At 45.4% G+C, this 204553-nt stretch overlaps 15 protein-coding genes and 1 long non-coding RNA gene across 56 annotated transcripts; 9 read left to right on the top strand and 7 right to left on the bottom strand.

The window, feature by feature from the left end:
* Positions 1-15876: 15876 nt before the first annotated feature.
* On the top strand, positions 15877-32931 carry igfn1.1 (immunoglobulin like and fibronectin type III domain containing 1, tandem duplicate 1). Of its 8 annotated transcripts, XM_055509297.1 has the most exons (29): positions 15878-16039; positions 18378-18464; positions 18550-18656; positions 18813-19464; positions 20859-20951; positions 21826-21945; positions 22527-22669; positions 22786-22885; positions 22976-23020; positions 23708-23741; positions 23826-24009; positions 24083-24196; positions 24289-24457; positions 24568-24840; positions 25007-25981; positions 26228-26332; positions 27089-27256; positions 28424-28548; positions 28690-28831; positions 28970-29263; positions 29379-29675; positions 30025-30204; positions 30280-30408; positions 30493-30801; positions 30960-31045; positions 31125-31317; positions 31403-31699; positions 31774-32100; positions 32673-32931. In XM_055509297.1, the coding sequence occupies exons 5-29, from the start codon at positions 20942-20944 to the stop codon at positions 32675-32677; spliced, it is 4824 nt and encodes a 1607-aa protein (XP_055365272.1). In that variant the 5' UTR covers positions 15878-16039; positions 18378-18464; positions 18550-18656; positions 18813-19464; positions 20859-20941; the 3' UTR covers positions 32678-32931. The 8 variants fall into 8 exon arrangements, with proteins under 8 accessions (XP_055365273.1, XP_055365269.1, XP_055365272.1 ...); XM_055509295.1 differs by having other exon boundaries at positions 18550-19464; XM_055509298.1 differs by lacking the exons at positions 18550-18656; positions 18813-19464; positions 20859-20951 and having other exon boundaries at positions 15877-16039; positions 25007-25510; positions 25550-25981.
* Positions 32932-35552: 2621 nt separating this feature from the next.
* Positions 35553-41383, top strand: igfn1.3 (immunoglobulin like and fibronectin type III domain containing 1, tandem duplicate 3). Of its 2 annotated transcripts, XM_029150787.3 has the most exons (18): positions 35554-35863; positions 35971-36154; positions 36240-36353; positions 36447-36609; positions 36724-36996; positions 37074-37520; positions 37585-37709; positions 37796-37937; positions 38030-38323; positions 38423-38719; positions 38806-38985; positions 39071-39199; positions 39275-39583; positions 39662-39747; positions 39828-40020; positions 40130-40426; positions 40543-40869; positions 40954-41383. In XM_029150787.3, the coding sequence occupies exons 1-18, from the start codon at positions 35763-35765 to the stop codon at positions 40956-40958; spliced, it is 3666 nt and encodes a 1221-aa protein (XP_029006620.2). In that variant the 5' UTR covers positions 35554-35762; the 3' UTR covers positions 40959-41383. The 2 variants fall into 2 exon arrangements, with proteins under 2 accessions (XP_055365277.1, XP_029006620.2); XM_055509302.1 differs by having other exon boundaries at positions 35553-35863; positions 38030-38719.
* Positions 41384-45080: 3697 nt separating this feature from the next.
* igfn1.4 (immunoglobulin like and fibronectin type III domain containing 1, tandem duplicate 4) lies at positions 45081-53878 on the top strand. Its single transcript, XM_055509305.1, has 22 exons — positions 45081-45845; positions 46037-46176; positions 46870-46969; positions 47079-47157; positions 47229-47421; positions 47554-47667; positions 47778-47946; positions 48030-48302; positions 48422-48664; positions 48832-48894; positions 49285-49329; positions 49821-49936; positions 50178-50319; positions 50399-50692; positions 50775-51077; positions 51249-51428; positions 51519-51647; positions 51756-51835; positions 51973-52165; positions 52743-53039; positions 53249-53575; positions 53663-53878. Exons 1-22 carry the CDS (start codon positions 45638-45640, stop codon positions 53665-53667), a joined length of 3693 nt encoding a protein of 1230 aa, XP_055365280.1. The 5' UTR covers positions 45081-45637; the 3' UTR covers positions 53668-53878.
* A 1306-nt stretch (positions 53879-55184) lies between these two features.
* On the top strand, positions 55185-64761 carry LOC114855549 (immunoglobulin-like and fibronectin type III domain-containing protein 1). The gene is made up of 23 exons (XM_029150789.2): positions 55185-55308; positions 56588-56655; positions 58491-58613; positions 58697-58836; positions 58928-59027; positions 59113-59136; positions 59265-59304; positions 59382-59577; positions 59741-59854; positions 59939-60101; positions 60219-60491; positions 61009-61133; positions 61284-61425; positions 61514-61807; positions 61928-62227; positions 62301-62477; positions 62567-62695; positions 62936-63244; positions 63376-63461; positions 63561-63753; positions 63862-64158; positions 64241-64567; positions 64641-64761. The coding sequence occupies exons 2-23, from the start codon at positions 56625-56627 to the stop codon at positions 64643-64645; spliced, it is 3588 nt and encodes a 1195-aa protein (XP_029006622.1). The 5' UTR covers positions 55185-55308; positions 56588-56624; the 3' UTR covers positions 64646-64761.
* A 1568-nt stretch (positions 64762-66329) lies between these two features.
* Positions 66330-71097, top strand: LOC114855545 (protein phosphatase 1 regulatory subunit 12B-like). Its single transcript, XM_029150784.3, has 7 exons — positions 66330-66664; positions 68947-68963; positions 69061-69199; positions 69308-69409; positions 69482-69532; positions 69615-69665; positions 70253-71097. Exons 1-7 carry the CDS (start codon positions 66569-66571, stop codon positions 70337-70339), a joined length of 543 nt encoding a protein of 180 aa, XP_029006617.1. The 5' UTR covers positions 66330-66568; the 3' UTR covers positions 70340-71097.
* A 1337-nt stretch (positions 71098-72434) lies between these two features.
* LOC114855544 (synaptotagmin-2) lies at positions 72435-87233 on the bottom strand. 3 transcript variants are annotated; one of them, XM_029150783.3, is made up of 9 exons: positions 86939-87233; positions 78137-78365; positions 77888-78048; positions 76269-76391; positions 75778-75945; positions 75168-75335; positions 74866-74983; positions 74608-74741; positions 72435-74527 (listed from the first exon to the last, which is right to left on the bottom strand). In XM_029150783.3, exons 2-9 carry the CDS (start codon positions 78339-78341, stop codon positions 74312-74314), a joined length of 1293 nt encoding a protein of 430 aa, XP_029006616.1. In that variant the 5' UTR covers positions 78342-78365; positions 86939-87233; the 3' UTR covers positions 72435-74311. The 3 variants fall into 3 exon arrangements, with proteins under 3 accessions (XP_029006616.1, XP_029006614.1, XP_029006615.1); XM_029150781.3 differs by having other exon boundaries at positions 76269-76400; positions 86939-87232; XM_029150782.3 differs by lacking the exon at positions 86939-87233 and adding an exon at positions 80723-80878 and having other exon boundaries at positions 76269-76400.
* Positions 87234-89726: 2493 nt separating this feature from the next.
* Positions 89727-96695, bottom strand: mybphb (myosin binding protein Hb). Its single transcript, XM_029151984.3, has 12 exons — positions 96385-96695; positions 95117-95251; positions 94466-94633; positions 92399-92487; positions 92118-92313; positions 91901-92040; positions 91583-91742; positions 91372-91508; positions 90735-90921; positions 90607-90649; positions 90134-90163; positions 89727-90051 (listed from the first exon to the last, which is right to left on the bottom strand). Exons 1-10 carry the CDS (start codon positions 96626-96628, stop codon positions 90621-90623), a joined length of 1485 nt encoding a protein of 494 aa, XP_029007817.1. The 5' UTR covers positions 96629-96695; the 3' UTR covers positions 89727-90051; positions 90134-90163; positions 90607-90620.
* Positions 96696-96885: 190 nt separating this feature from the next.
* On the bottom strand, positions 96886-138321 carry nav1b (neuron navigator 1b). Of its 10 annotated transcripts, XM_029151973.3 has the most exons (31): positions 132227-132434; positions 130100-130890; positions 129924-130012; positions 122785-122887; positions 121440-121799; positions 112538-112688; positions 111477-111777; positions 110110-110869; positions 109183-109599; positions 108555-108715; positions 107915-108088; positions 107200-107243; positions 106928-106951; positions 106666-106743; positions 106129-106137; positions 105349-105432; positions 105079-105190; positions 104867-104988; positions 104218-104396; positions 103939-104095; positions 103472-103670; positions 103141-103223; positions 102950-103045; positions 102604-102772; positions 101353-101588; positions 101111-101265; positions 100951-101022; positions 100649-100845; positions 100404-100522; positions 100097-100294; positions 96886-99987 (listed from the first exon to the last, which is right to left on the bottom strand). In XM_029151973.3, exons 2-31 carry the CDS (start codon positions 130861-130863, stop codon positions 99904-99906), a joined length of 5697 nt encoding a protein of 1898 aa, XP_029007806.1. In that variant the 5' UTR covers positions 130864-130890; positions 132227-132434; the 3' UTR covers positions 96886-99903. The 10 variants fall into 10 exon arrangements, with proteins under 10 accessions (XP_029007806.1, XP_029007809.1, XP_055365116.1 ...); XM_029151976.3 differs by lacking the exon at positions 106129-106137; XM_055509141.1 differs by lacking the exon at positions 106928-106951.
* Positions 114854-130104, top strand: LOC121202275 (uncharacterized). The gene is made up of 3 exons (XR_005897770.2): positions 114854-114987; positions 129541-129587; positions 129683-130104. It is a non-coding gene; the product is annotated as an uncharacterized LOC121202275 (long non-coding RNA).
* Positions 138322-139606: 1285 nt separating the features above from the next.
* Positions 139607-141968, top strand: LOC114856212 (cysteine and glycine-rich protein 1-like). 3 transcript variants are annotated; one of them, XM_029151990.1, is made up of 7 exons: positions 139607-139730; positions 139882-139983; positions 140482-140595; positions 140905-141073; positions 141138-141267; positions 141360-141453; positions 141551-141968. In XM_029151990.1, the coding sequence occupies exons 1-7, from the start codon at positions 139622-139624 to the stop codon at positions 141625-141627; spliced, it is 795 nt and encodes a 264-aa protein (XP_029007823.1). In that variant the 5' UTR covers positions 139607-139621; the 3' UTR covers positions 141628-141968. The 3 variants fall into 3 exon arrangements, with proteins under 3 accessions (XP_029007823.1, XP_029007821.1, XP_029007824.1); XM_029151988.2 differs by lacking the exon at positions 139607-139730 and having other exon boundaries at positions 139738-139983; XM_029151991.1 differs by lacking the exon at positions 139607-139730 and having other exon boundaries at positions 139865-139983; positions 140482-140591.
* Positions 141969-142109: 141 nt separating this feature from the next.
* Positions 142110-145470, top strand: LOC114856213 (troponin I, slow skeletal muscle-like). 3 transcript variants are annotated; one of them, XM_055509152.1, is made up of 7 exons: positions 142110-143369; positions 144175-144208; positions 144390-144503; positions 144585-144716; positions 144780-144869; positions 144965-145141; positions 145221-145470. In XM_055509152.1, the coding sequence occupies exons 3-7, from the start codon at positions 144495-144497 to the stop codon at positions 145332-145334; spliced, it is 522 nt and encodes a 173-aa protein (XP_055365127.1). In that variant the 5' UTR covers positions 142110-143369; positions 144175-144208; positions 144390-144494; the 3' UTR covers positions 145335-145470. The 3 variants fall into 3 exon arrangements, with proteins under 3 accessions (XP_055365127.1, XP_055365128.1, XP_055365129.1); XM_055509153.1 differs by lacking the exon at positions 144175-144208; XM_055509154.1 differs by lacking the exon at positions 142110-143369 and having other exon boundaries at positions 144104-144396; positions 144462-144503.
* Positions 145471-147438: 1968 nt separating this feature from the next.
* Positions 147439-152062, top strand: LOC114856211 (troponin T, cardiac muscle isoforms-like). The gene is made up of 13 exons (XM_055509151.1): positions 147439-147984; positions 148102-148146; positions 148241-148481; positions 149728-149751; positions 149836-149857; positions 149942-150005; positions 150080-150196; positions 150285-150362; positions 150438-150539; positions 150618-150727; positions 150812-150902; positions 151067-151107; positions 151662-152062. Exons 3-13 carry the CDS (start codon positions 148358-148360, stop codon positions 151699-151701), a joined length of 813 nt encoding a protein of 270 aa, XP_055365126.1. The 5' UTR covers positions 147439-147984; positions 148102-148146; positions 148241-148357; the 3' UTR covers positions 151702-152062.
* Positions 152063-152579: 517 nt separating this feature from the next.
* LOC114856208 (plakophilin-1-like) lies at positions 152580-160324 on the bottom strand. The gene is made up of 15 exons (XM_029151982.3): positions 160310-160324; positions 160044-160082; positions 158980-159340; positions 158020-158114; positions 157295-157737; positions 157084-157225; positions 156445-156652; positions 155972-156140; positions 155185-155302; positions 154664-154840; positions 154186-154356; positions 153948-154101; positions 153672-153858; positions 153514-153598; positions 152580-153113 (listed from the first exon to the last, which is right to left on the bottom strand). Exons 3-15 carry the CDS (start codon positions 159167-159169, stop codon positions 153039-153041), a joined length of 2214 nt encoding a protein of 737 aa, XP_029007815.1. The 5' UTR covers positions 159170-159340; positions 160044-160082; positions 160310-160324; the 3' UTR covers positions 152580-153038.
* A 174-nt stretch (positions 160325-160498) lies between these two features.
* On the bottom strand, positions 160499-166541 carry smpd2b (sphingomyelin phosphodiesterase 2b). 2 transcript variants are annotated; one of them, XM_029151985.3, is made up of 11 exons: positions 166266-166541; positions 164775-164886; positions 164597-164693; positions 164350-164426; positions 163830-163923; positions 163327-163416; positions 163149-163231; positions 162844-162976; positions 162490-162594; positions 162145-162322; positions 160499-161815 (listed from the first exon to the last, which is right to left on the bottom strand). In XM_029151985.3, the coding sequence occupies exons 2-11, from the start codon at positions 164822-164824 to the stop codon at positions 161391-161393; spliced, it is 1332 nt and encodes a 443-aa protein (XP_029007818.1). In that variant the 5' UTR covers positions 164825-164886; positions 166266-166541; the 3' UTR covers positions 160499-161390. The 2 variants fall into 2 exon arrangements, with proteins under 2 accessions (XP_029007818.1, XP_029007819.1); XM_029151986.3 differs by lacking the exon at positions 166266-166541 and adding an exon at positions 166064-166215.
* A 454-nt stretch (positions 166542-166995) lies between these two features.
* tead3b (TEA domain family member 3 b) lies at positions 166996-188819 on the bottom strand. Of its 16 annotated transcripts, none has more exons than XM_029151076.3 (16): positions 188660-188819; positions 188186-188331; positions 179287-179541; positions 173829-173893; positions 173301-173363; positions 173098-173160; positions 172050-172061; positions 171182-171307; positions 171056-171099; positions 170866-170922; positions 170449-170513; positions 170189-170325; positions 169916-170089; positions 169483-169626; positions 169233-169385; positions 166996-169157 (listed from the first exon to the last, which is right to left on the bottom strand). In XM_029151076.3, exons 3-16 carry the CDS (start codon positions 179408-179410, stop codon positions 169044-169046), a joined length of 1341 nt encoding a protein of 446 aa, XP_029006909.1. In that variant the 5' UTR covers positions 179411-179541; positions 188186-188331; positions 188660-188819; the 3' UTR covers positions 166996-169043. The 16 variants fall into 16 exon arrangements, with proteins under 16 accessions (XP_029006909.1, XP_055365119.1, XP_029006912.1 ...); XM_055509144.1 differs by having other exon boundaries at positions 173313-173363; XM_029151079.3 differs by lacking the exon at positions 170866-170922.
* Positions 188820-190749: 1930 nt separating this feature from the next.
* LOC114855719 (tubby-related protein 1-like) lies at positions 190750-200646 on the bottom strand. 2 transcript variants are annotated; one of them, XM_029151103.3, is made up of 14 exons: positions 200354-200646; positions 196184-196249; positions 194747-194879; positions 194559-194669; positions 194327-194455; positions 193909-194022; positions 193665-193802; positions 193504-193586; positions 193213-193377; positions 193011-193123; positions 192828-192936; positions 192655-192753; positions 191801-191972; positions 190750-191225 (listed from the first exon to the last, which is right to left on the bottom strand). In XM_029151103.3, the coding sequence occupies exons 1-14, from the start codon at positions 200459-200461 to the stop codon at positions 191092-191094; spliced, it is 1674 nt and encodes a 557-aa protein (XP_029006936.1). In that variant the 5' UTR covers positions 200462-200646; the 3' UTR covers positions 190750-191091. The 2 variants fall into 2 exon arrangements, with proteins under 2 accessions (XP_029006936.1, XP_029006937.1); XM_029151104.3 differs by having other exon boundaries at positions 193665-193799.
* Between the last annotated feature and the right edge of the window lie 3907 nt (positions 200647-204553).

The following is a 204553-nucleotide window of genomic DNA, read 5'->3' as shown; positions in this document are numbered from 1 at the left end:
CTGGGCTCAACGCGCCCGCTGAGCCGCCTCGGAGCGAGCGTGGCGGCCCGGTTCCACATTCTGGGCCCCGCTGGCACCTGAAGCCTGATGCATTCATGTTAAGCGTGATCTATCTGGACTCCTGCTAGCGTGAGTTACGCAGCGGACCGAAAAATCAATGCGGAGTCAAATGTTACAGTGAGCTGCGGTTACCTAAACAGTGGGCGTTTTGATCTTTCCTGGGTCATCGTCACATCGGTTTGTAATATCAACGGGCCGCGGGGGGAAAGTGATGCCCTTACACTACACATTACTAGTGTAGCTGTGGATAAAACGTCTCCCCCTACGAAGACAGACACGCGAGCGCAGTAGCTGTCATCATGTTGTTATACCCTTCACTCACACTTGCTCCTGAACACCCCCTGAATGTGCTCTTGCACTCAGGGCACTTTGTATTAAGTGATTGGCATTGTGTAAATATTGTTACTTTTTCATACATATCAAGACACACCTGCACTGTGCTAATGTTTTAAAACCCACCATTCACTGAGGAAACATCCTCCAGTCTGACCAAAGAATAATAGAAAAGTGTAAAATGCTGCATAAATGAAGACAGACCGGCTGAGGATCAGGTGAGACACGCACAGATTTCCACGAGAGCTGCGGCGTCACGGCTTTGCTTTGGCCGTTCGCATGTTCTCGCCTCACTCGCGTGGGTTACCTTCGAGTGCTCCGGTTCCCTCCCACTATCCACGCACAAGCGTGGGAGTGAGTGGGAACAGTCGGCGGCCTCTTTAGGCTCCATATGTTTGGATGGTGATCAGCTGCCGAAGAGATCTCCTGAACGGATTCCAGATTTTAGATCAAAGCGTTAAGCGCTCGGAGCGCTAACAGTTATTAGGCTAATGAACAGGTGTATAACGTGGTGCGGCATCTTTAAAGCACCGTACTGAGGCCTGGTGTCAATTAAAATACTAAAGGAGTCATGGAGTCATCAGGGGTTTGGGGGGTGATTGCATAGTTTGAATAACTAATGGGCCGACAAAGTGGACAAAGAGTCGTCAGGGAAGCTCCAGATTTGTCTTGTCTCTCGAGAGACACTGCAGCAACTTAGTTCGTGTGGACTTTGCAGAGAAATGGGTCAAGCCTAGATAGAGGTGAACTAAATCCCTGAAGCTGTTACAAATCATGATTTATGGCGAGGCAGCCGAGCCCCTCACCACAGTGACACCGCGGATGACACTGTAGGTAAATGTGATGCATAGGCTAAAAAAGAATGGGGCTTTTATAGAAGAGAACGGCGTCTGGGCACGGAGAGGATGGAGGCGCGCGCACTAATAGACCGTACACACACAGACAGCACACGATGCAGAGGAGGAAATTGCTCCTCGTTTTTAACGCAGTCCCACATGCGGCAACGGTGGGCTTTCATTACTACGCGTGCATAAAACCGGGTCCTTCCTAAATGAAAAATATCTGCTCCATTGATCCAGGTTGGCAAAAACCCACTAGATTTAAAAGGTCGGGAGGTCGTTTATCTATCGATGGCTCTACAGCAAAACGTCTGCAAGAAGCTCATTGGGATGATTGCGCTTCACATTTAAGAAGTGTTGGTAAAACACATTACAGTAAAGTTCCGTCGTCAGATCGTGAATGATCCATATCCACGAACGTCACTGCCCCTTTTTTGGCACCAACTCTAGCTGAGCCTATGCTGTGACGACCATGTGCAGCATCCTGCGTCCGACATCCTATGCACCACGTGAGACACACGAAACATGTCAAACTGCAAAAACATGAGTCACAGAATGTTAAACAGCACTTAAATACCTGCCTTTTATGTGGTTTAATGAATTCTATTTTGCAGCTCTAAGGTCTGAGTGGTCTTTTAAAACCTTTTCAAAGCGTTCTGCTTGGAATAAAAATTGGGAAGGAAACGGTGAAGCCTTTATATACTTATTATTCCAACTGGGTTTGAGCTTCAGATCGCGTTGCTGTTGAAACTGTGTCAGATATTGCAACGCGCAAAGAGCAGAACGAGCAGATGCGGATTCGTCAGCGCGTCGTCCTTCAACCTTTGTGTTCAGAAACTCTCATCATTCAAAACATTCTTTTACATTTCAAATCATACCTGGAGCTTCCATGACCTTTGAAACGTAAGGCCAGGTTTGTTATCAAAGCGTGTGATTTATTAGACTTTTTCATCACGCCCCTGAAACATCACATGTTCGAGCACTGGAGCCTTAGGGTTACAACTGCATTCCTCATAAACCTGCAGCAAAACAAACGTACTGTAAGCGACAGCTCCAGCTTTTTTTAGACATAATATAAATTCATTACACCTGTCAAACCTGGAGCTAATGCAGCTGTTAGAAATGCAATTTTTATTATTTTCTTCCCGAAGACGCAAGAAGGAACATGACACCATTGCTTTTGCCTCAAGGTAAGATTTAAATTCACCACCGGGTCAAAAGAAAACCATATATGTTCAACAACCTGTGACAAACGCTATTAGCGGTGACGTCCCTCCAACGCGAGGCCTGAAACGAGGCTCTGATAAAGTATTTTCCAACTTAATCGCTTGGAGTTTTAAGTCTTGATGAGGGCACAAAAGTAGAAAATACCTCCCTCCGTCACTTCATTTGTCGCCTCGGGGCTTCAGACTGTGATCGTACAATGATGGAGACAAAAATATACAAACATGAAAGGCACACACATCAATGTTTCTATTTCCTCTCACAAGAGAAGACGTGTTGAACAAAACAAGGATTTGTGAAGTGTGTGTGGAAGAATGGCTGGTGCAAACCCAATCAGATGCCAACACACCCGACTGATTAGGCCACGAGCTGAGGGCCGAGCCGCACTGAGACATCTGCTGTGGAGGTAATAGGCACTCATGGCAGCCGCACTTTGCCTTTTATCGAGATCCTGACCACACTAGTCGTCACTGACGTGTCAATTAGCTGAGAGGAATAAGAGGGAGCAGACCGGTGCCTGGGCTCGACGCGCCGCAGCCAAATACAGTGCTAATAAAAGTGACATATTTCAGCCTTCTAATTATCAACCACCATCTGCACTGTGTCTGAGGGATTATCATGATTTGTTTGGGGAATCCTAGATGGCACGCAATGACACACAAATAGCAGCACAAAGAAAACCAACGTTCTGTGTTACCCTGCGTTGCCACGGCGACTCGTGCAGTGGGAGGGCTTTAAATCCTCGCGTCTGGAGGAGCTCTCAGAGAGACGCGAGCGCCTCTGAAGGCCTGAAAGTCGCGGCCGTGCCGTTTCATTACGGCTCTAAAACCTGCAGTATCACAGAATAAGAAGCACTCAATCAGCCAAATTGTGTTAACCTTTTCATTATTCCAAAATCAACTCTGTTGTGCTCCTCGCTCTCGGGCGTTCGCCAAGAATCGTCTGCGTTTCCAGAGCACGCTTTCTCGCCTAATCAGCCTTTGTTTGCCACATGTTATTGTTCTTCCTCTCTGTCCTTTCACCTCAGCCAAACCGCCGTCGACTGGCTCTCCTGTTCCTCAAACCGTCACCTTGTGATCAGTACATAACTCTGTGCCGTTGTTTTTGTGTGTCTCCTAAGATCTAAAACCTCCCATTGTAAAGTGCCTCGAGACGGCTTTTATTGTGACTTGGCCCCATATAGATAAACTGAATTGAATGAAATAAAAACAGCAACGATGTTCACTCTTTCGGGCGATTCTGTGCCAGAGTCCGGTGCCAGTGACAACCTACTCGCTTTCCTAGAGCTGCTGCGGCCTGAAAATGGCTTTGCCAATAGTTAATGCCTTCCACGGAGCAGCTTTAACAGGTAGCACAGGAAGACGACTAATGCTTCGCTGCCTCACTTCTCCTCCTTCCTGGACGACACCGTCTCCGTCTCCAGGGACCGGACCGGTCCAGCCGCTGACGGATACAGTAATTGAAGGACAGGTGATAAACTGCACGGCGGCCGCACGCTGCAGCATCTTTCTGCTCATAGGAAAATGGGTTTATTCACGTGTGAAAAGCAGCGGCGGCGCTTCGTCACCATCTAATTACCGTTTCTAGATTACACATAACTAGCTCTCCACAAGGAAGCCATCTCTGTCTGTTGGCAGATTAGTGAAGCGGTGGCGCTCGTGTCTGCATTTTCAACCCGCCATGCTAATTAAGAGCAGTAATGAAATAACCGCTTTGACAAAAGCAGCATCGTGAAATTCTCAGGAGATCATTTGTTTTTGTTGGAAGAAATGTGAAGTCTAAGGCGAAATTCTCCGAATTAAAATCACCTTAAAGCACAAATAATGACACAAACAGCTTGGACAGAAACAGTAGCAACCGCTGTAACGACTTGACCAACAAACTCCATGACACCATCATGTTGATTGTTGAGTTGACTTTTGCTGTGAATTGGTGCTCTATAAATAAACTTAACACATTGTAGACCACTGTACTGTAGGCGAGTCTTTAACGCCGCCTCAGTGGACATTTGAACAGTTCCATGCAGACCTGCTTTAATTCAGCCAGTTAAGGGTTTTCCAGCATGAAGAGCCTGTTCAACATGCTGCAAACATCTCTCAATGGGCCTGGAGGCTAGTCCACTCCAAATCCTCCATTTGGGTTTTACCGAGACATCACACAATTGTTTTGGATCACTGCATAACCCACACGTTCCTCTTTGTTTGATAAAGAGGCTGTTTGGTGGAGAATTCACAACATCCTCATATCTGGCAACGTATTAACCAGCAGCACAGCATGGTCCCACAAGCCAACCAACCACAAGCCATGACCAACCATAAAGGTGCCAGAGGCTCAAAGGGTCCTGCCGAGATTCAGATTCTGATGGACTTGGTGTTTCATACGTATTTAACAGGCTGTCACTTTTTCAAAGGTTCACTTCAGCAGCAGTTGAGGCTTTCTTAATTTAGAGATAACAGCTTTCACTGGGCTTCTTTGGAGTCTACGGATTCCAATCACTGAGTCACCCTTTGCAGACTAGCGACTGCTTCAGTGACCTTTTTCCTCATCTGCTTTGGAATGTCTCCGGATGGAGGTTTAGCTGAGACCTTTTATTCAACCACACACACTGATAAAAAGAAGTTTGGCAGACTTTGCATTTACAGAGACATTTTCACACAGAAAAGACAAAAACTTTACTTTATGTTCATTCAGTTAATTCATTTATATACACAACAATGTTTTTTATATTCCATTCTTTCTTCTACTTTAAACTAATGGCATCATGTGTATAAGGAGTACAGTATAAGCAGGAGATTTTGCTCCAGGGCAACGTCAATCAAGCCATGTTGAAACTTTCAAAGTTCCGTAGCCAAAGATGCTGTATGTTTTGGGTGAAGCTTAAGGAGGTAACAGCCTGCAGGTGCTTGGGAAATGCACTGCACTGCCTGACGGCTCTTTGCTGAGCCTCCCTGCTGCTATTGTTTTAGAACAATCACGAGTCCCTGAAGCTGACAAACCGCTATCATCCCACTCTAATGACTGAAGACACTGACAAGGCAACGAACAGCACGAGCTGAAGGTGCGCCTTCTTTTTGCATGTACAGTCAGATGAATAAACTACATCAAGGGGACTTATGATTCATAATCTACAGACATAGGTGGGTGAAACCGGTGAGTAATACTGTGCCACTCCTTAGAAATTACTGTCAATTTCCTGTGATGCAGTGTTTGTTTAGCAGGGGGGAGATACAGTGTTAGCTGTGGGCATGGGAAAAACACAAAGTATTATATTAGTGATCTAGAGCACATAGAATTAGGAAGATAAAGACAGAAGAGGACCTACACGTTATACTGTCCTTGAATGCCGTTCTACACATATGACCTACACTCTGTCCTGTCCCTGAATGCAGCGCTCAACAGCTCCACTTGCATTTTACAGAAACAATCTCACTAAAGCACATGCACGACGCAGCTGATAGATGTGTGATTAACAGAACACTAATGTGAGACATTGGCCTGAAAAGTGGAAGCACTGCTCACACATTCTCACAGTTATTGCCTTTTGTTAGCTGCATCAAACTGCTGCGACTGAAGCTCAGTCTCTCCGTCTCTGACATCTTAAATGAACCCATGGACAGACTATAATAAAGGTGAACTGCCTCCTAAGCACAAAGCACAACATCCATAAAGCAGCATTTATAGCCCACACTTAACATATAAGAAGCATCCATAAACGTTACTTCGTGTTTTTGCTGCACAGAGAACTCTGCCAGTGACAAAACATTCTCCCTGTAAAGTCTAACGTCAGGAGATGCTGAATCCACATTCACATCTCTGTTCAGTGGCTTTTATACTAATGATTACGTCAAGTCCACTGGATGGTCAGGATGTAATGATACATGGCAGCATTCACATGCTGACTGATCCAGGTGTCATGTCATTTGTTTATGTTTGTAAAATTTAATACATATTTATCTATATTATATTTAAATCCAAAGAGAGGGATGTTAGTAACTGGGACTGCCCCTGCCCAGTCACTGAGCCCTGAACAGACTTTACATTTGTCTGAATAAAAAGTCCCCAACAAGACGGGGAGCAATTAGAATTTATGACATATGGATGTTGGATTATCTCTACAGCCTCATGTGATTACATTCACTGTATAGTTAATCTGAGTTTAGGCTAATGTTTGATCGTGCCCCGGTGGCTAGCGGCTTTACAAACACCTCAACACAGCCTGAAACTGTGCTTCAGCGTCATGAGGTACATGCACTGACTTAGCACCGCCGCCAATATCAAAGTTATGTCATGCGTCAAAGTCACTTTCCTGAGGGGAAATCATCCACTGGAATCCCAGATTTAAGGGAGCTCCATTATTAATCTTACACTTTCTCTTTTACTTTTTAGCTTGAGGAGCTGAAAATAAGTGAAGCGCCCGGCTTGCACAGTGTGACAAGTGGAGAGCCTGGAGAGATTATTCTTTTTACTGCTGTCTACAATAGCATAATATCGCTGCTTCTCACCCTTCAATCTTGAGGCTACACTTGTCACGCTCATCTACTCACACTTAACAGACGTTTGCACTCTATTTAAAATGCTCAGATTCTGCATATTTGACTTCTTTCTGACTTCTGACTCATATTTTTTTATTGTTATTTCATCTGGGGACATTTCTTGATGGCCACACTGAGAAATCTGGAGTTGTATCAACCAGGCTACGGGATTAATGGCTCTTGAGATAGAAGGTGATATATTGTTCAGTTTCCTGCTCATTGAGTGTTACCAAGGCCAGAAACAGCCCAGACAGCAGAAAGCATTAAATGAAAAATTCTAGTCCACATTTAATAACCTTACTTTGTGCATGTTTTTTCTTGCCTTCCTTCTAATTTCACTCAGGAACAGACTTACAGACTCTCTTAAACTTCTTATCCATCACACTTCAGGCCCAGGTACTTCAGCAGGTACATTGCTACACTCTTCATTGTACTTTTCCACCTGAGGATACAACAATCTATTAGCTTTTCCTCTGTATAGTTATTTGAGCCTTGCGGCAGACTCTGTATCTTCCAGAGGATGACTCACAAGCCTGAATCCCTCAATGGGGTTACAGGTCAAATAACAAAAGGGCATCTGATCTCTCATTCATATTCCAACTGCCCTTTTCATCACCTGATTCACAGTAAGAGGCAGAGATGGAGAAGTATCTCGCAGGGCCATTACTATGAGGCTTATCACACATCTCATCAGCTACAGGCAGATGAATGGCATTCAGAGTAAGCAGAGCCTGAGATGGGGACCTTGAGATATTAGCCTAAATGATGACCACCATTTTCCCCTGCACAGGATAATGTTGTTTGCTAAGAACGGTGCAAAAAAATGGCCACAACAGCAGGCAAACAATAATAAATAAAATGGATTGTGAAAGATTTGGGAAAACATACAACTAGTGCGGCTCAGTCCCGGTGAGAATGAAGGATGCAGGGCTTCCTGCACGGAGCAGAATTGTAAAAGAGCACAGCGTAAGCCATGCTAAGGCTCAGGGTGGCTGTGCTTACTGCAGACACAGCAGGGCTTTAAGCTAAATGCAAAAGTCAGCAAGGTGAGACGTCCATAAAGGCAGCGGGACGCATGCCGGCGCCTCGCAGGCATCGTCTTGATCACGGTCACTGACGATGCTCGTCTGTAGTCGTTTACGCTGAATAACAGCTGGCGTCTTTACAAACAGCTCAATGATTAAGGTTCGAAACGATAAAAGGTCTAACTTAAACATGCACATGTTATAGTGACACCGGCCGCAGGTCTGTAGATCCGGGATCGATTTCCATGGAAACTGGATAATTGAGATATTTTTGAGTGACAGATAAAAAAAACATTTTCCTCCTGTTAACATATCTAAAAATGGCCCTGACCCATGAAATGAACTGGTGGCACTGCGACGCCGCAGACACGACTACATGCCACCGAACGAGGCTGCATTTACAGGCTTTTCTCCCTATCTACTCCGCCACACATTCCTCTGCATGCAGCTGCAGCCTTGGCCGGCCGGGTCCGACGCGAGGCGAGCTTTAGTTCAACAGAGTGAACCTTTATAGGAGAAGTGTGTTTTTATTAGGAATATATTCCTACAAGGGGGGCTCGTCGATCATCACGGCTGCGCAGAGGTCCATTATTACACCTGAGTTATCACAGCTGTCCCTGGTAACACTGCAGTGCTCAAACGGCTACTATAAGGAAGAGTTATGGCGGCTGAGACAGAGAGATATATAACAGCCAAGCATCACATGATAAATTATTGCTTCGGCTGGGCTTATTTGTTGGTACTTAGGGTCGGCTGTGATATATATCAGAATGCTGTGGCACGATACAGGGGTGGTTTTAAGGTAGTCTGTCAAACTATTTGGGTATCAGACAGGTCAACAAGCTGAGAAAAAGTGGAATCGGCGAGAGAGACCGAAAATAATGTGGAGATTATTTCTGGTGCTAATAGTTAAAGATGTGTTTTTTACGTCAGCATTTTATTAATTCATGTTTCAGCAGCCGTTTAGCTGAACATCAGTCACGGTGAGCGAATGACTCTGGCAGCAGTAAGATCAGCAGAGACACCATGTACTGACCCCACGGCCTCAGAGGGAGTGCGGAAACACGCCAAATATCCAGAACATCATCACAGAAAGACACCAGTCTTCATATTTACTACTGAATTTGACAGGACAAAGGTAATGTGGAGAATAGGACATGCATCAAGATTCAACACACTGGAGATTAGGTTAGAGCCAAACCTCCTGGCGTTTGCACTAGTGCACAACCAGTCACAGCACTGATGTAAAACACGAGGAGAAACGCATCCTCAATATTTCCATCCAACACTGGCTGTTGAGAAGAAGCAATCTAAGGTTTGGAATTGAGCTTAGAAGATTCCCCTTAGGGAATAATAAGGTAATCCTCTTAAAAGTGTCTGTTGGATAATTCCTGATGTGATTATGAATCGTCCTATTGTATGATCACACATTAGGGTGAGTGCATGACTGAGCCTGAGCAGCTGTAGCTGGGCTCCCATCACGTCTGTGGACGACCCTCCTGCTTTGAAGCTTCATTGAGGCGCGCGTTTATTTCAATGAGGTGTTTCTGAGACGAATCACAAACAGGACTCGGTGTAAAAACTAGTTTTATCACAGTTTTAAAATGAAGGGTGTCGGCACGTCCCGTCAGCTTCGCGTGGCAGCTGGTTATTACCATCCTCTCATTTTGTGGAACCATAATTCTTAAATTGTCATTCAACGCCACCTCAGGTAAGCCATTCAAATGAGAAATGCCTAATGTGATATAAAAATGCAACCATGTTGGTTTCACTGAGTGGAGGCATTAGGAGCACAATGTTTTCCTTTTGGCATTTCAACACACTTCTGTTTGCCTGCTCGGAAGTGGATGCCATTAGGAAATGAAGGCATTCCTGTTTACAAATATACATAATACAAGACACCACTTATCATCTAAGTGAATTTCATAATACAATCAATACTTCATGGTCAGACCAACTGCATCAACACAGAGGGAGTCCAGCCTCGGCGCTGCATTGTGTTTCCAGGTCTATAAATTCTGACTCCACAACTTTATTAGGTTCATCTCCTGCTACCAGGGTGGTCTGTCCCTGGCCTGTGGGCTGAAACAATAAAGTGTGACAATGCCATCTAGTGGCAACACGCGATGAGCCTGGTCCGCTGCAGCGCGTTGCACAGAATCGAGTTACTAAGACCTGCGGAGGAACGCAAAACCGCTGCTCCCCGGTGTCTGATAAACGCGACGAGAGCGTTCGCATGCTGCTCATTCTGAAGCGGAGCAGAAGTGTCACCGGTGCGGTTTCCACTGAGCTATTTAAAAAGTTGACTGACACACACGCGACGCAGACACCAGGACGAGCCTCTGGCTGTAGCCTCTGAGCAGGAGCCACAGCGAGAGCACTTCCACCATTAACGACGCACTGAGGTTCAAACACACATCCCCAGGCTAATATGTGCTGCCATGTTATGACAGAAACGTCCACTGGAGCTCTGCCTTCATAATTAGGATAAACAGAACCAGGAAACCTCAAGCAGATCCTGCACTCTCTCTGTCTATACCTTTATCCGTTTAAGTGCTTAATTAAGTCTGAGAGAAAAACGGCACAGATCAGAATAGCCCGTCCTGTAGCCATGGAGACGAGGGAGTTTAAAGACAAGGGTGTTCTTAAACACTAATAATTATATTGATGTTATTTAAACAAAGCTCTCCAAGTGTACAATAAGCAATCTGCAAGATTCTCAAACAAACAAAAAGCGGCTTCCATTTTTAGCTGTGAAGTGTTAGAATCATGACCTGTTTGTTTATACTGTTTTATATTTGGCCCCAGGTCATAAAGATAAAGATCAAGTCCTGCCTTTGCAAATGCATTGTTTTATGATTATGGTTTCTAATACTGACCCTGAGGATTTTCTGTTACTGTCTGTTCAACCAAACTAGGTACAGTATAAATGATCACCACATCTTAACTCCAAGACGACCTACAGTAGAAACAATCTTACTGTACATCATTTCAGGAATTTCTAGAGCTTCTTGTGAGAAAGTCCTGGTGGCTCAAATGTCGCAAGGCGCCTGTGTTTACTGTTGCAAAGGGCTGAAGTGGGTCAGGTGCTTTGAACCAGTGCATCATCCATCATCTGCTGTGCAGAGGCAAGATGGTGACACTGCAGCTGATCCAGCAAGGTGACAAAAACTGCTTTAACTGATTATTTACAAATTTTGAACAAGTGGTAAACAAAGACCTTACTGTATATGAAATGATTGGTTTAAGAAACAGGTTATGGAAGATCATTAGTTTGCCAGGTCATAACTGGTTTACGTACTGAACTGAAAGCGAATCTGAAGCTAAAAAAAAACTTAAACTGTGCATATTTTCCAGTCACATGGCTTGAAAGCATCAAACAGCAGTTATTCAGTCTGTTACAGTAGGCGAATAAACCACTTGGTTATAGGCAATAAAATGCCAGTGATCAAGTTACTAAAGGTCACGGTCTCTTGCCTTGAAGGCAGCAGCTTTGTTAACCACATCAGATCTAACGTAGAAGCAGCTTATGAGGTTGTAGAGTGCTGAAATGTCACAGTGTGTTTATTGCTGTTCCTCTGAGCTCCATGAAGCTGCAGATGGTGCATACGACCCTAGACGGCACAATGTACAGTACAGTCAGAGGTCCAGTTCAGCATTCAGTAGAGTGGGTTCATCCAAATCCTGCACATGTATTACTTATATACATTATATACAGAGGACTGAGGTGCTATACTGGACACGTCGCTAGTAAGAGGATAGCGCTGTGTGGGGGGTGGGTGTCTGAGAAGAGCTGTATTCCAAGCTGAGCGTCCGCGGCACGCAGCCGCAACAGGTGGTGCCTTCATGGGCGCCCAGAGTGTTGCATGACAGTGGCAGCTTTGGGTTTATTACAGTACCGCGCTCCGACGGAGGGGAGGGAGTTCAATGTCAAGGGCGAGAGACGGCGGCGGTGCCGCTAAGCAAGGCATGAGACGCTCAGACAGCGAAAGGGCACGTCGAGGAAAAGCAAAGTGGAGCGTAATCAGCGGTTTCTCGCTTTTATTACAGCGTGATGAAATGAAGCTCGTCATTCCTGCTCTGGAAATAGAGACGTCTCAGTTGTCCCGACGCTGAAGCACATGACGGGCACGAATTCCAGGGAGAACATGTTTCACTTGACCCTTAACTTTCTTGAAAAGTAAACAACTTCACTGTCACAGCATCAGCTGACCCAGATCTCCGACCAATCATTATCCTGAAGCCTCAAGTTTAGCATCAAAATCATATTAGTTTAGCATAAAGAAAAGTAGTAATAGAATAAAGCAAAAATAAAACTCATTCTAACAGCTTATTTTATCTTTTTAATTACTGAGGTCATGCACTATGAAATATATTCTTAACTCTGCGGACCCTTGTTCACACTAACCCACATGCACACACATAATTATTTCCATTGCCAGTGAGTGACAAAGGTTCAATCTGCGTATGAAGCGCACACATCCAGCGACGTTCGACGTAAAAGTTTTTTTTTTACATTGTTGTGACTGATCTGTCAGGGAATCTCTAATTGCCATAACACTGTTTACACCTACCTAATGAATCTCTAATTCCAGCCATGTTACAGCTAAGAGCCCCGTGAAAACCAATTTAGCTGCAGGCGTCGCGTTGACAGGCTGACACCCGCCCCCGCTCTCCTGATGGCAACGCGCCAGGATGCGGCCATTTCACGTTCCTTCCAGATTGTCAATTAACATGTATGAAGATGATATCATCTCTCGGATGCAAGCGCTGCTCACGTCTGTTCAGCCATCTGTTACCTGTGCCCCGTTTGGACCGTACAGCCAGAAGAAATCAGTCCTTATTTCACACACTCGTTAGAGTAAATGACTTGCTATGGAAAGATTCACAAGTCGAAGGAGGAAACCGATGTGTCAAGGATCTGAGCATGTCTCAAACTGAACTCAAGTCGTACTGTGTTGCTGGCTTTGTGTGTTACAGAAGCTGAAGGTAATTCCACGTGCATAGTCCACTGCTTCCGCTGCGCTCACGTCACAGCCAGGTCTTTCAAATGTGACAAGGCTACAAGGGCAGCTCCAGCCGGTGTCTCATTTTCACTCAAGTACTGCTTTGAAAGTATAATCCTGCCAAAATTGAGTTTTCCGAATAGTTGAGTCCATGACGAGAACATGATGAACACCACTTCAGAATCAGGGCAGTGTGAAAAGCAAACATTCAATTACTCTGGATGTAAAGTTTGGCTGCTCACGGGTGGATGTATGTGATGTGCTCTAAAGAGGTGTAGAGGATGAAAAGGGCTTTATTTACTTGGACGTCCTGGTTCAAAGGTCACACGGAGGACAGGCTTCAACGGCATTCTGATCCAGCAGCTGCATCCAGAGATAAAGAAACACAGGACTACTACCATATGAATGCATTCCCTCAGAGAAGAGTAAACTCCCTGAATGACGCGTGGACTCAGCGGTTAGATTGAACTCAAGCGCATGTTGAAGAGATCAAAACCGAAACAGCCTTTCATTTTCACAAGCAACAGTGTCAGAACCATCTGCTTTATGCAGTACAGTATGTGCTGCTGGGCCAGGTTTACATCAGGGCGTATGAGCATGGAGACAGTTACAGTAAATCAAACACACAGTGATCAGCCTCGCTCACGGACCTCTCTCTTTCCCCACAGGACTCTCTCCCTGCAGCTCCAAAAGTTAAATCACATAAAAATAGCACAGCCACAGACATCTGAGGAGGAGAGAGTGTCGTCAGCGGTCAAATTAAGCGTACTGCAGCAGTCGAGTTGCTCTCAATGCAAAATAACGACCATTTCCACAACAAGTCGAACATGACTTTGTTCCAACCGGATACTGGCCAACGGTCGCATTAGAGCCCGACCTGAACGCAGCCACGACATCTGACACTAATGTAGTGGCCAAAATTGTACATTGACCAAGATGGATGGAAATCAAAGCAGGAAATAAGACGGCACTCGGGGGAGAACACTCAAAGAACCGACTAGAGCATCAAAGAATCGGGACGCATCAGCAGTGAATGAAGAGAGGCAGCAGAACGAGGCAGACCACTAGAAAACAGATGAAGGCGGTGGAAGATGCCTCTTAGCATGTAGGTCAAGGACTTAAGAAGAAGTCATCGCTGTGTCATACGCCCCAAACATCCATTAACAGCACCGTGCGAAAGCACAAAGGAGCATCAGATTTCCACGCAGCTCCAAACTGAGTGGAACTTCACCAAACGTGACAAAACGACCTGTGCACAGGATTTGTCGACAGAATGAACCTCACAAAAGACACATATTCCCACATGAGGATGAACTCCAGATTTATAACTACAATCACATGTTGTTTGTTTGTGGGGCAGTCTTCTGCTCTTTGCTTCCCATCGGCGCTTGCAGACGACACGTTTAACTGTGACCCATAAACCAGAACATGCCTGTGGTGTCATCTTTCCCTGTCAGCCGCTGAGGAAGCTGGTGAAAATCCTTGTATTCGTAAGCATTAAGTGCTTAAAACTGCTTGACATCGAGAAACTTGTCAGCTACTGGTGTCTCACTCTAGTAGATCCTGAAACCCTACAGTATATCATATATATACTGTTAAAGCCACAAAACATCATTCGCATGAAAGCAAAATAATCACCTGACAGACAGAGGATGCTTGGAGGCATGTTTCCTTACATGTGACAGGTTGATGGTTGTTTGCTGGAGTTTACTGGTTTTACAGTGGGGGGCAAGGGAGGCTTGGGACGTCTGGGGAAGTGGCATGCAGTAAAAATACATTTCAAGAAGGTCTGTCATACTTGTCTAATGTTTCATTTCGTTCTTCACTATTGTACATTTTGAAAAACTTTATAGACTTTATTTATTATAGAAATGATGTCTTTCTTATTAACACTTGCTGAGTCTCAATCATGTTATAGATGTTCACAGCAACATAAAAAGCAGCTGCCCCTGTGGCATGAGACCCGGTGGGAGGATATAATGTGACACACTTACTGTACTGTCGACATCACTTTATTGGCCGCCAGCATTAACACGTGTCCAAAGATAATACAACACAACACGCAACCGGAATGACATTGTAATAAAAGGAACCAAAGCATGTAGGGCTGCAGCCTTGAACCTCGATTTAGAACTGTATCCATGCGTATGTTTTATTAAAAGCCAAATACAGAATATGTTTCTCCACTACATTTAAAGAGCAATTAGCCATAATACTCACACACAAATCACAGACACCAAAAAAAGTTGTAGGAAGAAGCAAATGAACATTTAAACTTCCGTGTAGTGCCCTGTGTGACGACTGAACACCTGGCCCAGCGGGGGGTGGAGCTTCTCAGTCATCCAGGTGAAGCTGAAGGTGAGTCCTGACCCGTGGGCCAGAGCGTCGGCAGCTCTTCCGGTCCAGTGGGCCGCCCCCGGTGATCGAGTCAACCAAAAGTGGTCCAGGGTGGAACAACTGACGACTGTCAGAGTCAGAGCTGCTGATGTTAAATCTGGATATGACCATCAACTGAACCGAATATGAGCCAGTTTATGCTTATGTTAGTGTTAAATAAAACTGATCCCATATTACTTATGCTTTTACAGTATGGGCATCCCATGAATGAACTGTAGACTTACTGTACCTAAAGTTGTTAACTAAGGTACAACAAAGACTTATGAAATAATCTGCATACAGTACAGTACAGTATGTGACTACCTTGGGTACAGTACAGTACTGTATGTTAGAACAAAAGAATCTCCAGTCAGTGTTTAACCTGCTCCGACCCACCCTCCATGGCCCCCACCCCTCAGCTCCACCATCCACAACCTTCAGTGTGTGTAGAATCACCACAAATACAAAAAAGCCTAAACAGCAAACAGCCCTTGGCAGTCGTGGGTCCAGGCAGCAGAGGAGCATCAGGCACAGCCGTGCACAAGCTGGAAGGATCTATTACACTGCAAAAACCAGGAGAAGGCATAGTGTGACCACACTGCCGCCTGAAAGGAGGAGAGCAGAGGACGGAGGAGTGTAAGCAGGTAGGTGGCCCTCCAAATAAAGGCTGGATAAGCAAGTGGAGTGAGCGCAGAGGGGAAATGGATTACAGGCTTTTCTCGTAAGTTAGCGCCGCTGGCTTCATGGGAAAGACGTCAGCGTTTTGTGAGCAGGTGCACAAACAGGTGCAGTAAGAAATAATGCCTGAACGTTTCCTCTAAAAAGGACCATCATCCTGTAATTAGTGCAAGACCATAAAGAATTGTATGTGCATTCAGGTTCAGTTCCAGTCAATTCTACCTGTATGTAAACATTGCAGAGAATGAAGCTGCACACACCAGAAAACACACAGATTTGGTTTTGGTGCATGAAGTCGTTGGGCAGGAAAGCGGGCGCTCCGGTTTGAGTTTCACGGTTTTAACTCTGACAAGTTGGATCATAGCAGCGAGGTCAGAGCTGTGAGGTTGTTTGCTGATGACTAACTTTAGATGAAGGTTTCAAATCAATATACAGCCCGAGATCCAGAGAGCTGCATGGAGGGAGTGGGATGCATTTGGCAGGAGAAGGGGATTATTTTTACATTAAAGAAATACACAAGGTTTTTCCACGGCGGCTGATCTCACTAGACTTCATCCTCACACTGTGCACACGCAGACGGGAGAAAGCAACTTTGTTTTTAGAGGACACAACTTAAAAAACAAGAAGTTCACATTAAGAGAACAAACACAGGCTGACAGATGGAGGCTGCGGCACAGAGCGCAACAGAACAACATACAGTATGGGCATCAAATTCTCAGCTCAACAAATCCCCAGAGAGGTTCAAAAACCACCATCAGCTCATTTGTTTGTGAGTTAAACAGCCTTTGCCGTCAGCTGCAGTCGTGCAAAGATTAGCGAAAAGCAGTGAGTGACATTCAAGAAGCTACCAGATGCCATTTCAGGGGTTCGTATGTGTGCAGCGGTACAGTAACCTGCAGTGGGAGGAGGAACCGCTCACCAATGTCACGTACAACTGATACGTTAGACTCTGGCACAGACCTGTTGGTCGGACACATATTAGGAGCTGCACAGCCTTGTCTTACATCACGTACATGTAATGTCATTAAGAAAAATAAACAAAAATGCTACAGCTCCTTATCAAATTATACACTTCACATACACAAGCTCAGGTGGACTGAAGGAGTGAGGGTCACTGTCCAGTATGTGGCATCTCGTTCTGATACGAGGCCAACGTTACAGACTTCGTCTCTAATTTAAAGCCTGGCGGCTTGTTGCGTTGCCCACAATGTAACTCAGCCTGTGACGACACCGGTTATTTGTAATGATGTTGAACAGTCTTCATAGGACACTTGGTCCAAGTCTGTGAGATCTCTGGTACAGATGTTCAGCATCTTCATTAAAACATACAGGAGCCTCGGCCTCTAACCTATAAATGTAAAATGCTAAAATGGCAAAACTCAGCTGGGGGGAGGGTGTGTTTCCTTTAATGTAGAGGGTCTCCTGCCAGAATATCTCCTGTCGCAGGCTGTTTTGCTTTTACCATATGTGTTGTGTGGTTCATTTTCAAGGCGGGAGCCAAGATCGCTGCGGAGCCCAGAACATTTCTGAACACATGCCGAAGCATGTGTTCACCTAAAAATAAAACGCTCACCTTCCAACACAGCAGGCTGTGTTTTACAGAGGCATCGGGACTGACTAAATATGTATATAAATATAAGATGTGACGTGAAATATTAAAGGTTCAGTATTTAACACAATATTAAAACAATTAAAGTTTAAGGACCTACAGGGTTATTTACTTTTATGTTATGATCAACTACTGTAGGTGAATTTTTGTGTTGATAAGGTAAATCAGGCTGTACATTCATGAGTCTAATACCAAAAGCAACTACTAGAACATTAGGCCAAACAAAACAAGCACTGCATGACAGAGAGCACGGTTAGTGAGCACTCAAAGCAGAGGTTAAACAGGACTCACCTCTGGATGTGAACAATGCTTTGTGAAAACCTGGTCAATTGCAAAGTAATCAACAACAGTATTAAGTATATTAATTAATATTAAAACAAAACAACAACAATATTAAGCGTCTATGTGACCACACCTGTTTTAAGTCCCCATCTAATGAGGAGGTTAAGATTTTCCATCATTAGATTTTACAAGATCATAATATAGTCATGGTGTAAAATGAGGCTTTACATCTGCTTCGACATGTGAAAGTCTGTTAGTATCTTCAGTAGATAGTGGGTGAAATCTTAGTAGATGCAGTAGATTGTGTTTTGATGACGACAATCCATTATAGAAAAGTTTCAAAGAAAAAGAAAAATGCAAATACTGGTTTGCATGTATTGACTCTTTCTTCCCTTCATTTGTATTTGCTGCAGAGCCGTTTGAATCAGCAGAGCTCAGAAGCACAGCAAAGATGTGGAGGAGGTCAAAGGAGACTGAGGAAACTGCCGCTGGGCAGGCGGGTAAGTGCAGAGCGGTGGACGCCGTCCTGGTGTGTCCAGCCATGGTGGGTATCGCTGGTGTCCACCTGAATTTCCTCTTATCTAGGGAATAACGACGACCAAGATCCCTTTGACAGCCCGTCTTCACGTAAAGTGAAAATTAGTGCCTGCAAGACAGAAGAGGCCTGAGACGATCAGCCCATCAAAGATCACGTAATGTGGATGTCTTGTCAAGAGAATGAGTCTTTTGCAGTGGAGTGTGTGAACACTGCGTTACGCTGACTTCTGAGTGAGAACGGAAACGCGGCTCAGCTTATTTCTTTTGTCAAGTGGAAACAATCCAGTTTTTGAAAATCCTGCTCTGTTTAGCATAATGGGAAGAAGACACATGGAATCACAGGCGCTGAACGATGAGGAGGAAGTAAGAAGTGAAGCAATCTTTCTTTTAAACCGCGAGAGTAACAAAAAATGTCCACCGAAGAACCCTGATGAGCTGAGGACCAATAGGATCATCGGAGGAGGCCAACAACTGCCACCAAAGATGAAAACTGAACAGGGCCCTCGTCTAATACAAGACAGGATGAAGCTCGAGTCAAAAGTCACTCCCCAAAAACTGTTCCTTCGCATAATTTATCTCAAGCACTGCACAAGATTCATCCTGAGATGTCAGCCATGAGAAAAGCCTGAGCGAGCTTGAAGTTAAGTCTAATCAGTTGCCGCACAGCACATTCACACGCTGCTGTAAGATCACCGCTAACACACTGTACTGTATTATATTCTGTCTTCAACTAATCATTTCATGTCGTGCGATGTGTCTGAGGTGCTCGTCTGCTTCCTGTCTACGAGCTAAATACTGTTCACTGTGGTGTGTTGTGTTCAGTACGTGTCCATAATCCTGTCGAAGTTCCAACCTGACATGGTGCTTTAGTCAGGATTAATATTTACCTGTCCTGTTCCCTCTCCTGCTGTCACGTTGCGTGTTAAGTCGACGATTCTGAAGCAGTCCGTCCAGAAGACCAAGGTACGCAAGCAAAAAAAAAAAAGGAAAACAAACCACACAACCAATTCACAGTCTTTAAGTGCATGCCTCCATGTTGTGTGACCTGCATGTACTGTATGACGTGGGCTTCTTCACTCCTTGAAAGGTGTCATCCAGTCTGGATGGTTCAGCTTTCAGTGTCACAACAGATGCATTCCGTTGTGACATTCAAACAACCTCAATTTGAAAACCAGCAGCGGGCTGTGGCTTAGGGCACTGAGCTCGATTGTCATGCGTCTAAGTCGTCTTGTAATTTAAAGGTAAAATGCCACCGTTCAAATGTACGACCACCTGCTGATAACTGATGTGCAGTAATTTGGCGTAGTTCAGTCACGCAGAGTTGAACTTTCTCTACAGGGGCATGTCTAAAGGCAAGACCTTGTCCAAAACTTAATTACATGACTGGCCACCCCAGTGCCACCTTTAAATGGCAGAAACCTCTAAACATACAGTAATTAATTTAAATATATAGCAAAATGTCAAACAGCATGAATCTGTAAGTGGTGTTTCAGGTTGTTTGTTTGAACAACCAGGACTCTGTCCATGTGCTGCCATCGGCTTACAGTATGACTAAAACACCAAACGGCAGTTTCTATTATCCTACAGTAAGAATATGAACCTGTGTCATTCATGCTAACACACAGCAGCACAGAGGTGCTGAGGGAATCAGTGAGCATTGACCCATAACAGCTATAATGCACTTCCCCCAATATTCCTTTGAATTCTTGTATCACTGTGACACAAGTAGGTCACAAACTGAAAGAATTAGGGCCAACACATAAGCAAGTACATTGAGCACATGCATTCTTGGAGGAAATCAGAAGTTCATACTAAAAAATTAAAGCCTATTTTATCGGTAAACCGACAAATGCAGTATTATTGTACCTATTTAAACCACAGAATTCATCTCATTTTACTGGGGTATAAACACACTGCAAGAGTAAGATATTAATTCTAAACATTCTCTCTTATGCATCTCATAGGTAATAAAACATAAACATAGGCAATTTATATAATTGCCATGCTTACGGAGGCCCTGCTTGTTTATTTCTACTAAATTTCTGCCACTGACTCTCCATTTCTGCTGACTGACCCATGAAATCGATGCCTAGCTAAGTCATGCAGCTTTAATTGCCATACATTAATATTTTGATCACCATCTCCATGCAAACACTCCTAATGATGTACGTGTCATCCTCATATCTCCCTGCTTGTTACCAGCAGCAAATCCTGTGCAAAGCTGTCAGAGCTCTGCTGCATAGCCGAAGGATTGTTGTGTAGCACCTGCTACAAGCAATTTACCTTCAACGCACTTCAGAATGTAAACCGCTGACAGAAAACGATATTTTGTGCAGTTAATATTCTGCATATTGCAGGTGTTTCACGCCAAGTGAACATAATCAAAGGCCATGGACCAGCAGAACCCATGTGATCAGCAGTCAGTGATGCCCCACTCAGGATGGCTGGGGGTTAGTCCACATCAGTACTACAGTATACGGGTTTCTGCAAAAAACCTGTCTCAACATCTAGGTCCAAAAACACACATTTTAAATAGCAGCTGAGCTCACGTGGACTTAACTCATCTCAAGTATTATAATGTGCTTATTTTTGTCTTATAATAAACCATTTATTATCTTAGATAAATGTTGTTGCTTATAAAACTGCATACACTGATACATATAAAGCATTTACATAAAACATAACAGATAGTGATTAAGAATTAAAACATTTCAATGCATTTTCTTGCCTATAATATGTTAGTGCTTATAGTTGTTGCCTGTTTTTACATAAAACCACGCTTAATGCACGTTTATCTATGAACACTCAAGTTCTACCTAATATGAGGTGACACAGTCTAAAGTACATCACTTCTTCTACAGAGTTACGCATACATGAGACATCTATGAGCATCTAGGGGTCATTATAATCATTAAAAAATGGCTACATACTGTACCGGACAGGAGTAGGTCGGCATCGTAATGTCACCACTTTTTATTTGTATTGTGTTTGTGCTAAAAGAGCAACACATTTTTTGCTAAACAGAAGAAGCAGATGGTTCAATGTTTAATTCATTATTGTGGCATTTTATTATCAAGCACATGTCTTCCTTTTGTATAAACTTTATCTGAAAAAAGCTGATTATGTGTAACGTTTACACAATTTTAGTATTTACTATAACTTCACAAGGGTAAAAGTCTTGCAAAATGTATTCACCGTATTTAGTGGTGTCTCAAAAATAAGTCATCGTTATGTGTTTTAATGAAGACTTACCTCTTTGCATATTACTAACCCACTAGTAATTGTTTTATGTAACCATCTAATTTGTGATATTTGTTTCATTAGTTATTAGGAAGAAGTCCAAAGTGCCTGGTGTTATGATAACGCAGTTTATGGAGAAACTTCCTGAGGGAATGTCAACTCCAGATTTCACCCGCAAACCCATTGCTCTTACTATTCAAGAAGGTAAGTGTATCTGAATCAGTGGTAAATTCCTAAAACAAAAAATGACAATAAAAATGATGTAGACTTCAAAAAAGATGAGATGAGTAATCATTGTTACCAAAAAGATTTAAAATATTTTTTTCAAAACTTTATAGTTTTATTAATATAATAATTAATTGGTAACAGATAAAAGTATCGGCTGAGTGTAAAATAAGTCTCTACCAAAAACAACAAAGATGGATGGTTGACAAGTCTGAGCACTTAGACAAAAAAAAAAATCATTCTCGATATACTGTAAGAAAGTTTAAAACACCAAAGTCTTCAGGACATAAGAGTTGAAGGACTTCTGCTCCACACCTGATTCAGGTGTGGAGCCTGGAGCCTGGTGTGGAGCAGGTCAGATCACAAAACACTGTTGAGTGTAGGAACCAGAAACCATCATACAATACTGTATATGCACTGCTACATGTAACAAAGAGATAATAGAAATGTAAAACTCAAGTCACTGGGATGTTTACTTGCGTCAGTTACATTTTGAAAAGGGTCCAAGTACCTGCACCACATCCATTACGCTCCCGTTAACAAAGTAGTTTTCTTTCTAGGTAAATCTGGAGCCTTTAAAGCCATAGTGGTGGGAACTCCGACACCAACTGTGACTTGGACCAGAACCAAAGGAGAAATACTTTTTCACCCTGATCTGTGCCTGCAGAAGTATGATGCAGCATCTCATGAACACACTCTGGAGGTGAGCTTTCCACTACAGACAGATCCAAGCCACAAAGACCTAAAGTTACTGATAGTAAAAGACCTAGACAAAGATCTAAAGTTACTGATAATAAAAACTTTCTTTTATTCCATTAGTTTCCCAAAGTGGCTCCAGAGGACGCTGACACCTACAAGTGCTTTGCAGCAAATGAATATGGCAGAGCCGTGTGCACTGTTGTGCTGAACGTTATTGAGGGTGGGCTTCTTCACGTGCTGGACAGCATCTCTGTTATGGATTCTTTGATAATTTTTCATAACTAGACTGAAAGGTATTGTTTGTTCACAGTTGGATTCTCGATGTCCAAGGAACTGAACAAGACACAAGGAGAAGGTGAGACTCTAGCGCCACAGGGTTTATCTGGAGAAACACCATAATAAGGTCGCGTTGACCAATGAGCTGCGTTCAATGAATGCAGAGACATGTATCAACAGCAGAATGAGGCAGCAGCTCAGTTGCTCCAAGCTGCAACCGAGCTCCTACAGTCTGAAGGCAAATGACATTTTGTTCGCTAATTGGTATTATTGAGAAAAATCTGCTGTCACAATGCATCTGTCACACTAGTGGATGTGTCACTGTGCGCTGACACTTCACACATAATTGCCTCTCTCAGAAATGGATCGACATTTTTCTTGTACTCTTGTTTTAGTTGTCTTCTGTCAAAAAAAGCAGACAGATGAGTCAAATCAAAAAGAATGCGAGACGTCTGGGCTGGACTGCTCCGCTCAGCAGGATGTTTGTCACTTCGCTTGTCCGGACACTGTTAGTGCAGCTTACTGATATTGGGTTATTAGGTACAGTATAAACTGTACAGATTGTTTAGTTAGAAGGTACTGATCAAACAACCAAATCATTAACACTTTTGGTAGATGTCACCGATTGAGTTTCAAACATTCTTACTGTCGTCTAAACTTGTCTGCATGTGCAACTGCTTCTTATGAGTCACACATGCTCGTCATTACCTCTGTATCTTGTCTAAATTTTGGATGCAGTGACAAATCAATGTTCTTGATTCTACAGATATAACTGACTTCAGGAAGAAACTTAAACAACGGTTGGTAAAAAACATGTTAAAGTCTTGACAGAATAAGAGCGGGTTGATTGAATAACGATTGAATAACGAGCTTTGTCCCGTCAGGAATCCTGACGGGACACGTGAGGAGAAGCCAATGGAGCCCGAGGAGAAGGTCTGGGAAATTCTCCTTAGTGCCGACAAGAAAGACTACGAGAAGATCTGTATTGATTACAATATCACAGACTTCCGTGGAATGCTGAAGAAACTGACTGAAATGAAGAGAGAGCGAGAGGAGGAGATAGCAGAGGTACAGTACGTGACATACACAACCTGTCACCACTTTCCACCATGAAAGTAAATGTCTGCTGCTGCTGCTGCAGTTTGTTACACACATCGGGACATTGAAACCTATCGATGTCCAAGATGACGACTGTGCAACAATCGAGTTGGACATGGACCTCAAGGATCCCAACAGCAAGATTTACCTTTACAAGGTGAGACGCCCCATAATGACTTCAGATTGTTTTGGTGTTTGTAGAGCAAACTGTGTTACTAATCAATGCCAACGTGTTCCCACACTCTGCAGAACGGTGTCATGGTTCCATTTTCTAAAGAAGATAGTGAAGGGATGAAGCATAGTTTGAAACAAGTTGGCAACAAATATGTGTTCACTATTAAAAAATTAGGCTCAGAGGACGCTGGACTCTACTCCGTAGACGTTGGGGGCGTTAATGTGTTCTCCACAGATTTTAAAAGTAAGCTCTGGTTTAAAGTAATGAACATTTTCATAAAATACAGAATTAGTGTGAAGCCGTAGGAGATTTACAAGACCTTAAAAGTATTGTTTTTCATTGAAACCCTGCAGTAGCGGAAGTTGACTTTGCTGTCAAAATACAAGAGGTCAAGGCAGAGGAGCGAGAGGACGCCCTCTTCCAATGCGTTCTGACTGCACCTATGAGTGAGATCAAGTGGATTGGCAAAAGCAGCCCACTGTCAAACAGCGAAAAATTTGAAATCACAGCATCTGAAGATAAGCTCATCCACAAGCTGATTGTGCGGGACTGTTTGCCTCTGGATGCCGGTATCTATGCTGCCGTGGCAGGAATCAAATCTTGCAATGCCTGGCTTGTAGTTGAAGGTCAGAATTTTACCTTTACTTTGACTCTGGGGAGTCATATTATTGTACATGCATCACCATATCATTAACTGCCAAATGTACTAAATACTTATATGTGGCTAATTAAACAATTAAACTTTATTAAAGTTTAACTTTATTAAAGTTTAAATTAAATAATTTCCTACAGCTGACAAAGATTCTGCCAAGAAGGGCAAGAAGACGGCTCGCAAAACGACCATGGCTGGAGTTTGTAATGATGAAGAACTGAAGAAAATTGCCAAAGAACAGCAGGAAAGATACGACAAAGAAATGGAAAGAAAAATGGAAATCGCTAAAAAGGCTCAAGCAGAACGAGAAGCGGCCGAAGCCGCTGCAATGGTGGAAGCACTAGCGGCTAAAAAGGCAGCGGCCGAGGCCAAAGCCGCGGCCAAGGCCGCAGCCAAGGCTGCTGCGAGGTCAAAGAAAGCAGCGGCTGGCAAGGATGCAGCCGCGAGAAAGATTAAGAAGAAAGACACTGGTGCTGCCGGTGGTGCAGGTTCCACAGCAGGAAGTGCTGGAGGTGCTGGAGGTGTCGGAGGTGCAGGGGGTGCCGATGGAACTGCAGCTGACAGTAAAGCAGGTGCTGGTACTGGAGCTGCTATTGGACCAGGAGGCGCAGCTGGGGCAGCAGGAGGCGCAGCTGGAGCAGCAGGCGCAGCTGGGGCAGCAGGAGGCGCAGCTGGGGCAGCAGGAGGCGCAGCTGGGGCAGCAGGTGGTGCAGCTGGGGCAGCAGGTGGTGCAGCTGGGGCAGCAGGTGGTGCAGCTGGGGCAGCAGGTGGTGCAGCAGGTGGTGCTGCTGGAGGAGCAGGCGGTGCTGCTGGAGGAGCAGGGGGTGCTGCTGGAGGACCAGGGAGTGCTGCTGGAGGAGCAGGAGGTGCTGCTGCTGGCACTGAAGTAGGAGGGACTGGTGGGGCGGGAGCGGACGGACAAGGAGTTGGAGGTGGAGAAGATGAAGGTTTGGAAGATGAGTTTGATGAAGGAGACTATGACTCATTTGAAGATTCTGAGCTTGAGGGAGAGGAAGGAGAAGAGGGAGAACAAGCAGAGGGAGGAGAAGCAGAGGGTGGAGTTACCCGAGGGAGACGTGGAAAAGATGGGCCACTGGTTCCAGACACAGTGATAGGTAAGAAATGCATTCACAATGAACAAATGTGTTTATTAAAATATGATTCAGTTTACATCATTATTTTTAACTTGTTAGTAGAAACTTGTTTTAAAGTTTCCATTATTAGAACTTGTTTTTCTACATTTTATCCCATGTATACTTTACTGTTTGTTCTTGCTTTAACTTTCATAAATATTAAAAAAATTATACTACATTTAGTCAGTTGACATTCTCTGAAGATTTGCTATTTATTATAAATGATAGAGAACAACATTGATGAGAAATCCACAGATCAACCGGGTGAAAAATCTTTGAAAAAAGAAAAGCGACTTAAAAAGAAAAAGGTGCAGATTGAAGAAGCGGTCGTTGGTAAGAGATGCCAAAAGCTGCACGTCGAAATACAACTGTAGTACATTCATAAACATGACTTCCTCTTAACTTGTATTAACAGCAGTAGTATTAATTTTTATGTTTCATGAAACAATTTTCACTGCGGCTGCATGATTTGGTGAAATTACTATTTGGAATAATCAAGCAGCTGTAGTTTTCCACGTAAATAAAAAACTCTAACTGCTTTAAGCAATAAATCAAATCCCTAACTACTAAATATTAATCTAGACACTTAATTATAGTTTGTTTCCTTAGGTTTGTTTACTGCCACTATTGAAAAATAAGACAAGAGAATCAATGAGCTAAATGGTTAGGAACAGAATTTTCTAAATTCTACCAAATGAATTAATATTTGTATTTTTTTGTATACAATGTTCTTTTATGTTTGTAAAATATTTGTTCCATTTTTTATCAATATTGTTATGTACATAATTGTTTACTGTGCTGAGTCATGACGACATCTGAGGCCACATAGTGTATCAAACACGACACATGAAGTGTATACTGTAAAAAAGACAATACAAATAACAATGATCCTTTTACACTACTCTCGTCTTAACTTCCCTGAAGTTAATGCTTATTATTCATGTTGCTGCTGATGATCTTTTATTCGTGTTGACATCTTAATTAGTATTGTTACTGTTTTCGTTAACGTTATTTGTAAGGCATATCCAACAGCAAATGAGAAACTCTGAATTGATGACTGTTATGATGATATCCCCTAAAACTTAAAAGCAAAAAACGGAGAGCTGCGTGACGTTGAGCGTGGCCACGAGCCAGCAGCAGCAGGCACTGATGAATCTGCTGAAAATGGTGAGCGTGCAGGTGGCGGTGAGCCAGCGGCAGCTGGCAAGTGTTCAGGCCGTGCACGACAAGGCCCATTGATCAAGGAGACAGTTAGTGGTAAGATTACGGCTGCTACTTTAGCTGCTGCATGAAAGGAGCTGTCACTGAACAAATTCATTCGACACACAGATGACTTGTCATTGGTTTAAGGAAGCTTCGTGGCCACTAAGCAGTAGGCAGTGGATCGAACCTTCCTGCCTTTTGAACTTGCTAATCAAAATTAAAACACTAGAGTTTTGTATGTATAACCCAATGTCTAAATTATGTACAATTTAATTCATTAATTTGTTTTTAGATGTATAATCAAGTAATAGTGATATAATATTGAAATTGTACCACATGTAAATCTCATGTTTTGTAGAAAATATCAGCAACATAATGTCTTGGTTGGTTTATGATTTAGATTTCTGTTCATAACTGCAGTTTTTCATATTTCTTAACAAACTGTATATGTGTATGTCTGTGTCTGTGAAAAATGCAAATCCATCTGTGCTTTGTGTGCATCTGTGTTCATAACTCTGCTTGCCTTCACAAATGTTCAACATTCAGGATGAGACAGTGCGTTGAGTTCATTATGAATCCGCAATGAAAGGCCTCGTGTTCTTGAAACACCGACTGCAACATTCATGTGTTGCCGTGTTCACAATTTAAAGGAGGAAGACCAAACAGCTCTGACTCTGGGGGATGATCATTCTGCTCACTGAAGACAAAAATCTGACCTAACTGGCAAAATACAGATTTTTCCACTGAACGAGGAGTCGTCAGTCCTGAGTGGGATGCTTCACAAATTTGAGTGTGTGAATTAATTTCAACAGCAACTAACTAAACAAGGGGAATCAAATCAATATGTTGATGTCATTCATAGGAGCTGTGCCAAGATCTACAAACTTGAAGCCAAAGGCTGCCAAACTATCAAGATACACACAAGAAATATATGATGTGTTGTATTTATATCCCTAAAAAACATTCTTCTTTAACATGTACAGGTGCTCTAGTTGAACATTAGTAAATATGAGAGTTGCGCTCAAAAAGGTTTTTTTTTAATATAAGATGAGGTAAGTGTACACACTTGGCACTTGAATGTGCAGACGATATATCCCTCCGTACGCATGCGTCCTTAAAAATGCTGATCCACAAACACAAATGTCTACCAACAACCTTGTATTCACATGCACGTTGCAGAGCTAATGCATTCACTGACTTGCTGCTTGATTCATTTATTAGACCCTGGAGTTCACTTCCATGCTGGGCTTTCTGACTGCAAAGCCATTATTGGGGAGGCAGCAGAGCTGGAATGCAAACTGAGCAGTGAAGACTGTACCGGAATCTGGTATAAAGATGGAAATGAGGTAAGTTCAGGTTTAAATGTGGTCATTATGAACCATGTACAGTAGGCTTTTATGTGATGGCAGTCATATTGTGAATATTATGCTTTCTTATACATTAGCTCTTTTAGTGGGACTTGTTGCAGTAATATGCATTTTTTTTAGATTAAATCATCTGAAGGTATAACAATATCAAAAGACGGAAGTTTCCACAGGCTGAAAATTCAAAAAGTAACAGAGGAATTTGCTGGAACATATAAATTTGAAGCCGATGGACGGAAAACAGAGGCACTGATCACTGTTGAAGGTAAAGGCGTTTTTCTCTACAGTATGTGCCCACCGGCTGTCATTATTTCTAGGAATCATGTTCATTATGCTAAAGCATCACCAATGCACAAAACAGCAAATCATAAAATAATTTTGCTTCACCAATAATTTCTTTTAGATCCACCCAGATTTGTAGCAGATGACCTGGCAGCGTTTAAAACTCCTGTAGCTGTAAAACGGGGACATAAAGCTACCTTCAAATTGCATTATATTGGACGGGAACCTATCAAGGTCCAGTGGTACCTTGAAGGTGAAGAGCTTTCAGATGAAGGAAATGTCAAAATCGAGCTCCTCGAGGGCGGGAGCTACCTGCATCTCATCAAGCTGCAGCGCAAAGACAGTGGGGAAGTAAAGATAAAACTCAAAAATGAGTTTGGGACGACGGAAGCCATCACCCAGCTTGTTGTGAAGGGTGAGGGTTGTTTGTCTGCTTGTACAGTACTAAAAGTACAAATGTATGCTTTAATGATTTTGTTGTACTTGATACAACATATTAAGCATCAACTAATGATACTGTATCCTAAAAGATAAACCCACTCCTCCAATGGGACCTTTGGAGACAGTTGAAGCAACCTCCTCTGCAATTGAATTCAAGTGGAGACCCCCGAAAGACGTCGGTGGGTGCAAGGTAGATAACTACATCCTTGAACGACAACAAGTTGGCCGTAACACCTGGAAGAAGCTGGGGCCAATTGGTCCAGAGCCCAAATACAGAGACACTGACGTAGACCATGGCAAAAGGTACTGCTATCGCATACGGGTGGAAACGGAAATGGGCCTCAGCGAGCTCATGGAGACGGAAGACATTCAGGCCGGGACAAAAGGTAAAGTCAGACCAACCTGAATGTGTCTCAGTATGCGTCACCTGCTACTGAAAACCTAGTCTCACACGCATTAAATAAGACAATTCAGTTGTTCAAAGTAAAACAGCAATGCTTAGGGGAATGAAAAGGAGCAAAGCCTGATCTGGCATCATAAATATTTAGAGGATGTTGTACCATCCAGTTTAATTTAACTTCCTCTAATGCAGTAAAACCAACCCAACAATACATCCTACACAGTTACTCACTTTTCATTTTCGCTTGTTTGACTTTTAGCAACCACACTAACAACAATATAAATCACAAGCAATCTTTGCAGCTTTGACTGAGTAGTACTGTATCATGTGCACAGCATACCCTGGGCCTCCATCAGCACCAAAAGTCGTCAGTGCCTTCAAAGCCTGTATCACTCTATCTTGGAGTCCTCCTGCCGACACCGGAGGAACCAGTATTTTGGGATACAACCTTGAAAAACGCAAGAAGGGCAGCAACCTGTGGGGCCAAGTCAATGACGCTAATGAGATGATCAGAGGTTAACCTCTCTATTTTTTAAGGATCTCTAACAATACAGATTATTTACTGCTTATGTCTTTTGTTTGTCACACAGACAAAGGATTTGCTGTTAAAGACGTGGTTGAGGGTATGGAGTACGAATTCAGAGTGTCAGCAATCAATAACTCTGGTGCGGGTGAATTCAGCACACCGTCCGAGTTCGTGTTCGCCAGAGATCCGAAAAGTAGGCGGACAATTTAAAACAGTGTGACAGTCAATATTTTATCATGGTAGACAAGCTGAAACACTCATATTCCATGTGCTACAGAGCCTCCTGGTAAAGTCATCGACTTGAAAGTGACAGATTCCACCTACACAACCCTGTGCTTGTCTTGGACCAAACCCAAAGAGATTGAGGGGGTGGAAGACGAAGCCAAGGCATATTTTGTGGAGATCAGACCTGCAGAAAGCACCGAGTGGGACCGCTGCAACACAAATGCAATAACAATGAATACCTATACCGTGAAAGGTATGAAGTCCATGGCCATGTACTGGGTGAGAGTCATTGCTACCAATGATGGAGGACATGGACAGCCACAGGAGCTGGAGAATTTTGTCCTTGCTATGCCTCCGCCTGGTGAGTGATTTCTACCACGTTAAGCAATCACTTGCGCAAAGAAGAAATCATTTTATATTCCACAAACACTAAACAATCAAATCCTCCATATTAGTGTTTTAGTTGTGTGGTGGTAGGTTTTATCCTGGTACCTAATGTTGACCCTGCTGTCCACCTAGTGAGGCCACGATTCACAGATGCTAAAATGAAGAGTTTTATGATCGTGAGAGCAGGAAATTCTGCAAGGTGCAACATTAACTTTGAGGTATTTATAAAATCAATGAAGTGATTTAGTTCCCTGATAATGTGTAAACAGTCCAGTGATCTCATCTTGTCTTTTGTAGGCCTCACCTTGGCCTGAGGTCATATGGTTGAAGGATGGCACGCCAGTGACCAAAAAAGTGACCATTAGCAATGCAGAAGGTACGTCACAGCTTCTCATTCCAACCGCCGAACGCTCAGACACTGGAGTTTACAGCATCATGGTGAAGAACATTGTTGGCCAAGAAACATTCAGCATTGAAATTAGAGTCACAGGTGAGATTCCAAACAATGAGCCTCCATTATTTACCACCATTTAACCAGTTCTATTGTAAAAGAATGTTTGGTATCTCAATGCCAGATGAGCCTCGACCACCAGGTCCTGTGGATATTGATGAAAATGTGCCGGGTACTGTCACCATCTCATGGGCACCATCTCCAGATGAGAAACACGATGACAGGCTGCACTATGAAGTGATGTCGCGTGATTCACACAAACCCACCTGGCAGACAGTCGCCCATCGCATATTTAACAACAGATTCACAGCATGCAACATAATGCCAGGTCGGGAATACCAGTTTAGAGTTTATGCAAAGAACGACATGGGCGCCTCAAAACCCTCTGAATCGACAAAGTGGCTGATTCCTCTCAAGAAAGGTATGTGGGTACTACTCAAACTCCTGTTTGAGTAAATGTGTACTTTCATGCGTTGCTTGTGTGATTTCTTGCAGAGAAGTTCACTGTGAAGATGCCCGAATCAAAAATGTGCGACCTACAGAGCGCTCCAAAATTTATTGTCCCTCTGAAGATGCACGTTGCTCCACAAGGGTATGAATGTTACATGAGCTGCGCCGTAAAAGGGGATCCAACACCTCATGTGACATGGCTCCGCAACAACATCAGTCTGAATACCAACACCAACTACCTGATCTCCAACACCTGTGGAGTGTGCTCTCTGCTGGTACTGACAGTTGGATCTAAAGATACCGGCGAGTACAAAGTTGTGGCAGAAAACCCGCTGGGAAGGGCGGAGAGCTCCACTAAGCTTACAGTCAGAGGTCAGTATTCATCGTCCTGGTACTTTATTTTGCATTTCAGTTTCAGGCACAGTTAAAGGTGTTGGTGAAAATCCGTTAACTTTCAGATTTTAGTTTGTTTAAATTGTTGGGATGAACTACAAAATGGATACAAGGTGATGCACGTTTATGAAATTGGTTGAGACAAGCAGAAAAAAGGAAATGCTTTGCAATGGATTGAGGAGAGATTTAAGGTCGCAAAGTGTGCCTTGAGTCTTGAATCTCTGCAGGGGCTTATGAAATAAAATGATTACCATTTATTGTAGAAGCACAGTGGCCAGTGTCAGAGAGAGTGTCCTCTCAGTCACGGGTCATAAAACGTAAAAGCACCAAAGAGCACATAAAGGAAAGTGAAATGTCCTGCTATTAGTCCTCACCAGACAGCTTGAGAAAACCTGGAAAGTAAATCAGTTTCCCACAAAGGAGCAGCTCATCCACCAGTCACAGGAGTAACATCACCATCACCTTTAACTTTCCCTGCATATATATACTGTATATATAACGTATTGACGTTTGTGATCTGAAACTCATATCTGCATTTGTCTTTTTTCCAGAATAAACAACACACTAAATGGTGAAACATCATAAAACACCTGACACCAGGTTATTAATCATGAAGAAAATCTACCATCGCTATGGAGGTAGTAGAGGCAGGTTAGTCTGCAGTAGAATGATAGTGCTTTTAATTTTTCTGTCAACTGTGTAAACAAAGTCTAACTTTATCCCTGAAGCCATAGTCTTGGGTCTCATGAAGGTCAAACACAAGATCAGCTCTTTGGCTTTACAATATTAATAAAATGTAAGCCTGAAGTACTAATGTTTTATCTTGTATACTTTATTATCATGCATGTTGAACAGCACAAGCTTTTACAGTACAGAGCACTAGTTCATCATTGTGTAGGTGTGAGTCTGAAGCAACATCTTGCATGTTCATTTTTAGATGCAGTGTTTGTTCACATGTATATTGTGAATGTGTCTGAATTTGGACAAAATAAATATTTCATACTACTAATTTTTTATTTGACCTGTATATGTACCGTACTTTGAGAAGCAGTTTTGCAAAACACACTGTTCTGTACTAAAATCCCCAAAACAACCCAGAGACGTGATGGTGTAAAGTACAGTATGAGTGTGGCCGAGCCTTGACATGTGCAGGCAAGTGTCAAAAGTCACACCACTTGTTGCGCTCCATAAAGGTTTATGTTAATAATTTATGTCCAGTCTTCTTGTATTACCTCTCTGATCTTTTTTTTTGCAACATCAGACATAAGTCCAAGTTTAGAGCCAAGTCCAACAGTTGTACCCAGTGTACAAATGTGATGGACACAGCTCAAGGTCAGAGAAGTGCTTATTATAATTGTAATGTACTGTACATGCAAATCGGTAAATGTTTTAGTGTGATGAGAAATGAATGATGTAGAATTAAAGTTTAACATCTTTTGTTGACTTTTGTTTAATTTGCCTAATGTAATGCATTCATGTAGATTCCTGCAATTTAATTCTGATTAATAAAGTTATTAAAATCTTCTATTTTTTTGAGAACTGACTGTCAGTATTGGAAAATCATGGTTAGGTTGAAACTTCCAAATATGCACAACAAACCAACTGAAGACACTTAAAATATAGGAAATATTTAAATTTAATTGACACTTACCTTTTGTTAAAGGCCTGGATGAGGAGTCGACAGCCTAAGTGTGCATTTAAGATAATGGAAGGAGGCAACTCATACTGTGGAGCCTCTACATCATTTCCCACAAGACTTCCCATTTCTCCTCTTTTCAAATCACTCCTCTGCAACCCCAAAGCTGTAATTCCAGTTTTGAGGGAGGGATTAAAACACCTCCAGCACCTATAGCATTTTAGGACCAACATGCATGTCAGTAAATCTATCCCAGGAGCCATAGTAAAAAGCAGGGGGTTAGGTTGCTTTGAGTGTCTCTGAAAAGCTTTATTGCCTCTCAAATCGGAGAGTCCACACTCGAGAATAGCTGGAGCCTGGGTGGCAGCACACAACAAACCACAGACCTTAACTTAAACAAATAGTAAGTACAATTAACAAATTGTAGGGGAACTTATTAACATGCAGTTCGCAACGTTTAGTCTGCTTTGTGTGCTAACTCATGTAAAGATAGTTAAAAAGTTTTAGATTTACAGTATACTGTGTAATTTCAAAATGGCTAAAGTCCAAAATGTTAGAGATCGAGCAAAGTTTATAAAAGCAAACTTATAATCAATGTTCTTACTGTTCAAATACAATAATGTGGAATGTACAGTATGTGCAGATGCAAGATGATAGTTGCAGCTTGTTATTACAAATATATAACAGGTCCTATAAAACTGATTTTATCACACAAGAATTACTCAAAGTACATGTTCTGCTACTGCACGTTAGAAATCTATGATTCATATATTCATTAATCTGTTCATTCATAACAGCCTTGACAAAGCAATTTCTTCTCTCCAAAGACAAATACAGACTCACAGTAGTGTAGTAAATTGTTAAATATGTAATTCCTCAATCAAAAACTTTTAATTAAAAGAATATAAATAGTCCAACTGGGTAATACATATTTTTTGAGAAGCCTGAGCACAGAAAATAAGAAATGAAACACTGATATAATCATACAATATGATCTGTTTAGTCTTTTAGATTAAATGTTGAAAACTAATTATAATGTTTTGAAAGTGCATTGTAATATTTACCCACAACAGAGAAACATTTTTCAAGATGTTTAAGATAAGCAAGGCTAAAAATGAGGAGCCAACTGCTGCAGGACAGGGTAAGTAATGAGTGAACTACAGTATGTGACCAGCGTAAAAGCTGAGCAGCCATTCAATTCTTTTAAGTTTGATCAAAAAGCTCTTTCTCATCGTACGACAGTGAAAATTAAAAAGAAGTCGAGGGTTCCTGGAGTGATGATCACCCAATATGTGGAAACACTTCCTGAAGGCGTAGTCACACCGGATTTCACTCGGAAGCCCATTGCTTTGACTATTCAAGAAGGCAAGAGAGACACAGCCCTCCTCGCCTACACAACATATGAGTACCTGGACTCACATGCAACGTATTGACACTAACAGCTGTACACACTATGTTTACTCAGGCAAACTGGCTGTCTTCAGAGCTATAGTTGTTGGCACACCGACGCCAACCGTGACCTGGATGAGGAATAATGGTGAAATGAATGAAGAAAGGTACAAAATGGTCTACGATGCTAGTTCAGGTGAACACCAGCTGCAGGTGAGGTCCCTGATCGTGTGTCATAGGCAACATCCCATAATTATGTTTGAGCAAGTATATTTAGTAAATATGAATAAATAAAAGATTATAAATAAAGCACTTGCACATGGCCTGGTTTTGATTGACAGATGCCAGATGTGTCTGCCGATCAAAGTGACACCTACAAGTGTTATGCTAGAAATGAATATGGCAAAGCAGTTGTGACTGCTGCCCTGAATGTTATTGAAGGTAGGATGTTTTACTTCTATACCGTTAAAGGTTATATTTAATCCAAACTCATTATTTAGATAAATTGGGGAAAGTAAAACTTGCCTCTGTCCAATTTATATTTCAGTTGGGTATAAGAAGAACAAAGCCATGCAACAATCACGGACAGGTACATGCTTACATTTGATTTATCACAATGCATTATCTATTATTGACTAATTCATGCTGTAACCATGACACTGGTTACATAGCGATTCGGGAGACGCCCGAAGATTTCAAAAAGGCCTTGAAAAATACGTAAGTACAGTACCAAAACACAAAAAATACAGCATAGTGTGTTTTTGGTCTGTCCTAGCTGGATGATTATCTGTTAGTAGTTAACAGTATTTTTCTTCTATATTGAGGGTTGAAATTGAGCCAAAGGAAGAAAAAAAGCCAGAACTCGATGACAAATTTTGGGATTTGTTGTTGAGCGCCGACAAGAAGGATTATGAGAGCATATGTGCACAGTATGGTATCACAGATTTTCGCTGGATGTTGAAGAAGCTAAATGAGAAGAAGATTGAAAGAGAGCAAGAGCAACAGAAAGTGAGCTTGTGCTTCATCTTAATAAAAAACCTGTACACGGCTCAACATTTAGGAAAAATTGCTAATTCAAAGCTAATTCACACAGGTGGTTGAAAGACTTTGCAACCTGAAGCCAATTGAAATGAAAGGTGACGGTGCAGCAGAGTTCGAGCTTGAAATGTCACTGAAGGACCCAACCAGCAAAATCTTCCTATACAAGGTAGAAAACTTTAGTTTGATATTTTTTTCTTAATAATAAAATAAATAATACTAAGAACTCATAATGACACTAATGATGTCTGACTTCAAACAGGATGGGGTTATGATTCCCTTTGATATCGATGCGGGTGAGAAGCACGGACTGAAACAAGTGGGAAAGAAGTTTGTATTCAGCATCAATGGCGTAAACCCGGAGGATGCGGGATTATACCAAGTGGAGGTTGATGGAGTTAAAATCTTCTCAACGGACTTGAAGCGTAAGTCTAAATAAATCTACACTACATCCCATACATGTAGTGTAGCCGTGTACACCTATGGCTCTAACATCCATCGTGTCAGAAACCAGCAGATCTAATTTGTATTTGATCTAGTTCCCACGGTCGACTTCTTGGTGAAGATTCAAGATGTTAAGGCACAAGAGAGAGAGGACGCAGTGTTTGAGTGTGTCCTCTCGCATCCGATGACAAAGATTACTTGGATGGGAAAAAACGTTGCACTGGAGCAAGGAGACAAATATGACATCACTGTGTCAGAAGACATGCTGATCCACACGTTGGTGGTGAAAGACTGCCTCCTATTAGACAAAGGAATTTATGCTGCTGTGGCTGGACTCAAATCCTGCAGTGCTTGGCTTATAGTGGAAGGTACAGTTTAAATAGATTTTTAACTAGACTGTTCCACGTGCACAGTTGAACAAATGCCCACTGGCTTTTTTTATCAGGTGACAAAGATTCAAACTCACATGGAAAGAAGAAAGCTCGCAAGACAACACGAGCAGGTGGTGGTGGAGCTGACATTCTGAAGGTCGCTCAAGAACAAAGTGTTAAGATACAAAAAGAAAGAGATGAGTTTGTTGCAAAGGTAGAAGCAGCTAAATTGGAGAAAGAAGAAACTGAAGCACACATGATGGTGGGACAAAGGGTAAAAGTGGAACCAGTTGCAGTCAAGGTAGAAACTCCCGAGGTTAAAGAAGAAATAAAGAAAGAGGTGAACGTAGATGATGTAGAAGAGGAGGTAAGTGTAGATGTACAGATGAAGGAAGTTTCTGAACCTACAGTTTCAGAACCAGATCAGGTGAGGGAGGAACCGGCTCAAGTCGCAGAAGAACCTGATCAAGAGCCAAAAAAGAGAGTGAGATTAGGTCCACTTGTCCCGGATACAGTCATTGGTGAGTCATCTCAAATCATTTCAGTTTATTGTAAACGGTTTTAATGAGGCTGTTTTTCCTACAGAACAAGGAGTTTTCTTCACCTGCGGACTGTCAGACGTAACCTCCATAATTGGCACTGACGCAGAACTTGTCTGCAGGCTGAGCAAGGAGGATTGTGACACTGTCTGGTACAAAGACGGCAACGAGGTCAGGGACACTGCAGTTTATGAAGGGACATTATTTATATTAACAGTTGAAAATGTATTACATGTCTTTGTGGGTCCACATTTCAGATATCAACTACAGACAATATAAATATTGTCAAAGACGGGACCTTTCGCAAACTAATTATCAAAAACTGCAAAGACGATGATGCTGGAAAGTACAAATGTGAAGCTGATGGGCGTAAAACAGAAGCTCTACTAACTGTCGAAGGTAATGTGAACTCAAACAAAATAAAACAAATAAAACATTTGAAAGCTGGCCAACACTTTCAAATCTTAGATTAAACTGGTACTTTTTTCTAGATCCTCCAAGAATCAACCCTGATGACCTGGCAGACTTCATAAAACCTGTGATCATCAAAACCGGCAAAGACGCAGCCTTTAAGTTGTCGTTTGTTGGCCGGGAACCAATGAAAGTCCAGTGGTACAGCGAGGGGGAGGAGCTGCTGGATGACACACATACCAGAATTGACAAGTCGTCCACACACAGCTGCCTGCTGCTAACAAAGTGCCAGCGCAAAAACTCAGGGGAGATTAAGATCAAGATTAAAAATGAATGTGGAGCAACTGAGGCTGTCACTTACCTTGTTGTATTAGGTATGTTTTGTGACTTAGGGGTCTGCACCAAACTGTATGTGCATAATATTGCACTTCATAAAAATCAAATTCTTTATTTTTTGGTTTGTCCTGCTCCAGATAAACCAACACCTCCCTTAGGCCCCGTTGATATTATTGAAAGCTCAGCAACAGGTATTGACTTTAAATGGAGACCTCCCAAGGACAACGGAGGATCCCCAATCACCAACTACATCCTGGAGCGCCAGCAAATTGGGCGAAACAGCTGGAAAAAAATAGGCAAAATTGGTCCAGAACCTAAATTTAGAGACACTGATGTGGATCATGGCAGGAAATACTGCTACCACATAAGGGCTGAGACCGATCAAGGCATCAGCGAATTGATGGAGACGGATGACATCCAAGCAGGGACGAAAGGTGAGTCTTGTCTAAAACTTAGTACAGTAAGTTTTAGTAAAACAGCTCAAAGTATGTCAGTTCTCTCTATGTTGCCATGCCTTCAGCGTACCCTGGACCTCCTTCTGCACCAAAGATCATCAGCTCTTTCAAGGACTGCATAAACCTTACCTGGTCCGCACCTGCCAATACTGGAGGAACCAACATTCTGGGATACAGCGTAGAAAAACGGAAGAATGGCAGTAACTTGTGGAGCCTCGTCAACCCACCTGATGAGCCTATCAGAGGTACAACAAAACTGCTAAATGATAGTGCTCCGAGTTGTGTGTACTTGCTGTGTGTTCTGATCCCTGCTCTTTGACCAACCAACAGAGAGAAAGCATGCAGTGAAGGATGTGGTTGAAGGCATCGAGTATGAATTCCGCGTATCGGCTATCAACATTTCAGGTGCAGGAGAACCGAGCGCACCTTCTGAGTTTGTGATGGCAAGAGATCCAAAGAGTAAGTTCAGTGATAACATCAATATATTCTTGTGAGTCAATGCTTACAGTATTTTCCCCGTGGTTACATTTTTAGAGCCACCTGGTAAAGTTACTGACCTGAAAGTGACAGACTCCACATACACCACTTTATCACTGGGCTGGACAAAACCAGCGGAGAAGGAAGGTGTCCAGGATGAGGCTAAAGGATACTTCGTGGAAATAAGGGCAGCAGAAAATCCAGAATGGGGTCGCTGTACCTCCATTCCTATCACCATGACCTCCTACACGATCATCGGTCTAAAGTCAATGGCCATGTACTGGGTGAGAGTTATAGCCACCAATGAGGGTGGAGATAGTGAGCCACAAGATCTGGACAACTATATCATTGCGATGCCTCCTCCAGGTGAGTGTGGATCTAAATACCCTAAATCACAATTTGCCTTTTATTAATATTGTATTTCCCTTTTTCACATTGCCAAAGTGAGACCTCAGTTCACTGACAAAAAAATGAACAGCTTTATGGTGATAAGAGCTGGAAACTCTGCTCGTGTCACTGTCAACTTTAAGGTTTGTTACACTGTTCACATTAAAATACAAAGTAGTTTAATATGCCATCCACATATTAACTCTGTATGTGTGATTAATAGGCCTCTCCAGTGCCAACCATCACATGGTTGAAGGATGGTTTACTCACAGCCAAGCACGTGACAGTGAGCAACACCGACACATCCTCACAGTTAATCATTCCCTCGTCAGAGCGCCACGACACAGGGATCTACACAATCACTGTGAAGAACCTTGTTGGTCAGGACATGTCTAGTGTTGAGATAAGAGTCACAGGTACAAGCTCCCATGAGTCTTGGCAGTAATAATAATAAGTAAATAAGGTTGACTTAACTCTGTGGCCAGCACTTTGCAATACTAAAGATTGACTCTCACCCGTTTCTAGATGACCCAAAGCCTCCAGGCCCTGTGGAGCTGGACGAGAACGTGTCAGGAACAGTCACGGTTTCCTGGACTCCCTCTCCAGATGAGAAGAAAGACGACAGGCTTCACTACGTGGTCACCAAACATGATTCCTCTAAGCACACCTGGCAAATCATGGCTGACCACCTTTTCAACAACAAGTTCACTGCCACTAACATCCTGCCAGGGAGACAGTATCAGTTCCGGGTCTATGCCAAGAATGACATGGGGACTTCCAAACCCTCTGAGTCAGCAGCCTGGGAAGTGAAGAAAAAGAGAGGCAGGTTGAAAACATCAAAAGAGTCTGGTCATTTTTCATGAGCCAGTACAGTACTTTCAGTATGAATCACAGCAATAGCACATTTTCACTTCTGTAATTTTATGAATACTTTCCAGAAACCTTTTCTCTAAACCTTCCTGCCTCTAAGGACTGCAACTTTGAGACAGCTCCATCTTTCTCTGTTCCACTCAAACTACACAACACCCCAGAGAGCTACGAGTGCTACATGACTTGTGCCGTGACAGGAACTCCAAGACCCCATGTTACCTGGTACAGAAACAACATCAGCCTCAACACCAACACTAACTACCACATTGTGAATACATGTGGGGTCTGCTCCATGAAGATACTCAGAGCTGGGCCAAAGGACAGTGGCCAATACACCGCCGTAGCAGAAAGCCCTTTGGGCAGAGTCGAGTGTTCAACTAAACTAATCGTCAAAGGTATAAAATGCCTCACAGCTGTTCTTACCTTTAATTCTTTCCGTCTGGTTATATGTTTAAAGTTTTCCTGTCATCCTTTTACAGATTAAGAAGAAGTATGGAGTTTCAGCTGTGGTGCAAGCTGAACTCTTGAACATACCCAATTTATATATGAATGGAATGAAACAACTCGTTCTGTGAATCTCCTGTAAACCACTTGCTTGCTTATTAAATAGGAAAATATGCAGAGGGAGAGAAAGACAGAAAGACGTAGTATAACTTCATAAGATATTTTATTTAGATTCTGCTGTCTACTTTACTTATTCAGATTCTGCTGAATCTACTTTAACATCATTTTACTTTCTCTATAAGCTGAAGCAAAAAGCTCAGAGGCAAAGGCGTCTGAGGTTCATTCAGCTAAAGCTAAATATGGCTCATTTTCTCTTAGGTGGTCGTAATAGATAGTTTCCTTTGCTGTTAATAATTTTCATGAAGCTAGTATCAGAAATGTTCTACTGTATGGCTACTGTACAACTCGCTGTGTTTCAGTATGTCAAATAAAGTATTTTAAGCATTTCTCCTTTTTTTCTCCTTTGCTAAGAATTTCCAGCCTATATACATCATACTAATTATTACCCTAAAGTTAGAATATATTCGATAGAAATGACAGTAGCTGGTCACACGTAAACTGTATATATTTTATAACTGTCTGCTATCTGCTTATAGTGAGTGTTGTGTTCATGGACCATCCATGCTGTCATCACTGGCTGCTGTTTCACTGTTACTACAGTACAACCACATTTTCACACCACACTATCCGTCTGCCTCTGGAGGACCCTACTCCCCAGTCAGTCAGTGGCAGCCGAGAGGTCTCCCGTCGCCCATTTGCTTCCCCGCCTTTATAGAGGGTGCTGTCAGAGGTAGAAGGAAAACAGTCGATATGTACTGTAGCAACACATAAAACACCACTCCAGCTGCTCTCCAGCTCCAATCACTTCCTTAGTCGGGCAAACGATAATTCTGACAAGCCATCAAGCTTCCTCCCTGGAGTTTATACAGCTCTGCTGGACTGCTGGCTCCTGGCAGCGGCTCTTAACCACTGCTCCGCATCATCCCATGGCTGAGTTGTCTGGGTTACCCTGAGTATAAAGGCTATAAAGGCTGCAGAGAGATGTGAATGTCTGGGAGGACCTTCTGATGAGTTTTGCTTAGAATATCGTTCTGCCTGATCAGTATTCTACACGCTAGTTCTACCAGACGTAAAAATAAAGCCTGAAAGCAAAGGCATGGTGTGAGATGTGTCCATGTTGTATTGTGTTATGTAATGTACTGTAAACACATGCTGACTTTGTCTTGTGTGACCTTCTGACTTCAGTGACCATGTAATAAATAACTTGAGTCTCCTAATCAGCTGTCCATGCCTAAGACCAGTCCCAGCTACTGCAAATCCAAGTTTAGTCCTTAAGTATTTAGTCATTAAGTAAGATTTAATGTGTGAGAATGTAAAATGACATCTAACTAGAAAACAATGGTGTCAGCTGATGGACACAATCTGGACAAATCTAGTCCAACTCAGTGATTCAGCACTGTCCCGTGCAGATTTAAAGCCATATACGAGTGGAAGACCACATTTGAAAAGTTGTCCTGGGTTATATTAACATTGATATTACTGTTACATTCAGTTATAAGATCAATTTATGGAGGAACACAGCGAGGCGTTTGAAGATGCAGCCTGGACACACACACTATTTATTTATTTTACATACTGTTCACACTGCAAACCACCATTCAGTCACTTTGTGAGGCTGCTTAGTGACACCTAATAAACACATTGTTTTTAGGCAGTGTCACAAGGCGTCATGAGGTCGTCTAAAGACTAAGATGCCATTTGGCTGTTGCTGGAATTTCATAATTGTGTTTCAACCTCAGCATACAGTATGTGGCTGTCAACACTTACATGAAGACGGTTCTATATTCAGCATTAAAGCAGCATTGATAAAAAAACTTTACATTTTCTTTAAATTTCTCCAACTTTCAAGATCAGCTAAAGGTGTATAAGCATATAAAACTATGTGATAGTGGGAAACATTTAACGGTGAGGCCTCTGTGAGGTCTGACGCTTAAACACAACCTCTGCTTCCCACCACCCGCCTTCCTAAAGCTTCTGATTTATGCCACAAACAAAAAGCCATCTCCTTTCTTGGCGCTCCACATGTCTGACAACTTTAGAGCTTGTTGCTTTCCTGTAAGGGTTTAATAGCTTGTAGACCAGTGAGGCAGCACTCGCATATCAGACAGGGAAGCTGGGAGGATCGCAGTATTGAGGTAAGTGCCTCATTTATCTTAGTGCTCAAACAGTACCAGGTGTAAAGTACTGAGGAAAGCCTGTGGCTGGGCCACTGGCCTGTTTTGTTTAAGAAAGAGATTTGAGATTTACAGAGCAAGTAACTTTTTACAGTAACTTGTAGATGAGAGATTTTACAATTCCAATGCTCACATAAACAGGATTTTACAACAATCTACTAAATCTGTAACAAAGTAGCCAGGCGCACAATACTTTATAGGTTATATTGTGATGAGTGCAGCTCAAATGCTGTGTAGTGTAAAGATGTCTCCATGCATTTAAACAACTAAATTACCATCACAGGAGGCACATACTGATTTTAAACATCTAAACAATTAAGCTCTGATTTGTTGCTACATAAACAAAACAAATCAGTATAAAATGTGAATTAAAGAACTAGTGCAGTACTTTCTTCTACAGCAGAGCACCAGAATAAATTGATGTGCAGCGATTAAAGCTGCTATGTGAAGCAGGTTGAGTGACTCAGTCGGTGTGTCAACGGTGATTTACAAGTGTATTAAGACGCTGGAGATGGGATGTTCGCAGCTTTACGCAGCATGTGGCCGATCATATGTCATCATCCAGATTTCTCATCTTCCAACAGCCATGGAGCATCGACACCTTAGAATATCACACGGCCATATGCTATAACAGGTTTGTGCAAATGAGAAAGGTTATAAGTAGTCAAATATGTGGAGGTAGAGCACAGAGGGGCATCCAGGCCAAATGAGGCGGCCTTGACCCCTGCCGCAGCCAGGCTGTTACCAGATCACCGGGTGGATTTCTCCTGAAGGAAGCCGATTTCTCTGAAGCATAAACCTGCTGCCTTTCCTTCAATCTTACACTTTCTTCAGTTGGCATATACTTAGACAAGTTAAAATCACATGCAAACAGCAAACTGCACACAAACACATAATACAGACACTAGGAGTTTCCTCACATCCTTAATGTTAAGAAGCACTGAACACATTACAAACAGCGTTTCATCGGTTCATTTTAGTGAAGTGACATTTGGCATTCTAAGTTTAGTAACAATGTGGGTTATGAAAGTTTGCTGTGGAAAGATCTGGCTGTGAAGGGACTGACAAATCATAAAGGAAATGTGAAAATGTGATAAGCATGTAATCATTTGAAAAAGCAGCAGCCGAAAATGACAACAATAACTCTCAGATAATGACAGGAGGCAACGCTGGTAGGAAATTACATCATAAAGTTCCCATGAAATTCTGCACCCGGGTTCTAATTATAAGGAGATTTTATTTTTGGTGAATAACATACTGTACTGTACTGTAGCAGCTGCGTGGCATGTAGCCACAGAAGATTACCGTTTTACTGCACGCTTAGGATCTGCTGTTGAATCACAGCCAAAATTACCACTTCGCTGAGTCCCATTAGCAAAAAGGTGTTTCGCCAGTCACTTTTGTAATGCATGGGCCTTTTGGATTGGAGAAGAATAGTCGTTACGATCTAAAATGAAAGTATTAATCCATATGTGACAGCTGTATTTCCTGACCCAATCAACCAAGCACATCACACCTCTAATTAAAGCTGCCAAGAGAACTTTCTTGCCATCAATTTTGGACCTCTGGCTTGAACCAAAGCCTTCAACAAATAGTGTTGTTATTTTTTTAAGGCACATGACTCAACCCTGGTACTGTAAATATATATTTACTGTACAGCGCGAAAAAAATAATGAGGAGAAGCTCATGAACCTGCCCATATATAAAGACACACATGCAATTACTCTACTTTTGTCAGTTCATTTCAGTTGCAGTTGTGGAAATCTTGCTCAATCCAGCCACTAATCCGTGACCATGATGATGAGGAGGACGAAGCTGGCAGATGGCACAGCCACTGGTCAAGGTGAGCGAAGTGTGATCATGTGTTTATTCTGCAGCAACATGGACAGATCAACAAAGGTTGACAAAAAATATTGTAGCTGAGGAATACAGGCTGTGGAAAACAAGTTACGTAAGAACTCAACAATAAAACTAGCGAAACTGCTGAGCTGCACATCAAGGCTGAAAAATATAGAATTAGAAGGTGACGCTTGATCCGTCTCCGATCTGCTGATGCGCTTCCATTGCTTTTAACATGTGCTTTACCAGGTTCTGACGTGGAGACTTACAATAGTAAGGAAGGTAGGACTAGTGTACAGTAGTGTGCTGTGTTCTTTCACTCTACTGCTCACTGTAAGCATCTGATTTTTTAATACGCTGTATGACTGCATTAACATCAACAATGACTCCTCATGAAGGTTGAAAAATACTGATGAGCACAGGTATCAGACATTTGACACCAGCGTCATGTCCTGGACACCAGAGACTTTTTGCTGTGGTTCCAAATGATAATGACAATTAACTGATTAACATAAACGTTCTGATGTGTATTAGAATGTTTCGTCAGGATTTCAGCTGATGATATAATTGCAGTGTGACCAGCATCATGCTCTTCTTCATCGTCCTCCGTCTTCCCTCCTTTAAAAAGCCGCATGTGCTGTTACTGACATCTAATTTTCCGACGCTGTCAGTGGGGATCAAGAAAAAATCTAAGGTCCCTGGGGTGATGATTACACAGTTTGTGGAGACACTGCCGGAGGGAATGAGCCATCCTGACTTCACCCGCAAACCGATAGCTTTGACCATCCAAGAGGGTAGGACAGCATAACAATCATTTTAAATATTTATGTCGCCAAATATGCCAAGGTGGAAAATCACACGACCATGCTTAATAGATCATATGAATGATTTATAATTTTTTTGATTATTTATTCAAACTCTGCCACAGACAGCACAAGCTTTTCTGTCAGTCAGACAGATTCATACTCCTGATTTATTTTTACAGGCAAATTTGCTTTTTTCAAAGCCATTGTCACTGGAGAGCCAAAGCCCAGTGTAACATGGAGCAGAAACAACGGGGACGTGTCAGATGCATCAAGATATCAGACCAGATACGATGCCAATTCAAATGAACATACATTTGAGGCAAGTGATACGCACCATTAAGTTGCAGGGCTGCAACATCAATGTGAATATATGAAAGGTTCCATCAAAAACATTAACAGAAGGAGAGAGAAAAGACGCAGCAGCAATTAGGCTGTAATAACAGGCATGCCGCTACACATCCTGATGATGGTGTGCATGGCCTGTAATTAAATACTACAACTTACATAGGTCATTATACTGGGGGTCAGCAGGAAGCAACTACTTTTAGCTCTGGCAGACAACAATGCTACTGCTGCAGCTACTTTGTCTTTTAAAATGTTATCTCGGCACCAGCTTCACTTGATGCTGGTGACGGGACCTAATTACTTCATACCTGAGGTCTTCATTACCTAAAAAATAAATCCAAGGGGGTTTAGACATTATCTGTTAATAGTTATTGGCAGCGTGGGAGTGTTTTACAACAGGTGCTTAATACAAGTGACAAAACAACTTTTACAAGGGGTAGAAGGAATGAATAAGAAGATCAGCAAACGATCTGAAGGAAAATCCACAATTTTACATACAGGAGAAACCAAACAAGCAATTTCATTATTATTCAGTCAATGTATTTTGTATATATCTAAATAACTAAATGTACACATTCCCAACTAAAAAGCCATCATGTGGGATAAAACTATTGATCAGCTGTGTCTCCCACTCGTCACTTTTACTTATTGTGTCTTTACCCTCCAGATGCCGAACGTCAGGCCTGATCAGGCTGACACCTATAAGTGCTTTGCCACTAATGAATATGGACAAGCCATGGTCACAGTAGTTCTGAATGTTATCGAAGGTACAGTAAAGACTGTTGGCATACACGCATGTTATTTATACACTGCACATTCTTCACGCACTCCAGATCATGATATGAATCAAGCATTTACATTCATTTACGATTTCAGTTGGTTTCAAGAAAACAAAAGCTCAGCAACAAGCAGAAGCCACAGATGGAAAATTTACAACGGTATTAAAGAGAAGAAGGTGGGTTTAGTTTTTTTTCTCTTTTGAAGATTGCAGGTTTTGTAAATTCACAACCTTGTTTTAATTTCTAGCAAGGTCCGTCCCAAATCGGATCAAACTCAGAAAAAAGAGGGGGAAATAGATCCCAAGTTTTGGGAACTCTTACTCAGTGCTGACAAGAAGGACTATGAGAAGATCTGTGCAGAGTTCGGAGTCACTGACTTTCGCTGGATGCTCAAAAAACTGAATGAAATGAAGGAAGAACGAGAAAAAGAACAAGCTGAGGTTCGTGATGCTTAGATCAATTCTAAACAACCAGTACTGTAAAAAACAGCCCTACACTATAATGTGTATTAATTAAGTAAATAATTGGAATATGATTCAGCTACTGGACGATTCATTGTCTATTTTCTGTAGTTCGTGCGGAGCATTTCCAACTTGAGACCTATTCAGGTTAATGCAGATGGTACTGCATCCTTTGAGATCGACTTGGACCTGCTTGAACAAAGCCGATCAATCTACCTTTATAAGGTCAGTGTTTAAAGTCTACAGTATAATGGTAAAGATATGTGCCAAGAGGAGAGCTAGAGCCAACCTCTGAACACAATCAGCTCACACTGTCGCTTTGCCTTATACTGTAGGATGGTGAAATGATCCCATATACAAAGGAGCTGGGAGATAAAATGAAGCACAGCCTTAAACAAGTAGGGAAAAAGTACATCTTCAGTATAAGGGACCTCATGCCGGACGATGCTGGACTGTACCAGCTGGATGTAGAGGACGTTAATATGTTTTCCACTGATTTCAAAAGTAAGTAAAAGCTACTACATCATAGCCCAAAGCGAGCAAAGGAAGACAGTGATAAACGACTTCATTTTGCTATTTTATTCTAGTTCCCACAGTGGAATTCCTGGTGAAAATTCAGGAAGTGAAGGCAAAGGAGAGAGAAGATGCTGTTTTCGAGTGTGTCCTGTCCAACCCTTTCTCCAAGATTTTGTGGTTTGGCAAGAATGTGCCACTTGAACAAGGAGATAAATACGACATTGAGGTTTCAGAAGACAAGCTAATTCACAGACTGGTGGTCAAAGACTGTATGGCTGTGGACAAAGGGATTTACTCTGCCTGTGCGGGGATAAAGTCCTGCAACGCATGGCTAATCGTTGAAGGTAGGACAAAGCTTTACAGCAAAACACAGGACAAGAAAGACTACTACTGCCTTCAGTGTCTTAATATTGGATTTTAAAGTACACACTCATTGCAATTGTCCTTGTTTCCAACGTCTCAGCTGATAAAGAAGTGCAAACGGGGAAAAAAACAGCAAGGAAAACAACAAGGGCAGGAGGATCAGGAATGGACCTGCACAAGGTTGCCCAGGAGCAACACACCAAATTAGAGAAGGAGAGGGAGGAGAGGAATGAACAGATTAAAGCTGCTAAAGAAGCACCTCTGGTCGAGGCCCCTCAAGCTCCTGCATCCAATAAGGTTCCAGCTAAGACTGACCCTGAGGCCCCGAAAGACCCTCAACCAAGTAAGAATGACAAACAGGCTGCAGAACTGCAATGACACACATCTGCTGAACAAATTACAAACCCATTCATTCATTTATTCAGTTACTTATTGTGTATGTAAGATTCTTAAGTAATGTTGATAAAAAATGCTTGTAAAGATGATCTTACTAGTTTTATCTATCGTCAGGAGTGTCAAACAAACCAGCAGCAGTGGCTACGAGTCAACTAGCTGTTGAAATCATGAGCAATGGTGAGAAAAATTTGCATTAGGACAAAATGCTTTTGTATTTTGTCAGTGCAGGACGTCAGTCCAGTGCATGAATGAAATCACTGACAAAGTTCATTGCCAGCACATCACTTTAAAGCATGAGCCGATTTTAATTAAGTGTCATATCTCTGTACATTCCAAACTGAGGATAATGAAGTGCAGAAGAAGTGGGAGGATGAAATCAAAGCTGCACAGTAGCAGATTCGGGATTCTACAGAGCTTCCAAAGACATCTCAGAATATATCACTGCTTGCTTGAATTAGGACATTTTTTCCTCACTAGTGTTAAAGAAAAGCAGATGTGAGACTCGGGATGATGGGAAAACACTGCTAATAAATCCAGGTTTAATCTTTGTATTCATCTTAATGTTAGGTCACTCAGCTGAGCTGGACAACACTGGTGAAGAAGAAGCAAAAGGTAACAAACAGATTTATCACTAAACAAATAGCAGACACTAAATGACTAAGGAACAACTGTCCTATTCCTATAGAGGGTTGATATTTAACCAAATAAGATAACAGATAAGGTGATGATTGACACAACAATAGTTCTACAAATGACTGGCCCACCTAGAAAAAATGTGTTCGTAGCAAAATTTTTAACACATTGTTTAGAAGATTCTATCAGCAAAAAGCAGCAGCTGAAATCCAATATCATAATGAAAATAGACCCATAAGACTCAAAGGTATAATTTCTCCAGTGGTAACATTTACCAGCTTTTCAGACCCCAACATTAACCTCGTTTGTTTAGCACAACTAAGCTGCTACCGATAAACAACTAACCCACTTCACCCTGGAATAAATATGAATGGCTAATCAAGATTATTCATTTTGCCTGCAGTCGCATACTGAACACTGCATCGGATGGAAAAGAAAACTGGAGAGTAAATGATTCTTATGTTGTCCAGGGCCTGGAATCACCGCTGGACTTTCTGATGTTTATGCTCTTTATGGAAAGTCAGCTGAATTAACTGTGGAGACGAACATAGACTCTGAAGGTACCTGGTTCAAAGATGGAGAAGAGGTAAAGACATTCAAGGAAATATGGAGCGTAATGGAGCTTCACTGTGTTAACAGGTGTTTCATTGTTTTTTTATATCAGGTCAAGTGTATAGATTAATGTGATGGCTAATGTTGAAACACACAAAAGCCAGTGATGTGGACAAAGCAGGACAATTTGTGCACATACTGACGAGTTATTTTTGAGTCTATGTGAACTTTGGTTAAATGATCAAATTGTTTTTACTTCATGTCTGACTTTCTAGATGAAGTCAGGTTTTGGAGTCATCTTAACCAAACAAGGAACTTCCCACAAGCTGACAATCCAAAACTGCAGCAGCGCCGACTCTGGACTTTATCGTTTTGTGACAGGGGAACACAGCACACAGGGGAAGATCATTGTTGGAGGTAGTTCCCTCTTACTTCACAACATGCACAAGATCATGCTTCACCTCATTACACTGTTTTTGCGCGTTGTGTTTCCCAGATGTGCCTGAATTTAACCCCGACGACCTTCACAAGTTCTCAAAGCCTGTGACGGTCAGAGTGGGCCAGAACGCTGCTTTTAAGATGCCCTTCAGTCCTCAAGACTCTTTGGTGGTCACCTGGTTCAAAGACGGCGCAGAGATCAAAGATGGAGGCGGCGTGAAAATCGTACGGGAGCCCGGTCACAGCCGGCTGCTGCTCAGAGACTGCCTGCGGACAGACACCGGGGAAATAAAGCTCCAACTCAAAAGCCCGTTCGGGGCTGTGGAGGCTACAACTCAGCTTATTGTGCTTGGTACAAAATAGTAAAGTACCTAAAAAACAACACATTGTATGTAGGGTCTTCTTCTTCTATCAACAGCATGTTTTCCTCACAGATCGACCAGGTCCACCTGAGGGTCCGGTGCAGACTGTGGAAACCACTTCATCTATAATTGAGATCAAATGGAAGCCTCCCAAAGACGACGGCGGATCTGCTGTCTCCAACTACATCGTGGAGCGCCAGCAGACAGGACAAAGCCTCTGGACAAAACCTGGGGACGTCTCTGCTGACCGGACCTCCTTCAGAGACAGGAATGTGACTCACGGAAAGAAATACAACTATCGCATCTACGCCGTAAACCCAGAGGGCATCAGCGACGCCTTGGAGACAGCCGACAGCATCATGGCTGGAATAATGAGTGAGTACAAAGACGTCCTACGGTACAGTAGCCTCCAACAGGCTGCAAAGAAGATTTATCACTAACACTAGTTACAGTAGAAAGCTACATTTTATCAGTGCTATAATAGTTGTTATCTTGATGTAATAATATTTAAACCATTAGTTAATCAGTTTACTTGCGAATCCTTAGTCCTTTCCGGGCCACCTGGGGCCCCTCAAGTTGTTAGTACATCTAAGAGCTGCATCAAATTAAAGTGGACGGCCCCAGAGGACGACAGAGGCGTGACCATCGTCGGCTATCAAGTCGAGAAACGCAAGAAGGACACAAGCCACTGGATCGCTCTGAATGCGCTAAATGAACCCATTAAAGGTTTGTTAAAGCTCAACAAAGTCTTTTTATGTTTTGTGAGCAGACAGTGATGAGCGTGTTGATATTTCTTTGTTATTGTTCATGCCTCAGATGTGAAATATGCAGTTAAAGAAGTCACTGAGGGAGCAGAGTACGAGTTCAGGGTTTCAGCTATAAATGAGTCGGGTTCAGGAGATCCAAGCCCTCCCTCTGTCATAGTGTGTGCAAAGAATCCCAACAGTAAGTTACCGGGACCTGGGCTAAGTACTGTAAATTAATGATGGAACCTTCCACCCGGAGCTTTGTTTCCTGACAGCATTTAATGTTCTGTGCGTGTTCCCTGTGCAGTGAGACCTTGTTTTAAAGACCCAGAGGACTTCATTGTTGTCAGAGCAGGAAATTCTGCTCGTGTGAAGATTTTCCATGAGGTATGAGTAAAAATAAAGCTTCACAGAACCTTTCCCCTTGGTATAAATCCTATATTATGATATCTACCTTTTGGATTTGACTGCAGTGTGACATGACTCTGTACCTTCTCTAATTATTCGGATACCGACAATTCCAGGCTGAACCTCCAGCTCAGATCACTTGGCTGAAGGACGGTGAGCCAGTATCAGCGTGGATTAACATCATTAACACCGAGGGATTGTCTCAGCTCATTATTCCCTCATCAAAGCGATCAGATTCAGCCGTCTACACTATCAAAGCCAAAAACTCAGTGGGCGAGGCTTCCTTTGACGTGGACGTCCGAGTCACAGGTAACAACACTTGAAAAAAAAACAGGGTTATAGAATTTTTAAAAACTTAAAAAATGGCCATGTTGGTTTATTTTTCCCATGGTTTTATGCCTTATACAAATATACAACAACATAAATCAACATCACTGAGAAAACCACTGTTAATTCACAGCCTGAAGCACCACTGACACAAGTTGATCCTTTAAATGAGGAATTAATTAGTTGAGGATGATGAATTCATCTGTGTTGCTATTACTAGGAAACACTGGTGTATTGACATACAACATCAACTTTATATAATATTTAGCCAACTAAATGTCAATAGTACACTAATTCATTAGCAACTCCAAGTTAAACCCCAATTAACATTTAACATCTTTAGGTATAATGAGAACTATTACTCTCACTGTTTGACATGCAGTAATAGCACATGATTAATTAACAGCCTCCGCATGAAGACATAATATTGACAAAAACCAAACAGCGTAGCAAAGGCAGCATTACATAACACTCCACAGCTATCAAACCGAATGAACGGTTCCACAAGGAAACATACTTTCTCACTCACTACCATAATTAGTTTTATGCTTGTTGCTAGATGAACCCGAGGCCCCGGGTCCAGTGGAGCTACAGCAGACAGTCCACAGCAAAGTGGTGATATCGTGGGCTCCATCTGCTGACGAGGAGCTCGACGACCGCCTGTACTACAGGGTGTCTCAATACGACTCCAGCACCAGGGTGTGGAAGACCATCGCTGACCGGCTCTTCACCAACACCTACACCGCCAACAACATCCTGTCTGGGATACAGTACCAGTTTCGCGTATATGCCAGAAACGACGTGGGCATCTCAGACCCGTCTCAGTCACCTTCATGGGGCAGTAACAGCAGCAGAGGTGCGCAGATATACTGTACAGAAGTTTTTACGTGTTCTAAGTCAGGTAAGCCTCAAGAATATCGGTGTCGCTATAATTTTAAAAACACTCCATCATGTGGCTCAAGGGACCAGTGTCTTATATCACAACCTCTGAGCTGCCTCTAGTACAAGCCAGAGTACTGTGTGGTTTGAAATGTGGATGTTACAAATGAATATCTCATCTTTAAGTCCCCACAGCTTCAAACAGAGTTCAGGCGTCAGCTCTGTGCTTGGAGAGACCTCCGTCCATCTTGGTGCCTCTGAAGATGCACACGCCACCAAAAGGCTACCAGCATCTCATGACGTGTGCCATCCGAGGGTGCCCGACGCCCACGGTGTCCTGGTACCTGAACGACGTCTGCATCAGCTCGGACAGCAACTATTACATCACCAACTTGTTTGGCGTGTGCTCCCTGTACATTCTCAGAGTCCAACCAAAGGACAGTGGTGAATATAAGGTGGTTGCAGTCAACTCGTTCGGCCAAGCAGAGTGTTCTACTAAGATTATTGTTAAAGGTAAAGTTTACCTGCTTTTACAGCTTTCGGATATGATTTAATAATACAGTATAACGTATATGTTTCTTTTTATTCTGCTTCTCACAGATTAAAAGGCTACGCACTTCCTCCTCTTACCAAGAGTACTTTTGAAAAAAGTACCCGAAGTACATTAGTTTACAAGAAAGTACCTAAGGCATATGATGCAAACTACTAAATTAACCTCAACATTATTAATGCAGCTGAGTTTAGTACATAAAGTGACAGAAACAACTGTTACTGTAAATGGTCAAGCTTTGTGACATGCAATAAATACATGTACTGTACAAGGTGACGTGTGTGTAATGTGCTTTTTTTTGACTTGTGTCTGAATTCCAGCATATTAATAATTCTTAACATGCAGGTTCACTGAGAGAAACAAACTCATCATGAGCTCTGCTACATATAGCTAAGCTCACTCCTATACATTAGGGTATGACATTAAGCACAGTTTTGCAATTCTTCGTTAAAGTGCTTATGTCTGTAAACATCAAACTAGTTATTCCCCCATCATGCAGCTGAAAACCATTAAAGGACCTTTCAGAAGGAACTTTACTCTGTGTGTACAGTATATAGAGCATATGAAAGACAGACGTTTCATATGTTTCATAGAATACTGTACAGACAAGGCTAGAAAGAGTTCATGAAGGACATGATGTGATGTCTGCAAAGCACAAGCTACTGATGGATTTAACCTTTCTCACAAAGCCATAAGGGTCTGATGATTATACATGATGACACACTCAGTGTAATTATACAGTGTTCTTCTGATAATATTTATGTACTGAAAGTTGCTTTATGTAAGCGTGTTTACCTCATTTCCTCAGCCGGGTCAGAGGTGACGTTGTGTTTATTCCCCACTCGTGTCACCAGGCCTTTCTGGCAGTCATGTCTCTTTTATGAGGTCAGGGTGACGATATAAACCCTCTGGATAAGTCATGCATGTTTAACCTTTGACAATATAAACCCGCTCACATGCTCAGCACATTCAGTCCGACACGCTATCGCAAGCTGCCATCTTTTTATAATGCCACCACAGATCGAGTGTGACTCACTGAATACTGTCGACGCGCTGTGAGAACTCCCACAGGAACGGGCAACTCATTCAGATCAGCCACAGATTCGTTTACCAAATAAAAGCTCTCAGATTTACATTTACTGACCAATAAAGTCGACAGTGGAATGATCACATTACTACAGACCTCGCAAAGCTGCCATTTAAAAGTTATTTGTTAGGTGCTTTACTCCTCGAGTGTTGGACGCATGAGTGCATGACTATTGTGAATCCATAAATCATCAGCCCCCAACCACGAACAGCAGTAGCATCCATCACTAATGTGATTGACATTAATGATGTGTATGATGATAGTAGATGTATTTAAGTGTAATGGAATGTGAATTTAGTACATGTTGCTAGACGTGTTTTAATAATGTGATGGGAACTGTTGCCTGGATACATTAATACCAGACTCACTTAAGAGTCATAATGTATTTTAAGTGCCAAATGGAAAGCGATCGCTTTCAAAGGGATTGGTAAGAGGAAGCTTGAGCCATTATACCACCATTTAATTTGGGTTTTTACCTAATACATTTTATCCATTTATGGCTCCAAAGGTTTAGCACCGAACAAAACCGGTGTCATCGCTGAAGTTTTAGCAAGAGCAAGAAAGGAAGGACAAGACGAAGACGGACAACTGAACATTAAGGACAACAAAGTAAGTAACTTTTCACATAAAAGCCATGAAAAGGATAAACAGCCGACGTTCTTATTCACAAATATTACAAATACTGATATCTGAACGGTGCATGCAGGAGAGTTTCAACTAGCAGATACAAGTGGCAATAAGACCATGGTGAACCTGGACAGAGAAGGCTGAGGATTGTTTAGCACAGATTTAGTTTGGTTTAAAGCTGTAACTTATATATATTTTATTCTATAGCTTTAGGCAGAATGCCATCATATAAACAAACCTCATAGACATAAGACTTTACAGCTGTGTACAAGGTTACTGCAGACACAGGACTGTCATCTAAAAATCTTTGTTCCACGTTACGAAAAATAGCACAGCTGGGTTTGGACTCAGTTTCTGTCCAGTGTTGACACACTGTCTAAACACAGAACTCTGCTAGTACTAACAATGATCTTAGCGATGTGTTCTATTCCCATTAAGCCAAAGACTTGTTGAATTATTCGTTGTTTTGGCGTAAATAAAGTAGGAATCTTACTTTACATTATCTCTCTGAAATAGTTTTGATTCCAAACTTCTGAATAATTAATGCAGTTGATGTTTTTACAACTTCAAAAACAACAAATCTAAACAACTGCTTCTCCTTATGCCAGTGTTTGCAGAGACAAACTCGACTAAGTGTGATGCAACGTTTCATACAACAGCTTAGGAATTTAATGTAAATAGTCTCTGACTATGTTTGGATCCTGAGCACTTTGCAGGCAAAGTCACCTGACTCCACAGGCAGTAGGGCACAGTCAGCCATTAGCTGGGATTTCACATTCCTCATTTACAGTGTCCCAGCACGTCGCCAACAGTCTGCAGATGTCAGGGATCCCACTATGACAGGCTGATGTCATGCAGCAGAGTCGGCGATGTGTAAGAAGAACCTCCGAGGCAGAGTTTCTCAGCCTTTTCTGACCCGCCACCCCACTTTATGAATCCCAGCTTCTCCTGAACCCAGCTGTTACAGGATGGTCCAGTTGAGCAAGGGGATACTTGGCTACACGTGCTACTGCACAGGCAGAAAAGTAGAATCTGAAATTGCAAAATCTATTAATCAAAAGCCTGTTTGACACAAAATGTTTTCATGATTTATTGCTATCATAATTAGTAATGCAGACAAATAATTTCTATAGCACCAGTGACAGAAATATAAAAAAATCATAACTCTGAGTCAACATTATACAGTATATTTATAATGTTATACTGTTAATATCTGTTCAAATCTCAACAACCTTTATGACGTCTTGTCTTTGTATTTCAGCCACTGACTCATCTGATAAAACGCCAAACGACGCACAATGTGTCCAGACACAAACAAGGAACCGAAAGGTACTTTAGCAACTTTACTGCGAATACAGTATTGTGAAGGACAACACACGTACAGTACAGTACATAGGAAATTTGCTTCCACCAAAACCACTGTCCCAGATTATCTGAGACACATTTACCCTGATTCCAGAGGCCTTACAGTATGTTGGCGGTGGTTTATTAAAGAGATATCAGCGTGCTGTTGAAGGTGTCCTCCAGTCTGACGCTGGCACCATCCAGCCTCTCTTCCAGGGTGATTGGTATGCATCAGCAAACGACTCACTGCTCTCCAACCAGACTTGGATTATGTGTGAGTCAATGCTCGGAGACAAGGTTACAAGAATTCTGCCTGCATTCCGATGATATAGGAGCACAAATCAAGCTCTCGAGAGATGACACATACAGATTGATGAATATTCAGCACATGCCCTCTAACTTCTGTAGTGCTGCCGAGCAGAAGTGATGAAGGAATGGTAATGTGAAGGAACTCCCACAGGCAGCGGCTAATAAGACAGTGCTTAAGATTAATGTGCAGGCTGTTAGGTTACTTTGAAGTTGACATTGTTGTAGAAACATTGTTAACAAAACCTAATTTATTTCTATGCTATTCAACAAATTTTATTTTCATTTCCCCATTTGAATTTGTGTTGTTCCTATCTTCTAAGCAGTTTTAGTATCATCACCCTCCGCCTTACTGGAGGGTGATGAAGCACCTACAAATTCTGCCCTTACAGATAATAAAGATCATTAACTTACTAAAGATTCACTTTGTATCAATTATAAAATAGATCCAGAGTGAAAAAAATTTACACATGTTTATAGAAAACCTCCTAAAGGTGTCATTTTTTTGTGAAAGGTCCAATTTCTTGAGCCGAGTATGAATTATTTTAGACCATCATTTAAATTCTAAGTTTGATGGGACAGACAAGCTTGAGTAGCTGTCGTGTCAAGTTAATTAAGCTGTGTCACTGCTGCTATTTGCTCTGAATCACTTAGACTGACGCTGCCTCATCTGGAGCAGCTGAATAACCTGACGCGGCATTAAAGTTTAAATATAATAAAACTTAAACTCACAATAGGTCAGCATGTGAACAGTGGATTTATCTGTGGTGACTGGGACACACTTGATTCAGCATGTGAATAGTTCTTTGATCCATCTATAACTGTTCCTCTGAACGGTGGGGTGACTGTGTGTCTGAGGCATAAGTAAATATGAGCAATGATGCTTGTACAGAAACCGCAGCAACACATGGTGGTGGGTGGATGTTTATGATCTGAACAGCTGCCGTATAAACTTAGCGCTGTGCACCAAGTCACCCGCAGTAGAACGTTAGGCAGGAAAAAGACTAAAGAAGCATGTGCTGCCACACCAACACAGTGAGGGACAATTAGATAAGACTGATGGGACCTTTCCCACAGAGGCTCTCAATCGTAGGAACAGCTGTGCTCTGTCAGAGAAACTGGTCAGAGCATCGCACATGATACCTTATCAGCAGCACTTCTCAAATATTTATAGCGTATAGGTATGTACAGATTATTTGTGTGTCAGTACTTTCAGTTTAGGTCAAGTAAAATAAATTACTTTTCTTAATCAGTATAGTTCAATAATTAGAAGGTCTTACTATTAAGTGGCCAATAGTTAATAACAAGAAGGGAAATACTGACCTCTTGTGACCACAGTAAAACATTGGTGAAGGTTTCCAAGACCTACTCTACCTACTAAAGAAAAAAGCTTTTAATTATATTCAACCATAATGATTTTGTACAACAAGCCTTTCTGTCATGTGAGGCGCGGTTTGTTTAATCTATTTGTTTTACCTGACTTCAGCTTTAAAATTATATCTGTATCTTAACAGTGGCCATCAAGAAAAGCTCCAGAGTTCCTGGGGTTATAATCACTCAGAACGTTGAGCGGCTGCCTTTAGGAAAGTCAACACCCGACATCACCCGAAAGCCAGTGGCCATTACTGTTCAAGAAGGTAAAACCTTAAGTCACAATATGAAGCTTCAACACTTCCACCCTGTCAAACCCTGCCAAACTGCTCTTTCAAACTCCTTCAAGGTAAAAAGGCAAGTTTTAAAGCTATGGTTAGTGGGAAGCCGACACCGACTGTCACATGGGGGCGTAGTAAGGGTCAAACCGATGACCCAGAAAGGTACATTAGCAGATATGACGAGAGAACCAAAGAGCACATCTTTGAGGTAAAGCTGAACACAACTTCATTCATCACTTTCTCTCCCCTGTTGCTGAAATGTATTATCTATATACAGTACTGTAACACTACTTTATCAGATTCTCAGTGTAAAACCAGACCAAGCTGACACCTATAAATGCGTTGTCACCAATGAATACGGCAAAGCCACATGCACTGCAACTCTCACAGTCACTGCAGGTAAAGATTATTACAGTTGTTGCTTATTAACGTACTATGGCCTTGACTATTGATTTGTGCTTTATGTATCTTCTGTCATTTTCAGTCAGCTTGAAGAAGGGTCAGGCAGGTACAGTATGTACACAAGTACTAGAAAATGTTGCTCTTTTATTTTCAGCTTGACCAAAGTAAACACATGGTAAATTTGGATACAAACTTTTTTTCTTCATTTAACTGACCTCCTATTTTTGTCTTAAGACCAGGGAACACAGGATTTCAGATCGATGCTGAAGAAGACGTAAGTGCACATAAAGGCTGAATTTGACTTAAAGGCCGTGATACAGTTAAGCTTCATGACAGTTCCTCACACTTCAGAGTCGTCGTCACTAGAAAAAAACAACTTCCACCAAAGAAGGAGGGAGAAATTGATCCTAAGCTCTGGGAACTGCTTCTCAGTGCACCAAGGAAGGATTATGAAAAAATCTGTCTGGACTTTGGGGTAACTGACTTCCGCTGGATGCTAAAGAGACTCAACCAGATGAAAAAGGAAAGAGAAGATGAACAGGCAAAGGTACAGAGAAGTGCAGTGTGTCATCGTCTGAGCCCATCATTAGCTTCAGCAGTGAAATTCAAATTTCAAAATACTATAATAAATATTTATATATATATATATATATATATATATATATATATATATATATATATATATATATACTAAAATACTTGTTCTCTAGGTGGTAGAGAAACTGGAAAGTGTAAAACAAATAGAGATGAAGCCAAACGGAAGAGCAGAGTTTAGTTTTGATATGACACTTTGGGATCCTAAAAGCAGCATTACCCTGTACAAGGTGAGTTAAAAACACCCCACACAGTCAGATTCCAACAGAGACAGTCTCCAACCCCTAAATACTCGACTGCTGCTCTCTCTGAAGGACGGCACAACGGTTCCATATGATGGTGACGCAAATTCAAAGTACAGCCTGAAGAAAACTGGCACCAAGTACATCTTCAGCATCAAAGACCCTCAGCCAGAGGATGCTGGCTTTTACCAGGTAGATGTCGAAGAGGCCAATGTTCTGGCAACTGACTTTCAAGGTAAAGTGTAAATATTCAAATCAAATCGGCCATTCATGAGACTATGACAAGAAGCTTTAGCGTGAAGTCGCCATGAAATGCTACCGTCTCATCCGCTTTCTCACTCCACTCTCTCAGTGCCAGCTGTTGAGTTCACTGCCAAGATAAAGGATGCAAAAACTGCTGAAAGTGGTGACGCCATCTTCCAGTGCGTCCTGTCAGCACCCCTCAACAGAATAACATGGTCCAAACAGGACTCGTCACTAGAACATGGAGGGAAATATGACATTACAGTGTCAGAGGACAAACTTATTCATACATTAAAAGTCAAAGGCTGTAACATGGCAGATAATGGAGCATACTATGCCATTGCTGGATTGGCCTCCAGCAGGGCCCTCCTCACAGTGGACGGTAGGTCACAGAATATTCTACCTTTTATTGGACCATCACGTTCATTATTAATATATGTTTTTTTAACTACTGCTGTGTTTTGTAATTCAGCCAGTCAAACGTGTGGCACAAGCACCAAAACTGATGATCAGCAGGACCCGATGAAACTAGCATCAGAACAGGCCAGATTACAAAAGGAGAACGAAAACCTGAAAGCAAGACGACAAACGGCGGCTAAAAAGGACGGTGCAGACGTAGCAGCTAGAGCAGATGCAGAAGACAGCTTGAGAGATGGACTCCAGAGGCCTGGAGACGGGGATGGCGGAAAGACGGACGGACACAATGAAATAGGGAGAAAAACCTCCTGAGGGCAGGTGATGCCGAAAAAAATGAACACAACGCAGGGGATAAGAAAAAGGAGGCTTTGTTTCTTGACACCATTAATTATTACCATTATTATGACACCCCTGTAATTTTAGCTTTACTTATGGTCTTGTAAATACAAATGATTTTCAATATGTCTTTTTAACGGTTGCAGATCAAGGCGTCCAGTTTGTCAGCGGCCTGTCAGATACCGTGGCTAATAGTGGTGAACGAGTGGAGATGTCATGCAAACTTAGCAGTGAGAGCTCAAAAGGATGTTGGTATAAAAATGGGAAGCTGGTAAGTCTTCTTCTAGCATGGCTGCCGTTCATGTCACTGTTTCTAAACACATATGGAAGCTGTTGGTACTGTTCCTTTCCCTGTAGTTCATCCAAGCCTCAGTTAATCAAATGTTTGTCTTGTGAATGTGTCATCTTTTGATCTGGCAAGCTAACGAATGAGGAAGGGCTTACAGTGATCAAAGACGGAGCCTGTCATAGGTTAATTATTGACTGCTGTAAAAAAGCAGACGCGGCAATTTATCGCTTCGAAGCTGAAGGACGTAAATCAGAGGCAACACTTAATGTTCAAGGTCAGAATCTTAATTAGCAAATAAGATGCACAACATTCGCCAAAGGGTTTAGGTTTTTAACTACAACCACTGTTTTCTCTTTGACAAGATCCACCCAAAATTGACAGTGACACTTTAGGAGAGTTCACAGAGCCAGTAATTATAAAGGCAGGTGAAAATGCCGAATGGAAGCTGGCGTTCTCGGGGCAGGCGCCCATGAGTATTCAGTGGTACAAGGATGATGATGAGCTGTCGCCAGCCCTCAATGTGAAGGCTGAAACGTCAGATACTGAGAGCAAGCTGCGCCTTCTTAAGTGCCAAAGAAAAGACAGCGGAGAGGTCAAAATCAAAATAAAAAATGAATTTGGTACCAAAGAGGCAATTTCTAAACTTATTGTACTGGGTGAGTTGCTACGAGAGATCAAGATGGTTTGGATACTGCATATCGTGCTGAATGGAAAGATACACACCAACATTTGTCTGCAAATACAGTAGCAGATAATGGTTTCTCATTGGTGAACAGACAAACCCACACCTCCACAAAGACCTGTGGAAATTATGGAAAGCGCTGTAACATCTGTTGAGTTCAAATGGAAACCGCCAAAAGACAGTGGTGGATGCCCAGTGACACGCTACATCATTGAACGACAGCAAGTGGGACGCAATAAATGGTCCCAGCTCGGCGAGATTCCCGGGAGCAGCACGACTTACAGAGATACAGACGTGGACCCCGGGAGGAGATACTGCTACCGGATCAGAGCCAGGAACGCAGAGGGTGTCAGTGACTACCTGCAGACTGAGGACATACCTGCTGGAATACTACGTGAGGAAAGACTAGTTAAAAAATCTGCTGTTTCTTATCCTTCATCATAGCATAGCGTAACATTTCCCCACAGGTTACCCCGGAGCCCCAACAGCCCCGAAAGTGGTCGGTGCCTTTAAAGACTGCATCAGTCTGTCATGGTCGCCTCCCTGTGACACTGGAGGAACTAAAATAGTGGGATACAATTTGGAAAAGAACAAAAAGGGCACAAACTACTGGAGCCTTGTAAACCAAGGAGGACCGATTACAGGTATTAGTCTTGTGGCGAGAACATTGATTATAGACCAAACAATTATTCATTCCTAGTGACGATGTAACCACATGTTTGCTTTTCCACAGACACAAAGTGTGTAGTGAAGGACGTCTTTGAAGGGGCAGCGTATGAATTTAGGGTGTCGGCCATCAACCTGTCAGGGGCTGGAGACCCTAGTATTCCATCTGACACAGTGATCGCAAGAGATCCTATGAGTAAGACCACGCTGAACTCCGAAAAAGTCCTCATTTAAACAGGGCCAGAAACCTAAAAATTAACAGTAAAAGCACTCAAATCTGAGGGAGGTGACACTGTAGGCCCTCAACTACGGGGAGAAATAGTTTCACTGTGGAAGAAAAGTCTTTTTATTTAGTATTAAGTGTTCAAAGTTCAGTATTACACTGTCATATGGAATTATGATCGCCTCTACCTCTTTTTCGTTCTTGTAATTTCAGAACCTCCAGGCAAAGTCACAGACCTGAAATTAACATCGTCCAATTACACCACATTTACACTGGCTTGGAACAAACCTAAGGAAGTGAAAGGGGTAACGGACGAAGCCCAGGGTTACTATGTGGAGATCAGACCGATACAAAGCCTTGACTGGGTCCGCTGTAACACCAATCCTGTTACCAGAACATCCTACACTGTGCTTGGCCTGAAGGCAATGGCCACATACTGGGTGAGAGTCATTCCCACCAATTTTGGAGGTGATGGAGAACCTCAGAGCTTTGACAAGTACATAATCGCCATGCCTCCTCCTGGTAAGACCGCTTTAAATCTGCTACATTAACTTAATGGTTTTCATGCGGTTTTAGCAAGTAATCGCTTTTTTTCTTTCATCTAGTAAAGTAATTCTTATTTACATATGCCTTTGTTAAAATTTAAAAACCAGTGAGGCCAAAGTTCAAAGACCGCAAGATGAGAACCTTTGTGGTGGTGAGATCTGGAAACACGGTTCGCCTCTACATCAACTTTGAGGTGCTTTGAGGAGTTTTTCATACAGATGGAATTAATTAGGATGCATTTAGTCCTGGGGCTTATGAAAGCATGTTAGGCTGCAGTTGTCTCCATTCACAGGCCTCCCCTTTGCCAGAAATCATCTGGCTGAAAGACGGTACTCCAACACCAAAACATGTAACAATTACGAACTCAGACACCGGCTCCCAACTGTTAATCCCCACGTCTGAGCGCTCAGACACCGGCATCTACACCATCACTGTCCGGAACCTGGCTGGGCAGGAGAGCTTCAACGTCGAAGTCAGAGTTACAGGTGAGTCCAATCATCCTCGCTCAGCATTTAGGTCATTTGAAATCCCGCCGACTCTCACGGTCACGCTGCACGTAAATTCTGTAACCGTGTGTCTAAATCCGTTTCTAGACGATCCCATGCCACCAGGTCCAGTTGAGCTGGGTCAGAACACCCCAGGTACAGTGACTCTGTCCTGGGCTCCATCACCTGATGAGAAGCGGGACGACAGACTACATTACATGGTGTCCAAACGGGACTCCTTCAAAAGCTCCTGGAGGATAGTGGCTGACAACCTCTTTAACAACAAGTTCACGGTGGTCGACATTTTGCCCGGACGGGAATATTACTTCCGAGTGTTTGCTAAAAACGACATGGGTCTTTCGCCACCGTCTGTCTCTGCTGCATTTGGAACCCAAAAAGAAAAAGGTTTGAATTTATTCTGACACGAAGCTCAATCACAGCTTCTAAATGCACGCAGATGTTACTCCTCCCCATCTCAACGTTTCAGAAAAGTTTAAGGTGACCGTGCCACAGAGGAAGCCCGTCAGCCTCCAGTCAGCTCCATCATTCATTCTTCCCCTGAGGAGGCGAATCCCTCCACAAGGCTACGAGTGCCTCATGAGTTGTGCAGTTAGGGGAGATCCAGCTCCGCGTGTAACCTGGTACCACAACAACATCAACCTGAACACGAACACCAACTACCTCATCACCAACATCTGCGGGGTCTGCTCCCTGCTCATCCTCAGGGTGGGGGCCAGGGACAACGGGGAATACAAGGTGGTCATTGAGAACAAGCTGGGCTCAGCAGAGTCCTCCATGCCTTTAAATGTCAGAGGTATCCAGACACACACACCTTCACACAAGACAGGCCTAATAAAACAACACCTGAGCATTGCGTTCCTTTGCAGAGTGAAGAGGATCTGCAGCAGCCCTCTACTGGACAGTAAATGCAGTACAAACCAGGACATTCATTGACGTCACAGCTGTGTTTGTGTTGTCTCTAAAAAAATTAAACGTTACACAAAGCAGCGTCCGTGGTTTGTATTCTGATCAATGGATTCTTTCTCTAGTCCGCTGAACTTTGTGTTTGGCCGTCTATGATTATGATTAGTTTATAACTCACAAAACAATAAACAAGGGACATCACAGAGACACCATTAATGTTTTTCTCAAACTGAATATATGAATGTGGAAAGTGCTGAAAAGGTTTTTCTCTTGGTTTTCTTTCAAATTGTAGTTTAGAACAGAAGCTGCATCATAGAATTTGTCAACAGCTGCGTTAAAAGTAATGGATATCAGATAAATTACTAAGTTCAACATAAACCCAGGAGATAACTTGTTAAACCAGGTAGATACAGTACTGTAAGTCATTAAACCTGGGAAATACCTTATGAATCAGGAGCCTTAGGTTGTTCCTCATCCTGTCATCGGCTGGATGAAACCCTGCTCTTCGTTCTTTTCCGGCTCTGCCTCGTCATCTTCACAGTCGCATATGAGGAACAACCGTTAGTCCACAAACGTCCCGCTGAGGCGATTACGGTCAAGGTAGTTAGCTACCGTAGTTAGCAAGCTACCTAGTTGTTTGCTAACCACCCCAGTACATACGGGTAACGCGAAATTAGCCGCGTTATTCGACGCAAACGTGGAAACGTCCCCTCACTCTGTTTGATATTGTTGTTTGCAAAGACTTTAATCAGTCTGAAAGTCGGAAAAAAGGATAAATTGAGCCAGGTGAACGGTCCGGAAGTGACGTAATTTGTTTATTATACAAATAAAAGGTAATAATTGAACGCGTGGGAATGTGCTTGAATAAGGCCACATGTCAGTTACATTTATTCACAACAACTTTACCTGTAAATAAAGACGCAACCTGCTTTTAGAGTGTCATCCATCTGTAATCAAGCAGATCTGGAATGAAATGCAACACAACCGATAATGGAGGCGAAAAAAGTGTTTATGTAACATTATTTCACCTTTTCAAAAATAATTGCTTGCATAAATGAAAAAAGAAGGATTTAAACTGAATAAAAACGTGATTATGAATGGCAATAACGTGACACAGTTTGAGATATGACTGTTTTTAATGTGTATACTGCACGGTGTGTTTCTAACTCATTCTAACTCCTTCTGCGTCTCGGTGGTAAAGCCCGTTGGTGAAAAAGTGGAAGCGGTGTTTTCGGCCAGCAGGTGGCGCCAAGTTACAAGCAGAATATGGCAGAAGGTGCAAAGCTGACTTTCTAAATGTCTGTGTTGTGTTAAAAATGTTGTTCTGTTTATATGTTTCCCTTTAATATTGATGAACCACTAAGTGCATATTTGCATACTGTTAAATAACATTCATCTTTAATCATCTATGAATTTCCATCCCTCACGGCAGGTATTTTGTATTATCCTGCTTCCTTCAGATTAAATTGTCTGATGAGAACATCTTCAGTACTAACAATTTTACATTTCCTACTCAAACAGCAGCACAGATTCAGACAGCTATGCTTTGCTTTATCTGTTCTGTTCACACACACACACACACACACACACACACACACACACACACACACACACACACAGACTGACCCGCCTCCTCCCCAGTCCCACAACTTCCTGCAAAGCTTCTTTCACTCTCATCAGAAATGCGATGTCTCACCGCTGCATGAAGCTCACACTTGACTTACTGACTTTAAGGAATAAGCCACATCAGCTCACGTCAGTGGATGATGAACGAGTTCATCATCATCATCTTTAGAGCTTTTTCTTCAAGAAGGACATTTTTAACTTCCTTGGACTCCAGCCCTTTGAGCCTCTTCACATCTACATGCAGTGGCTTTAGCAGTTGTCAGTGATGTCATCGCTACTTTCGCATAACAAGGATCAGCTCCACATGTCGCCCTCTGACTCCGCTCCGGCTTCATCCACGGCCCCCGGCAGGAGCCTGAGGGTAAGGCCACAGCTCTGTGTCGGTGGAGGAATGTTTAGTCACGGTCGAATAAATGGCTCACACAGGTTTTTGTGTACTGTACGTTTGCGCTGTGTTGTGAAGTACAGTAGGATGTGATAATAAGGATTCAGGCTAAAGGCCCAGTGGAAAATCCTGCGTTCATTACTGACCTCTGTCTGTCCCTCTGGCTTGAACTCGAGCGCTGTTGCCGACCCAGTCCAGCTGTTTAGGACCGTTTCTTCCAATTTCCACAAACCAGCTACAACAAAGATCAAACTCTAGAGTCACTACTTTTAAAGTGTGTTTAAAATTCACTGCATGGTGTTGGTCTAATGGACATTTTTTGAATGTACACCTCTATATACTGTATATTTAACAGACATCTAACTTGACTAATTTGAAATTTTGTTTTTAAGTAAATATTTTAAAGCATCATGCGCACTTACAGGGAAATACGCTGGAGAAGGAAATGATGTCAGCAGGGAAAAACAGTTTCAATGTCTATAGTTTCAGTGTTAAAACCTGACCTGTATTTTAGGAAGGACCTATTTTCACTTTTAGCCTTTTTATCGCATCCTTCCTTTACCTTTACTTTAAGATAAGGAAATGTGACTTTACACTACTGTATTTCACACAGACATCTACTGCTAATCTTCTGATCTTTAATCTTATTGCACTTGCTGTGGCTCTGAAGGTAAAGAAACTTTGATCTCGTGTGCTTGTACAAACCAAGGACCCACTTGGGAAGAGTATGTAACTGGAAAGACACAGCGGACTTCAGTGTGCGAGAGAGGGGGGGGTGAAAGACAGGAAGACAGAGAACAGAGGAAGAGGAGGGATAAACTGCCTCTCCGGCCTGTGGGAACTCAGACGCAGTATTTATGGATGTTTATCTGTGCTTGTCCTACGGGAAGCTCACATTTTCCACTTGGGAATAGTTTGTCAGCAGACCAGAGGTTCCTCGTGAGATGCAGACAGGCTGGAGGTCGGCTCAGTGGTGAAGACGCTCCAGTAGAGAGCACCTCGTCTCAAAGGCCACCTTTTCCATCAGCATCTGTTTATACGTTGCCCGTAATGCAAACAAGAGCTTATTCCACATTTGCCTGATGTATATTAATATTGACAATTTACAGAATGTTCGCTGGGGATTTAAAGGAGCTGACACTAGAGTCTGGTGACGTTCCAGACGTCTCGTTAACGTATGAGCAAACAATAAATTCCTTGTTTCTTCTATAGGAGTCCGTCCTCTCTGTGGATCTAGTCACTGGTCACCAGTGGGAGTTCTTTCTTTAGTTTGTGTCTCAGTGTCATTTAGAAAAATCGCGAAATACAACAATGCTAATGTGCTTTAATTGTAAACCTAAGTGTACAGTGCATTTTAGCCTTAAAGGTGAGCTGAGACTGATGACACCAGGCAAAATGTTGTAAAAAGTCATAACGTCTATGATCAACTGACTTAATAGACTCTACAAAACCATAAACACGTTGACTGAAGGCAATGTCTGTGATATCTGTGATATGTGTGATGGACTGATAAACCTGATGCTCCTGAGCGAGCACCGGGGCTGAGGGAATGGCCAAACCCTGTTCCACTCACGGTGCACAGATAGAAACCAGAGAGAAGCGGCGAGGACGTGTGGATTTCCTCACTGTGACTGCCAAAACATCTCATGAATATAAAGAATTACAGTTTTCAGTCAGAAATAAAACAAACAGTGTAACTTTTGTGTTATGTGGCGATTGCTCCCTGTAAAAGAACAGCAGACACGCTGCACAACCCTCCAACTGTAACAGGCAATAATGCACAAATTGCGAGGGTCGCTGCCAGAGCTTTTACCTTTTTTGGATGCGTTTCGTCTAAGCGATCGCTTCCTCGCTCCTTCTTTAACTTGGCTCAGCGTCTCGGGCCACTATAAAACAGAAAAGCTCCTTCATGGGGAATTCCTGCCACTATCACGAACACACAAGGGAGTTTGGTCGCATAAAACAAGTTCACGATGAGTGTGCTTGCTGAGATCACAGAAAGCAGCATGTGTCCTGTATTGATGAGTGCATGTTCATGATGTAAATGTGCAGCGGGTCGCGAAGCACAGCCTCATTCACAGCGTTACACTAGTGATGAGCATGTACTAAAATAGACGATGCGTCACCAAGAAGCTGTTTGGACCTTATAAGGATCTTCTATCTCAGAGTCCATGTTGGGCTCAAATACAGCTGAAAACACGGTGAAGACATTCAGGATTCTCCCCATAAAACCTTGTATTGTTTCTCTTCTCTTTCAGCACGAGAGGCTGTCCAGGTACAGTGAGCATCCTCCACACCATGAAAACACACAGTTCACATTTAGATCCTTTGAGTGGAAGTCAAGCTGTGTTTAACCTTTCGTGTGTCGTCAGACTGAGTTCATCTGGGACGTCCGACGCCTCCAATAACACGCCGATGAACCATGCAGAATCCTACTTCTCCAGGAGGGACAACCGGCTGTCTGCGAGGAAAAGGGTAGAAGAAGAGAATGTGAACGATGACTATAAGAAGGCAGGTGCACAGGTGTAAACAAAAAACATAACTAGTAGAGTGACAAAGCTTGAGGTGCCAAGGTAACATCATGTAGATAATGTCTTAGTGCTTGTAAACCTGTTCCAGATGTATGAAAAGGCCCTCGCCACCAATCAGAGGCTCAAGTCCAGGCTGGAGACGAGTAAACAGGAACTCGCCATGATTCAGGAGCAGCTGCATAGAGCTCAGGTGCCAACACACAACACACAGCTTCAGCATTCGGTGGCTGGATTCGTTTCATAAGAACTTTTACATGTGCAGAATGGACGGCAGGGAGGATATGGATCCAACACGCTCGAGGCAGAAAAGAAGGTACAGACTCGCTGCACTAGTGTCAGGTCACTAGTTTGTCTAAATGTCTGCGTTCGGCTCAGTTATGTTTGATTCTATGCAGGAAAGCGTGAGTCTTACAAAGAAGATCACAGATATGGAAGAGCAGCTGAAGGTAATTTAAACATTTTCAAGATTTTTTACTTCCTTTGTGAAATATTCATTTGCGACAGTAATTATTGATAACATGGCAGCCTCCCTTCACTCAGGAGAGGTTTCACTTCATTTGACGTGAGAAAGCGAGTGTCTGCTGGAGCCGGGGCCGAGCGCGGGGCCCCGGTCTGCCGTGGTGTTAGCTCACATCATCTGTCACCATTATTCTCTGTCTGCTGGGGAACGCGTGAGCACTTTGACGCCGCAGCGGGCCGGCCATCAGTATTCACTCACAGTCTGTGTTCACAAACGTCTGCTGTGTCGCAGCCGAGAGGCGGCGAACAAGAAGCTCCTGTTGTCTGAACACGAGCGCCGAGAAAACACACGCGCACTGTTACACGTATTCACACGTATTTAAACAAGCTAATCTGGCTCATTTGTGTGTGTGTGGGTCAGCGAATGCTAATGGTGTTTATTTTAATGACCTGCCCAGATGTTAATAGAATCACAAACAGTGAATTATTACCCGGGATGAGCTGCATGTGTGTGAGACTGTCTGTTTCATTTGTTTTGTATAAGATAAAAATCTGCTGATCTCTGTGTTTTCAGGTTAAAGCTGACCTTAAGACTGAAAACCAGAAACTGAAGGATGAGAATGGAGCTTTAATTCGAGTCATCACTAAACTCTCCAAGTGATTTAAATGTGTACTTTACGAGCATTTTGTTTTACGTTTTTATATGTGTTCCGTGGCTAGACACAGTTTTCACATGTGCTCACACTATCAAAGTATATTTTAAAATTAATTAAAAATCTATACAATTATTTCTTAAATGTTTTACATAAAAAACAACATTTTACATTTCAGTGTTGACAGTGACTGACATCAATAAATTGTAAAGTGATCAAACTGGAGAATCACATCATGAATTATGCCTCACATATACAGTAAATGGGCCAAATGTTGCAGGTAGACTTTCGCAGTGGTGTTGCCATGGAAACTGCAGCGTTTGGTGCATTGCATGTGCAGACCAGAAAAACTGGCTCCGAGCTGTCGCCGGCAGCTGATGATGAATGAGTTGCGCTTCTCAGGAACGCGGGAGCGTCATTCCTGATTGAGGAGCCGTCTCCTCGAGTATGACATCACTAATCGAAGCCTCTCAGAGAGTTCGGATCTCAGCGTGAGCGACGCCTCGTCAAAGTCAGCCGCTAGGAGATCAGTCACGCGGCAACGCGCTGTCATTAGCGCCGACGTTTGTTTATTAATGGTCATTATGGCGAGTGATCATATCGCATAATTCACGTCTGTAGTTGAGGTGAAGCGGTGAAAATGAAATCCATCGGCTGCTGTTTGCAAGTAATTTGATGGCCAGATGGGATCCCTTCAAAACTGTAATAATCGTTGTCAATTATGTAAGTTCTATTAAAAACATTAAGATTAAACTGAAGAACGTCCCTTCAGTAGTTGTCATTGTGTGTTTGCGTCCTACACTAAGTCTTTCCACAGTCCTTCTTTTTCTGAACGGGGGTTTCTCTCACGTTGTGCATGATGCCGCCTACTGGCCGTGTGTGGAATGACACCCTGTAATTCCCACTACACACCACACAGGACAAGGCTACTTAAAATGCCTTTATTTCCCACGATTATATTACGACAACACACAGATATGTCCTGCCCACATAACATATTTGGTTCCCTTGAGTACTGTGGTATATGACTTTTTGATGTTTTTTGGACTTTCTGTTTCTTTTTATTCTTTTTTGCTGCAAAAACATGGATTCGGTGAAGAAATAAATCATGCAGGTCACAAAAAGGCACAAATACTGACACATTTCGACAACAGGACAGAAAACAAGAGCTCTTTTCAGGCGTCTCTCTTGTCTATGTTGCTCTGTAAGTGGACAATGTGCGAACCAGAGGCCTGTGATGAGGTGAGATTGGCAGTATTGCATTGCACATGTTGCTCTGCATCGTTTGGGTCTGCTATGCACTAAACACAGCCCCTGAGACCCGGGAAGACATGGATTTTGTTGCCTGCATTGCAGAGACGTGACAAAAGGAATAGTTAATAGAACACCAATAGACAAGAAAGTGGAAATGATGTTGCTCTTTGCATTATTCTTAGTCTTACATTTAAACGTAACACCACGATGAGTAAAGGGGTTTATTGGTCTCATTATTGGAATTGAAAAATGTGACTTCCACCGATCGTCAGCCTTCGAGCCATTAAACAACATGTTACTACAAAAACAGACCCTCATGACAATTATCATTTTTCATCCACGCTGTGTGTTATTACTAAAGGTTCATGAAGCGTATCTAATATTAAATGACAGCACACACACGTTCCCACACACATAGAGTTGACACCTCACAGCATGCACACGTGACACACCGTCATTAATAAGTCTACGTCAAATGCAACACAGTGAAAACGACGTCTGGGTTCTGTTGCCAACTTTAGTCGCTGTGTGCGATCACGCAGCGACGGAAGCTACAAACAAAGCCGTCGTGGCCTGACAGGAAACGCGGCAAAGAGGGAGATTTTTAAAAAAAAATCAGCGATCTCGCACGTTTCCTCCAACCGACACAAGTGGAAAACAAATACAAGCAGAGATGAGCATTAATTACACAACTGGTAGCTTTTGCACGAACATAAAGACAGACAGTCATGCAAACGGGGTGTTCCCACACACGACACACAGCCTCCCTGCTCCAACCGTGGATTCAGCCCTTCCACACACTGCGTCCAGTCCATTCAGCAGAAATACGCACGCTGTGCAGCCAGTGCAGGCGGTTTTCACTCAGCTTTATTATCAAAAATGACACAGAACACAAACACACATACACAATATAGTTATGGTTCCTCTTTAAACATGCTGCTATTTACATCATCTGGTAAATACATGCTGGAGCCTATGAACAGAGAAGCGCGATGCGTCGTTGCAGGAGTAGAGGCAGGACTGTACTGTGGAAGGACCCGTCCCCGCCCGCTCACGTCCCCGCGCTACAGGCCATCCGTTTCTGGCCATGGAAGCCTGTTTGCGTTAGAATTTCAGAAGCAACTGCTCATCTAATCTTCAAAGAGATGGTTGAAGCGCAGCAGGCGAAACCGCAGCCTTTCATGTTCACCTCTCCTTCATGTATCAGACGAGAATGGTTTGGTTGTTTATTTAGGGGAGGAACTTGTCATTTTTGTGACACTACATATACAACAATTTGACTATATGTCAACGTATAAACTAAATTATTTTATATAATTTCGTTTAGCATCAGTATCTAATTATCAGCCTGGATGTTCTATTTTTTGTGTCTTGGTTTTTGGTCTCACTTTGAATTTTAAAAATGTTTTTTTTTTAATTTTCTATTTCGGCCTCCGAGCTGATTATTGAGCTGTTTGAATGCGTCGCATGAATGTTGAAAAGCTTCTGTTTCCCAAAAAAGCGCTCAGTTGCCTGAAAGACCCGGACGCCCTCGTAACTCTGCACACCACACTAACACAGTAAGTCTGAGATGAGCTGAACACTAATGAGGCGACACTTTGGCTGGTGGCTGATGGGTGGGGGTCCAGACGACAGGGGAATACTGCGAGGCATGATACATGCTCAACTCTGCAGCTCTATTTGGTTCAAGCAGATGTTCCTGGATATGTGTGCGTTACAAGTATTAGTCAGAACGTGCCACGTTGCGAGCACTGAAAAAGTGCAGCTACAGGACGTCTTACATTTCAGAGTCAGTCCTCTATATAAAAGTGTCCTTCACGGAAATCCTTGCGTTGTTTCGGAGACAATTGTTGAATTGCTGAGGCAAACCTCTGCGTGTCGTACAAACAGCAGCATCATCCAAAGAAACACATGTAAGCAGCTGAATGGAAACTAAATCACTTACTGAACAGAACTGAAGAACTAGAGTCACAGCTGTTGATCAGCCTTCCAGGTTCGGCCCACGGAGGAGTAGGGTTTCACATCCAAGTGGTCAACACAGACTTCAGATGCCACATTCACAGTGTCCCTGACTACGTCTACGCCCAAGCTTCTTTCGTATCAGGAAAGGCACCCTTGTATTGATGACGTATTGGTATCGGCTGAACCTAAATGCATAGATGGGACTGGACCTTCACGGAAACACGACGCAACCGCAGATCATCCGCGCCGCGTCCTGCTGTCACTTCCTGATAAAACCATGACAACGTGGATCGCTGCTCATTCCCCTTCAGGTGTCTATGCAGTGACCCAGTGCTTCCTAGCGCTAAGTTCTAGCACACTGATTAGCAAGCTACTGACTGGGCGCGGTGTGTGCAGAGCAGTGAGGAGGTAACTAAAGCATGCCCTAAACTAAACTAAAGCTTCTCATCCAGCTTTCATTCAGTGCCAGCACCCTAGCAATCGGTTTCTGTGTGTCTTTGAATGAAAGAAAGACCAGAAGTCAGTCATTCATGAGCCAGTCACCCACTAACTCAACGCCACTCTTCCCAGCATACACCGAGTGAAATGCAATGCGTAAAAGAGTCTATTTCCACTTAGCCACGAAGGAGCAGATATTCTAGGAGGTCTATTTTTTGCTGAGCGGGTTCGTGACCAGTGGTCGCGCGTTATGTCACGGGTTTCATGCAAAGTAGGGGGTCGGGGTTGGGTTGTGAGTTAGTGCATTAGCTGCCGGGTGGAGCGGGCTACTTCTTGGCGGCCAGCGCCGCCAGCTGGCCGTCGATGTCCTCCTCGGGCTGCAGCGCGTGCCACTGGGCGATGGGTCGACGGGGGTTGGCCAGCATGTCCGACCAGTGCTTCAGACCCAGGCCCGTCGCCTTGCTGCCCACGAAGATCTTCCCGATGGCGTCGTTCTTGCCGATCTTGTCGTAATCGAACACCGTGACTACCACCAAGATTTTCTATGTGGGGAATAAAATACAGGTTGTAGCAGCATATAGTGTATGATGCTGTAAAACGAGTCTTGTGACTTTCACTGTACCTGCATCTGTTCCAGGGGGATTTCGAAACTGAAGGACTCGTTATAATATGGGTTTAAGGTGTTCTTCTTCACTGTGGTCTTCTTTTTCTTGAGACGTTTGCCGCCCTGCAGGAGCTGGATCTTCACATAGGGATCTGCAACGGGCACCAGGCGATGAGGTCAAAGGCAGGTTCATGACGTTGCACCTGCCTTTTCACTGATTTATTTATTAAATATTGATTAATGCAGTCGACTGATGTCTGTGATGCATTTCGCTACCAGATAAGCCACAAGCGTCCATCTTCTTCAGATTCTTTGCCTCCAGGATGCAGACGGTGAGTTTTCCGGCGGTGGGGACGTAACGAAGGGAGATGCAGATGTCTCCGAGTTTCTCCGGCTGAGCAGTGATCAGGAATAAGACACACGACCGATTAGAGAAAAGCTCTCAGCTACCGTCACGGTATCTCAAATGATGTGCTTTGGCCATAGTTAAAGTATCTCTGTCCTTGTCAGACAGGATAAATACATGGGATCTGTTTTTTATATTGTCTGATTTGGCATCTGAGCAGACGACGCTTCACCTCCTCTTGATCTGCGCTCTCCAGATCCTTCCACTCTTCAATCGGCCGTCCAAGGTCGATGGTGTTCATGGGAATCTTCACCTCTCCGATGACGTCGTGTTTGGAAAATCGGTCGTAGTCGTAAACAGACATGACCAAGGTCTTCCCACCAAGCTCCTCATAGGGCACCTGAAGGAGGAGACAGAGCCCTGTGATCAAATCCACTGATACTGAGAATACTGCCCGTATTAATAATCATCCAGATCATGACAAATTCAATTGTCTCTGACTTAAACTCTGACTAATGATATGATGCTCCAGCTGATGGATGCTGCCGTCCAGGCAGATCCTTTTCCAGACATGCAAACATGATAAAGACAGATACCGTGGATGTGAATGCGGGCGTCTCTGCAGCTCTGTGGCTTTCTAGCAAATGGCATCATTGTTTTCCTGCTGGAGACGTGCAGACTCGAGCCTCAGAACGGACTCCGACTCACGCGTTCAGCCTCAGTGGGCCTCGTTAGTCAGAACTGAACCGAGCAGCTAAGGCCAGTGCGTCTACACACGCCGCGGTTGCTCAAGGACACGCAGGCAGACCGCATCCTCGCCGCATAAAAAGGGACAAACCTACCTTGAATACAAAGGTCTCGTTGAAGACAGGGTTGAGTGTCTTCTTATGCACTTTGGTGTCAAACTTCTTCTTCTTGTCCGGCAGCAGCAAGACGCGAACGTAAGGGTCCGAGGTTCCGCCCGAGTCCATGGACATGAGGTCGGCGGCTTGAAGGATGCCGATCGTGAGCTGTGTGGAGACAAGATGGTGGGACGGAGGCGACAGGAGCAGCCGAGGCTGAATTCTATCAGGCGAAAATCACAGCTTGTACGATTTCTCATCGGTGTCAGGGTCAGTGCCTGCAACTGGTTATGTAACGGCGTCTGACAACTTAAGCCTCACAATCCATCACCGCAAACGTCTTGCTTGGCTGGAGACGTATTGAACGGCGAAAGGGTTTCTACAGTGTCACAGTGTGGTAAATAGTAAAGCAGTCAACGTTGGCTTGGCTGAAATTGCTTTCGACGGTCACGAAATGCTGATTCACGCGCTCACGAGTCGGAGCCACAGACCTTTGTGTTCTCAAAGTCGTAATCTATGGAGTACTGCAGCTTCCCCAGCTTCTCCTGCTCCTTCTCCTCCTCCTCCTTCTCCTCCTCCGTCAGCCCCGTCTCACCCTCGTCGTCTTCGTCGTCCTGGTGTTTCTGTGGTGAAACAAGGAAACAAGGCTCTGTGTTAAAGGTCGGGGGTCGGTGAAGACCCGGGGCTCCACACAACAGCCAGCATGCCACAGACACTGGAGCTCCACAGGTACGTGGTTACAGCTCACCTGACGGGGTCAATCGTTATTGATCGTTAGCTACGACAGCACACGTTTACATTCGCCGTCCTCAGTCTTTCCGGATCATTGGGCAGTTCCTTCCACATGCTTGTGCAGCGCAGTGACAGCCAGAGTCGCATGCTAGCAAACTAAGGGCGGAGCGCGTTTCTAATGAGACCGGACGTTAGCAACGAGGCTGTGTTCGTCGAAGGGCCCGTTTCCACCGAATGAGCTGTGAGAGTCGTATCTGGAGCTCAACTGCCCGTGCATCAGGTGGTGAAAGGCTGAGGACGCATGTAACAAACGGTGCGGTAGGTTCCATATGTTCATCAAAAACCTGCATGGCTGTTTTCAGCTCTACCTTTAAGTGTCACTGTCTCAGCTCTGTGGTGTAGGATTAAAGGCAACAGCCCGTTTCAGTCCTGCTCACAAACGAACATTAATAATTTACTGCCTCATATTCTTCCTTCGTATTGAAGTGAGCGGCATGCAGTGTCGTCATGGCTTTCATGTCGTCCAAACAACCTCCCATGCCCTTTATCACATGCATAGATTAGAGTCTTTCTGTCCTGTAGGTCCCACACTGGTGTGAGCTACAGCACCGTTGTCCTATAGGCACAAGGACTCTCCTCTGGGTTTTTGTGCAGCACATCATCTTTTCAACCGTTACATTCTCAAGCTGTCATAACAAAAAGTAAAGGAGAACTGGGGGGGGTCTAAAAACGGAAAAAGGCAAAGGAAGCTACGACTTTCATTCCACGGCCTCGGCCCCGAAGGCGTCACCGCGAAGCGTCCACCTACCGTCGAGCAGGCGTCCACCACAGTCAAGAAACACGGGGCACACACAAGACAGACAGGAAGCGGGGGAGAGAAGGGGGGAGAGCAGAGAGGAAGAGGTTCAACTCACAAGACACCAAACGCTGCGCAACGAGGGGCCGCCGCCGCCGCCACCGCCGCAGTCACGGTGAGAAATGACACACAGCTAAGTGAGTGCTTTAATTAAGCATCAGTGGCGACGCCAGCTGATTGGTCCTCCAATGAATCAACTGCTTTGGGCCTCAACAAAGCGTTATCTTCAGCTTTAAGACGCAGTCTCCAGTACAAACCCTCCGCTCATTACTCTCTGCCACGTTGCCACAAAGTGTGTCATTTTTCACCGAAGCCCACAAGACAATACGTCACACATTTAAACCAGCACGAGAACAACATCAATGGAGTGGAGGGAGCTCCTGTGGCCTCTGGGTCAGAGGAGCTGCTGTGGAAGGTCACATCAGGTCAGACACCAGCAGCTTTGCCGTCACGCCATGAGAAAACAGCACCTATGTGTAGGATCAATAGTGAAGCATGCGACGTGAGGGCGGGGCCTCGTACCTCGCCGCCCTGCATGTTCTTCATGTTGAAGCCGTCCTTGCCCTTCTTCCCCTTCTTGTTCTTCTTCTTTTTGCAGCAGCACTTCTTGATTATGCAGAAGCAGCAGGTGAGGATGAGCAGCGCGGCCACCACGGCGATGGCGATCAGAGCCCACGGAGGCACTGCCGGGTTCAACAACAACAACACAGCGCGTTTGAGGCCGAGCCCTGACGTTTCATCAGCAATGCCTCACGCCGCGGGGCTACTTACGCGGGATTTTATCGATTTCGTTCAGGAATTTGCTCTTGATTTCCTCGAACACGTCGTTCTTGCTGATCTCCGTGTTGTTGGAGCCGGAGGTGTCCGGCACCGCGGTGGAGACCGCGGCTGGAGTGGGGGCCATGGTCACGGTGGTGACGCCGGTGGGCTCGGCGGCCGCCACGGCCTGGGGCCTCCGGAACAGGTTGAACTTCATGGTCCAAGACTAGGAGCAGCGTCCCTGAGGTCAGACACAAGGCAGCATCAACGGCAATGTTAGGGTTGATGCATGAAATGCAATGCATAACACTTCAGCCAAGGAGGGAGGAGTCGCAGGACGTAGTATTAACTGAATTTCTGTGGACTTTGATGCAAGAAGAACTAATGGATAAAGATGATCCCACTTCTCTGAGAAATGATGATAGGGGTTGATGATGGGGAAGGTGTGACTTGTGGGTCATCACAGTCACATATGTGTATTATTAGTGGAGAATTAAACAGGAATCATTTCTATGAATCAAAACAAACGCCCAACTGAGAAATCTGATGGAATTGATGTGAGCGTTTACTGTCTGCGTGAAGGACGAGCAGGAGCTCAGGTGATTATCCCCCCCCCCCCAACCGTCCTAAAAAACAGTGATCCGTCACAGCTGAAGGAAATCCAGAGGGACCTGCATCGTTAAAGAATGAAACGATTTCTCCCCAAAACTCAATAATAAAGAAGATGGATGGCTCTACAGCCTCACGTCTGTCTGCTGCCTAATATCATAAGATCAGGGCTAGAGGGCTCCACGTAAACGCTGTTTACTGCTAAGTGACTCTCAGCAGCACGGTGCGGCTGCACACTCACTGGGAAACTGTGACAATCATGCTTCACTGTAAAGAACTAGATTATTTTGGTATTAAACTGGTCCCAGATTCAAAAAAGCAGCGCTCTTTTAATGATGCTGCTTTAGGAACAATGTGGAATGAATAAAAAAACAGAAATTACTGGTATTCAATAGAAAAACCATTTATTCATTAGTGAACATAATATTCAATATTTGCTTTGTCTAAGTGCAATAAGGTACAGTTCAATGCTAATATGTAATAAAGAGATTACAGAATAATAAAATGTGTCTCTGGAAAATTGGTCATTTTCTTTTCCCTCTTCAAATTAAATCCAGCTTTAACAACTGACAAAATCAGTTTAGCTCCTTGCCACAGGTGAACATTGTTATTTATTAAAACACCGGGAAGCTGTTTCCTTTCACTGCTGACCATGAAGATGATGCTGTGGTTAAAACAGGGCTCGACTCAGACCAAATGGCTGAAAAACCTGCACGTGGAGCGTAAATGAACTAATAAATTAACAGGTATCCTTCTTCTATTTGTCCTGTATCTGTCCTGACGACGTATAGTGTCTATTGTATTATTATAAAAAGTCACAATGGTCTAACCAGTATTATTATTATTATTATTATTATTATTATTATTATTATTATTATTATTATTATTATTATTATTATTATTGGCAACCGGACGACTTCGCTCACTCTCATCGAGCCTCCATATTTCTTTGTTTTGGCTTCAGGGCAGAATTAGACTGAGCAGTTTATGAGCATTTTTGTTTTTACCCTTTTGCAGCTAATGTCGCTGCTCAGGTTGTTAAGGACGAGATCATCGTCTACAAAGAGAAAATGAAACAATAAAAACGAATATCACTCAGCAGGAATGAACCATGAAGTGTGTGTGTGTGCGTGTGTGTGTGTGTGTGTGTGTGTGTGTGTGTGTGTGTGTGTGTGTGTGTGTGTGTGTGTGTGTGTGTGTGTGAACCTGGAGGATTTGGGTTTTTATCATCCACAAAAAGAAAATGATCCGTTGCAGATTTACATTCAGGATTTAAATGAGCCATGATTCACTGAATGAATATGATGAAACCAAAGACGTTCCTGTGAATGAAAGATGTTTTCGCTGTACAGACATTTTCACGACAGTGAACCAGTCTTGCCACCAGCTACAAATCAACACGTGTGTGATTCCTACATGTGTGTTTCAGCATCAAGTCAAGACTTGAAGGCGTTCTCTCCCCTCAGTGGGTGTCATCGCACACAGCGCAGCTGAGGCCCGTGTGCTCTGCTCCAGCGGATCATTGTTGCTAAGCAATCCTCATACTGTCTATCGGCTATCCACGATTGCCCACAACCTCCCCTTAGCTGAGGTGAGCGGCCAATCAAATCAGCAATTGGCTCCCGGCCAGAGTGGAGTCCCCGCCTGAGCGCCGGCGGCATGAAGCGAATGCCAGCAGTCGGCGCTCAGCTGTGATGTACGATGATGATGATTAAAGTTTCTGCTGCAACACTCCGTCCCGAACATGAGGAATCGCACGCTGGAATAATTGCTCAGCGAGAACACCCGGGGACCGTTGCAGTAACTCGGCGCCGCAACTTCCACGAGAGCGCGAGCGGCGCCTGAACGCAAACACGCCCAGCGTCTCATCTGCCGCTGAGCTCTGCAGCTCAGCGGCGTCACTCAGCCACAACGGCCACGCTCTGACACAGCCTGACCGGCACAGACGGACATGAGGACAAAAAAAAAGGCTCCCAAAACCAAACTCACCCGTCGGATGCGGTGCTGTTGGTCACCAGGTGGCCCATCCAATAGTAAGAACAGTTTGGGCTTCAGGTCCTCAGAGCTGAGCTAACACAGTGTGATCGCTCCCATAAGCGGAGACTGCAGTCTCCTCTCACCTCCCTCCACTGCAGCACTACACCCTCCTCCTCCTCCTCCTCCTCCTCCTGCTGCTGCTCCAACACACAGCATCTCCCCCTGTTTGCACCCTCCAATCACACACCTCCCCGCTCCCCCTCTGTCTCTCCCTCATTATACTCGTGCACGTAGTCTCTTTACCTCTTTCTCCTTTTCCCCCCAAACACATTTAAGATGCCGCTCACACAGCTGATTGCAGCACGCCGCTCTCTGCTTTAGTGCCGGAGGTCAGTCGTTACAGATCAATACTGTATCCACGACCACTGTGTGTGTGTGTGTGTGTGTGTGTGTCGGGGGTGGGGTGGACACGCTTCACGCAGCCACGCTTCGCATCCTCTAATCACACCGGCTCCACAAACTCGTAGAACTAATTGGATGCAGCAGCTGGTGTCAGAAGCGTGCTCTCATTCTCCGACCCACAAACAACTGGAAACCATAACAAGCAGCGCTAGTCCAACTTCAGTCCCATCCCTCAGCTCATTATAATGCAGAATGCAGCTCACAGGCTTTATTGATATGTGACCTCGTGAAACAACAAATGCAACCGATGCAAACGCTGACAGTAGGTGTGGATGTGATGAACAGCCTCGCTCTCATTCTGCAGGATGAAGCGGCGTCTGATCTACAGACGCATGAAGGCGCCGTCGTCCGCGTGGACGCGTGCGTCTGCACAGCGTTCAGGTTTCTCCCTGCCTCCGTGGGGAAATACCCCTCTGTGGTGTCGGGAGCCTGCGAGGTGGCTCCTCCGACGTCAGGTTACAGTGCGATGAGCTGCTTCCACCAGACGGGGGCAGAACGCTCCCGACGCCGCTGCATCACAGCGAGGAGAGCAGCACCGAGCGCACGTGCGTCCCAAAATGTCCCCACCTTGATGTTGATGTCTCAGACTGGCCCCGCCCACAGCTTACTGATGTGCTGTGTCAGTGGGACCCAGTCTCAGTTACTAATTACACAGTGGCATTTAATGCTAAGTATCAAATCTAGAAGCTGTGACTGTGAAGAGATAAACAGCAGCATTCGTCAATAGAAGCTCAGCCTTTACTCTAAATAAAAAGACTAATGGGAACAATGGATGCATTATAGAGTAAATGGGAGCGAGCCAAACCAGTCGGCTGCAGCTCTTCCACAGAGGGAGACGCTCATTTGTCTGATTTACTGTGCAATAATCATATTTTTGCCAAAATATCCACGGGGACTTTTTCAGTCTGTCTTCTTTTAATTATGTGCATAAATGGAAACATGGAAGGAGAAAAGGGAGAATGTTCTGAGCCTCGAGTGCTCAGCTGTGTACAAGATCACACCAGACACAAGCTATTTTACTGTGTTCTAGGTTTTATCATACGTAAACAAACAACTAAGCCTCAACCAAGGAAAGGAACTCAATCTGCTGCAATAGGCTGGAAACCTGTTCAGGGTGTACCCTGCCCCTCCCCCCCTCACCCCTCACCCCCGCCACTCCCCCGGGACTAAAGCGGTGGACAATGAATGGATGGATGGAGCTCCCACTGACTTTACATCTATAGCTTTTCCATCCCATGGTGTCAGCTGTGGACGCTTCCTGCATGGAATCAGACAAACGGGCTCCTATGGGAACCTGGCAGACAGAGGCTCCGGACGTGGTGGAGCGTTCAGCAAGAATAGGATACAAGCTACAGAGTGAATGTACGTTCATCCGGTGGTCAGAGACGTGGCTGCACCGATGACTGTGATGCTGATGTTTTTCATCTTCTCGGCTTGATTTAAGACTTTAGGACTTTAGTGCAAGGTCAATGTGAGGCTGCAGCACCAACCGAGGCAGCGGCAGCACAGGATTGACTCACCAATGCCCCAGGTGCATTGTGGGAGCCTGTAGCATCCCTGTCTCTCTCTCCCTCGGTGCAGGTGTGAATGAATAAGCCTCTCGGCTGTAAACCAGTCGGCTGAGACCATCACGTCCACTGTCAGACATCACAAACGCATGCGGACGACAGGCGCAAGAAGCTCTCGGTCAAGACGCGTCGCGTGCTCGGAGGCAGCGGCAAGACGCGGGACAGGCTGCACCCGCTCAGCTCCTGCAGGCAGTGCTGCAATGCAGGGGTGCAACACAGAGGAAGGAGCTGGAGGCAGCTTGTCCAGCAGCCGCTCTCTCCAGCTGCTCCTCGCTCGCCTGCCGCCCGTTGCTTCTTCCCTCTGCCCTCATCTGTCTTTCACTTCGGTGACGCCCTGTCCCGACGCGCCGCCGTCATTAAACGCATCTCTCAGAGGCAGATACACAAAGTCATCTCTTCCCCGAGGGTGAGATGTTTCCCCCTCCTCCAAACTGCGTCAGCTGGAGACTGGCTGGCTTCCTTCTGCCTTCGGATCGGGCCCAGCACCTTCCTGTCCGGGCCTGATAACAACCGTTCAGCACTCGTTTACCAAAACGGAGATTAGCTCCACAGATGCTCCAGAAGTTCTCAAGCATCACGGACGTCACTCATATCATCACCAGATCCGAGCAGAACCCGAACAGACTGGGTTTTGCCATTGAAGCTGAATGACAGAACTATTCCCGTCAAACTGTAGAACTATAAAGTAATTGGTAACTACTACTACTACAGTATGTCTCCACTATTTACCTCTTGCTAGCTGGGCATCAGCGTTGAGGGTTTGAGAGGAAAGGAGTGAGCGACATTTGGAGACAGAGGAGGTGGAGAGAGGAGGGAGGCGACTGCACAGATCTGGGCCAACATGACTGAGTAGTACTGAGTAAAGGGAAGCCTGAAGGGGCACTAGCTCAGTAAGTAATTATCGGATCACTCGGCACCAAGTTTCCCGTGGCCTCGAAACCATTTCACATTTCATCCCAGACTTTTGCTAATTAAGCCACGAGCACTCGACGTTTTGTGCGTCATTAAAACACAAAGAATATGACACAGATCCATGAGGCAATTACTTGTGAGGCCGTGTTACCAGCGCCACCGGCGGCCGACGCCGGAGCCATGCGTCGATCCTGGCACTGACACGAGCAATTCCATTTTCTGCTCCAGCAGATTTCCAGATCTGTGAAGGTTTTATGCCGAGAGGCGGAGACGGATCGGCGCCATTAGGAAAAGCTCCTCATCAGCACGGCCGCTGCATCCACGCCACGACACAGGAGCCGAGTCAGGGCTCTGTACTTAAGGCTAATTAACATGCAGTTTATTGTACTTCACAGATTGAAATAAAAACACGCTCTTGTTGTTGACATCAATACAGAATGCATTTTTCAAACATAGATAGTCTTGATATTCATGCCTACAGTGTATTAGTTAATACAGTACTTTACATCTGTTACATTATTTTTTTTAATCTAATATGCAGAACTGTTCCAGCATAGCCTTGCACAATTACTGCACACACACACACACACACACACACACACACACACACACACACACACACACACACACACACACACACACACACACACACACACACACACACACACACTGTTGCTGCTTAGTCTGGTACTTAAACATATTAATTCTTCCCTGAAGCACTAAGAACTGCTGAGAAGCATTGATCTGCTACAGTACAGTCAGTTAGCGTCGCGTGCATAGGCTTCACTAAGTTAGCTAAATAAAATGGGCCAAAGCAGCATGAAGTTGGATCATTTTTCATTGTCTTGAACAGGTTTTTATAATTATGAAACAATCAGTACAGCCGGTTTTTGATGATGTTTATGAAACGCTCTGATCACATGTTGTTAGACTGATGCTGTAACACTAAAGCCGCTGTTTGACCTCCCTTTACATCCATGTGCCCCACGGCGCACGCTGATGTTGTCACTATGCGTGACCTTTGACCTGTACATCCTGCCTATCCCTCGTAGGTTTCCTCTTTGCCTCCGTTGTCTGAATTCCACAGGGTGATGTAAAATTGACAACATTGTTTTTGATCTTTGTTCTGAATCTTTACAACCAGCCTTGGCTCAGTTATTGAATGGTTGTATTCCCCACAGTCAGACTCCCACTTAGAAAGAGCAGGCCCAACGTTTAACAGCTGATCCACTTCTCCACGTCCAGCCACACAACAGATCCCTCCTGTGGATCCTGGAGACGAAACGCTTGTGCTGGTGGTGCTGCACTGACGGAGGAAACGCTGCAGCAGAGACGGCTCAGCAGCTTTAGCAGACGACTCTCCTGGACTAAAGCATCACGTCACATCATGAGAAGCCTCTTGTAGTACTAGTAATAGTACTGCACACTTACAGAATAAATAGAAATCAGCATCATTGCACTTTGTGGCCAATGACAGTGGATCTTAGCTCAGCGAGGACAGGATTATATGCTGCAGTACAGATTCCCATTTCATGAACCATCAAACAGCAGACACGCTCCTCCACTCAGAGGAACTGAGGCCCATGGCATCGACTGCAACAAAAACAATGACGAGGAATCCAAAGTGTTTGTCCGGTCGCTCCAAGGCGGAAGGAGAACAGATCTACTGTATTAAAGGTGTGAACGTTTGCATCAAGCGACACAGAAAAGGACAGATTTATTCAACGACGGCGACCCAGCAACTGAATGAGCACCATAATCACATCCTATGACCTAAAGATGGACCAGCATCAGACTGAACTCATTAGTGACGTGGGATGTTTTTACTGCATGTTCATACTGTGGGGTATCACAGGTCATCTCATGCTCTGTCCAACATTTAACCTAAGACTGGGTCACACTGGACTAATCGTGTCTATCGCTCCAGTTAATATTAGAGGTGAAGTCGTCATCAGCATCCTGACAAACACTGAGTCACTGCAGCATTTAGTCACACACTCACTATGTTTACTGGATACTCCTATATCCTGAGTACCCTTCACTGGATACTTAAACCTACAGCCATTCTGTAGGTTCAACCTGCACAATATCTATTAGAGCTCATCAAGGCAAGTGCTTCTATTATGGGATGGAAAAGCAGTGTGTGTGTGTGTGTGTGCGTGTGTGTGTGTGTGTGTGTGTGTGTGTGTGTGTGCGTGTGTGTGCGTGTGCGTGCGTGTGTGTGCGTGTGTGTGTGTGTGTGTGTGTGTGTGTGTGTGTGTGCGTATGTGTGTGCGTGTACACACCCCTTGCTTCACCTCAGCAGGAAGTCCTCATTTGGCACAGACGCGCTGAGGAGTGTCCCAGGCATGTACTCATAACCCCCCGAGGGGCCGAGGATCCACTGCGTCATCGGATCTGAGCAGACCACTGCATCACAAGCAGCCACTTGGCTCAGCGTCATTTATCCTCATCGCATAAAGTGCTAATCAATGAGCAAACGGGAGTAATGTCCGTGTGGGGAAGGTCCGAGCAGGAAGGTGCTAACGAAGGGATGAGCGAACGTCCCGATTCACAGGCTGCAGTGTGTTTTTCACCACAGGGGCCGTAATGCGCAAAATACCAGAGTTCATTAATGAGAGCTTTACTCGCCCCCGTCGCTCACACTCAGTGGTCAGAAAAACAGTAATTACCCATGAAGCAACGAGGGGACGTGTGACCGAGGGTGAATCAGCGAACGGCTTGGTCTGCGCAGTGAGCTCTGCAGACGTGGGCCCCTCGTTCCTGCTGCCTCAGCAGAATCCACTCGCATGCGCCGCCTCACAGCTTTTACTGCTTAACAGCACTGATGACAAACTGTCCCACAAACAATGGCGCTCAAATACGGCTGGAAAGCTTCAGCCGCCTCCATTCATTTCTACGCTCATTTTGGGGGGTTTTACTTTCAGAAACCTCGAGCTTTGAATCCATTTGCACGCGTCAAGGTGTGTTTTTAATGCAGAGTTTTCCATCTCAGGCTCGACGCTCACACACGTTTGTTTGTATTATGTAACACTATCCTGCAGCACAACCTGCGGCTACACACCGGGCACGAGGACCTACTGTACCGGCATCCTGCAAAAGTTCCACTCTCGGTAAAAAGCGCTGGGCCTCTGCTGAAGCGCTGCCTGCTCTAATTACCCCTGAGCCACTTATTCTCTCGCTGCAGAGGCTTGTTTTTTCTCCACGTTCACTCAGGATGTGTGTAATGAGGCCGGGTGCCTCTGTGACAGCCGTCAGGAAGGAGAGGAAAACACAACGCGCTTACCTTGAAGAGAGGTTTGCTGCTTCCTAACCAAGAGGTGGAGAAGCAGAGAACAGGCTCAGATATTCCCCTAAAACGAACAAAAAGGAGGATCTCACTTCATTCCACGCTCAAAAGACGAGCTCCCGGATTCACCTGCCAGATTCCCAGAGCCGCTCGCACGCGACACTTGCTGCCGAGGTGTCGTCAGATTAGACAGAGAGGAAAAGGGAACATTGTTCCCACACTGGAAGCAGCACAAGCATCAGCCGGTGCAGGTCCACTGCTGTATTTCCCGGTACTCTTTGCTCATTGGCTGAGGAGCTACTCAATAAAAACCCTCCTTGTCATCAGTTGGGTTTAGAGGGAGGGGGGGCAGACTTTCTGTGGCGCACTAACAACGGTGCTCCTCCTCTTTTCTTTCTTGCTCCATCACTTTTCCCTGCGCCGGTGCAGGCGGACAGGGAGTGCTGAGCTTTGAGAATTAGATGGAGGAGTGAGCGGAGAGGACGGAACGCGACAACCCGCGGGTGAAACGAGAAAAGCGAAGGGGAGGATGGAGCCCGGGGGTCTGAGGAAGTCAGAGCAGCGAGGGGTGAGGAGCAGAGAGGATGGAAGGTGAGGGAGGAGGGGGAGGCGGGGGAGAGGCAGGGCGGGCGAGCGAGCGAGCGAGGTCTGCTTGGGCTGCTTTTGCTGCAGTACAGAATCAGGCCGAACGCAGATGGGAAGTTTGCTTTCTTTCTTTCCCACCAGCAGATGATGTTAAGCTCCAGCGGACTCAGCAACATACTGTAAAAAGGCAAGTTCCCTCCTACTCTGTTCACAGGGTTCCACTGTGGAACCGGTGAATTATTTAGACGAGCAGAAGGTGGAGAGCGCTGCTGCTGCCGCCGCCGCCGCCGTCATGGGATCAGGGACGCACTCGTTACTGTCACCTAATTACAGCACAGCATCACAGAGTCAAACAGGAGTCAGTCGGGGTGTTGTAGTAGTGATGGGCTGAAGGTGTGAAACGCTGGAGTCAATCAGCGTCTCACACTCCACCACAGTAACAGCTTCCGTTCACTTCTGCCATCTTGTAACAACAAACACCAGACTGGACGCGCGTTGCGTCGTCCGGCCTCCGTCGGTTCCTCCGTCAGAGGCCGTTCGGTTCAATTCAACCGCTGCTACAGAGAAACAGGAAACATAAACTATTTCAGCTGTCCCGTTTCAGCCAAATGCTGATGTGGCCACACAGCCTTTATTGATGGGTAGCAGCAACGGGACAGAGGAGCGGGTGCCATTTTCTCCATTACACTTATTAAACCTGCTGGGACAACGGCCAAAACCCTGCAGCTCAGAGCAGCCGCCGGACGTCATTCAATTATTAGGCCAGAGGAGACTTTGTGGCCGCCGTGAATCACCACAGCAGATGAAACAAACAGAAGCTCTGTAATTCAGCACCAGGATTGAAGGAGGTTTCTCTGTGGAACTGATGTCATGGAGGTGAACCAATCAGCCGAACACGGAATGACCTGTAAAAAAGGGGTGAGACGGATGACGGGATACGGCCGCGCGGCAGCAGCATGAGGCCCAGCTTCAACAGTGAGTCCTGCTTCAGCAGAAGCACCGACCTCAGCTTCAGGAGCTACGAAACAGCTCCATCACATTCAAATCAACTGCTCATTAACTCATATTGGGACAGGATTTTACAAATACTGACCACCACTGAATCGCTGAGATTCACACAGCAACTTCATGGTTGCTGTGTGAATCTCAGTGATTCAGTGGTGGTTTTCATCGGGGGTTTGAAACCTTTTCAGTGCAGGATCTAAATTAGACAGTAAATCTCCTGCTCCGTGGCCCTATTGCAGGCGTGTCAGCACCCAGGGACCCACCAGAAGTAGGCTTGAGACCTATTACGGCTCCGAGCCTACAGGTTAGAGCTGCGCTGGGCTAATGGAGCTCAGACCAGCGGTATTTTCACCTGACAGGTGTGGATGAACTCTGAAATGACCAGACTCTGTTTTCGGCAGAACAAAGCCACAGCATAAGAACATTTACATTCATTTTCCATTGCATTTACGTTTACACTCCTTTGCCTTTTTGTACCACTAGAGGTCACCACACTCAAACAGAGGTTCTGGTTTATGGCTACTGTTCAAGACGTGTCACTGGAATCTGGCTAATATAGTCAAAAAATAAAAGTGGCGAAAGCAAACATTCTTTATTCCTGTTATTTATATCCTTCGTTTCCAAGTTTCCAAGCTACAGTAACATGAAAACAAACTTGTCAGTGGAGCCTTTCCCAAAATAACCGGAGGGAGACGGAGCAGCAGGTCTAATTTAGGCAGCCTGTGTGTGAACCCATGCGTCTCTGTAACCTCGATATGCTTGGCATGGTGCCAGGTATCGCTATTCCAGAAACTCCAAGACCAAATACTTACAAGATCAGTATTAGACTGGTATTAATATTATGGAAGTGCTGGCACCAAACGACTAGCGCTGCCGTCTCCAGCTTCCTCAGTGGTCTGATGCCAAAGTGCCTTCAAACCTTCAGCTGCTGAAACTAGAGAGAAGTCGTTAAATCAATCTGCAGAGCTTTTTGGTATATGAATAAAATCTATGCAAGCTTTCTTTACTTTTTTCGCATCTCACTACGTTTTGTCACATCACAGGGTTCTTCGCAAAAACAAATATTGGCGTTTGTTTCACTGCATTTTATTGTTTTCGCACTGGATCCATCCACAAATACAATCCAGCAGAGTCTCTGCACTAGTTCTGCTGCAGACTGAATTTACAGAAGGCAACATACAGAAAAAAACAAAACCAGAAATTAAATTATTTATTGATATAAACACGTAGATGTTACATTCACATCTTCTGTGAGGAACGGGAGATTCAAGCTGTCAAATTCTTGGTGCACACCTGGTTAGACTGACAAGACAGATACCATGGACGGATATCGTTGGGAACAAAGCTGATGGTGGACATGGATATGGACTTTTGATACACAGTAGTATTATATGGAGACTAAGGCGACAGCACTCGTTCATCTTAACATGGGTGCACTAGGCAAGAGCTCACAGCCACATCCCTTCGACAGTGTGGTCACCAGCCATATATACATGTTGTTCCAGGAATTCAGCTCCTTCCTGTCAAGATAAAAAAGGCTTTAAGTAATAAAACGGACTTATGGTGGAGGACTGTTTTAGAAACGCTAACGGTGTCACACACCTTATGCTGCAAAGGCCTCATTCCCTCCTCCTGATGTGGAATTGCAACACAAAAACAAAGAAGAACGAGCGTTAAAGAAGTGAGATCCGCAATAAAATGTAGGGACTTCTGTAAAGATGGAAACTAAGCACATAGTGACAGACTGAAGAGGGTAAGCTGCAAGTAAAATGCTGCATGTGAGCTACAGGAGGCCGCTGCTGCTGCTGCTGCTGCTGCTGCTGCTGCTGCTGCTGAGTCAAGGTAATGTGATTAAGTCTCCTAACCTGGTGCACGCTAAGGCACCACACTCTTAATTTATGAGCGCAGAGGCCACCTTTTCCCAGTTTAGTGCCCTCCATGTATGGAAAGTGAGTCAACGGGAAGGCAGACATTAGACAAAACCCAAATAGATCAACCGATCCTACATCCAGTCCAATCAACATTCATTCAACGCATGTGATTCCGTTCAGTTCGCCGTGTGAGGCGTTTCTGACCTGTGGGTGTCAAACTATTTGCCTGCTTCAGGGACGGCTGGCTCTGTGGAGAGAGAGAGAGGGGCGATCAGCTCCCAGAAGGTGCAGACGCTGGGTGAAGACGCGCCTTCACGAGGCTTCCCACTTACGTTTGACCTCCAGCTTGCAGCTGACGGCCGCCTCCCCGTGGTCGTTCTTGGCTCTGCAGGTGTACACGCCGCCGTCGAAGTTCCCGGGCTTACGGATCTCCAAGGAGCAGATGCCCTGGACGCAGATCTGCCTGTACTTGGGGTCGTCGCCGATAATCATCTGGTTCTTCATCCATTCGATCCTGGGCTGCAGGAAAACCCATTTGGACGGTTAAATATGGTGACAACGTTAAAACAGTTGCTTCTATTTGTGTTTGTGCCACTTGGCAGGAACAGCCTGTTGATTGAAGCGGGCAGGTAGGACAGTCCCGCTGTGGGAGCTTTAATAGCGCAGGCATGTTGAGGACCTTGCAGGGGCCTATTCGGGAATGCTACACATGTGACCCCGCTTCCCTGCTGTCCTGTCACCAACACGGCCTCCTCGGTGGACACATACTGAGTCTATCTGTCTCATTTAAGCTCCTAAGTCCTTTGTGTCCTGAGCACAGAGGGATTATGAGCAGCAGCAGAGGGCGAGACGCTCAGACGGCCCGTTAACAAGGGAAGGTGGAGATCCTCGCACCTCAAATCAAGCATGTTGACAGCAACGGATGAGCGGGGGAACAATGGGGTTAGCGAGTAGCTCCTGTTACTGCACCTTGGGGAATCCTCGGACGGAGCACAGCAGCTTGGTGCTGTAGCCCACGGTCGTGGCCCTGTCGCTCAGGGAGGTGGTGAACTTGGGCGCCTCGGTGAAGTCGTGCTCCTTGTAAACCGGAGGCTTGTAGTCGATACCTGGGAGGCGGGAGAGAGAGGGTCAGCCGCGGGGCGCCCGGGCGCCGGCCGGAAGGGGGCGGGCGGAGCCGTACCTGTCTTCACAATCTTGGCCTCCTGCTTAGTGACGGTCGCCGACTCGCTCACGCCGCACTTGTTCTCGGAGAAGACTCGGAACTTGTAGGTGTTCCCCATGATGAGGTCGGAGATGGTGGCGTTCAGCCTGTGGTAATGCTCCAACACGCTGAACCAGTCCTGTTGACACGGACACGCCCCGCAGTGAGGACATGACACATTATCCGAGCAGGATTTCTTACATGCGACTCATTATTGGCATCCCACTGTTAATCACCATCATACTGGGCATACTGGGTGGCCCAGTATGTGTGGGCCGCCCTCTAACTAGGACTCACCCCGGTCTTTTTGTCGGCCTTCTGGACCGTGTAGCCTGTGATCTCTGTGTTTCCGTTGTCGGTGGGTGGGGTCCACTCCAGAGCCACGTTGAAGCCCCAGGTATCCACGATCTTGACGGTGGCAGGAGGCCCCGGCAGCTCTGGCAACGACACAACACGGACAGCGTGAAGCGCTCCCCAGACCCCAGCACTGTGGACACAAAGCGCCGGCGCCTACCGACGATCTGCAGCGTGAGCGAGGCCTTGTCGTCGAAGTCCTCCACCTTCACGCACATCTCGTACACGCCGGAGTCCTCCCTCTCGGCGGCGCGGATGAACAGGATGCTGTCTCTGTCAGTGCTGCGGATGTTCACCCTCTTGGTGTCCAGCGGCTGCCCGTTCTTGGTCCAGGAGACCACGGGTTTGGGTTTGCCCTGTCGGAACCAGAGCAGCGGTGGGACGGTTGCCAGCATGCGGCTTACGGGGTGCACAGCGGAGGGACGCGTTCCCGCGCTTTACCGTGAAGGGGACCGTCAGGTTGATCTTCTCTCCAACGCGGGCGACGTATCTCTGCCTGAGGAAGCGAGGCAGGCGAACTTTGGGGCGATCTGCGAGAAACACCAACAAATTCAAGAATTGTTGAATGATTTACTGGTCATTGACTGAGCGTTATGCTGCTTTATCTACTGCTTCCACAGCTCGTCAGTGATGGAACGAGCTAAGGGCCTCACTTCCTCCTGTGACCAACAAATCACTGACGGCTGAGCTGATCTAAGCTCCTCTGAGCCACAGACCTTTCACTGGTGCCATCACCAGCGCGTGTGAGCTTCAACTGATTATTACACAATCCCACTATTCCCTCTGTGCGTCCGCAACATAGTCTTTGTCCAAAATACCTCTCTCTCTATACCTTTGCTTCCTTGAGGACGTTTTTATATTAGCTAAAACAAAACGTAAAAAAGGCTGCTATTAAAAAATGTGCACACGTTTATTTTTTCAATAAAATTCTTCCTTTTTTTTTTCTCGTTCATAAACCCGTAACCAGCGTCGTTGGCAACTGTGACATTTGAAATGACACTCAAGCCTCTGCATCCTGCCAAGGCTAATTTCTTGAAAACTAATTTGGTGAGAACTACCACCTGCTGAGTCCTGCAGAGCAACATTTGCCAGGTGTCTAAATAAAGCCAGCGTACTGTAGTATATCATGTCTCCTCATGACGCATGTTTCGGAGCTTAGTCTTAGTCCCACGCACATCACAGTACATTCAAATCCTACAAAGCAGGTCGGAGACGCGACTAAAGTACAAATTTGGGAGTCACTCATTTGCAAATAAGCTGTTTGGTTTAATAAAGGACATAAAATGAGACCTGAAACAGAAAAAAGGGACTTTGTACTACCTGTGTCTTGTTACAGCGGAGATTAGGAGTAATGCACATTGTACCTGTAAAGTCTGTGGCATGTTTCAAAACAAACAGTGAATCTCTGGATGTGTCATGAGATTTAAATGTCACCTGAGACATGAGATCTGCGGCCACCACCCACGCAAGCCCCTCTCTAAACTTAGAGGCAGGACATGCTGGAATTTGCCATCCGCCGCCCGCCCTCTGCTCCCTGCAGCCCCCACGCCTCGCACTCAGATCACTTGTCACCATCTATCTCGCGGAAAGGAGAGCGACGCCCTCATCAGCCGGAATCCATGCAAAGAAACGTCGGAGCCTCCAGAGAAATGTGTTAATAAGGGGCCGTTTTGAGGAAAACCCGGTATCTGTGCAGAACCTGTTGCTGAGTAGCTTCTGCTGCAGCACCTGCTTTAGTGAACGCGGTGCTGAACCCGGTGCCAGGACTGAAACGCTACCGTTCCGGCTGGGATCAAGTTCCCCGCCCGACTCTCCATTACGCGTAACGGTGACTTGTCAGTGAGCCAGAGTAACGCAGCTCGTCTTTTTAAAGCCCCCGAGGGTCCGATCATCGTTTTACCACAAATAACTTTGGATCTGCTCTCTAATTAACACTGTAAGGTGTACAAGACCTGCAAAACCACCTACTTAACAAGTCCACGGCCGCTGCGGCCGGTGGGATCAATGTTCCATCTCAGAGAGGGAACGAGTGAGAAGATTCTGCTTTCCATCATAAACACATTGGGGTTTGACTCAAAGCTTCAAACCATATGTCAGTATGTCATTATGGAAATATATTCAAATGGATGTGTTTTGCTGATGTAGTTAAGCACTTTTCTATGTAAGGCAGTGGTTTTATATGATAACTTGTGTCAGTGTGCCTTTTTCTTTAGCAGAGGACATTTTACTCCAGTGCTTCGTGCTGTAGATGCTAACAAGCCTTTTCAGCATCCAACACACTTGGTGTCCTCACTTCAATACAATGTGAGACTCGCCTTATGTTTTTATTGCTTGATTCCTCCGGGGTCAAGACTCTGAGTGTCATCAGACCCCGCGCAGCGAGTATTAGATGCTCGTATCACATCTAGCATTCTGTTTGTTTGAAATGTGACATATTTATTCAGTGTTCGTGTTTTAGAATGGTGCATTTCCCCGTCTGGACGCCATCAACAGCTAAACGTCTCTTACTAGCGACCTCCTTGACCAGGACGGCCTCGGGCAGGACGACCGGGGGGCTGCGGCCGCCGGCGTTCACGGCCACCACGCGGATCTTCAGGCGGTCGCCCGTGGTCAGGTTCTTGATCGCAAAGCGGCAGGACTTCTGCACCTCCTCGTTGACCGCTTTCCAGTCCTCAGCTAAAGGAGAAGCAAAGGGAACCGAGTCACACGTCTGCAGCTTCGTAAAGTCAACACGCTGGACGCAAATCTCCTGGGTTGAACAGGAGAGTTTGCTGCAGCCCGGTTCCACTTTGTGCCTGGTCTGCTGAATCACGGCCACATTGAACCGCTGCTGATATTAGCTTAGGGCTGTAGGTCTAAAAGCAGGACCTTCAGCGAGACCCCGGCAGCTCCTGAAACGCTCCTTTCCTTGTAGGGAGAAGTTAGGTAGCTCATGATATAACTCTGCAAGTGACACTGCAGGGACAGCTGCAACGGATACGGCTGACCCACATTAAAACAAAACATTTACATGATCCTCAGAATAGTTAAATGCATTAGGACGGAGCAGCAATAAAAGGCATCACGATACTGAAAATGAACTGAAAGCAGTTGTTGAAGCTGCTTTTTTTGTCCCGGTGCATTAAAACCAACATACAAACGCATTGCTGCAGCACTTACTTCCATCCTTGCAGGTTTCAATGGTGTATCCGTCCAGCCCGGAGGGTCCGATGTTCTCCGGCTGACTCCAGATGATAGAAACCGAGGTGTCATTCTTGTCCTCCACAAACAGGTCCACGGGAGCGCTGGTGGGCTCTGCAGACGTCGTAAGAACACGCGACATGTCAACAGACCTCCACACGGGCAGAAATGCGTGTTGCTGCTTAGCATCGGCCCAGTGACACGGAACCACTGCGAGAGGTCGTAATCTGCCATGAAGCTTTCTTAACGTTCTGTGAGAAAGCGTTACCTTTGGGTGGAGGCGGAGGGGGGGTGGGCGGTTTAGGCTCCTCTGGTGCAGGCGCCTCAGCAGCTTCAGCTGGTGTTAAACAGGCATTTGCATTATTACTGGCAGCATTTAATAAGCAGAGCACAGCGACAGCATCGAACAAGATCCAGTCACAGACGTCACAGCGCTCCTGCTCCTACGAGGAGCTTAGGAGCTGGACGTGCTATTATTAAGTGGCCTTTTTCCCCTGCAATTATAAGAGAGAGTGGTGAACAGGAACACGTTCTGCTTTCTGTGGCTTGTTTTACCATCAACAGGTGCGCTGGGGTTCGGCAGCGGGAGCGGCCTGCGATTCCTCTGCGGCAGCTGATATTAGAGGTTAGGAGACGCTAGCGTAGCTGTGGGAGGTGGACGGACAGCTGTACATGTGTGATGTGCATGTCATCACACTCCGCTGCATGAGGTTATAGGATATGAAGTCAGAGTCCTGCAAGAATGTTCAGGCTTGGTTGAACCCGTGTCAGAGGAGGTTGAGCCACTGTAACAGACCTGGAAATCACCTGGACTCAGCGCTTCTGGAACAGTGCAAACCAAACCTGGTCCTCTCCAAAACGGAGAAGGTGGGAACGTTTAGGCGACTGTAAAGTCACCAAGGCCAGAAAATCAAGACGTGAAATACAGTTAACAAAATGTATGTGTCAGTGTTTAAAAAGCAGTTTAACTGAACTAGAGTGGATGCAGCTGCGCTGGAGGAAGGCGTGCGTAATGCGCATGGCTTCAGGCTGCTCAGCGCAAAGCGTCCAAACAGGCCGGTTTCTACCATAACCATGCCGCCATGCCGCCTGATGTGGAGGGCTACAACCTCTCATCCACGGAACCGGGGCGCGCACGTGTGCGTAAAGGTTCCAGCCACATGCGTACGGCCGAACAGCTAGACGCGCTCGGGTAACGGGAGAAACGACTCATCCAAGGTCTCCTCGGACGGGGGTCGGGCTTTTACCGTCGGCGGGTGGAGGGGTCGGGGGCTTGGGCTCCTCAGCTGGTGGGGGAGCGGGCGCCTCCTCGGCGGGTGCAGCCTCGCCCTCCGCGGGGGCTGGGGCCGCCTCGGCGGGGGGGGCCTCGGCAGGAGCGGGCTCAGGGGCCGGTTCCGGGGCCGGTTCCGGGGCCGGTTCTGGAGCCTTCTCCTCCTTCTTGGCTGGTTCTTTCTTAGCCGCCTTCTTGATCGGGGCAGGCTTGGACGGCATGTTGGAGGGTGCAGCTAATTCCCAACTGGTGTAAGTCCTTAAACTGGATCCAATGCCATCATTCCTGCGGAGGCGGGAGGCTTATATAGAGCCGCGCAGGTCCTGGCACCGCCCACAGAACTATATTAGACACTGGACGACGCGTGAGTCAGACCCCACGTCTGTCTGGGCCACTCACCCACACTGTGCATCATTTCATCCATTTAACAAGTGGATTTATACTGTTGGTCTCATTGTGGACAAAGGAAGCAGCCGAGTAAATACAACATGTATTTTATTGATTCCAACAAACAGTGACAGGTGGATGGAAGCCTCTGAAGGCGTAGCTTATCCGTGTCTTGGACTGAACTCTGGTGAAATATACCTCTGCCTGGGATGCTTCCCCATTCCTCTGTGATTGTTGCCGCATTCAGAATGCTGACATATTTACAATCTTTACAATGGCATCCTGTACAAAATAGAGAAATTAAGTTTTACAAAGGAGTTTAGAAAAAAAAAAGGAAAATATCAAATATCTGTGTTTTCAAAAGCAAAGCGTCGTCTAGAATGATTTTCCCTAAAGAATACATCAACGTTAACAATGTTCCTCATCACACAGCAAGTTTACATGCATTTACAACACTAACAAACCCTTGACTTCACATCGGTGACATAAGATACCGCATAACATATTTTAAATCTTTAGTCCACGAAAGCTTTGCAAAAATATGACTATTCAGCAACCTGTATTGGCTGAAGATATCAGGTTCATTCTGGTTTAATTTGACCTAAAATCAATATGGAAACGATGAAACACTGACTCTTCACAAGGAATAAAGTCTCAAAATTAGATTTTTAAGTCCAGTTTTTGTTGAAGTAATTTGACCATGTACGGGCTCATTTACGTTGACAAAGCACATTACCTATAGTACATCTGTGAACCCTGTTCTGAACGCACAACGCAAATTTACTCCTCATTTCTTCAAAGATTCCTGTCATCTGCTCAAACAAGCCTCCTTTTTTTCCTGTGGTGCAGTTTGATCCAATTCAAGACCTCGAAGACAGACCGGATGAAAACATAGTGCATTTGCTCATGAGGTTCGGACACTAGCTGCCTGCCAGCGCCAGTAGAAGTTGCTGCATAGTCCAGATACACTAGTAAGCGAACACAAATCACAGTTACTACAGAGCAACAGGCACCACAACCAGTGAATGAGATGAGAAGCTTGAGTTGATGGCTTTAGTTCACCTGCAAAAACAGATCAGGGTTTGGTAGCAAAGTCCCACACCTGAAATATTTACATTAAGAGACATTATTTTCATTTTGCACGTGGCCATGTCGAGAAGCTTCAGCACATCTGGCCTCTTTAACAATGCAGTGTACGTAATCCATTCATGTTTTGAGTTTACAGGTGACCAATCAGAGCCCAGAGTTCTGTTATCAGCCATATGCAAACAGTGCAATAATAGAGAAATTAGCAGCTCAGGCGCAATTTCAGAAGCTGAACCTTCTTCAATCAAGCAGTGGTGAAAATGGTCTCAGATGCATTTACAGGATTTATGTACATGTGTGACTGGAGCACCTCAGTAATGCAGTAACACCTTCTGGGCTAAAGCGATTGATTACTTGTCATTACTTGCCTGCTCATGTGACCTATAGGATATTAAATGTTTCACTTTGACTCCATAGACATTTTTGTTTGTTTGATACTTCATGTGCCCTGATCTTGATGTGAACACCACACAACATTCACATGGGCTGACACCAAACCACGTCTCTATACAATATCTTCACCACATTGCCAATAAAATGTAATAAAATCTGAGAAATCATCATTTAGATCTATTTCATAACGCTTTAGTGATTGATAGAAATTACACAAATCTCTTTGCTAACCTACCCTGAACACCTATATGACTCTTCATTGATACTACAACAGCTTGGGACATTGTTAAAAAGCACCATATGCACCTAAATGTTGATTTACTTATATCTCCGCAACCGACTTCATGAACTGCTGCAAATGAAAACGGCTGTAAATCAGGTAACTTTGAAGTGACTCGGAGATATGGCTGCTTTGTACGAGCACCCATTAAATGAACTATACAGTAATACGCTTGTTTTCTCTACATTCATAGTACTTAAACCCCTAACTTGACAGTCATAATGCATTATTGAAGTACAGTATTTGGTTCAGTATATTAAATCATTGTACCAACTAATGTAGATAAACTAACGGATGTAGCCTGATTATATGTACATAATATACACAGTAACTACTCTTAATACGTCGGGGTAAAGACAGATGTACTGTTTCTTGGATAAATGGCATAGAAAAAAAAAATCCAAACCGGATTCAAATACTGTTGATAAAACCATTTCCTAAGAGGGTTATGCTATATTATCCCTGTGTAATATCTCACCTGATATATTTGTCGACTTTGTTACTAAACTTATGAAGCGCTTACAAAAAACGGTACAAGAAAGTGATGAACCGACATCACAGTGTTGATGTGTTTTGTTTTATGCAAAAGAGTATGACAGCAAGTAAAAAGGTCAAACTTATGAAAATGACAAAGATGAAAAAGGAACAAATTATCCAAACGTTTTATATTATTTGTTATAAAACAGATTAATTGAAACCCATCATTCAAATCGTTTTTAACAGTTGCTGCTTTTGCTGGAATGACATTGATGAAAGCACCAGTGCTATTGACGTCTTTGTACTTAAGGCATTTGACTAGTTTCACCTGCTCGTGCTGTGAAATCCAGGATTGCATATGTGTAAGGGGTGGCCTTCAAAGACAGTTTACAGTAGATATGTAGGAGTTTGCAGTAAACAGTAGCATCTGTCATGCTGTCATACTCTTTTCCAAAGTGGGTCACCTGTAAGTGAGAACAGCTGTTGGTGACGAGCGCCATTCTGCTGCTGAAATCACCTGAAGTCTAAAAGCTGAGACCATGAGTTTATAGTGATCTATTAGCACCGATCTAAGTACTTAGGGCTAACGTGGTGGTACTGTAAAGGTATCTGGCTGAAGTGAATTACATCCAGCCATACTGTATATACGGTTTAGTAACAGAATATAGCTTTCATTCAATACCTGTGACTTCTTTTAATTACTGTATGTATTAAAATATTCAGGTTCATACTTTCAACCTCGTGTTGGAGGAATGACTGAGGGTTCATTGTTCCTGAATGTGTACCGTGTCAGTACAGTGAACTAAACACAGAAGCAAAAAGAAAAGAAGGATAAAACTTTAAGTGCTAAGTGGTAAAGAGTACATATCGTGTTCAGAGCTTAGGCAAGCTAGGGTCTTCCTGCTCTGGGGATTCAATGTAATTGGCCGCCTCTTGAAGCTTCAAAAGCATTGCCATCTACAACAAATAAGAGAACGCCAGCAAATCAGACCTTATGTTATTTTTACTTTACAAACACTGACATTCGTGAAAAGTCTCTGTCTGAAAGGATGATGTTCTGTCTCACCAAGGGATCAGACTCCATGGAACTGGGCGGAGTCTCTTTGTGAGGCCTCTCCTCGCAGGGCTGACCCGGGCTGCTGGAGCCGATGCTGGGGGGAGGCAGGTGAAACAACTTTGCCTGGTCCTGCTGGGCAGATGGCCAAGGCAGGGTGCCCCTCACCCACTCCACGGGGTCCTCCCATACCGCTTTCTGGCCATGGATCTGAAGAGTGTGAAAGCAAGAATTAGAGTGCCACATTGCCACAGAAAGGAAGACCAATAGTATTTCCTGAAGAAGATGGATGTGGAGTCCTCTGGCTCAGGTTTCTCACCTTGATGCCATCCTTGGCCCCCTCTTGCAAGTATGGAATAATAGAGTGGTTCCAAAGGTCAATGAACCACGATCGAAACTCATCCACTGTGACGGGACAGGAGAGGAAGAAGCAAGGGCCTGAGGGGAGAACAAACAAAGAGCACATATGCATTTTAAAAGCTGAACAGATCCAGCAGCCCTTCTCCATGCTTGTATCTTCAACTTCATGTTAATGTAAAGCCCAGAAATAAAAGAGTTGAATACCGATGAGGAAGTCAGACGTGCTGTGCTTCTCCAAGAACGCGTGCAAATGATACCAAAGCTTGGGAACCCAGTCGAGCACCTTGATCAGGTCCTCATTGGTTAAGCTCCTCTCATCCTCAGACTCCATCAGCTTCCTGTGCAAGTATCGCACCAGGAAGCCGTTGGCTGGTTCCACATTGTTTGAGAAGGTCACCATCCTGAGACAACGAGGAGCACAGACTAGTTAGTTGGAGACATATTGTATTACCCATGTCAGAATTCCTTGTATTCCCATCAACCTTTAGCTCTGAGGTTCAACCAACCTGAAACTGAGATGCAGACCATTGTTTGCTGTCATCTTCACTGGCTGATTGCTCGTCCCAACAATGTAAGGGCTATGGGCAGAACAGTTTCACAGTTCAGGACACACAAACAACTACAGAAGTTGTATTAGCCAGTTTGTGTTGTGCATGAAAAGTGTACCATTTGTGATATTTGCAGGTGAGAGCGCCATTGACGAGTTCACTAATGGAAATAGGATCGTGAATATCATCCAGAATCATTACAAGCGGGATTTCCGACGTGCTGCTTTCCCGATCGATTTGATTGGCCAAGTTTGAAAGATAAAGCTGTAAATCCTGAGGGGAGACAATCGAAATGTCACCATAACATGACAGAGAATATGAGTCCCCATTGTACAGATGCTGATGGGGAAACCGTGTCACCTTGCAGGACTGGCGGTGCATGTTGAAGGTAACCACAATCCCACTGGTGACCTCACGGGCGCTGCGGTCCACCAGGTACTCAGCCAACCTGGATGCGAGGTAGGTCTTACCCGTCCCACTTGGGCCAGAAAGGATAAGACGGCGGTGCTTGAGGAGCAGACTGATGTAGTGTTGCATCATGGGTTTGGGGATGAGTGTCTCAAACACCAGGCTGTCCACACACTTCTCCTTTAAACCTGAACGATAAGAATGAACTGCAGTGTAATAAACAATAGTGAACTGCAGCTCAAAGGTATGAGCTGCTGTTTTATTTCTGTGTGTTACATGGTGCCAGAAAGAAAACACACACACAGAACACAGACTTACAGAACAACTTGTTTTCAACGGATCTGTATCATCACCACTTATCCTTCATAAGCAACAGTCAAGTCCAAAATGCGGCTCTTAAAATAACTTAACATCAAGCACAGCAAGTGTGTTCACCCCCCACCAGCCTGCAGCAGTGGGGCCCAAGTGTCTGAAGCAGAGTTTAGTTGACCAGCTGGGCCTGGCTGCACAAAGATCATGTTACTCTGAGTCCTGTCCCAGCTGCCGCTACTTTCCCAGCTCTCCTAGCACTTCATTTCTTGCATTTCTGCATGCAAAGACGCAGAAGGCTTGACTACTAGAACCTCATGTCTCCATACTGAGTACCTTTCAACATTCAAACACAACGATGCAGAACATATCCATATAAAAGTAAAATAGATCTAGTTCCCATATTAACACATTTTCATCTGGTTAAGGAGACCATTCGAGTGCATGTGTTGGTGAATGAAGATGACAGCTCACAGCTGTTGTAAAACAAAGGAGCAGCATTGCACTGAAGAGGCCAAACGTAGTTGCTCTGATAAGCAGACATGTTATTTTACACCCGACTGACTCTTCAGACTATTTAAATCCTCAAGTAAACACTTGAGTGCAAAAGATCTGATTGCAGAAAGATCTATTCATCAGTATTCATGGTTTGGTAGCACTGGAATTTTACACTGATGAGGTTTTATATATCAAATCAGTATTTATCTGTGTGGACTTGAGTTTCAATCAAACCATGATTTGCTTTTGATGGAAGAGACGATTTTAGAAAAGGAGCCTGGATTGTTTCCAACAAGCTCTGCTCAGAGGGAAGACGCCTGCCGACATGTTTCATTTCCATTAAATTATTTCTCATTTAATATGTCATCATATTTCATAAGTCATTACTCAACAGACCTTTTAGAGCGACTGTGATGCCACCAGGACCTCGAGATATGCAGCGGGAGGGCTGTGTCTCATGAGCTTCTCCTCCCACCACCCGCTTAATGTGGCCCATACTGTAACTGTAGATGGAGTCAGTAGACAGGCCTAGACTGGAAGTGGGGTCCACTTTGGCTATGTACACCTTGAATGAAAAAGACAGAAAATCGCTAAATTTGACGAAACCTATCAAAAAATGAATGGCAACATCTGCCCTCAGATTTTTAGAGCTACAGTAACATCAATATCTGTGGAGCACTGATTGAATTTGTACAAGGGTCATTAGGTTTTATTACACTTACAGTTATTAAACATGTCTCACCTTGAACGCCTGGCTGACGGCTGAATCCAGCATGGTCCAGTCCATCCTGCCATTCACCCTGACTGTGCCCACAAAGAAATCCTGCTGTTTAACCTCCTGTAAACACAAAGCACAATTCGAGAGGGAAATAGTCTTTATGTTACTGAGAGATATGAATCATGTTCATAAAAATAGACAAAAAGAACATCTACCTCTTTAAAGACATGCAAATCTGCAACACAAACCACCACCCTGACACGGTGATCATCTCTCTGCGAGTCTGTGGAGTGGATGTCTGCCAGGGAATACAGAGAAACACATCGATTAACATTACACACTCACAAAAACTGAAAACCACTTTTATGGAAAAAGTTCAAGCAATGCCTGCAAAAGACAGTTTTAATGACATCCATATTTATATTAATAACACTGACACTAACTGAGTTAATTACTGTGCTTGTAATCATCTAATAGTGTAATTGTGATGCCTTGCCATCTACCACTGATGTCACCCTTGCTCACACCCAGCCCAAGGAACAGTACCTGGACTGCTGCCCTCACTCAGCCCTCTGCTGTAGCTTTTGGGCATGTGCATGGCTACCGACTGGCGAGGAGATAAACTTCCTAAAGCGGTGAGGCCTGAGGACTGAGAGACGGAGCTGGAGGGTCCAGGGGATGGACAGGGGGAGAGAGCACCTGTCTTCAGATGATCATTCTCAGCCTTCAGGTTCTCCACAGTTCTCTGTTAGGACAATAAAATACATTCAATTTTACAAGTGGATGTAAATAATACAAAAACCTGACAACAGGCAAGTCAGAAACTGGTACTTTCAGTTTATGAAACCATTATAATTTGCAGGTATATTTGTTTAAATTAAACATAAAGTAAATTTTGGCCTGATGTTATTTTATCATTTACAATGAGCAGAGGTTCTTTGTAGCGGTTAATATCTTTATTGCCTTTGCCAAAGTTGAACTGCAGGAACTGAATGCATGTGTTTGTCACTTGCCTGCATGCTGTTCATGGTCTCCTGCAGATGCTCCAGCTGATGGGCAGTGCTTAGAGCTTCCAGGCGGATGTCTGTGAGTTTACGCTCCTTCTCCCACAGCTCTGTACGGAGCTCTGACACAACTTTGTCATCCACCACCTCCCCTCCTTCACAGAGTCTGAAATGAATTATATTAAACAGACAATGATTAGCAGCCTGACAGTATGAAAATAGCAACAAACAGCATCTGTTATTTCACTGTGCTGTCGGTTCAGGCGCTCATTGGAGGGAGAGGTTTACCCGGATGATGACGCAGAGGTTGAAGACTTCATTGCTGATAGAGGCATGTTCCCATCATGGTGGACTTTGGGGGAAGAAGGGGCAGAAGACTCCGGGGTGGAAATCTCCTCAATGTCAGCATATGGCCCTGTTGGCTTGGAGCCCTTCTTACTAAAGGCCTTGTTGAAGGAACTGCGTAACTATTCAGAGAAGAAGAATTAAATTAGATAAACATTAGATTAAAACTTGAAAGAGAAAATACTGAAAAGTAAAAGTAAAAAAAGTAAAATATAGTAGAAATGTCTGAATTTGCTGTGACACTACAGAACACACAATATGAAGCCATTATTCATATTCATTCTAAACTGATTAAATGTGCGGTAGCATGCAGATGAGACCAGTTTTGAGAGGCTGGACAAAGGGAAGGAGTTTACTGCAGCAACATCACTCACCTCAAAGACCTAAAAGATAAAAGCAGGGCAGCATGAGGGAGAGACCAGAGTTGTACTTAATGACAGATTTGGAAGAAGACAAGAGGAGAGTAACACACGTGCAGACTGTGAGACAGACTGTGACAGTATTTTAGATCATTTACAAACATGTTGTAAATTGAACTGTCAAGTTTGATGCACCTACTACCCATTTCTACTTCTAATCATTGTGTCCTCACCCAGCTTTTCTTTTTCTTCTTCTTGGCCTCCTGCTCCTTCAGGCTACCCATGCTTGAGTGGCTGGTGGTGCTGGTGAGGCTGGAGATGCTTTCTGAGGAGTTCTGGCGATTAATCAGCAGTTCTAAATGAAAAGAATAAAAGAAGAGTAGATATATGTAAATTGGGAGGGAAGAGCGCTGTACATATTGTACGACCAGAGCGTATTTTCTACCTTTAGGTGTGATATCTGGATTACTTAGTGCACCCTGAATGATTTCTTGGGCCTCTGTGTTTTTAGTTTTCAGAATTTCGATGGTCTCCTTGAGCTCAGTGAGCTCAGAGTCCTGAAGGAAGTTTGGGTTGAAGTCAGTTTACAGGTAGAGCATTGACAATAATCAGACTAATTGTCTGTGTCAGTGTGTTGTGCTGTGCAGTATGAAGTACGGCCGTTTAAACTATTTATTTATTAGCATTGTGAACTCAGCGGATAAAATCAAAATACCTTTTGGTCTGAAGAGACTGATAGGGTCTGCAGGCGCGCCGTCATTAACGCCAAGCTCTGTTCAAATGCTGCTACAAGATTAGCCTTTAAGAAAAGACACAGCGGCGGAGGGAGACAGAGAAAGAGAGAGACACAGAGTGAGTGGGGTGTTGAGACCGCAGACAGGCATGAGTCACCAGCTCAATCGAATCACTCTGCAGTCGGAGACTCTCACAACACATCAAGCAAATGGCTTTCTTCATCTGCTGCAAGAAGAGGGAGGGGATGGAGTGGTGAACAGCTGTAGGTGATGTCGAAGATGAAAAAAGATGTTAGGGAAATGGCGGTGAGGGAGAGAAGCAGTGTGGCAGAAGACACAAACCTCGTAAACATGTTTGACCTTTAGGTTAGGGTTTCTCACACCAGGGCTGCCAACAAAGGAGGACTACAGTGTCATTTATGAACCTATGAACCTTCTCAACACCATCTTATGTATTTTGGTAACTATAAAAAAACTAGTTTTTTTTTTATGTCCAATGCATAATTACAAATACTGCAGTAAGTAAAATAAATCACATTAATAAGGATCTCCAATTTACTTTTGAAATGTCAAATTACTTGTGACATTTAACATTATATTTAAATACTTATCCAAGACCTAGTTAGCGTAACTAAACCTAAACAGAGGTTGGGGTTATCTTTGCCACACCACAGACTCCACAGAGATGAGAAAGAAGCTCATCAGGCTGATGTCCAGAATCATGCGGAAGGGACTGAGCGCCCTGGAGGCAACCAACAAACCTGGCCTAGCTGCTACACCCAGCATCCAGTGGGGCAGGTCAGGGGAGGCAGGCAGGGGCAGCAGCAAGTCCAGCAGTCAATAAAGTCAAGAGTGTAAAAGAGAGGGCATAGGAGCATTAGGGCTGGAATAGAACTGCGCAAGGAACCAAACATAAATTCGCACTTTACAGTCACTGAGTGAGTTTAAAACACCAGGTTAGTCAAGATGACAGGGCTGAGAGGAAGCAAATCATTGGAAACATGGTACATTTAAAAAAGGACACTTGAGAATAAGACAAGGTCATTATTATGAGACTCACTGCTCCAACATCCTCAGTATATAAAGTAGAGCGAGAGATACAGTTGGCATTATCATGTCATTAACTAACTTCAAGTCACAGATCATAGGCAGCATCATGCAGAACAGACACTAAAACCACCTTTTAAATGGAAGCTCCTCAGTTATAAGTGGTATCAAAGCTTAATGAAGGGTTTAGTTCAACACACTGATAAGACGTTTGTCATGCAATCGAATGACATCATAAGCATCATACATACGTTGGCAGAAAGCTGCATAGTCAAGTTGGCCACCTTTTCCTGAGACGACTCCAGCTCTCGTCGCAATTTGCGGATTTGCTGCAGAGTAATTATATTTGAGTCTGAGCAGTGTAAACATATGAAAACACCTAATCAACTTAGTAATATGCTGTAAAGTCACAGACATTAGTGACCACTGATAACGCTAAGTGATTAGCAGGCATGATTCTAAGTGAAACATTGTGATCCCGTACAACACAAAGTCAGTTCAAGCTGGTCTTACCTCCCCTTGTATCCTCTCCTCATTCTTAAGAAGGCATGATGAAAACAAATTTGATGGGATATTTACTTTCTTTAAAGTTTCACATTAAAATACTAAAAAAATACTAAAACTTGAATAAAAGGGGTTTTATAATGCAGGTGAAGACAAATTATGCTTATCAAAATAATCACAACTGGACTGAATTCACGGCTGTAAAAGCTTTCCTAAATGTCACACTTCTAAAGACAACAGCTCAGTAAATGCAGTGCAGTACATTTCAGTACATGACTCACCGAGGATGAAGCATTGGATGCCAGAGAGAGCACAGAGCCATGAACTGGAAAAATAGAGTGGAGAATTACTGCAGTCGATATCAAATGTTGGCATTTTTATACAAGTACCTATGACAAGCAGTTGCTTCAAAACATCAGTATGCCTGAAGTTTCTGCTCTCTCGTCAAAAATAAAATGCATACATGCAAAACAAGAAAAGCCATAAACTATACATAATGTTCATTTACAACAGCTTTAAAAATTCTAATACAACTTACACTGTACTCGACCTGCCATAATCATTCGTTATTATACGGTAAATCGTTTTTGGAAAAGCTACTCCTCAATTTTTGGTTTATAATATGAATCTATTATTCTCTCTCGCTCTGAGACCTTGTCGAAGGACACATACACACAAGATATTCCTTTATTCACGGTCTGTAGTAGAGCTGGATAAGGTTGGCAGAATTATGGTTGTTTTAAAGCTACAGCCAGCAGCAGTTTAGCTTTGCTCACAGACTGGAAGACGAGGAAAGCTCTATGAAAGATGAAAGGGGAATGTGATTTGGCTTGGACATTCTCACAATCTGAGTCTCTGAAGTGTGTAGTAATATATATACTGTAGGAACTTTCAGTTAAAACTGAGGCACCTAGAATCATCACCAGGAGCGCTTTGCTTCATTTAAGGGCATGTTAAAGGACGGCCGCTACAGAGAGGCCAAGTGAAAGCGCTCACCATCATCCCCTGGCTCACGGAAGGACCCAGACCGCATCATGCTTTTTGGCCGGTCAGCCAAGGACACGCTGCTGCCCAGAGTGGAGGATCCATCAAGATCACAGGCCGCCTCATTAGGGGGACCTATGCTGTTGGAGCGAGATATCCTTGGGCTGCCACTGGTAATTGGGGCAACTTGTCCAAGAAGAGAAAAGAAAACATGAGTAACACAGCTAAAACAGCAGGATGCATACAGAGCAGGCCTACACCTGCATATACAGTAACACTCTTATTCTGATGACTCGGTGTAAAGCAACACTATGGTTCAAAGAGTTAAATATAGCCTGACCTCGCCGCCTAGTCCCACACAATTCAAGTTTAACTCAAGTCTAAACATGAATAGATAGTCAAACTCAAAGTACAAGATTTAGCCAGGCCTTTGAGATATCGAATCAGATAAATAATTTAAACTTGTGTTAACATTACTTAACTTTGAAAGCTTATCATCCCACAATGTTAATTAAATATCCCATTTCTAAGCTATATTCAGTGATAATGGTGTCAAATAGCTGATCAAAGACCAGCGTCATTCCTTTCACAGCTCAGGACGGTGGCTGCCTTTGGAAGCTGGCAGCGACGTGCATAGGACAAGCAGACTGACCCACGTTAGTGAGAGGAGGCTTGCAGGAGGAGGGCTGGAGCGTGCGGGTGGGAGACGGCAGCTGAGGGGGGCTCCTGCTCTCTGTCATGCTGGCTGTGGTATGGGAGTGGCGCCTTCCCGGTTTGCTTCCTTCACTCTCTGACAGGCTTGAGCCATAGCGTCTAAAAAGACAAATACACAGACAATTTAACTTCAAACAGTAAAGATACAGTGTAACCATGGAAAATTTCGAGCAGATGTTTCGACATAAACGGTTGTGACATACTCCAGGCCTTTCTTTGGCGGGGGAGTGAGATCTGATTGTAAACGGTGAAGAAAAAATATCATCACACGGGTTTGTCATATTTAGGCAACAAGGAACATTTTCATATACTAAAAGTACAATCCAAGTCAGACTAATGCTGCCTGTCATTTTAGAGATAAAATAAGGTTGATAGTGCATCAGCTGCCAAGAAACCTCTACAGCAATACTGGGCCATACTTGATGGCTCAAGACATTGTGTTTTATACAGAATTCACTGCAATGGGTTGCTTGTAAAAGAGTAGCTTTAAAATACTTTATTGTTCACGATTGTAGTGAAGTGTAAAAGAATTAAATAATCTTCTTTAAAGGACATTAGAGACATACCTGTCTGAGAGGTTGAGGGATGTTCTGCTTCCAGACCCCCAGGTTCCTGTACCCCGCTCATCCTTGTCTTCGGTTTCAGTCCTGACAAACCTTGCACTGGGGGGTACACTCATCTGCAGTGGCAGGGACTCCATGCTGCGGTGCATACCAGACAGTTTGGGGTACAGCAGCGGTGACCCGCTCAGGCTTAAGCTTTCGCTGGTGTAGGAACTGGTGGAATCGATGTGGAGGACTGGTGCTGGGCTGGGGGTGAAGCGAGGAGCTGTGTGGGAACCTGCCAAGTCCTGAAGCTTGGAGTAGGGGGGGACTTTGGGTGGGAGGTCATGGATGGTCACACAGGAGTCCAGGCTGTTGGAGTTGACCTGATCCAGGTGAGCCAGACTGGGTGGACGACCCAGAGATTTAGTGTTCAGCATTCTAGGAATCATGCAGAAGAACCAAGATGTAAAACAACCACACAAACTATGGCAGCTCCTGAGAAATTATATTTAAGTGTGTGTGCATGTGTGTGTGTTGTATCATTTTGTATTTTAGTCTTTTATCTAAACAACAGAAGACACATTTTCTTGGTTTTGCTTCTAGCAAATACTGCATAATTAAGAAAATTGTTGTGGTTGTATTCCTAAACTTCCAAACTTCTGAGCCAACATCGGTTCAAACACTGTTTTGCTCTATTGCTCTGGGCTACTTCTTCAATAGGAAAAACAATAGCTCCTTTAAAACTGTGGATTATTTAGAGTAACTGGGACACTCTCTAAAAGCTGATGCATTCCTATTTTAATGTAATTTTTGAATCCTACAGTATAGGGGCTCCAACTAAAATTCCCTAAAATATCCACCAGTCTACAGGAGACATGTCAAAAAGGAAATATTTACATTTCATAATCAGTGAGACATGAGTTTTAGAGCAGTACTTAAATAAGGCACCTTGGTGTGGTGGGTGATGAGAGTTCAGGATATTTGTTGCTGCTCGTCCTTCTCAGGCCATGCAGCTTCAGCACGGACTCTGTGGTTTCAGACTGAGCGTGGTCTCCTTTCAGGGAACCACAGTCCATGTCAGCCCCCACAGCCTTGGCCTTGGCTCGCTCCTTCTCCTTCTCTCTATCAGTCTGGTTCACTGGGCCTGTGCTGGTTCGATTGGACAATTTACTGCCGCAGCCACTGGGCTCTTTAACCCTGGGCCCTGCGGAGGCAATCGGCACAGGTTTTAAACTCAGCAGACTGGGGTCAACAGTTCCGCTGACCGGGCGAGCTGCAGGGCGGCCAATTACGCTGAAGGCGCTTGATTTGGCGGGTCGAGGCAGGCTGCGGTACTGAATACTGTTTCGGGCATTTGGGCCGAGGAAGCCCTGTTCACTGCTGGCATCGAAGCTGTTCTTCCTGCCAGAATGTGGTCCTCCTCCCACTGGCTTGACTGGTATGCCAGATGACTTGGGGATTTTTCCCACAGTAGCGGAGCCACTGGAGATGGTGGCGCCCCCTGCTGTCATAACAGTGGCAGTACCAGTGGCGATTGGTGGCTTCTTGTACCCAAACGAGGCCCCAGCGCTTGGCTTAACTAAACCCGAAGGGGGTTTGCGGTGCTCTCCGTGGTGATGATCCCTACCAGCATCAGAACGAGACCGTTGCAGGCCAGCGGTTTTAATGGAAATCTTGGATTTGTCCAGTGGCTTCTCACATTTCGCTGCTGGATAAACAAAAAAACAATGCCATGTAAGCGGTCAAAGTATCATTGCAATTTTATTTACAGCTAAATTGCCCGGTGACTCTGGAGAGACATTTCTTTTTAGCCAAAAACAAATGCGCATATTGTAGCATTTCCAACAATAATAAATGATGACCCTGTATTTACTTCCAAATGTACTGTACCAACTCATTCTGACTTGCAAAAATGTAACACACATCCTGAGATATAGTCAAGAAATATAATGTGTAGAACTGAGACGTGAGTTTAATGCCCATTTATTATAACAGTGGACTCCATGGTGCATTTGTCTGCAGTATGATGTGCTAATCCATTCCTGGCTTACTCCCTGGGTTACAGTTCGGCATCCATCTTGACAACAAGCAGATATTTGCCTTGGCCGCTCTATAAAACAGACTGTTTTAAACTTGGATTCCTCATACAAGAGATAACAGATGACAATGATTTTTTAGTTGGGAGCGATGCATGAAATTCCTGAAGATTATGAAAAGCAGATAAAATGGAAACAAAAAGTGAGGCTCATAGATGAAAAGTAAGAATATACTCTACTAGACTTGTGTATTAAGGAGGTAAAATATCCTGAGCTCACCTGCGACTTTGAGCATGCTTTGAGAGGTGTGTGTGATGGGAGAGGTCACACCCACAGGAGGATTACGGCTCTTCTTGAAACTGCCTGGTTGTTCCAAACTTTGAGGTTTCTTCAGTTCCCCTTTACCTCCCGAATCTTCGCTGAATGCTGGAGGCTTTTTTCTCCACTTGCTTGGCAGCTCTGTCTTTAAACTCCCCGTGTCATAGCTGCAGCTGTAAAGCTTGAGGTTGGCTTTGCCATCTTCGCTGTACCAAGAAAGCCCACTTTCCACCAGAGAACGCTTCTCTGCATCAGTGCGGAGCTGCAACGAGAGGGAAAGAACAGGACCTGTGTGAGTAACAGTCATCCAGTATATGGTCTGTGTTATCTATGGTGTTGCTGTACTCTGTAATCTTTCCATCTAAACTGCATTCCAGTGGGCAGGAGTGAGAGATAGGCTGATATGCCCTGAGCGGATTGAAGACAACCACAGAGGAAGACAAAGCAAAAAAAAAGAAAAAAAGAAAAAATGAAAACTAAACAGACTTTCTGACTCTCAGTGACAAACAGCACATTAGAAACTGATGAAAATAAATGTTGTCACTGTGCAATGAACAAAAAAGTATTTACATTATAAATAAAAAAAACAAATAGTGTGTGGTTGATTGAAGAGGTAGCACTGGGAACAAAACTCTGCTTCTTGGCCCTCTATCAACATCACAGTGACAGATGGCTCAATGAATAGCAGTGACATTACTTCCAAATGAGCTTCCTGCATATAAGCTCTATTCATAGTTACAGGAGTTACTTCTACTTCACGCAACTGAAGAGTGGCTTGGGATGTGACGCGTGTGTGTTTTGGAACATGTTTATCTGTATAATTTTAATGACAGAGGTGAGATTCGGTGGCTTCTTGTGGCCTTAGTAAGAAGCCAGCACTTGCATTTAACAAACAAAGCAAAGTAAATCACAGAGTCGAGCTGCAATCTTTAGCACGGTTTCACAAACAAAACAAGACAAAAGAAAGGGAAACTGTGCCACATGCGGCATTAAAGACTGCTGGCTACAGTAATTGAGCTCACCATAACAGAGGAGTTGCGTCTGGAGCCAAGGGGTGTGTTTGGGAGCGAGTTAAGAGAGGAGCTGGCATTGAACTCCTCTGAACTGAGGTTCTCCGAGCCATCGCCGTCACCGTCGCTGAGCCCACTGCTGATGGAGCTGCTCTCGTCCCAACTGAAACAGTACGTGAATATCAAGTTAAGGTCAAGTAGATGACAACCGTGTACAAGGTACAGTGGGCAAAGCTACAGTAATGTTTCTTGAAGGTGGAAAATACTGGCAGCCAAGGTGATACTGTATGTCCATCTGTCTCCAGTAGGTTGGCTCTGGAGGAGGCCACATGCTCAAACAAGCAGGTTATTTCAATATGGATTAAGCTTATGAAGTATTTTGTTTGGCTCTTCACAACCATAAGTCATATATATATTATATATAAACCCAATTATGTCCTGCAGGCTCCAAACACACGGATGTTAACATAGTTCAATGGCTAAGTGTAGCTTCAAAGGAAGCGTATGCTGATAAATCATGCTGAACAACAGCTACGTCCACTGACAGCTCAGGGTTCAGCAAGTGGTCTGGTATTCTGTAAAGAAGCAGGATGAGGAAAATCAGCGTAACCCCCCCCCCCGACCCTTCCTTCCAACCCATAATGATGTCCTGTGTTGCCTTGAAACAGATGCTGCCAGACTGGCCCCTCGAGTGACAAAGGCAGGGATGGATAGTACAGACCTGAGCAACTGCAGATCTACATGCATTCAGACCGTATTTAAAAATAGGTGATGAACAGTCGCTTCTCAGTCAGAAGAACTTCAGTATCAAGTGAGACTTTATAAAATTGAAGAGTGAAACATGGTTTCTTTCTGTTTCTCACCACAATACTGCCTTGTTAAATTTTAAAATTACTTCACCAAAAAAACTAAATGCAAGTCCAGCCTGGATTTAGAATGATTAAGCTCCCCATCATTATTTCTGGCCTGGTCATCAAATTTGCTTTGGCGCACAAAGGACTGGCGCAGTGGCAAAGGTAAATTAATAAGACCCTATGAAGCTGAGTCACCATTTGACTTGAAGACGTTCTTTGCTTTCACCACTGAGCTGAAAATGTTCTTTGTGGGCCAGCAGGCTGCAATTAGCACAGGCACGGGACATGGAATTACATAGAAAAATACAGGGAGACAAAAATGGCCGGTACACTTACAGAGGCAGATTGAAGCGCGTGGCTGTAGCTGAGTTGTAGTTGCAGTTGTAAAACACAAACGCACCATTCTCTGACATTTTGCCTTGGATCTGAGCATTGTAATGCAAAGAAGTCGCCATCTTTGTAAAGATTTGTGGCTCCAGGGGACCTCAGAGGCAAACTTTGGCATGAGCAGAGAAAGTCTATTATATGTTTGATATGGGTCATTTGAAGTGTTACCACGCCACAACATTTCTAATGAATCAAGTCTGATTTACACTCAGAACAGATGTTCACAGCACCTTTCAACAATGCCCCCTCTGTCAAAGGTAACAGAGGGGCCATGAATACCGGGATGTCAGCATACGAGGCAGCAGGGGCTGTGGGCTGTTGATATTACAAGCCAAAAGTGTCTGCTCTCAGAGGTGAAACCCGGACAAGCAGAGGGTGGGAGCACAGCAAATGCATACTTCATGGCAAAACTCCTACAGCTCTAGTACACGACTTGGTGCAAAACCAAGTGATGGTTGATTCTATCCATAGTGAATTCAACAGGATTGCATGCACTGGTTTCCACTATAGCAGTCGAGGCTGAACAAGACTATAAAGTGCATGCACAGCATTTTACTTAAAACACATGCTCTTTAACTGTTCTACGTTTTATTACAGTGCAGCTATAAGCCTAATTTGGATGCAGTGACTGTAGTTTCTGGCAATTTGTGGATTTCATGCACACAGGACATAGTACTTGTATGTGGTGAAATCTCTATAAATCTATTACACCAATTACACGTATAGAACCGTCCAGCTACTTAAGATTGGCACATTCCAATTCTAATTGATTACTTATTTACCGTCAATAACGCGGTTAAAATGCGGAGCCAAAAAACTACACGTGTTAAATTAACGCAAACAATATGAATACGTTAAACAGTCATCATCACGTCATATTTCCGATCCTTCACGTATCGAGATGAAGGCGTCTGAGTCGTTACCTTGGCGTGCACCGCAGCGACCTCCCAACCGACCGCACGGGAGGGACTTTCCCGACTAAGACGCGACTCATTTGGGAGCGTTTTAGTTGTAAAGACGGCGCCGCTCGCTCCGCGGGCGAAACGAGGCTGTACTTTGTCCGGCGCGGCGAGCAGCCTGCCGCTGGACAGGACAGGCAACTCCCCCATCCCGCAGCAGACGGAGGAGGAAGAGGGCGGACGGGAGTGGGGCTGGAGACCCCGTGTTCCCCCAGCGACGGCTGCCCGGGTGACTGGTCGCCATGGTAACCCGGTTGCAAAGGTAACACGACCACTTCCTTAACATTATGCTAACATGATGCTAACATTATGCTAACACTGCTCCCATTGCTGCTAAACAACTACAGTACACGGACGTGTTAACTCACAAGCAATCATATAAATAACCAATTATTACATTTTAGCTAAATCATACAGTAGATTAGCTTTAGCATCCTATCCACGAGTGTGATGTTGATGAATTTATCTTTTATAAGTTTCTTTAGTGTAAAACAAACGTCTGTAGCTGTGAAAATCTATCTTAGAACAACCTACTGATAGTGTAATATTTTCTCAATTAAATGGTTATATTTTAGTCAGTAAATTAAGATTAAGATTAAAAGCATATAGTATACTGTGTGTAGACCATTGAATCAGGCTTTTTCTGAATTAGAGAAAGTAGCAGCGTGGTGAATGTTTCATCTTCAGTAATTACCTTGTGGCAGATGCAGTGCAGATGGTAAAACTCAGTCTAAGGTAAGTCTGAGTCTCTGTGGGTGCAACCACAAAGCCACAGATGAAACAAGGGCCTCCAGTGAAGCAGGAGTACTTAGTAAAACCACCTCCTCCTGCTGCTGCTAATAGCGCTGGAACAGTCTTAGGGCGATGACCTCACCACATCCCTGTAAATGTCCCACTCCAGGAGGCCAAGCCTCTGTGAGTCACAATGTCCCACAGCCCGTCCATACATTCAGTGGAAATTTGTTAATTGGATTCTAAACGTAGCAACAAAGGCCTTAGCGTGAGCTAATTTCTGTCTGTAAAAGAGAAAGCGTTTGGAATTCCAGCTGACTAGCTTTATTCTTAGTCACTGTGTTTTCCAGACAGAGAGACATTTCTTAAACTTCCGTTACTCTGACAAAACTTGTTGTGTCTGCTTGTATTTTCTTTTTATCACCACTGTGATCCTCATCTGAGGAGCTCTACATTTCATCATGCGCTTTTTTGTTTTTTTCAAACGACATAAAATATTTTGTCCCAAATCCTTTCCTGTCCTGTTTGTCTCAACCAGGCCACAGCACTGCTAAACAGACTGAAATGCCTTCAAGTCTGTATACTAACAGCCGTCTCACACCGATAAGCAAAGGGCTTGTATCAGAAACATCCTTTCACGTTTACGTAGGTCGGTCACAAACGTTGCCACCAGGTTGTGGATTGAGTCCATCTGTGAGACATTTCGGCACCACAAGGATCTCTGCTTGTTTTATAGAGGTCAGCAGACAGGAAACGGTTTTCATAGTGTGACCTTCACTATGGCTTTTGATCCGTGTATTCTGGTTCCCTGTGGTGCCGTAAACTGTGCTACAGTAATGCAACAGGACAAATGAGGGGTTAAATAACAGACACGTCTATCAACCTCAATCCATATGTTATAAAATTTAATGTCGCGCCTGTGAAAACTAGTAAACAACTCAAACATTAGCTCAGTTTCTTACAAATCTTTAAACACTGCAATTTGCCACGTTGAGCAAACGCAGCCAATGTTTGACTGTGGAAATTCTCCTGTAATGTAACATTAATATGCTGTTTTATTGCAGCCTTATGGGAAAGGTTGCCACAAGATTTTGGAAGCTGGCTGCTGCCATGGAGCCACAGAATCATCAATGCAGACATGCACTCTTGTTAAATAATAAGACTTGGCTTTTAAGGGCTTTTTTAGGGATTAAAATCATTCCTGAGGTTTTGCGCATGCATGGGCATAATGTCATGTTAAAAGTGGTGAAGGGGCTTCACAAACACCATTAGTTTGATACGATACGGTGCCATGACATTATATTTCCAGTAGGAGGCAGACTAAAGTAAAGCTGGACAGTTCAGTCTACAGTTCTGTGAACATGCTCTATTTCTGTCCAAAAAAGAAAATCTGGCATTTAGGGAGGACAGCAGCAGAAATACAAATTGATTTTCAACTCTTTGATGCTGAGAAGGTTGGATGTTAATGTTTCCCCTCTTCTTCCGATGGTACAATGTGGGAAATAATTTCAGAGATAGAACCATCACAGGGGAAACACTGTATTCAGTGATTTATGTCTGTTTGAATGTGATTCAAAAAAGAGTAGGCTTAGCTAGTCAAACAGGATTGGACTGCCTTCATCTCAGACCAGCGTATATGGCAACGGTAAATGGGCCTGAGATGCATCAGTGACTGTGTATCTGGCTGACCCATCTTCACAGAGTCCCTCAAAATGCAATTGTCGTCTGGTTATTGGACTGGAAAATTAATGTACAGTCTTCATGAGTCTCAGACAGGACCGTCCCCCACACATGAAGCCTACTGTATAAGTTGACAGTTGATCTACCTTTCTTGTCAAGAACAGCAGTATGATGTTCTGACATGTGGAATTGTTTTATTGTATTTTCCTGTGCTTCTTTTTTATCTCAACTCTACTGAAACTAAACCTAATCCTTTAGAGTATGACTAAATTGTAAGTATTCCAAACTAATTACTGTTTCAGATAATCAGACCAACTGGAAATAACACATTAAAACGTTAGTTTGTGGTATAAACTTTGCACATACTGGGCAAAACGGTAACTGGATCACGTTTTCCACCTGGGGCCGAATATTATACTCTGGTGGAATGTAAACTGCACACCCAGACATCCACACAGAGGCCTGACACAGGGATGATTCACACACCCTGGGGTGCTACTGTAATGGTCCATTACTCACGTGGCTGAGGAGGGTAGGGGGTATTTTACTGACCTTTGTTGGTCAATGAGCTCTTGGCGTTGGGGACGTGTGTGTGCTTGTGTCTGGTTATGAGTAACTCACAGCTGGGTGTGATGAACTGCATTTTTACCGTTGTGCCTACAAAATGTCAAACATTTTGGAGCATCCAGGAATTACACATACACAGTAAAACATCTCCAGCAGAAGAGCAGAGGCCGAAGCCTTATTGTTGTACAGTTAAATGGGTCAGAATGTGTGAGGCTTCAATCGCCATGGAAGTACTCAGTGACAACAGAAAAGGTCCAACCGGGGCAGGAAAAAGGAAATTGACTGCAGACTGCCAGGGGCACAGATCCAGGATCAGATGACTGCAGTAAACCATTTGTGCGTTACAGAATGCGTTGATGCACAGTTTCCATGAGCGAGGCTGTCAAGTATTCCAGTACTACTAAAACTACACCAAGCCTTTCACAAATTCTATACGCTGAGCTTCAGTGTGGTTGCCATGGATACGGCTTCAGCAGAGAAACAAACTAAGACAATAGCTTATCTACAGTACACAGTAATACAGCAAAAGTCAGCAATAAGCTGTGTTGATGCTAGTGATCCATGCATCAAGCAGCTTAGTGTTAAATGTGTATCAGACAGTCTCAGTATTTCATACAAGCCTCCCGGGAAAATACCACAACTGCCGCCATTCAATCCCGCCTATAACAGGATGCAAATGGAAAGACAACAATGGTTTTACAGGCAGACGGCTCACCCCCACAATGCCATTTACAAAACAATGCAATTAAGTGGTTAGCGTGCCATTTTCGCACCGGTCCCCCTCTGTGTCTGCTCATCAGTCTTTGTCACAGGCTCATTCTCTGTCTGCGATTTCCCTTCACACATGCATCCGTTCAGAAGCTACTGCATGACACACAAGGCAGCCCGTCAGTGGGTCAGTGGAAGACGGTTGCCATGGCAGCACATCCGGAGCCATGTTGCCGCATGATCAGAGGTGTGATGCTACTGAACCAGCCTCCCTTCTTTGCTCTGCATTGTTGCCGGTATTCTACTGTAAAGACACACAGGGCAGAGCTGCAGATCCCCACGTGTCCACACAAACTCTTTAATACCTTGTAGAATAATCTGAATAAGCAGCCAAGCCATTATGTTTTACTTCTTTCTCCTTCGTCCATAGCACTCAGACTATTTGCACTGGTCATGATATAAAACTGCTGACCTTCTGTGAAATTACTGCATTTTGCAGCCAACGTCAGGCCCTTCATCCTATAAACACAATGACATCATGGAAACCACTGCAGTATGTTTCAAGCAATGTGACATGAGGTTAATCTGAACTGAACTGTTTCCACGTAGGCTACTACAGTTGAGTGCCTGTAAAACATCAACCGCACACACTGTAATTGGTTGAACACTCCTACACTCACCCCGATCGCTGAATAACAGTCAGAACAGATACAGAAAAAGCCACATTGCTCTAACAATACAATCTAATTACTGCACTACTCAAATACGGCTCGGCGCCAGATGACTTCATGTATGGGACTGTCAGACTTTGCCAAGATGGTGTAAAACCACATGAAATAGCTCCTAGACTCTAGATGGGTTAAATGTAATTGTGGAATAGCTTTTTACACACACCAGGTTTCAAGTACAAGTCTGTTGATACTAGAATAAATCCTAATATGATTCCCATATACTCCCCATTAATTACAGGAAACGAGCTAATCATTAATAAAACAAGCTTTGTAGAGATCATGTTTTGTTTATCTGGGACAAACCAGCTTGTCATTGCTATTACTGCCAAGAAGCGGCTCCTTCTGCCTGATGGAAACATGGTGCTCATAAGAAGATTTAGGTGTATTTGGTATCAGATAATTGACAAGGCAGACACACAGTAGTGGTGATTACTGTAAATGTGGACACATTTAGCCTTAGATAATCACGGCTGTCGGGTAGAAGTTAATCAATATGAGACACTTAGTGGATGTGCAGCACATCACTGTGTCCCAAGGAAACATCCACAAAATGCCTTTTGACTGATTATTTTACAATCTTATACATCAATGCATTATACATTTAAGCAGTAATACTGAATAGTGAGAAACCTCCCATTCAGTCATATTACAGTATATTCAGGCTAATTTCAAATCGACTGAATGCATCAAATGGAAAACTGGGACAGTTTTTCCCTTTAGAAAGGAAGCAGAAATTGCAGCTCTCCTTACAGTCAATTTCCAGCTGGTTCCCATGGTTACGCAGGAGGAGCCGGAGCCACTTTCAAGAGCTGGTAGCTAATCGTTCTCAATGAGCTGAACTGCGAGTGTGTGACTCGGGATGTACAGTAGGAATGCAACTAGATCACAGAATATGCAAGAGGATACAGAGGCAAGAAAATTGGAGCATGTGCAGCTTTCTCTGCTTCAAAACCCAGATTAGCTACTTATCAGCACCAGTGAGTATGAGGCAGGATTAGCATGAAGCATTTCAGTATTCCTGCAATGCTCCCCATGAAAACACAAACCTGCAAAGCATACAAAGCAGGTTTTCACGTGTGTGTATCTTCCAGTAGAAGCCTGCAACCTGCTCAAGGTCAGAAAGAACACGGTGTCTAGTGTTTCCTCGCCTTGGTGCATTCTTGCAGCCACAGTAGACGAATATTACTCTTGCGACAATGCATGAAGAGGCATTTCCTCGAGTTCTCTTTTCACTTACAGTGAATTTGAGTAGACACAGCAGAAGGTGGGAGAAAGAAGACGAAATACAGAGTGGATTGAAGTAGATTTTGAGAGTATGGGTGTTAATGTGAGAAATAGACCCATCTGACATAATTCTAGTGTAGTTTTAACCTCATTTCAAAATTTCAGATCTAGTTTAGTTGGTTTTAGAATCAATCCTTGTCTGTCACACTGTCAACGGTCTCACATCAGTCCCACTCTCTTCCCCATTTGCTCTAATTTCTACTCTTAATTTCTTCCTTTAACACACTCTAGTAAGAACGTGACCTGGCATGCAGAGCCTACTGAACGCTCCAGAGACCAAGCTTAAATCTCTGCATGTGCCGCAGTGATAAAGCTTCTAAACCACACAAGAACTGTCCTGGATTCTTTCCCCGTCTCTCAACTTGACTTTGGATGTCAGCTGTCAACTGGGGAAAGGGAATTAAATAAAGGCCCACTAAGGATTTGATATGAGGGAAGCAAGGAGGAAGGAAAAAGAGCAGGAAGAAGAGAGACTCTGCTAAACCTGGTATTCCCATTTCAAAGTAAAAACACGCAATCGTCTTAGATCTAAATCATTTGTTGCGTCTGTACTGTACCTGTCGGCACATTACAAGATTCAAAGCCTGTGAAAGGTGAGGGAGCGTTTATTGGGTAAACACAAGGACGCCTGAGCTCTCTGCTCTCCCACAGCCCTTGTCAGTGTCAGGTGCAGTTAAGGAAATCTTTAAAGAGCAAGAGAGGAAGCATCTGCTGAGATGTTTGATAGATCTGCCAAGTGCAAAAACATCTGGTACTAACACAAAGCAGAAAGCCATGTTGTCTGCAGGAAACCTTTAAAATGTACATGGACTATTAGAAAGAATGAATTAAATCGACAAGTAAAGCATTATTAGAGTCTTTATGTTATTGCTGAGTGAAAAATACTCCTTGATGACCTTTGCAAAAATCCCAAGGTAGAAGATAGGAGGAAAAACCAGCATGCAGCCATCTGCAGTCGCTGATTGGTTCATGTTGTCATGGCAACAATAGTTTCAAGTCATGCTTTTCTTACCCATTAGCCAGGTTCTCATCATCGTCATCCGGCAAGCTCTTTCCCAGAAGGTCACTGTCGCTCAGGTAACCGGACTTGAGGTCGGGGTCGTCCACATCCAGCCCTTCGATCAGCTCGATGCGAGACGTGCTGCTCAGGCGACTGGAGCAGCGAGCCGGCATCGTGTGCGCCGGGTACTTGGAGACGCTTTTGCTGGCCTGGTACCCTCCGCCCGTGGAGGATGGGGCGTCGCCGGCCTGCAGGCGGGGGCTGGACTGGCCGTGGCGCCAGGACAGAGGCGAGGAGCGGTTGGACAGGCTGGAGATGCTGCGAGCGTTGGTCTCATCGCTGTCGTAGCCCACGTTACTGCTCTCCAGACAGCTGGGGAAGAGCACAACCTATTACACATGAAGCTGAGTGACCAAAGCTCAGAGTAAATCAAGAAACCAGAGCACAAAGCACAAAACATTTCCTTTTCTGTCAGAAGTCCTTCAAAGACACCCATTATGACATTACGCTGCCGCTGACCCAGATACAGCAACTGTGCCATTTTGTCTTCAGGGACTAGAAATATGGCATCACGGAACCCAAGACAAAGTATTAGATCAGCTGATATCTTTGTTACCATGGCATTTGGCATCTCTGAGAACTATATTCACCCACCTTGTATTGCATCACTCCCACATTAGAAGCTTGCTGTATGTGAGCCTGCACAGCGAAAACTTTTTCCCACATTATTTCTGTATGTGGATCAGTGATAGAAATGTCCCCGGAAGGCCCGGAAGCATCTTCTGTGTCTGCTGATTACATAACTGCATGTACCAACTCACCTAAATAAATATTGCAATGGCTACAACCAAGTATTTTTATCCATTGTGATGGATAATTCATCAGCGCCGAAGCCAACTGGTGCCACCCAGCACTAAAAGTGACAGAATGCCTCCTTCTGTAAACGAGCACTGTCCAGTAGAAGCTAGAAAATGCATAGCAGTCGCCGGCTTGAATCATTTGTATGGAAACATGTTGTTTCCACATTTGCATGAAAGAGCAGAGCTGAGCAGTGCAGCACTGGACGGCCCAAATAAAACACCTGCTTTCCACAGGTTTCTGGTTGGTTGCCACAAATTAGCATCTGGGCCTTTTGCCTATTAGAGTCAAAGGAGAGATTCCTAGAATGAAGTCATATGATGGAGCATAAAAAGGCTATTTGAGAAGAATAAAAGCCAGATGTAGACCAGATGTCAGCTCTTTAAGCATTACTGCAACAACACACAACAACAACAAGTGCATGTCTTATGCCATTTAACAGGTATAACTTGATAATAACATCAGCATATCAGGTTCATATGCAATATAATCCACTCACCTATGGCTGAGCTGGGAGCCCCGCAGGCTAGACATCGTATCCTCCAAATTCTGGCGGAGGTCAAGTACATTCTGCACGGTCCGCTTCCTCTGGGACTCCGGGTCTGTGGATGAAAGCGTTGGAAAGTAAATGCAGAGCTTTTTACCGGTTTGCTTTTGTGATAACGGAGATGTTGTTCTGCTTGTTTGCTTTCTGCACCCATGTTCTTCTGTGTGTGAACATGTGACAGGTGTCAGCCAGCGCATGGTCACATCATTAAGCAGGCAAACTTTATAACTGCAGAACATGATGAAATCGAACAATAAAGCTTGTTTGCAGCGTAAACTGCCCACCAGGGGAATGCTGTCTGACATTTACATCAGACTCCACTTTGCCTTCCTTCTTTTAAGTGGAGCCTTATCACCATCAGCAGTGACCAAAGCTGTTGGGCAGTTCAGCTTATTTGGGCTCAACTCTGTTCACAATAGAGAGACTGTGGTTTATGACCATATTAAATCAATATCCCAGTACAATTAAGAGTGTTTGTGCAAACAGGGAGCCTCCCTAACGAGGTAGGGGTTTCCACTGCAGTGCGAGAAACCAAGACCTCTTGGGGAACGGCGAGAAATTGACATTGCATGCATCAGCTGGAGCAGAGGCGAGGATGTCAGAGTGTCAAAAGGGTGTCAAACTAATTCAGCTGGAGGTTTAGACTGTGAAGTGTGAGCATGTCACACACAAAACAGACACAGTTCACAAGTCTTATGAGACAAATGCCACAAGAAACTGGCTTCTTAAAAATTTATATTATGAAAGCGGCCACTGAACATCATGATGTTGACATAAATGGTTAGAATATTTTACTGTAATTGCTTCTCTGCAAACAGATTATGTGACACTGTTGGTTTGCTTTAAAGGATTCCTGGAAATCTACTCAAGCTGAAACGCTGGTCGCAGGCTGCGTGTGCATTACATCTGTTTTGAGCATATGCTGCACTGTGCACTACGTTCCTGCGCCGTGGCTGATCGTCTTCTGGCACCCTGAGCCAAAGTGATGCCATTAACAGAGAAGGAAAACTCAAAATACAGAAGCAGATGTGGGGCGGTGAAATCCAACAAACGATGCAGCACCACAGGAACTGTTCACTGCACATAAAGATACGGCTCACTTTCAGGTCTGGTTCACAGAGTTCAATCACAGTGAACAGGCAAAAAAAACGGACTGGAGAAATTGTTGCTTCACGGCACAAACAACAACAGAAGGTTTGTGCGTTTTAAAAGCAGGAACTGGTTGGAGGTGCAATGTAGGAACAGCTATGGTGCAAAAAGAAAAAAGTCCGGTTTAAAAATGGGTTTATTAACTAAATGCACTGGAATGAAGTCATATTGGTAGAAACAGAGTCTCTCTATGTTCAGAAATCAAAGCATTCTTTCAGTGAGCTCATCATAAGATACAGAAGAGATCTATTTAAAGACACAAACATTACCACTGTGCAAGTACAGAAGGAAAACGGAGATCCAGCAGAATGTGCGGACAATAATCTGGACCTCTAATCTAATGGGGAGAGTAGGTTTTTCCCCATCATCCGGCTCTTGACATCCAGTATTCCATTCAAGGCCACAAAGCGCTGGATTCATGACAAAAGCTCACATGGGATTATCTGAAATCACCATCAATAATTCATTATACGCTAAACTGCCTTTTTGAGATGCAATGACAGTCAATTTGGAAACATGATCAAGGTCAATGCGATGCACTCACATAACCAGCCTCAGGCTTTTTCCTGCCAAATTTATGGAAATGGGTTAAAAAGGGAGAACAGGGTGTGGTGCAGCAACAAGGACTCTACACCGCAACCACCCACGGCTCCCTGCACTGTTTACAGGTTGTGCTCAGCTTGAAGTGTGGCCGACGTGAGTGACAGGTGCCCACATGGCGCGGCGAGCTAATGAAGCGCGGCTAACCGGCTAAATCATTACAGATGTGTTCATCTGGATGCAGCCGGGAACATGCTCAAGAAATGTCATCTCATTACACATTTGGTTCCTGATGACACGCTTGGACCTTGTTTGTGGGAATAAGTCATCACAAGGTTTCGGTCCGACGTCAAGCTTAAGGAATCCAGATTTTTGGTCTCCAGAGATCATGACAGCCTCTCCTGCCACGTGAAAAACAAGTCATAATTACAGGCACCTGCAGCACAACACAGGGCAAAGACGCCGCTGCCCGTCCAGTTCCCACCATACGATCTGATGCTTCGTTCACCTCTTCCTGCCGATAAACCCGACCTCCACCTCGGAGCCATTTTCTCCGCCATTTGCACCGTGATAGTGCACGGGGTGTAAACCATCTGTCAGCGCTCCACAGATGAATGGAGCTGGGAGGAGGCTAAATGTGTGTCTGTGAGCCGCCTGTGTGCCGGAGTCAATATGGCACGCCGTCTTTTCCTGCGCCGCTTTGAGAGCCTCCAGTCAATCGGCACATGTTGCAGCAAAAGAGCTGCAGAATAACAAACCGCGCTGCTAATGATCTCTGAGCCCGTGGGCTTTTTTCCCTGCGAGCAGTCAAACAATGTTACGGCGCCGAAGCCTCGAACATCGCAGTGACATGATGGAGGAAACAGGACAATAGAGCGTCGCTGCAGCTTCGCTTTTACAACCGACCACTGGGCTTTAAAAGAGTCAAATAACAAGAACAATGAGGATGTTTTCATGTAAAATCTGCTAGACGCGTCTGCAGCAGCAAGCGCGCGGTCGCTGTGTGAAAAGGGGGCGTTTGGTTTGTAGCACATGGCGGCAGCGCTCGCGGGGGGTGGGGGTGATTCTCCCGTACTCACCCAGTATCTGACTGAAGAGCAGCTGCTCCAGGTCGCCCAGCACCGTCACCACCAGCTCGGGGTCCACCTTCAGGAAGGGCTTGTCTCCCCCGTCCTCCCCCGGGCCTTTGGAACCCGACTCCCCCCCCGCTCCCGCCCCCGGCTTCTTCGCGCCGGCCTTGGCTTTGCCGGAGAGGATCTCATCGTCCGACTTGCCGTCCTCGGGTGCCTTGCTCAGGGGCTTCACCTCAGCGTAGGGGCCGCGGGGTATGCGGCTCAGCTTGCTCTGGGCGGACGGCGCCGCCAGGGGCCCGAAAGGCTTGGCTTTGCCCTGGAACAGCGAATGCTCCGACTTGGACAGGCTTCGGGAGAGAGGGGCTCCCCCTCCGGCGCCGGCGCCGCCCCCCGCCGCCTTCGGCCGGCCGGACCTGGCCGGCCCGGCTCCCGGCTTGGCCATGTCATCGCACCACTTGGGCTCGTAGAGGTGCAGCTTCTTCTCGGCGTCCGTGAGCACGGCCAGGTTGGTCATGGAGCGCTGCTTGCGGAGCGTGGCCGGCACCGGCAGCCGGCCCTCGGAGCTGCCGGCCCGGTACACCTTCAGCTCGCCCCGCTGCGCGCTCTGGGCCGGGCCGGGCTTGGCTCTCTTGGCCGCCGTGGCCACTGCTTTGCCGTCCGCCTGGCCGTACGCCTTGGTGCCGTCCGTTCTTTCCATCTTCACGTCGCCTTCTCTGCCCTTCAGACTATTTCCAAGCATGCCTCCCGCGCGGACGCTGATGGAAACGCATCAGCAGGGAGGAGGCAGGCTTCGCTCCCTGAGCCTCCCTGAGCGTGGGGGATAAAGGCGCGCGCGGAGGCAGCTTCGTCCTTCTCGCCTGCGTCTCCTTCCTCCGCCCTCCGCTCTCCCGACGGGCTGCTGCTGCCGCTGCAGCTGTTGCAGTGCTGTCCAGGCGCTCCTTTCTTGCCTTCCCTCCCTCCCTCCCGTCCGTCCGTCCGTCTCTCCTCCTCCCTCCAGCGCACCCTCCTGCCGCTGAACCGCGCAGCAGCAGAATGACAGCGGTGGCAGACGCAACAACGCCCCCCCCCTCCTCCTCCCCTGCTCTCTCCTGCCTCTCCCTCGTCTTCCACCTCCCACCCATCCTCCCTCCGCGCTCCCTCATTTTCCCCCCTTTCATTTAGCGACGCCTCGCCGTGCCTCAGCAGAACGTGTGACATACAAGAGAGCGGTGAGAAATAATGGGTGGCTTTTGAGGCTGCGTCCTCTAGCACCATGTTCCCCCACCATCGTCTCTGATTCCTTTGTTCTTCCCCTCCCCCTCTCTCACCTTCAGTGTTCCGCGTTCGATACGCTCAACGTGATGCATGACTCGAGTGGAAATTATACAATGTGGAGAAACAGGGCAGGATGTGTTAATGCTACCGGTGAAACCCAGACAGTGCAACACTGGAACATCCAGATTATCTCTGGATCCTGTTGTCGTATCAATTACAGATCCACAGCGGAACAAATCGCACGTAAACAGAGGTTATCCCGCTTTAAACGGACTACTGCACCCAGGGCGCTTCAGACTGTGCAGTGACAAGATGTGGCAGCGCAGGCGAGCAACACGCCCAAAACCACACGTCGCAAATATCTTCAAGTCTGACACACACACACAGACGCACGTGGCGCCGTCAAAGCGGCCGAGCAGACGCGGCGCCTGCGGGCGCTCATTCCTGCTGACATGTGACCGTGAGCCGCCTTGAACATATTCCACGCAGCGCGCTCTCTCGGGACCGAAGCCTCCGCAGCGCTGCTCCACGGAAACCACCCTCCGACCTCGCTCCGCACCACACCTCAGCCGCGCGCACGCTCCGGACGCTCGTCACACGTCCCACGTGAAATCAGACAGACGCATCTGACGGACTTACAAGCGCTTACTTTTTGTCTTGAGCAGGATTCAATAGGAGGATGTCACGTGGTGCAAATCCTCTGGACATGATTGACCTGTTAGCGACAATGGCCGCAGGGTGAAGCTACTGCCCCCCCAGTGGGTGTGCAGCACACTCCGCTGCCCATTTTCTGTAGGTTTTAAGCCGCTCGGGGCTCCTGTGCTCGTGGGCTTGTTTGAGCAGACACTTCAGTTTCCTAGAAACAATCTCAAGTCTTGTTCGTCCTCATCACGGGTTCCTGTAAGCTCCCCTGCTGACCGGCGGCGACCTTGCTCCCACGGTGCAGTGAATGGCGTGTTTGTGTTGGGGAGAGGGGATTGTATCAGACATCCTGATTTGCCAGATTTCATACGAACGCTTTGGTATGGAAATACCGGGTTCATATTCAGCACATGTGAATTTCACATCCCAATGTGAACAATGTGTCAGCAAAGTCGTGGATCCATTACATAGAGATTTATTGCTTGGGATTCATTTTCCTTCCATGTGAGTTAATGAGACTTGTGCTGTATTTTCCCAGTAAAAATATCCCTATAGTCCTAAAACGCAGCTCCAAGCGCGAATCATTCTTAAAATCTCACATTGCTTTGAGGATGAAGAAACATTCAATCTGCACCACTTCTCCGGAGAGGAGGGTGGATCTGCCCCAGTCCGTGGTTCCTCTCACATCTGTGTCTGGTTCCATTCTCCAACTGGCTGAGTAATTGCATACGTGTGTGTTTGTGGCATGTATGTCCTCCCTGGACAGCACGTGTAACCCATCTGTGGCTTCTCAGCTGCTCTGATGCAAATAGATTTAAGAACATGACGTCTCAGAGAACAATGTGAGCTCGTTTTTCTAGTCACAGTAATGAAGGCGAAAAAGACACAGCAAAACTATGAAATGCATCTGGGCTGGTGATCAGCGGGGGGTGACGTGAACTTAACAGGATTCTTCTCCCATAAAAGTTGTCTTCTTGAACTCAGTTGATTTTTACTGACTCTGAAGGTGATGGAAACAACATCAATAGCAGAGTTGCCTTGTAGGACTTTAAATGACTGATTCATTGTCTAAACAGTGAAGCAATGCTGGATTTTCCTCATTTCCAAAAGTTAAAGATTTCCCACCAGAGATCCGTCTCCGGCAGATGTTTCTAATAAAGGCATTTGTTGTTAAAACCTAACATTTAATTTTCCAACTTCTTGTTGCTGCACGACCGCTTAGAACATCTCTACCCAAGCGCCCGTGTGCTCCATCCAGCGGGAACGACAGAAACCCCCGGGCGGGAGGTGAAAGCCGATCCTCCCATCAAGCCAATCAATCTCTGAGTGCTGCGTCTGTCCACCCTGCGCCGAGCACCGCTCAGTCTCTGCCGCTCCCTGAGGACGCCGGCCGGAGTCTCCTACGCCGCACAAGTCATTGCCATAATTAAGAAGCCAGTTAGAGGGTTTCATCAAGCCCAATGCAATTATATGAAGTCATTTTCTAAATTCAGCACATGCCGAGTGATGGAGGACAATGAATGCATCAGATGTCTTACTGCAGCAAAAAAAACTAGCTGATTAATTTAGGCCTTGTTCATAACAGTGAATCAGGGAGATGCTAATTAAATCTGTTAACAACGACAAAAAAGGAACTATTCAGCTAATTAGATAATTTAAGCAGATGATGTGTTTAGTGTTTATGCTGTAAAGGTACTGGGTCATTCCAAGCTTTAAAACAAACACTTGTAGACGACTGATCCAGCACTGCCATTGATCTTGTACTTGTAATCACACACCGGAGACACAGAAACATGTAGGGAACTGTGTGAAACTGTTCTCTGCCAAGAGGCCGTTTTCCACAGGAGACAGATCGAAGCTTGATGCACATAACAGGTTACTGCCCAGCACCAGACTCCTGAGTTTGAGAAGGTGAAATTACTGCAATTAAACAACTCAGCTCAGCTTACACTGACTGACGACCAACGCGTTTGAGAGGTTTTAGAGGTAGTCATTAATGGCAAGTTTACACATAACACCCTCGTGTCCTTTTCTTTTTCTATTGGGACAGAGAGATGGAGGTAAACATGGACATGACCCGAGGCCGTTGCTTGAATGGTCAGTACTTGGAAACCACATAAAAGCTTGTTTGCAAGATGTTTATTCTTGCATGTGGAGCCTGACATCACGTTTCTCTGTTTGCTTTTCTCCAGGACGTAGAACACAGGGACGTTTAAACAAATCTCTCGTGAGACATTAACCCCGAGCACTTTGATCTCAGTCTGACTCCTTTGGAACGTTCCACGGTTCTGGAAAACACTTTCACAAGACGCTGGCACCGAGTACAGGAAACTGAGCTAGAAAAGTGTAGCGTCTTTTCATTGTGTCCCCAGTTCTTACCGACTGTAGCTGTCAATCACCGCTTTACAAACCGTCCAAACCAACAGAACTCACCAGCGTCGTCGCAGCAGATCTCCATGGAGTCAGAGGAGCAGTCGCTGAGATCATCCAGCGAAGCGTCCGTGTCATCATGGACCGGTAACCTGAAATAAATGTAGGTAAATCAGAGCAATGCTGAGATGAGACTCAGTCCACTGTGTTTGCGTGAGAGGGTGAAACGCTGCCCTCACCTGAACCTGAAGGGAGCCACAGCTGCCATGTTGACTCTCGCTCTGTGCGACATGTTGGACACCTGATACGACCGGGATCTGTCACCGGGCGCCTCCACGTCAGACGCTCCCAGCACTCGGTTGGAAAGGGTTCTCGTGTCCTTCTGGAAACTCCCCACTGCCCCTGAAGGCACCCCCGGTATCTCATTCCCGTTGGCTCCCTTATTGTAGAGCAGACGCCCTCTCCCCTGGCCTTGCTGCGCATTAGCCGAGAGCCTGCGCGCTGCGTTGTGATCCGCATTGTCCACGCTCCTCAGACGGTACTTTCCAAAGGTCCAGTTCTGGTTGACGTTTCGTCTCAGCTGGAGGTCCCGTAAGGACTTGTGGGTGAAGGCGCTGCAGCGGAGGTCCAGGGTGTCTTTGGAGCACGGCGTGTCCCTCTTCGGGACCTGAGGGCTGCTGTAGGCCGAGCGGGTCCCATCGGTTCTGACCGTGGCTGCCGGGCCCCGATGAGGGGACGGAGCAGCTCTCTGCTGCAGCAGGTGCTTGTTTAAAGCTGCGCCTCCGAGCAGCTCTGCAGAAGCTGAGGACACAGACAGCGGAGAGCAGGACGGACGTCCTCTGGCGGCCTGCGGGAACGGCCCCGGGGGAGCGCGGGGGCCGCCGTGCTGGTGCGGGTCCATCTTAGACAGTGGCATCATGCTTCGGGGTAAAGGGAGACCGGAGCCGACGCCTGCGTCACTCTGATTCTGAGATAGGACTTTGAGATTCACTCCACCACTCATGACTGCAGAGCCTCAGGGAGCTGCGAGCTGGAAAGAAAGGCAGGAAATTAAAAAAGCAGAGGATCTTTGGCTGTTTTGCAGCGAATGAAGTGACAAGAAACCATTTGTTGTACACTTGATGAACTAGATCTGATGAAAGCTGACAAACAGACTTTAAACAAAGCAACTCCAAAGTTCATTAATAAATTAATTACATTCACTGGTTGCTGCCAAAGCCTAATTTGTTGCAGCAAGCATTTTTGATGAATGACTGAAGGTGACGTTCACAGATGGATTCACATATTAGGTACACGTGGACCTCCTGTCAGTGAACAAGTACCTGTACCTCACAGAGAAGTGGGCGAGTGGATAAGGAGGAAGAGGAGGCGATGGATCTGAGGGGAAGGCTGGTTTACGCTTGCGTTCAATTACAACATCAGAGGAGCTGTGAAGTCTGAGAAGCACATTAGTCACTGGTCTGAGTTCCTTAAAAAACGGTGATCAGACCAGTTTACTATCAGATGCTGTAAAATTAGGATTAAAGGAACCAAATGTTACAACGTGACACTCGTGTGTAAAATATCAAGCAGCACTGCCCAAAATGAGCCCATCAGGTGCTTCCCTACAGGCACCATATGTGTGAACAGATTTGCCTAATGTATTCCTGGTCCTTCAGCCGCAACCTCTAGTGTGAAGCCCGCTGTGCAGCCAGTGGCAGACTGACACCACTTGGCACGTGAAGCAGCACAACGGCTCCTTTCAGGCCGTGCCAGCGCCGGCTGTGCCCGGCTCGGCCCGCGCGCTGCAGCTCCAAGCGGTGGGGGCTCCGCCGGGCTCACGGCTCCAGCGCCACCAGTCCACGCGTCCAGATGAGCCCGGAGCCAGATACGATCAGAACCATCAACCGTCCGCAGAAATGAGCCCTCGCTGCTGCATGAGCTTGTTCAACCGCTGTTCACTAACACTGTTCAAAACGCCCAAAGACACAAACAGTTATAGACTAATACTTTCTACCTAAAATAAATAAAATTCAGAAATATTCAGAAGCAGAGACTGGCAGAAACCAGGCGAGGATAAAGATTGATAAACAGGCAGATGAGTCATTAGTCCTGAATTTAGCTGACAAATGAGAAGAATAAAGTTTGAAACAGTCTGATCAGCAGAAAGTGAATCTACATTCATGACGTCTTTGCTCTGGTTTGTGTTACATTCTTTAACGGCTGTCGGAGAAAAGTGGGCCTGACTTCATTCATACAGACACAAACTACACGACTATAAGAGAAAAACGGCTTTTAGATAAAATGACGAACCATCAGCCAGACTTGATGAAGAAGCCCAAATAAAACCACGTTAACATTCCCGTGCGGGTAAACATCCGCCTTACCTGAACAGATGAACGTCTGCTAGGAGACGCGGCGTGGCTCGGTGCAGAGATGAGCACTTTCCAGTCTGATGCAGTTTACAGTAATACAATTCAGACATGCGCTGCTTTTAAGCGCGCCGAGGAATCGATGCTGAACAACGGGAGGAGGAAGCGTCTCCGCATCCCTTCAGCCGCTGCACGACCGGACCCGGCTCATGACATCATGCTCCGCGGCCCCCGGGGCTCATTTCCCCGCGACAGCTTGAATGCGACTCTGAGCTGCCTTCTTAACGCGTCAGCCTTTCAACAGGGCGTCATCAAAGCATCCGTGACTGGAAGAAGCAGGATGGAGCTAAAGGTGCCCCGGCGCTGCAGAGCCAGAACCAGCCTGAGGGCCCAACAACTCGCACTCACCAGCAACGTGCTGGAAAAGGATCCCTTTGCTCCTGTGAAGTCTTCTCCATGTCCTCAAAACCCCTGAGGCTGCAGGTGTCTGCTAATACACTCACATGATATTAGATGACTCGGAGTCAACAATATACCAACACACACTTGACCGACGTCTTTAACTATTATGCCTCAGTTTCTCTTCATTTTGCTGCCAATGTGATAGTTTCACACCTGCATCAGACACGCTTCAGTTCAATTTTGTCAAGACTGTTCTGTATGAGAAGCCTGATCTCATTTTTAAATATAGCACCAAGTCCCAGATTCCTGCTCCCCTCTGTGTCCTAACTGTGTCAGGATGGAGGTCCGCTCGCACCGAACCAAAGGACCAGCGCATGCGATGCTGCTGCATCATCACCAGCAGCGCGTCCCGTCCTCAAGTGCCAACAAACGTCACAGCCCTGATTATAAAAGCATTCGCACTCACCAGAAATATGTCGCCTACTGCATGTACCGCACAGTCGTTGTGTAAATGCTAATAAAGAGAGGATTAGCACAAAGCATGAAACGCGGACTTTCTGTGTTTTTCAGGAAAGCCCACTGTGCTTTTTGTGGCGCACGAGATTAGAGTGGGCATTAAGGCGGGCGAGTTAATCTGTTGGCCCATTACAAGGCGTTATCCGGTTTAAGTCACTTTATGAGTGATTAAGCCTGGTCAGTAAAGCCACAGCGCTGAACTTCCTGCCTTCTTCATCACAGTGTGAAGTTTGAGTAGCGTTCAGAGCTGTTGAAGCCTGTGCACACACACAACCTGCCTCTGCAGAGCTGCTGAAGCCGAGTGGGGCCCGCGGGGGACACGCTGCAGCACGGCCGCGAGTCAAAGCGTGGGCCGACCCGCCGTCAGACTGGGAACTGGGTCGACGGGACACAGGAAGCGTGGCCCAACACAGAGGAAGCGTTGGAGTCATACGTCCACATGAACGGTGAGCGATTACCGTGATACATAATCAGAAGCAAAAGCCAATACAAGAGCAGATCAGAGTGATAACGCATTATCAACAGTGGGGAAAGAACAGGGGGGAGGTCAGTCAACAATGTGAAGAGGGGACTTTTCAATTTCAAGACACATAAATAATTACGCTCATTTATAGCAGTTACACCACAAGATCAGAGATGAAGCTCGACTGGATGCAGTACGTTAGCGACATCATGCAACAGACTCACGTCGTCTTTGGTGTCAGAAGAGCTTCCCTCAGTTGCTGTCGCAACGTGTTTGACCCACTGAGCATCTGCTCCTCTCAAGCTGCCACGGCTGTCGGCTCGCATCACGGTGGGTCAGCGCGGCCGGAGGAACGGGTCAGAACCGGCGGTTTCCCGCTTTTTCCTCCACGGCACAATGAAGGAAACGAACGCTGCACTCAGACCAGACGCGTCCTCATTCATACGAGTGCAACACATGCAGCGGAGGAGCTGATGGCGCCACGGTTTGGTGGGTCGGGTCGGGTCGCATATGGGTCACAGCCGAGCGGCGGAAACGCTGACGAGCAGAGGCCACGCAGACAGAACGCGGTGAGGAAGCACTTGATTCTGGAGTGGCTGTAAGTCAGCGTTTATTCTATCTGTACTGACCTTTGGCTCGGAGCCTAATAGAATCACTGCTCATCTGTGCATCTGCACTGCTCCAGTCACTGCGGGCTCAAGTTCTGTTACTGTAAGAACTTCATGAGTGGAAATGAGCATAAATATGTACATGGAGGAGTGAGTTCACCCTCTCTCACATCAAACCCGAATCTATGCTTTGTAATTTAAGCAGCAGGTCCCCAGATCGGTGCCTGGAGTCCAGTGTGTCATTACTGGGTCTGACATTGCGTAAAACACTGCTTCTTCTCGTCTTCGTGACAGTAACTGGGTTTGTGTTGCTCCTAGACTCATGAAGTGACCGTGTGATGTCGTCACATCCTCCCAAATAAATCCTCGCTTTCAAAGCGGCGTTGAAATCAACCAAACACAAGCGAGGAACTCGAAGCAGCGACCAGCGACCGCAGCAAGTCCAACGCTGACGTCGAGGCCTCAATTAGAAAGAACCAGAATTCCTCCCCGCGCGGCTGAAACGTCTCAGATGAAACACGCCACGACGCGGCCGAGCGGCTGCCAGATGTCTGATGCCTCTGATCTCAGCCTTGTCGGGCACATCTGGCTTTTCGCTTTTGCGCTCATCTCCTGCAAACTGGAGAGATTGTTTAACTTTGCACAGTCAGCTGTTTCCACCACAGGTCAAACGCAGGGGGCCTCGGCGCTGTCGGAACCAGCGCTTCGTGCACAGATGCGATTCCTCAATCTCTGCCACTCGTACGCTCACACCAGGACACTGTGGATGCCGCGGCCGCAGCACAGCGGCAGGAACGCAGGATGGAGCTCCACACAGGCATTAAATATGGAGGGGGTTCTCGGAGGCCGGCACACGTGTCATTTGGGGTGAGCCGAGATGGAGCATGTCTGAGCGCTGGATGTCTCGAAGCAGAAAACCACACAAACACTCCATTGGTGGAGAGGACGCCACACGTGGCAACTACAAGGCGGGCGACGTCTGAACCTGATGCTCTCCAGCATTTAGAGACGGCCCAAAATAGCAGCAGTTACGTAATTACAAACATAATGCAAGGATCGAAAGTGTGGTTTTAAATCCGCTCCTGCGTTGCTCCCACCAAAGTCCAGCAGGCGCACGTTCCGGCAGGTCTCCTGAAAGGATGCGGCGGCTGGGAAGACGTCTGCGGCCTCAGCGGCAGAAGCTGCTCCACCTCATAAACCTGGAAACGGTTCAGTGTTGATTCACCACAAGCAGCGCGACGACGACTTTAACGTCAGGCAGTTCACAAGCAAAGCACACGCCGGCTCCCTTTTACTGGAGATGACATCACCCACCATTAGTGGAATCCCAGGGAGTTCTGTTATAGTCCGTGTTGTGTGCATTAGACTATGGGACGATAATACATTTAGGAACGGACCAGGACTCGTCAATAGCGACGCGCTGAGTGGTTGAACTCCTGCTGTTTCCTCATTAGAGCTGTAAAACAGCGCAACACCTGTGTCCTGATAGGACGTCACAGCAAAAGGGAACCTGAAGTCCAACTTACTCCACAGAATTAAGGACTTTTAAGGAGGAAAACTAAACATGACAACTTCTTTTTTACTGTAAGTTAAGTCTTTACGTCTTCCTCCAAATCCTGACAACAAATGCTAGAAACAAGATTCAAGGTTTAAAGAGCAGTGAATTCAAATCCAAACAAACCGGTGAAGGAGCAAAAACAGAACAAGGCGCTGACAGAGCTCCGTGGAGCTGCAGGCGCCGGAGCCACGACGGCTCATTCCTGTACTCCATCCATCAACTCTCACGCTGACTCGGCCAATCCTCCAGCGTGGGCTTCACAGACAGTGATGCGTGACCACTTTACAGTCTTTACAGCGATTAGTTCGGCGTGACGATACCACACTGAGTCAAACGCAGTTACTGTACATCACCTCCAGCAAACAGCCGGGCCGGTTGGGACGATCAGGGGACTGGAGAGAGAGTTAAGATCGATGCAATGACTTACACTGGCTGCAGCTGGGAAAATCAAGGCAAACTTACCCAGAGCAGCATGGGACTGATGGGACCGCAACGAGCAGGAAGCAGGGAGCGTTCAGTGATGCCGCTTAGCGTCAGGTGTCCTTCACTCCATCCCACCCGCCTCCAAACCGAGCGGAGCCCCCGTCTATCGCCCGATGTGCAAGTTCCCGGTGCAGCTGAATGAGCGGCGGAGCGCAGCATCCGGCCCCGGTCCACTGTGTGGCTGGAAGCGGCGCTGCCGCCGTCCTGCTCGCGTAACAGCACTGAGGACGGCTCCTCTGCTGCCGCCGCTGCCCGTGCGTCAGACCACTTAGGCAGCAGGCGCTCCCTGACTCGTAAATGGACCTGGCGGCGTTCCACTCCCAGTCAGCAGAAGTGCTGGCGTCCACCTGACGTGCGAGCACAGCTGCTCCTCGCTCCCAGCCGTTGTCTGCGGCTGCGTCTGTAGGCTCAGAGCCCCACGTCCCCACTCACAGGACGGATTGGGACTGACAGCGCACGTTTGCCTACGGGGCTCCCTCAGCTCGACCTTCAGTGGGAATCTGGGCCCAAAGGAAGCTGGAGCCCAAACGGAACGACAGCAGTCACAGCGTGAGCAAACAGAGACACGGCTCCCCCTCAAAGACCCTGACTCAGACACGCTGCATCAGCTTACACTACACAAGTGTGTGTGTGCAGGATGGTGAGCGCGGCTGGGCCACATTCCGGAGCACATCTGAGCAAATTGCCTCTCCTAGAGTTAAATGGCTCACACCGTGAGCTCTATAATCCCTCGTCGTGAAATGGGGTTCACGACGAGGGATTATAGAGTGAGACAGTCTGGAAATTAGAACCCTATCGTCTGTGCTGAGTCACAGGAGGAGATGAGGGAGGATTATCACACACACACACACACACACACACACACACACACACACACACACACACACACACACTTGCACCGCACTGTGCACTTCGCACGCCGCTGCCTCAGTTGGGCTTCACTTCATAAGGACGGTCACCTTTCGCACCCGGCGGCTCCGGCAGCCGTGGGGGGTGAATCAGGGTGTGTCTCCACCACTCGCTGCCTGTATGTGACCTCTGCTGACTCCTTGGTGAAACTGCATGTCTGAGCCCGTGCGTGCGGCCGGGTTGCGTGGTGCAGTGCAGGATGCAGCAGGGCGCAGCTTACACTCAGCTAAACCTCCAACACGTGCTTGTTGATGCAGACGGAGGGTCTAAACTCAGACATACTGAAATCTAAATATTAATGACATGGACACCATCCCTAAAGTAAACCTGGAAAGAATCCTAAAAAAACATCTATCAATTAAAAAAATAGAGCCTCAGCTTTATATATTGTGGTTCAGACTGTGGTTTAACAAAACATTATTAAATGCACTGCTACTAACAGCATTATGCAACATTTTCTTAATTTCTTTACATAACATCGTTTGAAACATGATTCTACTTCCACTTCATTCAACTTCAGCTTAAGGCAGAACCTTAAAATTTGTCATTTTTGCTTAAATATTATATATATATATATATATATATATATATATATATATATATATATATATATATATATATATATATATATATATATATATATATATATATATATATATATATATATATATTTGTTTACATATAAAAATAATGCATTACCATAAAATTAATTTGAAACAAAACTACAAATTTGGCTTTACAAGCTGGTTTAGCTGAAGTTGAACCCGGCGCCAAACACAACATTCTGGACTGATCCCCAGCGGATCCATCACAGACCCCACTGACGGCTAGTTGCTAAGCAAACACATGACAGCACGACCGCCTCACCTCTTCCTGCTCTTCCTCCTCACCTCACAACTTGGCAGAGCTGTGAAAGTCGTAGCCAGAAGGAGACCACACGCTGGAGGAGGAGTCAGCTCAAATGACAAAAACACAAGAGAACCAGCCTGAATTCCTCCACAAGATGCCACTGCTCCATACGCTGATGATGGAGCCCAGCCCAGCCCAATCCTGCCTCCTGTCCTCTCCTCCTCCTCTGGATCCAGTCGACTGCTCCGTCCCTCCTCTCCTACTCCCGTCTGCCTCCCTGTCATGAGTCTAATCACATGTAGACATTCTGCACAAACAGCCAAGGCGGACGTCCACGGAGGAGAGACACAGGGCCAGCGTTGACCAGCGCCGGGCTATAAATAGGCTTCTTCAGTTCATCATTGTCTCTTCCTGTGATGCTGAAGAGCCCAGAGGGCTCGGAGAGAGAGGGAGGCAGGCAGGCGGACCGAGCGGCAGCGCTCTGCCGCCTCTCGTCCACAGCCTCATCACTCCTCAATTCCTGAACGCCGCCGCAAACTGCTCATCTCCACGCCCTCTGCAGAATTCATATGAAAGGATTTATTTCCAATAACATGCAATTTTTGTGCGATTCGTTTTTGGCCAAAGGCAGGACGGCGTTAGCTCAACGTGCTCCCATGTGTTACTGTGCAAAGGTCACGTGTGTGACGTGCAGCCGTAAAGTGTAAATGACAGCGGAGCCCGAACATGCGCCGTCACTGAATGCCAGAGTGCAGGAGATCAGCGGCGAAATGCCAACAGCGTCCGCTACGCAGCCATTCCTCAGACGTCGACGCATGCAGGTCTGTCTGATTCCTAACGCATCAGCGATACCGTTCAATAAACCCCTCCTGCATCAGCTAGAATGGAAAGGACCAGAAGTTACGGCGGCCTCGACTCTGGAAGATCTGAATCTAATCCTTCATCTTTGACCTCCAGCCTCGGCCGAGCCGCAAACCCAATTATCAACCGTCACTAACATGAATGGATTTCTGTCTGTGCTCAGTGCTCAGAACAAAGAGCTCCACAATGTTTGACCAGTCATATCGAGACTGACTTCAAGATTTTGGATGATTACAATAAAAAGCAAAGTTTATATACACACTGATCACAATACAAAAGCAAAGCTCAAATCCAGGACCATCAACCCACCAGAGGAGTGAATCCATTGCTAGAAAATTCAACGGCCATTCCGTCACCCTAATAAATGTCGTATACAGATGCAGCAGCTGGATCTACATATTAAAAAAGTGGAGTCTTTCAGCTTTATTGATGCTGGATATGCCTCACGTCCGTACTCCTTTAAGCCAGGGCATCATGACAAAGGCGCAAACAGCAACTATTGTGCTTTTTCATGAAACACTTGGGACCAGCCCTCTGACCTCAATCCTGCACATCATGCGTTTCACTTGCTTAAGACCAGACAGATGGAGAAAAAGAACGTGAAATTCCTTGAAATGAGGAAAAATTAAAGGCAGCTGCAGCACGAGCCCGGCAGAGCATTAAGAGTGGATTGGAACGGATTTAAAAGCAAAGTCTGCATGAAGCGTAGATCTGGCAGCTTGTTGTCAGCTTGGTTTATTATGGCCCATGTTTCACGTTAAATGGTCTTGAGCCCAAAGGCGAAGGATCTCCTGACGCTGCCTCCCTGCAGAGATGCAGCTTCGCTTAAACTGCCACCTACATCCTGGACCTGGATGCAGACGTGTTTGTGTGAGTAACCAACTAACCATGTTGTGGTCATTGTGCATTGATGCGATGAGTGCATCTGCCCTTCTGTCCTCCCACCTCAACAACAATCACGCATCGCCGTCTTCCTCTGCGTCTCTTCCCTCGCTCTCGTCTCCTAACTCCTCCCATCCAGCCTCAGTCGGTGCCTCCTCAGACGAGTGGCTCATCTCTACTCTGTCGTCTCTTTGGTTCACTGAGCAACGGGACAGAGGAGCAGCCTTTCGCCTTGGTGCAGGTAAGCTGTGAAGTGTGAAGCTCCAGAAACACGCAGGGGAGAGATTTATATTCTGCTCAAGAAGGTTTTAGTGACAGCGAGCTCTAATCCAGGACTTGTAGGGAAATAGATGGACTTTAAAAGTGAGAAATGTTCTGTTTTAGCTGTAGACGTAAAATGATCCTGCTAAAGAGTCTAAAAGTTTTTTCCCACCACACTTTTCTGAAAATGGAGTTTTACTTCATGAGACTGTGTGTGAGGAATCTCCTGTTTGACCGTGAGCCTGCACAGGTCGACGTCCACGCATCAGCTCATCTGTGGGCCGGCGCTCCAGTATCTGAGCAGCCGTGCTTTGCATTTTACAGCCCGGTGCGAGCAGCAGAACGGGCCGTGATCTCCTTTTATAGTTATGGCACACGGCCTCCTGTCTGCTGGGCAGCTGCTGCGAACCGCGGGACACGCTTTAATATATACACTGAATGAAACGTGTACACAAGCCCGTCTGCTGTTTGCTCACAGAATGCCTTTCGGGGGAGGAAACAAGTGCGGCTGTTGCCAGAAAACCGTCTACTTCGCTGAGGAAGTGCAGTGCGAGGGGAAGAGCTGGCACAAATCCTGCTTTCTGTGCAGTAGGTATTTACAGTAGGTCCTCCACCGTCATGTCTTTATGTTGGACTTACAGGAAGTACCAAGGAATCCGGGGTGGAGGAGTGAGCATCAGCAGGTTCTCACTGACATCTCTGCCCTTATTTGGAAGCAAACCTGATGGATGCTTGGTTCCTTATATGGTGGAGGAAGGTCCTCATCCGACCCCGCCAGCATCTGGACCATTCCTCTTCATCACACACCATCTCTGATGAAGTCACAGTTAACAATGGGAAAAATATCAACACTCTGTGGGGGGTTGAAAAAACGGTTTCTTTTCTCTATTCCTCAAAAAAGTGGTGTGTAAGAAGAACCTGGACAGCACGACGGTGGCCGTTCACGTGGACGAGATCTACTGCAAGTCGTGCTACGGCAAGAAGTACGGCCCCAAAGGCTACGGCTTCGGCGGAGGCGCCGGCACGCTGAGCATGGACGCCGGCGAGGGGCTGGGAATCAAGCCTGACGCGTGAGTGACCGCCCGCCGCGCGTCGCAGCGCTCTCCAAAGCCCTGACCCCCCGTTGCTTCACAGACCGGCGCCCCATCGGCCGACCAACAACCCCAACGCCTCCAGGTTCGCCCAGAAGGCCGGCGGCTCGGACGCCTGTCCCCGATGCGGCAAGGCGGTGTACGCGGCGGAGAAGGTGATCGGAGGAGGCAACGTAAGCAACGCACCGCACACCGGCCTCGTCTTGTGAACGAATTGATGGCAACTTTGAATTAACGCCCGTGCGTTTGATTGGCGGCGCCTCAGTCCTGGCACAAAGCCTGCTTTCGCTGTGCCAAGTGCGGCAAAGGCCTGGAGTCCACCACCGTCGCCGACCGAGATGGAGAGATCTACTGCAAAGGTCAGGCTGAGCTGAGGCTCCATTCCAGAATGTAGAGGTTTGCGCAGGTTTACAGGATCTCCAGTTGCTGTTCTAATTCGCAGACTCATGTTCACAGGGTGCTACGCGAAGAGCTTCGGCCCCAAGGGCTTCGGCTTCGGTCAGGGCGCGGGAGCCCTTGCCCACTCCCAGTAAAGCCTGGGGCCGCGCCCGCCTGGATCCCAACATATCACCGCTACAGGCGCTACAGCAGCAGCCCAGTCAGAGTAACAGTAGATACTAGAAGCAATACTAGAACAGAGTCCGGCAAATGTTACATCTGATTAACATCTGTGTGTGTGTGTGTGTGTGTGTGTGTGTGTGTGTGTGTGTGTGTGTGTGTGTGTGTGTGTGTGTGTGTGTGTGTGTGAGCAACAACGAAGGGATCACGCTCCAGTCTGAGTCTGTTTCGCTGCCTAACATGTCAAACTGTGTACACGCACCCCGTCCTAAAATATGCATCGTTACTGAGACACAATAAATATCAGGCGACAAGAGCGATGGAGTCTTTCCTTCGTGACGTGCACAAGTGTCATTGTTCTTTGTGGCGCTGATCTGATGAAATCAGCGAGCGCGTGTGTTTATGCCCTAAATCATCGTCACGCAGAGCAAAGTGCCAGCTGCTGTAATGAAACAACGGCGTCGCAGTGTTCGGCCCCATCGCCGCCGGCGCCGTGACCCGAGCGGCTGTGGCCTGTTTGTTCTGGAGCGGCACAATGGGTGGAGAGCGGCTGAAACCGGGTCTGAAGCGGCGCTCTCATCCAGAGCCATGACAGAGGTGAGAGACAGATGCCGTCATCGGCCACACGGGGGCGACAGAGAGGCCGCGCCCCGCGTGCAGCCACGTAAAACCCCGTCGCATTTGCGTTATTACGTTAAACAAATCCCTCTGAGCCGAGCAGAAAGGTGACGCATGAGGAAAACGCTGCCCTGTGCATTGCTGAATAATCCTGCAGCATCTGTATATACACGAGTCGCTCTCTGCTCCAGAGCCAAGGCACAAAGCATGTGTTAATCCTGCTGCTGCCATATATACGTGTGGAACAGAACCAGCTGCCACGGGTCAGAATGGATCATGGCATCGACCAGACGGGCACCACAGAGTGTGGTCCTGACTCAGCTGAAGCAAGACGCGAGTGAACAACCCTAAAGCAGTACGTTGACCTGCTCGTGATCTGGATCTGCACAGATCATCATCACTAGACACCAACAGCATCTCCATGATAAACACAGCATCCTACTGTGAATAGGAAACTGCTGATTTCCACTGCTCCTCAGGAACAGGCCGTGGAGCCAAGTGACCTGGAGTCCAACTGGACTTCTGTGTTTGACGTGAAGTAAACAGAACTCAGATGGTTGTTGTTGTCTGAGCAGGACCGGAGCCCCGGGACCCGGGCAGCGGCAGAGTGGCAGCATCAGATGCTTCAGCAGTCACTCTGTCTATGTTTAGCAGAGAGCTCGTAGCCAAAAGTGCACTGGAAAATGCATTCCTGCCTTGAAACCACAGCTTAGCATTGTCTGCAGCTATTACTCTAATCAGACGGGGGGGTTCGAGGGGGGAACCAGACACACGTCCACCATGGCTCCCAGAAAACCATCTACTCCAGTCTGAACGCTCCACATCACATACACAGAGCAGCTGTGGGTTCAAAGACCAGAGCAACAGTGTCCTGCAGCCGGTTGGTTTATCTGAGGCTCCTATGATAAGGAAGCAGAAAGCAGTCATCTGTCAACACGAGCGTCACCTCCTCCCACATGCTCCATGAGCTGCTGCGTTTCTATTTAAGTCGCCCAGTGATTGGGAGGCGGGACTAAGAAGGGAAGCAGATAAAACCCCGGCGCTCTCCTCTCCATCACTGTGTGTCGTACTCGTCTCAGAGCAGCATCCTCAGAAAAAGGTAAGGACACACACACACACACACACACACACACACACACACACACACACACACACACACACACACACACACACACACACACACACACACACACACACACACACACACACTCTTCATAATCAAGATAATAAATAATCATACAACTATGACAGCATCATATTTAATATTAATTCATCATTGTCATTAACTATTAAAATTTAGAGTGGTGGATGACACACAGTATAGAAGACGCAAAAAATTAATCAATTACCATAATAAAACTACTAAATTAAAATAGCAGTAATACAAATATAATACAACTTTAAATAATACAGATTAGCTAATGTGTTTAATTCCATCTTAAAGGTTCCAGTTTTATCTTGGATGATGATGTAATTACATGTGTCCTAAACTAAACTAATTTTATGGTGAAGCTGAAATGATTATTTGGGAAAATCAGTGTTTGCGTTCTCAACCAGTGTTGGGTTATTTTCCTGATCCGCTCTGAGAACCCGTCTATGAACAGGGCCGAGCCTAGAACTGTTCTGTGTGGCCCGGCTGCCGTGTGGGCGTCCCCACCATCAGCACTGGGACGTGACTGGCTCATTCTGTGCAGCTGCCATTAAGGATTTATGGAACATTAGAGAACAGGATCACAATTAAGCGAACGACAGATTGAAACATTCACAGACGCGCGGAGGTTGGCTTCTATTTCAGTGGTGGAATGTATCGTGGAACTAGAATGCTTAAGACCCGACGGGGTCTGGACAAGTGGTCCCCACCATCAAGCGCTTCACAGGCAAAAGCTTTTATTTTTGTCTTGCAGGGACAATCGAAATAGCCGAGATGCCGGAGAGAGCGTAAGTGGATTGTGTTTCTGTTATTGTTTCCACTTTGAAATGAGAGCGTCTCACAGCAGACGGGACGCGTCCAGAAAACAACAGCACGAGCGCTGGAAGCTCAAACTGATTAGAACGTGGCTGCCGTCATTGTAACCCTGTGTCTTCTGTCGTTTCTCCTCCAATGACTTTCCGCCGCCAGACCAGAGGTAAGCTGCACGACTCCATGACTGCAGAACCAAATGCGCTGCTTTAATGCCTGCGTTATTTGCAGAGAAAGTCCAAAATCTCAGCATCTCGCAAGCTCATGCTGAAGGTGGGTCCTCGGTCACAGCGACACGGTGCACAGTTTACAATCCCATGGAGCTGAATTAAACAAGTAGCTGTGGTGCTGTAGAGTCTGATGGCGGCTAAAGCCAAAGAGGAGCTGCAGCAGGAGCTGGAGGAGAAGGAGGCTCAAAAGGCCCAATACCTGGAGGAGAAGGCTGCTCCCATCCGGACCGGCGGCCTGTCCTTGGCCGAGCTGCGGGTACGCGTCACGCCGCCGCCGCCGCCGCTAATGACACGGGGAAACAATGTTATCTCAATGCAGACGCTGTGCGAGGAGCTGCACGCCAAAATAGACGCGGTGGACGAGGAGCGCTACGACATCGAGGCCAAAGTGCTGCACAACAGCAGAGAGGTGACGGAGCGCTGGCGCTTCATGGGCCGCGGGTCCGGGGCCGGGGCCGGGTCCGGGGCCGGGTCCGGTCGGACTCACGCCTGCCTCTTCCACAGATCAAGGACCTGAACATCAAGGTGCTGGACCTGCGGGGGAAGTTCAAGAGGCCCAACCTGAGGAGGGTGCGGGTTTCTGCCGACGCCATCCTGCGCTCGCTGCTCGGCTCCAAACACAAGGTGTCTCTGGATCTGAGGGCCAATCTCAGATCGGTGAGGAAGGACGACGCAGAGAAGGTGCGTATAAAAACTCATCATGAGGCACGGGCTGAAGCTGCACGCGGGCGTCACATCCTGCACGCGCTCCGTTCTGCAGGAGAAGAGCGCCGAGGTGAGCGACTGGAGGAAGAACGTGGAGGCCATGTCGGGAATGGAGGGCCGCAAGAAGATGTTCGACGCAGCCAAGGGCCCAACCAGTAAAGAGCAGTAAAAAGCTGAAATGAGCACAGATGCTTCACGAGGTCACGTGTCTGGAAGATTTTTTACAAAGCCAGGTTGTCAGTGATCTGCTGTTCATTATTGAAATAAACACATCTGCCTCTTGTTGGTTTTGACTACTATAAAAATGATCACTTTGCATTTTCACGTATTAATCTGACCTAAGGTTTGTGGTGATTACATTTATTGTACATTTTTGAGAAAGAAAAATATCATCCACACACACACACGTGGTTGAACCCGGAAGTCAAAGCCACAACCTAAACCAAGTCACAGCGGGATCCGCTGTAGCAAAATCAGCACTAAACACACCAAATGAATAAAAACACAAAATACCCGCTGAGCTCACAGCGCACGCGCCTCCAGCACCTGCAGCCTGGTTCCGGTGCCAAACCGCGCGTGGGTTGGTCTGCAGCCCAGCGCAGGGACCTTGAATCCCACTTTAAATCCACGTGTGTGCGAGCCGCAGCCTGCGGGTCCGTCGGCACCGTCGCTTCCCCGTGGAACCGAGACCAGCTGCAGAGAGCGGGAACCGAGCGCGCGCCTCGAGCTGCCCCCGGTGCACGAGGACGGGAGCGCTCGATTGGCGCTGCACCGGGTCAGCGCGTCGCAAACGTGCACAGACGGCGTTGGTTCGTTTATTGATGAGTTCCCGTTGAAATGTATATGAAGCTAATGGTGAGCAAAGCTCTAAATTGATCAGACTATGGGAATTAATTTAATAAAAGCTGATAATGTGAATGAAATATTGTCCCCGGAATTTGCAGAAAGATGTGGTACTTTTGTCGCGTGACCCCTCTCCGCGTCTTTTTCTCAGTGCAAATGTATTTTACTAAATATTCTTACCTTTAAATTGGTTGGATTGGTTAATTGAGGGCCAGTTTTATTTTCTAGCTCATTGATCTGAATTTGATTAAGTAAGATCAATAAAGGAAAGAAAACTGGAGAAGGAAGAGGTCGTGGTGCTTGTAGTTCCCAGGTTATTCTTTCATTTGCCGCCAGGTGGCAGCATCCGCTCACAGTCTGTTCACCAAGATAATTACCATACAGTGTTCCTGCAAATAAAAGCATACATCAGTGTACGTTTATTCTTAAATAAACTGCCTAAAGACAAATGTACAGAATAATAATCAGGTATTGTACAAACCGTAGGACAGGGACTACGTCAGAGCCACAGTAAAGCCTTTAATGCTTGTGTTGAGTCACACGCCAGATGGGTGGGGTTCATAACAATGCAAGGAGGAGATTAAGGTCTGAATCAAAGAAAGTACTTTGCGCCGTGATTGTTAGAATTCCTAGAGCTGCATTCGAGGGTCGGTGCAGCCCAGCGCACAGCAGTGAACGCACCGCGGACTCCGATTCAGGACAAAGTCACAGCGTTGACGTGTTATTGTATTTGTCCAACAACGCATGCAGAGGACGCAACCTGATGCTGTTTAGTGGCCTGACGTGTTGTGTATCTGACTCACTGGGAGGAAATAAGTGTTGACATGCTCTAGGTGTTTTTCCACCTTTGTGTTCGGCGGCAGCGGACTGAACATTTTCATAAAAATGTCAAACGCGCTTGTCACAATAAATCTTGAAATCCAGGGCCAGGCTATTAAGGATTATGTATTAGTTTTGTTTGTTGACATACAGTAGTGCTGAACCTGTGCCTACAGGTGTACGGTTGCATCATGGAGCTGCTTAGGAATTTTTTTTGCATTAAGATAACAGTGCACACATATGTATATACACATGTACAACATCCTGGGGTTTCCCTTTGTTGTTAAAAAAAAAGCTATGGCAAAAGAGCCAGTGACTGGAGGCCGGTCCTGGACACCAGCAGTGCCTTGACCTCCTCTGTCTCCGTATCAGTCAAATCTAATGAACACAATTCAAACTAGCAACATGGTTCTGACTCAGCTTGATTCATTAAAGATGTTTAGATGGAGTGGTTTCAGTTAAATAATGGAAACCGACCCGCGCTTGAATAGAATCCTGCCGGGCTGCGTCTCTCTGAGTCGCCCCCCGTATAAACGGCAGCGCCGCCGGGCGGATGCGGGGGGGGGGGTGTCACGCCTTGGCTCGCGAGGCACATCTGGTGAGTCATGACTCCAAATGTGGGGTCAGATATTGTGCTAACTGTGAACACTGGGAGTATCAAAGTACTTGGCAGCGCTATAAAGGCGCTGCCGAGAACAAGTTCTTGCATGTGTGGGCCGCTGGCAGCGAGTCAGCGTTCAGGCGAAGTGGAAGATGGAACCGGTGAAGCAGTGAGGAGCCTGTTTTTTTTTTGTTTTTTTGAGGCCTGTTCTGGGAACATGTTTTCACCGCTGCGCTGGCGTTTTAAGGAATACACCTCGACTCGCCGCCTGGAACCCGCTCGCTGCAGGTTAAAGGGTCTATTTGTGGCCTCCCTCTCGCCTGCCAGCGCCCCGTAATCCCGTGGCTGCTCCGTCTTGTCACAGCAGAAAGCGTGTTTTCCTATTCTTGTTAATGCCATGTGCCAACTGCTTGCAGGTATGCGCCCACCCACTGTGGACGTGGGCAGCTCCCGGCCATGTGATCCACGGTGGGTTTAAAAGCTTATGGCCCACGGAGAAGGCGCAGCACCCCGTTCCCCACTCAGCCACATCTGAAGTGGACACAGCACCACCTGGGTGAGTCGTCCGCTTTAAAGGTCCGACTGTACGACCTGTGAATACTCTGTGGGTTTGAATGAGGCCATGTAAATATTGTTGTGTTTTTCATAAGTTGACCTGCTGTTTCTTTCACAGGTGCCGCATCCAAAACATGTCGGACACAGAAGATGCCGCGTATGCGTGAGTAAATGCATCGTCCGTGTTGACGCAGGGTGACGTCGGCGCAGGCCCCGTGAAGCGTGGCCTAACCCGTCGCTGTCTTTCTCTTTTGCAGGCACCAGCGTAAGTCTGTGTATGTTGTCCCCGAGCTCGTGCAGACACAGGTGACGTGACTCGGTTGAGTGTAGTTCACAGGCGCTAGCTTGATGCTACGTGGCTGCTCGTCACACAAATGTGCATGAGTGGCGTCGTTATTCTGCATGATGACATGTGGGAAATGAACCTGCTGCAGCTGATCTCTGCTCTTCACCTTTTCATGTGTGTTGTACGGTGTGAAGATGAAGAGGATATTGTTGGTACGTACATCACTCCATACCGTCTATTAACGCATGCGCCTGCATCACTCGACGCGCTGCATCCGCTGGCTTCACCGCGCAGCACACTGTATTTCGGGCCCGTGCAGAAGCAGCTGCTGTCCTTCAGCCTTCGCGCCACGTTGACCTTTGTCCTCGCAGCCAGTCCTCTCAGAGACGGCTCGCTTTGAATAATCATCCCAGCGGAGCTGTCCTTTCACTTCAATCAGTGCATTGGGTCAGCGTCACAATGATGAGGGGCTGTGCCTCTATTTCTGTCCCCTTTGTGATGCTGTATCATGTGAGCCGCTCTACAGTCCCACTGTCCCTGGGACTAAGCAGCACCTGTCTGTCTGTGAGTGCAGTATGGCTGCTGTTCAGCTGCAATGTAGGTCAGCTCATGTTCTCAATAGAGGACCTTAGGGGAGGCAGCGGCGCGCACAAAGCTCACTTTCATTTTTATGCCTTTTAGGCCTTTCTAGATGTGGCTTGTCTTACATTCCAGCAGCGGAAACAGCTTGAGTTTCTGTCCGCCCTCTAAACTTTTTACAAAGAGGCCCAATATTCAGAACAAGTTACTGAAACTACTTTGAAAAAGGTACAAGAGGAAGGTGGAAAAGTAGAGAAAGTCCTTGTCCAGTCCTGTGTCCTGTGTCCATGTTTGTATCCACTATATTGCACAAACTAATAAGATGAAGAGAGCAAAGCAGATTGATTAAAACAGCATGTTGTGATTTTACATCCATAGGAAACTGTAAATCCATCTGCATGTTACTGAAAGTGTGATGTAAATCACACTTTCAGTAACATGCAGATGGAAGAAAAGTCTGACCACATTGTCTGCTTGCTTAACGCTACATGTTTGCTTTGCACAGAAGAGGAGGAGGAGGAGGAAGTAGAGGAGGAGGAGGAGGAAGGTAGTACCGCTTCTGCTAATATGTTTGCATGAAAATGCCTGTAGCTATAACTATTACCAAAGCATTTTCAAATATGTTGTCTCAAACCCTAAATCTCCCAATCGCATTTAAACATGTTATTTTGATAACATGATGTCTAGCGATTAATTAAATACTATAGAAGGTAAAAGGTGCTGTTGAAATGTCTTTGGATCCAATCAGCATAATCTGGGCTACACAAACTATTACTGCCTCATTTTCATCATTTCCATGCTCTTTGTACTTATATAATATATATAAAATAAAATTATATAAAATACTGAATTTAAACCGACAACCTCATCTTTGAACAGATGGTGCAGAGGAAAATGAAGGAGGTATGTTCAGATTATACACAAAAACACATTGTGCAAGAAAACTTTGGAATTTTATTTTGTTTTTCTTTTTATTTGGATGCACAGAGGAGACAAAACCCAAAATCAAGTAAGAAAAAAGACATTTCTATAACTAAAAACACATTTTGCCACAATAAAACGAGCTAAATAAAATTATTTTGCCCTCTTTAAGACCCGGTTTTGTTCCCGGCCTGGCACCTCCCAAGATCCCAGAAGGGGAAAAAGTGGATTTTGACGTGAGCTCAACTTCACATCTGCAGCTGTTTCTTAACCTTGAGAGAACTTTCCTTCACCGCGTGTCTAATTTCAGGACATACACAGAAAACGAATGGAGAAGGACCTGACTGAGCTCCAGACTCTGATCGAAGCTCACTTTGAGAAGCGTAAGAAGGAGGAAGAGGAGCTGCTCAACCTCACAGACCGCATAGTACGTCCCGACCCCACGTCTCAGCTCCAACGTGTCACGATTTCTGTCGCTCCACGTTTATGACGTTTCCATTGTGTCCGACCAAAAGGAGAAACGCAGGTCAGAGAGAGCGGAGCAGATGAAAATCAGAGCCGAGCGGGAGCGCGAGCGGCAGAACAAACTAAATGTGAGTAAAACAATGACCAGTGTGTCTACAGCTGCAGTCTCCAATTAAAACAAGCCGACATTCCATTTCCACCAGGAAGAGAAAGCGAGGAAAGAAGAGGAGGAGGCCAAGAAGAAAGCCGACGACGACGCACGAAAGAAGCTGATTCTGTCCAACTTGAGCTTCACTGGATACAAGGTAAAGATGGCGTTAACCGGTAAAACGTGACAGAGACGCGAGGCAGGAGCGAACGGCCTGTTCTCCGTCCCCTCGCAGCAGACACAGACCGGGACGAAGAGACAAACGGAGAGAGAGAAGAAGAGGAAGATCCTGAACGACCGACGCAAGGAGCTGAACATCGACCACCTGAAAGAGGACAAGCTCAGGTGAGAGACGGCCCCGGGGCTCATCTCCCAGCCCACGGTTAAAGCCGGCCTCTAGAGCCTTCACTTTCCTGTGTGTACATGCAGAGAAAAGGCGAAGGAGCTGTGGGACTGGATGCGTCAGCTGGAGGCGGAGAAATATGAACTTCAGTACAAGTACATGAAGCAGAAGTACGAGGTGAGCATAGTCACACATCAGCAGCCTTTCCTCAGACAGACAGATTCTAGGACGGAGGCCAGGACGGAGACGGTGCATGGGAAAGCAGCCACGAGCTCATCAGGGCGGAGGAAGGTGAGAGCGGCCCGTGCAGACGCCACTAACCTCCACTCGTCTTCACGCAGATCACCGTGCTGAGGAACCGGGTCAGCGACCACCAGAAAGTGTAAGTGGTGCAAACCCGGTGCAGAGGACCCGATATCAGCCCCGTGCATACGCAAACAGTGACCGGCCTCCTGCCATGCAAATCATGCAAACTCTCGCATCCTACCCACTGGTTGACGGAAACCAGCTCAGCCTCCAAACAAAACACCAGGACCTTTAGCTTTATCATCACACCTGATCAGCCACGACACAATAGCACTCAACCTTAGCGACATTACATTGGAAACAAAGCGGTGATTGATCGCAGCGTCATTCATTCATGGGCGAAGCCCGGGGGTCAGATCGCTCGGTAGCAACAGCAGATAAAGATAGCAGTTAGTGAGCTATTCGGTGGCAAATCCCCTTCCAACAGCAGGCAGCTATGAAAAGCTGAGCGCCCGAGGGAGGCGGCAGCCTGGGAGCGAGAACCCCCGTCGTGAGCCCGGAGATTATTTAGGTAGATGAACTGGAGTCAGACCTGACTTTACACGGAGCAGGCTTGAGAGAGGACGGTGTCCGCGAAACTGAATTCCAACGACGTTCATTTCAGTCATTTCTGTCTCTCTTCATCCTCAGTTCAAAGGGAAGCAGGAGCAAGCGCGGCCTGAGGAAGTAACGTGCAGCCTGAACCCGGGGTGAAAGCAGCGGCGTGAGAGCAACAGAAACTGCAGATTGTTTTTACTTTAAGTACTTGAACAAAAACTAAATTCAAACCGTGGAGGTTTCATGAGAAGATCTTACGTGTGAAATTAAATGCATGATTAGGTGAGTAGACAGACTGTTTACGACTGCAGCTCGTGTTTGTTTAAGAGGGATTTGGCTGTAATTATGGATCTAAGATCCTGAATTGTGTCTTTTTCCGAGCTATTAACAGGTCACATTCACAAGGCGTCAGGTGAAGTCAGACGAAATCACAGAATCCTGCGTGTATCATTTTGTGGCTATAATTAATTAAATCTTAATTTCACAAATACAAACATTGTCCCTTTTTTCACTCTTGATGCGTTTGAGTGCCTCATTCTGGCTGTTTGCCCTTGTTCTGTCTGCATATAGGCACACAGACACACACACACACACACTGGAGCGTATTACCAGTCTATAAATGACTACATATGAACACATGAATCCACCAGCCTTAAATGAAACGATTACGATCTCTTAAAATCTAAACATCAACCAGAGCTCCAACACTCCCCGTGGTTGTTGGAGGAGAGGGATTAGGAGCTGTAAACTGCAGAGTTCAAAGTTCACCAGTTACTTGCTCCCAGTCCTCAGTAAATAAATCATAAGGGTGGAGCAAAATGAATTGGAAAGATGTGTTGATGATCTGCCAGAAGCATTTTAACACCCGGAGCCAAAACTTGGAGGGGTGTGACAATATGTGAACTGAGGCCTGACAAAGGCTTTCTGCAGCTAATGAATAACTGTGAGGTCGGGTTTTGTGCATATTAAAAGCTGGAGTTCAGCGTTTGTCACCTTGGCTGCATTACTAAATAGTTCTGACACCTTTATTGACACATACAATTACACCATTTCAGAATCACACACATACCTGAAAAACCCTGCTACACATAAAAACTTATGAACTCTAACACCAGAACATACAGACATTTACTATTGGCCTTTTACATAATTGTTAAACAAAGACAATTAAATTAATTATTAAACTTGCAAATTCAGTGCAAAAAGAGTCTTTTTTTTCCAACAAAGCAATCTCTACCAGATTCCAAAATGTGGGTACATGTGTAAAATGTACATCTAAATCCAGTGTCACGAAGGCAACAATAACAACAACAAAACGCCAACACACTCATTGCTCCGTAATGTGAAGGTACTTACTGTACAGGATGTACAGCATTTGCACTGTACAGGCTACGAGAGGAGCAGGGGCGCTGCCGGGCCTCGGCCCGTCCGCGTGGGGAGCTTGTTGGAGCCACGTGACCTCCCGCCGGGTCACTGGACCACGTGGAACGACCTGTTGGCCGCCGTGGTGACGTCGTTGACGAACGAGGCCTTGCTCAGCCCTTGCTGCGGGACAAAGGGTTGGAGAGAAATCAGCGTCCCGCCTCGGTGATTACGCCGGCATTACGGTAAGTGACACACCGTCATGAGTGTGGAAGCGTGTGTGCACAGACGTGTGAGAACACACGCTGCCGGTGTGTTTCTCTACATGTGCAAACAAAGCTGGAGAGCGTTGCCGCAAACCTGAGCTACTAGATTCCTCAGCGGAGGCACTTTTAATGTGGGCCTCGCGTTCAGTGGGCATACATACAGCCAGGACGCCGCCTAATCCTTCAACATTTCTCCTTCTGTTTCTCACAAATACCTGAGAGGGGTGTGGACTTTGAGCTGGAGGTAGGAAAAAGAGAGCACACGCCCAGAACCTGACAGATCTTGGCACTGGGGGTTAGGCTGTGCTGCAGCTCACCTTCCTGAGAACGCTCTGCAGGTCCTTCTCTGACCACAGGTTGTAGAGCAGCATGCCTGCAGCTTTGCTGGCTTTGGGAAGATAGCTGAGAAGAGAGGACAGAGGTTATAGAGCGGCTCGGACCTGGAGCAGACTGGAGCTCCACGCGTCACACGTACTTATTAACGCTGAGGTCCCTGAGCGAGTTTATCAGCCTGTCGTTCAGCAGGTGCTTGCCCATCTCCGGTTCCTTCATGAGCAGGGAGTTGGCAGTGAGGCAGGCCATGGCCAGGGTGTCATCGGAGCCATTCCCTCCCTCAGTGCCTTTGCTGAGGAGACCCAGCAGCCCTGGCAGAGCTTTACGAGCTGCAGGGACCAAGACAGCATAGCAATGCATGAGAGCAAACACACAAACCTGAATGTCTTATCGGGTCAAAGTCAAGTCATCTTCCTACCGATGGTGTTGTTAAGGTTCCGGTTCTTGCTGAGGTTTCCTATCAAAGCCACTATGCTCTTCTGCAGGTTGATTTTGTTTGACGTTATGAGGGGAGTGATGTGCGACAAGCCATTCAGTTTCTGCACAATGGTCTGACTCATGACAGTGGAGACCTGGAAATGCAGAAAATCAGGTAACACACCGTTAACGGACAGATCGGATCGGAGCGGAGCGGAGCAGAGAGCGCGGCTCCTTACGATGCTGTCGTGGGTGGTGAGGTTCTGCATGGCCCCACAGCACGCCTCCTGCGTGTCCTCCTTCTGGCTGGAGCTGAGCAAGGACAAGTAGCTCTGCAGGGTTTTGGAGTGGATCAGCCATCCGGCTCCACTGGGCTGCGGGTCCTCAACCACCGGGAAGTCAAAGTGACACTGGGCGAAAAGGAAGGAGCAGGTGTGAGGTCATAACCCTGCTTATGGGCGAAATGCTGAATTAGTAGTAAAGCTGTTAGACAAGAATTTATTGAACTACAGCATATGCTGCAGGTTCATTTCCCATTTTAACTAAGTGGATTTAGTGGCGGTTTCTGTGGAAACTGTCCCTCGCGGCCCCTGACATGACACAGAGGCGCGGTCTAATCTGACAAATATTTACGGGGAGCCATTTTAAAGGCTGCCAGGGGCTGTGGTCTGCGCTGACAGGTGATTGTGCTGGCGGTCAACACCCTGCTCATCTTACCTCGGGGTTGGCCGGTTTGTTCTGTTGACTGAAGCAGCTGATGGGGCCAGGGTCGACCTGGCTGCTGCTCCTGTTGACGTGCTTCGCCAAAGCCGTGATCCTGCTGAACAGAGCCGGCGCCTCCACCTCCAGCTGGAACGTCAGGTTGTGCAGCACGCACATGCAGTTTTCTACGGACTACACACACATCAGCACACCGGGACACGGAGTCAGGCGTGTGTCGGAACAATTACGCGGAGCGAAGCGCCGACGCGAGCCAACACACAGGGAGCGCGGGACAAAAAAAACGACACCAAATCCTTTAGTGACGCTTCTAATCCTCGGCCTCAGTCGGCCTCTCTCCACTGGCTTGTATTACAGAACAGTGTATAGAGCAGATACTAAGGAACAAATAAAGAAAAACTTCTGTCATAAACCTGTACATATGATTGATTCAGACAGAGCAGAGCCGGAACATAAGAGACGATGACTGTTCAGATGCTGAATAACCAGACGAACTGAGCCTTTAACCAGCTTCCTACCTTATCGTCGGGTTTTCCGTCCTCCACACAGTCTCCTATGTAACGAACCAACGAGTCGACAAGGCCGCGGCACTTCCTCATGGCCTGTCTGGTGCTCTGCTTCGCGCTGCTGAGGTTTCTGTTCCAGATGTGAAATGAAATGCAGAATGTTCCTATGATGTTTGTGCTCAGTTACAGTAAAGACGCGATTTGAAAAGAAGCTGAACTGTCTTGTAGAACAATGTACCAAACAGCTCAAACAACTAAAGCTTCCCCTGACTGATAAGAAGGAAGGCAGACATGTCACATTGGAACATGTTTCTGCTGATGCGGCAGATAAGCCAACAGCTGCCAAGCTAATGCAACCTGAACCTGTGGTTTGATTAATGGCCATGTTATACATTAACATACATTATCATGTACAAGCTTCGAGGGCCTACGGTCGCCTGCTGTGAGAGCAGGAACCCGACAGTAGAGCGTCTGTGCTGCAGCCAGGCAGCGGTTCAAAGCGTGGGAAGAAAATAATGTAAAGAGCCACAGGAGACGACATCACGAAGCTGCAAAGGACCTCAAATCACCCTCCAACTAAAGCTTCCTGCAGGCCTGCGATGTAACACAAGACAGGGCCTGCATGGTGCAGGAGGTATTGGCAAACATGAGGCAGTTACACTCCTCTGAGGAGTGACAGTACAGTAGTTACAGTACACATACTAAAACTAATAACAACAAAGCTACTACTATCTGCATCTGCATGAATCAAAGTAAACATTAATTCCATATAAAGATGCACCAGTGTCAGGGAGCTGACCTCAAACAGCCCGTAGCGTGAAAGAAGGCGTCGGGGTCTCGGCCGACGCCGCTGGTCTGCTCAGAACCCGTGGTGAAAGGTTGGATGACGCGCTCCATTAGGACGGGCAGAGCGCTCTTCAGCAGGTCCGGCTTCAGGTTCTCCGCAGAGGACAAGTTCCACAGCAGACCTGGAGATAAAGAGAGAGAGGAGTAAGTGTGGCTGTAAACTACACATACATGCACACATTCTTTAATTCTAATATCTAAACGGAACTAATCTGAGAATTGAAATTAAAATACTTCAACACATCATGTCCTGTTTAGATCTGGATGCAACCGCAGCACTGTTAATTCTTAATAAGTTTCAAGTGCAGAACACCCAGTAACTTTTTACTGCCACGGAGCGCGTAAATAGCTCAGTGACTGACAGCACATGCTCTAAAACACTCAAGGGGCTCTTTTTTTCCCCTGTTTGTGTGAACGTCACTCTACCCGTCAGCTGTTTCTGCGTCTCCACAGAGTCTGTGTCTCTGAGCAAAGCGGCGGCCTCCGTGATGCCGTTGCACTGATGCACGGCCTCTTTGACCTTGTCGCTTTGGAAGGTGAGGTTCCAGAGAGCCGCCGAGGCCGTCTGCCCGACCTGCGAGCTGGGGCTTCGCAGCAGGTTCACCAGGAGAGGGACCCCGTTGAGTTTCACCACCTGCAGGACCAGACGCCTCAGTTCACGACTCACAGCACACAACAGCAGGATAAAGATCTACAATTTTATGTGAAAGTATTCTGGTGATTTTAGTCGAACATTTACTTCTCCCTGAGCCTCGCTGTCTGCTGGTCAATGTAATGCCCACATTTCCTACTATTGTTTGGTGTAAACCAATACTCAGTGACCTCGCCTTGTGTTTGCTGTGTGAGCAGACACAACACTGGTATCGCGGTAACAACAAAAACACCAGCTTGTGATCACTTGCTGAATGTGTTTTTTTTTTGCTAACCCATGTGTGCTGGTGCGATTGTTATATTCTCCAGTCCCTTGTCTGTCTGAGCAGTCGGGTCATGACTGAATTATCATTCTGGGTCATTTTTCGTGAATGGGCCCTCGGATAGTGTGACACCGGATCAGAAGCAGTTCACCTCCTCCCTGGCTTTGTCGTCAATGAAAGCGTTGTGCTGGATGTAGGAAGCGCCGCAGCTCTGATACGTCTCCTGGCTTTGGGACAGACACTCCACAGCCTCCTTCATCGTCATATCTGCAGCTTTACTCACTCCGTTGGACCTGGAGGAAACACTGGAGGCTCAGTCGGAGCACTTACCAAAGGTTACACTCACGCTGGCGTCTACGCACCCTGGATCTGCTTTGCTCTTGGGTGCTCCATCGGTGACTGTAATGGCTACGGGGCTTTTTAAGGTCTCGGTGCGGTTGGTCGCGTACCGATAGGATGTGAACTCTTTGCTCGATGCGTTCTGACTCGCGCCGTTGACCGTCTGCACAACCTGCACGGGCTGCAGCTGCGGCCAGCTGTTCACCATCTGAACGGCGGTCCGCTCTGGCCTGTAGGTGCCCATGTTGGGGGGGAACCTCTGCGGCGGCACGGCGCGCTTCACGCTGGGCCGCGGCCACGCCAGGTCGGGCTCGCTGCGGCTGGTGTTCCTGCGAACGGTTGCCGTGGAGACGGCGGGGGCGTAGCTCCTCCTGTAGTGCAAGGCGGAGGCCGTCGTGTTGCTCTGCACCCTGGAGCCCATGTATTTGTTGCCTATTTGCCGGTTGGCGCTCCTCTCCAGGTTCAGCTGTACAGCCAAAGAAAACAAAGGTCTTAATGAGAGGGAAGTGTCTCACGAGCAACTAAGCCAGAAGAGAGAGAGTGAGAGACGAGCTGGCAAACGCCACAGCTGGCGAAAAACATGGGAGGGGATAGACTGGAAAATGGTTTGGGTAAAAAAAACAAAAAAGGGCCTTTTCACTTTACAACAGTTTGCATAAAAAAATTGTACCAAGACCAGCTTCACAAAACATAGTCATCCGTGCAAAGTCGTGCAGAACAGTAAATATATAATAACTCCATAACTCACAGCTTTCGAGAAGCCGTTCCCAAAGAAGATGCTTCCATTAGATGCTCCGGACTGTGACCTCAACGTTTCCCCAAACACCGACTCGTACGAAGGGCCTGAGGAGGAACATGAAGCTTGATCTGTCTTCATACGCACGATGCATAGCTTTAACTCACAGCCTCTGAGTTTGAGAAGACAGACTGATCTGTTTGAATAGATAATGATTAAACACTAATGTTTTGATCTTGTTTTGTTTTAATAACTAGGTATTAAGTTCAGGACGCAGACGATGCTGCAGCTGTAGCTTTCAGGCTCTGTGTTTAGTGTTCAGCCTGATGAAAGCTCAGCAGAACAGGCGACGCCACAGATCAGGCTGCCTGGTTACACAGCTGCCAAGTCACAGGTTGACAGGTCAGTGGTTCTCTATCATTAGATAAGTCAACATTTGTAGATCAACATGTGTTGGAGCACATACAGTATGTGACCTTTGTCTCCATTTACTGTATTTACTGCAGTAACAGTATTAGTTCAATGACTCCATATTCTGAGTACATAATTTAAATGTGGCAGCAGGTAAATTACTTGACTTTTACAGCTGATGCATGTGGAACTTTACATAGTTTGTTTGTCATAGTGTGTATTATTATAATAAGATAATGTGACCAGTGCGCAGATGCTACAGAATCAACAACCAGTGCAGTAACAAATGACGTCTCTGAAACGCAGAGAAATTATTGTAAAGTACAAGCACAAAATGTTAGTTTTTAATAAATTGCCTGACCTTCAGTCCTTGAGTTAATGAGCCCCTTAGTCACTTTTTACAACCGCGCACCAGATTACATAATTATCTATAAGTCATTGCATAACGCTCTGGGTCTGTGCTCCGGTCTCAGGTACCGTCTCCAGAACCTCCCTCACCGCCAGGCCTACATTTACCTGGACACCGGTAGAACCGGGCCCAGACTCGTGTTCCGGTCTTACTTGTCGGGGATAAGGACGCGGATCCGCTCCTGCTGCTCAGGTGTCTGGACTTGGTCCTCCTCACGCTCTGCACTTGCTCCTTGACGCGCTGCTGCCCGCCGCTCAGCTGGTTGACGGACGGCAGCGCCAGCGACGTGTCGTCCACGGAGCCGAAGGACAAGACGGTCTTCAGCGGATCTCTGCTCGCCATGGTCTGTCCGTGCGTGCGTGCGTCCGGGAAGCCCGCGCGCTGCGGAGTGTGTGCGGTGCGGTGCGGTGCGGTGCGTCGGCTCAGGTCGGAACGCGCACCTTGCCCTGCCCTGCTAGACCGCACCCACGCACGAACAATGGAGCCGCTGAGCGTGGACCTTCCCTTTCCTGTCTGGACAAACAACTCTCGATTTCACTTCAGCTCGTTAAATGTCCCAAAAGCAAACAGCCCCGACCCAATTCAGTTACTCATTTACACAAGTAGAGTAAAATCATAGAAAAGGACACTTCACAGGCTTTACTTTCACTTCACTGTATCCCAGAGGTAAATTAGAACTTATTACATGTCACAATAGTTCCACAATTATAGATAATGATTAATAATTGGGCTGCTACCTTCGCTGGCAGAGATTTAATTAATGCAACAGTAAACTAAATAATAATTAATGATAAATGTTTTAGGCTGCCTACTTTTATTTAGTCCATCTTTAGGGGGACAGCACGCACCACACAGTTCTTTCCTAAGGGCACTGATTCAGATAATAACCAGTAACAACAGCTAATTTCCATTCGATTGTTGCTGTGGTATAAGGTGTGTTTTGCTGCTGTGTTTTACAAATGATTCAGATATTTCTAAGAATAATTAGATAAGACAAATAAGCTTTACCACTGTTTTAAGTGTAAATATGAAGTAGCATTATTGAATATACTGTAGCTGAAGGCAAGACAAGTTCATGAAAATCAGTAAATGCTATAATTACATGTTGAAAAACATACTACTAGTATGGAATCCCTTGAGCAAAGGTCTATTCTGCTAAATAAGCATAAATGAATAAGAAAAGACAGTCCAGCCACATCAAAACATGTTTCCTTACCTGACATTAGTTAAAAAGTGCAGCAATCTTAAACTATTGCTGCAAGACAAAAAGAAAAAAATCAGTGCAATATACTATAAAATCGTGACAGTAAACATGAAATAGCAGAATCAGATCAGGCTCTACTGACAAGTTACCGCAAATTAAGAATGAAGAATTTGCATGTTCATGTAAATATAGTTTTTAATAAAAGTAGCGTCAAAAATGTGGCTGTAATGTATAAAGATTTCACCTGGTTGGGGGTTAAAAAAGTGACACGCACCTACCGTGTTCAGTCTGACTGATTCCACGTGGAATCTGGCAGATTTAGCTCCTTCGTCATGCTCTGTCACTCGTATCCCAGAGCTGGTTAATACTTAGTGAGGGCAGGAACTTGTTCTACAGTATCTGCAGCTTTTGCTCCTCTACTGCCCTCTACTGGTGAACGTGTTACTCCATCACTCAGTAGTCAAGAAGAATGCATACAAGTTCTTTATTGCTTAGATTATTGTGCTCATCTCAATTTCCAGTAAAATGAACATTGTTAGTCTCTGCAAAATCCAGACTTTACATTAAAAGGAGTGATTTATATGATTACATCTGAGACTTCACACTACAGTAAATATATATTAAATATCCTTTCTACAGTACAAGATGCATAGAGGAAGTACTGACTTGACTTATCTGTCAAAAGCACATTACAGAAAATAACATTCCCACTGTTAGACTCAGTAAAACAGTGTTGATGAAGGAGTGTTGATTGTCTGATATTAAGATACTTTCTTGTGCAAGATAGCAAATATGAGAACCTTTACATGCAAAAAGTCATGTTTACTAAACTACTGTTAGAAGAGTACAATGATGCATGAGGAACATTTTTAGATGCTCTCGTAGCTCTGAAAATCTGTACTGACCTTCTTTTACAGAAGACACACAGCGTGACTACTGGACGAGCCAGCCACTGAAGCCACTGAAGCCACTGGTCCTGAAAAAACTGCTGTTGGGAGGAATGCAAGTTTGACCTAAAGCTTAGAAAGCATTAACGGCCATATTTACTGCTCAGCAGTAGCCTGATCATGTACAGTATCAGCAAGCATACAGTATGTGGGCTGCACAGCTGGAGGACATAAAAGTTTAAAAAGCTACAGTAAATATTAGAATATAAAAATGTATAAAAATGTCAAAGCTTGATTGTGTCCTGCACTACTGCTACAACTTATAGTTTAGCTCCTTCCTCTGCAGTACAAATCTAATCTCTAGAGCATGAAACACATTCTGAGGAGCAATGACCCCCTCAAACATTCATATTAAAGCTCACTTCAAAGGCTTCATTTGTCTAAGCCGACTTTGGCCCAGTTTGCTGCCTCATTATTCCCCTGGACTTAAAGTGCTGGGGTCCTGACCCTCGGGGCAGATCCGCTCTGAATTGTGAGCTTGAAAAAGAGGAAAGGCCCTGAGCTTCTCCTGAAGACTTCCTACTGCAAGTCTCATCTGGTCTTCAGCTCCCTGAAGAGATTTCAGCTCCATGGTATAAAAGACGTAGAGCAGAAGGGTCGTCACCAGGATGGCGAAGCACAGCACAGCCAGCAGGTAGAAGGAGGTACGAGGGAACGGATGCTCAGTTCCCAAGGCCAACCAGGGCACGGCGGCGATGGCCAGCTCCAAAAGCAGCAGAGCCAGCCCCATCATTCCTGTACGTGTGGCTGTGTAGCGCATCCTCTCAGCGCAGTGAAGGCCCACTTTGACTTCAGTGCGTGCCTCGGTCACAATGTTGACCAGCTCCGCCACTTTCCCTGAAGAAAGAAGAAAGACAGTAGTCTTTAAAACCCCATCTCATATCCCAAAACCTTTGTCAGTTCTGGCTGACAAGTTGGTTTGGAAGCTCTGCGGGGTCATTAAGTCATCCCTGTCTAAATGTGGCTGTCGTCACTTCCTTGTGAAGCTGAAGGTGCTCTTTAGGACGCAGTATTCATAGGTTTGTCACGGCATAAGATATAACATACGATATTTATTCTTTTATTATTAAAATTAATTTAAAAATCACAACTGACAAAAGAAATGACTCAACCACTCAGAAACTGCTCTCCCTACAACTTCTGAGCCAGTATGACTTTTAAAATACCTGCAGCATGGTCCTCATCTCCTGACTGCCCATGTCTCCTAGTCTCAGTTAGATTGTGCGACTCCAGCCTCAGGTGAGCAGTCAGAGCCTCGTGGTCAGAATATGGAAAAGGATGGTCAGGGATGGAGCCTTTGGTGGTGGACATGGAATCACAGTAAATATCTACTTTGGAGGAACCCTGTACACAACAGAAGTCAAATGTGATTTAGAGTTTCAAGACATAATAATAATAATAATAATAATAATAATAATAATAATAATAATAATAATAATAATAATAATAATAATAATAATAATAATTAACTGATTTAGCTGGAAACTTTAAGTAAATCTTCCTCCAACTACCTTGAACAAGATATAGTCAATTCGAATCCCCTTCTCAAATGGAACAAGCTCAGTTTTATTGATGAATGGGTTGTCAGCTATTAGAGTCATGCCATTCTCACATCCCTGCAACAACAACAAAGAACGTTTTACGTTTGTCAGTTATTATGACCTTTCACTAACTGGGTGTTTACTGAAATACGCAACCACAATGAAATTGCTGCATGTGTAAGAAACAATGAGTATTGCATTCCATGTATTAAGCTGGTAAAATGTCAAATGTAATAGTAAATAACACCAAAATTAATTCAGATTAACAGGAAAAACAGAGAGAAGAAAAATATCCAAGTTTAAAAGCAGTTGCCCATTACTCACATCAAATTTAGCTGCCTCCAAATAAGCATCTTGAAGTCCAGTGTAAGACCTCACCAGTCTGCTGCCGAGGTCCTGAGGGTGCATATTGAGGTCCCCACCTAAAATCACCACATCCGCTCCTACAGAGGTGTGGCTAATGGGCAGAGATTTTTTTTTATTTACCAATGACGCTATGTGGTATTAACATGAGGTTTTCTAATAATTAATTTTGCAACTGCTAAGAAGCTCAAAAAGGATATTCAAATATATTCCAGCGTAAACAGACAGTAGCTCATACTGAATATGCAGAAATGGAGACACCCTACCGAACAAACTGCTGCAGCTCCCAGGCCTGAACCACTCTGTGAGGTAGATAAGAGTCTTTCTCTCTGCAGTACTCCGCATGCAGCTAAAATCAACGCAGCAGCAGACAGAGGAGTCAAGAACCGGATGTGCATAATGTAACCAACAGGCACAGCCAAGAATGGGTGTGATGAGCCGTACATGCGTGACGTAGACGTTTGCAATCAGGCTGCCGATACTTAGGATGGCCATCCCAACAGCCTTGCCTCCAAACCAGTCTCCATGGTGAGCCTGAGCATCAGAAGAAAGAAAGCAGTTAGAGGAGAATAATGTTCCAAAAAATTATAAGTCAAAGCTGAATAATGAGAATATTGTGCTGTTCAGTGACTTTTGCCTCTGTACAGATAAACACCTTGTTTTATGGGTGATTAAACGTGTCCTTGAGCAGTGAACCTCATATAAATAGTTGCGTTAGCATCATGGTTATCATTGGCTGTATTCAGAAAGTTTGACTTCTCTTCCGTTCAGAAAATTTTATTTGTTTATTTATCACATGTAATTTCTTGAGAAATCAGTTTACTGACAAATTTATTATACTGTTCCTGTAACATAGAAAACCAGCAGTCAAAGAACATTCATGTAACTTTTACACCTCAAAACCTCACACACACGCACACAGTAACTCCTGGAATACCCAGACTTACCATGTAGGGATAGCCATTCAGTGAGTAGCGATAGAGAAAGGTATCATGGATTCTATGTTTGGAGAAAATGGCCAGTCCACTTCCAAAAAATCCGCTGGAAATTAAAAAATAAAAACACCATAGCACAAGATTAATGCTTCAGAAAATAGGTTTATAGTTAGGTTTAAAGAAACAAGTCACATTCCTAACTTCGTGCTGGTCCTTTCTACAGTACAGTACTGTACATATACCACTGTAACCACATGAGAAAATGTCCATTAGATTTGATATTTCTGAGGTGCAGATGTTACGACCTTCGATTAATCTCAGACTGGTGCTTTGGAGGTCAAGAAAGTATTAACTTGAAAACGTTAATCCTTCAGCTCGCCACTATGCTTCAGTTAAATCAGAGTCCTTGTTCTCATACTTTGGGTCCCTTTGAAGATACAGCAACTTACCCATAATCACAGACTAAGACGTTCAAAGCTAAAAAGTTGAAAATTAATTTCACAGCAACCCCAAATAAGAAAAAAGACATTACCTTTTGAAATAATGAGAGTGAAGATGACTTGAGGCAAGTTTCTTTTTAAGGAAGAGATAGTCTTTCTCACTCCACACCTAAAAATTGGTATATAAAGTGCACGCCATGATTTTTTGCACAAATTCTTCATGTGTGTCTTTAAGTAGATCAGTAGCTGAAGAGTTTACAGTACTGTGTATTAAACTAACACAAATTGAATAATTAAATGCTTCATGACCAAACTTGATAAGAAGAACTTTGCACCAACCTCTTGAAGTAGGATAATATCATGCTCTTCCTTACACAACATATCTCCTATCATGGTGTAGCGCTGACAGCGGTGCTTGCTAAGATAGCAAATTCCCCTACAGATAACACAAACATGTGCATAAACCATTTTACAAGACATTTCACAAGAGAATACAATGTGTGAAGAGTCAACTGACCAGCAGTTCAGTGAGAAGACCCGCACATTGATGGAGTCAGTTTTAGCCATGCTGGCAGTTTAGTGGGTCAAAAGATGTGATGATGGAGCTTCAGATCAGGAGTGTCCAGCACCTGTTATGTCACACACAGAGGTGATTGTTAGAAGTTATATTTTGTTATAACACATGGACACATGCAGCATATCAAAAAATACAAAACTTACAACATACACACAAACGTTCCTATTCAAAACAATATGAGTAATTCAGCAAAAAATGCTAAAGTCAGTACATTGGAACTCACGTGACCATGATACACACAAACACTTTAATACTTAAAATAAAAATCACACAGTGATGAGTAATTTCTAAAAAGCCCGAAAAACAAAATAAATGCATGATATGCACTAAAAGCACAAACCAAGCAGAAACCGCAGTGACTTTAGTTCCACTTCTTGGAGTTAAATGGTTTTCATAATCAGCAGCTTTGTGTTCAGATCACCTGCACATCCGGAGTATTATGTGACTATGCAAAATTGTCTGCAATATTTTCACAAGTTTTCTGTTTTTAACTGGCACAAGCTTTGATGTAATAATGTTAATGTTATAAATTTGCTGAGCAGTGCTGACCTCACTGTGTGATGCAGTGGGAAACTAGCTGATTTTTAAAAAAGGGGCCAAAGTAAATGAGCTTAGATTCCCTCTGTACTGCTGGGAGTGCAACAATATACCGGCCCCAGACAGAGTGCTGACATCGCTCTGCTTTGTCTGGAGAGAAAGGGGGAAGCAGCAATGGGGCAAAGTGAATTATATAGTTTGTTGGTACCACAAACACTGTTCATTCAGTGGGCGTCAACACAATAGCAGCAACCTGCAAAATGTATGTGCATCTGTCAAACGTGAGTACACAGACATTCCTGACTGTAAATACCTGACTGACGGCGATAATAAAATAGACGAAGAAGACAAATGATTGGTTTAGGTCTGATTACTGCACAGGAAGTAGCTCCATCATTTGGGCTTTGGACTTTTAACAAGATCAAAGCCTGCTTTTTTATTTTTGTATTTGTGATATAATGTCAATAAAACGTTAAACTCTGAACCATATTTTTTGCCTTAGAGTCGAACTATGAGCAGGTTGCCATAAAAAAAATGCGCCAGCAAGTGATGCCGCAAAATCCTTTCAATATTCAGACGATGGTGCCGGCGGACATTTGAAAACCCCTTAAGTTCAATAAAATTTTTATTGTACTCGATTAATCAAACATATAGTAAACGTTTTTGGCAGATGACAATTTTAACGCACTCACCTACAGACAAGGTGGAGGAAATGTTTAGCTGTTAGCTTGGAACAAACACTGGCAGGTTAGCTGAACTGCAACACTATAGCCTTCAATACGGAGCAGCTGCTAAACAATACTAACGGGTCTTTTGGGTGTTCTCAGTGATACTAGGTGTAAAAATTGTCAATTCTGCTCCTGACGGTTTAGCTTCTTGAAGTCGTTAACTCACCTCAGGAGCGTTTGACGTCGCCCGTAGGAAACTGGATCGTGAGAAACAACTTCAGTTACGCTGTCGTAATGTCAGTACTGGCAGCGGACCAAAGCACTTTCCGTTAGCCTGCTAGCAAACTGTTATTTTAACCATGGCTAGCTATTACAATACCAACAAAACACTTTACGACTAGTTAAATCGTGAGCATCTTAATAAACACTCCAGCGTTAACTTGACGGTGCTTATATGTCACTTCCATCTCAGCGGCTGTTCCTGCTGGCAGACGATAAATTATAGAAAAAAGAACTTCCGGTGATTTTCTATCAAAACAAAGCATTAGTTAAAGATCTAGTTCAACCATGTGCAATAATGAACGTATTTGTACAGTACATGTAGATAGATTGATAATAATTCGGTTTGATCCAAAGAAACAAGCGAATTAATGCGCGACATGCATTTTTTTTATTGCTGCACTTTATTTTGAAGGTATAATCCCCTGCTGCAGCCGCAATTAACTCTGGGAGGTGAAGTTCATGGTGTCTGAGCCCAACAGTAACGTCATTAATCATTAAACTTATTCGAGTAGAATATAAGGTCGTATTATTTGCGTTGGCTATTTTTGGTTAATGCTGTTAAGCATTAACTCATATTAGATTTGAGTGAAGGTGATAGGAAAAAGTGAGTTGTGGCACATATTGTACAGAGTGTGTTTGTAATATGGATGTTGAAAAATTAATATGGACATAACAAAATTACAAACATGTTTAATACGTTTTCTGGGGGAAAAAACCCCGAAGGCACCATGCGTTTTTTTATTGTTACATACATTTGCTTGATTACATAGTCCAACCTCTATTTTGAAGTATAAAATTGCAATGCACAATGGTAACAAAGACAAAGGTACAACACCTTAAACCAAAAAAAAAACTGCCCACACCATTCAGAATATGATACATTTGATATCTCATAATTAATTATCAATTATCAGCACAGTCACACATTATTTTCAGTGAAGCATATGGCAAACACTGAAAGTCAAAAGACAACAGAATCAAAACAGAACATTAATCGGGATAATGGCAAAAAATAAGTTCTTTACAAAAAGATAATTTGAGAAACCTACGAATGGAGGAGTGTTATTGTGTCTAGATTGTGAAACATGACATTCAAATCCAGGTGCAATTATTCCAACATACATTAAATCTGACCTCTTACTGTATAACTGTCCAGTGAACTGCAAAGAGTAGACACTCGTCTCGCAGGACCCATGGCTTGACAGTTAATCCCGTCTCTAACATGACTCTGCAATACTTTTAACATCCCCATCATAGTTAACAAAGATCAAAACACCTCCAGTGCCCCACCCCGCCCTCCCGCTATTTGTTTCTCCTACCCCATAAATAACAATCAATGGTCATTCTCCACAGCACAGAGACAACAGCTCACATTCAAGACAATTATTTAGTTGAATTTCTAAAATTATTTCTCATGTAAGTCAGTAAAAAAATTGTCTTAAATATCAAAACTGAACTTTTTATCAGCGAGTGCTTCACATATAACAAGGAGAAGTGTGAAGCAAACGATTTGGCTTCACAGCATACAATCTCTTTTTTAAACAAAAGAAACAGTGATTAACTTCTCTCCACTTTAACCGTGGTCTCTGTGCTGAGTTACGTGATCACAAATATGAACATAAAGCCCCCCCTGCACTAAAATACTCCTATGTAACACATATTCCTTTAAAATCCACTGACTCACAGTACAGAAACAGTTAATTTCTTTTAATTAGGCTACATAATTCAAGGCAGAACATAAGCACTGCAGTTTCACCCCCACTTTATGATCTTATAAGTGCAACCAAGCACACGTCTTCAAATTAAGAGAATTGACGGGGGTTCTCGGAAGGATGTCAGACTAGCGATGGTACAAGGCATCCGATGTGTCAGTTATACTGTAGAAAGATCCTTGTAAGACCTGATTAAAAATAATAATAACACATAACACAAAACATTAATAATGCAGTAACACAATAAACCTTCTCCCCGTACAACCTGACTGTAAAACTTCGTGTTTTATTTGTAAAACAAGAAACTATATGAAAAATGTCATCAAAGTTATTCCAGCCCATTCCTCTGTGTGCCCAAATGCAAAATCTGTGTCCAAAGATCTAGATCTGAAAGGGTTCTTTCCAATTTTCTTTGACAAAATACACCTGTCTGACTATTTTCTATTCAATATGTTTATTTAAAAACAAGAGGTAGTAAAAAAAAGGCGATCCAAAGTGGCAGGCATTGATTTCATCTTTGGAGAAAAGGCACTTTCTTTCCGAACACACCTACTGCAAGAACTCCACTTGGCTCTGCGTTTCCTCTTCTGAGGTCCTGTTCTCGCTACTTTTTCAACCTCACACACACTCCTCTCTCCTCTGAGTGCGTCCCCTTGGAAATCATGAACATCTTTTCAGCCACAAACACATTCTCGTTCCCTCAAAAAACGTGTCGAGCTCCAAAACGTACCTCGGCAAAAGTGACCAACTTCATCTGAATCATGTTTAAACACATGGAAAGTTGCTGCCTGTCTGACAAATCCGCAATTCTTCAAAATTTCTACATGTGTTGGCACATTGAGACTCTTTCTTTTCCTCGCGTTTTCTTTTAAAGCTTTAAAAACTGTCCTCGTTAGTTCAGTCTAGCATCGTTTGAAAGTTTATTTGAAGATTTTCCTGGATGGTTGAGCTGGTCGAAAAAAGATTGTGTCACGCTTCTGTCTGTTTTTTCCAAATCCTCCCTATGAGTGTTAGTCTTTAACAAGTCTGTAGACGTGATACTGAGCCCCGTGTTCGCTTGTGGAAACCTCGAAGACAAACGCTATGCAGAGCAGGGTCTCCTGGGTGTCACGGTTTGTCACCACCTGCAGAGAAAAGAGCACAGGATTGTAGGAGCCGCCTCTAGTGTCACAGTCTATTAAGATTTTACTCTTGGTTACCTGTAGTATAGTAAAGTTTTCGAGAACACTGTTCATCATGTATTTTTCAGGCAAATGTTTGAGCTTCTGGATGAAGTTGATCATGTATTCGCACATGGGAGAGCGGTGGATCCTGTAAACACACTTTCCTCCCTCCAGTCGTGCGTACTCCGTCTGCAACGCACACAGACACACAAAAAACAGCCAACGCCAATGAGAACATCCGCCACAGTCTGCGGCTGAGGATGATGGCGGTCACTTCCTGCTTTACCTCCACTTTCTCCACCACCTGCTTGCCGAATGAGCAGACCTTGGTGGAAACAGTGATTATCATGTTCTCGATGCTGCTGTACTGGCTACTGACGCCGTAGAAATAAGTGGGACCGTCCTCCATGATGCTGCTGTTCAGATCCGCCTGCACGGGGCACACGGCACATCAGTGACCATCAGCGCATGCTATTGCACATTAACTTCACACATAATGAATGAGAGCAACAGAATCCAGCGATCGATTTAAGGGATTGTTTGAGTTTATACACATAAGGGCAAAGACACACATAAAAAAAAAATCTGAATTACAGTGAGCACGATGAAGCATTGTGTTGTGAAATACCTCACCTGACTTGAAAAGTGGAAAAGATAGAAGCTAAAAAAAACTGTCACTGAGTATGTGTTGATGAGACGCCTTAATGATGACGACTCACCCAGAATTTCACCAGGAAGAAAGCGTTCTGAGGCCCTTTCTCATACAGCTCTTTGAGCCCGCCCTTCTTCTCAGGGAACTTGTCGTAGATCTGCCGGATGTCAACAGCCTCGAGGAGCGGGTCGCTGTAGGAGGGGTTGGTCTGTCCTATGTGGACGAACAGATGTTTGCTGTACTGCAGCGCAGAGCGAGAGAGAAAGGCAGAGAGCGGGTCCATGAGCCTCGTGCGTTTGCTTAACGTGTACTTGGAGCCTCGTTGTGACCTTTGACTCACGTTGTCTGGGTCTCTCTGCATCTCCATGAAGGCTGAGTACTCCAGCATCCGCAGCTTCGACGAGGCGATGGTCCGGTCCTGCCACACCGGCACCGCAGTGGCAGTGGGTGCAGGAGGAGGCGCCAAGGGCTCATAGTCTGAACAACACACACAGAAATGACATGAGCGTGTGTGGAATCCATACTGGAGCGCACTGTACAGTCGCAATTGACTTGGTTTTATCTATAAATAGTGTCTTAGATTTGGACCTTCATACTCACTTGTTATGGACTGTTGCACTGGGCCTGATAGGCCTGGGTACGGCGGCTGTACAAAGGGTTTGATACTGAAAGACAACAAACGGCGTCATGAGAGACATGTCTCCACCACAGAGGCAGCAGGAGGACATGACTGGATCCGGTGTCTTCCTATATCTGTATGTTCCTGTTAGTGTCAGGGTGTGAGCGTGCGATGCTGCACCAGCGAGGCGTAAGTCCCCCCGCATAAGCATCTAGTGACGCAGAAAAGCACCAGCCACATCACAAACGCACTCATTTGGACCGTTTTGTGTCCCTTTTCCTTTTTGTTCCAGTGTATTCGCCTGGTGGTGTCCTACATCAGTGCAGGAAACGTTCAGTACAACACAGTGTGGAGAGACAGTGGTTGCTGCTAAGTGACCTATGCTAGGTGTAACTTACACATTGCTGGTGCGGCCAAGCCCAGGAGTCCTTCCCGGGTTGAGATCTAGAACCAGCCTGGTGTGCAAAAACGCCTTGCATTAAATCTAGCTGTCTCACAGAATGTACTCCTCCTTAAGCCTTTACTCATCTATCACAGTAAGTGGTGCTTCGCACAGATCTTGTGGCATCAGTAGAGTGGTCTACTTACTCCTGAGAGGGTCCAGGCTGTCCTGGGATTGTAGCCGGCCAGAACTGGAAAGCAAATACAAACACTGAATTTCTGCCTACTATTAAATGCTGTAAATCTATAAATCTAATGTAACAGAGGTCTCACTCTGGATGACTGGTAGGCGGCCGGAGGCAGTGGTGGAAGATGGTTCTTCATCATACTCGGGGAGACGATCTGTGCAGACGACATTGCTGCCATGCTCTGCAGGGCTTTGTCTTTCGATGCCTGATCCTGCAGATTAAAATAAAAAACATGGCTGTCAACCACAAGGCTGCAATGCATCTACTGCTGTGGGCCTATGTGAAGTTATACTACTACTTTATATTATTAAACTGAATCTATAAAATATATATATAATAATAATAATCTTTACCAGTTTACTGTTAATAAAATGATATGATATGATAATTTCATTGTTTTAATGATGTTAAAAACTGTGTGAGGGAGCTTTTGAATAAAGCAAAGAGAAGAACAAAGCAGCATCACCCCAGTGATAGTTAAGGTTCAGAATCACAGATCAGTGAGTTATCAGAGAGAACAATGAGAGAACACGCAATTTCATCCAACAGTAAACATCCAACTACCAGTCGGCCGGGACATGAGTAAAAGAAGCGGCACGGAAGATGCAAAAGCGAACCATGGTGTGTAACACATAGTTGAATCGTGTTTTTCATGAAGAAGATCCCCTAGTTTAGCTCGGACTTCAGAGGAAAGCCGCCTCAGAAGCTAGACCCCCAAATCACAGAGCAACACCTTGAGCAAAGCAAGCGGGCGCCGGGTTGTTGGCAGAGGCCGAGGGGAATGCGCGACGAGGCAGGATGTGCGGCGGCACCGGGGTCACAGCATGGCTGCTTCCTAAGCATTGCTTCGTCGCGAGAGAGCAATGAGAGGGGACGCCATGCCAGCAGGGGGCCATAGCAAGGGGACAGCGAGCCGGGGCAGGAAGCGTGTTACACAAGTCAGAGTCACTTACCAAATTCATCGCCTGATTAAAGGAAGAGAGAAACCATTAGTGCTGCAGTTCTGAACGTCGTGGTAAGATTAAGCACGATTGGGATACAGGAATGTAAGAATGCTTCTAAATCACACTTTTCTTGGCAGGTGTCATAGTTGGAAGTTCAGTTATGAACTGGTGGGAGACTTGTCCGAATTATCTACATGTTTGTGAGCTTTCTTTCGGAGTATAACATAGGGAGGAATCAAAATACGTATAACTAAATACAATAAAACTTGTGGGCGCCACCTTTACAAGTTTTCAGCGAAGCGTACTGGTTTTAATAGGGTTTTAATAAACACTTGATTTAATAAGACGCTACAGGGAGGCGCTGAAGGAACACAACAACACAAAACTGTAAAATCAGCGGATGATCAAGTCGTTAAGTTTATGTTCTACTACTTATTTTCGTCTCTTTATTATTATAATGTTTTTTTATGGGACACTGGTGAGTAAAGGCAATAATGTATTCATTATTTAAGAACTTATCGCGCTCAGTTAACAGGACAATTAATAGGACCAAACAAAACCAAAACAAGTAAATATAAAAAAAACAGGAAAACAACACACAAAGACACATCAGAGAAACTACATTTGCAACCACAAAAACGAAGTCGAAACAGGTTTAGGGAAAGAAGAGGTCTAGAAAACCAGACCTAGAAACTAGAGGTAGAGTTGCTGCAGACGCATGACACACAGTAGGTACAGAGCTGGAGCATCATGCAGCTAAACCTTCCACTCGGCTTGTCGTAAAGGCGCGTTACACTTTGTTCTTTCGTTACGTCAGACACGGTACATGTTGAGAAGCTGTGTTGTGCACTGCATGCATGATGAGAAGCAGGGCTGTTACGGAATCCGCCGGGGATCATTAAAGAGGGACCTGTCCTGGCTGAGCCTACTGTGCGGCCACTTCCCTAGAGCGAACGGGTCTCGCATCAACGCAGAACCTGATATCTTGCACAAATGAAGGGGTTAGTGCGAAGCCAAGCTCGTAGCAGCCCCTCCGAGCCCGCCGTGAAGCGCATACCTTTAGCTTTGACTGAATCTCACGAGACTTTCTCCGGGCAAGAACCTGCAAGTGGCTAGAAACCTGCACAGAAGAATAGCCAAGAGGAGGGAAGAGGAAAAGGAGACAGGGAGAGAAAAGACAAGGGAAGAGAGAGAAGCTGTAAACAAAGAGGAAAGGGACGCCCAGTCAGTGTTGCCGGGAGGCAGGTTGGCGGCACCTACCTTTATACTCGCCTGGTATTCACGAACCTTCTTCCGTGCTAACACCTGTATGTGACTAGACACCTAAAAGGGTGTGAAAGAGTTTTGAGCATGAAAACAACATGCACACAACATGCAGCTAAGGACGCACTCACTCACTCACTCACTCACTCGCTCACTCACTCGCTCGCTCGCTCACTCACTCACTCGCTCACTCACTCAGACACAGACACAGACACCCAGTGACACAGACACACCTGTACATGCAAGCTTTAAACAAATGTTTAAAGGTGGCGACTGAAAATGCTGTAGATTTCGCTTTATGTTCACTTCAATTAAATGAGCAAATACAAGATGCTGAGCACTGTTGCTAAGTCGCTCTTGTCTAATAGTTATTATGTAGTTAGTTTTAAGTCAAACACTCGTCTGTAGCAAATGAGTATTCATGCAAAGCCCTGATTCACCTTTTCTTATCATTATCTTCATTACCCTTGTTCAGTGAAACAGGCTCATATCATGCTGATCATTCAAATCCCGTGAAGTCTTTACCTGTTTTCTTGTGCGAGTCTTGCCCGTCCTCAGCTTGATGTACCTCGCTATCAATTCATTGCGACCTGCAAAGGAGAACAGAATGCAAAGCTCCAATGTAAACGTCGTATTGCACTGTTATTTAATTGTTGGTCATACCTACATACGAGCAGAAGGTGGCGCCATAGTTCTACCCTCATAGTGTACGTGTCATCTCTAAGGAACAGCAGCCTGACCTTTCCCAGAGCTTTCCAAATCCAGTGCAAACACACTTTAGTCATTGCTAAAAGGCTGCACCAGCACCTCCGTCTCTGTCTCCTACATTTCTTATTGAAAATAACACAATTGAAGACCTCCACGTTTTCATTATCTTCTTTCACACTCTCGTATTGTCCGCTCACACAGCCCTGTAGCCGAACTACAGAGGCTTCTTAGAAAACAAAACCATGTTTTAATGACATGACATGTGCTCTCGACATTCTGCACAAACAGGTTGTGCAGAGAATAGGCTTCTATTCTGGGCCTCCATAGTCCTCTGTACAGTCAGTGCAGAGCATGTGTTTCGAGAAGCGGAGTGGAGCCGGGATCGAGTAAAAAAAATAATCTTCAGTATCCGAGAAATCACAATAAAAAAAAAAAACAACTCTATCGTGCTGTCACATGGGGAAATCGTCCCATCAGTCTTTTTGACTTCTTTCTGTTGCCAAGTCACGCTTTCTGGGTTTCTGTGGCTGAACGCTGGGCCAAGGGGAGAGGTTGAAGCATCGCATCGTTATTATGAATAATGACCTAAAGCCTAAACACGCTGACAGAAAAATCCACCGACGCGAACTGGTCAATGTGCTGCCCTGACCGCAAACAGATACGCACAATAGACTGTGTGTCTAGGAAGTCAACAGCCTAACAGCTTTCAGTATCCAGACACATAATGACAGGAGAAACGAGCACTTGGCCTCCAGAAGGCCCTGGTTAGTGCAATTACCATAAAAGTACTGCAGGCCATCTCCTTGCAGCGCTCAGCGTACTCACAAGCAGTCAGGCCGGCGGTTGGCCAACGCGGCCGAGCTGAGCTGTCTGCCGATACCGAGGCGGCCCCTCCCCTCCTTCTCCGGGCCAAGGATGGACACGCCTGCTCCAGCGCCTCCGCATTCCTCGCATTCCTCTAAGCCTGTCACATCTGTGCTAGCCAGTCTGATTGGCCTGGGCCTGCGAACACAGTCAGAGCCCGGGCCAACATACACTTGCTCATGTGCTGTTCTACCTAACCTCTACTTCCAGAGAAGTAGAGGTTAGGTTTGGGGTGAGGGCCATTAGATCGGAAAAGGAGGGGGGGGGGGCTGCTTAAAACGGGAAAAGGGGGCAGCTGATGCAGTTACTCTTAGAGGAAACACAAAGCCGACACTGTCCCTGCCAACAACTGCCACCTGGCAGCGGAGCGGCCCCGTCTCCCAAAACAACACCACTGTGAGGCCACGCATGCGGCGGCCGGCAGCACCTGCCGCCGGCCGTCCCGGCGGAGGACGGCGGCGGAGAACAATGCCAGCGCGACCCCCGGCCAACTGTCACACTCAGTCACTTCAGCCGAGGTGCAGAGAGGCATCAACGCCGCGCTGTCCCGAGCACGGAGCTCCGCCATCAGCCTCGCTGAGCAAAACGTTCACCCAATCGGCTTTTACAACTCGAGTGACACAACGAGCGATGGCGCGCAGTCTCTGCTGGAGCTCGTGAAGATTTGTGGCTGCGAGCGGAGACGTCACCGTCCACAACAAGCGTCTGATTGTGTGACATTTTAAAACCTCTGCCTCCGCGTGCAGCTACACCCTGAAGCACAAGAACTCCGCTCTCCGACCACCACGCTTCGCATTAATATTTATAACGCAGAACGTTCCTCTGCATGAACATCCTAACGAACTTCGCATGTATATGTCTGGTTTCTGAACAGCGACCCGGTAGGACTGGTTCTATCAGTCGACCTCAGACACGGCGCTCTCTTAAAGCCTAATATCGGAGACCGAGCGACGTCGGTAGTTGTCTGTCTGCAGACGTGGCTCAGAAGATTCGCTCAGACTTGACGAGTTGAGGCCGGGAGGTCGGCGGGACGGCGTAGCGGGGGCTCATGACAGGTGCACACAAACAGAAACACACTTGCACAATCCCACGAAGAAGAAAAAAACCCGGCCGGGATCGTTCCCTGCCTCCTGTCTTCACTCACGCTCGCTGCCTTTCGGTTTCTCTACCTTCTTACCAAGCTGCTCATGGGTCCCTAGCTGATTGCTCAACACCCACTCACACATTGCTGGAGGCTGCTTTTCTTAACCTCTTCCCTGACAGAACACGCCTGGCTTTTTCTTTAACTTTATGTCCACGGGAATTTTCCACTTCCATGCTAAGATAATGGGCATAAAGGTAATGTCTCACCACCCACCGCCCCTCCCCCACCACCACCAACGCTGCCTGCCCTTCGCGTCTCTGAGGCCTTTCTCCACCCTTATACTCTGCTCCCCTCCCATCTCATAACATTGAGGTAATCCTAAATTGCTAACATACTGCTCAGCCATGACTGAAAACATTCCTGACATCTCAGCGAGGGGGCTGACAGGGAAGCACCCGGCGTGCTCAGTCATCATCGCAGACCTCTGTCCCGTCGTATTTACCATTAAATACATTCTCGGCTTTGCACAATTCACAATAGGACATTCAGAGATTAAAGCAAACACAGGCCTCTACCTCTACCTCTACCACTGAACGCTTCTAGCTCTTCTTACAGAAATGCCGCCATAGCCCCATAGAGAAGATAAGGTGCGTGCTTGGGGGTTAACGCACCTGACAAGGCTGGAAAACACGTCAGCACAGCCCCGAAGCAAAACAAGACAAGTCACATTTTTTGTTATATGGATTTTCTGAAGACACTTCCTGTGAACCTAGAGTGTAAGCGAGCCAACCGTTGAACTCTACAATGATGAACGTCTTCGGACCGCAGCTATGCTTTGAAACAAAACCGCAGATAATAAAACGCCTTACCAGTTTGTTTCAACTGGGAGTGTTTTAATTGAATGGAAGAATCCATTAAACTAAGGTTTAACATTTCAGGAAGGAATTGTTTTTTTTTTTTTTGCCTAGTATAGAATTAGATGAAAATTGCTAAATGCTAAGATGCTAAAATTCAAGCAACCTCCACCAAACATCAGTTGTATACAACTTGTTAATTAGCATAGCATAAAGCGGGCTAACAGTATAGCATAAAGCATGCTAACAGCATAGCATAAAAGCAGTAAATGTATTTTGAATTATTTACTGTTTCTTAGTATTAAGTATAATATAAGACATTTTATTTAAAATGGTTCAAGGCAAAGTGACAGATTAAATTTTTACCATAAACTACAGTTTAGCCTGTGTTAGTGTTCTTTATGTTCAAAAACAGCTGGAGTGATTATTACCATGTGTGACTTATTAAATTTGAGTGTTATTTTCCTTTGAACTCCTTGTAACCCCTGAACTGCGTAAATGACTGGCAACGCAGCTGGGAAGTCTAGACAGGTTTGTAAAGAACCGAACACACATACTGGATTAAAACAGAGCTCTTACTAATGGAAACTTTGCAAAATGTTTCCCAGCAAATGAAAAAAATTAAAGAAAAAAGATCCTGGCAGAAAAAGTGGAATTCCCAATGGGAGAGATGAGTTCCCTGCTTTTGGAGGCCACTGGTAGTCTGAGACTGCAAGGTAGACAGTATTACATACAGTGCAATCGTTAACATTCCCCCAACCTCACGTCAGGGCAACTTTTGGATGTCTGAGGTAATGGCCGTGTGAGCAGGCTTCTTCTGGGGCATGCCGTCGTGCTGCCAGCGCAGCCTCAGATGACTTATTGTAAAAGGAGAGGGTGTTTAGTGCTATAGAAAAAGCACCTCTTAAAGGGGTAAAGACAATTTAATGCTCAGGGAGCAGGTTTCTGCAAGGCCTGCTTCGTTCCTGACTTCCTCATGGCAACATGTGTGTGGAGTGTAGACGTATTGCTTAGGTTTAAGTTTAAAGTTGGCTGCAGGTTTAGGCCTGGGCCAAAATGAGAAGCTTTCTGTGATCTGTGTCATTCTGAAAGTTGAAAATGTCACACTATCCCACGGTATAACATAAAACCACTTAATAATACACCTTTCCCACAACCGAAAGGCACTTCCATCCCTTATTGGATCAGGCCAGACTGGACGTGCTGCCAAACTTTGCATTTGTTTGTCTGTTCTAGAAAAGCTGCAACAGTGGCAGAGTCATCTCAGGTATGAATAACCAAAGGGATGAGATTCCATCTTGTATGAATCACGGCAGAAGAATCCCATTTGACGTGCGGCGAGGAAAAGACACCCGAAAAACAATGCTTTACAAACAAACAGTCTGTAAAGACTGTAAAATGGCAAGAGACTCGGTTTGTTTGGTTATAAAATGTATGCCAAGGTTTTCACATGAGAAGAGAAGGACGCTGGACGACGCCTGGCTTGAGTTAAGATTGGGATAAAAGCGTAATTTTTACTTTTGCTGCAGACAAAGCCAAGAAAAACCTCATCCTAATACCTGTCAGTCAGCTTTTATTGCCCGTCATCAAAACATCCAGCTTCGAATGCTCGATCCAATTACCAGCGTGCACTTCCTCATCAAACAAAATGGGAACGTGGGATGAAGGTAATGAAAGACAAATGTGTTCACTTTCTAACACCTGGGTGTCAGTGATTCCACTTGCCAACATATCCATCTGGAGGTTTTTCACGACATTAAGGGCTCAACACCTGCAAATTAATGAACACGCTGCAGGAAACAGCATAACTATACAGCAATATGGATGTTTAATCCCTTTGACAGAACAGCATGCTAACGGGATGTTTTTGTTTTGCGTCTCGGTTCAAGCTGTGCTAATTATTGCTGATTTAACCGAGCTATTCAGCATCAAACACAACACTCCTCTAGAGACAACCTGAAGGCAAAAGCTCCTCCAGTGACACAGGTGTGGGAAGAAACAAGCGCATGACGCTGAGCGATAAAAAACAATGAGCGAGCTCCGCAATGGAGGAAGAGGAGAAGCTATAAAACAGAGGGCGCACAAACAGGCTGTAAAGAAAAAAAAAGACAGGTGTAAATCAGTGGCGGAGGAGCCGAGATGCTCTGGGAACAGCAATAACCAGCTCGGAGAGTCCTGGCGCGACTGGAAGAACCTGCTCCTGGGTCACGGCGGCAGGCAGAGACTTGTCAAAGAGAGTTCTGCGCGGAGAGAAAACATGCACCTCGGCCTCGAAGCTGTGAAGTCAGCGCAGTAGGAAAAAGCCTTGGCTGTTCTCATTTCTTTTCAGGACACTATGGTGGATGTTTGTTGTGTTTCAGCCACAAGCCTCTGTGGAACGGATGGTTTTCACATTTCGGCGCATTCATTACGGAACTGATTTCCGTGTAATTGTTGTTCTTTCGCTCTCCTGGCTGTTCTCCAGTGGACTCACCATACATTTTCCCCTCGTCTGACAGGATGATTTTCCTTCTGCCGCAGGGAGGGTAGATGGCGAGGGCCTCCTGGAAGCTCTGCTCGATATCTGGGCTCCACACGCCCTCAGCGTCGCCGTCCATGGTCTTGTCCTCATTGTCCCCGTCCAGCCCATCTTCTGGGCTACCGTTGGCGCTCCACTCGTTGGACGCAATGGTGGCGGCTCCCCCTGGGCTCGACCCCGAGCCCCGATATCACAGTATCTGTAGGAGATCTGTGGAGAACAACATGGAGAAGTTAAAGTCTACGTGGTGCAGATTTACCCAGGTTATATTTCATCATCACAGCAGAACGGCCCCCTGGCCTTTAAGGGCATTATTTAGTTTAGTAATCAGATCTAATTCAATATTTGCTTCGACAAAAAACATCATATCTGCTTTAACCGCAGTTTGTGTTGCAATCAAAAGAAATTCAGTCAAGGTGTTAAGCAGCAGTCCAACATCCAGTGCTGGATTCCTTGTAGCTAAAATCAGTCCAGCACAGTCTAGTTGTTTTAATATGAATGTAAGGGCTGCAGTTATACAAGCTGTAGCTGCTAGTCATGCAACCAAGATCAGTTTGTATCATACAAAACCATAAATCACCAATTTGCCTTTAAAGTGCAAATGTCTCCCTAGGGTGTGTTTCAGTAAAGTGTCAAAAAAATGGCTGTTTGGTTGAGTCCAACCTGTAATTACAAACCACCATTCGTCTTATCAACATATTGTGTTCGTGACCTTGGAGCGTGGAGGCAATCAACCAGTTGGGCAAGTACAGTACGCAGAAGCCTAAAAACCTTCAGTGTTTGACTTGGATGAGCAAGTTTTCAGAATCCGCCAGCAGCTGTCGACGTCTCAGAGTGTGATGAGCAGATCGGATCAGAGCAGGTCAGCACAGTTAACGGCTTCTAAAACGGCCGTGATGTTCAGAGGCACCTTCTAAACTGGTTCCCAGCACAATCAAAACAATACAACTGAGCACAGAGGAAGCGAGAGAACACCTCCTGTAAAGTTTCTCAATGGACTTTTCACTTTTAAATCCTAATAAATGTTATTAATTTGCTTTACTACAAGGACAGACTGCAACTATAAGTTCATGCAAACCATAATGAATATCAACAGAATGAAGAATGTTATCCATCTATAAGTCACAGCGTTGGCTTCCTCTGACATTTTCTTTATTACAGTCATTACATCTGGATGAATAAACAATGCCAACTGTAATTATTACTATAATTTCCTCAATTTTATTCCTCTGAAATGGCCAAATGAATTCAAGATATTCCATAAAACAAAGTTTAAAGACCTCACTAGTCAGCACTGGCCTCAAAAATTCTTGTGGTCTGGGAACTGTGTCCCAATGTGGTTGGCTCATGGTTGACTGCAGGCGAAGATCTTAAGTATTTTTCAAGCTGCCTTTTCAGCATTGTATTGTTTCTGAAATGGAAGTCCATGAGGTAACCACGGGGACGCCTGTATCTCTGCCCTCGCATTTCTGCAGATGCTGACAAAAGCAATATAATGGTTGAATACAGAAATGTGTGATCCAGTGGGAAAACTGAGAGGATCCAACCAGGAACATTCAAATAGCCTGTCAAGGAATCTGACATGTACTGCTAAAAAATATTGCAATCCCCACTTGAATCAATAAATCAAGAAAAAAAAAGTTCTCATTCTACGAGTCTGAGTTTATAACTGACCTTCCTCATCATCATCCTCCTTGCTTGATGAGAATTACCACAGGTCAAAGACTAGTTGCAGTTTGTTGTTGCGTAGAATTCAACTCAAAATGGATTTTGACAAGTGTCCGTGAGTCAAGCTGCTAATTTTAGCTGAAAGGGTGCTGGTTATGGTGGACTATGAACAGGGTAGGGTGTTAAACCTCCACAGTGAAACTGAGCACTCATCAGTCACACGGCTGGATGCCACCTACGATTAGAGCTGGAGTTAACCAGAGACAATAACGAAAAACGTATTAATGAGGCGCTGGTTCCGTTTAAACCCCGGTGAGGGAGGGGCCGCGGTTCCCTATTGTTGATCGCCCGTTTCACCGGGGAAAACACGGCGGACCTCCGCTGCCCTGCGAGCGGTTCCACGCCGATCGGGCCTCAAAGGGGCTGCGGGCGCGAACAAGCAACGCTCAAGTGAGGTGCAGCACAAGAGAGGCTCTCCTCCGATAGCCAGGCCTGAATTCCAGACATGTCCTTATTAAGAAAGGGCTGCGAGCGCTCACTGTTTCGCCTTCTGCCTCCCTTGTGTCAACCCAACGCCCTCCCCTCCTCCGCCTCCCCCTCTCCACCCAGCACTCAGAACGGCTCTACCCAAATAAGGACAGGAGACCAGGGGATGTGTGTATGGGAGGAGGGGGTGGTGGGCGGGTTGGACGCTTGGTTGGTTGGTTGGAGCCGAGGGGGAACAGGGGGTGTGTGTGAGGGAGAATATTGGGGAAGGTGGGGGGGTGTTGACCAATTTAGGCGTCCACTTTCGGGTTTGGAAAACAGTGGGATTGTTCCAGCTGGAATGCAACATCAGCAGTGCGAACATGCTCCCGCTTTGTGGCACTCGGTGCTCAGACTAGACGGAGAGCATTGTTAGCGCAGCCATTTTTCAACACATCCTCGAGTGGAGTCACAGGATTCGAATCAGGACAATGGCTGTGACTTCGTGATGCGTGTAGCTAGAGAGACAAATGCACGGACTCAGGTTTGGACTCACGGTGACACAAAGTCTCGACAAACTGAGTCACAGCGTCGATGCCTGGGCTTCAGTTCTCCAACACGATGTACGGCCAGCGTTTTGCTAGAAACCAAAAGCTGCAGTAATTAACAGAGTTGTTTCAGAGCAGCTGTTACCAACACAAGTAATGTCGCTATTAGCCAAGTTTGGGTGAGAAACTACACAAGGTAGCAACAATTCATCCATTAAAGCAAACAGGAGGACATTTATAAATGTTCATGATATGTCATTTAAGTGCTTTCAAGCTAAAAAGAGCTAATAATTCTCAGCTGCAGCTCGTCAGTTGCAGGAAAAAGACGTCCGTCCATGTGTCAAATCTGGCATCAAAAAAAGAAAGTTTTCTACTTTTTGCTTGTTTCTGCTTTATGTGATTGTACATTTAACATTTTCTAGTATTAGGCTGAGGGATGAAACAAAGAATATAAAGAACCTCAGAATTTAGGAAACTATTAGATTTAATTGAGATAAAATAAGAAATCAGTGACTGCAAAAACCAATGATACAATGATCCTCTGCAGCTCTGCTTCAATGAAACCTGAGGGTGAGACTTTGGGTTCTTTACCGGTGATCTCACGTTTAACACAGGAACGAGGGCCACACCTCCGCTCGCTGACTCCAGGACCTGAGACCAACATGCCACAGAATTCCGACGTGAAGCAGGAATGTAAATAACACTGAGAAGATACGCGCCTCGCGAGTCCATTCAAATGGTGCCATTCATGCCCCAGGATCCCTCTTTTGCCTTTTCCCAGCCCTCGACAGCTTGTTCACACAACCTGCCTCAGCTCCAGCCTCAGACGCACGACAGGTTTGTTGGCATCTTTACTGCATTGCTAGTATTCCTCCCAAACAGGACTGTGGCGAAATGTCTGTTGAATTCCTGTAATATCACTGAGTCACGGATAGGGATTCCATCACAGGCACCACGCAGTGTATGAAATCCCTTCACAACTAAATTAATGGTTACTCAATCAGAAAAGGCAGTGAATATTTTCATATCACTATGTTTTTCTCCATCACTGAGCATGAGATCAGCTCTGTGTACTCAGATGGACCAACTAGATGGGCTTTTATTTACGCAGTGGAATTTAAAGACTCAGACGAGGGCTTCAGCCACAGTTACCGACGGCAACGTCTCTTCTCCCGTCCTCTTGTGGGAAAAGAACATTTGTTGAGTCTGCTGGTGTTTAAAGTCCAGAAAAGATGTCTCACTGACACGTGGTCAAACGGAGGCTTTACACTTTACTATCGTGCCACAGAGAGAACCCAGTGATGTCACCGCCAGAAACAAGTCATTTGAGTGTCTCCCCACTTCAGCTGTGTTTTCCTGGAGCGCCAGAGTTTTAATGGAAACTGGCTCCTTCTCTCAGAGAACCTCTATTTTAACGACATCATCAAGACGCCCTGAGCTGGATGCATGAAAACAATCTTTTAGATGTTGCTCATTAAATACCAGAGAGGGCAACACAACAAGCAGCACGGGCTGTTTCCTGGGTCAAAGTGATCAGTGTGTTTAATTCTGTGGAAACGACCATAACGACCAAAGAGACTAAGATCTTTGTACAAACTAAGAAAACTGATAAAATAAACTCTCATGTGTTCTCCTTGTATCTATGTTTGGGTCTCCACCAAGTCGTGAAGGGAAACCCCTATAAGCACACGCACCAGAGTCCTGGACATTGTAGGGCTTTGAACAGATGAAGTGCACGTGGGAGATTTCCTGCACAGACGTGACACTGAGCTGATCCAGCGAGCTCCCTGGTCTTAGGCCTGTTTCATATCACTGCAGGGGGCACAGGCAAATAGCAAATTCTTACTTTTACATCGATAAAGCCGATGAATCAAACGGAACAACTGACAAACATCCGGTTTAGAGTTGCACCTTGGGGCTGTTGGATTCTTTGATACAAGCATCTCATTCCACATCATTCATGTCCTGTTTTCTGTTATTAGAACAACAATGATTCCACTAAAATCTCAAAATTTTCTGTGCTTGATATTGTTGAATTCTGATCACATAACACTCAGACACTATGTGGAAATCAGCCGCTCATCCATCGTCTTCTCACCGTGACTCAGTTTCACTGACTCATGTCCTGTAGCAGATTGTTAACAGATTCCCTTCAAATCTGTCTCTTCCACTGTTGATCCATCAAGTCTGTTGTGTTTGCTGTTTTTTGCCTACTGGCACTTATGTATATACATAACTCCATCTGTTTGCTGAGCGATAAACACGATTTGTTCCTGTCTTTAAGAAAGTTAGATGCAGCGATGGTCATTTTTGGGGGATGGATAAAGGATAAAGGGTCTCTGCTCTGCTGTGACCACCGACACCAAACTGAATTTATGAATGCAGTTAGACACGACCAGAGTTTGGACACGACGGCCTCCCGCTGGAAGTCGCGAGCCGAGAGTCGAATGCCTCCACTGAAATTAACTTCAGCGAACAGCAACAAATCCACAGCCGGGGACCCGCGTGAAGCCCACACTTCCTGTGAAGGCTGAAGGGCGTTCACAGATGTCTAGTGAGCCTCCTCTGTCACACTGAAACCCCCTCCACACAAACACACACACTTGACGGGGGGAAACAACGGGACTTGGCGGCAGAAGGAGCAGCTGCTCTCTAAGGTCAGATTACAGATAAAGAAAACATTTTAGGTTCCAGTCCGGCAAAAACGCTCTCCGGCAAGAAGTGGACGCGCTGCCTTGTACCCACGGACACAGTTCATCAGTACAACAGATCATCGCTTTATGGGATGAATCTGTTTTCTCCACCGTTGTGCAGAAATGCTGTACCTTCCTTGGATTTAGAAAAGCTCGTGCACCATCTCCCAAAAACATCTCCTCCTCGCTTCAACCCCCCCCCCCGTGTCTGCGCTTGGCCCTAATAAATTCTCTCCAGCTCCTCCAATAACTTCCTCCTACTTCCTATCTGGCACGGCGCTCAGGAAACAATCAGAGCTGAGAGCGCGAGGAGGGCTGGACGGCCGGCGGCTCACACGGCAGCAGGCAGGGAGGGAGCTGATGCACGCGGGCACCGTCGAGGCAAACGCACCAGCTACATGCGCCAAGGAGAACGTCTGCGACCAGAACACGTTCTCCGCCTTGAAACCCTCTCACTTGGACAAGTGTTCGATTTCTAAAGGTTCCCATCACCACACGTGTGTCTTATTTGTTGTTTGCTTGTACACAAATGAGAGTGGAAACAGACTCGCTCTGGGGTAAAAGAAGGTTCCTTCGTGAGTCAGCGAGGCGCATATTGAAGTGTCGCACCGTCAGAGCCCCAATCCAGCCGACGGGGGAAAGACTGGCACGAAGCGAGGCGAGCGCCGGCCGGCCTCTTTCTCATGTCCTGAATCAGCGTTTTAATCGGAAATTTTCCAGGGAACATAGCGGAGAAGCCATTCCAGCCTGAATCGGTCATTTTGTGGTGAAGGGAGCGGTTTCAAGCCATAATCTGTGAAACCTTTAAGACACGCATAACAGTACGCACCAGCCAATAACTCATCTAACCTTATAAATTGTGCAACAAGGCATTAAAAGCAGCCAAGGCTTTGATCGAAGGGATTTTCACAAAGGAAAAAACACGAATAGATATAAAAACCCGAGCCGGGGTCAACGCTTAACGGGCTGGTACAGAACACGCAGGTCTGATCCGACACCTGTCCTGCTCACAAACAACCAAAATAAATGAGTGAGAGCCTGCAAACACACAGCGCAGGGATTAAAGGGGCTTCACATGAGCGCCCCTGGGTCACTGGAGCTCGGGTGCGACACACAGGCCTCTGAAACAGCAGACTCCTGTCATCTCTAATGGAGGCTCAGCGGCGGCACCCGCAGGGATCTTCTTCTTCTTCGGAGCACGTTTATGGGGAAGATCAGTCGTAACCATTGGCGCTAGGAAGTTTAGCGACTTGGGGACAAGTGACACAAAGGCTTCAGTGTTCTAGGCCACTCCCCGGCTCCTCCCCTGAGCGTTGTGAACGGGAGGCCAGGAAGCTTATCTGTTAAAACCTCACGGTTTGTAAGCGTGTAAGCATGTGCACTGCATTAGCGTGAGTGCGGCGACGCCGAGAGTGAGGCAACTGGTGTGCGCTGCCGCTGTCGGAGCACGCCGCTCCTCAAAGTTTGCTTTTTTTTCTCTCACGTCGGTTGGATCGCGGTAATAAATAACTCCGAGCACAATACGCTCCGCATCAGGACGCCTGCACTCTTTAACCCAACCTCCGCTCGGCGTCGGACGGAGCTCCGGGGGCTTTTCTCCGAGCCCCTTCTGTGTGCTCACCACACAGTCATAAGTGCTATTTGTTCAGATCCGGGTTGACAGAGGGGCATGTGTCCGCCATTTGGACTAGCACTTGTGGGGATGGTGCTAAAAAGCAGGCTACACAAATGGGCAAAAGCTCATTAGCCATTCTTCTGTGGGTTTAACACAGACGGGCGAAGCCGCCGCTGAACGGTCAACAGAGCGGCATCCAAAGTAAAGAGAGGATGCACATGGAGGGTTTATTATCTGAAACAGCGTCCACGGCTCATGAATAAACATACAAACATACAAAATGAAAAACAACAGAGATTTGCAGATTGTTTAACCCCCGTCAAGGAAACACATGCTCATTAACTCTTCCCTTTGACAAACAGCCTGGAGGAGCCCAGCAGGAGAGCACGAAAAGAGAAAACAGCCACTTTAGGGGGATATTAGGCCGAGTAATCTGATTGACCCCCAGGACATGGCTGAAGATGGAAAACGTTCCCCTTGAATTTAACTCCGCCGCGGCAGAAAAGACCACATTGTACATTCGAGCTGCATGAAAACAACGGAGGGGAATCTGTCCGAGCAGCAGAATGCCTAATCCTTTCCAGACTTACCCATCAGCATCAAAATCTATTATTAGGCATCTTGGCGTGTCTCATTTACCAAGGACACATTGTTTGGTTGAACTGGTTGGTTGTTTCATTTCAGAACATCGTTTCCACATGTTCATAGAAAGCGGCTTTTAAAATCAGCTCTAACTGTAGACGCTGCCCCTCAACCGTGAGCTAACAAGACCAACTGGGAAAAAAACAACTGGCCTCAGAATATCCCAGCCAGAGTTGTACAGACTAAGACCAAAGCGCTGACATATATCAAGTATTTACTGAAGTCACAGCTCAATTCCTAACTGTCTCAACAGCCACTAACAGTTACCAGGAAGCGACGATAACAGGTTATTCAGCTCACCTTCGACTAACCTGACAGACTGCATTCTGCTCTTTAGTCAAACCTGTCGACTAGCAGTGATTTACCTCCGCGGCTCATGTGGCCGAACGCATTTAGGGTGAAGGAGGTGCTAAAATGTCCTCTCTAATCGGCCGAAAACATTTGGCGAAGCCTGACCCACCGACGCAGGCCGGCAGCAGGTGTGAGCGCAGGCCGCACACATATAATTAGACAATTAGCCTGTAACATATCCATGCGCCTCAAATCCTCACCTAGGAATTATGCATTTAGCCGGGCTTTGCAGAGTATCATCACATGCCCCGTTTGTTGACTCGAACCTTAAGGGAAGTCAAGAGAAGGTTCAAAAGGCAGAAAGGACGTTTCCTGTTTCTGTAGATACGTAATTATACGTTTGTATTTGTCTGAGTGTAGATAACACATTTATATGACAGTTAAAATATAAGATCTATATTACAAACTCTGTAGAGCTCTAAGAAAACTTTGTTTCGTGTCAGCTTTATTTAGTGTAACTTAACCTGTATTTTGTTTGATTTGCCATTTGCTTGCAACACGTTAAATCAACTGGTTTCTTTTTATTTATGTGTCTCAGTGAGCATGTCGTGTGTTAATAAAGTGCGTACTGTAAATACACGGTGTGAGCCAGATGTGTGGATTAATTTTATTTATTATTAAAAACATGCAGGACCTGCGTTTTGCTTTTAAATTCATTAGTATGAATGTTATAATATTTAACCCATTCCTGCCACAAAGAGATCGACTGAACTGTAAACGCGTCGCTGCGACCAGTGCCTGAAGCATCTCCGTTTGTTTCTTCTTTACATCTTGTTTCCTTTTTGTAAAGTAAACTCCGCATCGCCGCGTGCGCTGCGGGACGAACGCGACGCGCCGTTGAGCTGCGCCGACAAAGCGAGAAGTTGCCTCACCTTCGGGACGCGGGGATCCAAGCAGCCCGAAGTTGCGTACTCCGCCTGAAAACCGCTGTGGTTCGCGTGTGTCGGTGTCTGCGCGCTGCACGGCCGCTGGGTTCCCCGCGAGGAGCGAGGCTGGACGCGTCGGATCCAGGTAGAAACTGTGCGGGATACAAAGCAGACATGTTGGCCGCGGCCGCGCGCTGTCAGCGGAGACGCTATTTCTTTGTAATACTGTGTCAATGAGCGGCTACGGCTGGAAATCTGGTTGTGCGGAGTCTGTCAAACGTATCCCCGCACTCTGGGAAAGTCAAACTCAATAGACTATCAATGTGCAACCGTCTCCTTCCCTCCCAACGCAGGGAGCTCCACGGAAAAATGTGAAAAATGACAATGATCTGAAAACTTCACCGAGGCGAGCGGCATAAAAAAACTCCCCAGAAAAAAGGCTCTAAACAGAGAAAGAGCGGACATTAGTGGAGAACTCACCTTTTTATTCTGGCAGTCACCTTCTCCTGTTAAATGAAAGCAGCTGCTCTATTTAGTAACTTTGTTATATTTTGGCGCCTGGTAGTTTTCCGTAATATTTCTCAGAGGTTTGACAGTATAAGTGGAATGTTAAGTATGACTTTGGTATGAAATCAACGCACTACACTGGAAAACGAAGGGGGAGGAAAAAAAACACTTTCAAGGAGGAGCCATTGGCGCGCGTCAATCAACGAGCTTGTGGGCGGGGACTTGGTTCAGGCCACGCCCCGAATCCAGATTTTTAACGCAGCAAAATAAAAATTAAATTACATTACTTAAACTAAATGTATTCATCTACTGTCGTTTTGTCAAAATGGTGTCTGCATAGTATAGAAATAAAAAAGGTCATCAGTGTTTTCTGTGTTTTCTCTACAGAGCTTAGAGCAAACTCTAAAAGAAATTCAACCCTTGGATCTTACAAAATACTGTTTTACGTACACAACAATGTGACGTCTGTGGAAGAACCAAGAAAAGTAAACATTACCACAACATATTTACTGTATTGTTCTCTCAATGTAATGTCTTTTACCTAAATATGTACAAAAGTCACTGTTTCTGTATTTATTATGTTAAAGGTGCACGTACATCTTTGCTGTAGTTTATTTTACTTACCACAGCTTTTAACAATATATTCCTAAAATGACACTGTACCAAGTAAAACCTTTAAATGAAATCATTACACTTTATTTTCTTGAATTTAGGGCAGTTCTACCTAAAAACGGTTTTATTTACTATATTGTAGATCCATTCTGGCCTATGTACACAGACTATTGATACTTCACTATGCCAACCTGTTTTTTAATTGAGATTGTTTAAACACCTGTGAATTTAGCAAACTAAATAGTTTTCTTTAAGCCTTGCTGTTAGTTAACTCAATAAAAGCTTTACATTTTTGACAATGTGTAAATCACTGAAAGAAAACTTCAACCTTGAACACATTTCCGTCCAGCAACAGCTCCTTCTGTTGGTCAACAAAATGGTTGCAGTGTGTTCATGTGACAGTATACTGTGTGTATCTATCCACCACTATTACAATTAAAGCAGAGCTCCTGTGCGAATGGTAGGAATCTGACAGACTTACTCACCAAGAGTAACAGTGTGCAGGAATGACAACAAGCTGGAAGTCACGTAACAGAAAAAATAACAACACCTTCCAGCATCTGTCCAGAAGAGCTGCCAGCTTCAGGCTTCATTTAATTTGCGAGTTTGGACAACTGCCTGAGCAGGTTCAGGCAGAATACACACCTCTCGCTTACTCCCAGGGCCCTCGGCTCAAACAGGTTTTTCATCCTCGAGCTCCTCTCAACATGTCAGGTACCAGAGAAAGGCGTGGGTGTCTCCTCAAACCTGCAACTGGTACAAATCTTTCTGATTTGCTGCCAGCCCCAGACGATACTATCAAAACCACGGTGAAGGACTGTTTACCCGCCACAGTCCAGACCCTCAGGAAGGGCTCTTGCTTTCTGGTGTTAGTCATAAAACTGACAGATCATGCAGAGGGAGGCAAAGGAGAGGGTTAACACACACACGCACGCACACGCACACACACACACACACACACACACACACACACACACACACACACACACACACACACACACACACTGGATGCCAGTGATACGTCTCCATCATGACTTTATCATTTTTAAACTTTAAAGCACTTATTTTAAAGTCTTTATTTAACAATATTATGATATTATTAGCCTGGAAGTGAAACCACATCTTCACAAAATAAATAGATTTTACACTAAAAAGCACAGAAGTAAAAAAAATACATACATAAGATTGTACCAGAGCAATTAATAAGAGTATGAACTAAGCTAATTTAAATATTTATGGAAAATATGAAATGTAAACTAACAACAACTAAAATATCACAGGCTTGTGTTAGTTTAACAGTAATGAAGTTATGGAGTGTTTCTTTCTTCAAGTAATAATTCAGACCATGGGTCACCATGTGCAAATTAACTATAATTCGATTTTTGTCGAAAAAAATTTGATATTCTTGTGATGGGTCATTTTCTCGATGTAATTGAACGTAAAGCAAGACCTCGTGGGCACATTAGTTTATCTATGGTTAAAAAGACACCAAAATAGCACAATAATACAGATACAGCAAAGTCACAATATAACACTGATGAAAATCATTTGACAGCTTCATCAATGAGACGCACAATCATCAAGGAGCAATCGACAACGCTCGGCTTCCTGGAGTCCCTTCTGTGAATCACACCCATAAAGGCAGCGACGCAGGCCGTCGTTGGCCTGAGGTCGCCGTTAGTGACTGAGTCGCCGCTGCCTATCGCAGGAAACACGCGGGTTGGTGTGACGTGGGCGTGGGTGTGTTGTGGTTTCACAGCAGACAGACGAGGAGCTTTCTTTTTCCTTCCCTCTCATTCGCAGGCGATTTTGCCATCGAAACTGGACAGCGCGATGGCGAAGGCCTGCACGGCGCACAGCGGGTAGCTGTAGTCCAGTGTGAAGACGTCATCGGCTATCCGCCCGAACTGCATCACGATGTAGTCCACTGGAAGAAACCCACACTGGTTAACCATCAGACACAGCAGTCAGCAGGCGAGGAGAACATGTTTGTGTATTTCATTCATTTCATTCCACTGCTAGCGATGATCCACAAGGATTTCTTTATTCCGTTCTTCTGTCATCATGTACAGACAGACAGACAGGACGGAGAGAAAGGACAGACAGACAGACAGACAGGACGGAGAGAAAGGACAGACAGACAGACAGACAGGACGGAGAGAAAAGACAGACAGACAGACAGACAGGACGGAGAGAAAGGACAGACAGACAGACAGGACGGAGAGAAAGGACAGACAGACAGACAGACAGACAGACAGACAGACAGACAGACAGACAGACAGGACAGAGAGAAAAGACAGACAGACAGACAGGAGAGAAAAGACAGACAGACAGACAGACAGGACGGAGAGAAAGGACAGACAGACAGACAGAACGGAGAGAAAGGACAGACAGACAGACAGACAGACAGACAGACAGACAGACAGACAGAACGGAGAGAAAGGACAGATAGACAGACAGACAGGACGGAGAGAAAGGACAGACAGACAGACAGACACTCACGGTCTTTGTTGTGGACGATCTGGAAGTTCTTGATGGAGGCCTGTGTGACCCTGCCGTTGAAGTTGAGCACATGAGAAGCTGTCTCCTCGTTCCACACAGGCGTCTTGTTGTGGAGCTCGATCAGATTTTCCATCCTTCTGTTCTGGTATCTGATCAACAGGCCGTCACATTCCTGCAAAACAAGGTCAGTGAACGCCAACAAAACATGAGGCCATCGCTAGCACTTTGCACATGATTCCCTAAATCTGAATCTGATAAATCAGTAGGTTTAAAATCTACATTTGCCTAATATCAAAGGTACAGTACACGTGTAGATTATATATAGTACATTTTATCAAACACTTTCCTGCACATAAAACACTGACTTGAACCTTAGACTGAACTCCAGATGTTCATGGCTGATTGTTTAGGTGTGTCCAAGCAGCTGCTTTCAGTCTCATTGGTCCAGAGGCTCTTTACTCCTCGACTCAAGGAGGCTCTCATGGAGCCACTCGACCATGAAGGTGAGACTGACTGTGTCCATCCTTCTGGCGGCTGGTTGGTTCTGTTTGTCTCGCTGACCGAGGCTCCTCTGGCCCCGGGCTCCACGGAGCTTTATGCCTAGTTGCCCTAATCTACCGCTCACAGAGAGTTTTAATGCAGAGCTCTAGGTAACATTCCTTGGATTTTTTGTTCTGACATGCAGTGTGAAATATCGAACACCTTTCTTTTCAGTTTATTGAGCCTCAGATGGGTTAAAGGATGTCCTAAACGCACTGACCTGCTCAGTTGAGGATCTCAATCGTTTTTGTTACATTGCAAAGATTCGCCCTTGTGCAAAAAGTCTAAACAAGATAGAATAAAACAAATGTTACATTTCTTGGTCGGAGCGGCACGCGCTCGTTGTCCTTGTTCATTCCTGGGATGACGACCGTCATCCTCCTGGGTCCTTTCATTCCTAACACGTTTGTTTCCTAATGGCAGAAGTAAAAGTCAGGATTTTGACATTTTACGACTGCAGATAATTCATGAATAACCATCGGCTCACATAGATGATGCCTGCCAGCTCCTGCCGGGCATTAGACATGTCTGGAAGAGCCCTGTCTGGGTTCAGGGCGTTGTCAAACACTGTGAACTTGGTCCCCATTAAGTTGGACCTGGACCAAAGGTGACACATCTCATATCGTGACTCCCCTACAACAAACTTTTAATCACACATCTGACTCTGTACCTCAGCTTCCCAACAAAGTTCTCTCCACCTCTGGACAAGTCTGTGGCGTCAATGGAGATGAGGTAGTTGGAGGTCGTGCTCCTCTTCCTTTTCCTCCCGGCCAAAAGGAACGTCTGCAACAAAGCAACGAAATGTAGATCATGAAACTAAAACCAGTTCAACTGCATAGAGCGCTGACAGGTCTGGAGCGACGGTGAGTGACCTTCTTCTCGTTGTCGAGGTGGAAGTAGTACAACGGGTACAGGCTCTTGTCCACCCCTCTCTGGTCTCGTGTTACTCTGCATTTGATGGTCACGCCCTGCGGCGCAGGCTGCAGCACAAACTTCTCCAGGTTGTCGAACTCAATCTCAGGGGACGGCGATCGCGCCTGCAGCAGGTTTTGATAAATCCATCAGTATTTGTCACCCGCTTCTATCACAGTGAAGTTAAGGGTTCTCCTACATGAGCAACATGATGAAAAGTGGGTTTATTGCTGCGGTTGATGCTTTGGTACCTTTTTCTTTTTCCCTTTGGCTTTTTTCTTTTTCGATTTTTCTTCTTTTTCAGAGTCAGAGTCTTCGCTTTCTTCAGCCTTTCCTGAAACACACGACAGATTTGTTCTGTGATCATCAGATCCGCTCAGGAAGCAGAGGAAACGGCAGCTGCTGAACCTGCCTTTCTTTTTTGTCTTCTTGTCTTTGTCCTTGTCTCCTGATATTTGGAACATGGATGAAGAGCCGGCCGACGACTTCTTCTTGGATTTGCTCGGCTTCGCCTCTTCTTCGCTGTCGTCGCTGTCTGATTTAGCAGCTGCTGAAGCAACAGGCAGAAATAGCTTTCCATCAGAATGACGTAATCATGCTTTAGCATCCAGTGAGGAAGAGGATGAGCTATGAATCTTTACCAAACACGTTATCACCTTTCTTTTTGCTTTTGGAGTCTTTTTCTCCGTTTATCTGGAACATTGAGGCAGGTTCCTTCTTCTTCTCCTTCGACTTGGCCTTTTTTTCCTTTCCCTCAGAATCTTTGTCATCTGAAGAATGAAAAGCACATTTTAAAAGACGCAATGCAGCCTTGAAAAGTGGCAAACTTCAGACTCATCTAAAAAATGGTTTTTAACAGCTTCTAAAATCACAAACGAGATCAGAAAGAGACCATGATGCTAATTTTTTATCCTGATTTGACTTTGTGCATCATCTTATAAAATCAACTCTCACTAAACTAGTAAAAACAAAGCCATAATGTGAAAACATCCTGTTGAGTCTCCTTGTAGGTCTTTAGTCTGATATTAAATCAGATTTCACAGCTGCCTTACGTTGTAGACCGCTGCTTCTCACCTTTGGATTTGGACTTCTTCTCTTTGGCAGAACTTGCAGAAGGAGAGCTGTCTTTTGTGGTCTTTTTCTTGGTTTTCTTTTTGGGGGTGTCGTCCTCATCATCGTCATCGTCCTCATCAGATCCTGAATCTTAGACAGAAAACGTTTTCTAGTGTGTTCACATGTGAAATCCCAAACACACTGAACTGTACAGAGCAAATGTAAAGAACACGGCTCCGTTGTTTCCTTTTACCTTTCTTCTTTTTCGGAGCACTTTTGACTTTCTTTTTTGGCTCTTTCTCTTTTTCCTTTTCTGGCTCTTCTTTGTCTTTTTCTGGTTTCTTTTTCTTCACCTTCTTTCCATCTGTCATGTTGTTACATAAACAGTGATGTCACAAACGTGGTTAAGTTGTAGAACTGCAACGTATCAGCTGGTCTCACTTTGGATGGCTGGACTGTCCTCTTCCGATGCACCATCATTTTTCTTGGTCTTTGTCTTTTTGGGCTTGGCCTCCGTTCCGTTCAGTTTAGCTTCTGCTGTAACATTAGCCTCCTCTTTCTTCTTTTTTGGCTTCTGAAGGTTTTCATCTTTACAGAAACATAACAGATCCTTTTTGTGAAGCGGACTGGAGATAAAACGACTACCACTACTTTGGCTCAGCTCATTCCTACAGTAGTAGATGATGACTCACCATAACATCAGATGTGAAGGACAGTGAGGAATAAAGAGAAACAATAATATTAACAAGAAGTACAGCTTATTTTAATATTACATGTATATGTGTATTTAATATTATATGTATACATGTATTTAAATGTCATAGTTGGTAAAATAAAGTTTATTTGAAAAAGTCCTCATTCCAGTGATCAAAGTAATATTAGAGACATAAAACATCTTTTTCTGGAACTGACAAAAACAAGTTTTATAACTTTGCACGTTATGTAACTTTTTTGTCTCATTTAGAGAAGCCTATAAAATCACTAAAGCGTCAGTCACAGCAAATCCCAAAGACTTCACACACCAAGCAGAAAAAGACAGAGAATGCTAAAAACTTGATGTGATCTTTACAGTACGCAAGTTCACATGCATTCGTTATAAGCTGATAAATTTGAGCTACAATTTCAACATTGAATTGAACAAAAGCCAACTTTTTTTAATAAATAAAAATGTATTTAACTTGTATTTAAATTAGCTTGTATTTAACATCGTGAGGATGGAGCCACTGGATGGAGGTCAGTGTGATGGTGCTCAGCAGAGACCGTAACAGTAATCCTATTATAAGCAGATCCAGCATTGATAGAGGCCTATTTGTGTCCACAGACTATCCACAGCCTGGAGTGACAAGTGGGGATTTGACATTTGTCACGTTGGAATTAACTGCATAAAGTTTAGAGACTATTTGATTAGTTCTTTGTCTTTAATTGCAGTTCAGCAGGTGACGGTTTCTATACCGCAGCTTTAGTTTAGCTCTGTTATTATTGGTGGATGGAATAAAAACTGTAACTCATTAGCAACACCCAAATTATTAAAGTAGCATAGATTATCAATGAGGTTGAGGTTGTCTCCATAGAGGCGCTGTGAGCTGGGCGACCTAAGGTACCGCGTTCAGGTCCTGATGGGTTTTTCTCTCAGCTGCATCTCTTGGCATCATAAATAGAATTATTGGCTCCATAAAGATAAAAGTCGACGTAGATGTAGAAGAGACAACTCACATCTGGCCTTGTCTTAGTTCATTAACTCACCATAATCGTCCAGTCCCCCTGCTGCTACTGTACCTCCTCATTCTGCCACAGTTACACTACGTTATTACCAAGCAGCTGAACAAACACTGAGAATAATCTCATGTAAATAGTCAGCAGAAGTCCCTCCAAACTTACCTTCTCTGCAGACATGATGCAGCCTCCGCTTCCAGCGCTACCACCACTTCTTGCTACAAGGCTTCTCTGTGGAGATAATGAAAGGCGGAGAGAGCGCTGCGCTCGCTGCTCATCTCCCTCTGCAGAAAGTTGCTAATAGGATTTATGTGTAAAGCCATCTGCTGTGCAAAACACGTCAACGGGAGAAACCAACAGCGTCCTGGAGGAGGGACTTGTTCATCAGCTCTGTCCAAGATCCTCAAAGCTAAATGGAAATGTCAGTATTTAAGTACAGCTGTGCTGCTTTTTTCCGCCAGACCCACAGTGTTGTGTTCAGTCAGGCGTCATTAATGCACAAGCACTAAATAGTGAGGTTTAGTGGTGATGAAAGCGGCGGTCAGAGACCTGTGTCATACTGTACGGGAACGCTGTCACATTTGTGACATTTGTTACAGGTCACGTGGGGCGTCAGAACTGGCCCGGACGGCAGCGCGTAGAGCTTTCTCTTGTTACTAATTGGTTTAGAAACACTTGGCCGGTACCAGCGGAAAGTGGGTGTAGGGAAGCAGTAATAACCATTCAGAAAAACACAAGGCCTCAGATACAGGAGGAAGGAGGATGGTATATTATACTGTATATGCATTATCAAAGGTGGATGACCTTATTATACAAAAAAGGAGAATGAACTGGCTGAACGTTATCTAGTTCTAACCCATGTGTACAGTAGGTATCGATATGATTTACAGCAAATATATGTCAATAGTCTCGCCAGGAAGTCGGTTTCCTGGGCAGCAGTGCAATTGCCAGCCTCCGTCCAGGTTCGGAATGCCTGCGTGGCCTCACGGAGTCACATGAACTGACTTCTAAGAGGATTTTTACCAAAACAACAGGTCTCCCGTCGACTAACACACAACCAGGACGTCCTGACCCCTCAGCTCAGCTTAGGCTAATCTCTACTCACACCATCTGAGAGCATGCATCTAGAGTTTTCATTGAGAGCCTGTGGAGGGTTTCACAGACCGCATGTGTCCGAAAACCTCAATTTGAAAATTAAAAACATTTATGGATGAAGCTGATTAGACATAAAGAGAAGGATTGCTTCAATTCAAGAGATACAGGCAACGTCTGTGTGACAAACGCACAAACCTCCCACATCTCACATATCAAAACTGAATGGAGAACTCTCAGATTTGTGCATTATGTGTGTTATGTGTGTTAAGTGTGACTCTCCCAGTCAGCCACCAGATGTTGCTGTTCCCCAGGAGACACTGCCACGATGCAAGAAGCGGCTGTAAGGCACCAGGGGGCACGTGGAGGAATGGACCTCAGTCTGTGAACACTTGTTTTTTTTAAAGAGGCAGACAGGATAGTGGCTTGTGTTTTATTACTGCACGCTGGATGATAAACAACGTCAACACAAAGTCAGTGAAGTCCGTTCTTACTGTACCAACTGTACGAACTTAGTGCACAAACACAAACCAGGAAGTGAGCTGAACAAACAGAAGTGTGGCCTCCACAGGCCGTGGCCCCTGGTTGAGAGGGGAAAGCGATGATGTGCTAGTTCACCAGCGAGCTCAGTGATGAAGCAGCACGTTAGCGCCTACGTGAAGCTGGGTGAATCATCAACCCCGAGGCCGCCCATGAAGGAAGGACAAACAATGAAGACGAAACAGGAAAATCTGGGTTAAATAAATCTATCCCCAACGGAGGGACTGTTCACGGAAGGTGGAGGGCGAGAGAAGAAGACAATAGCAGGAGGTCTCACACATTCAGAACAAATGAGAAGATGTTTTCTGGGACTAAAAATAAAATTAAATGAAACCAGCAAACGATCTATGACTGTTTACCATCTCGTGTTTATGAGAGGTCATCTGAGGCCGCAGTCTTCACCACACAAGGCGACTGATGCACCTGCCACTGGGAATAACCTCAGATCAAACCTCTCGGGTTCCACTCCGCTTTACTTCATCTGCTTCTGTTTTTATTAGCTGTACCTTGGTTGTGCATTAACATGGTGTTGACCTTCAAAATAAAAGTTATCTTAACGCATTAGCACCTTCTGGCAGCACTTAATACCACCAACGTGCAAAATAAACTAATTAATCTCCAAAGGTCAACTAACATTTACTTTTCATGATCTTTGTCTGGGCACATAAAACCTTTAATTATGACTTAGAGGTGATGAGGATGAGGATGATGATGATGATGATGATGATGATGATGATGATGATGATGATGATGATGAGCTGTTAGTGTCTAACGAGAGACGAGAAGTCATCTATACAACGACTTTAAGCTCAGTGCAACGTCAATCCACTACAGTATGTGCTGTAATGTGGGACATGCTTCTGGTGACTGGTTCACACCACTCGGATCTACAGCGATGACATGATGTCATCCATAACGGGTCAGTGTGTTCTGAATGGGAAGAACAAGGTCAGAATGGGCAGTGGCTGAAAGAAGAAAACACAAAGTCTGTCAATTAAAAGGTTTGTTTGGTGCAATAAGACCAGGAGCCACAGACACACAGTGTCCCATGCATTCGTTTACCCACAGCAAAAATAAACCGTCCACTGTTCTGTGACTATTACTCTTAAAACCGCCCCCTACTGTAACTTCCACATGTGTGGTCTTCTCTGGACCACCCGGGTTGACCAGCGCTTCAACATTATCCAGAGACAACAGTTCTGAACAAAGGCTCAAACATCAACCAGCCAAATCTAATAAGGAGCCAGTTGAGCACCATCTCTGATCCCATTTCCTTCACAATAAACTCCTCTTTGCTGTGTAACATGGCGTCACATTGTGGCGATGCGACACACGCAGCACTGCATCCACCAATTAACGCACAGGGAGCGCCTGAGGCCTCTGGTACATGTGTGTAGGAGCTCGCCCCCAACTGGACGTCCCAGTAGAATGCTGTGCACGTACACAGGTGGCCTTTGGGTCAGAGTCTTTTGTGGCGCTAGAGTGGAAGTCAAACAGCACATGACCGCGATGTGCTGTTTGCTGCAGATTCCGGGGACAACTCGAATGAATGTGGTGCAGCCTACGGTGCTGCGTGACCTCTGACACGCTTCCCACTGAGCCAGAAGCTCCGCTGAGCGCTCCGCGTGTTCCTGGACGTCGGGAAACCAACGATGGACCCAGTTGGGAGGAGCGCGGAGTGTTTACACGAAACCGTGACGCAACAGGACTTGTGTTTGTGTGTTGTGGGGTCAGAATGACACGGGCGCAGTTTTTACCACGACACCACACAGTCTCAAAGCCACCAGGGCCCTGCATGAAGCCTGACACAGATAGGAGCCGGTAACCAGGAAGCAGCTTGCATTTCCTGTGCCGCGGGGTCCCTGCAGAGGCCGTGAGTCCCCACCAGATGCCGGCGTGAGCTGGCACTGCCCCATGCAGGGGCAAAAGTCCTTCCCCCCACCGACCTGCACTGCACACCACCGAATGCCCCTCGCGGACTCGTCCCCTGTGCGTTTTATAAGCAGGCAGCGCTCTTTTGTATCGGTGCCAGCCGAGGCCGGTCCAAACCTCCGCAGCTGAAACGTTTATGCGCTTCGCCCGCGAGCAGGAAGAGGACAGATTTGGAAAGGCGGCTCGCGGAGCCATTCGCGTTTCTACTGCCTTTGTTGGATTCAGCTGCAGGAGAGAGGGGTTCAGTGGGAGAGGCGAGTTCCAGAGCATGCAAGGACATAATTGCTTATAAAAAATGAGGAGTGTGACGTCACACAGAAGGCTGTCCTGGATATCGCCTGAGGAAAGGCACTGATGAGTGTTACCAGTGGACTGCGGCCCGGCCGCGCCACAAACCCGCAGGGCTCTGAGCCCCTTTCGAGAACCAACGCCGGTGACTTCATTTTCCCGCTGATAATCCCCGTGAAGCATGTTCCCCTTGTCCTCCCCTTGTCCTCCCCCGCTGCCCCTTCCCCCTGGCCTCGCTCTGACTCCTGAACCCCGGGACCCGCTCCGTTCCACGAGCCTGTTTTGTGGTAAACAGCCCAGTGTTTGGTGCGTGGTGTTGACAATAAAACACCGGTCTGCGCCGGAGCCGGAGCCGAAGCCGCGGCTCGGCCGTTTCCTGGTGCCCACTGTGCTGCGAGTGCGAGTGAAAACGCAGGCAGGTGCAGAACAACTAAAGACGTCCGGAGTGACTACCGAAAATGGGAAGTGCGAGGCGTGCACTACCTGGGAATGCTGCCAGCTGCTGACAAAAGGCTTCACTGCACGGCTCTGAGAGGAGCTGTGACTTTCTCCAAGAGCGTCTGGCAACCAATCCTCTGCCCGACTGCTCATGAATGTGTCAAAGCCCTCGGCTCCGTGGTCGCGTCGGCAGCAGTAAGTACTCACTCCTGATTCCGTGCTCCCAGCTTCTATCTCCGTCCTCCTCCCCTCCCAGCCACTTATCCAACAGTTGTGAGACGTCTGCTTGGTGACACGTACAGTTTGCCTTTGTCCAGCCTCCCGTCTCTGACTTCACCTCAGAGCCAGCGCCTGTGTTCCCGAACGCATGTGGACTCGGTATCTTTAGCGGCGGGGTGCGTGCGCGAGCAGAATTTCGTGACACGCTGGTTTCTTTTCCTGCCTCCCTTTCTTCTCGCTGTCGCTCCCTCTTGGCAGCGGGGTGAAAGTGGGCAGGGAGAGAGGAGGGCATGGCCCAGAACGCGCTCCAGCCCCAGCCCCAGTTCGAGTGGGGCTGTTTTTCGGTGCACTGCTCAGCCTGTCCCTCGTCTTGCAGGCTACAGAGGAGGGATGTGGAAATGCACTCGCGTCTCCTTTCGAACCCCTTTTTGTTTTGGGCTGGTTGGGTTTTTTTCTCGGCGGGTAAACACTAGCCTGACCTGTGCAAAAAAAGCCATCGCCTACAGGTATTTCAGATTTTTGATTCTGCTGTTGTTTGGGCCGCGATGTTCCTCCCTGTGTTTGTGTCTCTTGCACTTTTGCTGCTGCCTTCCACGTGTTCGCTTCCCTCGCGTCCAACACAGGTCGCCACCATTTTTGCTCGACTGAGACGCGCTAGAATTTTGCAGCATAAATTGTTACAAGCCTTAGGAGTGCATTTCCATGTTCCGATGACCAGTGTGTTACGCGGCGATGCTCGATAAACACAGGTCGAGATTAATATGAGACTTCAGTTGTTGTTTTGTTGTTAATGTAAAATTGTCTAAACTGTCTAAAAACATTAGAACATTAGAAGTTTTTCTTTGAACTTAAATTCTTTTATTTTATTTTTTGTTTTCCCTTTTGCAAAATTAGCTTCGGACATGCTGGAAATGACAGACAACACCAAAATGGGCCCAAAGAGCGTCTATGCGTAACACAATGAGCAACGCAAACTTTTTCTTCTCTATCTCTTTCAGGAAAATCATATCATTCCGAGCCATGAACGCTGCTGTTTGATAAACCTGTTCAAAAACCAATATGAACCAGGTCCCTCTGTTCCAAGCCTCGTTCTGTACGTGAAGGGGCTTGCCTGGTAAGACCTCAGGGGCTTCAGTTTATTTGTTTGTTTTTTTAAAACATGGGCGACAAATGAAACATTCATTTAAAACCAGATCCATTTCCCAAAACATCGGCAGCTTCGCTGCACACGATGCAGATTTGCCGCCAACGCATTCGTAAACATTTGGGTCCGTGCTACTTGACGTGTAGCTGTTTACGCTTTGTTTGCATACAGGCGACGCAGCTTCAGGGCTTCTTGGTTTTGGGCATGTGATAACAACAGAGCGTGAGCGTGGCACGAATGTGAGCTGAACGGAAAAGGGTGAATGAAGAAAAATATGGAGGAGGGAGCAGGAAGGATTGGCAGCGGCGCTCAGGGAAAATGAACTTATTGCCTCCTCCCCCTCTCCTCAGATGAACTCGCTATGCAGCTTGATGACATGTTGTTTGGAGCCATTCCTTCCTCTATTTGCGTTTCTCTTCTTCCTATGGTTAGAGCGACTCTGCGGCTTCCAGGATCAAAGTCTTTGTGTTATTTTTCTCGGGGTTGCTTTTAACAGGTTGAACTGCATGCACACATTCAGCGCTTCCTGTTTGTCAGTAAAAAGGCGTCATGAGCCATAAACCATCTGATCCAACTGCTGTCAGCTCCGTATCATGAGACAACCACTTAAGGCCGCGGCAGCAAAATGAAGTGCACGCAACGAAAAACCACCCGGTCCGGCTCCGCCAGCGTCTGGGCATTTGTGGAAAATTAGATTGGCAGGTTTCCTATGACAGGATCCAGTCCAGTATGATGGCCGTTTGGTAAACAAACACTTTTAGGTCAACATTGTACCGACATCAAGCAGCAGATTTGGAGTTTAGTCACTGTTTATCTAAAGGTCTATATTTGCTTCGCGGAAGTTCAGTCGAATATGTATTTATGTGACCCAAAACAAGAAATGGGGCCAGAAATATTCACTTTAAACAGCAGACTGGCCTCATACACTAATAAAGCGTTATTCCTTATTTTAAATATGTTGACCAATTATTAGAAAGACTGAATTAGACAAGACAAACCAGGCAAATACAACATTTCCTATTTAATACCACTGTCACACAAGGATCAATAAGCAACGCTTGCGTCATTATATTTACGGCTTAGAGGCGGTGGGGTAGTTGTTAATTATAGGTTTGGCAGTGGCCTGCGATAGACGCTGACCGGTCCAGGCCGCGTCCCGCTTCACTCCCCCACCGTTACACGGATGAAGCGCTTCATCTGGGACTGATGTGTTGAAGCCACGAAAAGAGAACAGAGAGTCAGACACCAAACAGGAACGCGGCAAAAACAAATAAGGAACTAAAAAAGAAAGCGAGCGCTTTGCAGGGCTCCTATCGAGGCACTCTGCAGTTTAGAGTATCCAAATGTAAAGAAATAGAAACGACTGCTGCCAACGGCTGCTACACACCTGAACCACGTATGCAAACAGACGTCAGCTGTTCGACGCTGTCTTTGGAGGTCTGCTGACCTGCGTCTATTACGCAGGACCTGTCACAGATGATGAACGGAAACAAAACCAGTTGTCCAACATATGGCCAAAGTCTGCCCACTGGAACAATGGCCCTTTAGTCTGAGCTCTGAACACCTACAGTAACGCACAAACACAGACACGCAGCGAGCATCTGGCAGCGCGGCGCCGCATTGTGTGGTGTCATCCCGTCGGTTCTGACATGGCGTCCTCCCATTGCTCGGCTGCCAGGGCCCCCCTCCCCCCGTCTGTGGTGGGCTCTGCCATGCTGCAGCCACATCACCCCCTTTATGTCTCATTGAGATTCAGCTTGGCACACAGACCGTGCCCGTTTCTTGGCACCAAGCGCTGGGGAGCGCTGCACAAGAGAAGCAACCTCAGTCTTTTCCCTCACAGTCGTCCCCCCGTATTCCGGCGACCATCTCGGACCAACGCCAGCTTGTAATGGGTATTTTTTTACGTGCCTTTGTCTGCTACATTATCAATTTGTTTAGCATCTGGGCAGAACCACTGGCGTCTTTTAGAAGTGAAACGTATCTTACTGTGAGACAGGAAGAGCTGCTCTGTGCATTTCTATGGGAGGACTGTGGGAATGTCTGCGAACGGCTTACTGGTTGTTGTGTGTGGGTCCAAGACGAAGGTCGAGGATTTCCTTGATTATACGCTGTCACAGAGCAGCCATTTTCACCATCAGCAGCAGTTTACTGAGAGTCTGATAATCACTTCCGGGTGTCAAAACAATCAGTCAACAGAATTATTGGTCACCTCCACTGTTGACGTCTTTGAAGTCCAAGTATTCATTTTAATACTGTTAAAACCAATAGGAGGATGAATGGAGACGCAGAAGGTAAGACTGACTCTGAATGATGACAGTGAGCGTCCAGTCGGAGCTTGTTTATGAATTACATGCAGGACCACATCACGTCTAACGCGTGATACACACGTAATGAGAAGAAAATCATTTGTTAAAGTCAGTATCAGCAGCAAAGCGTTGTGTCCATACAATGTGAACGTGCCATTAGGATCATGTGACAGGATGCAGCCGGATCTATGCACTGGATTCGCCGTGATTCGAAACAGATGGCCAAACACCACAAGATCACTTTTGACTTGTGGTGTAAGTTGTAATTACTGCAGCTACAGTAAACAAGGAGGTGCCAGTGCTAATTCCCAAAGTTAATAATGCACCATTAATGCTCGGAAAATGTATCTGTGGTCCACTCAACTTTTCTGCCTACAAAAGTTCAGTGCGTTTTTGGTTTCACTCCATCCCCTCGCCCCGTTTTATACCATTTACTGTCTAATTAATTCACCATCTCAATTAAGGCCCGCCACTCTCTGATGCACTGGTGCCTTTTGCTTCTGCCCCAGTGAGCACGCCCTGGTACCACAGCCACGCAGCCTGCCAAAACATTTCAATCGCCATCTGCATTAA

The sequence above is a fragment of the Betta splendens genome, chromosome 5, assembly GCF_900634795.4.
Source record: "Betta splendens chromosome 5, fBetSpl5.4, whole genome shotgun sequence".
In the NCBI taxonomy this organism is placed as follows: domain Eukaryota; kingdom Metazoa; phylum Chordata; class Actinopteri; order Anabantiformes; family Osphronemidae; genus Betta; species Betta splendens.
This window is presented reverse-complemented; position numbering and strand designations above follow the sequence as displayed.

Bases quoted from the DNA above. Each gene is read 5' to 3' on its own strand.
- igfn1.1 (XM_055509294.1), top strand. From the start codon at position 18,416: ATGTGGAGGAGGTCAAAGGAGACTGAGGAAACTGCCGCTGGGCAGGCG. The intron at 29,676-30,024 runs GTAAAGTCAGAC...TCATGTGCACAG, and splicing joins CATTCAGGCCGGGACAAAAG to CATACCCTGGGCCTCCATCA. The intron at 30,409-30,492 runs GTAGGCGGACAA...CATGTGCTACAG, and splicing joins GTTCGCCAGAGATCCGAAAA to AGCCTCCTGGTAAAGTCATC.
- igfn1.3 (XM_055509302.1), top strand. From the start codon at position 35,763: ATGCATTATCTATTATTGACTAATTCATGCTGTAACCATGACACTGGT. The intron at 36,610-36,723 runs GTAAGTCTAAAT...TATTTGATCTAG, and splicing joins CTTCTCAACGGACTTGAAGC to TTCCCACGGTCGACTTCTTG. The intron at 37,938-38,029 runs GTAATGTGAACT...ACTTTTTTCTAG, and splicing joins AGCTCTACTAACTGTCGAAG to ATCCTCCAAGAATCAACCCT.
- igfn1.4 (XM_055509305.1), top strand. From the start codon at position 45,638: ATGCTCTTCTTCATCGTCCTCCGTCTTCCCTCCTTTAAAAAGCCGCAT. The intron at 46,970-47,078 runs GTACAGTAAAGA...TTACGATTTCAG, and splicing joins AGTTCTGAATGTTATCGAAG to TTGGTTTCAAGAAAACAAAA. The intron at 51,648-51,755 runs GTAAGTTACCGG...TTCCCTGTGCAG, and splicing joins GTGTGCAAAGAATCCCAACA to TGAGACCTTGTTTTAAAGAC.
- LOC114855549 (XM_029150789.2), top strand. From the start codon at position 56,625: ATGTGTCCAGACACAAACAAGGAACCGAAAG. The intron at 56,656-58,490 runs GTACTTTAGCAA...GTATCTTAACAG, and splicing joins CACAAACAAGGAACCGAAAG to TGGCCATCAAGAAAAGCTCC. The intron at 63,245-63,375 runs GTAAGACCGCTT...TTTAAAAACCAG, and splicing joins AATCGCCATGCCTCCTCCTG to TGAGGCCAAAGTTCAAAGAC.
- LOC114855545 (XM_029150784.3), top strand. From the start codon at position 66,569: ATGTCATCGCTACTTTCGCATAACAAGGATCAGCTCCACATGTCGCCC. The intron at 69,200-69,307 runs GCAGGTGCACAG...AACCTGTTCCAG, and splicing joins TGAACGATGACTATAAGAAG to ATGTATGAAAAGGCCCTCGC. The intron at 69,410-69,481 runs GTGCCAACACAC...TTACATGTGCAG, and splicing joins AGCAGCTGCATAGAGCTCAG to AATGGACGGCAGGGAGGATA.
- LOC114855544 (XM_029150781.3), bottom strand. From the start codon at position 78,341: ATGAAGTTCAACCTGTTCCGGAGGCCCCAGGCCGTGGCGGCCGCCGAG. The intron at 78,049-78,136 runs GTAAGTAGCCCC...TGAACCCGGCAG, and splicing joins CGAAATCGATAAAATCCCGC to TGCCTCCGTGGGCTCTGATC. The intron at 76,401-77,887 runs GTACGAGGCCCC...GTTTCACCACAG, and splicing joins AGAACATGCAGGGCGGCGAG to AAACACCAGGACGACGAAGA.
- mybphb (XM_029151984.3), bottom strand. From the start codon at position 96,628: ATGCCGTCCAAGCCTGCCCCGATCAAGAAGGCGGCTAAGAAAGAACCA. The intron at 94,634-95,116 runs GTAAGTGCTGCA...CTTCTCCTTTAG, and splicing joins TGAAACCTGCAAGGATGGAA to CTGAGGACTGGAAAGCGGTC. The intron at 90,922-91,371 runs GTGCAGTAACAG...GTTTTCCTGCAG, and splicing joins CCGTCCGAGGATTCCCCAAG to CCCAGGATCGAATGGATGAA.
- nav1b (XM_029151970.3), bottom strand. From the start codon at position 130,863: ATGAGTGGTGGAGTGAATCTCAAAGTCCTATCTCAGAATCAGAGTGAC. The intron at 108,716-109,182 runs GTATGTCTCTAA...TTGTCTTTTTAG, and splicing joins TCCCTCAACCTCTCAGACAG to ACGCTATGGCTCAAGCCTGT. The intron at 100,523-100,648 runs GTATTCAACTCT...TTCTCCCCTCAG, and splicing joins CACGTCTGACTTCCTCATCG to GCCCTTGCTTCTTCCTCTCC.
- LOC114856212 (XM_029151988.2), top strand. From the start codon at position 139,749: ATGTTGTGGTCATTGTGCATTGATGCGATGAGTGCATCTGCCCTTCTG. The intron at 139,984-140,481 runs GTAAGCTGTGAA...GTTTGCTCACAG, and splicing joins AGCCTTTCGCCTTGGTGCAG to AATGCCTTTCGGGGGAGGAA. The intron at 141,074-141,137 runs GTGAGTGACCGC...GTTGCTTCACAG, and splicing joins CTGGGAATCAAGCCTGACGC to ACCGGCGCCCCATCGGCCGA.
- LOC114856213 (XM_055509153.1), top strand. The intron at 144,717-144,779 runs GTACGCGTCACG...ATCTCAATGCAG, and splicing joins TGTCCTTGGCCGAGCTGCGG to ACGCTGTGCGAGGAGCTGCA. The intron at 145,142-145,220 runs GTGCGTATAAAA...TCCGTTCTGCAG, and splicing joins GGAAGGACGACGCAGAGAAG to GAGAAGAGCGCCGAGGTGAG.
- LOC114856211 (XM_055509151.1), top strand. From the start codon at position 148,358: ATGTGCATGAGTGGCGTCGTTATTCTGCATGATGACATGTGGGAAATG. The intron at 148,482-149,727 runs GTACGTACATCA...ATCTTTGAACAG, and splicing joins AGATGAAGAGGATATTGTTG to ATGGTGCAGAGGAAAATGAA. The intron at 151,108-151,661 runs GTAAGTGGTGCA...CTTCATCCTCAG, and splicing joins GTCAGCGACCACCAGAAAGT to TTCAAAGGGAAGCAGGAGCA.
- LOC114856208 (XM_029151982.3), bottom strand. From the start codon at position 159,169: ATGGCGAGCAGAGATCCGCTGAAGACCGTCTTGTCCTTCGGCTCCGTG. The intron at 156,653-157,083 runs GTGAACTGCTTC...CTGGTCCTGCAG, and splicing joins ACGACAAAGCCAGGGAGGAG to GTGGTGAAACTCAACGGGGT. The intron at 156,141-156,444 runs GTAGAGTGACGT...CTTTATCTCCAG, and splicing joins GACGCAGAAACAGCTGACGG to GTCTGCTGTGGAACTTGTCC.
- smpd2b (XM_029151985.3), bottom strand. From the start codon at position 164,824: ATGGCTAAAACTGACTCCATCAATGTGCGGGTCTTCTCACTGAACTGC. The intron at 163,417-163,829 runs GTAAGTCTGGGT...TCTGATGCTCAG, and splicing joins TGAATGGCTATCCCTACATG to GCTCACCATGGAGACTGGTT. The intron at 161,816-162,144 runs GTATTTTAAAAG...TTCTTTCTTCAG, and splicing joins AGATGAGGACCATGCTGCAG to GGAAAGTGGCGGAGCTGGTC.
- tead3b (XM_029151076.3), bottom strand. From the start codon at position 179,410: ATGGACGGCGACGCTGAGGGCGTGTGGAGCCCAGATATCGAGCAGAGC. The intron at 171,100-171,181 runs GTGAGACCTCTG...TTTGCTTTCCAG, and splicing joins CCGCCTACCAGTCATCCAGA to TTCTGGCCGGCTACAATCCC. The intron at 170,090-170,188 runs GTGAGTCAAAGG...TCTGCGCTGCAG, and splicing joins TGCAGAGAGACCCAGACAAC to TACAGCAAACATCTGTTCGT.
- LOC114855719 (XM_029151103.3), bottom strand. From the start codon at position 200,461: ATGAGCAGTCGGGCAGAGGATTGGTTGCCAGACGCTCTTGGAGAAAGT. The intron at 194,670-194,746 runs GTGAGACCAGCT...ACAACATGACAG, and splicing joins GGACAGTCCAGCCATCCAAA to ATGGAAAGAAGGTGAAGAAA. The intron at 192,754-192,827 runs GTGAGCCGATGG...TTCTGCCATTAG, and splicing joins AGCTGGCAGGCATCATCTAT to GAAACAAACGTGTTAGGAAT.